At 49.2% G+C, this 288358-nt stretch overlaps 9 protein-coding genes across 9 annotated transcripts; 3 read left to right on the forward strand and 6 right to left on the reverse strand.

The window, feature by feature from the left end:
* The first annotated feature begins 7654 nt into the window (after positions 1–7654).
* On the forward strand, positions 7655–15089 carry LOC141161259 (up-regulator of cell proliferation-like). Its single transcript, XM_073646041.1, has 2 exons — positions 7655–7863; positions 10195–15089. The coding sequence occupies exons 1-2, from the start codon at positions 7671–7673 to the stop codon at positions 14898–14900; spliced, it is 4899 nt and encodes a 1632-aa protein (XP_073502142.1). The 5' UTR covers positions 7655–7670; the 3' UTR covers positions 14901–15089.
* Positions 15090–16801: 1712 nt separating this feature from the next.
* On the reverse strand, positions 16802–19471 carry LOC141162611 (vitamin K epoxide reductase complex subunit 1-like protein 1). Its single transcript, XM_073648883.1, has 3 exons — positions 19205–19471; positions 18914–19023; positions 16802–17593 (listed from the first exon to the last, which is right to left on the reverse strand). The coding sequence occupies exons 1-3, from the start codon at positions 19390–19392 to the stop codon at positions 17355–17357; spliced, it is 537 nt and encodes a 178-aa protein (XP_073504984.1). The 5' UTR covers positions 19393–19471; the 3' UTR covers positions 16802–17354.
* A 1372-nt stretch (positions 19472–20843) lies between these two features.
* Positions 20844–31173, reverse strand: MAPK7 (mitogen-activated protein kinase 7). The gene is made up of 7 exons (XM_073648885.1): positions 30963–31173; positions 29995–30202; positions 29586–29751; positions 23999–25185; positions 22207–23132; positions 21993–22120; positions 20844–21906 (listed from the first exon to the last, which is right to left on the reverse strand). The coding sequence occupies exons 2-7, from the start codon at positions 30194–30196 to the stop codon at positions 21753–21755; spliced, it is 2763 nt and encodes a 920-aa protein (XP_073504986.1). The 5' UTR covers positions 30197–30202; positions 30963–31173; the 3' UTR covers positions 20844–21752.
* Positions 31174–92241: 61068 nt separating this feature from the next.
* LOC141162613 (zinc-binding protein A33-like) lies at positions 92242–99556 on the forward strand. Its single transcript, XM_073648886.1, has 6 exons — positions 92242–92836; positions 92917–93012; positions 93513–93746; positions 97321–97343; positions 97427–97557; positions 98909–99556. The coding sequence occupies exons 1-6, from the start codon at positions 92486–92488 to the stop codon at positions 99451–99453; spliced, it is 1380 nt and encodes a 459-aa protein (XP_073504987.1). The 5' UTR covers positions 92242–92485; the 3' UTR covers positions 99454–99556.
* Positions 99557–99844: 288 nt separating this feature from the next.
* Positions 99845–120312, reverse strand: LOC141161260 (microfibril-associated glycoprotein 4-like). Its single transcript, XM_073646043.1, has 6 exons — positions 120263–120312; positions 119349–119415; positions 115778–115938; positions 100900–100996; positions 100487–100669; positions 99845–100148 (listed from the first exon to the last, which is right to left on the reverse strand). Exons 1-6 carry the CDS (start codon positions 120305–120307, stop codon positions 99895–99897), a joined length of 807 nt encoding a protein of 268 aa, XP_073502144.1. The 5' UTR covers positions 120308–120312; the 3' UTR covers positions 99845–99894.
* An 18045-nt stretch (positions 120313–138357) lies between these two features.
* On the reverse strand, positions 138358–145216 carry LOC141162614 (microfibril-associated glycoprotein 4-like). Its single transcript, XM_073648887.1, has 6 exons — positions 144870–145216; positions 144600–144687; positions 144212–144369; positions 139592–139688; positions 139316–139510; positions 138358–138997 (listed from the first exon to the last, which is right to left on the reverse strand). Exons 1-6 carry the CDS (start codon positions 144873–144875, stop codon positions 138747–138749), a joined length of 795 nt encoding a protein of 264 aa, XP_073504988.1. The 5' UTR covers positions 144876–145216; the 3' UTR covers positions 138358–138746.
* A 1917-nt stretch (positions 145217–147133) lies between these two features.
* LOC141162615 (microfibril-associated glycoprotein 4-like) lies at positions 147134–165628 on the reverse strand. Its single transcript, XM_073648888.1, has 7 exons — positions 165497–165628; positions 164935–165045; positions 164744–164816; positions 161912–162069; positions 161492–161588; positions 161213–161407; positions 147134–147508 (listed from the first exon to the last, which is right to left on the reverse strand). The coding sequence occupies exons 2-7, from the start codon at positions 164938–164940 to the stop codon at positions 147246–147248; spliced, it is 792 nt and encodes a 263-aa protein (XP_073504989.1). The 5' UTR covers positions 164941–165045; positions 165497–165628; the 3' UTR covers positions 147134–147245.
* LOC141162724 (uncharacterized) lies at positions 162090–164474 on the forward strand. Its single transcript, XM_073649087.1, has 2 exons — positions 162090–162094; positions 162720–164474. Exons 1-2 carry the CDS (start codon positions 162090–162092, stop codon positions 163738–163740), a joined length of 1026 nt encoding a protein of 341 aa, XP_073505188.1. The 3' UTR covers positions 163741–164474.
* An 11808-nt stretch (positions 165629–177436) lies between the features above and the next one.
* Positions 177437–218062, reverse strand: MFAP4 (microfibril associated protein 4). The gene is made up of 6 exons (XM_073648889.1): positions 217845–218062; positions 217567–217663; positions 180028–180179; positions 179855–179951; positions 179258–179440; positions 177437–177967 (listed from the first exon to the last, which is right to left on the reverse strand). Exons 1-6 carry the CDS (start codon positions 217848–217850, stop codon positions 177720–177722), a joined length of 783 nt encoding a protein of 260 aa, XP_073504990.1. The 5' UTR covers positions 217851–218062; the 3' UTR covers positions 177437–177719.
* Positions 218063–288358: the final 70296 nt, after the last annotated feature.

The following is a 288358-nucleotide window of genomic DNA, read 5'->3' on the forward strand; positions in this document are numbered from 1 at the left end:
CACACAATACTCAGCCTCATCAGGAGCATGCCCAGGCGTTGTAGGGAGGTCATACAGGCACGTGGAGGCCACACACAATACTCAGCCTCATCAGGAGCATGCCCAGGCGTTGTAGGAAAGGTCATACAGGCACGTGGAGGCCACACACAATACTTAGCCTCATCAGGAGCATGCCCAGGCGTTGTAGGGAGATCATACAGGCACGTGGAGGCCACACACAATATTCAGCCTCATCAGGAGCATGCCCAGGCGTTGTAGGGAGGTCATACAGGCATGTGGAGGCCACACACAATACTCAGCCTCATCAGAAGCATGCCCAGGCGTTGTAGGGAGGTCATACAGGCACGTGGAGGCCACACACAATATTGAGCCTCATCAGGAGCATGCCCAGGCGTTGTAGGGAGGTCATACAGGCACGTGGAGGCCACACACAATACTCAGCCTCATCAGGAGCATGCCCAGGCATTGTAGGGAGGTCATACAGGCATGTGGAGGCCACACACAATACTCAGCCTCATCAGGAGCATGCCCAGGCATTGTAGGGAGGTCATACAGGCACGTAGAGGCCACACACAATACTGAGCCTCATCAGGAGCATGCCCAGGCGTTGTAGGGAGGTCATACAGGCATGTGGAGGCCGCACACAATGCTCAGCCTCATCAGGAGCATGCCCAGGCGTTGTAGGGAGGTCATATAGGCACGTAGAGGCCACACACAATACTGAGCCTCATCAGGAGCATGCCCAGGCGTTGTAGGGAGGTCATACAGGCATGTGGAGGCCGCACACAATGCTCAGCCTCATCAGGAGCATGCCCAGGCGGTTTAGGGAGGTCATACAGGCATGTGGAGGCCGCACACAATGCTCAACCTCATCAGGAGCATGCCCAGGCGTTGTAGGGAGGTCACACAGGCACGTGGAGGCCACACACAATACTCAGCGTCATCAGGAGCATGCCCAGGCGTTGTAGGGAGGTCATACAGGCACGTGGAGGCCACACACAATACTGAGCCTCATCAGGAGCATGCCCAGGCGTTGTAGGGAGGTCATACAGGCACGTGGAGGCCACACACAATACTCAGCGTCATCAGGAGCATGCCCAGGCGTTGTAGGGAGGTCATACAGGCACGTGGAGGCCACACACAATACTCAGCCTCATCAGGAGCATGCCCAGGCGTTGTAGGGAGGTCATACAGGCACGTGGAGGCCACACACAATACTCAGCCTCATCAGGAGCATGCCCAGGCGGTTTAGGGAGGTCATACAGGCACGTGGAGGCCACACACAATACTCAGCCTCATCAGGAGCATGCCCAGGTGTTGTAGGGAGGTCATACAGGCACGTGGAGGCCACACACAATACTCAGCCTCATCAGGAGCATGCCCAGGCGTTGTAGGGAGGTCATACAGGCACGTGGAGGCCACACACAATACTCAGCCTCATCAGGAGCATGCCCAGGCGTTGTAGGGAGGTCATACAGGCACATGGAGGCCGCACACAATACTCAGCCTCATCAGGAGCATGCCCAGGCGTTGTAGGGAGGTCATACAAGCACGTGGAGGCCACACACAATACTCAGCCTCATCAGGAGCATGCCCAGGCGTTGTAGGGAGGTCATACAGGCACGTGGAGGCCACACACAATACTCAGCCTCATCAGGAGCATGCCCAGGCGTTGTAGGCAGGTCATATAGGCACGTGGAGGCCACACACGATACTCAGCCTCATCAGGAGCATGCCCAGGCGTTGTAGGGAGGTCATACAGGCACGTGGAGGCCACACACAATACTGAGCCTCATCAGGAGCATGCCCAGGCGTTGTAGGCAGGTCATACAGACACGTGGAGGCCACACACAATACTCAGCCTCATCAGGAGCATGTCCAGGCGTTGTAGGGAGGTCATACAGGCACGTGGAGGCCACACACAATACTCAGCCTCATCAGGAGCATGCCCAGGCATTGTAGGGAGGTCATACAGGCACGTGGAGGCCACACACAATACTCAGCATCATCAGGAGCATGCCCAGGCGTTGTAGGGAGGTCATACAGGCACGTGGAGGCCGCACACAATACTCAGCCTCATCAGGAGCATGCCCAGGCATTGTATGGAGGTCATACAGGCATGTGGAGGCCACACACAACCTCATCAGGAGCATACCCAGGCGTTGTAGGGAGGTCATACAGGCACGTGGAGGCCACACACAATACTCAGCCTCATCAGGAGCATGCCCAGGCGTTGTAGGGAGGTCATACAGGCACGTGGAGGCCACACACAATACTCAGCCTCATCAGGAGCATGCCCAGGCGTTGTAGGGAGGTCATACAGGCACGTGGAGGCCACACACAATACTCAGCCTCATCAGGAGCATGCCCAGGCGTTGTAGGCAGGTCATACAGACACTTGGAGGCCACACACAATACTCAGCCTCATCAGGAGCATGCCCAGGCGTTGTAGGGAGGTCATACAGGCATGTGGAGGCCACACACAATACTCAGCCTCATCAGGAGCATGCCCAGGCGTTGTAGGGAGGTCATACAGGCATGTGGAGGCCACACACAATACTCAGCCTCATCAGGAGCATGCCCAGGCGTTGTAGGGAGGTCATACAGGCACGTGGAGGCCACACACAATACTCAGCCTCATCAGGAGCATGCCCAGGCGTTGTAGGGAGGTCATACAGGCACGTGGAGGCCACACACAATACTCAGCCTCATCAGGAGCATGCCCAGGCGTTGTAGGGAGGTCATACAGGCACGTGGAGGCCACACACAATGCTCAGCCTCATCAGGATCATGCCCAGGCGTTGTAGGGAGGTCATACAGACACGTGGAGGCCACACACAATACTCAGCCTCATCAGGAGCATGCCCAGGCGTTGTAGGGAGGTCATACAGGCATGTAGAGGCCGCACACAATACTCAGCCTCATCAGGAGCATGCCCAGGCATTGTAGGGAGGTCATACATGCACCTAGAGGCCACACACAATACTGAGCCTCATCAGGAGCATGCCCAGGCATTGTAGGGAGGTCATACAGGCATGTGGAGGCCACACACAATACTCAGCCTCATCAGGAGCATGCCCAGGCGTTGTAGGGAGGTCATACAGGCACGTGGAGGCCACACACAATACTCAGCCTCATCAGGGGCATGCCCAGGCATTGTAGGGAGGTCATACAGGCATGTGGAGGCCACACACAATACTCAGCCTCATCAGGAGCATGCCCAGGCGTTGTAGGGGGGTCATACTGGCATGTGGAGGCCGCACACAATACTCAGCCTCATCAGGAGCATGCCCAGGCATTGTAGGGAGGTCATACAGGCACGTGGAGGCCACACACAATACTCAGCCTCATCAGGAGCATGCCCAGGCGTTGTAGGGAGGTCATACAGGCATGTTGAGGCCACACACAATACTCAGCCTCATCAGGAGCATGCCCAGGCGTTGTAGGGGGGTCATACAGGCATGTGGAGGCCACACACAATACTGAGCCTCATCAGGAGCATGCCCAGGCATTGTAGGGAGGTCATACAGGCACGTGGAGGCCACACACAATACTCAGCCTCATCAGGAGCATGTCCAGGCGTTGTAGGGAGGTCATACAGGCACGTGGAGGCCACACACAATACTCAGCCTCATCAGGAGCATGCCCAGGCGTTGTAGGGAGGTCATACAGGCACGTGGAGGCCACACACAATACTCAGCCTCATCAGGAGCATGCCCAGGCGTTGTAGGGAGGTCATACAGGCATGTTGAGGCCACACACAATACTCAGCCTCATCAGGAGCATGCCCAGGCATTGTAGGGGGGTCATACAGGCATGTGGAGGCCACACACAATACTGAGCCTCATCAGGAGCATGCCCAGGCATTGTAGGGAGGTCATACAGGCACGTGGAGGCCACACACAATACTCAGCCTCATCAGGAGCATGCCCAGGCATTGTAGGGAGGTCATACAGGCATGTGGAGGCCACACACAATACTCAGCCTCATCAGGAGCATGCCCAGGCGTTGTAGGGAGGTCATACAGGCACGTAGAGGCCACACACAATACTGAGCCTCATCAGGAGCATGCCCAGGCGTTGTAGGGAGGTCATACAGGCATGTGGAGGCCACACACAATACTCAGCCTCATCAGGAGCATGCCCAGGCATTGTAGGGAGGTCATACAGGCACGTAGAGGCCACACACAATACTGAGCCTCATCAGGAGCATGCCCAGGCGTTGTAGGGAGGTCATACAGGCATGTGGAGGCCACACACAATACTCAGCCTCATCAGGAGCATGCCCAGGCATTGTAGGGAGGTCATACAGGCACGTAGAGGCCACACACAATACTGAGCCTCATCAGGAGCATGCCCAGGCATTGTAGGGAGGTCATACAGGCACGTGGAGGCCACACACAATACTCAGCCTCATTAGGAGCATGCCCAGGCGTTGTAGGGAGGTCATACAGGCATGTGGAGGCCGCACACAATACTCAGCCTCATTAGGAGCATGCCCAGCCGTTGTAGGGAGGTCATACAGGCATGTGGAGGCCGCACACAATACTCAGCCTCATCAGGAGCATGCCCAGGCATTGTAGGGAGGTCATACAGGCACGTAGAGGCCACACACAATACTGAGCCTCATCAGGAGCATGCCCAGGCGTTGTAGGGAGGTCATACAGGCACGTAGAGGCCACACACAATACTCAGCCTCATCAGGAGCATGCCCAGGCATTGTAGGGAGGTCATACAGGCATGTGGAGGCCACACACAATACTCAGCCTCATCAGGAGCATGCCCAGGCATTGTAGGGAGGTCATACAGGCATGTGGAGGCCGCACACAATACTGAGCCTCATCAGGAGCATGCCCAGGCATTGTAGGGAGGTCATACAGGCATGTGGAGGCCACACACAATACTCAGCCTCATCAGGAGCATGCCCAGGCGTTGTAGGGAGGTCATACAGGCATGTGGAGGCCGCACACAATACTCAGCCTCATCAGGAGCATGCCCAGGCGTTGTAGGGAGGTCATACAGGCACGTGGAGGCCACACACAATACTCAGCCTCATCAGGAGCATGCCCAGGCATTGTAGGGAGGTCATACAGGCACGTAGAGGCCACACACAATACTCAGCCTCATCAGGAGCATGCCCAGGCGTTGTAGGGAGGTCATACAGGCACGTGGAGGCCACACACAATACTCAGCCTCATCAGGAGCATGCCCAGGCGTTGTAGGGAGGTCATACAGGCACGTGGAGGCCACACACAATACTCAGCCTCATCAGGAGCATGCCCAGGCGTTGTAGGGAGGTCATACAGGCACGTGGAGGCCACACACAATACTCAGCCTCATCAGGAGCATGCCCAGGCGTTGTAGGGAGGTCATACAGGCACGTGGAGGCCACACACAATACTCAGCCTCATCAGGAGCATGCCCAGGCGTTGTAGGGAGGTCATACAGGCATGTGGAGGCCACACACAATACTCAGCCTCATCAGGAGCATGCCCAGGCGTTGTAGGGAGGTCATACAGACACGTAGAGGCCACACACAATACTCAGCCTCATCAGGAGCATGCCCAGGCGTTGTAGGGAGGTCATACAGGCACGTGGAGGCCACACACAATACTCAGCCTCATCAGGAGCATGCCCAGGCGTTGTAGGGAGGTCATACAGGCACGTGGAGGCCACACACAATACTCAGCCTCATCAGGAGCATGCCCAGGCGTTGTAGGGAGGTCATACAGACACGTGGAGTCCACACACAATACTCAGCCTCATCAGGAGCATGCCCAGGCATTGTAGGGAGGTCATACAGGCACGTGGAGGCCACACACAATACTGAGCCTCATCAGGAGCATGCCCAGGCGTTGTAGGGAGGTCATACAGACACGTGGAGTCCACACACAATACTCAGCCTCATCAGGAGCATGCCCAGGCATTGTAGGGAGGTCATACAGGCACGAGGAGGCCACACACAATACTCAGCCTCATCAGGAGCATGTCCAGGCGTTGTAGGGAGGTCATACAGGCACGTGGAGGCCACACATAATACTGAGCCTCATCAGGAGCATGCCCAGGCGTTGTAGGGAGGTCATACAGGCACGTGGAGGCCACACATAATACTGAGCCTCATCAGGAGCATGCCCAGGCGTTGTAGGGAGGTCATACAGGCACGTGGAGGCCACACACAATACTCAGCCTCATCAGGAGCATGCCCAGGCGTTGTAGGGAAGTCATACAGGCACGTGGAGGCCACACACAATACTCAGCCTCATCAGGAGCATGCCCAGGCATTGTAGGGAGGTCATACAGGCACGTGGAGGCCACACACAATACTCAGCCTCATCAGGAGCATGCCCAGGCGTTGTAGGGAGGTCATACAGGCACGTGGAGGCCACACATAATACTGAGCCTTATTGTGACTTGTTTTAAGGACATTACATCACAGTTGGATCAGCCTGTAGTGTGTTTTTCCACTTTAATTTTGGGGGTGACTCCAAATCCAGGCCTCCATTGGTTAATAAATGTGATTTCCATTGATGATTTTTGTGTGATTTTGTTGTCAGCACATTCAGCTTCTACAGAACAAAGTATTCAATGAGAAGATTTCATTCATTCACATCTAGGAGGGGGGATTTCAGGGGTCCCTTTATTTTTTTGAGCAGTGTATATATATATATACCCACCCTGCTCTATAATTAACCTGCCCCTATAGCATATCTATTCACACATATCCCTTTCTCCATCCGTCCGTGAGTGCCAGAAGGAGATCATCTCTATTGCCAGGGCTGATGTTCTGGTGCTTTGTGTTACTTCTAAATACTGTTTCAGTGCTTTCCAGGGAACAGAAACTGAGCTCTGACTCTGCAGATGGAGAAGCAAAATGTCAGACAAAGACAGAAGTCAGTCCATCCACGTTGTATAAAAAGCCGCAATAGATCCACCACCTGGAATTCGGCAACAAGATTCTCTCCATCCTCATGTATCACACAAAGAAGTCAAATGCCAGACAACAAAGTATCAATGCAGAATTGTAATTCCGTATATATAGTACAGACCAAAAGTTTGGACACACCTCATTTAAAGATTTTTCTGTATTTTCATGACTATGAAAATTGTACATTCACACTGAAGGTATCAAAACTATGAATTACCACATGTGGAATTATATACTTAACAACAAAGTGTGAAACAGCTGAAAATGTGTCTTATATTCTAGGGTCTTCACAGTAGCCACCTTTTGCTTTGATGACTGCTTTTCACACTCTTGGCATTCTCTTGATGAGCTTCAAGAGGTAGTCACCGGAAATGGTCTTCCAACAATCTTGAAGGAGTTCCCAGAGATTCTTATCCCATCTAGCAGCGTCTCAGTGCTAAAGATTTGGGTCTATACAGTCACTGGATGCTCCACCATATTGACAGGACTCCGCACACCGCGCATGAACACTTGCTGTATGCTGGTATTCATGTAAAAAATTACAATTATGCATCGAAAACTTTGTATTTTTGGCATCTGACTTTATTCGTATGAAGAAATCACAGAGCAACTGAATCGTTTCCAGGAACAGATACCCATCAAAAAATGCGAAAAGACACAAAATATTAACCTAGTAAGGAAAGTAGAGTCTAATGGGTTGTACATGTAACTGTGCATGCCTTCCAGGGTGACTGCGCACAAGCAACATGGATACTGATGGTTGTTTCGATGGACCGGACAGACCAGAAAACGCAAATAAATCTGTGAACGAAGAGAATCCCTTAGACACCGTCATACGAGCTTGGGATCCATCCAACCATCAACAGGTGGACGTGAGCTTGGAGGAGATGATATCCGACATTATCCTGATGCCGTTCCTGCCCGGGTTTACGATGGACTGTAAGTAACAAGCAACAAAAGAGGTTTCTTTTTTTCCGGAATCAGGAGATCAAGGATGAGGTGAACGCTCATCTCCGATCTTGTAATGTAAAATCGTCACGTTTTAAAGGTGTTTTTCCATGAGCTTTACCGATCTGCAGAGTACATGATAAATGTAGGATTGGTGGGAGTCTAAACACTGCAATCCCCACCTATCACGAGAGCAGTGAGCATGTGCAACTATGTCCAACCACCATGGTTACAAGACACAAGAGCTGCATTCACAATTCTGCCAGCTACTAATGGAAGTAGTTGACCACTTGTTACCAGATACCTTTAACAATGCAAATTTCTCTGCAGCACTGAGATGGATAGCCTGCTGTACACAGTACAATGTGACATTTTAAAGCCTCAAAGCTCTGTGCAGATTCTGAGTTGGCAAAGAATTCTGGTAGATTTCAGCAGGGAGACTTGCGAAATTGTGAATGCAGCTCTGGTAAATAAAAGATGCTTAAACTTGGTGTAACTCAGTAAATTCAATAACAAAAGAGGTCATAAAGGACATTAATTCATAACCAGGGGTGGATTAAGAGTAGTAAGGGCCCCGGGCAGTTTAGAAGGTGCGGCCCCTCCACACACACACACACAGCTGATGTATCACATGACATGTCACATGATCCCCTGTAACAGATCATGTGATAGTTCACGTGAAATTAATTTGCCACAATATTAATATATTAATTATTTTTTTTACATTAATTGTATGACTTAATATTGAGCACAATTAAGTATGCTGACATCCCCTATATACAGTATGAGACCCTACACACAATATGAGCTGCTACAATCCTCCCATACACAGCAAGAGGCCGCACGTAGCCATCTATACACAGCGGGAGGCCGCACGTAGCCATCTATACACAGCGGGAGGCCGCACGTAGACATCTATACACAGCGGGAGCCCGCAAATAGACATCTATACACAGCGGGAGGCCGCACGTAGACATCTATACACAGCGGGAGGCCGCACGTAGCCATCTATACACAGCAGGTGGCCGCACGTAGCCATCTATACACAGCGGGAGCCCGCAAGTAGACATCTATACACAGCGGGAGGCCGCACGTAGACATCTATACACAGCAGGAGGCCGCACGTAGCCATCTATACACAGCAGGTGGCCGCACGTAGCCATCTATACACAGCAGGAGGCTGCACGTAGCCATCTATACACAGCAGGGGGCCTCACGGATCCATCTATACACAGCAGGAGGCCGCACGGCGCCATCTATACACAGCGTGAGGCCGCACGGCGCCATCTATACACAGCGGGAGGCCGCACGGTGCCATCTATACACAGCGGGAGGCCGCACAGTGCCATCTATACACAGCGAGAGGCCACGCGTGGCCATCTATACACAGCAGGAGGCCGCACGTAGCCATCTATACACAGCGGGAGGCTGCACGTAGCCATCTATACACAGCGGGAGGCCACATGTAGCCATCTATACACAGCGGGAGGCCGCACGGCGCCATCTATACACAGCAGGAAGCCGCACAACGCCATCTATACACAGCAGAAGGCCACACATAGCGATCTAGACATAGCGGGAGGCCGCACGGTGCCATCTATGCACAGCAGGAGGCCGCACAGTGCCATCTATACACAGCGGGAGGCCGCACGGTGCCATCTATACACAGCAGGAGGCCGCACGGCACCCCCCAGAGACAGCGGGAGGCCGCACGCAGTCACGCACACAAACATATACATACACGCATAAACACATTTGAAACACAAAAACACATATAAACAGACATCACACAATGATATCTGCCTGCACACTCACTCACACACACACATACATACATACATACACACACATTCACTCACTATCCCCCGGCCCGGCTCCCGTCATCCAGCTCCTCTCCGGTGGTAAGTAGCATTGCAGGGCGCGCACTGCGTGACGTCACACTAGCAGACACGGCCGCGCACAGGGCGGTGTCTCCTAGCTGTGACGCGGCCGGGCCAGCACACAAGGAAGTTAACAGATGCAGTGCTGGCCCAGCCCCCCCCCCCCCGCCTCTGACTGCCGGTATGTGCCGCACATATTATAATGAGGGCAATCTGGCCATGGGTTCCCCGGAGCCCCGGGCGGTAGCCCAGATTGCCCTCATTATAATCCGCCTATGTTCATAACCAGGCATATGTAAGTCTAACTTGCTAGGCGCTGTAATGACCACCACTTCCTGATGTCATAAACCTACAGCCACTGAACACTTCCACTGGTGACAGCTTCTCTTTCTAGATTTACATATTCCACAAACTATCACTAATACTTTATTTCTATCCACAGCAAAATCAGAAACATTCAAGAAAAAAGTGAAAGAATTTAATATGGAAAGGTTCCAATTGTCGAAGCTCAGTCTCACGGACGTCTTGAAGGTCGGACCGGAAGATCTAAAAAGGTTCATTCCTCAGAGGATTGAAGATGTCCCTTGGTGTGTTCTGCAAAAACTTATGGCTTTGAACAGCAGCGCAAGAAATACAAGACTGAACCAATCACTGGATACAAAACTTTGCTCACAGCAAGATGACGATATGGATTTCATGGATGATGATATGAACAATTCAAGCTGCGTTCACCCGCTGGATGTCCTGTGCATCCTCCTACATTGCTCCGACAGCTCCCTGCAGCAAGAGCTTGTCACCAAAATGTCCATGTGCCAGTTTGCGCTCCCTCTTCTTCTTCCCACTGGAGATGGTTCAGGTAACACATTCATGTTGTGGTCAATGAGAGATATTGTGAAACAATGGAGACCTCAATCCATGATTGATAGTAAAGGATGCCGAGAAGACAACTTGGTGAACATCCCTTTGCCCGTCTTCTCTTTTGTCAGGTTGGGAAAATGCAATTTGTCCAAATCGAGAATTTTAAATGGTGTTTTAAGTTCGGCTCATAGACATCACGATTTCTTTGTCCACCAGAACATGGACGGTGCCAATATTTTACGGGAAGTATCAGATGGACTTTTGGAGATTGCTTGGTTCTTTCCTGGTGGGCAAGAAAACTTGGACATATTCTCAGATCCAATAGCAGTGACCAACCTCCGCGGTGACCTTGAGTCCAACTGGGAACAGTTTAGCTTTCTAACCAAGGTGTCTACCGCGGTCTTCATCTTTATAGAGAATATCGACGAGACACAATACCAACTGCTAGCAAACATTGAAGAAACAAACGCAAACTACTTCATCATCATTGCTCCACAATCTCGATGTATAAGTGGGGAGACACAAACATTCGTAAAGATGTTGTACCCTGTACTGAAAATCAACAGGAAACATGTCTTGGTGAAGAATATTTCAGTAAATGATGCAGAACTGGTAAAAAAATTACAGTCAATTATGGATGATTTTATTAAGTCTTCCACGTACTACGTAACTCTGGAGGAAATGTCACATATGGCGGAAGATTTAGGCATACGTGTGGACGAAAGCTCGGAGGAGCATCAGAACACCAGGAAACTCGCTCTGGACGTTACAAAGAACATTAAGGATGTTGTCCGGTATAAAAATGAAACCATGAGACTACAAGGTGATCTGTGCCGACAGCTGGCAAAAACGGAAAAGGAAATGTGTAGAATGAAAGGGCTGGGCAGTAGCAATGCCGAGGACTACAAAATAAAACTGACCAAGAAATGTTCTGATCTACGTAAGCAACAAAGAGAACTTGGTCTTACGGAGGAGATAGTCAGGTTCATCAGAGCAATCGAGGACTTAACCAAAGTTGAGAAACGCTACTTTCTGAAGTGGATGAAGCTTAATCTTCACTGTATCTCTCGGAAGCACATGAGCTCCATACAAGCAGAGTACAAGGAGCACTGCCATAACTCCAGTGCCAATGTAGACAAGCTGAAAGACTTGGATCAGATATTACTAAACAGCTCGTTAGGGATAGAACATTTTATCAGGGAGGTGGGACAGATTTATGAGGCCCAGTGTTCTGTGGCAAAGAACAGTATTGGGTATGACACTGCGTTGAATCAAATCCCAGGAATTGCTGCTGATCTCCTGTTGGATGGGTTCCCATTGGAGCTCATTGATGGAGATGTCTCCAACATCCCCTTACAGTGGATAACTGATGTCTTGACTGAGCTCGATAAGAAAACTGAAGGACGTTGCAAAATGAGGGTGATAACTGTGCTGGGAGTGCAAAGTACGGGAAAATCCACCCTCCTGAACACCATGTTTGGCCTCCAGTTCCCGGTGGCCAGTGGTCGATGCACACGAGGAGCCTTTATGAATCTTATTAAAGTGAAGAAGAGTTTTCTGGAAGAACTAGGCTGTGAGTTCATTATGGTTATTGACACTGAAGGGCTGAAAGCTCCCGAACTGACTTCTCTCGATGACAGTTTTGAACATGACAATGAATTAGCCACATTAGTCACTGGCTTAAGTGATATCACCATAGTCAATACAGCCATGGAAAATACAACAGAAATGAGAGATATTTTACAGATTGTGGTTCACGCATTTCTAAGGATGAAAGAAGTTGGCAAGAAACCCAACTGCCAGTTTGTCCATCAGAACGTGAGCGATGTGTCCGCACATGACAAGAATATGAGAGATAGGCAAAAACTTCTGGAACAGTTAGATGAAATGACAAGAATAGCTTCAAGAATGGAAGAAAATGATAACGTGACAAAATTCTCTGATGTCATGGACTATGATCCTGAGGAACACAGCTGGTATGTTCCTGGACTTTGGCACGGGGTTCCACCAATGGCTTCTGTCAACACCGGGTACAGCGAGAACATTTTTGAACTGAAAAACCATCTTTTTGAAACATTGAAGAAACAGCAACGATCAAGAAAATCTCAGAGGATAACAGATTTCATAAAATGGCTAAAGAGTTTGTGGAATGCCGTAAAATATGAACATTTTATCTTCAGCTTTAGAAACAGTCTGGTGGCCGAGGCGTATAACCAACTTGCTATGAAATATTCAGAGCTGGAGTGGAAATTCCGGAAAACAATGTACAAGTGGATGATCGAGACAGAGAATGAGATATCAAACCAATCGGGTTCAGAATTGGATACTGAAATATGGACCGGAATCAAGAACGACATGCAGCAAACGCTACAGGCAGAAGAAAGGGATATGATAGGAGACCTGGAGAAGTACTTTGATAGCGGCAACAAGTATGCGCATTTGGTAGAAAGGTACAAAGAAGATTTTCTTAAAAGTGTGTTGACTCTCAGAAACGAAATCGAAGATAATTTAAAGATGAAATGTGAGGAAGAGATCTGCATACAGAGAGGTAAGCATGAGATACAGTTTGTTCAGAACAGCTACTTGAAGATCATCGAAGAGAAAGCCGCCGGCCTACTGGATAACTACAAGAATATCAAATGTCAACTAAGCAGTGAAGAACTTGAGTCCGAGTTTGAAAACATTTGGAATAAAACCTTACCAGGATTACAGATGAGCAGTTTAAAGAAACACCATGTCAGTCGAGAGATGGTAGAACAGCTGAGGAAGGACATGAGACACAAAGCTGGATACATCAACAAGAAGCTCAACGAGGTGCAAAGTGTGGATGACCCTGGGCAAAATGAGTTGACTCTGGATAAGAAATATGTTCTACCCAGTTACTATGAAAGCATGGCAGAAGAATCTCTTACAGAATACTGGGACAAGGTAAATAATCTTGTGGTCTCCTTAAAAGACCAGTGTAGTCGACATGTAGCCGAGCAAGTGAACACAATGAAGGATTACCACCAGACCTACAGCCAGGAGATTCTCAACACAATAACCGAAAGACTAACCCAACATGATATTAAAGCCCTCCACCTCACTGCATTATTTGAGCTGGACCTGAAGCTTCAGCTCTTGGGTCAGGCTGCTCCTTTATTCCAGGAGAAACATGATGTTTTCTTCCAAGAGAACAACACGAGGTTATGTCTGGATACCCTGAAGCCTCAATATTTTGCCATGTTTAGAAATGTATACCAAGAAAAGGATGAGTCTCAGCTCAGAGCGCAGCAGTTCTGTGAGGCTTGTCTGAAGCCTTCTATCGCAGACTACGTGTATAAAAACTTGGGCGGAGAAATCGTCAACGACATATTAACGAGCGGCGACTCCATCCAGTACAGCAGCAGAACCTTCTTCCAGTACACGCTGCTCAAAGAGCTCCTAGAAAGCTCAGATTTCACGCAGTACGTAAAGTACAACAATCATTACGAGACTTTCGTGAAGGCTTGGATAATAAAATACATCACTAACAAGTATAACGAGTCCATCTCTCTGGAAACATTAAAATCACACATCTTGGTTTCCATCATGAGGAAGATAAGAAAAGTCCTCAGAGACCCAAAAGTGATGGAGAGTTACAACGTGTCGCAATATTTGAATGCTTTTTGCACAATGCTGAAGAAGGACTTGGTCATAGCACAGAACGAGATGAAGGTTGTCATATTTCAGAATAATGCTAGTCCCGTACAGTTCTCAGCAGACATTGAAATGTTCCTTATGGGGGTTGAAAGGCAAATTATTACAGAGATGAAACATTTTACAATCAATTACATCCTCTCCAAATCATCGGTGAAGCCTCAGGATGAGTTGTTCAAGAAGGTGTTTGGGTGCGGGAAGCAGTGTCCATTCTGTAAGGTCCCCTGCGAGGCCGGAGCGGTCAACCACAAGGAGCATTTTGCCTCTGTCCACCGACCACAAGGTTTAGGAACCTACAGGTGCAAGGAGTCTAAAGCACTGTCCCATTCCATATGCTCCACCGATGTTGTCGGTAACTCGACCTTCATAAACTCGGACACGGAATTTAAGCCTTGCCTCTTCAAAGAATATCGGAAGTTTTACCCCGACTGGAGCATACAGCCCGATGCCACCATTGGGGTTTCAGATTACTGGAAATTTGTCTTTAAGATGTATAATAAAATGTTTTCAGATTATTATAACGCTAAGCCGGCCGAGCTGCCTGAAGAATGGTTTCAGATTACTAAAGAGCAGGCGCTCCAGAACCTGAAGGAATCCTTCAACATGAGATGAATGTCTACTCTAGAGGTTTCGACAAGCGGGGACATCATGTTTTCACGCAGAAGATCCAACCGGATGAGGATTTCTTCACGTTCTCTCCAGCTCTTGTACATAGGACTTATTCTCTAATCGAGGTGGAGGGATCTTTATAAAGCAACTTCTGTACAGGTCTTCACATCATCTGCAGACTGTAGTCCATCATCTGGTGATTTAGGTGTGCAGGAAGTTTCAGCTCCTCAGCAGCGGAGCGTCACTCGTTCACAAGAGCAAGTCAATTATGCTGCATGGGTATCCCCAGAGCAAGCACAGCTACATGACCGTCATAAGAGGAGTGTCTGCAGCCAGGTCAGCTGGTCACAACAGTTAAGAGAGTGACCAGGTTTAGACTATTGTCCTAAATTGATTTTTCACAACTCAATTAATGAATGTGTTATCTCCATCGTAGACCCAGACAGCGAAAGAAGGATCTAAAAGATTCTGAGATTACAAGTTTCTGGATTTGCTGTAAAATGTTAAACCCTAATAAAAGTTTTATCCGATTGAGACCACTGACGCGCGTTTTCCCTAAATTCTCCCATAAGAGGAGTACAGATCTTGCAGAAATACGCTGTGCTGCCGAAACCTAATGTGGTTAGGGTGCAACCCTCAAAATACATTTACATGGGCAGATTGCTGCCTATAATGAGCAAGTCAATCAACACTCATTTAAAAAGGGGTTTTCTTATTTTATTCGGGGAAAAATTGCAAAAATGCTTGTAAAACAAAATAAGGGAAGAACAGCAGCTCCATCTGATCTGAGCGGAGTAATTATAATGTATATCAATTGTGTATCAAAACAAATGCGGACTCTTACCTGGCTGAGAAGCAAACCAGGGAACGTAGTCATACATTTAGGGAGAAATAATGTGGTTCTTCCAGGTGCAGCCCAACCGGTGTGCCGCAGGCGTCTCCTCCATGAAGAGGATCACCAGGCGACAATTACAATGGGGGGAGTTAAAACCAGGTGCTATGGCGCTCCCGTGGACTAACATGTGGCTAAAAGTCGGCTGCAGACAGTCTTCATCAGGTACATGTTTATTTTCTGGATGCCTTTTATCCACCTGTCCTGCCATGAGAGCGCCGTAGCACCTGGTTTTACTGCCCCATCGGGAAAGTACATGAAGCAGCTTCAGGAAACTTATTTTAAATCTCAGTTCAAGAAAAAAAAAAGGGATTTTTAATTTTATTTACTGTTTAGGTTATCGGTCACCTCTACAGTTGATCAATCGGAAGTGGCCGGTCTCCTAGGCAATGAGTGTTGCTTTGAAGGTGGCCAGATCCCTGGAATCCTCTGATGCTGCAGAAGCAGAGCTGCCTCATAAAGCAGCATAAGAAACTGGCTCCACTGCTATAATGGTGCAAACTGGATATTTAGGAGGGCTCGGCCCCCACTCATCATGGTCAAGCGGGAACCGCTCTACCTCCGAGAATAAACTGGTAAAATCTCTTGATATGGCCAGCTGCAAACTATACAGAGACATCAGGAGATCCGCTACCGACAATTATATCTCACACCACTGACTTGAGAACTGCTTCAATGTAAATTAATAAAAGGGTTTTTTGCAAGAAATTCGGTGCAAATTTTTCATAAAACTGCAGCAGGGATTAACCCCAAGGAAAGAAATAAACCTGATGGCAAACACACATCAGACTCGGAATTGTGCACAGCCCAAGCAGGCAGCCATCATGGGTTGTCGACAAGCTTTACTAGACTCCTGACCAGCGATATGTTCCTGATAAATTCCTCGAGTCTCAGAAAGTGACAAAATGGCCATCACCCCAGAGGAAGAGGAGCAGAAAATGGCCATCACCCCAGAGGAAGAGGAGCAGAAAATGGCAAAATCCAGTAACGGAGACGCAAAGAAACAAAAAGATACTTAAAAACATTCCCTTTATTATAAAATCCCATAGGAAATGGAATGATGAAGGAGCAGCTCCGTGTGAAGCTGCCAACGGTCGGAGCCGCGGGATGGACGCTCATCTTCTTTTGTTCCGATGGCTGCACCCTGTAGTGTCGATCATGCGATGTGAGGCGTCCCGGGGAGACATTTCCACATCTCCCAGCTGAATTTGCTGCCATTGTTTAGAAAAAAATAGCTTAACTGTTGCGGTTTATTCCCTGAGAGCGTTGACTTCTCGCACATCTCACGCTGCAGCCGAGGTTTGGCACAAACGATCGTTCATTCCCAGACGTCACAGTTTGTTATATTTGGTGCTTTCACCTTCCGATGACGCACGATCCGTCACATGAGTTGTAACCAGCGAGCTAAAACTGATGTCACCCTGAAAAGAGAACAATCCTAAAAACCGTAAACATGGACCAGTAATGTAACACCGCCCTGAAGAGCCCGACTCCAGCAGCGCAGCGCTCGCAGCCCGTGACCCATCGGTGATATAATGCAGGAAATGTAGCAGGGGCTGTAGTCATCAGTTCTTCTTCTTCTTGTTCTTCTTCCTCTTCTTTGGCGGCGTGCTCGCTGTCAGCCACTGCAGCCTCTTGACGTTGAGCAGCAGGAGGATGAAGTTTATGATGTAGGTTGTAATGCAGATGACGCAGAAATCCTCCAGGATGTAGAAGAGGATGTAAGCGAGGTAGAGCGAGCCAGCGATGGACACCAGCGAGGTCACAAGCAGTGTCACCGTGGCCACAGCCAGCGCCGAAAACCCTGGAAGAAGAGCAGAGAGCGTAATAGTGAGGATGAGAATCACTGCCAGCTACATGGCGGGGAAGGGGCCCACCCAGAACGCTGCTGCCGCCGGCCACATGGCGGGGAAGGGGCCCACCCAGAACGCTGCTGCCGCCGGCCACATGGCGGGGAAGGGGCCCACCCAGAACGCTGCTGCCGCCGGCCACATGGCGGGGAAGGGGCCCACCCAGAACGCTGCTGCCGCCGGCCACATGGCGGGGAAGGGGCCCACCCAGAACGCTGCTGCCGCCGGCCACATGGCGGGGAAGGGGCCCACCCAGAACGCTGCTGCCGCCGGCCACATGGCGGGGAAGGGGCCCACCCAGAACGCTGCTGCCGCCGGCCACATGGCGGGGAAGGGGCCCACCCAGAACGCTGCTGCCGCCGGCCACATGGCGGGGAAGGGGCCCACCCAGAACACTGCCGCCGGCCACATGGCGGGGAAGGGGCCCACCCAGAACACTGCCGCAGGCCACATCGCGGGGAAGGGGCCCACCCAGAACACTGCCACAGGCCACATCGCGGGGAAGGGGCCCACCCAGAACACTGCCGCAGGCTACATCGCGGGGAAGGGGCCCACCCAGAACACTGCCGCAGGCTACATCGCGGGGAAGGGGTCCACCCAGAACACTGCCGCCACCTACATCACATGGAGGGAGCCTGCCACTAGTTGGATCACAAGGAGTGTGGCCACAGTCAACATCGCAGGGAGGGGGCCTGCCAAGTCATATGGAGGGTGGCAGGCACTAGTTACATCACAGGGAGGTGGACTGCTGCCAGCAACATAGCAGGGAGGGGGCCTGCCACGTCATAGGGAGGACAACAGGCACAGGGAAAGTGACCATCACCAACATCACAGGGAGGAGTCCAGGCGCCACCTATGTCACAGGGATAGTGACTTCTGTCAGCTACATCGCAAGGAGGAGGCCAGGCACTAGCTATATCACAGGGAGAATGACCGCCGCCAGCAACATAGCAGGGAAGGTGCTCACCACGTGACAGGGTGAACACCAGGCATCAGTTACGTCTCAGGGAGAGTGACTGCTGCCAGCAACATTGCAGGGAGGGGGCCTAACGCCAGGAGTCATCTATATGCCGATGCAGGTGATGGGAAAAGTTACAGCATGCCAGAAAAGGGGTAAACTGGACCCGCAACCAGAGGCGTTGAGGTCCCCCCCCTCTGGGTAACTAAAAGCTTCTAATCTGAGTCACCACATGCAGGGGAGCTGACATCATAGGACCAGCAGGAACCAGGGGAGGACATAGAACCTTTGCTCTCTGGTATCAGCAGCTACATACCCAGCACAATCTGCAGGGCATAGAACAGTACACCGAACACACTGTTGGGCTGATTCAGGAGACTCTGCGCCCCCAGGACGTCCTCCACCAGCCCGAAGCCTCGGCCCCACCTGGAAGAAAGAAGAGATGGTGATGAACCGGGGGAGGGTAGAGCGGTGACCCCACAACATAATGACACCGCACCAGGGGAGGACAGAGACACACAATGTATACACAGAGGGATGATTGTATATATACACACTATATATAGAGCCATGTTCACACCGCACGGGGCCGCTCTGCCGCACTCACCTGGACGTGAACACCTTGGAGCAGCTGATGGACGGGTTAATGTCGCACAGCGCCCGGTACTCGGCGTCGTTCTCCCGGGAGGTCTCCACGTGATAGGCGTACACAGACAGGGCGATGCCCAGAGCGCAGAGCAGCAGCCGCGCCGCCCGCGCCCAGCCGGGGACCTGCACCGCCGCCACCGCCGCCATCCTCACCTACAGCTGACGTGTCCGCAGCCGCCACTCACACAGAGGCCGCCGGAAGAGGCGGGGCGGAGAGAACGGGGCATGCTGGGAAGTGTGGTCCTCAGCGAGAGGCCAGGGGTATCCGGGGGCGAGGCTAGTGGAACAGAGCAGTGATACAATGTGCCCGGGGGCGGGGCTAGTGGAACAGAGCAGATACAATGTGCCAGGGGGCGGGGCTACTGGAACAGAGCAGAGACAATGTGCCCAGGGGCGGGGCTAGTGGAACAGCAGATACAATGTGACAGGGGGCGGGGCTAATGGAACAGCAGTGAGACAATGTGCCAGGGGGCGGGGCTAGTGGAACAGAGCAGTGATACTTGTATCCGAGAGCGGAGAGGAGCTGGGTCCTAGGGCCGCCTGCTAACCTGCACGTGGAGAGCAGAGCCTGTACTGACTGTTCCCGGAAACCATCAGCAGGGCGCAGAGCCTTTATAGTGAGAGGCTACGAGCAGGAAAGTGTTTCCTCTAGGCAGGGGAAGGGTTAATCACTAGATTTTGTTAATTATTATAGTATATTTGTGATATATTTAACTTATTAGCTATCGCCGCAGCCACCAATGTCTGATTAAATTATAATGTAATATAATGCATGCAGTGACACCAAATAGAAGGAGAGAAAAAAAGATATTTTCAGCGAGGCCACGGCCCCGGTATCAGTATTCGGTCAGTATTTTTTCTCAGGAGTGGGTGATAAATACAGAATTGGTGACTTGTTTCTATTCTACCTTTTCTCTGATTGTTCCTCATCTGGTTTTGGCCCCCACTCCTGAGAAAAAATACTGACCGAATACTGATAGTGGGGCCATGGCCTTACCACGAAAATCCATCAAAAAGCGGTGAATCCCCCCCCCCCAAAAAAAAATGTCATCTCTGCAGTCATCAGCGAGACCCCCGGCTCCATCCACACAGGAGGAACGGCTGCGGGGCTGACAAACTGCAGCGATTATTTCTTCTTGTTTTCCCAAATTCAAAAGTTTTTTTAATCACTAAAATAAAAAAACAAAAAAAAACCTTAAAGGTGTCTGATATCACTGGAATCACACTGACAAGAGAAAGAGAGAGATACCGCCCGCCCCAAAGGGAAAGGGCAAGATACCAGACCCCACAGAGTGTGATACTGCCCCCAAAGAGGCCACCATTCCAGAAGAAGGGCTTAGATCCCGACACAATGCCAGGAGGGCACAGAGCAGACACACCCCTGATCGCCTGCAGCGTTACACATGTGATCAGCAAGGATCAGGGAGATCAGATGCAACCGAAAAATGACCTTAATCTAAAGCCACGGAGGTAGCGCTGCCCTGATAACAGAGGACAACAGCTGCTCGTCAATGTCTCACCGCAGGTTCCCTTCTTCCTCCTGTTTCATAGATCCGACGCCGGTAAATAAATAAAACTTTATTTCCAATTTATGAAACATCAGAAATCAGCTGCGACTACGGCCATGAAAGTGCAAGTGACGAGCAGAGAGAGGATATCGCAGAGCGTAGCCCCCCGATGTAGTCAGCGGCTGCAGATGGCGCAGAGCTCAGCCCCCCGGTGTAGTCAGCGGCTGCAGATGGCGCAGAGCTCAGCCCCCGGTGTAGTCAGCGGCTGCACATGGCGCAGAGCTCAGCCCCCCGGTATAGTCAGCGGCTGCAGATGGCGCAGAGCTCAGCCCTCCGATGTAGTCAGCGGCTGCACATGGCGCAGAGCTCAGTCCCCCGGTGTAGTCAGCGGCTGCACATGGCGCAGAGCTCAGTCCCCCGGTGTAGTCAGCGGCTGCACATGGCGCAGAGCTCAGGCCCCCGATGTAGTCAGCGGCTGCAGATGGCGCAGAGCTCAGTCCTCTGATGTAGTCAGCGGCTGCACATGGCGCAGAGCTCAGTCCTCTGATGTAGTCAGCGGCTGCACATGGCGCAGAGCTCAGTCCCCCGATGTAGTCAGCGGCTGCACATGGCGCAGAGCTCAGCCCCCCGATGTAGTCAGCGGCTGCACATGGCGCAGAGCTCAGCCCTCCGATGTAGTCAGCGGCTGCAGATGGCGCAGAGCTCAGTCCCCCGATGTAGTCAGCGGCTGCACATGGCGCAGGGCTCAGTCCCCCGGTGTAGTCAGCGGCTGCACATGGCGCAGAGCTCAGTCCCCCGATGTAGTCAGCGGCTGCACATGGCGCAGAGCTCAGTCCCCCCGTCTGTTCATTGTTGGCTGAAGATGTTGAGCCTTTGTGGTGACCGATGCGGCCGCAGCGCCTCCTACGTCCCTAGTGCAGGGCGCCTCCACATACAGACGTCACCCTTTGTCGTAAGATTAAGTGTTGCGATGATAACCACAGTCTCGCCATTCAGCAATCATCCGTCATGGAGGTCGGGAATGTCAGACAGGCTCATGGGAGATCCCAACTGGAGGTCCTCCTGGAGGGAGGCCATGTCTGCGGGGTTCATACGATGAACGTCCAGCCAGTCGGCCAGGAGCGACGCTGACAGCGGAGTGGAGTCAGCCAGGCTGGAAGACAAAAACACAAGCATTAGAAGAAGAGCGGGGTCCGTGGGCCAGAGTTTCTCGCTTTACTGCACGCTGCGCTCTATCACCTTTCACGGTTCTCCGGAGTCATCTCGAAGGATTGGTTCAAAAATTCCTCCAGGTCAAAGCCCACACCATACCCGGCGCCACTGCCCTTGGGGGTAACGGAGAAAACAGGGGGCAACATGTCCTCCACCTGCAAAGGAAAAACGAGAGTGATCAGGGTTAAAGGGTTAATGAGGGAGAGGACGGCACAACGCAGGACGGCAGCACCGGTCTGACCTGCGACCTCGACAGCTGCTGCGTCACCAGGTTGATATCTGTAGACATCGTGTTGGTGTCTGTTGTGGTGAAGGCGGCTGCAGACAGATCCTGGGACTTTGCCGACACTGCTCGACCAGGGCACGACATCCCTGTAACTTGCTGCGGGGGGCCCTCAAGGTCGGCGGGGCTGCGCAGGAACATTGCAGGATCCGCGGTGACAGCGCTGTTCTTCCTGTCTCCGGTGTCGGGTGCGGGCCAGACGCCATCCTGATGCCCTGCTCTGTGCCACGTAGGGTTGAGTCTGACAGGAGCAGGGAACGCAGGGGGTAAGGCAGCTCCTCCAGCCACAAACTTGACGTCAGGAGGGAGCTGGGAGGTGACGGGAGGAGTCACCGGCTTCACGTGAGACGTCAACACCACCGAGCCCATCTGGAAGGCGGTAAGGGGCGGGGGCACGTAGTGCAGAAGGTTGGGTACAGGACAGGGGTCTAGGCAGCGTGGCACGAACTGGATATTGGGTGCCACACATGGGGCAGGGACGGTGCCGCTCTGCGGGGTCCTGGCGTCAGGGACAGGATTAAGGGTCGTCATAGGAAAGACCGATTGTGGTGGGAGAGGCTGGGCGACCGGGCACGCGTCAGGGCCCATCACTGCGGGTTTAGGCGCAGGAGTGATTTGGCTGGAAGAAGGCAGAACTGGCTGCAGGTTCTGATCGATCATTCGATTCCAACGTTCTAAAAGGTTTTTATCGTTCTCACTCAGCACGAGCCCCCCGAATCCCTCCGCTTTCTTTATATCCCGACGTTCCTTCTCCTTCTGCTTCTTTTCCTTCTCCCGTGCGCGTTCCAGACGTCTTCTCCTTTTCTCTTCCCGCTCCCGCTGACGATCCTGAGCCGTGATTGGCTTCTTTAATTCTGGAGTCTCTGGAACTGAACACGGAGCATCTGAAGAAGAAAGAGAATATTATTACACAGCGGTACAGAGCGGCGGTGCAACTGTCTATAATAATACTACCCCCTATGTACTAGAATATAACTACTATTATACTGCCCCCTATGTACTAGAATATAACTACTATTATACTGCCCCCTATGTACTAGAATATAACTACTATAATACTGCCCCTATGTACAAGAATATAACTACTAGAATACTGCCCCCTATGTACAAGAATATAACTACTAGAATACTGCCCCCTATGTACAAGAATATAACTACTAGAATACTGCCCCCTATGTACAAGAATATAACTACTATAATACTGCCCCCTATGTACAAGAATATAACTACTATAATACTGCCCCCTATGTACAAGAATATAACTACTATAATACTGCTCCTATGTGCAAGAATATAACTACTATAATACTGCCCCTATGTACAAGAATATAACTACTATAATACTGCCCCCTATGTACAAGAATATAACTACTATAATACTGCCCCTATGTACAAGAATATAACTACTATAATACTGCCTCTAATGTACAAGAATATAACTACTATAATACTGCCCCCTATGTACAAGAATATAACTACTATAATACTGCTCTCTATGTACAAGAATATAACTACTATAATACTGCTCCTATGTACAAGAATATAACTACTATAATACTGCCCCTATGTACTAGAATATAACTACTATAATACTGCCCTTATGTACAAGAATATAACTACTATAATACTGCCCCCTATGTACAAGAATATAACTACTATAATACTGCTCCCTATGTACAAGAATATAACTACTATAATACTGCCCCCTATAGAGGAGGTCGGGTTATGTGTGTGGATGTTGGGTTCTCACCTTTGGATTTGTTCCTCAGGGCTGATTTCAGCAGAGCAGCCTTTAGTGCTGCCTTGGTGTCATCGGATATGGCGCCCTCTCGTTTTGGCACAGGCTCTGGATCAGCTTTGATAGCGGGCGTCTCGTCTTTCGTCTCCTCCTTCACCTGCTGCAGTTCTGGGTCCCTGCTCTCCACAGGAGACGTCAGGTCGATGGTCTCTGGCTTCTCCGGGACTCTGGGCGAATCCATTTGAAAGTCTACCCGGTCTCTGGCAGAGTTGGCACTGGGCATGTCCACATCTAATCCTTCCGAGGGTGGCGGAAGTGGTGGTGAGTGGAAGTCCTCTTCTCTCACCATGGTCTCTGGCACCGGCCCCTCGACCGCGGGTTTTAGGGCGGGCTTGAAGCTGATCTGCCGGCGGATGCCCTCTCGGCGCCGGTGGAAGCTGTCTATCTCGGCCACGATGGCCTCTTTAATCTGCTCTTTGGTCAGAACCTTCTTGTCAAAGCCGAAGTCAAAGGCGGGCACACACTCGGGCTCATCGTCGGGGTCGTGGTATTTGGACAGGAAAGGGTGGCGCAAAGCTTCCCTGACGGAAATCCGTTCCCGCGGGTCGAACCGTAGCATTTTAGACAGGAGGTCTAGGGCTTTGCGGTCTCCTTGTGGGTACAGATGTGTCCATGGCACCGGCTGGCGGGTGGGCAGGCTCTGGATGTAGGCTCGCACCCTTTCGGCACCGATGGCGCGGATGACTTGGCAGGACGGCGTCCCGAGCACCATCATGATGAGCTGCAGCTGGTGGATGTAGTTCTTCCCGGGGAACAGCTGCTTCCGCCCCAGCATTTCAGCGAAGATGCAACCCACGGACCACATGTCGATGGCCTGTGTGTACTCGTGCAGCGACAGCATGAGCTCCGGGGCGCGGTACCAGCGGGTGGCCACGTACTCTGTCATGAAGTACTTGTACTCGTCGGGCTTGGTGCAGAGGCCCCGCGCCATCCCGAAGTCCCCGATCTTCAGCTCGCAGTTCTCGTTGATCAGGAGGTTACTCGGCTTCAGGTCGCGGTGGAGGACGTTGGCCGAGTGGATGTACTTCAGCCCCCGCAGCAGCTGGTACAGGAAGTAGCGGGCGTGCTCCAGTGTGAGCGGCTGCGAGGAGTGGATGATCTGGTGGAGGTCGCTCTCCATGAGGTCCAGCACCACGTACCTGCGGGCAGAGACAGGCGCCAGTCAGCAGTGCCCACAACTGTCCCGGCAGGGCGAAACAGCTCCTGTCATCCCCTGCGCTGCAGCCCCCTCCTGACATCCCCTGCGCTACAGCCCCCCTCTGACAACCACGGGAGGAGTCCTGAGGAGATAATTTGCATATTCCCACTGCATTTTGGGATAAGTGAAGAGTCTCCGCGAGCTCAAAGAACACTGGATTTTGGCCGTTGGAGCTGAAAGGAGGACATCGGTAAATCGAATTTGAGCGTTTTTCACTGCTTTCATAACATAATCAACAATAAGAACATGGAAGAGTCCAGGAGCCATTTGGTGAGCTGCATATCCTGCTACATGTTCACAGACTTGCCAGTGGAAAAGCCAAACTTCACATGCCAGAAATGCAAGCTTGTGTCCCTGTTGGAGGAAAATCTAGAAGAGAGGTTAACTACCTTGAAAATCATTAAGGAAGGTGAAGAGTTCTTAGACAGAGCAGAATTATCTCTTCATGATTCAGAAAGAGAAGAAATTCGAACTGCACCTGAGGAAACAGAGGAATGGAAGCCTGTGACCCACAGAAGCCGGAGGATCGAGAGGCAGTCAGCAGCCATACTGCTCAGGAACCAGTACCAGGCTCTCACGCAGGAGAACCATGAAGAAATACAGCAAGATAAGACTTTGCCAGCAATGAATAACCTTGTAAGCCCTCAGAATCCTCCTGGATGGAGAAAGAAGAATGTTGTGAAGAAAAAACGGAGAGTGGTGGTCATGGGGGATTCCCTGTTAAGAGGAACAGAGGCCGCTATCTGCAGACCAGACATAACCTCAAGAGAAATGTGCTGTCTTCCAGGAGCAAAAATTAAAGATGTGTCTGACAGGATATCAAGACTCTTCAGACCTACAGATCACTACCCATTCCTGCTAATACATGTGGGGACAAATGACACCGCAAGAAAGGACCTGGAAACCATCTGCAGTGACTTTGAAGACTTAGGCAAGAAAGTGAAAGAATTGGGAGCGCAGGTGGTCTTCTCATCCATCCTCCCAGTGGATGGCCATGGAACAATGAGGTGGATTAAGATTCTACAGGTGAACAACTGGCTACGTCGATGGTGCCGTCAACAAGGATTTGGATTTCTGGATCACGGAATGAATTACCTTTATGATGGACTACTTGCTGGAGATGGGGTGCACCTTACCAAGACTGGAAGACGTGTATTTGGAAGTCGCCTTGCTACACAACAAAAATATGGGAGGAAGAGAAACCAATCACAAACTAAAATGTTTTTATACAAATGCACAAAGCATGGGCAACAAACAAGGAGAATTGGAACTACTAACGCAGGAAAAGAAATATGATGTCATTGGAATCACTGAAACTTGGTGGGACGATACACATGATTGGAATAAAAGGCTAAAAGGATACAACTTATCTGCAAGAAACAGACTTGATAAACGAGGAGGAGGTGTTGCATTGTATGTTAGAAAAGCGTATATCTGCACAGAGATTGAAGCTTCAGAGACTGGGAGTTCTGTGGGAACTGTCTGGGTAAGAATACAAGGAGAGAACAACGGAAAGGACACCATTGTAAGCATTTACTACAGGCCACCTAGGCAAGCTGAAGATATGGATGAACTCTTTATGTATCAAATCACCAAGTTCTCCAAAAAATATGACGTAGTGGTCATGGGAGATTTCAACTATCCAGACATTTGTTGGGAATCTCTCTCAAGTAAAACTAACAGGTCAAGCAAATTCTTATCCTCTCTTGCTGACAACTTTATCTTCCAATAAGTAGGGGAGAAAACAAGGGGATCTGCTACTTTGGATCTAATCCTTATAAACAGGGAGGAAATGGTTGAGGAGGTAAAGGTGGCTGGGACCCTAGGAGGCAGCGATCATGCTATTATAGAATTTTGGATAACTAGAGGAGGAAGACTGTGAAGACTCAAACTTCAAGGTTAGATTTTAGAAAGGCAGATTTTAAGAGACTCAGAAAGAGAATAGGAGGGATCCAATGGCTGGATGTCCTTAAGGACAAAAATGTCCAGGAAGGATGGGAAATTTTTAAAAATGAGATTCTCAAAGCGCAATCATTAAGAATCCTGAAAAGTAGGAAGAATGGGAAGCATTTAAGGAAACCAGGATGGATGAACACAGAACTTAAACACATGCTAAAAAGAAAGAAAGAAATGTTTATCAAATGGAAAGAGGGAGGCATATCTAAAGAAGATTATAATGCAGTCTGCAGAACCTGCAGGGCACGTATCAGGTTAGCTAAAGCTGACAATGAATTAAGAGATGTCAAAAGCAATAAAAAAGGATTTTGGGGGTATGTCAAAAGTAAAAGAAAAGTCAAAGATGCTATAGGATTTTTACAGGATGAAAATGGTGAAATGGTAAGAGAGGATGTTGAGAAGGCCGAACTTTTTAATTCCTATTTTGCATCAGTTTTCTCTCAGAAAGAAAATGTAACATCAACTGATCTTCACTGTCCTTTTAAAGGAATAGAAGAATCCAGGTTATCTGTAAACAGAAAGATTGTGAGGGAATATTTAGCTAACATAAATGAGTTCAAGTCTCCAGGTCCAGATGAATTACACCCCACAGTACTGAAGGAGATCGTAGAAGAAGTCTTAGAACCACTCTCCATAATCTTTGAAAATTCTTGGAGAACAGAAGTCCCAGAAGACTGGAGAAGAGCAAATGTTGTTCCTATCTTCAAAAAGGGGAAGAAGGTGGACCCAGGGAACTATAGGCCGGTGAGTCTGACTTCTATACCAGGAAAGATCTTTGAACAAATTATTAAACAACATGTATGTAAGTACCTGGATAAGAATGAAGTGATTAACCAGAGTCAGCATGGGTTTGTAACTAACAAGTCATGTCAGACTAACTTAATTTCCTTCTATGACAGAATCACTGACTGGGTGGATCAGGGAAATGCTGTAGATATAGAATATCTTGACTTCAGCAAAGCATTTGACAAAGTATCTCACACCATCCTTATTGAAAAAATGACCAAGTATGCAATGGACAAGGCAACTGTTAGGTGGATTCATAACTGGCTTAGTGATCGGACTCAAAGAGTGGTTGTAAATGGCTTCACATCCAGCTGGATGAATGTCTCAAGTGGGGTATCACAGGGCTCCGTCCTGGGACCTGCATTGTTCAACATCTTTATCAATGATTTAGATGAAGGAATTGAGGGTAAACTGATTAAATTTGCTGATGACACAAAGCTAGAAGGGATAGCTAATACTAGAGAAGAGAGAGAGAGGATTCAAAAAGACCTAAATAAACTGGAGCAGTGGGCAGCAACCAACAGAATGGTTTTTAACAGGGAAAAATGCAAAGTACTACATCTGGGCAATAAAAATGAAAAAAGCATATACAGAATGGGAGGAATAGAGCTAAGCAACAGTACATGTGAAAAAGACCTAGGTATACTAATAGATCATAGACTGAACATGAGTCAACAGTGTGATGCAGCAGCAAAAAAGGCAAATACAATTCTGGGATGTATTAACAGAAGCATACAGTCTAGATCACGTGAAGTCATTATCGGTCTTTACTCCTCTTTGGTCAGACCTCATCTGGAATACTGTGTACAGTTTTGGGCACCACATTTTAAAAAAGACATAGACAAACTGGAGCAAGTTCAGAGAAGAGCGACCAGAATGGTGACTGGTCTGCAAACCATGTCCTATGAGGAACGGTTGCAGGATTTGGGAATGTTTAGCTTGCAAAAAAGAAGACTGAGAGGAGACTTAATAGCTGTCTACAAATATGTCAAGGGCTGTCACATTGTAGAAGGATCATCTTTATTCTCATTTGCACAAGGAAAGACTAGAAGCAATGGGATGAAACTAAATGGGAGGAGACACAGATTAGATATTAGAAAAAACTTTTTGACAGTTAGGGTGATTAATGAGTGGAACAGGCGGCCACGAGAGGTGGTGAGTTCCCCTTCAATGGACGTCTTCAAACAGAGGCTGGACAGACATCTGTCTGAGATGATTTAGTGAATCCTGCATTGAGCAGGGGGTTGGACCAGATGACTCAGGAGGTCCCTTCCAACTCTACCATTCTATGATTCTATGACATCCCCTGCGCTGCAGCCCCCTCCTGACTTCCCCTGCGCTGCAGCCCCCTCCTGACTTCCCCTGCGCTGCAGCCCCCTCCTGACTTCCCCTGCGCTGCAGCCCCCTCCTGACTTCCCCTGCGCTGCAGCCCCCTCCCGACTTCCCCTGCGCTGCAGCCCCCTCCCGACTTCCCCTGCGCTGCAGCCCCCTCCCGACTTCCCCTGCGCTGCAGCCCCCTCCCGACTTCCCCTGCGCTGCAGCCCCCTCCTGACTTCCCCTGCGCTGCAGCCCCCTCCTGACTTCCCCTGCGCTGCTCACACGGCTCTGAAGTCGCAGTAGGGCACGCCGGGCCTCAGGATGTCCTTGATGGCGATGACGTTGTCGTGCTTGAAGTGCTTCAGGATCTTCAGCTCGCGCAGCGTGCGTTTGGCGTTGGTCACCACATCGAAGGCGTTGGGGATCTTCTTGATGGCGACATTCTGACCTGCGGAGAGGAGGATGGGCCGCATTAAAGGGCTACAACCAGAAAACCTCATCCTGAGCCGACACTTCTCACAGCTGAGAGCTCGGTGCAATGTCTCAGTGCAGGATAGCGCCATTAATCTATATCTGCTCACTGTTGTTCTCTGGTGTCAGCCCTGGCACACGGAGCGACATGGCTGTGAGCACAGCTGACACCACAGTGTATGAGGCGCCGCCTGCTGGGAGTTGTAGTGCGTGCCCTCACCTGTGCCCTTCCTTCGGGCAGAGGACACCACGCCGTAGGCGCCCGTGCCGATGGTCTCGATGATCTCGTACTCCTCGCCAACGTCAAAGTTGATGTCGAAGGATCGCTGCTGCAGGATTGCCATGGAGGAGGCGCAGCGCGAGGCCGGGGGTCTGGGGGGCTCCACGTTTGGCACTGCGGCCCCCGACGGATGGCCCTCCATCCTGAGCTGGAAGAGGGGCGAGAATGTCATGTACAGCGCTGAGCACACACCAGAGACAACACCGCCACACGGACGAGGTGCCACACGGACAGGGGTCGCACCGCCACAGACAAGGGGCAACATGGACGAGGGGGGGGGGGGTCACACCGCAACACGGACAGGGGGTCAAACGGACGAGGGGTCACACCGCCACAGAGACGAAGGGCCACATGGACGAGGGGGTCGCACCACCACAGAGACGAGGGGGTCACACCGCCACATGGAAAAGGGGTCACACCGCCACACGGGCGAGGGGCCACATGGACAGAGGTCACATCGCCACAGACAATGAGCCACATGGACGAGGGGTCACACCACCACACAGGCGAGGGGCAACATGGACGAGGGGGTCACACCGCCACACGGACAGGGGGTCAAACGGACGAGGGGTCACATCGCCACACGGAAAAGGGGTCACGCCGCCAGAGACGAGGGGTCACATGGACGAGGGGTCACGCCGCCAGAGACGAGGGGTCACATGGACGAGGGGTCACACCGCCACATGGAAAAGGGGTCACACCGCCACACGGGCGAGGGGCCACATGGGCGAGGGGGTCACACCGCCACACGGACAGGGGGTCAAAAGGACGAGGGGGTCACACCGCCACACGGACAGGGGGTCGCACGTGAGGGGTGTTAATTTCATATACAGCGCTCCACACACACAAGAGACTACACATGAGGGGCCACACCCCAATACCTGCCTCATACCCCTCACACTCAGTACCTGCTGTCAGGTCATGTGACAGCTCCCGGCCCCTCCCAGCTGTCCAGGACCGTGAACCAGCCCCCTAAGCCCGTCCTGCTTCACACGAGCATCAGTAAACAGCGAGGCGGCTCCTTTAAGAAGAAGTGACCCGGCTGCCGAACTGCGAACAGGTCCCCGGATGTAGAGCAGCAACCTGAGGGCGTGGCCACAGAAGTCTGCGTCCGGGGAGCGCTCCGGCTCCACCAATCCGTGACTACAGGGCGGGGCCGACGCTGACTCTAAGCTCCACGGCCAATGGGTGAACGGATAAGCGCCACAGAGGGGCGTGTCCTGCTGCCTAGCAACCATTTGGCCGCCAATGTGACCATGTGACTGTAGGTTGGAAACTGTAGAGTGATGAAGTCAGTGAGTGAGCGGGATGAGGAGCAGCAGTGATAGGAGGAGAGAACCGGGGACGGGAGCAGGGTGAGGAGACCCGGTGATAGGAGGAGGAGAACCGGGGATAGGAGGAGGAGAACAGGGGATAGGAGGAGGAGGAGAACCGGGGATAGGTGGAGCAGGATGAGGAGAACCGGGGATAGGATGAGGAGGAGAACCGGGGATAGGAGGAGCAGGAGGAGGAGAACCGGTGATAGGAGGAGCAGGATGAGGAGAACCGGTGATAGGAGGAGCAGGATGAGGAGAATCGGGGATAGGAGGAGCAGGATGAGGAGAACCGGGGATAGGAAGAGCAGGATGAGGAGACCCGACGATAGGAGGAGCAGGATGAGGAGAACCGGGGATAGGAGGAGCAGGATGAGGAGAACCGGTGATAGGAGGAGCAGGATGAGGAGACCCGACGATAGGAGGAGCAGGATGAGGAGAACCGGGGATAGGAGGAGCAGGATGAGGAGACCCGGGGATAGGAGGAGCAGGATGAGGAGAACCGGGGATAGGAGGAGCAGGATGAGGAGAACCGGGGATAGGAGGAGCAGGATGAGGAGACCCAGCGATAGGAGGAGCAGGATGAGGAGACCCAGCGATAGGAGGAGCAGGATGAGGAGACCCAGCGATAGGAGGAGCAGGATGAGGAGACCCGGAGATAGGAGGAGCAGGATGAGGAGACCCGGCGATAGGAGGAGCAGGATGAGGAGACCCGGCGATAGGAGGAGCAGGATGAGGAGACCCGACGATAGGAGGAGCAGGATGAGGAGAACCGGCGATAGGAGGAGCAGGATGAGGAGACCCGGCGATAGGAGGAGCAGGATGAGGAGACCCGGCGATAGGAGGAGCAGGATGAGGAGACCCGGCGATAGGAGGAGCAGGATGAGGAGAACCGGGGATAGGAGGAGCAGGATGAGGAGAACCGGGGATAGGAGGCGCAGGATGAGGAGACCCGACGATAAGAGGAGCAGGATGAGGAGAACCGGGGATAGGAGGCGCAGGATGAGGAGAACCGGGGATAGGAGGAGCAGGATGAGGAGAACCGGGGATAGGAGGCGCAGGATGAGGAGACCCGACGATAAGAGGAGCAGGATGAGGAGACCCGGCGATAGGAGGAGCAGGATGAGGAGAACCGGGGATAGGAGGCGCAGGATGAGGAGACCCGACGATAAGAGGAGCAGGATGAGGAGACCCGGCGATAGGAGGAGCAGGATGAGGAGAACCGGGGATAGGAGGAGCAGGATGAGAAGAACCGGGGATAGGAGGAGCAGGATGAGAAGAACCGGGGATAGGAGGAGCAGGATGAGGAGAACCCGTGATAGGAGGAGCAGGATGAGGAGACCCGGCGATAGGAGGAGCAGGATGAGGAGACCCGGCGATAGGAGGAGCAGGATGAGGAGACCCGGCGATAGGAGGAGCAGGATGAGGAGACCCGGCGATAGGAGGAGCAGGATGAGGAGACCCGGCGATAGGAGGAGCAGGATGAGGAGAACCGGGGATAGGAGGAGCAGGATGAGGAGAATCGGGGACAGGAGGAGCAGGATGAGGAGAACCGGTGATAGGAGGAGCTGAAACCCGGTGATAGGAGGAGCAGGATGAGAAGCGGTGATAGGAGGAGCAGGATGAGGAGAACCAGGGATAGGAGGAGCAGAAACCCGGTGGTAGGAGGAGCAGGATGAGGACAATCGGTGAGAGGAGGAGCAGGATGAGGAGAACCGGGGATAGGAGGAGCAGGATGAGGAGACCCGGTGAGAAGAGGGGCAGGATGAGGAGACCCGGTGAGAGGAGGGGCAGGATGAGGAGAATAGGTGAGAGGAGGGGCAGGATGAGGAGAACCGGTGAGAGGAGGAGCAGGATGAGGAGACCCAGTGATAGGAGGAGGAGAACCCGTGATAGGAGGAGCAGGATGAGGAGAACCGGTGATAGGAGGAGCAGGATTAGGAGAAACGGTGGGAGGAGGCGCAGGATGAGGAGAATCGGTGATAGGAGGAGCAGGATGAGGAGAACCGGGGATAGGAGGAGCAGGATGAGGAGAACCGGCGATAGGAGGAGCTGGATGAGGAGACCCGGTGAGAGGAGGGGCAGGATGAGGAGAATCGGTGAGAGGAGGGGCAGGATGAGGAGAATCGGTGAGAGGAGGGGCAGGATGAGGAGAACCGGTGATAGGAGGAGCAGGATGAGGAGAACCGGTGATAGGAAGAGCAGGATTAGGAGAACCGGTGGGAGGAGGCGCAGGATGAAGAGAACCGGTGATAGGAGGAGCAGGATGAGGAGAACCGGGGATAGGAGGAGCAGGATGAGGAGACCCGGCGATAGGAGGAGCAGGATGAGGAGACCCGGCGATAGGAGGAGCAGGATGAGGAGACCCGGCGATAGGAGGAGCAGGATGAGGAGAACCGGGGATAGGAGGAGCAGGATGAGGAGAATCGGGGACAGGAGGAGCAGGATGAGGAGAACCGGTGATAGGAGGAGCTGAAACCCGGTGATAGGAGGAGCAGGATGAGAACCGGTGATAGGAGGAGCAGGATGAGGAGAACCAGGGATAGGAGGAGCAGAAACCCGGTGGTAGGAGGAGCAGGATGAGGAGAACCGTTGATAGGAGGAGCAGGATTAGGAGAACTGGTGGGAGGAGGCGCAGGATGAGGACAATCGGTGAGAGGAGGAGCAGGATGAGGAGAACCGGGGATAGGAGGAGCAGGATGAGGAGACCCGGTGAGAGGAGGGGCAGGATGAGGAGAATCGGTGAGAGGAGGGGCAGGATGAGGAGAATCGGTGAGAGGAGGGGCAGGATGAGGAGAACCGGTGAGAGGAGGAGCAGGATGAGGAGACCCAGTGATAGGAGGAGGAGAACCCGTGATAGGAGGAGGAGAACAGGGGATAGGAGGAGGAGGAGAACCGGGGATAGGAGGAGCAGGATGAGGAGAACCGGGGATAGGATGAGGAGGAGAACCGGGGATAGGAGGAGCAGGAGGAGGAGAACCGGTGATAGGAGGAGCAGGATGAGGAGAACCGGTGATAGGAGGAGCAGGATGAGGAGAATCGGGGATAGGAGGAGCAGGATGAGGAGACCCGACGATAGGAGTAGCAGGATGAGGAGAACCGGGGATAGGAGGAGCAGGATGAGGAGAACCGGGGATAGGAGGAGCAGGATGAGGAGACCCGACGATAGGAGGAGCAGGATGAGGAGAACCGGTGATAGGAGGAGCAGGATGAGGAGAACCGGGGATAGGAGGAGCAGGATGAGGAGACCCGACGATAGGAGGAGCAGGATGAGGAGAACCGGGGATAGGAGGAGCAGGATGAGGAGAACCGGGGATAGGAGGAGCAGGATGAGGAGACCCGACGATAGGAGGAGCAGGATGAGGAGAACCGGGGATAGGAGGAGCAGGATGAGGAGACCCGGAGATAGGAGGAGCAGGATGAGGAGACCCGGCGATAGGAGGAGCAGGATGAGGAGACCCGGCGATAGGAGGAGCAGGATGAGGAGACCCGACGATAGGAGGAGCAGGATGAGGAGAACCGGCGATAGGAGGAGCAGGATGAGGAGACCCGGCGATAGGAGGAGCAGGATGAGGAGACCCGGCGATAGGAGGAGCAGGATGAGGAGACCCGGCGATAGGAGGAGCAGGATGAGGAGAACCGGGGATAGGAGGAGCAGGATGAGGAGAACCGGGGATAGGAGGCGCAGGATGAGGAGACCCGACGATAAGAGGAGCAGGATGAGGAGAACCGGGGATAGGAGGCGCAGGATGAGGAGAACCGGGGATAGGAGGAGCAGGATGAGGAGAACCGGGGATAGGAGGCGCAGGATGAGGAGACCCGACGATAAGAGGAGCAGGATGAGGAGACCCGGCGATAGGAGGAGCAGGATGAGGAGAACCGGGGATAGGAGGCGCAGGATGAGGAGACCCGACGATAAGAGGAGCAGGATGAGGAGACCCGGCGATAGGAGGAGCAGGATGAGGAGAACCGGGGATAGGAGGAGCAGGATGAGAAGAACCGGGGATAGGAGGAGCAGGATGAGGAGAACCCGTGATAGGAGGAGCAGGATGAGGAGACCCGGCGATAGGAGGAGCAGGATGAGGAGACCCGGCGATAGGAGGAGCAGGATGAGGAGACCCGGCGATAGGAGGAGCAGGATGAGGAGACCCGGCGATAGGAGGAGCAGGATGAGGAGACCCGGCGATAGGAGGAGCAGGATGAGGAGAACCGGGGATAGGAGGAGCAGGATGAGGAGAATCGGGGACAGGAGGAGCAGGATGAGGAGAACCGGTGATAGGAGGAGCTGAAACCCGGTGATAGGAGGAGCAGGATGAGAACCGGTGATAGGAGGAGCAGGATGAGGAGAACCAGGGATAGGAGGAGCAGAAACCCGGTGGTAGGAGGAGCAGGATGAGGACAATCGGTGAGAGGAGGAGCAGGATGAGGAGAACCGGGGATAGGAGGAGCAGGATGAGGAGACCCGGTGAGAGGAGGGGCAGGATGAGGAGACCCGGTGAGAGGAGGGGCAGGATGAGGAGAATAGGTGAGAGGAGGGGCAGGATGAGGAGAACCGGTGAGAGGAGGAGCAGGATGAGGAGACCCAGTGATAGGAGGAGGAGAACCCGTGATAGGAGCAGGATGAGGAGAACCGGTGATAGGAGGAGCAGGATTAGGAGAAACGGTGGGAGGAGGCGCAGGATGAGGAGAATCGGTGATAGGAGGAGCAGGATGAGGAGAACCGGGGATAGGAGGAGCAGGATGAGGAGAACCGGCGATAGGAGGAGCTGGATGAGGAGACCCGGTGAGAGGAGGGGCAGGATGAGGAGAATCGGTGAGAGGAGGGGCAGGATGAGGAGAATCGGTGAGAGGAGGGGCAGGATGAGGAGAACCGGTGATAGGAGGAGCAGGATGAGGAGAACCGGTGATAGGAAGAGCAGGATTAGGAGAACCGGTGGGAGGAGGCGCAGGATGAAGAGAACCGGTGATAGGAGGAGCAGGATGAGGAGAACCGGGGATAGGAGGAGCAGGATGAGGAGACCCGGCGATAGGAGGAGCAGGATGAGGAGACCCGGCGATAGGAGGAGCAGGATGAGGAGACCCGGCGATAGGAGGAGCAGGATGAGGAGAACCGGGGATAGGAGGAGCAGGATGAGGAGAATCGGGGACAGGAGGAGCAGGATGAGGAGAACCGGTGATAGGAGGAGCTGAAACCCGGTGATAGGAGGAGCAGGATGAGAACCGGTGATAGGAGGAGCAGGATGAGGAGAACCAGGGATAGGAGGAGCAGAAACCCGGTGGTAGGAGGAGCAGGATGAGGAGAACCGTTGATAGGAGGAGCAGGATTAGGAGAACTGGTGGGAGGAGGCGCAGGATGAGGACAATCGGTGAGAGGAGGAGCAGGATGAGGAGAACCGGTGATAGGAGGAGCAGGATTAGGAGAAACGGTGGGAGGAGGCGCAGGATGAGGAGAATCGGTGATAGGAGGAGCAGGATGAGGAGAACCGGGGATAGGAGGAGCAGGATGAGGAGAACCGGGGATAGGAGGAGCAGGATGAGGAGACCCGGTGAGAGGAGGGGCAGGATGAGGAGAATCGGTGAGAGGAGGGGCAGGATGAGGAGAATCGGTGAGAGGAGGGGCAGGATGACGAGAACCGGTGAGAGGAGGAGCAGGATGAGGAGACCCAGTGATAGGAGGAGGAGAACCCGTGATAGGAGGAGCAGGATGAGGAGAACCGGTGATAGGAGGAGCAGGATTAGGAGAAACGGTGGGAGGAGGCGCAGGATGAGGAGAATCGGTGAGAGGAGGGGCAGGATGAGGAGAATCGGTGAGAGGAGGGGCAGGATGAGGAGAACCGGTGATAGGAGCAGGATGAGGAGAACCGGTGATAGGAAGAGCAGGATTAGGAGAACCGGTGGTAGGAGGCGCAGGATGAGGAGAATCGGTGATAGGAGGAGCAGGATGAGGAGAACCGGGGATAGGAGGAGCAGGATGAGGAGAACCCCTGAGAGGAGGAGCAGGATGAGGAGAATCGGGGACAGGAGGAGCAGGATGAGGAGAACCGGTGATAGGAGGAGCTGAAACCCGGTGATAGGAGGAGCAGGATGAGAACCGGTGATAGGAGGAGCAGGATGAGGAGAACCAGGGATTGGAGGAGCAGAAACCCGGTGGTAGGAGGAGCAGGATGAGGAGAACCGTTGATAGGAGGAGCAGGATTAGGAGAACCGGTGGGAGGAGGCGCAGGATGAGGACAATCGGTGAGAGGAGGAGCAGGATGAGGAGAACCGGGGATAGGAGGAGCAGGATGAGGAGACCCGGTGAGAGGAGGGGCAGGATGAGGAGAATCGGTGAGAGGAGGGGCAGGATGAGGAGAACCGGTGAGAGGAGGAGCAGGAGGAGGAGACCCAGTGATAGGAGGAGGAGAACCCGTGATAGGAGGAGCAGGATGAGGAGAACCGGTGATAGGAAGAGCAGTATTAGGAGAAACGGTGGGAGGAGGCGCAGGATGAGGAGAATCTGTGATAGGAGGGGCAGGATGAGGAGAACCGGGGATAGGAGGAGCAGGATGAGGAGACCCGGTGAGAGGAGGGGCAGGATGAGGAGAATCGGTGAGAGGAGGAGCAGGATGAGGAGAACCGGTGATAGGAGGAGCACGATGAGGAGAACCGGTGATAGGAAGAGCAGGATTAGGAGAACCGGTGGGAGGAGGCGCAGGATGAGGAGAATCGGTGATAGGAGGGGCAGGATGAGGAGAACCGGGGATAGGAGGAGCAGGATGAGGAGAACCCCTGAGAGGAGGAGCAGGATGAGGAGACCCGGTGAGAGGAGGGGCAGGATGAGGAGACCCGGTGAGAGGAGGGGCAGTGGCAGCGGCAGCACAGGGTGGAAGTATCTGTGTAACAGCTGGACAGATATATAAGACCCTGGCTGCCACATTCAGAATGAATTGGAGATGAGAAAGTTTATTAAGAGGGAGACCGATTCGTAGAGAGTTGCAGCAGTTCAGACAAGAATTAATAAGAGCGATAGTAAGAGGTTTTTGCTGGAGATGTTTTTAACCCCTTTATGACTTCTACAGTACACATATGGCGCAAGTCGGAAGCAGGTGTATGGCCCGGCAGGTGATGGCTGTGTATTACAGCCAGGACCTGCCGCTAACAATCTGACATGTTAAATGCAGCTGTCAATCTCTGACCCCAGTATTTAATATGCGCCGGCATGCGTGCTCGTCATTCTCTCCGCTCATCAGCACACCCGTGAAGTGATCGTGGGTCGCCAGTTGGTTGTCATGACAGCCGGGTGGTGAGCTGAAGACCCCCCGTGCCGGTCGAGCTCCTTTTAATCCCTGCCTGTGGCTGGGCATCAAAAAGCATGAATTCTATATACAATGAGGCTGTGGCATTGCTGTATACAGCACAAGCGATCGGATGATCACAGCTTCAAGTCCCCTAAGTAAGCTAACAATAACAGTGGAAAATAATAAAAAGCGTTTTAAAAAAATATGAAAAAAATAAAAACCTAAAAGTTAAAATCACCCCCTTTTCTCCCCATTGAAAATAAACATTAAAAAAATACACATATGTGGTATCGCCACATTCAGAAAAGTCAGCTCTATCAAAATATAAAAACTCAAATCGGTAAACACCGTAAACCAAAAAAATGAAGAATGCCAAAATTACTTTTTTTTTTTTTTTTATAGCCGCAACTCAACAAAAAATACTGTTAACAAGCGATCAAAAAGTCACATCTATCCTAAAATGGTATTAATAAAAACATCGTCTCGCCCTGCAAAAAGTAAGCCATAACTCAGCTCTATCGACCGAAAAATGAAAATGTTGCAGGTCTTGGAAAATGACGACAGAATCGAAAAATTTTGGGGGGTAAATTTCAGATTTTTTTTCACCACTAAAAAAACAAAAAAAAAACTGGACATATTGGCTATCACCGTAATCGTATTGATGAGAAGAATCATTTGCGAGGTCATTTTTACCACAAAATGTACATTGTAAAAACAATTCGCAAAAAACTGTCAGAATTGCGTATTTTTTTTTCACAATTTCACCGCACATGGATTTTTTTCCTGTTTCCCAGTACACAATGTGGTAGAATGAATGGTGTCATTCAAAGTACAACTTGTCTTGCAAAAAACAAGCCCTCATATGTCTATGTGCACGGAAACAAAGCTATGGCTCGGGGAAGTCCGCAGCGTGAAGGGGTCAAGATGCAGGTGACATGAGCGAGTGACTAATCGGACATAGCGAATAGAGGAATGTTCTGTGTCATATATGACCCCAAGACAGCGGCGTGCTGCTGGGGAGTTATGGTTGAACCACTCGAGGAAGTGGCAATGTGGAGGATAGGTCGGTTAGTGGAGGTATTCAGAAGTAATGCAGGTGTGATATCAGGAGTAGAGGTGTCATTAGCATAGAGGTGGTGCTGAAAGTCAAATCTACTGATGGTTTGTCCAATAGGGGCAGTGTATAAGGATCAGATTACAAAAATAGAATGTACTCATGGGTATGTAAACACGTCTCACATCGAAAAACCCATTTAAAAGATAACTTTTAATAGATTGCATTAAGATAATGTAGGGTGATTAATGAGTGGAACAGGCGGCCACGAGAGGTGGTGAGTTCCCCTTCAATGGACGTCTTCAAACAGAGGCTGGACAGACATCTGTCTGAGATGATCTAGTGAATCCTGCTTTGAGCCGGGGGTTGGACCAGATGACCCAGGAGGTCCCTTCCAACTCTACCATTCTAGGATTCTTACAACTCACAAAAGACACCAAATACCATAGAAAAAGACACAAGTTAAAATGTGATCCATCCACTGGCAAAGGACAGATATAAAGCATTTTGTGGCACACGTGCAGATGACACAGAGAACCACCAACAAAATATCTCCCAATCAAAATCCGTCCACCTCTACCATCACAGACATAAAAATGCCACCAGGAATACCGTCAGTAGATACTGCTGGTATATTGTGGCTCCAAAGATAAATCAAGTAACAAATAGCATAGCAACTAGATATACACGATACTTAAACACACCGACTGTGTGGAATATTCATATTTATATCTAATCTCTGGCCACATTACCAGATAAAAATCTCATTCCACTCCAAATTAGGAGTATAGATAAATACTTCCCCGACTGAAATACGGTGGCAGATAATAGTATATAAGGAGAAGAGGAGGGGACCTAGAACTGAACCCTGAGCAACCACAACAGTAAGAGGAGGGGGCCTAGGACTCAACTCTGAGCAACCACAACAGTAAGAGGAGAGGGCCTAGGACTGAGCCCTTAGGAACCACAACAGTAAGAGGAAGGGGCCTAGGACTGAGCCCTGAGGAACCACAACAGTAAGAGGAGGGGGCCTAGAACTGAACCCTGAGCAACCACAACAGTAAGAGGAGGGGGCCTAGGACTGAACCCTGAGCAACCACAACAGTAAGAGGAGGGGGCCTAGGACTGAGCCCTGAGGAACCACAACAGTAAGAGGGGGGGGCCTAGGACTGAGCCCTGAGGAACCACAACAGTAAGAGGAGGGGGCCTAGGACTGAACCCTGAGCAACCACAACAGTAAGAGGAGGGGGCCTAGGACTGAGCCCTGAGGAACCACAACAGTAAGAGGGGGGGGCCTAGGACTGAACCCTGAGCAACCACAACAGTAAGAGGAGGGGGCCTAGGACTGAGCCCTGAGGAACCACAACAGTAAGAGGAGGGGGCCTAGGACTGAGCCCTGAGGAACCACAACAGTAAGAGGAGGGGGCCTAGGACTGAGCCCTGAGGAACCACAACAGTAAGAGGAGGGGGCCTAGGACTGAACCCTGAGGAACCACAACAGTAAGAGGAGGGGGCCTAGGACTGAACCGTGAGGAACCACAACAGTAAGAGGAGAGGGCCTAGGACTGAGCCCTGAGGAACCACAACAGTAAGAGGAGAAGACCTAGGCCTGAACCCTGAGGAACCACAACAGTAAGAGGAGAGGACCTAGGCCTGAAACCTGAGGAACCACAACAGTAAGAGGGGGGGGCCTAGGACTGAACCCTGAGCAACGACAACAGTAAGAGGAGGGGGCCTAGGACTGAGCCCTGAGCAACCACAACAGTAAGAGGAGGGGACCTAGGACTGAACCCTGAGGAGCCACAACAGTAAGAGGAGGGGGCCTAGGACTGAGCCCTGAGCAACCACAACAGGAGGGGGCCTAGGACTGAGCCCCGAGGAACCACAACAGTAAGAGGGGGGGGCCTAGGACTGAACCCTGAGCAACCACAACAGTAAGAGGAGGGGGCACAGGACTGAACACTTAGGAACCACAACAGTAAGAGGAGGGGGCCTAGGACTGAACCCTGAGCAACCACAACAGTAAGAGGAGGGGGCCTAGGACTGAACACTGAGGAACCACAACAGTAAGAGGAGGGGGCCTAGGACTGAGCCCTGAGGAACCACAACAGTAAGAGGAGGGGGCCTAGGACTGAGCCCTGAGGACCCTGACAGTAAGAGGAGGGGGCCTAGGACTGAGCCGTGAGGAACCACAACAGTAAGAGGAGGGGGCCTAGGACTGAACCCTGAGCAACCACAACAGTAAGAGGAGGGGGCCTAGGACTGAACCCTGAGCAACCACAACAGTAACAGGAGGGAGGGGGCCTAGGACTGAACACTGAAGAACAAGAACAGTAAGAGGGAGGGGGCCTAGGACTGAGCCCTGAGCAACCACAACAGTAAGAGGAGGGGGCCTAGGACTGAACCCTGAGCAACCACAACAGTAAGAGGAGGGGGCCTAGGACTGAACCCTGAGCAACCACAACAGTAACAGGAGGGAGGGGGCCTAGGACTGAACACTGAGGAACAAGAACAGTAAGAGGAGGGGGCCTAGGACTGAGCCCTGAGGAACCAGAACAGTAAGATAAGGGGGCCTAGGACTGAGCCCTGAGCAACCACAACAGTAAGAGGAGGGGACCTAGGACTGAGCCCTGAGGAACCACAACAGTTAGAGGAGGAGGCCTAGGCCTGAGCCCTGAGGAACCACAACAGTAAGAGGAGGGGGCCTAGGACTGAGCCCTGAGGACCCTGACAGTAAGAGGAGGGGGCCTAGGACTGAGCCCTGAGGAACCACAACAGTAAGAGGAGGGGGCCTAGGACTGAGCCCTGAGGAACCAGAACAGTAAGATAAGGGGGCCTAGGACTGAGCCCTGAGCAACCACAACAGTAAGAGGAGGGGGGCCTAGGACTGAACCCTGAGCAACCACAACAGTAAGAGGAGGGGGCCTAGGACTGAGCCCTGAGGAGCCACAACAGTAAGAGGAGGGGGCTTAGGACTGAGCCCTGAGGAGCCACAACAGTAAGAGGAGGGGGCCTAGGACTGAGCCCTGAGCAACCATAACAGTAAGAGGAGGGGGACTAGGACTGAACCCTGAGCAACCACAACAGTAACAGGAGGGAGGGGACCAGGACTGAACACTGAGGAACAAGAACAGTAAGAGGGAGCGGGCCTAGGACTGAGCCCTGAGGAACCACAACAGTAAGAGGAGGGGGCCTAGGACTGAGCCCTGAGGAACCACAACAGTAACAGGAGGGAGGGGGGCCTAGGACTGAGCCCTGAGGAACCACAACAGTAAGAGGAGAGGGCCTAGGACTGAGCCCTGAGGAACCACAACAGTAACAGGAGGGAGGGGGCCTAGGACTGAGCCCTGAGGAACCACAACAGTAAGAGGAGGGGGCCTAGGACTGAGCCCTGAGGAACCACAACAGTAAGAGGAGGGGGCCTAGGACTGAGCCCTGAGGAACAAGAACAGTACGAGGGAGGGGGCCTAGGACTGAACACTGAGGAACAAGAACAGTAAGCAGGAGGGGGCCTAGGACTGAGCCCTGAGGAACCACAACAGTAAGAGGAGGAGGCCTAGGACTGAGCCCTGAGGAACAAGAACAGTAAGAGGGAGGAGGCCTAGGACTGAGCCCTGAGGAACCACAACAGTAAGAGGAGGGGGCCTAGGACTGAGCCCTGAGCAACCACAACAGTAAGAGGAGGGGACCTAGGACTGAGCCCTGAGGAACAAGAACAGTAAGAGGAGGGGGCCTAGGACTGAGCCCTGAGGAACCACAACAGTAAGAGGAGGGGACCTAGGACTGAGCCCTGAGCAACCACAACAGTAAGAGGATGGGGCCTAGGACTGAACACTGAGGAACAAGAACAGTAAGAGGGAGGGGGGGCCTAGGACTGAGCCCTGAGCAACCACAACAGTAAGAGGAGGGGGCCTAGGACTGAGCCCTGAGGAACCACAACAGTAAGAGGAGGGGGCCTAGGACTGAGCCCTGAGGAACCACAACAGTAAGAGGAAGGGGGCTAGGACTGAACCCTGAGGAACCACAACAGTAAGAGGAGGGGGCCTAGGACAGAACCCTGAGGAACCACAACAGTAAGAGGAGGGGGCCTAGGACTGAACCCTGAGGAGCCACAACAGTAAGAGGAGGGGGCCTAGGACTGAGCCCTGAGCAACCACAACAGTAAGAGGAGGGGGGCCTAGGACTGAACCCTGAGCAACCACAACAGTAAGAGGAGGGGGCCTAGGACTGAGCCCTGAGGAACCACAACAGTAAGAGGAGGGGGCCTAGGACTGAACCCTGAGGAACCACAACAGTAAGAGGAGGGGGCCTAGGACTGAACCCTGAGGAGCCACAACAGTAAGAGGAGGGGGCCTAGGACTGAGCCCTGAGCAACCACAACAGTAAGAGGAGGGGGCCTAGGACTGAGCCCTGAGGAACCACAACAGTAAGAGGAGGGGGCCTAGGACTGAGCCCTGAGGAACCACAACAGTAAGAGGAGGGGGCCTAGGACTGAACCCTGAGGAACCAGAACAGTAAGATTAGGGGGCTTAGGACTGAGCCCTGAGCAACCACAACAGTAATAGGAGTGGGCCTAGGACTGAACCCTGAGGAACCAGAACAGTAAGAGGAGGGGGCCTAGGACTGAGCCCTGAGCAACCACAACAGTAAGAGGAGGGGAGCCTAGGACTGAACCCTGAGCAACCACAACAGTAAGAGGAGAGGGCCTAGGACTGAGCCCTGAGGAACCACAACAGTAACAGGAGGGAGGAGGGCCTACGACTTAACCCCTACGGAACCACAACAGTAAGAGGAGAGGGCCTAGGACTGAGCCCTGAGGAACCACAACAATAACAGGAGGGAGGGGGCCTAGGACTGAGCCCTGAGGAACAAGAAGAGTAAGAGGGAGGGGGCCTAGGACTGAACACTGAGGAACAAGAACAGTAAGAGGGAGGGGGCCTAGGACTGAGCCCTGAGGATCCACAACAGTAAGAGGAGGGGGCCTAGGACTGAGCCCTGAGGAACAAGAACAGTAAGAGGGAGGGGACCTAGGACTGAGCCCTGAGGAACCACAACAGTAAGAGGAGGGGGCCTAGGACTGAGCCCTGAGCAACCACAACAGTAAGAGGAGGGGACCTAGGACTGAGCCCTGAGGAACAAGAACAGTAAGAGGAGGGGGCCTAGGACTGAGCCCTGAGGAACCACAGCAGTAAGAGGAGGGGGCCTAGGACTGAGCCCTGAGCAACCACAACAGTAAGAGGATGGGGCCTAGGACTGAACACTGAGGAAGAAGAACAGTAAGAGGGAGGGGGGGCCTAGGACTGAGACCTGAGCAACCACAACAGTAAGAGGAGGGGGCCTAGGACTGAGCCCTGAGGAACCACAACAGTAAGAGGAGGGGGCCTAGGACTGAGCCCTGAGGAACCACAACAGTAAGAGGAAGGGGCCTAGGACTGAACCCTGAGGAACCACAACAGTAAGAGGAGGGGGCCTAGGACTGAACCCTGAGGAGCCACAACAGTAAGAGGAGGGGGCCTAGGACTGAGCCCTGAGCAACCACAACAGTAAGAGGAGGGGGGCCTAGGACTGAACCCTGAGCAACCACAACAGTAAGATTAGGGGGCCTAGGACTGAGCCCTGAGGAACCACAACAGTAAGAGGAGGGGGCCTAGGACTGAACCCTGAGGAACCACAACAGTAAGAGGAGGGGGCCTAGGACTGAACCCTGAGGAGCCACAACAGTAAGAGGAGGGGGCCTAGGACTGAGCCCTGAGCAACCACAACAGTAAGAGGAGGGGGCCTAGGACTGAGCCCTGAGGAACCACAACAGTAAGAGGAGGGGGCCTAGGACTGAGCCCTGAGGAACCACAACAGTAAGGGGAGGGGCCCTAGGACTGAACCCTGAGGAACCAGAACAGTAAGATTAGGGGGCCTAGGACTGAGCCCTGAGCAACCACAACAGTAATAGGAGTGGGCCTAGGACTGAACCCTGAGGAACCAGAACAGTAAGAGGAGGGGGCCTAGGACTGAGCCCTGAGCAACCACAACAGTAAGAGGAGGGGGCCTAGGACTGAGCCCTGAGCAACCACAACAGTAAGAGGAGGGGGCCTAGGACTGAGCCCTGAGCAACCACAACAGTAAGAGGAGGGGGCCTAGGACTGAACCCTGAGCAACCGCAACAGTAAGAGGAGGGGGCCTAGGACTGAACCCTGAGCAACCACAACAGTAAGAGGAGGGGGCCTAGGACTGAGCCCTGAGGAGCCACAACAGTAAGAGGAGGGGGCCTAGGACTGAGCCCTGAGGAACCACAACAGTAAGAGGAGGGGACCTAGGACTGAGCCCTGAGGAACCACAACAGTAAGAGGAGGGGGCCTAGGACTGAGCCCTGAGGAACCACAACAGTAAGAAGAGGGGGCCTAGGACTGAGCCCTGAGGAACCACAACAGTAAGAGGAGGGGGCCTAGGACTGAGCCCTGAGGACCCTGACAGTAAGAGGAGGGGGCCTAGGACTGAGCCCTGAGGAACCAAAACAGTAAGAGGAGAGGACCTAGGCCTGAACCCTCAGGACCCCGACAGTAAGAGGAGGGTGCCTAGGACCGAACCCTGAGCAACCATAAAAGTAAGAGGAGGGGGCCTAGGACTGAACCCTGAGCAACCACAACAGTAAGAGGAGGGGGCCTAGGACTGAGCCCTGAGGAACAAGAACAGTAAGAAGGAGGGGGCCTAGGACTGAACCCTGAGGAACCACAACAGTAAGAGGAGGGGGGCCTAGGACTGAACCCTGAGGACCCTGACAGTAAGAGGAGGGGGCCTAGGACTGAGCCCTGAGGAACCACAACAGTAAGAGGAGGGGACCTAGGACTGAGCCCTGAGGACCCTGACAGTAAGAGGAGGGGGCCTAGGACTGAGCCCTGAGGAACCACAACAGTAAGAGGAGGGGGGCCTAGGACTGAGCCCTGAGGAACCACAACAGTAAGAGGAGGGGTCCTAGGACTGAACCCTGAGAAACCACAACAGTAAGAGGAGGGCCTAGGCCTGAGCCCTGAGGAACCACAACAGTAAGAGGAGGGGGCCTAGGACTGAGCCCTGAGCAAGCACGACAGTAAGAGGAGGGGGCCTAGGACTGAGCCCTGAGGAACCACAACAGTAAGAGGAAGGGGCCTAGGACTGAGCCCTGAGGACCCTGACAGTAAAAAGAGGGGGCCTAGGACTGAGCCCTGAGCAACCACAACAGTAAGAGGAAGGGGCCTAGTACTGAGCCCTGAGGACCCTGACAGTAAAAGGAGGGGGCCTAGGACTGAGCCCTGAGCAACCACAACAGTAAGAGGAGGGGGCCTAGGACTGAGCCCTGAGCAACCACAACAGTAAGAGGAGGGGGCCTAGGACTGAGCCCTGAGGAACCACAACAGTAAGAGGAGGGGGCCTAGGACTGAACCCTGAGCAACCACAACAGTAAGAGGAGAGGGCCTAGGACTGAGCCCTGAGGAACCACAACAGTAAGAGGAGGGGGCCTAGGACTGAACCCTGAGCAACCACAACAGTAAGAGGAGGGGGCCTAGGACTGAGCCCTGAGGAACCACAACAGTAAGAGGAAGGGGCCTAGGACTGAACCCTGAGGAACCACAACAGTAAGAGGAGGGGGCCTAGGACTGAGCCCTGAGGAACCACAACAGTAAGAGGAGGGGGCCTAGGACTGAACCCTGAGGAACCAGAACAGTAAGATTAGGGGGCCTAGGACTGAGCCCTGAGCAACCACAACAGTAATAGGAGTGGGCCTAGGACTGAACCCTGAGGAACCAGAACAGTAAGAGGAGGGGGCCTAGGACTGAGCCCTGAGCAACCACAACATTAAGAGGAGGGGAGCCTAGGACTGAACCCTGAGCAACCACAACAGTAAGAGGAGAGGGCCTAGGACTGAGCCCTGAGGAACCACAACAGTAACAGGAGGGAGGGGGGCCTAGGACTGAGCCTTGAGGAACCACAACAGTAAGAGGAGAGGGCCTAGGACTGAGCCCTGAGGAACCACAACAATAACAGGAGGGAGGGGGCCTAGGACTGAGCCCTGAGGAACAAGAAGAGTAAGAGGGAGGGGGCCTAGGACTGAACACTGAGGAACAAGAACAGTAAGAGGGAGGGGGCCTAGGACTGAGCCCTGAGGAACCACAACAGTAAGAGGAGGGGGCCTAGGACTGAGCCCTGAGGAACAAGAACAGTAAGAGGGAGGGGGCCTAGGACTGAGCCCTGAGGAACCACAACAGTAAGAGGAGGGGGCCTAGGACTGAGCCCTGAGCAACCACAACAGTAAGAGGAGGGGACCTAGGACTGAGCCCTGAGGAACAAGAACAGTAAGAGGAGGGGGCCTAGGACTGAGCCCTGAGGAACCACAACAGTAAGAGGAGGGGGCCTAGGACTGAGCCCTGAGCAACCACAACAGTAAGAGGATGGGGCCTAGGACTGAACACTGAGGAACAAGAACAGTAAGAGGGAGGGGGGGCCTAGGACTGAGCCCTGAGCAACCACAACAGTAAGAGGAGGGGGCCTAGGACTGAGCCCTGAGGAACCACAACAGTAAGAGGAGGGGGCCTAGGACTGAGCCCTGAGGAACCACAACAGTAAGAGGAAGGGGCCTAGGACTGAACCCTGAGGAACCACAACAGTAAGAGGAGGGGGCCTAGGACTGAACCCTGAGGAGCCACAACAGTAAGAGGAGGGGGCCTAGGACTGAGCCCTGAGCAACCACAACAGTAAGAGGAGGGGGGCCTAGGACTGAACCCTGAGCAACCACAACAGTAAGAGGAGGGGGCCTAGGACTGAGCCCTGAGGAACCACAACAGTAAGAGGAGGGGGCCTAGGACTGAACCCTGAGGAACCACAACAGTAAGAGGAGGGGGCCTAGGACTGAACCCTGAGGAGCCACAACAGTAAGAGGAGGGGGCCTAGGACTGAGCCCTGAGGAACCACAACAGTAAGAGGAGGGGGCCTAGGACTGAGCCCTGAGGAACCACAACAGTAAGAGGAGGGGGCCTAGGACTGAGCCCTGAGGAACCAGAACAGTAAGATTAGGGGGCCTAGGACTGAGCCCTGAGCAACCACAACAGTAATAGGAATGGGCCTAGGACTGAACCCTGAGGAACCAGAACAGTAAGAGGAGGGGGCCTAGGACTGAGCCCTGAGCAACCACAACAGTAAGAGGAGGGGGCCTAGGACTGAGCCCTGAGCAACCACAACAGTAAGAGGAGGGGGCCTAGGACTGAGCCCTGAGCAACCACAACAGTAAGAGGAGGGGGCCTAGGACTGAGCCCTGAGCAACCACAACAGTAAGAGGAGGGGGCCTAGGACTGAGCCCTGAGCAACCGCAACAGTAAGAGGAGGGGGCCTAGGACTGAACCCTGAGCAACCGCAACAGTAAGAGGAGGGGGCCTAGGACTGAACCCTGAGCAACCGCAACAGTAAGAGGAGGGAGCCTAGGACTGAGCCCTGAGGAGCCACAACAGTAAGAGGAGGGGGCCTAGGACTGAGCCCTGAGGAACCACAACAGTAAGAGGAGGGGACCTAGGACTGAGCCCTGAGGAACCACAACAGTAAGAGGAGGGGGCCTAGGACTGAGCCCTGAGGAACCACAACAGTAAGAGGAGGGGGCCTAGGACTGAGCCCTGAGGAACCACAACAGTAAGAGGAGGGGGCCTAGGACTGAGCCCTGAGGACACTGACAGTAAGAGGAGGGGGCCTAGGACTGAGCCCTGAGGAACCAAAACAGTAAGAGGAGAGGACCTAGGCCTGAACCCTCAGGACCCCGACAGTAAGAGGAGGGTGCCTAGGACTGAACCCTGAGCAACCATAACAGTAAGAGGAGGGGGCCTAGGACTGAACCCTGAGCAACCACAACAGTAAGAGGAGGGGGCCTAGGACTGAGCCCTGAGGAACAAGAACAGTAAGAGGGAGGGGGCCTAGGACTGAACCCTGAGGAACCACAACAGTAAGAGGAGGGGGGCCTAAGACTGAACCCTGAGGACCCTGACAGTAAGAGGAGGGGGCCTAGGACTGGGCCCTGAGGAACCACAACAGTAAGAGGAGGGGACCTAGGACTGAGCCCTGAGGACCCTGACAGTAAGAGGAGGGGGCCTAGGACTGAGCCCTGAGGAACCACAACAGTAAGAGGAGGGGGGCCTAGGACTGAGCCCTGAGGAACCACAACAGTAAGAGGAGGGGTCCTAGGACTGAACCCTGAGCAACCACAACAGTAAGAGGAGGGCCTAGGCCTGAGCCCTGAGGAACCACAACAGTAAGAGGAGGGGGCCTAGGACTGAGACCTGAGCAAGCACGACAGTAAGAGGAGGGGGCCTAGGACTGAGCCCTGAGGAACCACAACAGTAAGAGGAAGGGGCCTAGGACTGAGCCCTGAGGACCCTGACAGTAAAAAGAGGGGGCCTAGGACTGAGCCCTGAGCAACCACAACAGTAAGAGGAAGGGGCCTAGGACTGAGTCCTGAGGACCCTGACAGTAAAAGGGAGGGGGCCTAGGACTGAGCCCTGAGCAACCACAACAGTAAGAGGAGGGGGCCTAGGACTGAGCCCTGAGCAACTACAACAGTAAGAGGAGGGGGCCTAGGACTGAGCCCTGAGGAACCACAACAGTAAGAGGAGGGGGCCTAGGACTGAACCCTGAGCAACCACAACAGTAAGAGGAGAGGGCCTAGGACTGAGCCCTGAGGAACCACAACAGTAAGAGTAGGGGGCCTAGGACTGAACCCTGAGCAACCACAACAGTAAGAGGAGGGGGCCTAGGACTGAACCCTGAGCAAGCACAACAGTAAGAGGAGGGGGCCTAGGACTGAACCCTGAGCAAGCACAACAGTAAGAGGAGGGGGCCTAGGACTGAGCCCTGAGGAACCACAACAGTAAGAGGAGGGGACCTAGGACTGAGCCCTGAGGAACCACAACAGTAAGAGGAGGGGACCTAGGACTGAGCCCTGAGGACCCTGACAGTAAGAGGAGGGGGCCTAGGACTGAGCCCTGAGGAACCACAACAGTAAGAGGAGGGGGGCCTAGGACTGAGCCCTGAGGAACCACAACAGTAAGAGGAGGGGGCCTAGGACTGAACCTGAGCAAGCACAACAGTAAGAGGAGGGCCTAGGCCTGAGCCCTGAGGAACCACAACAGTAAGAGGAGGGGGCCTAGGACTGAGCCCTGAGCAAGCACGACAGTAAGAGGAGGGGGCCTAGGACTGAGCCCTGAGGAACCACAACAGTAAGAGGAAGGGGCCTAGGACTGAGCTCTGATGACCCTGACAGTAAAAGGAGGGGGCCTAGGACTGAGCCCTGAGCAACCACAACAGTAAGAGGAAGGGGCCTAGGACTGAGCCCTGAGGACCCTGACAGTAAAAGGAGGGGGCCTAGGACTGAGCCCTGAGCAACCACAACAGCAAGAGGAGGGGGCCTAGGACTGAGCCCTGAGCAACCACAACAGTAAGAGGAGGGGGCCTAGGACTGAGCCCTGAGGAACCACAACAGTAAGAGGAGGGGGCCTAGGACTGAACCCTGAGCAACCACAACAGTAAGAGGATGGGGCCTAGGACTGAACACTGAGGAACAAGAACAGTAAGAGGGAGGGGGGGCCTAGGACTGAGCCCTGAGCAACCACAACAGTAAGAGGAGGGGGCCTAGGACTGAGCCCTGAGGAACCACAACAGTAAGAGGAGGGGGCCTAGGACTGAGCCCTGAGGAACCACAACAGTAAGAGGAGGGGGCCTAGGACTGAGCCCTGAGGAACCAAAACAGTAAGAGGAGAGGACCTAGGCCTGAACCCTCAGGACCCCGACAGTAAGAGGAGGGTGCCTAGGACTGAACCCTGAGCAACCATAACAGTAAGAGGAGGGGGCCTAGGACTGAACCCTGAGCAACCACAACAGTAAGAGGAGGGGGCCTAGGACTGAGCCCTGAGGAACAAGAACAGTAAGAGGGAGGGGGCCTAGGACTGAACCCTGAGGAACCACAACAGTAAGAGGAGGGGGGCCTAGGACTGAACCCTGAGGACCCTGACAGTAAGAGGAGGGGGCCTAGCACTGAGCCCTGAGCAACCACAACAGTAAGAGGAAGGGGCCTAGGACTGAGCTCTGAGGAACCACAACAGTAAGAGGAGGGGGCCTAGGACTGAACCCTGAGCAACCACAACAGTAAGAGGAGAGGGCCTAGGACTGAGCCCTGAGGAACCACAACAGTAAGAGGAGGGGGCCTAGGACTGAACCCTGAGGAACCACAACAGTAAGAGGAGGGGGCCTAGGACTGAACCCTGAGGAGCCACAACAGTAAGAGGAGGGGGCCTAGGACTGAGCCCTGAGGAACCACAACAGTAAGAGGAGGGGGCCTAGGACTGAGCCCTGAGGAACCACAACAGTAAGAGGAGGGGGCCTAGGACTGAGCCCTGAGGAACCAGAACAGTAAGATTAGGGGGCCTAGGACTGAGCCCTGAGCAACCACAACAGTAATAGGAGTGGGCCTAGGACTGAACCCTGAGGAACCAGAACAGTAAGAGGAGGGGGCCTAGGACTGAGCCCTGAGCAACCACAACAGTAAGAGGAGGGGGCCTAGGACTGAGCCCTGAGCAACCACAACAGTAAGAGGAGGGGGCCTAGGACTGAGCCCTGAGCAACCACAACAGTAAGAGGAGGGGGCCTAGGACTGAGCCCTGAGCAACCACAACAGTAAGAGGAGGGGGCCTAGGACTGAGCCCTGAGCAACCACAACAGTAAGAGGAGGGGGCCTAGGACTGAGCCCTGAGCAACCGCAACAGTAAGAGGAGGGGGCCTAGGACTGAACCCTGAGCAACCGCAACAGTAAGAGGAGGGGGCCTAGGACTGAACCCTGAGCAACCGCAACAGTAAGAGGAGGGAGCCTAGGACTGAGCCCTGAGGAACCACAACAGTAAGAGGAGGGGACCTAGGACTGAGCCCTGAGGAACCACAACAGTAAGAGGAGGGGGCCTAGGACTGAGCCCTGAGGCACCACAACAGTAAGAGGAGGGGGCCTAGGACTGAGCCCTGAGGAACCACAACAGTAAGAAGAGGGGGCCTAGGACTGAGCCCTGAGGACACTGACAGTAAGAGGAGGGGGCCTAGGACTGAGCCCTGAGGAACCAAAACAGTAAGAGGAGAGGACCTAGGCCTGAACCCTCAGGACCCCGACAGTAAGAGGAGGGTGCCTAGGACTGAACCCTGAGCAACCATAACAGTAAGAGGAGGGGGCCTAGGACTGAACCCTGAGCAACCACAACAGTAAGAGGAGGGGGCCTAGGACAGAGCCCTGAGGAACAAGAACAGTAAGAGGGAGGGGGCCTAGGACTGAACCCTGAGGAACCACAACAGTAAGAGGAGGGGGGCCTAGGACTGAACCCTGAGGACCCTGACAGTAAGAGGAGGGGGCCTAGGACTGGGCCCTGAGGAACCACAACAGTAAGAGGAGGGGACCTAAGACTGAGCCCTGAGGACCCTGACAGTAAGAGGAGGGGGCCTAGGACTGAGCCCTGAGGAACCACAACAGTAAGAGGAGGGGGGCCTAGAACTGAGCCCTGAGGAACCACAACAGTAAGAGGAGGGGTCCTAGGACTGAACCCTGAGCAACCACAACAGTAAGAGGAGGGCCTAGGCCTGAGCCCCGAGGAACCACAACAGTAAGAGGAGGGAGCCTAGGACTGAGACCTGAGCAAGCATGACAGTAAGAGGAGGGGGCCTAGGACTGAGCCCTGAGGAACCACAACAGTAAGAGGAAGGGGCCTAGGACTGAGCCCTGAGGACCCTGACAGTAAAAAGAGGGGGCCTAGGACTGAGCCCTGAGCAACCACAACAGTAAGAGGAAGGGGCCTAGGACTGAGCCCTGAGGACCCTGACAGTAAAAGGGAGGGGGCCTAGGACTGAGCCCTGAGCAACCACAACAGTAAGAGGAGGGGGCCTAGGACTGAGCCCTGAGCAACTACAACAGTAAGAGGAGGGGGCCTAGGACTGAGCCCTGAGGAACCACAACAGTAAGAGGAGGGGGCCTAGGACTGAACCCTGAGCAACCACAACAGTAAGAGGAGAGGGCCTAGGACTGAGCCCTGAGGAACCACAACAGTAAGAGGAGGGGGCCTAGGACTGAACCCTGAGCAACCACAACAGTAAGAGGAGGGGGCCTAGGACTGAACCCTGAGCAAGCACAACAGTAAGAGGAGGAGGCCTAGGACTGAACCCTGAGCAAGCACAACAGTAAGAGGAGGGGGCCTAGGACTGAACCCTGAGCAACCACAACAGTAAGAGGAGGGGGCCTAGGACTGAGCCCTGAGGAACCACAACAGTAAGAGGAGGGGACCTAGGACTGAGCCCTGAGGAACCACAACAGTAAGAGGAGGGGACCTAGGACTGAGCCCTGAGGACCCTGACAGTAAGAGGAGGGGGCCTAGGACTGAGCCCTGAGGAACCACAACAGTAAGAGGAGGGGGGCCTAGGACTGAGCCCTGAGGAACCACAACAGTAAGAGGAGGGGGCCTAGGACTGAACCCTGAGCAAGCACAACAGTAAGAGGAGGGCCTAGGCCTGAGCCCTGAGGAACCACAACAGTAAGAGGAGGGGGCCTAGGACTGAGCCCTGAGCAAGCACGACAGTAAGAGGAGGGGGCCTAGGACTGAGCCCTGAGGAACCACAACAGTAAGAGGAAGGGGCCTAGGACTGAGCTCTGATGACCCTGACAGTAAAAGGAGGGGGCCTAGGACTGAGCCCTGAGCATCCACAACAGTAAGAGGAAGGGGCCTAGGACTGAGCCCTGAGGACCCTGACAGTAAAAGGAGGGGGCCTAGGACTGAGCCCTGAGCAACCACAACAGCAAGAGGAGGGGGCCTAGGACTGAGCCCTGAGCAACCACAACAGTAAGAGGAGGGGGCCTAGGACTGAGCCCTGAGGAACCACAACAGTAAGAGGAGGGGGCCTAGGACTGAACCCTGAGCAACCACAACAGTAAGAGGATGGGGCCTAGGACTGAACACTGAGGAACAAGAACAGTAAGAGGGAGGGGGGGCCTAGGACTGAGCCCTGAGCAACCACAACAGTAAGAGGAGGGGGCCTAGGACTGAGCCCTGAGGAACCACAACAGTAAGAGGAAGGGGCCTAGGACTGAACCCTGAGGAACCACAACAGTAAGAGGAGGGGGCCTAGGACTGAACCCTGAGGAGCCACAACAGTAAGAGGAGGGGGCCTAGGACTGAGCCCTGAGCAACCACAACAGTAAGAGGAGGGGGGCCTAGGACTGAACCCTGAGCAACCACAACAGTAAGAGGAGGGGGCCTAGGACTGAGCCCTGAGGAACCACAACAGTAAGAGGAGGGGGCCTAGGACTGAACCCTGAGGAACCACAACAGTAAGAGGAGGGGGCCTAGGACTGAACCCTGAGGAGCCACAACAGTAAGAGGAGGGGGCCTAGGACTGAGCCCTGAGGAACCACAACAGTAAGAGGAGGGGGCCTAGGACTGAGCCCTGAGGAACCACAACAGTAAGAGGAGGGGGCCTAGGACTGAGCCCTGAGGAACCAGAACAGTAAGATTAGGGGGCCTAGGACTGAGCCCTGAGCAACCACAACAGTAATAGGAGTGGGCCTAGGACTGAACCCTGAGGAACCAGAACAGTAAGAGGAGGGGGCCTAGGACTGAGCCCTGAGCAACCACAACAGTAAGAGGAGGGGGCCTAGGACTGAGCCCTGAGCAACCACAACAGTAAGAGGAGGGGGCCTAGGACTGAGCCCTGAGCAACCACAACAGTAAGAGGAGGGGGCCTAGGACTGAGCCCTGAGCAACCACAACAGTAAGAGGAGGGGGCCTAGGACTGAGCCCTGAGCAACCGCAACAGTAAGAGGAGGGGGCCTAGGACTGAACCCTGAGCAACCGCAACAGTAAGAGGAGGGGGCCTAGGACTGAACCCTGAGCAACCGCAACAGTAAGAGGAGGGAGCTTAGGACTGAGCCCTGAGGAGCCACAACAGTAAGAGGAGGGGGCCTAGGACTGAGCCCTGAGGAACCACAACAGTAAGAGGAGGGGACCTAGGACTGAGCCCTGAGGAACCACAACAGTAAGAGGAGGGGGCCTAGGACTGAGCCCTGAGGAACCACAACAGTAAGAGGAGGGGGCCTAGGACTGAGCCCTGAGGAACCACAACAGTAAGAGGAGGGGGCCTAGGACTGAGCCCTGAGGACACTGACAGTAAGAGGAGGGGGCCTAGGACTGAGCCCTGAGGAACCAAAACAGTAAGAGGAGAGGACCTAGGCCTGAACCCTCAGGACCCCGACAGTAAGAGGAGGGTGCCTAGGACTGAACCCTGAGCAACCATAACAGTAAGAGCAGGGGGCCTAGGACTGAACCTTGAGCAACCACAACAGTAAGAGGAGGGGGCCTACGACTGAGCCCTGAGGAACAAGAACAGTAAGAGGGAGGGGGCCTAGGACTGAACCCTGAGGAACCACAACAGTAAGAGGAGGGGGGCCTAGGACTGAACCCTGAGGACCCTGACAGTAAGAGGAGGGGGCCTAGCACTGAGCCCTGAGCAACCACAACAGTAAGAGGAAGGGGCCTAGGACTGAGCCCTGAGGAACCACAACAGTAAGAGGAGGGGGCCTAGGACTGAACCCTGAGCAACCACAACAGTAAGAGGAGGGGGCCTAGGACTGAGCCCTGAGGAACCACAACAGTAAGAGGAGGGGGCCTAGGACTGAACCCTGAGGAACCACAACAGTAAGAGGAGGGGGCCTAGGACTGAACCCTGAGGAGCCACAACAGTAAGAGGAGGGGGCCTAGGACTGAGCCCTGAGGAACCACAACAGTAAGAGGAGGGGGCCTAGGACTGAGCCCTGAGGAACCACAACAGTAAGAGGAGGGGGCCTAGGACTGAGCCCTGAGGAACCAGAACAGTAAGATTAGGGGGCCTAGGACTGAGCCCTGAGCAACCACAACAGTAATAGGAGTGGGCCTAGGACTGAACCCTGAGGAACCAGAACAGTAAGAGGAGGGGGCCTAGGACTGAGCCCTGAGCAACCACAACAGTAAGAGGAGGGGGCCTAGGACTGAGCCCTGAGCAACCACAACAGTAAGAGGAGGTGGCCTAGGACTGAGCCCTGAGCAACCACAACAGTAAGAGGAGGGGGCCTAGGACTGAGCCCTGAGCAACCACAACAGTAAGAGGAGGGGGCCTAGGACTGAGCCCTGAGGAACCACAACAGTAAGAGGAGGGGGCCTAGGACTGAGCCCTGAGGACACTGACAGTAAGAGGAGGGGGCCTAGGACTGAGCCCTGAGGAACCAAAACAGTAAGAGGAGAGGACCTAGGCCTGAACCCTCAGGACCCCGACAGTAAGAGGAGGGTGCCTAGGACTGAACCCTGAGCAACCATAACAGTAAGAGGAGGGGGCCTAGGACTGAACCCTGAGCAACCACAACAGTAAGAGGAGGGGGCCTAGGACTGAGCCCTGAGGAACCACAACAGTAAGAGGGAGGGGGCCTAGGACTGAACCCTGAGGAACCACAACAGTAAGAGGAGGGGGGCCTAGGACTGAACCCTGAGGACCCTGACAGTAAGAGGAGGGGGCCTAGGACTGGGCCCTGAGGAACCACAACAGTAAGAGGAGGGGACCTAGGACTGAGCCCTGAGGACCCTGACAGTAAGAGGAGGGGGCCTAGGACTGAGCCCTGAGGAACCACAACAGTAAGAGGAGGGGGGCCTAGCACTGAGCCCTGAGGAACCACAACAGTAAGCGGAGGGGTCCTAGGACTGAACCCTGAGCAACCACAACAGTAAGAGGAGGGCCTAGGCCTGAGCCCTGAGGAACCACAACAGTAAGAGGAGGGGGCCTAGGACTGAGACCTGAGCAAGCACGACAGTAAGAGGAGGGGGCCTAGGACTGAGCCCTGAGGAACCACAACAGTAAGAGGAAGGGGCCTAGGACTGAGCCCTGAGGACCCTGACAGTAAAAAGAGGGGGCCTAGGACTGAGCCCTGAGCAACCACAACAGTAAGAGGAAGGGGCCTAGGACTGAGCCCTGAGGACCCTGACAGTAAAAGGGAGGGGGCCTAGGACTGAGCCCTGAGCAACCACAACAGTAAGAGGAGGGGGCCTAGGACTGAGCCCTGAGCAACTACAACAGTAAGAGGAGGGGGCCTAGGACTGAGCCCTGAGGAACCACAACAGTAAGAGGAGGGGGCCTAGGACTGAACCCTGAGCAACCACAACAGTAAGAGGAGAGGGCCTAGGACTGAGCCCTGAGGAACCACAACAGTAAGAGGAGGGGGCCTAGGACTGAACCCTGAGCAACCACAACAGTAAGAGGAGGGGGCCTAGGACTGAACCCTGAGCAAGCACAACAGTAAGAGGAGGGGGCCTAGGACTGAACCCTGAGCAAGCACAACAGTACGAGGAGGGGGCCTAGGACTGAACCCTGAGCAACCACAACAGTAAGAGGAGGGGTCCTAGGACTGAGCCCTGAGGAACCACAACAGTAAGAGGAGGGGACCTAGGCCTGAGCCCTGAGGAACCACAACAGTAAGAGGAGGGGACCTAGGACTGAGCCCTGAGGACCCTGACAGTAAGAGGAGGGGGCCTAGGACTGAGCCCTGAGGAACCACAACAGTAAGAGGAGGGGGGCCTAGGACTGAGCCCTGAGGAACCACAACAGTAAGAGGAGGGGGCCTAGGACTGAACCCTGAGCAAGCACAACAGTAAGAGGAGGGCCTAGGCCTGAGCCCTGAGGAACCACAACAGTAAGAGGAGGGGGCCTAGGACTGAGCCCTGAGCAAGCACGACAGTAAGAGGAGGGGGCCTAGGACTGAGCCCTGAGGAACCACAACAGTAAGAGGAAGGGGCCTAGGACTGAGCTCTGATGACCCTGACAGTAAAAGGAGGGGGCCTAGGACTGAGCCCTGAGCAACCACAACAGTAAGAGGAAGGGGCCTAGGACTGAGCCCTGAGGACCCTGACAGTAAAAGGAGGGGGCCTAGGACTGAGCCCTGAGCAACCACAACAGCAAGAGGAGGGGGCCTAGGACTGAGCCCTGAGCAACCACAACAGTAAGAGGAGGGGGCCTAGGACTGAGCCCTGAGGAACCACAACAGTAAGAGGAGGGGGCCTAGGACTGAACCCTGAGCAACCACAACAGTAAGAGGAGAGGGCCTAGGACTGAGCCCCTAGGAACCACTACGGTAAGAGGAGGGGGCCTAGGACTGAACCCTGAGCAACCACAACAGTAAGAGGAGGGGGCCTAGGACTGAACCCTGAGCAAGCACAACAGTAAGAGGAGGGGGCCTAGGATTGAACCCTGAGCAACCAAAACAGTAAGAGGAGGGGGCCTAGGACTGAACCCTGAGCAACCACAACAGTAAGAGGAGAGGGCCTAGGACTGAGCCCTGAGGAACCACAACAGTAAGAGGAGGGGGCCTAGGACTGAACCCTGAGCAACCACAACAGTAAGAGGAGGGGGCCTAGGACTGAACCCTGAGCAAGCACAACAGTAAGAGGAGGGGGCCTAGGACTGAACCCTGAGCAAGCACAACAGTAAGAGGAGGGGTCCTAGGACTGAACCCTGAGCAACCACAACAGTAAGAGGAGGGGGCCTAGGACTGAACCCTGAGCAAGCACAACAGTAAGAGGAGGGGGCCTAGGACTGAGCCCTGAGGAACCACAACAGTAAGAGGAGGGGACCTAGGACTGAGCCCTGAGGACCCTGACAGTAAAAGGAGGGGGCCTAGGACTGAGCCCTGAGCAACCACAACAGTAAGAGGAGGGGGCCTAGGACTGAGCCCTGAGGAACCACAACAGTAAGAGGAGGGGGGCCTAGGACTGAGCCCTGAGGAACCACAACAGTAAGAGGAGGGGGCCTAGGACTGAACCCTGAGCAAGCACAACAGTAAGAGGAGGGCCTAGGCCTGAGCCCTAAGGAACCACAACAGTAAGAGGAGGGGGCCTAGGACTGAGCCCTGAGCAAGCACGACAGTAAGAGGAGGGAGCCTAGGACTGAGCCCTGAGGAACCACAACAGTAAGAGGAAGGGGCCTAGGACTGAGCCCTGATGACCCTGACAGTAAAAGGAGGGGGCCTAGGACTGAGCCCTGAGCAACCACAACAGTAAGAGGAAGGGGCCTAGGACTGAGCCCTGAGGACCCTGACAGTAAAAGGAGGGGGCCTAGGACTGAGCCCTGAGCAACCACAACAGTAAGAGGAGGGGGCCTAGGACTGAGCCCTGAGCAACCACAACAGTAAGAGGAGGGGGCCTAGGACTGAGCCCTGAGGAACCACAACAGTAAGAGGAGGGGGCCTAGGACTGAACCCTGAGCAACCACAACAGTAAGAGGAGAGGGCCTAGGACTGAGCCCCTAGGAACCACAACGGTAAGAGGAGGGGGCCTAGGACTGAACCCTGAGCAACCACAACAGTAAGAGGAGGGGGCCTAGGACTGAACCCTGAGCAAGCACAACAGTAAGAGGAGGGGGCCTAGGACTGAACCCTGAGCAACCAAAACAGTAAGAGGAGGGGGCCTAGGACTGAACCCAGAGCAACCACAACAGTAAGAGGAGGGGGCCTAGGACTGAGTCCTGAGCAACCACAACAGTAAGAGGAGGGGGCCTAGGACTGAGCCCTGAGCACCCTGACAGTAAGAGGAGGGGGCCTAGGACTGAGCCCTGAGGAACCACAACAGTAAGAGGAGGGGGCCTAGGACTGAGCCCTGAGGAACACTGACAGTAAGAGGAGAGGGCCTAGGACTGAGCCCTGAGGAACCACAACAGTAAGAGGAGGGGGCCTAGGACTGAACCCTGAGGAACCACAACAGTAAGAGGAGGGGGGCCTAGGACTCAACCCTGAGCAACCGCAAAAATAAGACAAGGGGGCCTAGGACTGTACCCTGAGCAACCACAACAGTAAGTGGAGGGGGCCTAGGACTGAACCTTGAGGAACCAGAACAGTAAGAGGAGAGGGCCTAGGACTGAGCCATGAGGAACCACAACAGTAAGAGGAGGGGGCCTAGGACTGAACCATGAGGAATACTGACTGTTAGAGGAGAGGGCATAGGACTGAGCCCTGAGGAGCCACAACAGTAAGAGGAGGGGGCCTAGGACTGAGCCCTGAGGAGCCACAACAGTAAGAGGAGCGGGCCTAGGACTGAGCCCTGAGCAACCACAACAGTAAGAGGAGGGGGCCTAGGACTGAGCCCTGAGGAACCACAACAGTAAGAGGAGGGGGCCTAGGACTGAGCCCTGAGCAAGCACGACAGTAAGAGGAGGGGGCCTAGGACTGAGCCCTGAGGAACCACAACAGTAAGAGGAAGGGGCCTAGGACTGAGCCCTGAGGACCCTGACAGTAAAAGGAGGGGGCCTAGGACTGAGCCCTGAGCAACCACAACAGTAAGAGGAGGGGGCCTAGGACTGAGCCCTGAGCAACCACAACAGTAAGAGGAGGGGGCCTAGGACTGAGCCCTGAGCAACCACAACAGTAAGAGGAGGGGGCCTAGGACTGAGCCCTGAGGAACCACAACAGTAAGAGGAGGGGGCCTAGGACTGAGCCCTGAGGAGCCACAACAGTAAGAGGAGGGGGCCTAGGACTGAACCCTGAGCAAGCACAACAGTAAGAGGAGGGGGCCTAGGACTGAGCCCTTAGGAACCACAACAGTAAGAGGAGGGGGCCTAGTACTGAACCCTGAGCAACCACAACAGTAAGAGGAGGGGGCCTAGGACTGAGCCCTGAGGAGCCACAACAGTAAGAGGAGGGGGCCTAGGACTGAACTCTGAGCAACCACAACAGTAAGAGGAGAGGGCCTAGGACTGAGCCCTTAGGATCCACAACAGTAAGAGGAGGGGGCCTAGTACTGAACCCTGAGCAACCACAACAGTAAGAGGAGGGGGCCTAGGACTGAACCCTGAGCAAGCACAACAGTAAGAGGAGGGGGCCTAGGACTGAACCCTGAGCAACCACAACAGTAAGAGGAGGGGGCCTAGGATTAAACCCTGAGCAACCACAACAGTAAGAGGAGGGGGCCTAGGACTGAGTCCTGAGCAACCACAACAGTAAGAGGAGGGGGCCTAGGACTGAGCCCTGAGCACCCTGACAGTAAGAGGAGGGGGCCTAGGACTGAACCCTGAGCAACCACAACAGTAAGAGGAGGGGGCCTAGGACTGAGCCCTGAGCAACTACAACAGTAAGAGGAGGGGGCCTAGGACTGAGCCCTGAGGAACCACAACAGTAAGAGGAGGGGGCCTAGGACTGAACCCTGAGCAACCACAACAGTAAGAGGAGAGGGCCTAGGACTGAGCCCTGAGGAACCACAACAGTAAGAGGAGGGGGCCTAGGACTGAACCCTGAGCAACCACAACAGTAAGAGGAGGGGGCCTAGGACTGAACCCTGAGCAAGCACAACAGTAAGAGGAGGGGGCCTAGGACTGAACCCTGAGCAAGCACAACAGTAAGAGGAGGGGGCCTAGGACTGAACCCTGAGCAACCACAACAGTAAGAGGAGGGGTCCTAGGACTGAGCCCTGAGGAACCACAACAGTAAGAGGAGGGGACCTAGGCCTGAGCCCTGAGGAACCACAACAGTAAGAGGAGGGGACCTAGGACTGAGCCCTGAGGACCCTGACAGTAAGAGGAGGGGGCCTAGGACTGAGCCCTGAGGAACCACAACAGTAAGAGGAGGGGGGCCTAGGACTGAGCCCTGAGGAACCACAACAGTAAGAGGAGGGGGCCTAGGACTGAACCCTGAGCAAGCACAACAGTAAGAGGAGGGCCTAGGCCTGAGCCCTGAGGAACCACAACAGTAAGAGGAGGGGGCCTAGGACTGAGCCCTGAGCAAGCACGACAGTAAGAGGAGGGGGCCTAGGACTGAGCCCTGAGGAACCACAACAGTAAGAGGAAGGGGCCTAGGACTGAGCTCTGATGACCCTGACAGTAAAAGGAGGGGGCCTAGGACTGAGCCCTGAGCAACCACAACAGTAAGAGGAAGGGGCCTAGGACTGAGCCCTGAGGACCCTGACAGTAAAAGGAGGGGGCCTAGGACTGAGCCCTGAGCAACCACAACAGCAAGAGGAGGGGGCCTAGGACTGAGCCCTGAGCAACCACAACAGTAAGAGGAGGGGGCCTAGGACTGAGCCCTGAGGAACCACAACAGTAAGAGGAGGGGGCCTAGGACTGAACCCTGAGCAACCACAACAGTAAGAGGAGAGGGCCTAGGACTGAGCCCCTAGGAACCACTACGGTAAGAGGAGGGGGCCTAGGACTGAACCCTGAGCAACCACAACAGTAAGAGGAGGGGGCCTAGGACTGAACCCTGAGCAAGCACAACAGTAAGAGGAGGGGGCCTAGGATTGAACCCTGAGCAACCAAAACAGTAAGAGGAGGGGGCCTAGGACTGAACCCTGAGCAACCACAACAGTAAGAGGAGAGGGCCTAGGACTGAGCCCTGAGGAACCACAACAGTAAGAGGAGGGGGCCTAGGACTGAACCCTGAGCAACCACAACAGTAAGAGGAGGGGGCCTAGGACTGAACCCTGAGCAAGCACAACAGTAAGAGGAGGGGGCCTAGGACTGAACCCTGAGCAAGCACAACAGTAAGAGGAGGGGGCCTAGGACTGAACCCTGAGCAACCACAACAGTAAGAGGAGGGGGCCTAGGACTGAGCCCTGAGGAACCACAACAGTAAGAGGAGGGGACCTAGGACTGAGCCCTGAGGACCCTGACAGTAAGAGGAGGGGGCCTAGGACTGAGCCCTGAGGAACCACAACAGTAAGAGGAGGGGGGCCTAGGACTGAGCCCTGAGGAACCACAACAGTAAGAGGAGGGGGCCTAGGACTGAACCCTGAGCAAGCACAACAGTAAGAGGAGGGCCTAGGCCTGAGCCCTAAGGAACCACAACAGTAAGAGGAGGGGGCCTAGGACTGAGCCCTGAGCAAGCACGACAGTAAGAGGAGGGAGCCTAGGACTGAGCCCTGAGGAACCACAACAGTAAGAGGAAGGGGCCTAGGACTGAGCCCTGATGACCCTGACAGTAAAAGGAGGGGGCCTAGGACTGAGCCCTGAGCAACCACAACAGTAAGAGGAAGGGGCCTAGGACTGAGCCCTGAGGACCCTGACAGTAAAAGGAGGGGGCCTAGGACTGAGCCCTGAGCAACCACAACAGTAAGAGGAGGGGGCCTAGGACTGAGCCCTGAGCAACCACAACAGTAAGAGGAGGGGGCCTAGGACTGAGCCCTGAGGAACCACAACAGTAAGAGGAGGGGGCCTAGGACTGAACCCTGAGCAACCACAACAGTAAGAGGAGAGGGCCTAGGACTGAGCCCCTAGGAACCACAACGGTAAGAGGAGGGGGCCTAGGACTGAACCCTGAGCAACCACAACAGTAAGAGGAGGGGGCCTAGGACTGAACCCTGAGCAAGCACAACAGTAAGAGGAGGGGGCCTAGGACTGAACCCTGAGCAACCAAAACAGTAAGAGGAGGGGGCCTAGGACTGAACCCAGAGCAACCACAACAGTAAGAGGAGGGGGCCTAGGACTGAGTCCTGAGCAACCACAACAGTAAGAGGAGGGGGCCTAGGACTGAGCCCTGAGCACCCTGACAGTAAGAGGAGGGGGCCTAGGACTGAGCCCTGAGGAACCACAACAGTAAGAGGAGGGGGCCTAGGACTGAGCCCTGAGGAACACTGACAGTAAGAGGAGAGGGCCTAGGACTGAGCCCTGAGGAACCACAACAGTAAGAGGAGGGGGCCTAGGACTGAACCCTGAGGAACCACAACAGTAAGAGGAGGGGGGCCTAGGACTCAACCCTGAGCAACCGCAAAAATAAGACAAGGGGGCCTAGGACTGTACCCTGAGCAACCACAACAGTAAGTGGAGGGGGCCTAGGACTGAACCTTGAGGAACCAGAACAGTAAGAGGAGAGGGCCTAGGACTGAGCCATGAGGAACCACAACAGTAAGAGGAGGGGGCCTAGGACTGAACCATGAGGAATACTGACTGTTAGAGGAGAGGGCATAGGACTGAGCCCTGAGGAGCCACAACAGTAAGAGGAGGGGGCCTAGGACTGAGCCCTGAGGAGCCACAACAGTAAGAGGAGCGGGCCTAGGACTGAGCCCTGAGCAACCACAACAGTAAGAGGAGGGGGCCTAGGACTGAGCCCTGAGGAACCACAACAGTAAGAGGAGGGGGCCTAGGACTGAGCCCTGAGCAAGCACGACAGTAAGAGGAGGGGGCCTAGGACTGAGCCCTGAGGAACCACAACAGTAAGAGGAAGGGGCCTAGGACTGAGCCCTGAGGACCCTGACAGTAAAAGGAGGGGGCCTAGGACTGAGCCCTGAGCAACCACAACAGTAAGAGGAGGGGGCCTAGGACTGAGCCCTGAGCAACCACAACAGTAAGAGGAGGGGGCCTAGGACTGAGCCCTGAGCAACCACAACAGTAAGAGGAGGGGGCCTAGGACTGAGCCCTGAGGAGCCACAACAGTAAGAGGAGGGGGCCTAGGACTGAACCCTGAGCAAGCACAACAGTAAGAGGAGGGGGCCTAGGACTGAGCCCTTAGGAACCACAACAGTAAGAGGAGGGGGCCTAGTACTGAACCCTGAGCAACCACAACAGTAAGAGGAGGGGGCCTAGGACTGAGCCCTGAGGAGCCACAACAGTAAGAGGAGGGGGCCTAGGACTGAACTCTGAGCAACCACAACAGTAAGAGGAGAGGGCCTAGGACTGAGCCCTTAGGATCCACAACAGTAAGAGGAGGGGGCCTAGTACTGAACCCTGAGCAACCACAACAGTAAGAGGAGGGGGCCTAGGACTGAACCCTGAGCAAGCACAACAGTAAGAGGAGGGGGCCTAGGACTGAACCCTGAGCAACCACAACAGTAAGAGGAGGGGGCCTAGGATTAAACCCTGAGCAACCACAACAGTAAGAGGAGGGGGCCTAGGACTGAGTCCTGAGCAACCACAACAGTAAGAGGAGGGGGCCTAGGACTGAGCCCTGAGCACCCTGACAGTAAGAGGAGGGGGCCTAGGACTGAACCCTGAGCAACCACAACAGTAAGAGGAGGGGGCCTAGGACTGAGCCCTGAGGAACACTGACAGTAAGAGGAGAGGGCCTAGGACTGAGCCCTGAGGAACCACAACAGTAAGAGGAGGGGGCCTAGGACTGAACCCTGAGCAACCGCAACAGTAAGAGGAGGGGGCCTAGGACTGAACCCTAAGCAACCGCAACAGTAAGAGGAGGGGGCCTAGGACTGAACCCTGAGGACCCTGACAGTAAGAAGAGGGGGCCTAGGACTGAGCCCTGAGGAACCACAACAGTAAGAGGAGGGGGCCTAGGACTGAACCCTGAGGAACCACAACAGTAAGAGGAGGGGGCCTAGGACTGAACCCTGAGCAACCGCAAAAATAAGACAAGGGGGCCTAGGACTGTACCCTGAGCAACCACAACAGTAAGAGGAGGGGCCCTAGGACTGAACCTTGAGGAACCAGAACAGTAAGAGGAGAGGGCCTAGGACTGAGCCATGAGGAACCACAACAGTAATAGGTGGGGGCCTAGGACTGAACCCTGAGCAACCACAACAGTAAGAGGAGGGGGCCTAGGACTGAACCATGAGGAACACTGACAGTAAGAGGAGAGGGCCTAGGACTGAGCCCTGAGGAGCCACAACAGTAAGAGGAGGGGGCCTAGGACTGAACCCTGAGGAACCACAACAGTAAGAGGAGGGGGCCTAGGACTGAGCCCTGAGGAACCACAACAGTAAGAGGAGGGGGCCTAGGACTGAGCTCTGAGCAACCACAACAGTAAGAGGAGGGGGCCTAGGACTGAGCCCTGAGGAACGACAACAGTAAGAGGAGGGGGCCTAGGACTGAACCCTGAGCAACCACAACAGTAAGAGGAGGGGGCCTAGGACTGAACCATGAGGAATACTGACAGTTAGAGGAGAGGGCATAGGACTGAGCCCTGAGGAGCCACAACAGTAAGAGGAGGGGGCCTAGGACTGAGCCCTGAGGAACCACAACAGTAAGAGGAGGAGGCCTAGGACTGAGCCCTGAGGAACCACAACAGTAAGAGGAGGGGGCCTAGGACTGAACCCTGAGCAACCACAACAGTAAGAGGAGGGGGCCTAGGACTGAACCCTGAGCAACCACAACAGTAACAGGAGGGAGGGGGCCTAGGACTGAACCCTGAGGAACCACAACAGTAAGAGGAGGGGGCCTAGGACTGAACCCTGAGCAACCACAACAGTAACAAGAGGGAGGGGGCCTAGGACTGAACCCTGAGGAACCACAACAGTAATAGGAGGGGGCCTAGGACTGAACCCTGAGCAACCACAACAGTAAGAGGAGGGGGCCTAGGACTAAGCCATGAGGAACCACAACAGTAAGAGGAGGGGGCCTAGGACTGAACCCTGAGGATCCACAACAGTAAGAGGAGGGGGCCTAGGACTGAACCCTGAGCAACCGCAAAAATAAGACAAGGGGGCCTAGGACTGTACCCTGAGCAACCACAACAGTAAGAGGAGGGGCCCTAGGACTGAACCTTGAGGAACCAGAACAGTAAGAGGAGAGGGCCTAGGACTGAGCCATGAGGAACCACAACAGTAATAGGTGGGGCCTAGGACTGAACCCTGAGCAACCACAACAGTAAGAGGAGGGGGCCTAGGACTGAACCATGAGGAACACTGACAGTAAGAGGAGAGGGCCTAGGATTGAGCCCTGAGGAGCCACAACAGTAAGAGGAGGGGGCCTAGGACTGAACCCTGAGGAACCACAACAGTAAGAGGAGGGGGCCTAGGACTGAGCCCTGAGGAACCACAACAGTAAGAGGAGGGGGCCTAGGACTGAGCTCTGAGCAACCACAACAGTAAGAGGAGGGGGCCTAGGACTGAGCCCTGAGGAACGACAACAGTAAGAGGAGGGGGCCTAGGACTGAACCCTGAGCAACCACAACAGTAAGAGGAGGGGGCCTAGGACTGAACCATGAGGAATACTGACAGTTAGAGGAGAGGGCATAGGACTGAGCCCTGAGGAGCCACAACAGTAAGAGGAGGGGGCCTAGGACTGAGCCCTGAGGAACCACAACAGTAAGAAGAGGAGGCCTAGGACTGAGCCCTGAGGAACCACAACAGTAAGAGGAGGGGGCCTAGGACTGAACCCTGAGCAACCACAACAGTAAGAGGAGGGGGCCTAGGACTGAACCCTGAGCAACCACAACAGTAACAGGAGGGAGGGGGCCTAGGACTGAACCCTGAGGAACCACAACAGTAAGAGGAGGGGGCCTAGGACTGAACCCTGAGCAACCACAACAGTAACAAGAGGGAGGGGGCCTAGGACTGAACCCTGAGGAACCACAACAGTAAGAGGAGGGGGCCTAGGACTGAACCCTGAGGAACCACAACAGTAAGAGGAGGGGGCCTAGGACTAAGCCATGAGGAACCACAACAGTAATAGGTGGGGGCCTAGGACTGAGCCATGAGGAACCCTGACAGTAAGAGGAGAGGGGCATATGACTGAGCCCTAAGGAACCCTGACAGTAAGAGGAGGGGACCTAGGACTGAACCTTGAAGAACCACAACAGTAAGAGGAGGGCCTAGGCCTGAGCCCTCAGGACCCCGACAGTAAGGAGAAGAGGAGAGGGCCTAGGACTGAATGCTGAGGAACCCCGACAGTAAGAGGAAGATTAGAGGAATAAGAGCCAGCAAAAGATACAATGAAGAAGAGGTAGGAGGTGAACCAGGAGAGCACGGTGTCCTTGAGGCCGATAGCATGGAGCATAGTGAGAAGGAAATAGTGATCCATAGTAGTGATCCACAGTGTTGAATGCTGCAGAGAGATCCAAGAGATCAGGAGAGAGTAGTGACCATTAGATTTAGCTGTTAGTAGATCATTAGAGACTTAAAGAAGTTGTCCACTACTTTATTCCCCCCCAATGTATCCCCCCGGGGCCCCTAAGACTTATTGTAAATACCTTCTGTTGCTGATAAATGCCTGTGAGCGGCGCTATCGGCCGCTCACAGGCATCACGTGACCCCGCGCTGACGTCGCGACAAGTGAGGCGTGACTCAGCGCTGGGGTCGCCGCGGTGGCTGCTGGGTTGTGGGCGGGGTTACACTGCGTCACACCCAGCATCCACCGCGCGCTTTCCCAATGAATGGGGAGAGGCAGAGCGCGCGGTGGATGCTGGGTGTGACGTGTGGGGTAACCTCGCCCACAGCCTGGCATCCACCGTGGAACCAGGAAGATCGTGACCCCCGGCTGCTTCCAGCACTTGTCGTGACATCAGCGGATGTCAGAGTCGGCTGCAGCCGGGGGTCGCGTGATGCCTGTGAGAGGCCAGTGATAGCGCCGCTCACAGGCATTATCAGCAACAGAAGGTATTTATAAGAAGTCTTAGGGTCTCTGGGGGGATACAGGTGGGGGGGGGATATAATGTAGTGGACAACCCCTTTAAGTGAATGCAGTTTCAGTAGAATGTAAGGAGCGGAAACCTTATTGTAACGGGTCAAGAAGAGAAAAAGAGCGTTATCTGAGAGATGGCGGATTAGAGGAGAGTGGACCAGACGTTTCAGGAGTTTAGAGATGAGGGCAGATAAGAGACTGGTCTGTAGTTAGCAGCGCATTTCTGCTCCAGAGATGTTTTTTATAGTAAAGGGGTTATGTCAATGTTTGAATGAAGATGGAAAGATACCGGAAAAAAAGAGAGAAAATAAATATTCTAGTTAGACAGCATTGAATAACAAGGTTTTTGTCTCTTGAATGAATTTGGATGTTCTATATAGAATTCACGGTCCCGACTTCAGAGTTGAAATCAGAATTTATGTATCACATAAGGTTTTTGAGACATGACATGAAACATACTATTTATTGCTAATATGTTAAAGCAACTACTACTTGAAAATGTTTCTGTCACAGCAAATGTTCAATATTTCCACCCTAACGCGTTTGAAAAATATTTTATTGCAGTGTAAATATGTAATATACATGTATAGAGTACAAATTCAATAAAGAAATCTTGTCTGGACATGTAACAGACCTGTTTATAATCGTGGCATGTTGTCATAGATATGACTTCATTATATACGCGGCGTCAGCTGTAGCTGGTCGAATCACAAGTTCATGAACATTACCGTTTCTGTAGTATTTTGTAATAAATCGACTCTGAAATGTCTCGTCAGTGTCGTAATAGCTGTGACATTTCCTGTTACATTTGCGGTGAGTAAACTCTGAAAAGTCGGAGAAGAAACATAAGTCCGTTCATCAAGAAAGCATATGAACTATATTTTGGTTGTGCAATTGGGGACCAAGATAAGTCCTGGGCACCTCATATATGGTGCACTTCTTGCTCTGCCAATCTAAGTCTCTGGACAACGGGATTGCGATCTTCAATGCCGTTTGCCGTCCCAATGATATGGAGGGAGCAGATCGATCATGTTAGTGATTGTTACTTCTGTATTACAAATGTGTCTGGGTTTTCGGCAAAGTCTAAGAAATCCATAGACTATCCTAACATTCCACCAGCCACGCGACCTTTACCTCATGATGATAGCCTCCCAGTTCCAAAGCCACCCAAAGTATGGACGCTCGAGGAAGATGACGATTAAGCAACAATAGAGGTGTCTTCAGAAAAAGAGACTTCTGCTGATCCAGACTTCGAACCATCAACATCCAGTGAGTCACATCTTCTAGGTCAAGCTGATCTGAATGACCTGTTGAGGGATTTGAACTTATCAAAGATCCAGGCAGAATTACTGGGATCAAGGATGGAATCTGTTGTCACCAGGGATGAAAATTTCTGTATTTCGTAATCGTGAAGAAGATCTTACAAAATTCTTCAGTCAGGTTGATAATTTAGCTTTTTGCCGTGATATCACGGGTTTGTTTAGTGCGCTAGGATGTGAACATGACCCAACAGAATGGCGACTGTTTATTGACTCGTCCATCAGAAGTCTGAAAACCGTTTTATTACACAACGGCAATATATATCCTTCTATACCAGTGGCATATGCTGTGCATCTGAAAGAGACTTATGAAAACATGCAGTTACTGTTGAACCACATTCATTACTGCAATTACAACTGGAATATATGCGGAGATTCGAAGGTAGCGGCAATTCTCCTTGGAATGCAGCTTGGCCAAGTACTACTGCTTTCTCTGTGAATGGGACAGTCGTGCGAGAGATCAACACTTTGTCAGAAAGGACTGACCACTACATGCAAAACTGGTTGCTGGGCAAAAAATATATAAAACATGATGCGCTTGTAGATCCGTCAAAGATATTTCTTCCTCCTCTACACATAAAACTCGGTCTAATGAAGAACTTTGTTAAGGGACTGAACAAACAAACGGAGACATTTTGGCACTTGCAACAGACGTTTCCACGCATCAGTGATGCAAAAATTAGAAAGGGAATTTTTGTTGACCCACGGGTTAGAGAGATAATGAAAGACAGTCACTTCGATGGCCTTTTCCAAGGCACTGAAAAAAGTTGCACGGACAGCCTTAAAAAATGTGATTTCTAACTTTCTTGCAATAGAAGAGCGTCAAACTACGTCCAACTGGTGGAAAACATGCTCTCTGCGTTCAAATCGATGAACTGTAACATGTCGTTGAAAATACATTTTCTGCATTCCCACTTGGACTTTTTCCTTAACAATCTTAGATCTGTTAGCGATGAACACGGTGAAAGGGTTTCATCAAGACATTACAAAGATGGAGAAATGATACTAGGGCAAGTGGAGTTCTTCGATGCTATCTGACTACTGTTGGCATCTGATTCGTTATTTCGCCAATGGCTGATTATAAGCGAAAATCAGCAGCAAAACATTTTTAGCTCTTTATATTTACTGCTGATATGGTTTACAGCTCAACATGCTGTCTTTATCATTATGACTTTAATTGAGTCATACTGTTATTATATATATGTATGGCGATCGAGGGGTAGCGGTGCGCAAAATTTTTAATTTGCTATATCTTAAAAACCCTACGTGATAGATATTGTTGGCTTACACAGTCTTGTTCAGCATTGTGACATCTATATGAATCACCCAAAACTATCGAAGAGACAAAAAAAAAAATTATAAAAATTTACTGTACAGTGTATAGGGAAAATATATATTCTTGTACCGTGTTAGCCAGTAGATAGAAAAATTAGCCAATCATTTTTGTTCCCCTGATCACAGCATAAAAGATATGAAATTACTAGTATTAAAAGGTAACTTCAAATCTCAGAGAGAAAGGAGAGTCTCAGAATATAAACTCATGGTGACCTTTAACACTTTCAGAGCAGGAATGAATGTGTCGCATGGATTTATGTCATTTTACATCAACTAAGGAATGTGCTCCTCAGAATTGTGAGGCCATCACAACACTGGACCTAGTCACAGGACAATAAAACCTTCACACTCCTTATCTATTAACTGCTAAAATATTTATAGCCAGAACTGTTTATTTCTTTCATAATATCTCTGCTTTCCATCACCTGTCTTACCTATAGCATTTTTTTTTTCTTGTGTGTCTTATTGTGTATAAATATGTGACTCTTCAGATTTTGTGGTATACTATGCCTGATGAAGAGACCTGAGTAGTCTGGAAAGCTTGCAATTTGTTATCATCTTTTCAGTTAGCCATTAAAAGGTATCAACCACTGAGGACTCTCAAATCTAAATATTTTTCTGTACAGTGTAGTCAGTGACAGCTGGGGAGAGGACGAAGGTGAGAGGGAATAGGGTCAGTAGTGCAGGTTGTAGGGCGAGAAGAAGCGTGGAGCCAGGTCACTTCTTCTGTGACAGGCTCAAAGATTAAAAGTGAGCTTGAGGTGCAGGAGGGAAGGGGGTCCAGGCTTTGAGGTGACTGTGCGAAAATGTCCTGATATGGTTGATTTTGTTTAGGAAATAAGTGGCAGATTGTCAATGCTGAGGTTGGTGACTGGGGCCTGTACTTTAGGGCACAAGATGGAATGGAAAGTTTCGAAGAGTCATTTTGGATTGTCGGATAGTGATGTGATGAGGATGGTGAAGACACTTGTTTGGCCAAATGGATAGCATAAGTTATAAGTTTTGAGCATGAACTTATAGTGGATGAAGTCTTCCGGTGAAAGCGATTTTCTCCACTGATTCTCAGCACCTGGAGCAACCCTGGAGAAAATGTTTGCAGCGTGTGCCAAGGTTGCTGCTGTCTGTATTGGATCTTCCTGTGTGTAGACGGTGCTGCTTTGTTCAGGGGTCTCTGCCGTGTATTATTATAATGTGACAATGCTGAGTCTGGAGAGGGAGGAGATTTCTGTGCGTATGGTGAGTGGGGGTTCCTGGGTGTGGAGACAGAGAAGAAAAGAAGGTTGTGGTCAAAGAGCGGGAGAGGGAAGTCATACACTGAGCAGAGTCGGAAGAAGACCGTCTTCATATGTAGCGTTAGGAAGCTGTGGAAGGCTCAAGGAGGAGGATAGAAAAAGAAGATAAGTGGCAGATGGGGAGACCGGATCATCAGTGGGGACGTTGAAGTCTCCTATGATGAGAGTGGGTATATCACAGGTTAGGTAGTGTAGAAGCCAGGTGGAAAAATTATCTACAAACTGATGTGAAGAGCCTGTCGCAGGAGTTGAAGAGTCTAATGGTGTGAACTTTAATAGCTAATGACTGGCATATAGAGACTGTCTACTAGGGCATATATAGAAGGAGCCGCTCATAGCTCCCAGCAGACAACTAATTACTTACCAGCTCACTGCAGCAAAACACAGATGAACAACTAGTCTCAGCAATCTAAAAGCTAAAACGCCACACTCTGCCAGTGTCCAGCAGTAACCATGGTATTAGTGCAGCGCTGCCAAATGACCAGTGCAGGGGTTGTAGCAGTATGTTCAGACATGGATGTGACAACTGGTTATAGTATAAGGAGATAGACAAGTGGCAAGACGCACACAGTTAATGCCTAACAGAGTGACTGCAAGCGAACGCCGCTATCTGCTGGTCAAAGACAATAGAGAAAGTGAAAGCAGGAAGAATTGTATTAGCAGGAACTCAAAAGTGAAGTTTATGTTCCCTCGGGGAAGAGATTGGAGGAGACAGCAGGTCAGGTGATAGCTGTAGCGCAATAAGTAATTATAAAAGGTACAGGAGGGCACCGAAGAGGAGTTGGCGCCCGAACCTGTAGTAAGACGGACGTGTGCTGTAGCGAGCTGGCTTATAGCCGCCATTATGAGAAACCAAAACCGAGTGAAGACCCAAGAAAAAGCAGAGTCGGGAGAGCTGATCCTAGTCAGAGCTGAGAGAAGACAAGGCCGCAGCGGAGGGACGTTTATGTGAGCTGTCACTTCAAGTGTCGATGTACGGTATAAAGTGGGGACGGGGCCATGCTTCAGGAAACGAAGGCGGCCAGTGTGACGACCGTACCGTATACCGAGTAACTCACCAACCTGGGACTTGTGACCTAGCTGGAAATATCATTGACTCCTCTTAGGGCTTGTGTGACGTGCGTTACCTAGAGAGTGACGACGATGACGGGCCTGGTAGTGCCAGTGACGCCCTTTAGGTTGGGGTATTAACACCAAGACATCACTGACGATATCAGTTATTTAATGCTTATAATAGAATAATAGAGTGTAAGTAGCATTGTGTCAGTATCCTGGTCATCTGAATTACTGTATTCTTCTTGTAACATAACTTGTTTCATTGTCACTATTTGCGCTATCTCCTGATACTGTGCTGAAGGCCCCTCTAATTGTGATAACCAAATAAATAGTTGTTGGTTCAAGTACCACTGTCTTCTCATTGGCTGCGCTGTTGCATTCGCGTACCTCTTAACAAGAGGAGGCGCAGAACGAGGAGTACGGTGATCGGAGGGAAGGAATAGGAGTACTGATGATAGAATGAGGAGTACAAGTGTTAGGAGGAATAGGATGAAGGAAAGCACGAGGAGTACCCGTTATAGAAGAAGCAGGATGAGGAGAACTAGTGATAGCAGAGGCAGCTAAGGAGTACCGATGAGGAGCATTAGTGATAGGAGGAACAGGATGAGGAGAACCATTAACAGGAGACAGGAGGGGCAGGATGAGAAGAACTGTGATAGGAGTGATGGGGTGAGGAGTCCTGGTGATAGAAGGGAGCAGCATGAGAGATAACTAGGGCATGATGATGAGTACCAGAGATATGAGGTGTACCAGTGATAGGAGGAGGCAGGATCGGATGATTGGAGGAGGTAGTTGTGGTACTGGAACCTTTTTCCCTCTTCCTCTTCTTGTCCCTGCTCTCCTATTCCTCTTCTTGCCCCTGCCTCCTCCTCTTGCCCCTGCTCTCTCCTCCTCTTGCCCCTGCTCTCCTCCTCCTCTTGCCCCTGCTCTCCTCCTCCTCTTGCCCCTGCTCTCCTCCTTTTCCTCTTGCTCCTGCTCTCTTCCTCCTCTTGCCCCTGCTCTCTCCTCCTCCTCCCCCTGCTCTCCTCCTCCTCCTTCTGCCCCTGCACTCCTCCTACCGTTGCCCCCTGCTCTCCTCCTCTTTCCCCTGCTCTCCTCCTCACCCTGCACTCCTCCTCTTGCCCCTGCTCTCCTCCTCTCCCTGCTCCCCTCCTTCTCCTCTTACTCCTGCTCCCCTCCTCTTCTTGGCCCTGCTCGCCTCCTCATCTTTTTGCCCTTGGTCTCCTCCTCTTGCCCCTGCTCGCTTCCTCCTCCTCTTGCCCATACTCTCCTCCTCCTGCCCCTGCTCCCCTTGCCCCTGCTCTCCTCCTCTTGCCCCTGCTCTTCTCCTCTTGCCCCTGCTCTTCTCCTCTTGCCCCCGCTCTCTCCTCCTCTTGCCCCAGATCTCCTCCTCCTTTTACTCCTGCTCTCCTCCTCCTCTTGCCCCTGCACTCCTCCTTTTCCTCTTGCTCCTGCGATCTTCCTCCTCTTGCCCCTGCTCTCTCCTCCTCCTGCCCCTGCTCTCCTCCTCCCGTTGCCCCCTACTCTCCTCCTCTTGCTCCTGCTCTTGCCTTCTCCTCTTGCCCCTGCGCTCACCTCCTCCTCTTGCCCCTGCTCTCCTCCTCCTCTTGCTCCTGCTCTCCTCCTCCTCTTGCCCCTGCTCTCCTCCTTTTCCTCTTGCTCCTGCTCTCCTCCTCCTCTTGCCCCTGCTCTCCTCCTCCTCTTGCCCCTGCTCTCCTCCTCCTCTTCCCCTGCTCTCCTCTTTCTCCTGCCCCTGCTCTCCTCCTTCTCTTGCCCCTGCACTCTTCCTCCTCTTGGCCTTGCTCTCCTCCTCTTGCTCCTGCTCTCCTCCTCCTCTTCCCCTGCTCTCCTCTTTCTCCTGCCCCTGCTCTCCTCCTTCTCTTGCCCCTGCACTCTTCCTCCTCTTGCCCTTGCTCTCCTCCTCTTGCTCCTGCTCTCCTCCTCCTCTTGCCCCTGCTCTCCTCCTCCTCTTGCCCCTGCTCTCCTCCTCCTCTTGCACCTGCTCTCCTCCTCCTCTTGCACCTGCTCTCCTCTTTCTCCTGCCCCTGCTCTCCTCCTTCTCTTGCCCCTGCACTCTTCCTCCTCTTGCCCTTGCTCTCCTCCTCTTGCTCCTGCTCTCCTCTTCCTCTTGCCCTGCTATCCTCCTCCTCTTGTGACTCGCCCCCTGGGCCATGGGGCACTCGGGACCGGACTTCAGGGAAACGCTGGGAGTAGTAGTGGCGGCCCGGTCCCGTGGCTCAGGGTGGTCAGACCAGTGGTAGTCAATGATGTGTTTTAGGTAATGTCCGACTACGCCACCCGTGGATTGCGGCTATTATGAACCGCCGCTGCAAGGCAGACCGCTGAGGCTGATGGTGTTTGCAGCTGAGGTAGTGTTACTCCCCACGGGAAGAGTGCAGCCCCAGGGCAGTGTAGAGGATGGTGGGGGTGATGGTGCAGAGAGTCCCAGTGCCGTTAGTGCTGGAGGAGCAAGGAGTACACAGACAACGTACTGCAGTCCAATGTCTTTTACTCACAGTTCATATGCTCCGGGTCACTTCAGCGCCAGCAGTGACCACCCAAGCCGTGCAGTGTCCACCAGGTGAGGGGCTCGGTCAACCCCCAGGCACTTCAGGAGTATGGTTCAGAGCTCCTTCCTTCGGCTCATGCCATGCCAGTGACCAAGCTTTTGTCCAGCTCCCGCGGGTCTATGCGGGCAAACATGGGCCCCGTTTCCCGCTACCCTATATGGTATGCCTTCCTAGCAAGGTTTAGCAAGGGGTCGCACCAAGTGATGGTCGCGACCTCCGGTTCTTGGCTGAAGATTATTAGCTTCCACCAAATTGGGATCCGGTACCCTCTTCTTGCCTGACCCGTCACCCGATTCACATTGGTCCTTAGGGTCCCTTCCACCTTCTTGTTCCTGAGCCCTTCTGTTTCTTGGCCACTTCTTTCCCTTTCCTGTTCCTTCTCTTCTCCTCTGTTCCTTCTCCTCTCAGGCCCCGGCCCTTTTCTTTAGGCCTGCCTCTAAGCAGAGCTCCTACAGAGCCTCTGCTCCCTGTCTTCTCCTCTCTCAGACTGAACTGGCCCTGATCTAAGATGGTGCCCACCTTTTATACTTCCTTCTAGAACATGAGCCCAGGTGACCAGCAACCAATGGGCTCCTACCTACGCTCAGGAACCGTCCCCTACTGCTCCGACATCACCGGGTTTTCCTCCCCACTCCCCACTCCAGCCAGGGACATGTTCTGTCGTGCCTGCATTACTGTCTAATGGGAGCACCGTTGAGCTGTCCCTCGGAAATGGGGTGTGTGTGCTGCATGCAGCTACCTGAGCCCTGGTCCATACTCCATCCTTACCTGGGAGTGGAATATCACAATACCTCTGTAGCGACCGAGCCCTCGGGGCGCTACACTTGCCCTTGCTATGCTCCTCTTGCTCCTGCTCTCCTCCTTCTCTTGCTCCTGCTCTCCTCCTCTTACCCCTGCGCTCTTCTCCTCATACCCCTGCGCTCTTCTCCTCTTACCCCTGCCTCTTCCTCTAGCCCCTGCTCTCCTCTTCCTCCTCTTTCCCCTGCTCTCCTCCTTCTCCTCTTGCCCCTGTGCTCTCTTCCTCTAGCCCCTGCTCTCCTCTTCCTCCTCTTACCCCTGCTCCCCTCCTCCTCTTGCCCCTGCTCTCCTCCTCCTCCTGCTCTCCTCTTCCTCCTGCTCTCCTCTTCCTCCTGCCCCTGCTCTCCTCCTCCTCCTGCCCTTGCATGCCTCCTCCTCTTGCCCCTGCTCTACTTCTCTTGCTGTCTTTCTATTGCCCCTGCTCTCTTCCTCCTCTTACCCCTGTTCTCCTCCTCCTCTTGCCCCTCCTCTCCTCCTTGTCTTGCCCCTTCTCTCCTCCTTCTCTTGCCCCTGCTCCTCTCATCCCCTTGCCCCTGCTCTCCTCCTCCTCTTGTCCCTGCTCTCCTCTTTTTGCCCCTTCCTTCCTCCTCCTCTTGTCCCTGCTCTCCTCCTCCTATTGCCCCTTCCTTCCTCCTCCTCTTGCCCCTTTTCTCCTCCTCTTCCTCTTGCCCCTGCTCTCCTCCTCCTCCTCTTGCCCCTGCTCTCCTCCTCCTCCTTTTGCCCCTGCTCTCCTCCTCCTCCTTTTGCCCCTGCTCTCCTCCTCCTCCTCTTGCCCCCTGCTCTCCTACTCCTCTTGCACCCTGCTCTACTACTCTTCCTGCCCCCTGCTCTCCTCCTCCTGCCCCTGCTCTCCTCCTCTTGCCCCCTGCTCTCCTACTCCTCCTGCCCCCTGCTCTCCTCCTCCTGCCCCTGCTCTCCTCCTCCTCTTGCCCCTGCTCTCCTCTTGTCCCTGCTCTCCTCCTCCTCTTGCCCCTGCTCTCCTCCTCCTCTTGCCCCTGCTCTCATCCTCCCATTGCCCCTGCTCTCATCCTCCCCTTGCCCCTGCTCTCATCCTCCCCTTGCCCCTGCTCTCATCCTCCCCTTACCCCTGCTCTCCTCCTCCTCTTGCCCCTGCTCTCCTCCTCCCCTTGCCCCTGCTCTCCTCCTCCTTCTGCCCCTGCTCTCCTCCTGCTCTTGCCCCTGCTCTCCTCCTCTTACCCCTGCGCTCTTCTCCTCTTACCCCTGCTCTCTCTTCCTCTAGCCCCTGCGCTCCTCTTCCTCATCTTGCCCCTGCTATCCTCCTTCTCCTCTTGCGCCTGCTCTCTCCTCTTACCCCTGCTCCCCTCCTCCTCCTGTCCCTGCTCTCCTCCTCTTGCCCTTGCTCTCCTCCTCTTGCCCTTGGTCTCCTCCTCTTGCCCCTGCTCGCCTCCTCCTCTTGCCCCTCCTCGACCCCTCCTCCTGCTTTCCTCCTCCTCCTGTTCTCCTCCTCCTTTTGCCCCTTCTCTCTTCCTCCTCTTGCCCCTGCTCTCCTCCACCTCATGCCCTTGCATGCCTCCTCTTGCCCCTGCTTTCCTCCTCCTCCTCTTGCCCCTGCTATCCTCCTCCTCCTCTTGCTCCTGCTCTCCTCCTCCTCTTGCTCCTGCTCTCCTCCTCTTACCCCTGCGTTCTTCTCCTCTTACCCCTGCGCTCTTCTCCTCTTACCCCTGCCTCTTCCTCTAGCCCCTGCTCTCCTCTTCCTCCTCTTGCCCCTGCTCTCCTCCTCCTCTTGCTCCTGCTATCCTCCTCCTCTTGCTCCTGCTCTCCTCCTCTTACCCCAGCGTTCTTCTCCTCTTACCCCTGCCTCTTCCTCTAGCCCCTGCTCTCCTCTTCCTCCTCTTTCCCTTGCTCTCCTCCTTCTCCTCTTGCCCCTGCACTCTCTTCCTCTAGACCCTGCTCTCCTCTTACCCCTGCTCCCCTCCTCCTCTTGCCCCTGCTCTCCTCCTCCTCTCCTCCTCCTTTTGCCCCCTGCTCTCCTCCTCCTTTTGCCCCCTGCTCTCCTCCTCCTCTTGCCCCCTGCTCTACTACTCCTCCTGCCCCCTGCTCTCCTCCTCCTGCCCCTGCTCTCCTCCTCCTCCTGCCCCTGCTCTCCTCCTCCTCTTGCCCCTGCTCTCCTCCTCCTCTTGCCCCTGCTCTCCTCCTCCTTTTGCCCCTGCTCTCCTCCTCCTCTTGCCCCTGCTCTCTTCCTCCCCTTGCCCCTGCTCTCCTCCTCCCCTTGCCCCTGCTCTCCTCCTCCCCTTGCCCCTGCTCTCCTCCTTCCCTTGCCCCTGCTCTCCTCCTTCTCTTGCCCCTGCTCTCCTCCTCCCCTTGCCCCTGCTCTCCTCCTCCCCTTGCCCCTGCTCTCCTGCTCCTCTTGCCCCTGCTCTCCTGCTCCTCTTGCCCCTGCTCTCCCCCTCCCCCTGCTCTCCTCTTCCTCCTGCCCCTGCTCTCCTCTTCTTCCTGCCCCTGCTCTCCTCCTCCTTCTGCCCCTGCTCTCCTCCTCCTCTTGCCCCTGCTATCCCCTCCTCCTCTTGCCCCATGCTATCCCCTCCTCCTCTTGCTCCTGCTCTCCTCCTCTTACCCCTGCGCTCTTCTCCTCTTACCTCTGCTCTCTCTTCCTCTAGCCCATGCGCTCCTCTTCCTCCTCTTGCCCCTGCTATCCTCCTTCTCCTCTTGCGCCTGCTCTCTCATCTTACCCCTGTTCCCCTCCTCCTCTTGCACCTGCTCTCCTCCTCTTGCCCCTTCCTTCCTCCTCCTCTTGTACCTGCTCTCCTCCTCCTCTTGCTCCTGCTCTCCTCCTCCTCCTCTTGCCCCTGCTCTCCTCCTCTTTTTGCCCACCTGCTCTCCTCCTTTTGTCCCCTGCTCTCCTCCTCCTCTTGCCCCTGCTCTCCTCCTCCTCTTGGCCCTGCTCTCCTCCTCCTCTTGGCCCTGCTCCTGCTCTCCTCCTCTTACCCCTGCTCTCTTCTCCTCTTACCCCTGCTCTCTCTTCCTCTAGCCACTGCGCTCCTCTTCCTCCTCTTGCCCCTGCTATTCTCCTTCTCCTCTTGCTCCTGCTCTCTCCTCTTACCCCTGCTCCCCTCCTCCTCTTGCCCCTGCTCTCCTCCTCTTGCCCCTGCTCTCCTCCTCTTGCCCTTGGTCTCCTCCTCCTCTTGCCCCTGCTCACCTCCTCATCTTGCCCCTGCTCGCCTCCTCCTCCTCTCCTCCTCCTTCTGTTCTCCTCCTCCTCTTGCCCCTTCTCTCTTCCTCCTCTTGCCCTTGCTCTCCTACACCTCCTGCCCTTGCGTGCCTCCTTTTGCCCCTGCTGTCCTTCTCTTGCCTCTGCTCTCCTTGTCCCCTTGCCCCTGCTCTACACCTCCTCTTGCCCCTGCTCTCCTCCTCCTTCTGCCTCTGCTCTCCTCCTCCTCCTGCCCCTGCTCTCCTCCTCCTCTTGCCCCTACTCTCCTCCTCCTCCTCCTATTGCCCCTGCTCTCCTCCTCATCTTGCCCCTGCTCTCCTCTTCCTCTTGCCCCTGCTCTCCTCCTCTTGCCCCTGCTCTCCTCCTCCTGCTCTCTTCCTCCTGCCCTCCTTCTCTTGCCCCTGCTCTCCTTCTCTTGCCCCTGCTTTCCTCCTCCCCTTGCCCCTGCTCTCCTCCTCCTCTTGCCCCTGCTCTCCTCCTCCTCTTGCCCCTCCTGCCTTCCTTCTCTTGCCCTTGCTCTCCTCTTGCCCCTGCTATCCCCCTCCTCTTGCCCCTGCTCTCCTCCTATTGCCCCTGCTCTCCTCCTCCTCTTGCCCCTGCCTTCCTCCTCCTCTTGCCCCCTGCTGTCCTTCCCTTGCCCCTGCTCTCCTCCTCTTCTTTTCCCTGCTCTCCTCCTCCTCTTGTCCCCTGCTCTCCTCCTCTTGTCCCCGCTTTTCTCCTTCTCCTCTTGCCCCTGCTCTCCGCCTCCTCTTGCCCCCTGCTCTACTCCTCCTCTTGCCCCCTGCTCTCCTACTACTCCTGCCCCCTGCTCTCCTCCTCCTCTTGCCCCTGCTCGCTTCCTTTTCTTGCCCCTGCTCTCCTCCTCCTCTTGCCCCTGCTCTCCTCCTTTTCTTGCCCCTACTCTCCTCTTCTTCTTGCCCCTACTCTCCTCTTCTTCTTGCCCCTACTCTCCTCCTCCTATTGCCCTCCCCCTCTTGCACCTGCTGTCCTCCTCCTCCTCTTGTCCCTGCTCTCCTTCTCCTCTTGCCCCGCTCTCCTCCTCCTCTTGCCCTGCTCTCCTCCTCCTCTTGCCTCCTGCTCTCCTCCTCCTCTTGCCTCCTGCTCTCCTCTTGCCCCTGCTCTCCTCCTCCTCTTGCCCCCTGCTCTCCTCCTTCTCTTGCCCCCAGCTCTCCTCCTCCTCTTGCCCCCAGCTCTCCTCCTCATCTTGCCCCCTGCTCTCCTCCTCATCTTGCCCCCTGCTCTCCTTCCCTTGCCCCTGCTCTCCTCCTCCTCTTGCCCCTGCTCTCCTCCTACTCATGCCCCCTGCTCTCCTCCTCCTCATGCCCCCTGCTCTCCTCCTTCTCCTCTTGCCCCTGCTCTCCTCCTCCTCTTGCCCCTGCTCTCCTCCTCCTCTTGTCCCTGCTTTCCTCCTCCTGCCCCTGCTCTCCTTCTCCTCTTGCCCCTGCTCTCCTCCTCCTTTTTCCCCTGCTCTCCTCCTCCTCTTGCCCCTGCTCTCCTCCTCCTCTTGCCCCTGCTCTCCTCCTCCTTTTGCCCCTGCTCTCCTCCTCGTCCTTCCGTTGCTCTCCTCCTCCTGCTCTCCTCCTCCTCTTGCCCCTGCTCTCCTCCTCCTTCTGCCTCTGCTCTCCTCCTCCTCCCCCTGCTCTCCTCCTCCTGCCCCTGCTCGCCTCTTCCTCCTTTTGCCCCTACTCTCCTCCTCCTCCTGCTCACTTCCTCTTGTCCCTGCTCTCCTCCTCCTCTTGCCCCTGCTCTCCTACTCCTCTTGCCCCTGCTCTCCTCCTCCTCCTCTTGCCCCTGCTCTCATCCTCCTCCTTCCGCCCCTGCTCTCATCCTCCTCCTTCCGCCCCTGCTCTCATCCTCCTGCCCCTGCTCTCTTCCCCCTCTTGTCCCTGCTCTCCTCCTCCTCCTTCTGCCCCTGCTCTCCTCCTCATCTTGCCCCTGCTCTCCTCCTCTCCTTCTTTAGTCCATGCTCTCCTCTTCCTCTTGCCCTTGCTCTCCTCTTCTTGCCCCTGCTCTCCTCCCCTCACCCCTGCTCTCCTCCTCCTCTTGCCCCTGCTCTCCTCCTCCTCCTCTTGCCCCTGCTCTCCTCTTCCTTTTGCCCCTGCTCTCCTCCTCCTCCTTCCTGCCCCTGCTCTCTTCCTCCTCTTGCCCCTGCTCTCCTCCTCCTCTTGCCCCTGTTCTCCTCATCTTGCCCCTGCTCTCCTCCTCATCTTGCCCCTGCTCTCCTCCTCATCTTCTTTTGTCCCTGCTCTCCTCTTCTTGCCCCAGCTCTCCTCTTCTTGTCCCTGCTCTCCTCCTCCTCTTGCCCCTGCTCTCCTCCTCCTCTTGCCCTTGCTCTCTCCTCTTACCCCTGCTCCCCTCCTCCTCTTGCCCTTTGTCTCCTCCTCTTGCCCCTGCTCTCCTCCTCCTCCTGCTCTCTTCCTCCTGCCCCAGCTCTCCTCCTCCTGTTGTCCTTCTCTTGCCCCTGCTCTCCTTCTCTTGCCCCTGCTTTCCTCCTCCCCTTGCCCCTGCTCTCCTCCTCCTCCTCTTGCCCCTGCTCTCCTCCTCCTCTTGACCCTCCTGCCTTCCTTCTCTTGCCCTTGCTCTCCTCTTGCCCCTGCTATCCCCCTCCTCTTGCCCCTGCTCTCCTCCTATTGCCCCTGCTCTCCTCCTCCTCTTGCCCCTGCCTTCCTCCTCCTCTTGCCCCTGCTCTCTTCCTCCTCCTCTTGCCCCCTGCTGTCCTTCCCTTGCCCCTGCTCTCCTCCTCTTCTTTTCCCTGCTCTCCTCCTCCTCTTGTCCCCTGCTCTCCTCCTCTTGTCCCCGCTTTTCTCCTTCTCCTCTTGCCCCTGCTCTCCGCCTCCTCTTGCCCCCTGCTCTACTCCTCCTCTTGCCCCCTGCTCTCCTACTACTCCTGCCCCCTGCTCTCCTCCTCCTCTTGCCCCTGCTCGCTTCCTTTTCTTGCCCCTGCTCTCCTCCTCCTCTTGCCCCTGCTCTCCTCCTTTTCTTGCCCCTACTCTCCTCTTCTTCTTGCCCCTACTCTCCTCTTCTTCTTGCCCCTACTCTCCTCTTCTTCTTGCCCCTACTCTCCTCTTCTTCTTGCCCCTACTCTCCTCCTCCTCTTGCCCTCCCCCTCTTGCACCTGCTGTCCTCCTCCTCCTCTTGTCCCTGCTCTCCTTCTCCTCTTGCCCCGCTCTCCTCCTCCTCTTGCCCTGCTCTCCTCCTCCTCTTGCCTCCTGCTCTCCTCCTCCTCTTGCCTCCTGCTCTCCTCTTGCCCCTGCTCTCCTCCTCCTCTTGCCCCCTGCTCTCCTCCTCCTCTTGCCCCCAGCTCTCCTCCTCATCTTGCCCCCTGCTCTCCTCCTCCTCTTGCCCCCTGCTCTCCTTCCCTTGCCCCTGCTCTCCTCCTCCTCCTCTTGCCCCTGCTCTCCTCCTACTCATGCCCCCTGCTCTCCTCCTCCTCATGCCCCCTGCTCTCCTCCTTCTCCTCTTGCCCCTGCTCTCCTCCTCCTCTTGCCCCTGCTCTCCTCCTCCTCTTGTCCCTGCTTTCCTCCTCCTGCCCCTGCTCTCCTTCTCCTCTTGCCCCTGCTCTCCTCCTCCTTTTTCCCCTGCTCTCCTCCTCCTCTTGCCCCTGCTCTCCTCCTCCTCTTGCCCCTGCTCTCCTCCTTTTGCCCCTGCTCTCCTCCTCCTCTTGCCCCTGCTCGCTTCCTTTTCTTGCCCCTGCTCTCCTCCTCCTCTTGCCCCTGCTCTCCTCCTTTTCTTGCCCCTACTCTCCTCTTCTTCTTGCCCCTACTCTCCTCTTCTTCTTGCCCCTACTCTCCTCCTCCTCTTGCCCTCCCCCTCTTGCACCTGCTGTCCTCCTCTTCCTCTTGTCCCTGCTCTCCTTCTCCTCTTGCCCCGCTCTCCTCCTCCTCTTGCCCTGCTCTCCTCCTCCTCTTGCCTCCTGCTCTCCTCCTCCTCTTGCCTCCTGCTCTCCTCTTGCCCCTGCTCTCCTCCTCCTCTTGCCCCCTGCTCTCCTCCTCCTCTTGCCCCCAGCTCTCCTCCTCATCTTGCCCCCTGCTCTCCTCCTCCTCTTGCCCCCTGCTCTCCTTCCCTTGCCCCTGCTCTCCTCCTCTTCCTCTTGCCCCTGCTCTCCTCCTACTCATGCCCCCTGCTCTCCTCCTCCTCATGCCCCCTGCTCTCCTCCTTCTCCTCTTGCCCCTGCTCTCCTCCTCCTCTTGCCCCTGCTCTCCTCCTCCTCTTGTCCCTGCTTTCCTCCTCCTGCCCCTGCTCTCCTTCTCCTCTTGCCCCTGCTCTCCTCCTCCTTTTTCCCCTGCTCTCCTCCTCCTCTTGCCCCTGCTCTCCTCCTCCTCTTGCCCCTGCTCTCCTCCTTTTGCCCCTGCTCTCCTCCTCGTCCTTCCGTTGCTCTCCTCCTCCTGCCCCTGCTCTCCTCCTCCTCTTGCCCCTGCTCTCCTCCTCCTTCTGCCTCTGCTCTCCTCCTCCTCCCCCTGCTCGCCTCTTCCTCCTTTTGCCCCTACTCTCCTCCTCCTCCTGCTCACTTCCTCTTGTCCCTGCTCTCCTCCTCCTCTTGCCCCTGCTCTCCTACTCCTCTTGCCCCTGCTCTCCTCCTCCTCCTCTTGCCCCTGCTCTCATCCTCCTCCTTCCGCCCCTGCTCTCATCCTCCTCCTTCCGCCCCTGCTCTCATCCTCCTGCCCCTGCTCTCTTCCCCCTCTTGTCCCTGCTCTCCTCCTCCTCCTTCTGCCCCTGCTCTCCTCATCTTGCCCCTGCTCTCCTCCTCTCCTTCTTTAGTCCGTGCTCTCCTCTTCCTCTTGCCCTTGCTCTCCTCTTCTTGCCCCTGCTCTCCTCCCCTCACCCCTGCTCTCTTCCTCCTCTTGCCCCTGCTCTCCTCCTCCTCCTCTTGCCCCTGCTCTCCTCCTCTTTTTGCCCCTGCTCTCCTCCTCCTCCTTCCTGCCCCTGCTCTCTTCCTCCTCTTGCCCCTGCTCTCCTCCTCCTCTTGCCCCTGCTCTCCTCATCTTGCCCCTGCTCTCCTCCTCATCTTGCCCCTGCTCTCCTCCTCTTCTTCTTTTGTCCCTGCTCTCCTCTTCTTGCCCCAGCTCTCCTCTTCTTGTCCCTGCTCTCCTCCTCCTCTTGTCCCTGCTCTCCTCCTCCTCTTGCCCTTGCTCTCTCCTCTTACCCCTGCTCCCCTCCTCCTCTTGCCCTTTGTCTCCTCCTCTTGCCCCTGCTCTCCTCCTCCTCCTGCTCTCTTCCTCCTGCCCCAGCTCTCCTCCTCCTGTTGTTCTTCTCTTGCCCCTGCTCTCCTTCTCTTGCCCCTGCTTTCCTCCTCCCCTTGCCCCTGCTCTCCTCCTCCTCCTCTTGCCCCTGCTCTCCTCCTCCTCTTGCCCCTCCTGCCTTCCTTCTCTTGCCCTTGCTCTCCTCTTGCCCCTGCTATCCCCCTCCTCTTGCCCCTGCTCTCCTCCTATTGCCCCTGCTCTCCTCCTCCTCTTGCCCCTGCCTTCCTCCTCCTCTTGCCCCTGCTCTCTTCCTCCTCCTCTTGCCCCCTGCTGTCCTTCCCTTGCCCCTGCTCTCCTCCTCTTCTTTTCCCTGCTCTCCTCCTCCTCTTGTCCCCGCTTTTCTCCTTCTCCTCTTGCCCCTGCTCTCCGCCTCCTCTTGCCCCCTGCTCTACTCCTCCTCTTGCCCCCTGCTCTCCTACTACTCCTGCCCCCTGCTCTCCTCCTCCTCTTGCCCCTGCTCGCTTCCTTTTCTTGCCCCTGCTCTCCTCCTCCTCTTGCCCCTGCTCTCCTCCTTTTCTTGCCCCTGCTCTCCTCCTTTTCTTGCCCCTACTCTCCTCTTCTTCTTGCCCCTACTCTCCTCTTCTTCTTGCCCCTACTCTCCTCCTCCTCTTGCCCTCCCCCTCTTGCACCTGCTGTCCTCCTCCTCCTCTTGTCCCTGCTCTCCTTCTCCTCTTGCCCCGCTCTCCTTCTCCTCTTGCCCCGCTCTCCTCCTCCTCTTGCCCTGCTCTCCTCCTCCTCTTGCCTCCTGCTCTCCTCCTCCTCTTGCCTCCTGCTCTCCTCTTGCCCCTGCTCTCCTCCTCCTCTTGCCCCCTGCTCTCCTCCTCCTCTTGCCCCCAGCTCTCCTCCTCATCTTGCCCCCTGCTCTCCTTCTCCTCTTGCCCCCTGCTCTCCTTCCCTTGCCCCTGCTCTCCTCCTCCTCCTCTTGCCCCTGCTCTCCTCCTACTCATGCCCCCTGCTCTCCTCCTCCTCATGCCCCCTGCTCTCCTCCTTCTCCTCTTGCCCCTGCTCTCCTCCTCCTCTTGTCCCTGCTTTCCTCCTCCTGCCCCTGCTCTCCTTCTCCTCTTGCCCCTGCTCTCCTCCTCCTTTTTCCCCTGCTCTCCTCCTCCTCTTGCCCCTGCTCTCCTCCTCCTCTTGCCCCTGCTCTCCTCCTCCTTTTGCCCCTGCTCTCCTCCTCGTCCTTCCGTTGCTCTCCTCCTCCTGCCCCTGCTCTCCTCCTCCTCTTGCCCCTGCTCTCCTCCTCCTTCTGCCTCTGATCTCCTCCTCCTCCCCTGCTCTCCTCCTCCTGCCCCTGCTCTCCTCTTCCTCCTTTTGCCCCTACTCTCCTCCTCCTCCTGCTCACTTCCTCTTGTCCCTGCTCTCCTCCTCCTCTTGCCCCTGCTCTCCTACTCCTCTTGCCCCTGCTCTCATCCTCCTCCTTCCGCCCCTGCTCTCATCCTCCTGCCCCTGCTCTCTTCCCCCTCTTGTCCCTGCTCTCCTCCTCCTCCTTCTGCCCCTGCTCTCCTCCTCATCTTGCCCCTGCTCTCCTCCTCTCCTTCTTTAGTCCGTGCTCTCCTCTTCCTCTTGCCCTTGCTCTCCTCTTCTTGCCCCTGCTCTCCTCCCCTCACCCCTGCTCTCCTCCTCCTCTTGCCCCTGCTCTCCTCCTCCTCCTCTTGCCCCTGCTCTCCTCCTCCTCCTCTTGCCCCTGCTCTCCTCCTCCTCCTCTTGCCCCTGCTCTCCTCCTCCTCCTTCCTGCCCCTGCTCTCTTCCTCCTCTTGCCCCTGCTCTCCTCCTCCTCTTGCCCCTGCTCTCCTCCTCATCTTGCCCCTGCTCTCCTCCTCTTCTTCTTTTGTCCCTGCTCTCCTCTTCTTGCCCCAGCTCTCCTCTTCTTGTCCCTGCTCTCCTCCTCCTCTTGCCCTTGCTCTCTCCTCTTACCCCTGCTCCCCTCCTCCTCTTGCCCTTTGTCTCCTCCTCCTCCTGCTCTCTTCCTCCTGCCCCAGCTCTCCTCCTCCTGTTGTCCTTCTCTTGCCCCTGCTCTCTTTCTCTTGCCCCTGCTTTCCTCCTCCCCTTGCCCCTGCTCTCCTCCTCATCTTGCCCCTGCTGCCCTCCTTCTCTTGCCCTTGCTCTCCTCTTGCCCCTGCTACCCCCCTCCTCTTGCCACTGCTCTCCTCCTCCTCCTGTCCTTGCTCTCCTCCTCCTCTTGCCCCTGCCTTCCTCCTCCTCTTGCCCCTGCTCTCCTCCTCCTCCTGTCCCTGCTCTCCTCCTCCTCTTGCCCCCTGCTCTCCTTCCCTTGCCCCTGCTCTCCTCCTCTTCTTTTCCCTGCTCTCCTCCTCCTCTTGCCCCCTGCTCTCCTCCTCCTCTTGCCCCCTGCTTTTCTCCTTCTCCTCTTGCCCCTGCTCTCCTCCTCCTTTTGCCCCCTGCTCTCCTCCTCTTGCCCCTGCTCTCCTCCTCTTGCCCCTGCTCTCCTCCTCCTCTTGCCCCTGCTCTCCTCCTCCTCTTGCCCCTGCTCTCCTCCTCCTCTTGCCCCCTGCTCTCCTCCTCCTCTTGCCCCCTGCTCTCCTACTACTCCTGCCCCCAGCTCTCCTCCTCCTCTTGCCCCTGCTCCACTCCTCCTCTTGCCCCTGCTCGCTTCCTTTTCTTGCCCCTACTCTCCTCCTCTTCTTGCCCCTACTCTCCTCCTCCTCTTGCCCTCCTCCTCTTACCCCTGCTGTCCTCCTCCTCCTCTTTTCCCTGCTCTCCTCCTCTTGCCCCTGCTCTCCTCCTCCTCTTGCCCCCTGCTCTCCTCCTCTTGCCCCTGCTCTCCTCCTCCTCTTGCCCCCTGCTCTCCTCCTCCTCTTGCCCCCTGCTCCTCCTCCTCCTCTAGCCCCCTGCTCTCCTCCTCCTCTTGCCCCCAGCTCTCCTTCTCCTCTTGCCCCCAGCTCTCCTCCTCCTCCTCTTGCCCCCCTGCTCTCCTCCTCCTCCTCTTGCCCCCTGCTCTCCTTCCCTTGCCCCTGCTCTCCTCCTCCTCCTCTTGCCCCCTGCTCTCCTCCTCCTCTTGCCCCCTGCTCTCCTTCCCTTGCCCCTGCTCTCCTCCTCCTCCTCTTGCCCCCTGCTCTCCTCCTCCTCATGCCCCCTGCTCTCCTCCTCTTGTCCCTGCTTTCCTCCTTCTCCTCTTGCCCCTGCTCTCCTCCTCCTTTTGCCCCCTGCTCTCCTCCTCCTTTGTCCCTGCTTTCCTCCTTCTCCTCTTGCCCCTGCTCTCCTACTCCTCTTGCCCCTGCTCTCCTCCTCCTTTTTCCCCTGCTCTCCTCCTCCTCTTGCCCCTGCTCTCCTCCTCCTCTTGCCCCTGCTCTCCTCCTCCTCCTCTTGCCCCTGCTCTCCTCCTCCTTTTACCCCTGCTCTCATCCTCCTCCTTCCGCCCCTGCTCTCATCCTCCTGCCCCTGCTCTCTTCCTCCTCTTGTCCCTGCTCTCCTCCTCCTTCTGCCCCGGCTCTCCTCCTCTTGCCCCTGCTCTCTTCCTCCTCCTTTTGCCCCTGCTCTCCTCCTCCTTCCGTTCCTCCCCTCCTCCTGCCCCTGCTCTCTTCCTCCTCTTGCCTCTGCTCTACTCCTCTTGCCCCTGCTCTCCTCCTCCTCCTCTTGCCCCTGCTCTCCTCCTCCTTTTGCCCCTGCTCTCACCCTCTTCCTTCCTCCCCTGCTCTCATCCTCCTGCCCCTGCTCTCTTCCTCCTCTTGCCCCTGCTCTCCTCCTCCTTTTGCCCCTGCTCTCCTCCTCCTTCTGTTGCTCTCCTCCTCCTGCCCCTGCTCTCCTCCTCCTCTTGCCCCTGCTCTCCTCCTCCTCCTTCCTCCCCTGCTCTCATCCTCCTGCCCCTGCTCTCTTCCTCCTCTTGCCCCTGCTCTCCTCCTCCTTCTGTTGCTCTCCTCCTCCTGCCCCTGCTCTCCTCCTCCTCTTGCCCCTGCTCTCCTCCTCCTCTTGCCCCTGCTCTCCTCCTCCTCTTGCTCCTGCTCTACTCCTCTTGCCCCAGCTCCCCTCCTCCACCTCTTGCCCCAGCTCCCCTCCTCCTCCTCTCCTGCTCTTGCCCCTGCTCTCCTCCTCCTCCTCTTGCTCCAGCTCCCCTCCTCTTCTTGCCCCTGCTCTCCTCCTCTTGCTCTCCTCCTCCTCTTGCCCCTGCACTCTTCCTCCTGCCCCTGCTCTCCTCCTCCTCCTCTTGCCCCTGCTCTCCTCTTCCTCCTCTAGCCCCTGCTCTCCTCCTCCTCTTGCCCCTGCTCTCCTCCTCCTCTAGCCCCTGCTCTCCTCCTCCTCCTCTTGCCCCTGCTCTCCTCCTCCAGCCCCTGCTCTCCTCCTCCTCCTCTTGCCCCTGCTCTCCTCCTCCTCTTGCCCCTGCTCTCCTCCTCCTCTTGCTCTCCTCCTCCTCTTGCCCCTGCACTCTTCCTCCTGCCCCTGCTCTCCTCCTCCTCCTCTAGCCCCTGCTCTCCTCCTCCTCCTCTTGCCCCTGCTCTCCTCCTGCCCCTGCTCTCCTCCTCCTCTTCTTGCCCCTGCTCTCCTCCTCCTATTGCCCCTGCTCTCCTCCTCCTCCTCTTGCCCCTGCTCTCCTCCTCCTCCTCTTGCCCCTGCTCTCCTCCTCCTCTTCTTGCCCCTGCTCTCCTCCTCCTCTTCTTGCCCCTGCTCTCCTCCTCCTCCTCTTGCCCCTGCTCTCCTCCTCCTCCTCTTGCCCCTGCTCTCCTCCTCCTCTTCTTGCCCCTGCTCTCCTCCTCCTATTGCCCCTGCTCTCCTCCTCCTCCTCTTGCCCCTGCTCTCCTCCTCCTCCTCTTGCCCCTGCTCTCCTCCTCCTCCTCTTGCCCCTGCTCTCCTCCTCCTCTTCTTGCCCCTGCTCTCCTCCTCCTATTGCCCCTGCTCTCCTCCTCCTCTTCTTGCCCCTGCTCTCCTCCTCCTATTGCCCCTGCTCTCCTCCTCCTCCTCTTGCCCCTGCTCTCCTCCTCCTCCTCTTGCCCCTGCTCTCCTCCTCCTCCTCTTGCCCCTGCTCTCCTCCTCCTCCTCTTGCCCCTGCTCTCCTCCTCCTCCTCTTGCCCCTGCTCTCCACCTCCTCCTCTTGCCCCTGCTCTCCTCCTCCTCCTCTTGCCCCTGCTCTCCTCCTCCTCCTCTTGCCCCTGCTCTCCTCCTCCTCTTCTTGCCCCTGCTCTCCTCCTCCTCCTCTTGCCCCTGCTCTCCTCCTCCTATTGCCCCTGCTCTCCTCCTCTTGCCCCTGCTCTCCTCTTCCTCTTGCCCCTGCTCTCCTCCTGCCCCTGCTCTCCTCCTCCTGCCCCTGCTCTCCTCCTCCTCCTCTTGCCCCTGCTCTCCTCCTCCTCTTCTTGCCCCTGCTCTCCTCCTCCTCCTCTTGCCCTTGCTCTCCTCCTCCTCCTCTTGCCCCTGCTCTCCTCCTCCTATTGCCCCTGCTCTCCTCCTCCTCTTCTTGCCCCTGCTCTCCTCCTCCTCCTCTTGCCCCTGCTCTCCTCCTCCTCCTCTTGCCCCTGCTCTCCTCCTCCTCTTGCCCCTGCTCTCCTCCTCCTCCTCTTGCCCCTGCTCTCCTCCTCCTCCTCTTGCCCCTGCTCTCCTCCTCCTCCTCTTGCCCCTGCTCTCCACCTCCTCCTCTTGCCCCTGCTCTCCTCCTCCTCCTCTTGCCCCTGCTCTCCTCCTCCTCCTCTTGCCCCTGCTCTCCTCCTCCTCTTCTTGCCCCTGCTCTCCTCCTCCTCCTCTTGCCCCTGCTCTCCTCCTCCTATTGCCCCTGCTCTCCTCCTCTTGCCCCTGCTCTCCTCTTCCTCTTGCCCCTGCTCTCCTCCTGCCCCTGCTCTCCTCCTCCTGCCCCTGCTCTCCTCCTCCTCCTCTTGCCCCTGCTCTCCTCCTCCTCTTCTTGCCCCTGCTCTCCTCCTCCTCCTCTTGCCCTTGCTCTCCTCCTCCTCCTCTTGCCCCTGCTCTCCACCTCCTCCTCTTCTTGCCCCTGCTCTCCTCCTCCTCCTCTTGCCCCTGCTCTCCACCTCCTCCTCTTGCCCCTGCTCTCCTCCTGCCCCTGCTCTCCTCCTCCTGCCCCTGCTCTCCTCCTCCTGCCCCTGCTCTCCTCCTCCTCCCTTTCTCCCCGGCTCTGTGATCCAGCTTCTCTCCTCCAATCATCCTTTGATGAGATCCCCCATTCCCCTCCCCCTTGCTTTACGCTGCAGCTTCCCTCCCCTCTCCTCCTCCTCCTCCTCCTCCCTCCCTCCCTAAACACATCATTAACCCCTGGAGCTCCAGTGACACAATGTAACCAGCCGCCTCCCCTGTGCAGCTGTGCCGGTGCCTGTGATCAGGGGCAGAGGCTGGAGGAGGCTGAAGAGCTTGCACTCTAGTGTCCTCCGCCCTGAGCCTCGCCCCCACCTCTGCTTTGTTTCCATCGCCCCCGCCTTCCCTCACAGCCTCCATCACCTCCCCCGCCCTCATTCCCCCGGTTTTTGTGTAGCCCCCCCTCTTGCTCCCTCCTCTTTCCCCCTCCCCCGTCCTCCTCCCTCCTGCAGCTCAGACGCATGAGGCAGGGAGGAAATAGGGGCGAGAGGGACACCCAGGAAGAGACTAGGGGTCAGAGGAGAGATCTACGGTCAGGGCCATCACAGAGGTAGTGGGGTCAGGGGTAAGAGGCGTCCCAGACTGATTGCACAGGAGGAGCAGACTTTAGTGCAGCCATGGCCACCACTCCTACCCCATTGCCCCTATTGCCATCGCTGAGCTGCGCCGTGTGCCGCGATGTGCCCCGGGAGCCCGTCACCATGTCCTGCGGGCACTGCCTCTGCCGGGGCTGCCTGGAGCAGGCATGGAGGGGCCAGGAGACCTATCCAACGTGCCCCAAATGCCGCCCCACCCCGGTGCAGACCCCGGACGGGGTACAGAGGGGGTTGTGCGCGGAGCATGGCGAGAAGATGCAGCTGTACTCCACGCAGGACGGAAGACTACTGTGCCCACGCTGCCGCGGCGCCGCCGAACCGCAGCCGCCTCACGCCATGATTCCCATACAGGAGGCCGTGGGGGGCTACAAGGTGAGGCCACGGCCTGCGGGCACAACGCGGTGCCCACGGGGAGAGCTCTGCGCCATTCATGTCTTTATTCCCCTCCCCAGGATGAGCTGATGTCGGCCATGGCACCGCTGGAGGCCCGGCTGAAGGAGCTGCAGCAGATGCAGTGCGCCCAGGAGCAGATGATCGCACAGCACCGGGTATGAAACGTGCGCGGGCACACTCAGTGCTGAGCCCACCCTCGGGGCGGGGTATAATGGGGTCACATGGCACAGGAGGGTTCCACGCTGTCACGCTTGCTCTGGGGTCCAGTCTTGTTATCGTTTCGCCATTATAGAGCGTTGCAGCGTAATGTGGCCTTGTCAGGGCCGACCATGTGGATGAGGGGGTGACCTAATGAGAGAGACCACCCTGTGCGTCTCCCAGTGTACATAGGACTGATCATGGTGAACCTCGAGTGCCGGCGGCTCTGTGATACCGATCCATGTGGCCTCAGCGGCTGCCGTACAGCGGGTCATGGGCCGCCGCCATCTGTTCCCCGACTGACTCCTGAGCAGTCGCCCTGACACATAGTGATGAGAGGGAAGGAGATGACCGAGAGCTGGAGAATGGCTCCTGCCGGAGGATGGCCCCTGCCAGAGGCACCCAGCTTTCCCAGGAGCAGACGGCCAGCAGCACTGAGGACTTTCTTCTCTCGCAGGGGAACCTTCTCAGCACCAAGCACCATGTGAGTCTGGAGTTCGAGAAGCTGCACCAGTTCCTGCGGGAGCGAGAGGAGCGGCTGCTGCGGGAGCTGCAACAGGAGGGGGACCTGATCCTGGCTGAGATGGAGGAAAGTCTCAGCAAGATCAAGCAGAACTGCCAGGGCATCCTCCAGACCATCAGCAGCACCCAGCCGCGGCTGTACGAGCAGGACGCCGTCACCTTCCTCACAGTGAGTACCCCGATATCACACAGGGGGTCCCTACATGAGCCCAGGACTGGGGGGAGCCGCCACCTTCCTCACAGTGAGCAGCCTGATATCACACAGGGGTCCCTACATGAGCTCAGGACTGGGGGGAGCCATCACCTTCCTCACAGTGAGCACCCTGATATCACACAGGGGGTCCCTACATGAGCTCAGGACTGGCGGGAGCCTCCACCTTCCTCACAGCGAGTACCCCGATATCACACAGGGGGTCCCTACATGAGCCCAGGACTGGGGGGAGCCGCCACCTTCCTCACAGTGAGTACTCTGATATCACACAGGGGGTCCCTACATGAGCTCAGGACTGGGGGGAGCCGCCACCTTCCTCACAGTGAGTACTCCCATAGTACACAGGGGGAGCCGCCACCTTCCTCACAGTGAGTACTCTGATATCACCGATATCACACAGGGGGTCCCTACATGAGCTCAGGACTGGGGGGGCTGTGAGCCGTCACCTTCCACACAGGGGGTCCCTACATGAGCCCAGGACTAGGGGGAGCCGCCACCTTCCACACAGTGAGTACTCCGATATCACACAGGGGGTCCCTACATGAGCCAAGGACTGGGGGGAGCCGTCACCTTCCTCACAGTGAGTGCCCCGATATCACACAGGGGGTCCCTACATGAGCCCAGGACTGGCGGGAGCCGTGAGCCATCACCTTCCTCACAGTGAGCACCCGGATATCACACAGGGGGTCCCTACATGAGCTCAGGACTGGGGGGAGCCGCCACCTTCCTCACAGTGAGTACCCCGATATCACACAGGGGGTCCCTACATGAGCTAAGGACTGCAGGGAGCCGTCACCTTCCTCACAGTGAGTACCCCAATATCACACAGGGGGTCCCTATATGAGCTAAGGACTGGGGGGAGCCGTCACCTTCCTCACAGTGAGTACCCTGATATCAAACAGGGGGTCCCTACATGAGCTAAGGACTGCAGGGAGCCGTCACCTTCCTCACAGTGAGTACCCTGATATCAAACAGGGGGTCCCTACATGAGCTAAGGACTGCAGGGAGCCGTCACCTTCCTCACAGTGAGTACCCTGATATCAAACAGGGGGTCCCTACATGAGCTCAGGACTGGGGGGAGCCGTCACCTTCCTCACAGTGAGTACCTGGATATCACACAGAGGGTCCCTACATGAGCCCAGAACTGGGGGGAGCCGTCACCTTCCTCACAGTGAGTGCCCCGATATCACACAGGGGTCCCTACATGAGCCCAGAACTGGGGGGGAGCCATCACCTTCCTCACAGTGAGCACCCTGATATCACACAGGGGGTCCCTACATGAGCCCAGGACTGGGGGGAGCCGTCACCTTCCTCACAGTGAGTACCTGGATATCACACAGGGGGTCCCTACATGAACCCAGGACTGGGGGGAGCCGCCACCTTCCTCACAGTGAGCACCCTGATATCACACAGGGGGTCCCTACATGAGCCCAGGAATGGGGGGAGCCGTCACCTTCCTCACAGTGAGTACCCCGATATCACACAGGGGGTCCCTACATGAGCTAAGGACTGAGGGAGCCGTGAGCCATCACGTTCCTCACAGTGAGCACCCCGATATCACACAGGGGGTCCCTACATGAACCCAGGACTGAGGGAGCCGTCACCTTCCTCACAGTGAGCACCCGGATATCACACAGGGGTCCCTACATGAGCCGAGGATTGGGGGGAGCCGTCACCTTCCTCACAGTGAGTACCCCGATATCACACAGGGGTCCCTACATGAGCTCAGGACTGGGGGGAGCCGTCACCTTCCTCACAGTGAGCACCCCGATATCACACAGGGGGTCCCTACATGAGCCGAGGACTGGGGGGAGCTGTCACCTTCCTCACAGTGAGCACCCCGATATCACACAGGGGGTCCCTACATGAGCCGAGGACTGGGGGGAGCCGTCACCTTCCTCACAGTGAGCACCCTGATATCACACAGGGGGTCCCTACATGAGCCCAGGACTGGGGGGAGCCGCCACCTTCCTCACAGTGAGCACCCTGATATCACACAGGGGGTCCCTACATGAGCCCAGGAATGGGGGGAGCCCAGGTCTGATGAGCAGGGATGACCGTTCTGTACAGTGGGCACCGCTCCCTCTTGGTTGGCAGCAGATCTGGGGGTCTCACTACCGATATACGTCCTGTTATTGATGTGGCAGAAAGACTAACTGTGCGGAACTACAAGTCTCATCATTCTCTGGCATGCTGGTGGTTGTAGTCCTGGAGGATAGTGCTGGTGCTGTAGTCCGGGGGGCGTTGTCTCTTCTCCTCCGGGACCTGCTCCTTCGACGTCTGCTTCTGTCGCCAGGCGCTGCCATATTCATCCTGCATGTGGCGCTGGCGATGGAGACGACGTCGGGGCCAGAAGCTCTGCATGACGCAGGCTCTTTTCAGCCACTGGGATTAGGGTGGCTGTGACCTGTAGTGCCGTCCCGTCTGGCAGTATTGGTGCATGTGCTGTCCAGCTGGAGTAGCCAGATTCCTGCTTCAGCCCATAGGACAGCGCCGCACCCTACTGATCCTCCAGGTGACTGCCGGCAGCTGCCACGTACGGCTTTGTCTTCTTTGGTCCTCGTCCGCAGCAGTGCTCAGCACAGGACTTGTTGTTTGACCACAGCCCGTTTCCTGACAATTCTTTTGCTTACTGATTTTGTACCGTACTGCCCCCCTGGTTCTGACCTGCCTGACCATCCCTGCCAGCCTGCACCACCGGCCAGCAACTCCCTGTGTAAGTGCAGACTCCTGTACAGGGGTTAAGAGGTGAAGTCAAGGGAAAGCCCTCCGATCTGGTAAACTTGCACTATGCCTGTCCATGGTAGCCACTTTTTGAGCTGCCAGGTGACCGCTGATATAGCCATGTAGCAGTTGTGGTCCTGGAGGAGGGTTGTGCCAGGAGGTGCGTGGTCCTGCAGGAGGGTTGTGCCAGGAGGTGTGTGGTCCTGCAGGAGGGTAGTGCCAGGAGGTGTGTGGTCCTGGAGGAGGGTAGTGCCAGGAGGTGTGTGGTCCTGGAGGAGGGTAGTGCCAGGAGGTGTGTGGTCCTGGAGGAGGGTAGTGCCAGGAAGTGCGTGGTCCTGCAGGAGGGTTGTGCCAGGAGGTGCGTGGTCCTGCAGGAGGGTTGTGCCAGGAGGTGCGTGGTCCTGGAGGAGGGTAGTGCCAGGAGGTGTGTGGTCCTGGAGGAGGGTAGTGCCAGGAGGTGTGTGGTCCTGGAGGAGGGTAGTGCCAGGAGGTGTGTGGTCCTGGAGGAGGGTAGTGCCAGGAGGTGCGTGGTCCTGGGAGAAGGGTAGTGCCAGGGTGGGTGTGGTCCTGGAGGAGGGTAGTACAAGGGTGGGTGTGGTCCTGGAGGAGGGTAGTCCCAGGGTGGTTGTGGTCCTGGGAGGAGGGTAGTCCCAGGGTGGTTGTGATCCTGGGAGGAGGGTAGTGCCAGGAGGGGCGTGGTCCTGGGAGGAGGGTAGTGCCAGGAGGGGCGCGGTCCTGGGAGGAGGGTTAGTCCTTGGGGTTTTGTGTCCGGTGCTGTGCTCTGACTTCTCTTCTTCTTCTCTTGCAGGATATAAAGTCGTGTATGGACATGTGAGTATCTGCTGCTTCCTGTCTCCTGCGCCCCATGACCCTGACCTCGTCTGACCCACCTCTCTCTATCTCTCTGTTATCAGCTGTTATGGGGGCTACAGAGACGGTTTCCCGGCACAGAATGTGGTGGCTCCCAGAGACTTTGGCTACGGAGGAGTGAAGGACCTGATCCAATATACGGCCTGGAAGGACATGAAGTCTTATATCAGCCCCGGTGAGCAGACCCCCGAAATGGTGACACCACAGTGCCCGCAAAATAGCCCCCCATACACCCAGAACTGTATACAGCGCCCCCAAGACTACTGCGCAGTGTAATGTGTGCCCCCCACAGACCCCTGCTATATACAGACCCTGATGTGTGTGTGCCCCCTACAGACCCCTGCTATATACAGACCCTGATGTGTGTGTGCCCCCTACAGACCCCTGCTATATACAGACCCTGATGTGTGTGTGCCCCCCACAGACCCCTGCTATATACAGACCCTGATGTGTGTGTGCCCCCTACAGACCCCTGCTATATACAGACCCTGATGTGTGTGTGCCCCCTACAGACCCCTGCTATATACAGACCCTGATGTGTGTGTGCCCCCTACAGACCCCTGCTATATACAGACCCTGATGTGTGTGTGCCCCCTACAGACCCCTGCTATATACAGACCCTGATGTGAGTGTGCCCCCACAGACCCCTGCTATATACAGACCCCTGATCTGTGTGTGCTTGTGCCCCCCACAGACCCCTGCTATATACAGACCCCTGATCTGTGTGTGCCCCCCACAGACCCCTGCTATATACAGACCCCTGATCTGTGTGTGCCCCCCACAGACCCCTGCTATATACAGACCCCTGATCTGTGTGTGCTTGTGCCCCCCACAGACCCCTGCTATATACAGACCCCTGATGTGTGTGTGCCCCCCACAGACCCCTGCTATATACAGACCCTGGTGTGTGTGTGTGTGTGCCCCCCACAGACCCCTGCTATATACAGACCCCTGATGTGTGTGTGCCCCCCACAGACTCCTGCTATATACAGACCCCTGAGGTGTGTGTGTGTGCCCCCCACAGACCCCTGCTATATACAGACCCCTGAGGTGTGTGTGTGCGCCCCCCACAGACCACTGCTATATACAGACCCTGGTGTGTGTGCGTGTGCCCCCCACAGACCCCTGCTATATACAGACCCTTGAGGTGTGTGTGTGCCCCCCACAGACTCCTGCTATATACAGACCCTGGTGTGTGTGCGTGTGCCCCCCACAGACCCCTGCTATATACAGACCCTGGTGTGTGTGCCCCCCACAGACCCCTGCTATATACAGACCCTGGTGTGTGTGCCCCCCACAGACCCCTGCTATATACAGACCCTGGTGTGTGTGCGTGTGCCCCCCACAGACCCCTGCTATATACAGACACTGGTGTGTGTGCGTGTGCCCCCCACAGACCCCTGCTATATACAGACCCTGGTGTGTGTGTGTGTGTGCCCCCCTCAGACCCCTGCTATATACTGACCCCTGATGTGTATGAACCCCACAGACTGGTGCCGCCATCTTTACTCCCCCTTCTTTTCCAGCCTTGCCGGACATCATCATGGACCCCAGCACGGCCCACCTGAACCTGGTGCTGTCTGAGGACCTGACGAGCGTGCGATACAGCGACACCAAGCAGTCGTTACCCGAGAACCCGCGCCGCTTCGACTACTGCTGCTGCGTCCTGGGCACGGAGGGCTTCACCTCCGGCCGCCATTACTGGGCCATCGACGTTGGCAACAAGACCAAGTGGAATCTGGGCGTGGCCAAGGAGTCGGTGAACCGGCGGGGTGGGATCACGCTGTCCCCGGAGAACGGCTTCTGGATCCTGTGGCTGAGGAACGGCCACGAGTTCAAAGCCCTGGACGTCCCGTACCGGACACTGACCCTGAGGAGCAAGCCGCAGCGCGTGGGCATTTACCTCGACTACGAGGGCGGCCAGCTGTCCTTCTACAACGCCGACGACATGTCCCACATCTACACCTTCGTCACCTCCTTCTCCGAGACCATCTACCCCTACTTCTGCCCCTGCCTGAACGACTCGGGGAAGAACGGGGGGCCGCTCAGGGTCCTTCACCACGTGCCGTGACCAGGCGGCCATTGCCCCTCATTTCACCACTGTTGTCCCACATTGCACCCCGTACCCCTTGTCATTACAGAGCTCAATAAATGTAACCGGATTCAGTAAGAAACCGTGAGAACGTCTCCTTCATGGGTAATGGGGGGGGTCTCGGGGGGCGGGACCCCCGCTCACTCTCACGCTGGCTGTACTGATGTCACCATAGCTCTAGCATGAATCAGGAGGCTCAGGATGAGCAGATCTATCGGTGCTTCCGAGGGGACAGCTTATAACCAGTAGGATGAAAATGTGATACTCTGCCTTTAAAGGTCATCTGAGGGGTCCGCACCACCGCCGATATTGGGTGCGCTCATTAATGGAAATCATGCACATTCATTTGCTAGGAAGTGTTTTATTGCCAGGGTTACAGTATATATCCCCCCCTTTCCGCTCCGGCTTATGGGGGCTTCATCATGCTGAGACCCTCCTCAGCTTCATCTGACTCCCCCGCAGCGTCTGGGGGAAATCCACCCAGGTGGTCCAGGAGAATGCGGGGTGCAGGAGGTCGGTCATGTTGTAGCGCGCGTTCAGTCCGGCCGTGGCGCAGCCCCCCGCATGGTACCAGAAGCCCCCGCCCCAATACTCCGCGCAGTTCAGAGCGTGCCCGTCCTGGTCGCGGTCGAAGGTGGAGAATGTGTGTCCGGCGTGGTGGCTCAGCGCGTCCCCTGCAAAAGACAAGGCCGGCTTAAAGGGATTGTCCAGGGTACGTCCAGCGCTACCACCATGATCGCAGGAGTGGACATCCCTGCAGCTGATTACCAGCCGTCTGCCCGTGTGACTGCTGCAGCCAATCATTGACCTCCAGATTGTGTCAGATGTCTGAGACCAATGATTGGCTGCAGTAGTCACATGGGTATACGGCTCTTATCAGCTGCAGAGACCCCCAGAGGAGAGGTGGGGGTTGAGAGGTAATTTTTTTTGGGGGGGGGGGATTTTTTTTAATTCAGGACAATTCCTTTAAATAAGTCCCAACAAAAAGTTTGCATGTAAGTGTCGGCCTCACCGGCGCCTCCATCGGTGAACGCCCCGAGGTGCAGGCGGTATCCGTCACTGTCTGGATTCAGGGCGTGGCGGGAGAGGCTGAAGTTGGTGTATTGGGCCGAGACCCACGTCCCCTCCGCATCCTCCAGCTCCACCCGCAGCTCGCAGTCACCGCTCACGGTCAGCCGGTAGATGTTCTGCAGCCCTGGTACCAAGGGGAGGGGTCAAAGTGTGTAGAGACCCCCGGTGACACTCACGGCCCCCAATATTCAATAATGCCATATTCACCGCACCCACAAACCAAAAGCTTTAACATGGCACCAAACTCAATGCTGCAACGCAAACAGCAGCTGAGATCCCAGCTCCTGGGGAGGAGACCCTGCAAACAGCAGCCCAGGTATTAGCTCCTGGGGGATGCGGGACATTTCCACTTACCGAGCCAGTACTCGCCATCTGCGGCCCCAAAGCCGCTCACGTAATCCTGCCAGGGGCGGGCGAAGTCCTCCAAACCGTCCATCCGCCTCTGAAACACCTGTCCAGGAGGCAGATGGTATAAAAGGACGGTATAAGCCCACCCGTCACCCCACAGGAATGCCCACCGCCCACACCAGTCCATCTCCCATCACCCCACAGGAATGCTCATCGAACTTCAATCCCCAATAAAACCATCCACATCACCCCACGGTAATACAGTCCACACCAGCCCGTCACTCATCACCCCCCAGGAATGCTCGCTGCTAACACCATCCCATCGCCCGTCACCCCCCAGTAATACTCGCCGTCCACACCACCCCATCGCCCTTCATCCCACAGTAATACCGTCCACACCAGCCCATCGCCCTTCACCCCACAGTAATACCGTCCACACCAGCCCATCGCCCTTCACCCCACAGTAATACCGTCCACACCAGCCCATCGCCCGTCACCCCCCAGTAATACTCGCCGTCCACACCACCCCATCGCCCTTCATCCCACAGTAATACCGTCCACACCAGCCCATCGCCCTTCACCCCACAGTAATACAGTCCACACCATCCCATCGCCCGTCACCCCCCAGTAATACTCGCCGTCCACACCACCCCATCGCCCTTCATCCCACAGTAATAACGTCCACACCAGCCCATCGCCCTTCACCCCACAGTAATACCGTCCACACCAGCCCATCGCCCTTCACCCCACAGTAATACCGTCCACACCAGCCCATCGCCCGTCACCCCCCAGTAATACTCGCCGTCCACACCAGCCCATCGCCCTTCATCCCACAGTAATACCGTCCACACCAGCCCATCGCCCTTCACCCCACAGTAATACCGTCCACACCAGCCCATCGCCCTTCACCCCACAGTAATACCGTCCACACCAGCGCATCGCCCTTCACCCCACAGTAATACCGTCCACACAAGCCCATCGCTCTTCACCCCACAGTAATACCGTCCACACCAGCCCATCGCCCGTCACCCCACAGTAATACCGTCCACACCAGCCCATCGCCCTTCACCACACAGTAATACCGTCCACACCAGCCCATCGCCCTTCACCCCACAGTAATACCGTCCACACCAGCCCATCGCCCTTCACCCCACAGTAATACCGTCCACACCAGCCCATCGACCATCACCCCACAGTAATACCGTCCAGACCAGCCCATCGGCCGTCACCCCACAGTAATACCTTCCACACCAGCCCATCGACCTTCACCCCACAGTAATACCGTCCAGACCAGCCCATCGTGCTTCACCCCACAGTAATACCGTTCAGACCAGCCCATCGTCCTTCACCCCACAGTAATACCGTCCACACCAGCCCATCGCCCTTCACCCCACAGTAATACCGTCCACACCAGCCCATCGCCCTTCACCCCACAGTAATACCGTCCACACCAGCCCATCGCCCATCACCCCACAGTAATACCGTCCACACCAGCCCATCGTCCTTCACCCCACAGTAATACCGTTCAGACCAGCCCATCGCCCTTCACCCCACAGTAATACCGTCCAGACCAGCCCATCGGCCGTCACCCCACAGTAATACCGTCCAGACCAGCCCATCGGCCGTCACCCCACAGTAATACCGTTCAGACCAGCCCATTGGCCGTCACCCCACAGTAATACCGTCCACACCAGCCCATCGCCCTTCACCTCACAGTAATACCATCCACACCAGCCCATTACCCGTCATTCCCCACAGTAATACCGTCCACACCAGCCCATCGCCCATCACCCCACAGTAATACCATCCACACCAGCCCATCACCCTTCACCCTCCAGTAATACCGTCCACACCAGCCCATCGCCCTTCACCCTCCAGTAATACCGTCCACACCAGCCCATCGCCCTTCACCCCACAGTAATACCGTCCACACCAGCCCATTGCCCGTCATTCCCCAATAATACCGTCCACACCAGCCCATCGCCCGTCACCCTCCAGTAATACCGTCCACACCAGCCCATCGCCCTTCACCCTCCAGTAATACCGTCCACACCAGCCCATCGCCCTTCACCCCACAGTAATACCGTCCACACCAGCCCATTGCCCTTCACCCCACAGTAATACAGTCCACACCAGCCCATCGCCCTTCACCCCACAGTAATACCGTCCACACCAGCCCATCGCCCTTCACCCCACAGTAATACCGTCCACACCAGCCCATCGCCCTTCACCCCACAGTAATACCGTCCACACCAGCCCATCGCCCTGCACCCCACAGTAATACCGTCCACACCAGCCCATCGCCCTTCACCCCACAGTAATACAGTCCACACCAGCCCATCGCCCTTCACCCCACAGTAATACCGTCCACACCAGCCCATCGCCCTTCACCCTCCAGTAATACCGTCCACACCAGCCCATCGCCCTTCACCCTCCAGTAATACCGTCCACACCAGCCCATCGCCCTTCACCCTCCAGTAATACTGTCCACACCAGCCCATCGCCCTTCACCCTCCAGTAATACCGTCCACACCAGCCCATCGCCCTTCACCCTCCAGTAATACCGTCCACACCAGCCCATCGCCCTTCACCCTCCAGTAATACCGTCCACACCAGCCCATCGCCCTTCACCCTCCAGTAATACCGTCCACACCAGCCCATCGCCCTTCACCCCACAGTAATACCGTCCAGACCAGCCCATCGCCCGTCATTCGCCAGTAATACCGACCACACCAGCCCATTGCCCTTCACCCCACAGTAATACCGTCCAGACCAGCCCATCGCCCTTCACCCCACAGTAATAGTCCACACCAGCCTATCGCCCTTCACCCCACAGTAATACCGTCCACACCAGCCCATCGCCCTTCACCCCACAGTAATACCATCCAGACCAGCCCATCGCCCATCACCCCACAGTATTACCGTCCAGACCAGCCCATCGTCCTTCACCCCACAGTAATACCGTCCAGACCAGCCCATCGCCCTTCACCCCACAGTAATACCATCCACACCAGCCCATCGCCCTTCACCCCACAGTAATACCGTCCAGACCAGCCCATCGCCCGTCATTTCCCAGTAATACAGTCCACACCAGCCCATCGCCCTTCATCCCACAATAATACCGTCCACACCAGCCCATCGCCCTTTACCCCACAGTAATACCGTCCACACCAGCCCATCGCCCTTTACCCCACAGTAATACAGTCCACACCAGCCCATCGCCCTTCACCCCACAGTAATACCGTCCACACCAGCCCATCGCCCTTCACCCCACAGTAATACCGTCCACACCAGCCCATCGCCCTTCACCCCACAGTAATACCGTCCACACCAGCCCATCGTCCTTCACCCCACAGTAATACCGTCCAGACCAGCCCATCGTCCTTCACCCCACAGTAATACTCACGGTCCACACCAGCCCATCGCCCTTCACCCCACAGTAATACCGTCCAGACCAGCCCATCGTCCTTCACCCCACAGTAATACTCACCGTCCACACCAGCCCATCATCCTTCACCCCACAGTAATACTGTCCAGACCAGCCCATCGCCCTTCACCCCACAGTAATACCGTCCACACCAGCCCATCGCCCTTTACCCCTCAGTAATAGAGTCCACACCAGCCCATCGCCCTTCACCCCACAGTAATACCGTCCACACCAGCCCATCGCCCTTCACCCCACAGTAATACCGTCCACACCAGCCCATCGTCCTTCACCCCACAGTAATACCGTCCAGACCAGCCCATCGTCCTTCACCCCACAGTAATACCGTTCAGACCAGCCCATCGGCCTTCACCGCACAGTAATACCGTCCAGACCAGCCCATCGCCCTTCACCCCACAGTAATACCGTCCACACCAGCCCATCGCCCATCACCCCACAGTAATACCGTCCAGATCAGCCCATCGGCCATCATCCAACAGTAATACCGTCCAGACCAGGCCATCGGCCGTCACCCCACAGTAATACCGTCCACACCAGCCCATCGCCCTTCACCCCACAGTAATACCGTCCACACCAGCCCATCGCCCTTCACCTCACAGTAATACCGTCCACACCAGCCCATCGCCCTTCATCCCACAGTAATACCATCCACACCAGCCCATCGGCCGTCATCCAACAGTAATACCGTCCACACCAGCCCATCGCCCTTCATCCCACAGTAATACCATCCACACCAGCCCATCGGCCGTCATCCAACAGTAATACCGTCCACACCAGCCCATCGCCCTTCACCCCACAGTAATACCATCCACACCAGCCCATCGCCCTTCACCCCACAGTAATACCATCCACACCAGCCCATCGCCCTTCACCTCACAGTAATACCGTCCACACCAGCCCATCGCCCTTCATCCCACAGTAATACCATCCACACCAGCCCATCGGCCGTCATCCAACAGTAATACCGTCCACACCAGCCCATCGCCCTTCATCCCACAGTAATACCATCCACACCAGCCCATCGGCCGTCATCCAACAGTAATACCGTCCACACCAGCCCATCGCCCTTCATCCCACAGTAATACCATCCACACCAGCCCATTGGCCGTCATCCAACAGTAATACCGTCCACACCAGCCCATCGCCCTTCACCCCACAGTAATACCGTCCACACCAGCCCATCGCCCTTCACCCCACAGTAATACCGTCCACACCAGCCCATCGCCCTTCACCCTCCAGTAATACCGTCCACACCAGCCCATTGCCCTTCACCCCATAGTAATACCGTCCACACCAGCCCATCGCCCTTCACTCCACAGTAATACCGTCCAGACCAGCCCATCGCCCTTCAGCCCACAGTAATACCGTCCAGACCAGCCCATCGCCCTTCACTCCACAGTAATACTGTCCACACCAGCCCATCGCCCTTCACCCCACAGTAATACCGTCCACACCAGCCCATCGCCCTTCATCCCACAGTAATACTCACCGTCCACACCAGCCCATCGCCCTTCACCCCACAGTAATACTGTCCACACCAGCCCATCGCCCTTCACCCCACAGTAATACCGTCCACACCAGCCCATCGCCCTTCATCCCACAGTAATACTCACCGTCCACACCAGCCCATTGCCCGTCATTCCCCACAGTAATACCGTCCACACCAGCCCATCGCCCATCACCCCACAGTAATACCGTCCACAATAGCCCATCGCCCTTCACCCCACAGTAATACCGTCCACACCAGCCCATCGCCCTTCACCCTCCAGTAACACCGTCCACACCAGCCCATCGCCCTTCATCCTCCAGTAATACCGTCCACACCAGCCCATCGCCCTTCACCCCACAGTAATACTGTCCACACCAGCCCATTGCCCGTCATTCCCCAGTAATACCGTCCACACCAGCCCATCGCCCGTCATCCCTCCAGTAATTTCCACCCCAGCCCATCGCCCTTCACCCTCCAGTAATACCGTCCACACCAGCCCATCGCCCGTCACCCCACAGTAATACCGTCCAGACCAGCCCATTGCCCGTCATTCGCCAGTAATACTGTCCACACCAGCCCATCGCCCTTCACCCCACAGTAATACAGTCCACACCAGCCCATCGCCCTTCACCCCACAGTAATACCGTCCACACCAGCCCATCGCCCTTCACCCTCCAGTAATACCGTCCACACCAGCCCATCGCCCTTCACCCCACAGTAATACCGTCCAGACCAGCCCATCGCCCGTCATTCCCCAGTAATACCGTCCACACCAGCCCATCGCCCTTCACCCTCCAGTAATACCGTCCACACCAGCCCATCGCCCTTCACCCCACAGTAATACCGTCCAGACCAGCCCATCGCCCGTCATTCGCCAGTAATACCGACCACACCAGTCCATCGCCCTTCACCCCACAGTAATACCGTCCAGACCAGCCCATCGCCCTTCACCCCACAGTAATACCGCCCACACCAGCCCATCGCCCTTCACCCCACAGTAATACCGTCCACACTAGCCCATCGCCCATCACCCCACAGTAATACCGTCCAGACCAGCCCATCGTCCTTCACCCCACAGTAATACCGTCCAGACCAGCCCATCGCCCTTCACCCCACACTAATACCATCCAGACCAGCGCATCGCACTTCACCCCACAGTAATACCGTCCAGACCAGCCCATTGCCCATCATTCCCCAGTAATACAGTCCACACCAGCCCATCGCCTTTACCCCACAGTAATACCGTCCACACCAGCCCATCGCCCTTTACCCCACAGTAATACAGTCCACACCAGCCCATCGCCCTTCACCCCACAGTAATACCGTCCACACCAGCCCATCGTCCTTCACCCCACAGTAATACCGTCCAGACCAGCCCATCGTCCTTCACCCCACAGTAATACCGTTCAGACCAGCCCATCGCCCTTCACCCCACAGTAATACCGTCCACACCAGCACATCGCCCTTTACCCCACAGTAATACAGTCCACACCAGCCCATTGCCCTTCACCCCACAGTAATACCGTCCACACCAGCCCATCGCCCTTCACCCCACTGTAATACCGTCCACACCAGCCCATCGTCCTTCACCCCACAGTAATACCGTCCAGACCAGCCCATCGTCCTTCACCCCACAGTAATACCGTTCAGACCAGCCCATCGTCCTTCACCCCACAGTAATACCGTCCACACCAGCCCATCGCCCTTCACCCTCCAGTAATACCGTCCACACCAGCCCATCGCCCTTCACCCCACAGTAATACCGTCCAGACCAGCCCATCGCCCGTCATTCCCCAGTAATACCGTCCACACTAGCCCATCGCCCTTCACCCTCCAGTAATACCGACCACACCAGTCCATCGCCCTTCACCCCACAGTAATACCGTCCAGACCAGCCCATCGCCCTTCACCCCACTGTAATACCGCCCACACCAGCCCATCGCCCTTCACCCCACAGTAATACCGTCCACACCAGCCCATCGCCCATCACCCCACAGTAATACCGTCCAGACCAGCCCATCGTCCTTCACCCCACAGTAATACCATCCAGACCAGCCCATCGCCCTTCACCCCACACTAATACCATCCAGACCAGCGCATCGCCCTTCACCCCACAGTAATACCGTCCAGACCAGCCCATTGCCCATCATTCCCCAGTAATACAGTCCACACCAGCCCATCGCCTTTACCCCACAGTAATACCGTCCACACCAGCCCATCGCCCTTTACCCCACAGTAATACAGTCCACACCAGCCCATCGCCATTCACCCCACAGTAATACCGTCCACACCAGCCCATCACCCTTCACCCCACAGTAATACCGTCCACACCAGCCCATCGTCCTTCACCCCACAGTAATACCGTCCAGACCAGCCCATCGTCCTTCACCCCACAGTAATACCGTTCAGACCAGCCCATCGCCCTTCACCCCACAGTAATACCGTCCACACCAGCACATCGCCCTTTACCCCACAGTAATACAGTCCACACCAGCCCATTGCCCTTCACCCCACAGTAATACCGTCCACACCAGCCCATCGCCCTTCACCCCACTGTAATACCGTCCACACCAGCCCATCGTCCTTCACCCCACAGTAATACCGTCCAGACCAGCCCATCGTCCTTCACCCCACAGTAATACCGTTCAGACCAGCCCATCGTCCTTCACCCCACAGTAATACCGTCCACACCAGCCCATCGCCCTTCACCCCACAGTAATACCGTCCACACCAGCCCATCGCCCATCACCCCACAGTAATACCGTCCAGACCAGCCCATCGGCCGTCATCCAACAGTAATACCGTCCAGACCAGGCCATCGGCCGTCACCCCACAGTAATACCGTCCACACCAGCCCATCGCCCTTCACCCCACAGTAATACCGTCCACACCAGCCCATCGCCCTTCACCTCACAGTAATACCGTCCACACCAGCCCATCGCCCATCACCCCACAGTAATACCGTCCAGACCAGCCCATCACCCTTCACCCCACAGTAATACCGTCCAGACCAGCCCATCGCCCTTCACCCCACAGTAATACCGTCCACACCAGCCCATCGCCCTTCACCCCACAGTAATACAGTCCACACCAGCCCATCGCCCTTCACTCCACAGTAATACCGTCCACACCAGCCCACGCCCGTCACCCCACAGTAATACCATCCACACCAGCCCATCGTCCTTCACCCCACAGTAATACCGTCCACACCAGCCCATCGCCCTTCACCCCACAGTAATACCGTCCACACCAGCCCATCGCCCATCACCCCACAGTAATACCGTCCACAATAGCCCATCGCCCTTCATCCCATAGTAATACCGTCCACACCAGCCCATCGCCCTTCACCCCACAATAATACCGTCCACACCAGCCCATCGCCCTTCATCCCACAGTAATACCGTCCACACCAGCCCATCGCCCTTCACCCCACAGTAATACCGTCCACACCAGCCCATCGGCCGTCATCCAACAGTAATACCGTCCGCACCAGCCCATCGCCCTTCATCCCACAGTAATACCGTCCACACCAGCCCATCGTCCTTCACCCCACAGTAATACCGTCCACACCAGCCCATCGCCCTTCACCCTCCAGTAATACCGTCCACACCAGCCCATCGTCCTTCACCCCACAGTAATACCGTCCACACCAGCCCATCGCCCTTCACTCCACAGTAATACCGTCCAGACCAGCCCATCGCCCTTCACCCCACAGTAATACCGTCCACACCAGCCCATCGCCCTTCACCCCACAGTAATACCGTCCACACCAGCCCATCGCCCTTCACCCCACAGTAATACCGTCCACACCAGCCCATCGCCCTTCTTCCCACAGTAATACTCACCGTCCACACCAGCCCATCGTCCTTCACCCCACAGTAATACCGTCCACACCAGCCCATCGCCCTTCACCCCACAGTAATACCGTCCACACCAGCCCATCGCCCTTCATCCCACAGTAATACTCACCGTCCACACCAGCCCATCGCCCTTCACCCTCCAGTAATACCGTCCACACCAGCCCATCACCCTTCACCCTCCAGTAATACCGTCCACACCAGCCCATCGCCCTTCACCCCACAGTAATACCATCCACACCAGCCCATCGCCCTTCACCCTCCAGTAATACCGTCCACACCAGCCCATCGCCCTTCACCCCATAGTAATACCGTCCACACCAGCCCATCGCCCTTCACTCCACAGTAATACCGTCCAGACCAGCCCATCGCCCTTCAGCCCACAGTAATACCGTCCAGACCAGCCCATCGCCCTTCACTCCACAGTAATACCGTCCACACCAGCCCATCGCCCTTCACCCCACAGTAATACCGTCCACACCAGCCCATCGCCCTTCATCCCACAGTAATACTCACCGTCCACACCAGCCCATCGCCCTTCACCCCACAGTAATACTGTCCACACCAGCCCATCGCCCTTCACCCCACAGTAATACCGTCCACACCAGCCCATCGCCCTTCATCCCACAGTAATACTCACCGTCCACACCAGCCCATTGCCCGTCATTCCCCACAGTAATACCGTCCACACCAGCCCATCGCCCATCACCCCACAGTAATACCGTCCACACCAGCCCATCGCCCTTCACCCCACAGTAATACCGTCCACACCAGCCCATCGCCCTTCACCCTCCAGTAACACCGTCCACACCAGCCCATCGCCCTTCACCCTCCAGTAATACCGTCCACACCAGCCCATCGCCCTTCACTCCACAGTAATACTGTCCACACCAGCCCATTGCCCGTCATTCCCCAGTAATACCGTCCACACCAGCCCATCGCCCGTCATCCCTCCAGTAATTTCCACCCCAGCCCATCGCCCTTCACCCTCCAGTAATACCGTCCACACCAGCCCATCGCCCGTCACCCCACAGTAATACCGTCCAGACCAGCCCATTGCCCGTCATTCGCCAGTAATACCGTCCACACCAGCCCATCGCCCTTCACCCCACAGTAATACAGTCCACACCAGCCCATCGCCCTTCACCCCACAGTAATACCGTCCACACCAGCCCATCGCCCTTCACCCTCCAGTAATACCGTCCACACCAGCCCATCGCCCTTCACCCCACAGTAATACCGTCCAGACCAGCCCATCGCCCGTCATTCCCCAGTAATACCGTCCACACCAGCCCATCGCCCTTCACCCTCCAGTAATACCGTCCACACCAGCCCATCGCCCTTCACCCCACAGTAATACCGTCCAGACCAGCCCATCGCCCGTCATTCGCCAGTAATACCGACCACACCAGTCCATCGCCCTTCACCCCACAGTAATACCGTCCAGACCAGCCCATCGCCCTTCACCCCACAGTAATACCGCCCACACCAGCCCATCGCCCTTCACCCCACAGTAATACCGTCCACACCAGCCCATCGCCCATCACCCCACAGTAATACCGTCCAGACCAGCCCATCGTCCTTCACCCCACAGTAATACCGTCCAGACCAGCCCATCGCCCTTCACCCCACACTAATACCATCCAGACCAGCGCATCGCCCTTCACCCCACAGTAATACCGTCCAGACCAGCCCATTGCCCATCATTCCCCAGTAATACAGTCCACACCAGCCCATCGCCTTTACCCCACAGTAATACCGTCCACACCAGCCCATCGCCCTTTACCCCACAGTAATACAGTCCACACCAGCCCATTGCCCTTCACCCCACAGTAATACCGTCCACACCAGCCCATCACCCTTCACCCCACAGTAATACCGTCCACACCAGCCCATCGTCCTTCACCCCACAGTAATACCGTCCAGACCAGCCCATCGTCCTTCACCCCACAGTAATACCGTTCAGACCAGCCCATCGCCCATCACCCCACAGTAATAACGTCCACACCAGCACATCGCCCTTTACCCCACAGTAATACAGTCCACACCAGCCCATTGCCCTTCACCCCACAGTAATACCGTCCACACCAGCCCATCGCCCTTCACCCCACTGTACTATCGTCCACACCAGCCCATCGTCCTTCACCCCACAGTAATACCGTCCAGACCAGCCCATCGTCCTTCACCCCACAGTAATACCGTTCAGACCAGCCCATCGTCCTTCACCCCACAGTAATACCGTCCACACCAGCCCATCGCCCTTCACCCTCCAGTAATACCGTCCACACCAGCCCATCGCCCTTCACCCCACAGTAATACCGTCCAGACCAGCCCATCGCCCGTCATTCCCCAGTAATACCGTCCACACCAGCCCATCGCCCTTCACCCTCCAGTAATACCGTCCACACCAGCCCATCGCCCTTCACCCCACAGTAATACCGTCCACACCAGCCCATCGCCCGTCATTCGCCAGTAATACCGACCACACCAGTCCATCGCCCTTCACCCCACAGTAATACCATCCAGACCAGCCCATCGCCCTTCACCCCACAGTAATACCGCCCACACCAGCCCATCGCCCTTCACCCCACAGTAATACCGTCCACACCAGCCTATCGCCCATCACCCCACAGTAATACCGTCCAGACCAGCCCATCGTCCTTCACCCCACAGTAATACCGTCCAGACCAGCCCATCGCCCTTCACCCCACACTAATACCATCCAGACCAGCGCATCGCCCTTCACCCCACAGTAATACCGTCCAGACCAGCCCATTGCCCATCATTCCCCAGTAATACAGTCCACACCAGCCCATCGTCCTTCACCCCACAGTAATACCGTTCAGACCAGCCCATCGCCCTTCACCCCACAGTAATACCGTCCACACCAGCACATCGCCCTTTACCTCACAGTAATACAGTCCACACCAGCCCATTGCCCTTCACCCCACAGTAATACCGTCCACACCAGCCCATCGCCCTTCACCCCACTGTAATATCGTCCACACCAGCCCATCGTCCTTCACCCCACAGTAATACCGTCCAGACCAGCCCATCGTCCTTCACCCCACAGTAATACCGTTCAGACCAGCCCATCGTCCTTCACCCCACAGTAATACCGTCCACACCAGCCCATCGCCCTTCACCCTCCAGTAATACCGTCCACACCAGCCCATCGCCCTTCACCCCACAGTAATACCGTCCAGACCAGCCCATCGCCCGTCATTCCCCAGTAATACCGTCCACACCAGCCCATCGCCCTTCACCCTCCAGTAATACCGTCCACACCAGCCCATCGCCCTTCACCCCACAGTAATACCGTCCACACCAGCCCATCGCCCGTCATTCGCCAGTAATACCGACCACACCAGTCCATCGCCCTTCACCCCACAGTAATACCATCCAGACCAGCCCATTGCCCTTCACCCCACAGTAATACCGCCCACACCAGCCCATCGCCCTTCACCCCACAGTAATACCGTCCACACCAGCCCATCGCCCATCACCCCACAGTAATACCGTCCAGACCAGCCCATCGTCCTTCACCCCACAGTAATACCGTCCAGACCAGCCCATCGCCCTTCACCCCACACTAATACCATCCAGACCAGCGCATCGCCCTTCACCCCACAGTAATACCGTCCAGACCAGCCCATTGCCCATCATTCCCCAGTAATACAGTCCACACCAGCCCATCGCCTTTACCCCACAGTAATACCGTCCACACCAGCCCATCGCCCTTTACCCCACAGTAATACAGTCCACACCAGCCCATCGCCCTTCACCCCACAGTAATACCGTCCACACCAGCCCATCACCCTTCACCCCACAGTAATACCGTCCACACCAGCCCATCGTCCTTCACCCCACAGTAATACCGTCCAGACCAGCCCATCGTCCTTCACCCCACAGTAATACCGTTCAGACCAGCCCATCGTCCTTCACCCCACAGTAATACCGTCCACACCAGCACATCGCCCTTTACCCCACAGTAATACAGTCCACACCAGCCCATTGCCCTTCACCCCACAGTAATACCGTCCACACCAGCCCATCGCCCTTCACCCTTCTGTAATACCGTCCACACTAGCCCATCGTCCTTCACCCCACAGTAATACCGTCCAGACCAGCCCATCGTCCTTCACCCCACAGTAATACCGTTCAGACCAGCCCATCGTCCTTCACCCCACAGTAATACCGTCCACACCAGCCCATCGCCCTTCACCCCACAGTAATACCGTCCACACCAGCCCATCGCCCATCACCCCACAGTAATACCGTCCAGACCAGCCCATCGGCCGTCATCCAACAGTAATACCGTCCAGACCAGCCCATCGCCCTTCACCCCACAGTAATACCGTCCACACCAGCCCATCGCCCTTCACCTCACAGTAATACCGTCCACACCAGCCCATCGCCCATCACCCCACAGTAATACCGTCCAGACCAGCCCATCACCCTTCACCCCACAGTAATACCGTCCAGACCAGCCCATCGCCCTTCACCCCACAGTAATACCGTCCACACCAGCCCATCGCCCTTCACCCCACAGTAATACCGTCCACACCAGCCCATCGCCCTTCACTCCACAGTAATACCGTCCACACCAGCCCACGCCCGTCACCCCACAGTAATACCGTCCACACCAGCCCATCGTCCTTCACCCCACAGTAATACCGTCCACACCAGCCCATCGCCCTTCACCCCACAGTAATACCGTCCACACCAGTCCATCGCCCATCACCCCACAGTAATACCGTCCACAATAGCCCATCGCCCTTCATCCCATAGTAATACCGTCCACACCAGCCCATCGCCCTTCACCCCACAATAATACCGTCCACACCAGCCCATCGCCCTTCATCCCACAGTAATACCGTCCACACCAGCCCATCGCCCTTCACCCCACAGTAATACCGTCCACACCAGCCCATCGGCCGTCATCCAACAGTTATACCGTCCGCACCAGCCCATCGCCCTTCATCCCACAGTAATACCGTCCACATCAGCCCATCGTCCTTCACCCCACAGTAATACCGTCCACACCAGCTCATCGCCCTTCACCCTCCAGTAATACCATCCACACCAGCCCATCGTCCTTCACCCCACAGTAATACCGTCCACACCAGCCCATCGCCCTTCACTCCACAGTAATACCGTCCAGACCAGCCCATCGCCCTTCACCCCACAGTAATACCGTCCACACCAGCCCATCGCCCTTCACCCCACAGTAATACCGTCCACACCAGCCCATCGCCCTTCACCCCACAGTAATACCGTCCACACCAGCCCATTGCCCTTCTTCCCACAGTAATACTCACCGTCCACACCAGCCCATCGTCCTTCACCCCACACTAATACCGTCCACACCAGCCCATCGCCCTTCACCCCACAGTAATACCGTCCACACCAGCCCATCGCCCTTCATCCCACAGTAATACTCACCGTCCACACCAGCCCATCGCCCTTCACCCTCCAGTAATACCGTCCACACCAGCCCATCGCCCTTCACCCTCCAGTAATACCGTCCACACCAGCCCATCGCCCTTCACCCCACAGTAATACCGTCCAGACCAGCCCATCGCCCTTCACCCCACAGTAATACCATCCACACCAGCCCATCGCCCTTCACTCCACAGTAATACCGTCCAGACCAGCCCATCGCCCTTCACCCCACAGTAATACCGTCCATACCAGCCCATCGCCCGTCACCCCACAGTAATACCGTCCACACCAGCCCATCGCCCGTCACCCCACAGTAATACCGTCCACACCAGCCCATCACCCTTCACCCCACAGTAATACCGTCCAGACCAGCCCATCGCCCTTCACCCCACAGTAATACCGTCCACACCAGCCCATCGCCCTTCACCCCACAGTAATACCGTCCACACCAGCCCATCGCCCTTCACCCCACAGTAATACCGTCCACACCAGCCCATCGCCCTTCACTCCACAGTAATACCGTCCACACCAGCCCATCGCCCGTCACCCCACAGTAATACCGTCCACACCAGCCCATCGCCCTTCATCCCACAGAAATACTCACCGTCCACACCAGCCCATCGCCCGTCACCCCACAGTAATACTCACCGTCCACACCAGCCCATCGGCCGTCACGTCACAATACACCGGCAGGGGGCGCTGTGGTCCTTGTGGATAGATGATGTGCACTCCGCTAGAGGGTCCACGTATGTCCCACACATCCTGGCAGTCTACAGGAAGCCGTCCGCCCTCAGACCGAGGCCGCGGAGCTGAGAAGGGGGCAGCATTAGTCTCAGGCATGAATGTGCATCTAAATGTGTTTATATAGTGAGGGTACATACTGTATGTAGTGAGCGTAGATACTGTATGTAGTGAGCATACATACTGTATATAGTGAGCATACATACTGTAGTGAGGCTATATAGTGAGCATAGATACTGTATGTAGTGAGCATACATACTGTATATGGTGAGCATACATACTGTATATGGTGAGCATAGATACTGTATATAATGAGCATACATACTGTAGTGAGCATAGATACTGTATGTAGTGAGCATACATACTGTATATGGTGAGCATAGATACTGTATATAGTGAGCATACATACTGTATGTAGTGAGCATAGATACTGTATATGGTGAGCATACATACTGTATGTAGTGAGCACAGATACTGTATATGGTGAGCATACATACTGTAGTGAGCATAGATACTGTATATAGTGAGCATACATACTGTATATAGTGAGCATACATACTGTATATGGTGTGCATACATACTGTATATAGTGAGCATAGATACTGTATATAGTGAGCATACATACTGTATATAGTGAGCATACATACTGTATATGGTGTGCATACATACTGTATATAGTGAGCATACATACTGTATATAGTGAGCATAGATACTGTATGTAGTGAGCATAGATACTGTATGTAGTGAGCATACATACTGTAGTGAGCATACATACTGTATATAGTGAGCATAGATACTGTATATAGTGAGCATAGATACTGTATGTAGTGAGCATAGATACTGTATGTAGTGAGCATACATACTGTAGTGAGCATACATACTGTATATAGTGAGCATACATACTGTATATAGTGAGCATAGATACTGTATGTAGTGAGCATAGATACTGTATGTAGTGAGCATACATACTGTAGTGAGCATACATACTGTATATAGTGAGCATACATACTGTAGTGAGCATACATACTGTATATAGTGAGCATAGATACTGTATGCAGTGAGCATACATACTATATATAGTGCGCATACATACTGTAGTGAGGCTATATACTGTATATAGTGCAAATACACACTGTATATAGTGAGCATACATACTGCATATGTTGAGCATACACACTGTAGTGAGCATACATACTGTATATGGTGAGCATACATACTGTAGTGAGCATACATACTGTATATGGTGAGCATACATACTGTGTGTAGTGAGCATACATACTGTATATAGTGCGCATACATACTGTAGTGAGCATACATACTGTATATAGTGAGCATACATACTGTAGTGAGCATACATACTGTATATAGTGAGCATACATACTGCATATGGTGAGCATACATACTGTAGTGAGCATACATACTGTATATAGTGAGCATACATACTGTATATGGTGAGCATACATATTGTAGTGAGCATACATACTGTATATGGTGAGCATACATACTGTAGTGAGGCTATATACTGTATATAGTGAGCATACATACTGTATATGGTGAGCATACACACTGTAGTGAGCATACATACTGTATATGGTGAGCATACATACTGTAGTGAGCATACATACTGTATATGGTGAGCATACATACTGTAGTGAGGCTATATACTGCATATAGTGAGCATAGATACTGTATATAGTGAGCATAGATACTGTATATAGTGCGCATACATACTGTAGTGAGGCTATATACTGTATACAGTGAGCATAGATACTGTATATAGTGAGCATACATACTGTATATGGTGAGCATACATACTGTATATGGTGAGCATACATACTGTAGTGAGGCTATATACTGTATATAGTGAGCATAGATACTGTATATAGTGAGCATAGATACTGTATATGGTGAGCATACATACTGTAGTGAGCATACATACTGTATATGGTGAGCATACATACTGTATATGGTGAGCATACATACTGTAGTGAGGCTATATACTGTATATAGTGAGCATAAATACTGTATATGGTGAGCATACATACTGTATATGGTGAGCATACATACTGTAGTGAGGCTATATACTGTATATAGTGAGCATAGATACTGTATATAGTGAGCATAGATACTGTATATGGTGAGCATACATACTGTAGTGAGCATACATACTGTATATGGTGAGCATACATACTGTATATGGTGAGCATACATACTGTAGTGAGGCTATATACTGTATATAGTGAGCATACATACTGTAGTGAGGCTATATACTGTATATAGTGAGCATAGATACTGTATATGGTGAGCATACATACTGTAGTGAGCATACATACTGTATATGGTGAGCATACATACTGTATATGGTGAGCATACATACTGTAGTGAGGCTATATACTGTATATAGTGAGCATACATACTGTAGTGAGGCTATATACTGTATATAGTGAGCATAGATACTGTATATAGTGAGGCTATATACTGTATATAGTGAGCATACATGCTGTATATAGTGAGCATAAATACTGTATATGGTGAGCATACATACTGTATATGGTGAGCATACATACTGTAGTGAGGCTATATACTGTATATAGTGAGCATAGATACTGTATATAGTGAGCATAGATACTGTATATGGTGAGCATACATACTGTAGTGAGCATACATACTGTATATGGTGAGCATACATACTGTAGTGAGGCTATATACTGTATATAGTGAGCATACATACTGTAGTGAGGCTATATACTGTATATAGTGAGCATAGATACTGTATATAGTGAGGCTATATACTGTATATAGTGAGCATACATGCTGTATATAGTGAGCATAAATACTGTATATGGTGAGCATACATACTGTATATGGTGAGCATACATACTGTAGTGAGGCTATATACTGTATATAGTGAGCATAGATACTGTATATAGTGAGCATAGATACTGTATATGGTGAGCATACATACTGTAGTGAGCATACATACTGTATATGGTGAGCATACATACTGTAGTGAGGCTATATACTGTATATAGTGAGCATACATACTGTAGTGAGGCTATATACTGTATATAGTGAGCATAGATACTGTATATAGTGAGGCTATATACTGTATATAGTGAGCATACATACTGTAGTGAGGCTATATACTGTATATAGTGAGCATAGATACTGTATATAGTGAGGCTATATACTGTATATAGTGAGCATACATACTGTAGTGAGGCTATATACTGTATATAGTGAGCATAGATACTGTATATATGGTGAGCATACACACATAATAAGTGTACACGCTGTAGTGAGCGTGCTTATCTGTATCTCTTGGTGTTTCCCCCTCGCTATCTAGTGAGATGATTTTCTTCCTTTTGTAGAAAGCTCATTTGCCGTCCCGTTCCCCCAACACAACATCAAGCAGCTCTTGCCATGACCCCGTTACCGGTACAAGGTGGTCCTCAGTCATGCGCTTTACGTCACTCACCTGGTGGAGTTTTGTTCCAGCTACCGGTGACTTGTGGAATAAGATAAAACCCAAGAAGGAGGAAGATCTAGAAGACAATGAGAAGAAGACGTCTACAACCATCACTTGGACCAGGGGGAAAGCACAAGTCCTCGGCCCTAATCAGGGCCAAGAGATCAGGGGCTACAGATTGTATGGACCACAGAGCAGGAGGAGGACGAGGGGAATATTAGGACCTCAGACCTGTGATGTGGGAGAAGAGATCAGTGGATTCTCCACCTTCTTTACATAGGTGTCGCAGCTGTTACAATTATCGTGTGTGGAATTGGGGGTTTCCCTACCAAACCAACCCAAATGTCAGAACGGAGGCCCAAGCCCCCCGCTGCTTTCCACTAGTGCCCTCGTGCGGCCAAGAAAGTCCCACACAGACGGACGGAGGCGTCATCTAATTCTGGACATTCAGTGTAACGAGAAGACTCGGCTCACAGGAGAAGATGGTGGAAGATGGGGTGGGGGGAGAATAAGAGTGAAGACAGGAGCAACTTCCATATTGACAGCAAAACTGTCTCAAGACTCAAAGAGAAGAAGGAACCTTCTGGATGAGATTTCTGGGCTTCAGCAAATTATGTGATTGGAGATTGCTGGATCCTGACATTTGGCCATGTGCACACCGTCAGGATTCTGCTCAAGGTGGCGGTCATGTGCCCATCGGCTCCTCATTGGCTTCTCTCAATTCAGAAAAGTCTGAAGAGTTGCAAATTGGCACACGATTGCCCGCTCAAACAGGTAACAGTGGGGAACCCTGACAGCATGCACATGGCCTACTGTCAGGATGCAGCACTTAAAGTGATTGCAGAAATGTAACTTAAGCCCAGAAACCCCCTTTAATAATCTGGCAATGGAGAGAGACAAGACGGACAAGGGCGATCCCTTACCTTCATGGCAGAGAGTCTCCGGGATTCACTGATGTGATGAGGCATTGCCACATAGTGACTATATATAGACCAGAAAAAGACCAAATACAGGAACATCGGGGGACGGGACATTTGGGGAAAACCAGCCAAGGTCAGGTCTTACCAGAAGGTCTCTGTCCATTGTATTCAAGAATCGCTGAGGTTGTCACAAATATCTCAGGAACGTTCCTGTTCTCGGAGTTCGTTTTCCAGTTGATTGAAGAATAGAAGACAACAACCAACATTAGGATCCATCAGTCCATGGACGCTATCTAGACCCCCAATCCCCTCCGTCCATGGACCTTGATGGACCTCTAACATAGCAGACAACATGGTGGAGAAACTAGAAGCCTGGAGAAATGTCCTCAGCGAGGACTCCTTCATCTTCGGGAGGGCATCTATGAGACTTTACTAGAAGAACTTATACTCTTGGATCTTCTTGTTTTTCTTTATTTACGAGGAACCAGAGAGGCAGAGACCCCATCAAGAAGATGCCAGTTCAGACCTAACCCCCAAATTGTTAGCTTTATTTCTGGATATTTTGTATCTTCTTGTTCCTCTTTTTAGATTTTCATGTCTTTTAGAATCAGACAGAAAGTTTACGTTTAGTAACGAAAGTCCCGTCCGTTAACGGTTTGGAGACCTTTCCCCTCAAGACTTTTATAATTATGATATTTGGTGTAGCAATAGGATGTGATTTATTTTTGGCAAAGTTTCTCTGCAAAAAAAAATGCATCAAAAATAACAATAAAAATTGAAGCAAAAGAAACACCATTTTGCTACAATTTATAATCAGAAAATGCGCGGAAGAATTGACAGGAATCTCCTTTTAACACAGCTGAAAAAACTTGCAGAAAAAAAAGTGCACTGAAACAAAGGGAATGGGCGGCTGGCTGCAAGCAGAATTTATTTGGATTTTGGCATGGAATCTGCATCAAAACCATAAAAAAAACCAAAAACTTGTGTGAACATACCCCAAAGGGGAGGAACTCTGCACTGAACACCACTAGTCCAGGATGAATGAAGTATATGCCTCTGTACTGCAGACGTGAGAGCAGTAAGCTTGTGTACCACCATCCGTGACCAGCAGGATGGTAAGTTACAGTTCCATCTGTTGCTGCTCTCCTGGTCTTCCCTTTAGTTGCCAGTCCTGAACTTTCCTTACCATATGGCCAACACTGCATCAGAAGCACAAGGGACGGGAATATGGCACCCACCCCACCAATGCACTTCTTAATGCCCTCCTTATAAGATTGGTCCTAAAAGTCTGAATGAAGCTGCCCAGAGTTCTCCTGAGTAATGTGGGTCCAGTCACTGTGACCCCGAAGATCGGCTCTTATAGTTGGGGGAAAACACGCTCATGTTGTATTGCAGAGCAGCCATGGAGACCATTGGGCAACCAAGGAACATCCAGCATTACCAAGACCACCAGTGCGGGGGCCATTGTACTATTGATGGAGGGGTTGTGAGTCCCAATGTGACATCTATGTTGACCCAGAAGGACCTCGCCACTAATAATGTACCACCATGGATGTGGTTCTCCAACCAGAAAACGTGAGTGATGTGTCCGTAATATTCGTTTTCTTGCATTAATTACACAGAGAACAATTCATTTATGGCTGATAATTTTTTCCCCCTATGGAATATGAGCCAAAATACATAAGTGACACAAGGACATGAGATGTGATGTCCACGTGACAAGGCTTCACCCATCATGGATGTGTAGCGCCCCTGCGGGTCCAGTCTCCACAGACGTACTGCATCTCAGCCAGAGGTGTGGTACCCCACTCTCGGGTAAGGAGGGAGCACTACCCACATCCAACACCATATCACTCCAGTAGGGAAGGGCGAGATAGCTCCTGAGGGAGAGCACAGTCCCTGTCCCTGTCAGGTGGAGGGATCTAGGTAGAGGAGGTGGGTGGAGGAAGTAGTTTAGGGGAGCACTAAAGAAAGGACTAAAGAAAGGACTGAAGGTAGAAGGGACCACATAGAGTGACATTTGGTGACGTGGGTCACATGACAGAGAGTATAAAAGACAGGTAGAAAGATCTAGAAAGGCCAGTAAGTGAGGACCGTTGAGGAGTAGGGTCCAGGTGGAGTGAGGGCCCATTCAGAGGGGCCCAGTAGGAGAGTGAGGAGAGAGGACCGGAGCAGTGAGGAGGGCTCCATAGAGAGAGAAAGGATCCTAGGGGCACGGGAAGTGCGGAGTCCAGCCATGCGCCCGAGTTCACACCGACCGTGAAGAGATCAGGTCGCAGTAGGGGACCGGCCCCAGACTAGTGGAGGACTGCAAGACTCAGCTAGCAAACCGGAGGCTGCAATCTCTAAGTGCCGTAGCCAAAGCCACACACATTCGCTGAAAAGGTGGCTATATAGGACCAAGGGGACAGAGAGGACGTCGCCCGACAAGGCCCGCGGCCACTGACTCGGGACACTGTGTGTGAGGCGCAGGGCAGGAGGCCGAGAGCCAGCGCAGAGAGAGACGACCCGGGAAAGGTACACAAGAAGGGGGTCCCGATCAAGTGCACCCAAGTTATCTGAGAGTTGGCTGGATCACTTCCCCGGAGGACACAGGACTCGGTGGGCTGTTATAACTTGCTGGCAGTTGCATTGCATCCTGGAACATCATAAGAACTGTGAGTAAAAACTTGAAGACTGCACCCCGCTGTGTCCTTGACTTAATTGCTGCGTCACCTGCCTTGCACTACACCAACAACAAAGCTACCTCCTGGAGTATAGCTCTACCCGTGGAGAGCTGAACCATCTCTGCTGCGTCACCAATGACCCCAGTGGATCTGAACAGCAGCGGCGGCGGCCACCTATAGCCGCATACCACGGGTGGCGTCACCCCTAAAACTTTATTCCCCTCTGTTATTGACCGCCTGGGGCCACAGACCGGGTCACGCCACCGTGACTATCCTAAAAGAACTGACCGGCCCGGCGCCGAGTACTCCACGGCCTCAGGGAGCGCGTCAAATGATGTTGTGTTGTGTGTTTTCTCCAGCTGTAGGACATAATCAGGACTGATGACGGCTCGGTCCCGCCACGACTGGTCGTCTATTTCTCAGGTGGATTGTAGTCACAGATCTTGGTCACTAGATTTTAGCATAATCTCCATCTCCGTCCTCTGTAAATAACATAGTTGTCCCCTTTTCATGTGACCCACCCAATGACGAGGGCTGAAGTACCGGTGACGCCATACTTATATTTCCCATTGATATTGGTGCCATGACATCGGTTGGACTCCATGATTTTTCCATGAATGTGTTTCTGAACTTCTTGATTCTTGTGCAATTCTCAACCCAACAGCTGACTCTGACCTCATCTTATTGATTCCGTCTAGTTTTGTTAGTAGGTAAAGAAGCTACAATTTTTCATCAGTTTTCTATAAGTGTGTGCTGTTCATGGAAACGTGACAGCTCTTAATAAGGCTTCCATGGATTGAATGTCTTGCATGCCAGGTACACGAGGAACGTCGGCCTTCACCCTTTAATCCCTATACAGGTATTTGGTATTACAAGAGTCCCCTAGTTTGTATCTATGGAGTAGCTGCTGGCCGGTAAAGCGAGCTGGCAGAGAAAGATTGACCAGATGGTTCACAACAAGGGTGGCTACCACATTTGTGCTAACAAAGCTGGTCCTACAAGGACAAGTAGGTGTAGTGTCTTTTTCTGGGTGGTTCAATAATCAATAGAGACCAAGCTCAACTATGATAAATGGGTGCCAGGAACACAACGTACTAGGTAATATAGAATGAGGTTCCGGCACTCTCAATAAATATAGAGAGTCAATGGTTGTGATTCAAAAAAGTAATTCCTTTAATAGATTCTCCAAAGTATGGTTGCCCATATGGTTGCCCAACGTTTCAACCCCACCGGGGTTTTCATCAGGGGCTTCAGTTAAACTAAATGGTAGAATCTTGTGGGTATCGACTGGAAGGTCCTTAATTGTAGAATGGAATATTCTGGCCAAAAATGCTTGGAAAATGTATCCAAATAGAAAAATGCTCAGGGTGCTGTTACCCTTAGATATAAGGTGAGTGTACCTGTGCGTGGCGTCTTGCTGATATTGCCGGTGGCTGAGCATTTTTCTATTTGGATACATTTTCCAAGCATTTTTGGCCGGAATTTTCCATTCTACAGTTAAGGACCTTCCAGTCGATACCCACAAGATTCTACCATTTAGTTTAACTGAAGCCCCTGATGAAAACCCTGGTGGGGTTGAAACGTTGGGCAACCATATGGGCAACCATATGGGCAACCATACTTTGGAGAATCTATTAAAGGAATTACTTTTTTGAATCACAACCATTGACTCTCTACATTTATTGAGAGTGCCGGAACCTTATTTTTTTGGGTGGTGACATCAAGTCAATTGACTCATTGAGGCTTCATTTATGTTTTCTCATGGCTGCATCTGTCCACGGAGTAATGAAATAACTCTTAATATTCTGCAGAAATGTTCACAATCTCATGAATCTATTGATTGATGTCTGAGATACTTTATAGAAGAACCTAAAGAGAAGAAGCTCAGATCCAATGTACAAGTGACTCTTTTATTGTTGGATACATTCCGTCGCCGTGTTTCTACTCTTTCTATAGTTTTATGTCTGTTAGTATTTTGTAAGGAAAGTCCCTGGAAGATCTCAAGACTTTACTGACCATCATCTTACACCTTTACTTACACAAAGCTACAGACGTTTTCACTAAAATACATAATTTCTTAGGAGGTTTACACTAAGGAGACGTGAAGGTGCAGGAGATAGAGCCATAAATCCCTATTGTTATTTATAAATAAATCCCTTTTTATTTAAGTAGTGAGAAAAAAAATTGGAAATTGGGATTTTCATGGACCGCGTGTCTGTGTGCTCCACACGCTGACATGTCCGTTTTTGACTTGCAGGATGGATCACACGGGCCTCTTCAAGTCAGTGGGTCCGTGTAAACACATACCATACACGGATGTCATCAGTGTGACACGTACCGGCGCCTGGGAATCAGTGTACAGTTAGCGCTGTTCCCAAGAGCCGGGTGCTGAACGCTGCACTCATCATGGTTGCCTGCCGGCGCTGCGATCAGCACCAGCAGGGACAATGATGAGAGTAGTAGTGTCTGCTCCTGCAGTGTCCCTGTGTAAAAAAAAAAAGAATAAAATAAAAAAATCCATATACAACTGATTCTCACAAAATTAGAATATCATCAAAAAGTTAATTTATTTCAGTTCTTCAATACAAAAAGTGAAACTGCTATATTACATAGAGTCATTACACACAGAGTGATCTATTTCAAGTGCTTATTCCTGTTAGTTTTGATGATTATGGCTTACAGCCAATGAAAACACAAAAGTCATTATCTCAGTAAATTAGAATACTTAATAGCAACAGCTTGAAAAATGTTTTTAAAATCTGAAATGTCCTACTGAAATGTCTGTTCAGTAAATGCATCAATACTTGGTCGGGCTCATTCTGCATCAATTACTGCATCAATGCGACAATGTGGCATGGAGGCGATCAGCCTGTGGCATGGAGGGATCAGCCTGTGGCATGGAGGGATCAGCCTGTGGCACTGCTGAGGTGTTATGGAAGCCCAGGTGGTGTTGATAGCAGCCTTCAGCTGGTCTGCATTGTTGGGTCTGGTGTCTCATCTTCCTCTTGACAATACCCCATAGATTCTCTATAATAGAGTCTCTATGGGGTTAAGGTCAGGCGATTTTGCGGCCAATCAAGCACAGTGATACTGTTGTGTGTAAACCAGGTATTGGTACTTTTGACTCTAGAAGCAATGACTCCAGCAGCAGTCCACTCCTTGTGAATCTCCCCAAATGTTTGAATGGCCTTTTCTTCACAATCCTTTCCAGGCTGCGGTTATCCCGGCTGCTTCTGCACCTTTTTCTACACTTTTTCCTTCCACTCAACTTTCCATTAATATGCTTGGATACAGCACTGTGTGAACAGCCAGCTTCTTTAGCAATGACCTTTTGTGGCTTACCCTCCTTGTGGAGTGTGTCAATGACTGCCTTCTGGACATCGGTCAAGTCAGCATTCTTCCCCATGATTGTGGAGCCTACTGAAACAGACTTAGGGACCTTTTTAAACGCGTACGAAGCCTTTGCAGGTGTCTTTTGTTAATTATTTTAATTTATGGAGATAATGACTTTTGTGTTTTCATTGGCTGTAAGCCATAATCATCAACATTAACAGAAATAAACACGTGAAATAGATCCCTCTGCGTGTAATGACTCTATATAATAGATCCCTCTGCGTGTAATGACTCTATATAATAGATCCCTCTGTGTGTAATGACTCTATATAATAGATCCCTCTGTTTGTAATGACTCTATATAATAGATCCCTCTGTGTGTAATGTCTCTATATAATAGTTCCCTCTGTGTGTAATGACTCTATATAATAGATCCCTTTGTGTGTAATGACTCTATGTAATAGATCCCTCTGTGTGTAATGACTCTATATAATAGATCACTGTGTGTAATGACTCTATATAATAGATCCCTCTGTGTGTAATGACTCTATATAATAGATCCCTCTGTGTGTAATGACTCTATATAATAGATCCCTCTGTGTGTAATGACTCTATATAATAGATCCCTCTGTGTGTAATGACTCTATATAATAGATCGCTCTGTGTGTAATGACTCTATATAATAGATCCCTCTGTGTGTAATGACTCTATATAATAGATCCCTCTGTGTGTAATGACTCTATATAATAGATCCCTCTGTGTGTAATGACTCTATATAATAGATCCCTCTGTGTGTAATGACTCTATATAATAGATCCCTCTGCGTGTAATGAATCTATATAATAGATCACTCTGTGTGTAATGACTCTATATAATAGATCACTCTGTGTGTAATGACTCTATATAATGGATCCCTCTGTGTGTAATGACTCTATATAATAGATCCCTCTGTGTGTAATGACTCTACATAATAGATCCCTCTGCATGTATTGACTCTATATAATAGATCCCTCTGTGTGTAATGCCTCTATATAATAGATCCCTCTGTGTGTAATGACTCTATATAATAGATCACTCTGTGTGTAATGACTCTACATAATAGATCCCTCTGCGTGTAATGACTCTATATAACAGATCCCTCTGTGTGTAATGACTCTATATAATAGATCCCTCTGTGTGTAATGACTCTGTATAATAGATCACTCTGTGTGTAATGACTCTATATAATAGATCCCTCTGTGTGTAATGACTATATAATAGATCCCTCTGTGTGTAATGACTCTATATAATAGATCCCTCTGTGTGAAATGACTCTATAAAGATCCCTCTGTGTGTAGTGACTCTATATAATAGATCCCTCTGTGTGTAATGACTCTATATAATAGATCTCTCTGTGTGTAATGACTCTATATAATAGATCCCTCTGTGTGTAATGACTCTATATAATAGATCCCTCTGTGTGTAATGACTCTATATAATAGATCCCTCTGCGTGTAATGAATCTATATAATAGATCACTCTGTGTGTAATGAATCTATATAATAGATCACTCTGTGTGTAATGACTCTATATAATAGATCACTCTGTGTGTAATGACTCTATATAATGGATCCCTCTGTGTGTAATGACTCTATATAATAGATCTCTCTGTGTGTAATGACTCTATATAATAGATCCCTCTGTGTGTAATGACTCTATATAATAGATCCCTCTTTGTGTAATGACTTTATATAATAGATCCCTCTGTGTGTAATTGACGCGCCCCCTGGGCCAGTGCTGTTTGGGGATTACCCGGAACCGGATCTGATGGGGGTTGTAGTCTCCGAGTGGCGGCGACCCGGTCCGTGCCCAGGGTGTCAAACTCAGTGTGTGGCAGTCCTTACTGATGTTATTAGTTGTTCTTAGTGTCGACTACGCCACCCGTTGATTTGCGGTCACTACGGCCGCCGCTGCAGCAGGGTCCGCTGAGGCTGGTGGTATACGTGCAGCTGTGGTAGTATAACCCCCAACGGGAGGGGTATAGCCTCAGGGGGTCAGGTGTAGAGGATGGTGATAGTGGTGGTGCAGTGTGGATGGTAAGAAGACTCAGAGTCGGGCTGTGCAGTTCAGGGTTTTTACTTACTGCTGTTCTGTTGGTCACTCTGGCCTTGAGTGACCGCCCGAGCCGTGCTGCGTCCACCAGGTCCTGGACTCGGCCAACCCCCAAGCAATTCTGGAGCGTGGTCCTGAGCTCCCTTTCTGACTGTCCTCTCTACTGGCCGTCCCCACCAGGGGTCCACTTATGTCCGGCTCCCTCGGGTCTCCTATTGGGTGAACCTTCTTTGGCTTCCCTGACCCTATGCTCGGTGTGCCTTCTTAGTGGACTTGGTGAGGGGCTGCTCCACATGTAATGTCGCAGCCTCCGGTTCTTAGTTGAGGGTTGTTTCTCTCCTCCACTAATTTGGGATCCGGTTCCCTTGCGTGCCAACCCTTCACCCTTCTGGTTGTATACTGGGTTCTTGGGGTTCCTTCTTCTCCCCCTCTGGGTCCTTCTCTTCTCCTCTCTCTCTTCTCTCTGCAGGCGCTCCTGGACCTCTCTCAGGACTGACTGACCCTCTACAGAAGACTGACCCTGATCTAAGATGGTGCCCACCTTATATACTCCCTCTATGTGTGAGCTCAGGTGACCAGCACCCAATGAGCTCCTAGCCTTACCCAAACTGCTCCCCCTATCTGCCCCTACACTACTGGGATGTTCCACCCCCCTCCCACTCCAGCCAGGAACAGACACTGTCGTACCTGCACATATACTGGTGGGAGTACCGTCGGTCTGTCCCCCGGAAATGGGATGTATGTAGTGTATGCAGCTATCTGAGCTCAGTCCCACACTCCATCCTTACCCGGGAGTGGAATACCACACCTCTGGCTTGAGGTGTAATACCCCTGTAGCAACCGAGTCTTCAGGGTGCTACATAATGACTCTATATAATAGATCCCTCTGCGTGTAATGAATCTATATAATAGATCACTCTGTGTGTAATGACTCTATATAATAGATCACTCTGTGTGTAATGACTCTATATAATAGATCCCTCTGTGTGTAATGACTCTACATAATAGATCCCTCTGCGTGTAATGACTCTATATAATAGATCCCTCTGTGTGTAATGCCTCTATATAATAGATCCCTCTGTGTGTAATGATTCTATATAATAGATCACTCTGTGTGTAATGACTCTACATAATAGATCCCACTGCGTGTAATGACTCTATATAATAGATCCCTCTGTGTGTAATGACTATATAATAGATCCCTCTGTGTGTAATGACTCTATATAATAGATCCCTCTGTGTGTAATGACTCTATATAATAGATCCCTCTGTGTGTAATGACTCTATATAATAGATCCCTGTGTGTAATGACTCTATATAATAGATCCCTCTGTGTGTAATGACTATATAATAGATCCCTCTGTGTGTAATGACTCTATATAATAGATCCCTCTGTGTGAAATGACTCTATAAAGATCCCTCTGTATGTAGTGACTCTATATAATAGATCCCTCTGTGTGTAATGACTCTATATAATAGATCTCTCTGTGTGTAATGACTCTTTATAATAGATCCCTCTGTGTGTAATGACTCTATATAATAGATCGCTCTGCGTGTAATGACTCTATATAATAGATCCCTCTGCGTGTAATGACTCTATATAATAGATCGCTCTGTGTGTAATGACTCTATATAATAGATCCCTCTGCGTGTAATGACTCTATATAATAGATCCCTCTGTGTGTAATGACTCTATATAATAGATCCCTCTGTGTGTAATGACTCTATATAATAGATCCGTCTGTGTGTAATGACTCTATATAATAGATCCCTCTGTGTGTAATGACTCTATATAATAGATCCCTCTGTGTGTAATGACTCTATATAATAGATCCCTCTGTGTGTAATGACTCTATATAAATAGATCCCTCTGCGTGTAATGACTCTATATAATAGATCCCTCTGCGTGTAATGACTCTATATAATAGATCCCTCTGTGTGTAATGACTCTATATAATAGATCCCTCTGTGTGTAATGACTCTATATAATAGATCCCTCTGTGTAATGACTCTATATAATAGATCCCTCTGTGTGTAATGACTCTATATAATAGATCCCTCTGTGTGTAATGACTCTATATAATAGATCCCTCCACGTGTAATGACTCTATATAATAGATCCCTCTGCGTGTAATGACTCTATATAATAGATCCCTCTGTGTGTAATGACTCTATATAATAGACTCCTCTGTGTTTAATGACTCTATATAATAGATCCCTCTGTGTGTAATGACTCTATATAATAGATCCCTGTGTGTAATGACTCTATATAAATAGATCCCTCTGCGTGTAATGACTCTATATAATAGATCCCTCTGTGTGTAATGACTCTATATAAATAGATCACTCTGTGTGTAATGACTCTATATAATAGATCCCTCTGTGTGTAATGACTCTATATAAATAGATCACTCTGTGTGTAATGGCTCTATATAATAGATCGCTCTGTGTGTAATGACTCTATATAATATACCCCTCTGTGTGTAATGACTCTATATAATAGATCCCTCTGTGTGTAATGACTCTATATAATAGATCGCTCTGTGTGTAATGACTCTATATAATATACCCCTCTGTGTGTAATGACTCTATATAATAGATCCCTCTGTGTGTAATGACTCTATATAATAGATCCCTCTGTGTGTAATGACTCTTTATAATAGATCCCTCTGTGTAATGACTCTATATAATAGATCCCTCTGTGTGTAATGACTCTATATAATAGATCCCTCTGTGTGTAATGACTCTATATAATAGATCCCTCCACGTGTAATGACTCTATATAATAGATCCCTCCGCGTGTAATGACTCTATATAATAGATCCCTCTGTGTGTAATGACTCTATATAATAGACTCCTCTGTGTTTAATGACTCTATATAATAGATCCCTCTGCATGTAATGACTCTATATAATAGATCCCTCTGTGTGTAATGACTCTATATAATAGATCCCTCTGTGTGTAATGACTCTATATAATAGATCCCTCTGTGTGTAATGACTCTATATAATAGATCCCTCTGCGTGTAATGACTCTATATAATAGATTCCTCTGCGTGTAATGACTCTATATAATAGATCCCTCTGTGTGTAATGACTCTATATAATAGATCCCTGTGTGTAATGACTCTATATAAATAGATCCCTCTGCGTGTAATGACTCTATATAATAGATCCCTCTGTGTGTAATGACTCTATATAAATAGATCACTCTGTGTGTAATTACTCTATATAATAGATCCCTCTGTGTGTAATGACTCTATATAAATAGATCACTCTGTGTGTAATGGCTCTATATAATAGATCGCTCTGTGTGTAATGACTCTATATAATATACCCCTCTGTGTGTAATGACTCTATATAATAGATCCCTCTGTGTGTAATGACTCTATATAATAGATCCCTCTGTGTGTAATGACTCTATATAATAGATCCCTCTGTGTGTAATGACTCTATATAATAGATCCCTCTGTGTGTAATGACTCTATATAATAGATCCCTCTGTGTGTAATGACTCTTTATAATAGATCCCTCTGTGTGTAATGACTCTTTATAATAGATCCCTCTGTGTGTAATGACTCTATATAATAGATCCCTCTGCGTGTAATGACTCTATATAATAGATCCCTCTGTGTGTAATGACTCTATGTAATAGATCCCTCTGCGTGTAATGACTCTATATAATAGATCCCTCTGTGTGTAATGACTCTATATAAATAGATCCCTCTGCACGTAATGACTCTATATAATAGATCCCTCTGTGTGTAATGACTCTATATAATAGATCCCTCTGTGTGTAATGACTCTATATAATAGATCCCTCTGTGTGTAATGACTCTATATAATAGATCCCTCTGTGTGTAATGACTCTATAATAGATCCCTCTGTGTGTAATGACTCTATATAAATAGATCACTCTGTGTGTAATGACTCTATATAATAGATCCCTCTGCGTGTAATGACTCTATATAATAGATCCCTCTGCGTGTAATGACTCTATATAATAGATCGCTCTGCGTGTAATGACTCTATATAATAGATCCCTCTGTGTGTAACGACTCTATATAATAGATCCCTCTGTGTGTAACGACTCTATATAATAGATCCCTCTGTGTGTAACGACTCTATATAATAGATCCCTCTGTGTGTAATGACTCTATATAATAGATCCCTCTGTGTGTAATGACTCTATATAATAGATCACTGTGTGTGTAATGACTCTATATAATAGATCGCTCTGTGTGTAATGACTCTATATAATAGATCCCTCTGTGTGTAATGATTCTATATAATAGATCACTCTGTGTGTAATGACTCTACATAATAGATCCCACTGCGTGTAATGACTCTATATAATAGATCCCTCTGTGTGTAATGACCCTGTATAATAGATCTCTCCGTGTGTAATGACTCTATATAATAGATCCCTCTGTGTGTAATGACTCTATATAATAGATCCCTCTGTGTAATGACTCTATATAATAGATCCCTCTGTGTGTAATGACTCTATATAATAGATCCCTCTGTGTGTAACGACTCTATATAATAGATCCCTCTGTGTGTAATGACTCTATATAATAGATCCCTCTGTGTGTAATGACTCTATATAATAGATCCCTCTGTGTGTAATGACTCTATATAATAGATCCCTCTGCGTGTAATGACTCTATATAATAGATCCCCCTGTGTGTAATGACTCTATATAATAGATCCCTCTGTGTGTAATGACTCTATATAATAGATCCCTCTGTGTGTAATGACTCTATGTAATAGATCCCTCTGTGTGTAATGACTCTATAGTAGATCCCTCTGTGTGTAATGACTCTATATAAATAGATCACTCTATGTGTAATGACTCTATATAATAGATCGCTCTGTGTGTAATGACTCTATATAATAGATCCCTCTGTGTGTAATGACTCTATATAATAGATCCCTCTGTGTGTAATGACTCTATATAATAGATCCCTCTGTGTGTAATGACTCTATATAATAGATCCCTCTGTGTGTAATGACTCTATAATAGATCCCTCTGTGTGTAATGACTCTATATAAATAGATCACTCTGTGTGTAATGACTCTATATAATAGATCGCTCTGTGTGTAATGACTCTATATAAATAGATCCCTCTGTGTGTAATGACTCTATATAATAGATCTCTCTGTGTGTAATGACTCTATATAATAGATCCCTCTGTGTGTAATGACCCTATATAATAGATCCCTGTGTGTAATGACTCTATATAATAGATCCCTCTGTGTGTAATGACTGTATATAATAGATCCCTCTGTGTGTAATGACTCTATATAATAGATCCCTCTGTGTGTAATGACTCTATATAATAGATCCCTCTGTGTGTAATGACTCTATATAATAGATCCCTCTGTGTGTAATGACTCTATATAATAGATCCCTCTGTGTGTAATGACTCTATATAATAGATCCCTCTGTGTGTAATGACTCTATATAATAGATCCCTCTGTGTGTAATGACTCTATATAATAGATCACTCTGTGAGTAGTGACTCTATATAATAGATCACTCTGTGTGTAATGACTCTATATAATAGATCACTCTGTGTGTAATGACTCTATATAATAGATCGCTCTGTGTGTAATGACTCTATATAATAGATCCCTCTGTGTGTAATGACTCTATATAATAGATCCCTCTGTGTGTAATGACTCTATATAATATATGAGTTTCACTTTTTGCATTGAAGAACTGAAATAAAAAACTTTTTGAAGATATTCTAATTTTGTGAGAAGCACCTGTACTCACCTGTCCTGAGTGTCCCCCGCTGTAATCCATGCGACTGATTACTCTGAGGAGCCGGGGAGAATGATTCCTGCAGGAGTCATTTTCCCCGACTCCTTTGCGTGAGCGGTCAGAGGATTACAGCGGGGGACACTCAGGACAGGTTAGTATGAGAATTTTTTATTTTATTCTTATTTTTACAGTTGGACATTGCGGGAGCAGAATACTACTCTCATCATTGTCCCATGCTGGTGCTGATCGCAGCGCCAGCAGGGAACAATGATGAGGGCAGCGTTCAGCACCCAGCGCTTGGGAACAGTGCTAACTGTACTGCTGATTCCCAGATGCTGGTACGTGTCATCCTGATGCAGCACACGGTTGCCATACAGGTGAACATGGATATCTCAGGTATGGGTTTTTCCAGTACCGAAAATATCAGGATGTGTAAAAGAGTCCTAAAACTGTCTGATAAATCCCACTTGGATATAACTTTTTTAGCTCATTAGATACCGATTCGTTTTATCACTAACATCTCCACAATGGAGAAGCAAAATAATAAAAAAAAAGTTATTCCTTTCCGCATCCAATATTACATCGTGTTCAGGTAAACATGAAAAATTTGGTGAAAGGTCCTTTAAGTATCAGAATCCTCAAAAGGGGCACAAAATTGGAGGTGGTTGCTTATAGTTTAGCGGGTTCCTCTCAGGGTTGTATGTCTTCAGTTTTTCTCATACATTTTGTTCAGGAGCGCTTTGGTTGGTGCATGTGACAGGTAGCAATCAGATTCACTTCTTCATGTATGAGTAACTGAGGTGAAGTCCATGAAGCCCCCAGATATGTGAACCTAATGTAGATTGGAGCGATGATCCTTTGAGAGGTCCATCATGTTCCTACAGGAGCTCGAACTGAATCAGATACATGGAGGTGAGGATAAACCACAGACAGGGAAAACCTCTTGTATAAAATGGACGACGAGCTGCATAATATACCCAGGATCACTGCGTTCCTATGATGTCCCTATGATTGGCAATGTCAGCTAATGATAGTGCGGCTCCAAGTCTCTTGGGTTTGTGTGGCGCCCCTGCGGGTTCAGTCGCCACAGAGGTACAGCATCTCACCCAGAGGTGTGGTATCTCACTCTCAGGTAAGGAAGGAGTACAGCCCGGGACACAAACACCTGCATCCAACACTACACCACTCCAGACCAGCAGGAGGGGCAAGATGCGCTGCTCCTTTGCAGAGCCCTGTCTATGGCTGGAGTGGGGGGAACCAAAGTAGGGGGAATCATGTAGTGGGTGTGGGTGGAGGAAGCAGTTTAGGGGAGCACTTGAGAAGGAGGATATAAAAAGGGGAAGCCATCTTGTGAGGGGTGGTCAGTCTGATGAGTTCAGTCAGAGGAGGAGAGTGTGTGGAGCAGGAGCTCAGCAGGAGCTCTGCTCAGGAGGAGGGCCTAGCGAGAGAGGCTCAGGACAGAAAGAAGAGAGGAGAGGAGTGAGAAGAAAGGCTCCAGTAAGACAGAAAGGATCCCAGGGGCACGGGCAGTGCGAATGCCACCAGTGCGCCCGAATCTACCAGGCCGTGGAGGGATTGAGGCGCAGAAGGGGACCGGCCCCTAAACTAGCAGAGTTCTTCAAGTCTCAACTAGGTAACCGGAGGGTGTAGCATTTCAAGTGCTGCAGCCAAAATCCACATGTAACTCACCAAAAAGGTGGCCATAGAGGACCAAGGGGACAGAGAAGACGTCGCCCGACACGGTCCGCGGTCACTGGCTTGGGACACTGGGTGTGAGGTGCAGGGAGATGGCCAGAAGGAACACACAGAAAGGGGTTCCGTTATGTACTCCGGAGGTACCTGAGGGTTGGCTGAACCCCTAACTGAGTAAGCACAGGACGACGTGGGAAGTAACCCTGGCCTGGTACCTTGGAGTCTAAAAATCGTGAGTAAAACCCTGAAGACTGCACCCCACTGTCTCTGCGAATTATTACTGCGCCATCATCCCCTGCACTGCACTGCACAGCAACATCTACAGTACAGACCAAAAGTTTGGACACACCTTCTCATTTAAAGATTTTTCTGTATTTTCCTGACTTTGAAAATTGCACATTCACACTGAAGGCATCAAAACTATGAATTACCACATGTGGAATTATATACTTAACAAAAAAGTGTGAAACAACTGAAAATATGTCTTATATTCTAGGTTCTTCAAAGTAGCCACCTTTTGCTTTGATGACGGCTTTGCACACTCTTGGCATTCTCTTGATGACCTTCAAGAGGTAGTCACCGGAAATGGTCTTCCAACAATCTTGAAGGAGTTCCCAGAGATGCTTATCACTTGTTGGCCCTTTTGCCTTCACTCTGCGGGTCCAGCTCACCCAAACCATCTCGATTGGGTTCAGGTCTGGTGACTGTGGAGGCCAGGTCATCTGGCGTAGCCCCCCATCACTCTCCTTCTTGGTCACATAGCCCTTACACAGCCTGGAGGTGAGTTTGGGGTCATTGTCCTGTTGAAAAATAAATGATGGTCCAACTAAATGCAAACCGGATGGAATAGCATGCCGCTGCAAGATGCTGTGGTAGCCATGCTGGTTCAGTATGCCTTCAATTTTGAATAAATCCCCAACAGGGTCACCAGCAAAGCACCCCCACACCATCACACCTCCTCCTCCATGCTTCACGGTGGGAACCAGGCATGTAGAGTCCATCCGTTCACCTTTTCTGTGTCGCACAAAGACACCGTGGTTGGAACCAAAGATCTCAAATTTGGACTCATCAGACCAAAGCACAGATTTCCACTGCTCTAATGTCCATTCCTTGTGTTCTTTAGCCCAAACAAGTCTCTTCTGCTTGTTGCCTGTCCTTAGCAGTGGTTTCCTAGCAGCTATTTTACCATGAAGGCCTGCTGCACAAAGTCTCCTCTTAACAGTTGTTGTAGAGATGTGTCTGCTGCTAGAACTCTGTGTGGCATTGACCTGGTCTCTAATCTGAGCTGCTGTTAACCTGTGATTTCTGAGGCTGGTGACTCGGATAAACTTATCCTCAGAAGCAGAGGTGACTCTTGGTCTTCCTTTCCTGGGGCGGTCCTCATGTGAGCCAGTTTCTTTGTAGCGCTTGATGGTTTTTGCAATTGCACTTGGGGACACATTCAAAGTTTGCCCAATTTTTCGGACTGACTGACCTTCATTTCTTAAAGTAATGATGGCCACTCATTTTTCGTTACTTAGCTGCTTTTTTGTTGCCATAATACAAATTCTAACAGTCTATTCAGTAGGACTATCAGCTGTGTATCCACCAGACTTCTGCTCAACACAACTGATGGTCCCAACCCCATTTATAATGCAAGAAATCCCACTTATTAAACCTGACAGGGCACACCTGTGAAGTGAAAACCATTTCCGGTGACTAGCTCTTGAAGCTCATCAAGAGAATGCCAAGAGTGTGCAAAGCAGTCATCAAAGCAAAAGGTGGCTACTTTGAAGAACCTAGAATATAAGACATATTTTCAGTTGTTTCACACTTTTTTGTTAAGTATATAATTCCACATGTGGTAATTCATAGTTTTGATGCCTTCAGTGTGAATGTACAATTTTCAAAGTCATGAAAATACAGAATAATCTTTAAATGAGGTGTGTCCAAACTTTTGGTCTGTACTGTATAACATCACCATTTCCTGCCCTGGAGCTAAGCTCTGCCTGTGGAGAGCTGAACCAACTCTGCTGCGTTACCATCAGCTCCAGAGGATCTGCTCCGCAGCGGCGGCTCCATATAGCCGCATACCACAGGTGGTGTCATGAACACTTCATAAAAACTATAAATTCCCCTTTTATTGACCGCCCTTGGTCACGGACCGGGTCACCGCTACTGTGACATCTCCCCTAGCAACGACCGGCCCGGCTGCCGAGTACCCCACGGCCCAGGAGGCGCGTCATTTGCATCCATCCAACTGGTATATAAGATCCACCAGAAATTCTGCCCATTGAGAGTAGCACTGTCTCAGGACTCGGTGTCTTCCATACCTAGTCCACCACTTGGTTTCACTGCTTTGTAGCAGATATAAACCTTGGTGGTGGCTGTAAAATCGAGCTGAGGAGCCAGATGGTGAAGATTTTGGAGGTCACCAGATGTAATGGCTACTTCTGCCCTGGGGTAACTTTCTGGCTCAGGCATTGGCTTTATCTATAGACTATAGGAGGACTCATTTATCTATGAGACTTTTATAGAAGACCCAAGACTGAAATAACACAAGTATTACTTTTATTGTTGGACACATTGTATTTTCTTTCTTCTACTCTTTATATATTTTGCCTGTTAGAATCAAAGTTTTTATTTTGTAAAGAAAGTCCCCAGACGTCCCCCCATGACTTTACTGACCATCATTTCTCCGATGGTTTACGCTCTTATGGCCTGTAGGTAGCGTACACAGCTAGCCCTATGCAGATGTATAGAAGAATTACCGCAGATGCTGCTGATACAAAGAGATTAATCAGACAAGACGTATACATACAGTACTTCAGAAGGGGTCAGAAACCTGTCCGACTCCATAGATGAAAAGTAATTCGACTGCACTGTCGGTTTTTCAAAGTTTTGCTGACTCTTCTGATATTCTCGCCCTGGTGGAAGCTCGATGAGACAACCAGGACTCAGACTTTGCTGGAGATCTTCATTGCACATGCCTTCATTGAGTAGTCTTGTCCCTTCCATGATTTCCAAGTCATGCCCATTGCATGTTTTTTATTTTGGCCGTTCAGGTATTGACCATTTAGGTTGGCCATGTGACAGGCGTTGTACCAGGAGGCTCCACGAAAATTGGCCGCACAGTTACCTGCGCTGTTGTCTCTGTCTCGGTCATAAGTGGAAAATGTCATCTCTTTCTGAGTTTTCAGTGAATCTCCTGTTGAGGACAAAGATAATATTAGGATGGGCAAAGTATCTATGGTCAACTCTCAACCCATCCTGGACCTTGTGTCCATCGTTTAGTTTGTCACCCTCGAATGATATTTCCCATTTTTGAAGAGGCGTTGTTCCCTTCTACCAAACCATTGGTCAAGGTGGTAAAAGGATCATCAAAATGAAGGAGCCTCAAGTATAGGGGTAAACATGTGGAAAGAAAGGATACAGAGGAGAGGATTTCATTTTCGGTAGTGCACAAAGCAAAAGAACAAAGTAGTTTCAAGAACCCTGAAGCTTCCGGAAGCTGTGGACCACCTACCGATAGGTTTGTTGAGGTCACCATCTTTAAATGCACCAATATATAGCTTGTATCCATCCTCTTCTGGATCAATGGCAAACGGAGACAAAGAGAAGGTGTCATAGGTCCCGTACCGTGCATCATTGTCAAAATCTTCCAGGTCAATCCGGAGGTGATACGACCTCCTCTGAGTAAGGAGGTGAATGTTCTGCAGACCTGGAGGAGATAATGGAGAGTAGACAAATCACTGGAAGAAAAAGGAGAAACAGTATATAAAAGACAAAATATATACCTTACCCAGCCAATATTCTCCATTTGCATTCCCAAACCCATCTCTATATTCTTTCCAGCCTCGATAGAAGTCAACACTCCCGTCAAACCTCTTCTGAAACACCTGGAGTGGAGGACACGGCCATTATTGAGTCCACATGTAAAACCAGAGGAAATTTATATAACGTTTCTTCGACATCTGGAACTCTCAATCGGCTCATCATTATTCATGACTTAGTTGTTTAAAACTCTTTCTAACCTGCAATCTCTCTCAGACACAAGTTTTCCTACAATCTGACAATGATTCATCTGGTACACCAGCTCATATGTACTCTAACAGGCAGTGATCAACGCTCCCAATGCTGAAACCCTGGCCACTTACTTTAAATTTACTATCTCACTCTACCCCCTGCACTACTGACCCTTGTCACTAATCACTGTATTGTATGCCCATCCGCTATAGAAAATAATACAGACTGACCAAGCTCACTCACAAAGTTCTGAACCGGACGACTCTACATCTGTCACCCTACCCATCCTCTCCACAGTGCTGCACCACCCTACATCTCATCTACCACCTACCCATCCTCTCCACAGTGCTGCACCACCCTACATCTCATCTATCTACCACCTACCCGTCCTCTCCACAGTGCTGCACCACCCTACATCTCATCCATCTACCACCTATCCGTCCTCTCCACAGTGCTGCACCACCCTACATCTCATCTACCACCTACCCATCCTCTCCACAGTGCTGCACCACCCTACATCTCATCTATCTACCACCTACCCGTCCTCTCCACAGTGCTGCACCACCCTACATCTCATCTATCTACCACCTACCCGTCCTCTCCACAGTGCTGCATCACCCTACATCTCATCCATCTACCACCTACCCATCCTCTCTACAGTGCTGCACCACCCTACATCTCATCCATCTACCACCTACCCATCCTCTCCACAGTGCTGCACCACCCTACATCTCATCTACCACCTACCCATCCTCTCCACAGTGCTGCACCACCCTACATCTCATCCATCTACCACCTATCCGTCCTCTCCACAGTGCTGCACCACCCTACATCTCATCCATCTACCACCTACCCATCCTCTCCACAGTGCTGCACCACCCTACATCTCATCCATCTACCACCTACCCATCCTCTCCACAGTGCTGCACCACCCTACATCTCATCCATCTACCACCTACCCATCCTCTCCACAGTGCTGCACCACCCTACATCTCATCTATCTACCACCTACTCGTCCTCTCCACAGTGCTGCACCACCCTACATCTCATCTATCTACCACCTACTCGTCCTCTCCACAGTGCTGCACCACCCTACATCTCATCCATCTACCACCTACCCATCCTCTCCACAGTGCTGCACCACCCTACATCTCATCCATCTACCACCTACCCATCCTCTCCACAGTGCTGCACCACCCTACATCTCATCTATCACCTACCCATCCTCTCCACAGTGCTGCACCACCCTACATCTCATCTACCACCTACCCATCCTCTCCAGTGCTGCACCACCCTACATCTCATCTATCTACCACCTACTCGTCCTCTCCACAGTGCTGCACCACCCTACATCTCATCTACCACCTACCCATCCTCTCCACAGTGCTGCACCACCCTACATCTCATCCATCTACCACCTATCCGTCCTCTCCACAGTGCTGCACCACCTTACATCTCATCCATCTACCACCTACCCATCCTCTCCACAGTGCTGCACCACCCTACATCTCATCCATCTACCCATCCTCTCCACAGTGCTGCACCACTACATCTCATCTACCACCTACCCATCCTCTCCACAGTGCTGCACCACCCTACATCTCATTATCTACCACCTACCAACATCTCCTCCTCATCTCTGTCTACTATCATACCTGTCCTCTCCACAGTGCTGCATCGTCCTACATCTCCTCATCTCTGTTTACCACCTACCCGTCCTCTCCACAGTGCTGCACTGCTCTACATCTCATCTACCACTTACCCATCCTCTCCACAGTGCTGCACCACCCTACATCTCATCTATCTACCACCTACCCGTCCTCTCCACAGTGCTGCACCACCCTACATCTCATCTATCTACCACCTACCCATCCTCTCCACAGTGCTGCACCACCCTACATCTCATCCATCTACCCATCCTCTCCACAGTGCTGCACCACTACATCTCATCTACCACCTACCCATCCTCTCCACAGTGCTGCACCACCCTACATCTCATTATCTACCACCTACCCATCCTCTCCCCAGTGCTGCGCCACCCTACATCTCATCTATCTACCACCTACCTGTCCTCTCCACAGTGCTGCACCACCCTACATCTCATCTATCTACCACCTACCCATCCTCTCCACAGTGCTGCACCACCCTACATCTCATCTATCTACCACCTACCCATCCTCTCCACAGTGCTGCACCACCCTACATCTCATCTATCTACAACCTACCCATCCTCTCCACAGTGCTGCACCACCCTACATCTCATCCATCTACCACCTACCCATCCTCTCCACAGTGCTGCACTGCCCTACATCTCCTCATCTCTGTTTACCACCTACACGGCCTCTCCACAGTGCTGCACCACCCTACATCTCATCTATCTACCACCTACCCATCCTCTCCACAGTGCTGCACCACCCTACATCTCATCCATCTACCACCTACCTGGCCTCTCCACAGTGCTGCACCACTCTACATCTCATCCATCTACCACCTACCCGTCCTCTCCACAGTGCTGCACCATCCTACATCTCCTCCTCATCTCTGTCTACTATCATACCTGTCCTCTCCACAGTGCTGCACAGCCCTACAACTCCTCCTCATCTCTGTCTACTATCATACCTGTCCTCTCCACAGTGCTGCACAGCCCTACAACTCCTCCTCATCTCTGTCTACTATCATACCTGTCCTCTCCACAGTGCTGCACAGCCCTACAACTCCTCCTCATCTCTGTCTACTATCATACCTGTCCTCTCCACAGTGCTGCACAGCCCTACAACTCCTCCTCATCTCTGTCTATCAACCTTCCCATCCTCTCCACAGTGCTGCACAGCCATACAATTCCTCCTCATCTCTGTCTATCAACCTTCCCATCCTCTCCACAGTGCTGCACAGCCATACAACTTCTCCTCATCTCTGTCTACCACCTACCCGTCCTCTCCACAGTGCTGCACTGCTCTACATCTCATCTATCTACCACCTACCCGTCCTCTCCACAGCGCTGCACCACCCTACATCTCATCTACCACCTACCCGTCCTCTCCACAGTGCTGCACAGCCGTACAACTCCTCCTCATCTGTCTACCACCTACCTATTCTCTCCACAGTGCTGCACCACCTTACATCTCCTCCTCATCTCTGTCTACCACCTACCTGTCCTCTCCACAGTGCTGCACTGCCCTGCATCTCCTCCTCATCTCTATCTACCACTCTACTGTCCTCTCCACAGTGCTGCACCACCCTAAATCTCCTCCTCATCTCTGTCTATCAACCTTCTCATCCTCTCGACAGTGCCGCACTGCCCTACATCTCATCTATCTACCAACCTACCCGTCCTCTCCACAGTGCCGCACCGCCCTACATCTCCTTCTCATCTCTGTCTACCACCTACCCGTCCTCTCCACAGTGCAGCACTGCCCTACATCTCCTCCTCATCTATATCTACCACTCTACCAGTCCTCTCCACAGTGCTGCACCGCCCTACATCTGCTCCTCATCTTTGTCTACCACTCTACCCGTCCTCTCCACAGTGCTGCACCACCCTACATCTCCTCCTCATCTCTGTCTACCACTCTACCCATCCTCTCCACAGTGCTGCACCGCCCTACATCTCATCTGTCTATCACCTACTCATCCTCTCCACAGTGCTGCACCACCCTACATCTCATCTATCTACCATCTACCCATCCTCTCCACAGTGCTGCACCGCCCTACATCTCCTCCTCATCTCTGTCTACCACCTACCCGTCCTCTCCACACTGCTGCACCACCCTACATCTCATCTATCTACCACCTACCCGTCCTCTCCACAGTGCTGCACCACCCTACATCTCATCTGTCTACCACCTACCCGTCCTCTCCACAGTGTTGCACCACCCTACATCTCATCTACCACCTACCCATCCTCTCCACAGTGCTGCACCACCCTACATCTCATCCATCTACCACCTACCCATCCTCTCCACAGTGCTGCACCACCCTACATCTCATCTATCTACCACCTACCCATCCTCTCCACAGTGCTGCACCACCCTACATCTCATCTATCTACCACCTACCCATCCTCTCCACAGTGCTGCACCACCCTACATCTCATCTATCTACCACCCGTCCTCTCCTCAGTGCTGCACCACCCTACATCTCATCTATCTACCACCTACCTGTTGTTTCCTCAATGCTGCACTGCCCTACATCTCCTCCTCATCTGTCTACCACCCTGCCAGTCCTATCCGCTTTACTAATGATCTAGAATGTGCATCAGATGACAGTATAGGAGCGGGAAATAACCTAATAACAACTTCCTCCAGAATCTGTGCTTCACACTCCCATCTTCAAGACTTCTCTAGGGCTGCACTTGCTCTCTGGAATGTACTGCCCAGAAGTCACTCCTATTTCTCACCGTCCAGGGTCCTCCATCACTGCTCATGTCACAATACACAGGTACCGGGGAAGAGCTCACACCACCAGGATAAATTAGGTACACACCGTCCGAGGTCAGACCCCCCGCAAACACATCCGAGCAATCCAGAGGGTGGCAGGTATCTCTGCAATCATTGACTAGAAGGAGAGGACACAAGATGAGGTCAAGGGGCTCTGTCGATCTAAAGATGCTATTACACTTCACCCTAAAATGTTTATAAAGTCGATCATTAAAATATCTCTACTTACAGCAAAATTGCAAATATCATGGTTCTTGTGTAGAATTATCCCCTAAAATATAATGTACCCCGCTGTAGCTAACTCCTATATTCCCATGTGCCTTATTAGAGGGGTGACAATATACTCACAACTCCCCTGGTTCAGAGGATTGGATCCTGGGGCGACATGACCGATCTGCAGCAGCAGCAGAAAGAAGGCGAAATTCATCGTCAGCTTCTGATTGGAGGAGAAGTATATAGATGTTATTACGGATTAGCGTTGCCAGTAATAGACCTGATCTGTCAATAATTAGGATCTTCGTTACATCGCTTGGTCTTATAATTAGCTCATAACCTGGCAGGAATCATCTCTCGCCGGTTACATTGTATCACCGGACATTACCGCCACCGTGTTCTTACCTCCATGGTCGGGGATGTCGGGAAGTTGGCGGTTCAGGTCTCTTCTCTGAAAAGGGCAAAGTCACAAGTCATTACTCGCCTGCAAGACTCAATATTAACCGGTTGTGAACTTCCTGGTCTGAGCCGAGGCAAAGGATACTGAAACTTTGAGACTTCTCAGGAAGTTATGGAGGGACAGACAGAGCGGGGCTTGTGTATTTACAGGAAATATGTCTCTTTAGTCTTCAGTCTAGAACGTGACCCTGATCTGAAGATATCAGCACCATTCTGAGTCCTGACAGCTAAACTTCTGGTTCCTTGTAGCAGCCTGTGACCAGAACTTCTTTGTCCTAGGCTCATATCTCATTCTTAGGACTGTTATCTAGGGAGGGATAGATCATACTATAGGGTGAAAAAATAAGTGATTATTTGCTCAACAAGATCTGATTGGAAGGTTTACCCAGAAGGTACTTCTCCTTTAGTGGAGAAGAAGTCAACACCTGAAAAAAAAACAACATGCTTTTCTAAGATATTTCTCCACCTATAAGCTAAAAAAAAAATGGTGAAACCTGCAGGTCAACATCTCTGGTGGCGGCTGATCTCCTGGAAAACAAGAAAGTCCAAACTGTCCAAAATCTGTGTCTCCCCAAACATAGTCTATCGGGGGACATTTACAGCTCCCACATAAATATTGGTTATTTAGCTCATCCCATGGGTATAACAAGCTTTAATTTATTTATGAAAGGACACTTGAAGGACTTCAGCCCACTCTTGGACCCTAATTATAATGGTCACATCCTCTGTCCATCCAGGGTCCCAGTCATGGATAGGTCAAGTCAGTGGTGTAATGTGAAAAAATTCTTAAGGTCGCAACATTCGAAAAGAAGAAAACAAGAAAAAACTCATTTTTCTTTTGACATTTTGTGTCCTTCAGAAGTGGCTCCGTTGGTGCTGAAGATCTGGTTGAGCACCACTGTGAACTGATGGCAACATGACTCTGTTAAAGAGACGTAGGGTCTCCTCCTAGTACCCTCTGTTCTCCCAGCCTGAAGTCGAGAACCTTGACTATTATCCTGAAAATGAAGGATACATTTTAGCTCCGCGTGAGAAGTAATAAGAGCGAATGTCAGGACTTCGGATGGAAAAAAGGGTCTTTTGTGGCAACCTAATATTTGTTTTATTGCGACAATTACACAGAGAAGAATTGATTTACACATGTGTACAATTATTTCTGAATATGAGCCAAGATACACAAGAGACATCTCAACATAAGATGAGACACCAGAGACGTCCACATCTCGAGGGTTCACCCAATCTAGATTGCGGTCTTCGCTCGTCCATTCTCCATGATCATTTGGACAAATTCAAGAACAATTAATTGTTTCCTTCCTGCTTGAACCTCAGGACTCGTGGTTGGTCGGTCTCGTCTGGTCGTGTATGTAGAGGTGGGTTGTAGTCACAGATCAAGGTTATGGTTTACTGACATCGCCAGAGGTTGGTACAATCTTCATCTCCGTCCACTGTGAGGAAGAGTGGACAATATGATGGCAGGAGTTCACCTACCATTGATGCCATGCTGGTATTAACCCCTTAGACTGGTGCCGTGATGTCACGGGTGTGTCAGAAGTGACAGACAGTCGCTCAGAATTTGGTTGTAGGAGATCTCTATGTTTGGCATTACAGACATCTTCTTAGAGGTTGTCTCTAGGACCCAGCGGCTACCTCCCTCTGGCTAATTAGCTCCCTGGCCTGGGTGTATAAATACCTGGTGTGTTCTAGAGGGAGGTGCCTGCGATATTCATTACTACTTGTGAAGGCTTTAGGAAGAGCAGTACTTCTCCCTCTCTGGAGCTTGAGGATGTGTTCGCATTTGTCTGGAGTCATCTAAAGCTAAGCAGTTTCCCCCTGTTTGTCTACCCTTGTTGTCTATAGTGTTTAGTGGAGATCGACTAGTGCTCATCTCCTTCCATCCCTAGCCTTAACCATACGCCAGGGAAAGACAGTGCGAGGCATGCGTGCGGCGATTGGTGAAGAGACAATATAGGGTGGATTGTTGAGGCAGGGTGACACTAGACCAGACTAGGATGTCTCCACTTCTCCCTTTCCCTAGAGTCTGGGCTCCATTTCCCTCTTCTCTTTGTGTTGCACTAAGTCTTTCCCACACGTTGAGCCATAGACTACCCTATTTGTTGAATACTTTGGAGCCAATCACTAGAATCTATTTTTTTATGGGACATAAAGAAAAACATTCCCATCTAACGAACGGTAAGAAACTAAAGACAAAGTCTAGTTCTATAAATACGTTTATTATTGAAGGTACGTACATTGTGATGGCGCCGGTGATCCGCTACTCTCTGACGGTTTCCCTCACTTAGGTCATGTGACTTTGTGCCGCCATCACTGTTCCTCAGACTTAGTTGGCGCAATCTTCATCTCAGTCCTTTTTAACGAATAATAAGCTCCTTTCCACGTAGCCCACACAACGCCGGTGGCGTACTCCGTGGTGACGCCCTGCTGGTATTTCCCATTCAGATTGGCGCCATGACAGTGGTTGTACCAGAAAGCCCCGTGATACATCACTGCGCAGTTACCCACATAGATGTCTCTATCGCGGTCGTAGGTAGAAAAGTTCATCCGGTTGTGATTCGGTAGAGAATTTCCTGTAAATGAGAAAACTGAACTGAATACATTTCCTGACACAGAGCTTTAGTACCTTTGTTTCTTTTGGACCCTGTATGGCGCTGTTACTATATACCGGTATTGTATGGCAGAAGTATTAAGTCTGGATTGCACAACACTACTTTTTATGTTTAGTTACTGTGTGGTGCTACTATTTATGCCCTGTATTATTTATACACTGTATGGTAGTATTATTTATGCACTGTATGGTAGTATTATTTATACACTGTATGGCAGTATTATTTATGCACTGTATTGCAGTATTATTTATGGCCTGTAATATTTATACACTGTATGGTAGCATTATTTATACACTGTATGGTAGCATTATTTATACACTGTATGGTAGTATTATTTATGCACTGTATGGCAGTATTATTTATACACTGTATGGTAGTATTATTTATGCCCTGTATTGCAGTATTATTTATGCCCTGTATTATTTATACACTGTATGGCAGTATTATTTATACACTGTACGGTAGCATTATTTATGCACTGTATTGCAGTATTATTTATGCCCTGTATTATTTATACACTGTATGGCAGTATTATTTATACACTGTATGGTAGTATTATTTATACACTGTATTGCAGTATTATTTATGCCCTGTATTATTTATACACTGTATGGTAGTATTATTTATGCACTGTATGGTAGTATTATTTATACACTGTATGGTAGTATTATTTATGCACTGTATTGCAGTATTATTTATGGCCTGTAATATTTATACCCTGTATGGTAGTATTATTTATACACTGTATGGTAGTATTATTTATGCACTGTATTGCAGTACTATTTATGCCCTGTATTATTTATACACTGTATGGCAGTATTATTTATACACTGTATGGTAGTATTATTTATGCACTGTATTGCAGTATTATTTATGCCCTGTAATATTTATACACTGTATGGTAGCATTATTTATACACTGTATGGTAGTATTATTTATGCACTGTATTGCAGTATTATTTATGTCCTGTATTATTTATACACTGTATGGCAGTATTATTTATACACTGTATGGTAGTATTATTTATGCACTGTATGGCAGTATTATTTATACACTGTATGGTAGTATTATTTATGCCCTGTATTATTTATACACTGTATGGTAGTATTATTTATGCACTGTATGCCAGTATTATTTATACACTGTATGGTAGTATTATTTATGCCCTGTATTATTTATACACTGTATGATAGTATTATTTATGCACTGTATTGCAGTATTATTTATGCCCTGTATTATTTATACACTGTATGGCAGTATTATTTATACACTGTATGGTAGTATTATTTATGCACTGTACTGCAGTATTATTTATGCCCTGTATTATTTATACACTGTATGGTAGTATTATTTATGCACTGTATGGTAGTATTATTTATACACTGTATGGTAGTATTATTTATGCACTGTATTCCAGTATTATTTATGCCCTGTATTATTTATACACTGTATGGCAGTATTATTTATACACTGTATGGTAGTATTATTTATGCACTGTATTGCAGTATTATTTATGTCCTGCATTATTTATACACTGTATGGCAGTATTATTTATACACTGTATGGTAGTATTATTTATGCACTGTATTGCAGTATTATTTATGCCCTGTATTATTTATACACTGTATGGCAGTATTATTTATACACTGTATGGTAGTATTATTTATGCACTGTATTGCAGTATTATTTATGCCCTGTATTATTTATACACTGTATGGCAGTATTATTTATACACTGTATGGTAGTATTATTTATGCACTGTATTGCAGTATTATTTATGCCCTGTATTATTTATACACTGTATGGTAGTATTATTTACGCACTGTATGGTAGTATTATTTAAACACTGTATGGTAGTATTATTTATGCACTGTATTGCAGTATTATTTATGGCCTGTAATATTTATACACTGTATGGTAGTATTATTTATACACTGTATGGTAGTATTATTTATGTCCTGTATTATTTATACACTGTATGGCAGTATTATTTATACACTGTACGATAGTATTATTTATACACTGTATGGTAGTATTATTTATGTCCTGTATTATTTATACACTGTATGGCAGTATTATTTATACACTGTATGGTAGTATTATTTATACACTGTATTGCAGTATTATTTATGTCCTGTATTATTTATACACTGTATGGCAGTATTATTTATACACTGTATGGTAGTATTATTTATGCACTGTATTGCAGTATTATTTATGCCCTGTATTATTTATACACTGTATGGCAGTATTATTTATACACTGTATGGTACTATTATTTATACACTGTATGGCAGTATTATTTATGTCCTGTATTATTTATACACTGTATGGCAGTATTATTTATACACTGTATGGTAGTATCATTTATGCACTGTATTGCAGTATTATTTATGCCCTGTATTATTTATACACTGTATGGTAGTATTATCTATACACTGTATGGTAGTATTATTTATGCACTGTATTGCAGTATTATTTATGTCCTGTATTATTTATATACTGTATGGCAGTATTATTTATACACTGTATGGTAGTATTATTTATGCACTGTATTGCAGTATTATTTATGTCCTGTATTATTTATACACTGTATGGCAGTATTATTTATACACTGTATGGCAGTATTATTTATGCACTGTATTGCAGTATTATTTATGCCCTGTATTATTTATACACTGTATGGTAGTATTATTTATACGCTGTATGGTAGTATTATTTATGCACTGTATTGCAGTATTATTTATGTCCTGTATTATTTATACACTGTATGGCAGTATTATTTATACACTGTATGGTAGTATTATTTATGCACTGTACTGCAGTATTATTTATGCCCTGTATTATTTATACACTGTATGGCAGTATTATTTATACACTGTATGGTAGTATTATTTATGAACTGTATTGCAGTATTATTTATGCCCTGTATTATTTATACACTGTATGGCAGTATTATTTATACACTGTATGGTAGTATTATTTATGCACTGTATTGCAGTATTATTTATGTCCTGTATTATTTATACACTGTATGGCAGTATTATTTATACACTGTATGGTAATATTATTTATGAACTGTATTGCAGTATTATTTATGCCCTGTATTATTTATACACTGTATGGTAGTATTATTTATACACTGTATGGTAGTATTATTTATGCACTGCATTGCAGTATTATTTATGTCCTGTATTATTTATACATTGTATGGCAGTATTATTTATACACTGTATGGTAGTATTATTTATGCACTGTATTGCAGTATTATTTATGCCCTGTATTATTTATAAACTGTATGGTAGTATTATTTATGCACTGTATTGCAGTATTATTTATGTCCTGTATTATTTATACACTGTATGGCAATATTATTTATACACTGTATGGTAGTATTATTTATGCACTGTATTGCAGTATTATTTATGTCCTGTATTATTTATACACTGTATGGCAGTATTATTTATACACTGTATGGTAGTATTATTTATGAACTGTATTGCAGTATTATTTATGCCCTGTATTATTTATACACTGTATGGTAGTATTATTTATACACTGTATGGTAGTATTATTTATGCACTGTATTGCAGTATTATTTATGTCCTGTATTATTCAAACACTGTATGGCAGTATTATTTATACACTGTATGGTAGTATTATTTATGCACTGTATTGCAGTATTATTTTTGCCCTGTATTATTTATACACTGTATGGTAGTATTATTTATGCACTGTATTGCAGTATTATTTATGTCATGTATTATTTATACACTGTATGGCAGTATTATTTATACACTGTATGGCAGTATTATTTATGTCCTGTATTATTTATACACTGTATGGCAGTATTATTTATACACTGCATGGTATTATTATTTATGCACTGTATTGCAGTATTATTTATGCCCTGTATTATTTATACACTGTATGGCAGTATTATTTATACACTGTATGGTAGTATTATTTATGTCCTGTATTATTTATACACTGTATGGCAGTATTATTTATGCACTGTATGGTAGTATTATTTATGCACTGTATTGCAGTATTATTTATGTCCTGTATTATTTATACACTGTATGGCAGTATTATTTATACACTGTATGGTAGTATTATTTATGCACTGTATTGCAGTATTATTTATGCCCTGTATTATTTATACACTGTATGGTAGTATTATTTATGCACTGTATTGCAGTATTATTTATGTCCTGTATTATTTATACACTGTATGGCAGTATTATTTATACACTGTATGGTAGTATTATTTATGCCCTGTATTATTTATACACTGTATGGCAGTATTATCTATACACTGTATGGTAGTATTATTTATGCACTGTATTGCAGTATTATTTATGTCCTGTATTATTTATACACTGTATGGCAGTATTATTTATACACTGTATGGTAGTATTATTTATGCACTGTATTGCAGCATTATTTATGCCCTGTATTATTTATACACTGTATGGTAGTATTATTTATACACTGTATGGTAGTATTATTTATGCCCTATATTATTTATACTCTGTATGGCAGTATTATCTATACACTGTATGGTAGTATTATTTATGCACTGTATTGCAGTATTATTTATGTCCTGTATTATTTATACACTGTATGGCAGTATTATTTATACACTGTATGGTAGTATTATTTATACACTGTATTGCAGTATTATTTATGTCCTGTATTATTTATACACTGTATGGTAGTATTATTTATACACTGTATTGCAGTATTATTTATGCCCTGTATTATTTATACACTGTATGGTAGTATTACTTATACGCTGTATGGTAGTATTATTTATGCACTGTATTGCAGTATTATTTATGTCCTGTATTATTTATACACTGTATGGCAGTATTATTTATACACTGTATGGTAGTATTATTTATGCACTGTACTGCAGTATTATTTATGCCCTGTATTATTTATACACTGTATGGCAGTATTATTTATACACTGTATGGTAGTATTATTTATGCACTGTATTGCAGTATTATTTATGCCCTGTATTATTTATACACTGTATGGCAGTATTATTTATACACTGTATGGTAGTATTATTTATGCACTGTATTGCAGTATTATTTATGTCCTGTATTATTTATACACTGTATGGCAGTATTATTTATACACTGTATGGTAGTATTATTTATGAACTGTATTGCAGTATTATTTATGCCCTGTATTATTTATACACTGTATGGTAGTATTATTTATACACTGTATGGTAGTATTATTTATGCACTGTATTGCAGTATTATTTATGTCCTGTATTATTCATACACTGTATGGCAGTATTATTTATACACTGTATGGTAGTATTATTTATGCACTGTATTGCAGTATTATTTTTGCCCTGTATTATTTATACACTGTATGGTAGTATTATTTATGCACTGTATTGCAGTATTATTTATGTCATGTATTATTTATACACTGTATGGCAGTATTATTTATACACTGTATGGCAGTATTATTTATGTCCTGTATTATTTATACACTGTATGGCAGTATTATTTATACACTGCATGGTATTATTATTTATGCACTGTATTGCAGTATTATTTATGCCCTGTATTATTTATACACTGTATGGCAGTATTATTTATACACTGTATGGTAGTATTATTTATGTCCTGCATTATTTATACACTGTATGGCAGTATTATTTATGCACTGTATGGTAGTATTATTTATGCACTGTATTGCAGTATTATTTATGTCCTGTATTATTTATACACTGTATGGCAGTATTATTTATACACTGTATGGTAGTATTATTTATGCACTGTATTGCAGTATTATTTATGCCCTGTATTATTTATACACTGTATGGTAGTATTATTTATGCACTGTATTGCAGTATTATTTATGTCCTGTATTATTTATACACTGTATGGCAGTATTATTTATACACTGTATGGTAGTATTATTTATGCCCTGTATTATTTATACACTGTATGGCAGTATTATCTATACACTGTATGGTAGTATTATTTATGCACTGTATTGCAGTATTATTTATGTCCTGTATTATTTATACACTGTATGGCAGTATTATTTATACACTGTATGGTAGTATTATTTATGCACTGTATTGCAGTATTATTTATGCCCTGTATTATTTATACACTGTATGGTAGTATTATTTATACACTGTATGGTAGTATTATTTATGCCCTATATTATTTATACTCTGTATGGCAGTATTATTTATACACTGTATGGTAGTATTATTTATGCACTGTATTGCAGTATTATTTATGTCCTGTAATATTTATACACTGTATGGCAGTATTATTTATACACTGTATGGTAGTATTATTTATACACTGTATTGCAGTATTATTTATGCCCTGTATTATTTATACACTGTATGGTAGTATTATTTATACACTGCATGGTAGTATTATTTATGCACTGCATTGCAGTATTACTTATGCCCTGTATTATTTATACACTATATGGTAGTATTATTTATACACTGTATGGTAGTATTATTTATGCCCTGTATTATTTATACACTGTATGGCAGTATTATCTATACACTGTATGGTAGTATTATTTATGCACTGTATTGCAGTATTATTTATGTCCTGTATTATTTATACACTGTATGGCAGTATTATTTATACACTGTATGGTAGTATTATTTATGCACTGTATTGCAGTATTATTTATGCCCTGTATTATTTATACACTGTATGACAGTATTATTTATACACAGTATGGTAGTATTATTTATGCACTGTATGGCAGTATTATTTATGCACTGTATTGCAGTATTATTTATGTCCTGTATTATTTATACACTGTATAGCAGTATTATTTATACACTGTATGGTAGTATTATTTATGCACTGTATTGCAGTATTATTTATGCCCTGTATTATTTATACACTGTATGGTAGTATTATTTATACACTGTATGGTAGTATTATTTATGCCCTGTATTATTTATACACTGTATGGCAGTATTATCTATACACTGCATGGTAGTATTATTTATGTACTGTATTGCAGTATTATTTATGACCTGTATTATTTATACACTGTATGGCAGTATTATTTATACACTGTATGGTAGTATTATTTATGCACTGTATTATTTATACACTGTATGGCAGTATTATTTATACACTGTATGGTAGTATTATTTAGACACTGTATTGCAGTATTATTTATGCCCTGTATTATTTATACACTGTATGGTAGTATTATTTATACACTGCATGGTAGTATTATTTATGCACTGCATTGCAGTATTATTTATGCCCTGTATTATTTATACACTGTATGGTAGTATCATTTATACACTGTATGGTAGTATTATTTATACACTGCATGGTAGTATTATTTATGCACTGTATTGCAGTATTATTTATGCCCTGTATTATTTATACACTGTATGGCAGTATTATCTATACACTGTATGGTAGTATTATTTATGCACTGTATTGCAGTATTATTTATGTCCAGTATTATTTATACACTGTATGGCAGTATTATTTATACACTGTATGGTAGTATTATTTATGCACTGTATTGCAGTATTATTTATGCCCTGTATTATTTATACACTGTATGGCAGTATTATTTATACACTGTATGGTAGTATTATTTATGCATTGTATGGCAGTATTATTTATGCACTGTATTGCAGTATTATTTATGTCCTGTATTATTTATACACTGTATGGCAGTATTATTTATACACTGTATGGTAGTATTATTTATGCACTGTATTGCAGTATTATTTATGTCCTGTATTATTTATACACTGTATGGCAGTATTATTTATACACTGTATGGTAGTATTATTTATGCACTGTACGGCAGTATTATTTATGTCCTGTATTATTTATACACTGTATGGCAGTATTATTTATACACTGTATGGTAGTATTATTTATGCACTGTATTGCAGTATTAGTTATGCCCTGTATTATTTATACACTGTATGACAGTATTATGTATGCACTGTATGGCAGTATTATTTATGTCCTGTATTATTTATACACTGTATGGCAGTATTATTTATACACTGTATGGTAGTATTATTTATGCACTGTATTGCAGTATTATTTATGTCCTGTATTATTTATACACTGTATGGCAGTATTATTTATACACTGTATGGTAGTATTATTTATGAACTGTATTGCAGTATTATTTATGCCCTGTATTATTTATACACTGTATGGTAGTATTATTTATACACTGTATGGTAGTATTATTTATGCACTGTATTGCAGTATTATTTATGTCCTGTATTATTTATACACTGTATGGCAGTATTATTTATACACTGTATGGTAGTATTATTTATGCACTGTATTGCAGTATTATTTATGCCCTGTATTATTTATACACTGTATGGTAGTATTATTTATGCACTGTATTGCAGTATTATTTATGTCATGTATTATTTATACACTGTATGGCAGTATTATTTATACACTGTATGGCAGTATTATTTATGTCCTGTATTATTTATACACTGTATGGCAGTATTATTTATACACTGCATGGTAGTATTATTTATGCACTGTATTGCAGTATTATTTATGCCCTGTATTATTTATACACTGTATGGCAGTATTATTTATACACTGTATGGTAGTATTATTTATGTCTTGTATTATTTATACACTGTATGGCAGTATTATTTATGCACTGTATGGTAGTATTATTTATGCACTGTATTGCAGTATTATTTATGTCCTGTATTATTTATACACTGTATGGTAGTATTATTTATGCACTGTATTGCAGTATTATTTATGTCCTGTATTATTTATACACTGTATGGTAGTATTATTTATGCCCTGTATTATTTATACACTGTATGGCAGTATTATCTATACACTGTATGGTAGTATTATTTATGCACTGTATTGCAGTATTATTTATGTCCTGTATTATTTATACACTGTATGGTAGTATTATTTATGCACTGTATTGCAGTATTATTTATGTCCTGTATTATTTATACACTGTATGGCAGTATTATTTATACACTGTATGGCAGTATTATTTATGCCCTGTATTATTTATACACTGTATGGCAGTATTATTTATACACTGTATGGTAGTATTATTTATGCACTGTATTGCAGTATTATTTATGCCCTGTATTATTTATACACTGTATGGTAGTATTATTTATGCACTGTATTGCAGTATTATTTATGTCCTGTATTATTTATACACTGTATGGCAGTATTATTTATACACTGTATGGTAGTATTATTTATGCCCTGTATTATTTATACACTGTATGGCAGTATTATCTATACACTGTATGGTAGTATTATTTATGCACTGTATTGCAGTATTATTTATGTCCTGTATTATTTATACACTGTATGGTAGTATTATTTATGCACTGTATTGCAGTATTATTTATGTCCTGTATTATTTATACACTGTATGGCAGTATTATTTATACACTGTATGGCAGTATTATTTATGCCCTGTATTATTTATACACTGTATGGCAGTATTATTTATACACTGTATGGTAGTATTATTTATGCACTGTATTGCAGTATTATTTATGCCCTGTATTATTTATACACTGTATGGTAGTATTATTTATGCACTGTATTGCAGTATTATTTATGTCCTGTATTATTTATACACTGTATGGCAGTATTATTTATACACTGTATGGTAGTATTATTTATGCCCTGTATTATTTATACACTGTATGGCAGTATTATCTATACACTGTATGGTAGTATTATTTATGCACTGTATTGCAGTATTATTTATGTCCTGTATTATTTATACACTGTATGGTAGTATTATTTATGCACTGTATTGCAGTATTATTTATGCCCTGTATTATTTATACACTGTATGGTAGTATTATTTATACACTGTATGGTAGTATTATTTATGCCCTATATTATTTATACACTGTATGGCAGTATTATCTATACACTGTATGGTAGTATTATTTATGCACTGTATTGCAGTATTATTTATGTCCTGTATTATTTATACACTGTATGGCAGTATTATTTATACACTGTATGGTAGTATTATTTATACACTGTATTGCAGTATTATTTATGCCCTGTATTATTTATACACTGTATGGTAGTATTATTTATGTACTCTATTGCAGTATTATTTATGCTCTGTATTATTTATACACTGTATGGCAGTATTATTTATACACTGTATGGTAGTATTATTTATACACTGTATGGTAGTATTATTTATGTACTGTATTGCAGTATTATTTATGCCCTGTATTATTTATACACTGTATGGCAGTATTATTTATACACTGTATGGTAGTATTATTTATGCACTGTATGGCAGTATTATTTATGCACTGTATTGCAGTATTATTTATGTCCTGTATTATTTATACACTGTATGGCAGTATTATTTATACACTGTATGGTAGTATTATTTATACACTGTATTGCAGTATTATTTATGCCCTGTATTATTTATACACTGTATGGTAGTATTATTTATGTACTCTATTGCAGTATTATTTATGCTCTGTATTATTTATACACTGTATGGCAGTATTATTTATACACTGTATGGTAGTATTATTTATACACTGTATGGTAGTATTATTTATGTACTGTATTGCAGTATTATTTATGCCCTGTATTATTTATACACTGTATGGCAGTATTATTTATACACTGTATGGTAGTATTATTTATGCACTGTATGGCAGTATTATTTATGCACTGTATTGCAGTATTATTTATGTCCTGTATTATTTATACACTGTATGGCAGTATTATTTATACACTGTATGGTAGTATTATTTATGCACTGTATTGCAGTATTATTTATGCCCTGTATTATTTATACACTGTATGGTAGTATTATTTGTACACTGTATGGTAGTATTATTTATGCCCTGTATTATTTAAACACTGTATGGCAGTATTATTTATACACTGTATGGTAGTATTATTTATGCACTGTATTGCAGTATTATTTATGTCCTGTATTATTTATACACTGTATGGCAGTATTATTTATACACTGTATGGTAGTATTATTTATACACTGTATTGCAGTATTATTTATGCCCTGTATTATTTATACACTGTATGGTAGTATTATTTATACACTGCATGGTAGTATTATTTATGCACTGCATTGCAGTATTATTTATGCCCTGTATTATTTATACACTGTATGGTAGTATTATTTATGCCCTGTATTATTTATACACTGTATGGCAGTATTATCTATACACTGTATGGTAGTATTATTTATGCACTGTATTGCAGTATTATTTATGTCCTGTATTATTTATACACTGTATGGCAGTATTATTTATACACTGTATGGTAGTATTATTTATGCACTGTATTGCAGTATTATTTATGCCCTGTATTATTTATACACTGTATGGCAGTATTATTTATACACTGTATGGTAGTATTATTTATGCACTGTATGGCAGTATTATTTATGCACTGTATTGCAGTATTATTTATGTCCTGTATTATTTATACACTGTATGGCAGTATTATTTATACACTGTATGGTAGTATTATTTATGCACTGTATTGCAGTATTATTTATGCCCTGTATTATTTATACACTGTATGGCAGTATTATTTATACACTGTATGGTATTATTTATGCACTGTATGGCAGTATTATTTATGCACTGTATTGCAGTAATATTTATTTCCTGTATTATTTATACACTGTATGGCAGTATTATTTATACACTGTATGGTAGTATTATTTATGCACTGTATTGCAGTATTATTTATGCCCTGTATTATTTATACACTGTATGGTAGTATTATTTATACACTGTATGGTAGTATTATTTATGCACTGTATTGCAGCATTAGTTATGCCCTGTATTATTTATACACTGTATGACAGTATTATGTATGCACTGTATGGCAGTATTATTTATGTCCTGTATTATTTATACACTGTATGGCAGTATTATCTATACACAGTATGGTAGTATTATTTATGCACTGTATTGCAGTATTATTTATGTCCTGTATTATTTATACACTGTATGGTAGTATTATTTATGCACTGTATTGCAGTATTATTTATGTCCTGTATTATTTATACACTGTATGGCAGTATTATTTATGCACTGTACTGCAGTATTATTTATGTCCTGCATTATTTATACACTATATGGCAGTATTATTTATGCACTGTATGGCAGTATTATTTATGCACTGTATTGCAGTATTATTTATGTCCTGCATTATTTATACACTGTATGGCAGTATTATTTATACACTGTATTGCAGTATTATTTATGCCCTGTATTATTTATACACTGTATGGTAGTATTATTTATGTCCTGCATTATTTATACACTGTATGGCAGTATTATTTAGACACTGTATGATAGTATTATTTATGCACTGTATGGCAGTATTATTTATGCCCTGTATTATTTATACACTGTATGGCAGTATTATTTATACACTGTATGGCAGTATTATTTATGCACTGTATTGCAGTATTATTTATGTCCTGCATTATTTATACACTGTATGGCAGTATTATTTATACACTGTATGATAGTATTATTTATGCACTGTATGGCAGTATTATTTATGTCCTGTATTATTTATACACTGTATGGCAGTATTATCTATACACTGTATGGCAGTATTATTTATGTCCTGTATTATTTATACACTGTATGGCAGTATTATTTATACACTGTATGGTAGTATTATTTATGCACTGTATTGCAGTATTATTTATGCCCTGTATTATTTATACACTGTATGGTAGTATTATTTATACACTGTATGGTAGTATTATTTATGCCCTGTATTATTTATACACTGTATGGCAGTATTATTTATGCACTGTATGGCAGTATTATTTATGCCCTGTATTATTTATACACTGTATGGCAGTATTATTTATGCACTGTATGGTAGTATTATTTATGCCCTGTATTATTTATACACTTTATGCCAGTATTATTTCTGCACTGTATAGTAGTATTATTTATGCCCTGTATTATTTATACACTGTATGGTAGTATTATTTATACACTGTATGGCAGTATTATTTATGCCCTGTATTATTTATACACTGTATGGCAGTATTATTTCTGCACTGTATGGCAGTATTATTTATGCACTGTATTATTTATACACTGTATGGCAGTATTATTTATACACTGTATGGCAGTATTATTTATGCACTATATGGTAGTATTATTCATACCCTGTATTATTTATACACTGTATGGTAGTATTATTCATACCCTGTATTATTTATACACTTTATGGTAGTATTATTTATACACTGTATGGCAGTATTATTTATGCCCTGTATTATTTATACACTGTATGGCAGTATTATTTATGCCCTGTATTATTTATACACTGTATGGCAGTATTATTTATGCACTATATGGTAGTATTATTCATACCCTGTATTATTTATACAGTTTATGCCAGTATTATTTCTGCACTGTATGGCAGTATTATTTCTGCACTATATGGTAGTATTATTCATACCCTGTATTATTTATACAGTTTATGCCAGTATTATTTCTGCACTGTATGGCAGTATTATTTATGCACTGTATTGCAGTATTATTTATGCACTATATGACACTATTTCATGAGCCCCTATGCCACCTACCAGCACGTTTTGCAGGATTTCCCTCCTTAAACCCATCAATATCCAGCTTGTACCCGTCCTCATCAGGGTTGACGGCCAGAGGTGAGAGGGAGAAGGAGTCATAGGTCACATGTCGTGTGTCGTTCTCAAAGTCCTCCATGTCGATGCGCAGACGATACTTCTTCTTCTGGGTCAGGAGGAAAATGTTCTGTAAACCTGAATAGATGAATGACCAATATTCAGCGTTGTGTCCCCCCCAATGTGAAGCCAGTGACCCCAAAGTGAGGAAGGAGCAGTTACCCAGCCAGTATTCGCCAGAGGCTCGGCCAAAGCCGGACTTATAGTCTTCCCAATCCCGGTAGAAATCCACACCACCATCAAACCTCTTCTGAAAGACCTGCAAGGAGATGAACGGTTCAGCTCCAGCTACAATGCGCCAGCAGGGGGCAGCAATGTGATGAGAGATGGGGGAGACCTCATCTATCTAGAGAGACTCAGACATTGGTAGGACGGGCGTCAGATGACAGCATAGGAGCAGGTGCTCACCATCCAAGGTCCTCCAGCACTACTACATGCATCAAATGAGAGTATAGGAGCTCACATTGATCTGAGGCTAATATCCTCCATAATCTGAGACTCTCATTCCCATTTCTAAGACTTCTCTCGTGCTGCACCAGCTCTCTAAAATGCGGTACCAAAAAAGTCACTGCCGCTACTCACCGTCCAGGGTCCTCCAACACTTTTCATGTCACAATACACAGCTACAGGGGAAGAGCCCACATTGCCGGGGTATATGAGATACACCCCGTCCAAGGTCAGACCCTGGGCAAACACATCCGAGCAGTCAAGGGGGTGGCAGGTATCTCTGCACATATTGACTAGGAGGAGAGGATACAAGATGAGGTCAGATGACAATGTCATTACGCTACAGAAATGTCCCTTAAAGGATAAAGCCAAGGAGATAAACCTAGATGAAGAATTTTGGAGATTTGATTATTATTGATATTCTGAAATTCTTTTCTGGCTCAGAGGACACAGCACCAGACATTGACCAATTTTCCACCACAATGATAAACATTTAGCATCCTGGATGGTCTTCTCAATGCTTTTTTGGAACACGATACTCTGAATGTCTGTGTTCACCTTCCTACAGTTCCCTATGTCTCGTCTCATATGGGGCCTTCAAAGTCCCTGTGCTTGACCACAATCCAACTATTACGGGCCATGAAATGTGGCTCTTGTTCGTTGAGTCATCGCAGGTCTTGTTCTGCTGGTCCACAGAGACAGATACTACTGAAAGTGAGCAGCCATGGAAGAGGGTTAAAAATGACTTTCTGGATAACCTTCTCACAAGAAAGACTGGCCTATTGATTTGTGAGCTTTCACGTTCCACACCTGGACTTGTGCTAACTGTGTAAAAGTGGTGGTGGACTGTACTGTCACGTTCCAAACACTGAAGCCACCAATCGCATGAAGAGTGCCTTATCCTCTGGCGTGCAGGAGACGATGGACGTGGAGCTGCGTGAAGGGAAGGTAACGGATCCCGGGTGCACTGCGGAACTGTGGGCGAGGAGGGTGAGAAGCCTAGTGAGGGTGAGAATGGTGAGAAGTCTAGTGAGGGTGAGAAGGGTGAAGAGTCTAGTGAGGGTGAGAAGGGTGAAGAGTCTAGTGAGGGTGAGGAGGGTGAGAAGCCTAGTGAGGGTGAGAATGGTGAGAAGTCTAGTGAGGGTGAGAATGGAGAAGAGTCTAGTGAGGGTGAGGAGAGTGAGGAGTCTAGTGAGGGTGAGAATGGTGAGAAGTCTAGTGAGGGTGAGAAGCGTGAGAAGCCTAGTGAGGGTGAGAATGGTGAGAAGTCTAGTGAGGGTGAGAAGGGTGAAGAGTCTAGTGAGGGTGAGAAAGGTGAGAAGTCTAGTGAGGGTGAGGAGAGTGAGGAGTCTAGTGAGGGTGAGAAGGCTGAGAAGCCTAGTGAGGGTGAGAATGGTGAGAAGTCTAGTGAGGGTGAGAAGGGTGAAGAGTCTAGTGAGGGTGAGAAGGGTGAGAAGTCTAGTGAGGGTGAGAATGGAGAAGAGTCTAGTGAGGGTGAGGAGAGTGAGGAGTCTAGTGAGGGTGAGAAGGGTGAGAAGTCTAGTGAGGGTGAGAAGCGTGAGAAGCCTAGTGAGGGTGAGAAGGGTGAAGAGTCTAGTGAGGGTGAGAATGGTGAGAAGTCTAGTGAGGGTGAGAAGGGTGAAGAGTCTAGTGAGGGTGAGAAGGGTGAGAAGTCTAGTGAGGGTGAGAATGGTGAAGAGTCTAGTGAGGGCGAGGAGCTTATGGAGAGTGAAGAGCCTACTGAGGATGAGGAGGGTAAGGAGCCTAGTGAGGGTGAAAATGGTGAAGAGTCTAGTGAGGGTGAGAAGCGTGAGAAGTCTAGTGAGGGCGAGGAGCTTATGGAGAGTGAAGAGAATACTGAGGATGAGGAGGGTAAGGAGCCTAGTGAGGTGAGGAGCCTAGTGAGGGTGAGGGGGCTGAAGAGTTCAAGGAGGGTAAAGAGCCTAGTGAAGTCCAAAGGGTGAGGAGCCTAGTGTTGGTAAGGCGCCTAATGCGGATGAGAAGGGTGATAAGCCTAGTGATAGTGAGGATGAGCAGGCTGAGGAGCCAAGAGAGCATAAGGAGCCTAGTAAGGAAGCCACTTGACGTAAAGATAGACTGTTTAAACCTAGATGAAGAGCCGCCATGTTGTATCACCTGCGAGGGCTGTATGTATGTGGACAGTGAGGAATTGCCACCAAAATCATGGGATACGTGGACAGTGAGGAATTTGCTTCTTACATCATGAGGTCTTTTGAGTGCGCGTGAGTGCAAAGGCCTACTGAAGGCCGGGAGCGTGAGAGAGCGAGATTCTCATTTTCAGCACCGGGCTGAGACGTCGGGGGGGATTGGACAGTTACAAGTGTGAGTCTTGTTGTGGTGAAATGGTCAGAAGATGATGAGTGTGAAATTAGTGTCTGCGAAGAGTCTGTAAATGTAGCGTCTAAGCAACCGGCTCATGTGATCACATTTTCTACTTGTAAGAGACTGTGGGGAATCTCCAGGTCCATCCTGTAAATTATACTGAGGTTACGGCTTACCACACAAGTTTGGCGTACCTCTTACATCTATCTCCGGCCACATATCAAACATGATGTCCTATATCGTGTCCTATGAGTAGGGTACTCCAGAGTCTGTGCTACCAGTGAAATGACCTGAAATGTTCAGAGCCCGACTACGCCTTGATTATAAATGGAGGTGTGTAGAGCCCCTCTGTAAAGCCGGACCTGAGCACCTGTCCAGGTACAATCATCTCACCCTCTAAGATATTGTTCTACTGGCCATTGGGTCATGATTGAGCCCACAACATCCCAGGAACCATAGAAGTGACCTAAAATCCATGTGAGGCACAATCCCGGAGGTCGCAACCAATTTTTTTGAGTAGATTTCTGTGCAATCTCACTAAACCCATTGATTTAGAATTGGATGAAGATGATGTGATCACATCAGTGGACCATCACCAGGGCAGAGAAGTGACGCTGTACTCACGGTTAGCCTGGTTCAGAGGCGCAGAATGAGCGCAGTGCAGCAGAAGGAGGAGGAGGACGATCAGCAGCGACTTTTGATGGGGGAAAGTAATAGAATACAATCAGATATGTGAGAATCGCCAACGATAGAACTTAGAACCTTCCAGCAGGTGACATTGTATCACCGGCTCCCCTCCCCCGCTCTGCTCTTACCTTCATGGTGGCGACTACCTGCAGACTGTGGACAGAGCTCAGACCTCTGCTTTATGAAGGACGAGGTCACGCGTCAGTGTCAGGTCCAATATTAACCTCAACCTGGACTTCCTGGAACCGGTGGGTTCATTGGCAGAGGATAAATAAGTGCACAGAGTTATCGGAAGTAAGAGAACAAGACACAATGTTCGTTTCTTATTAACTGTTAAGTTTCCCCACAATGGAATACACATTTGATTTACCAACTTGTCGACAGTCCACCTTGGCTCACCGCCCCCACCCCATGAACCCACCATAAAAATCTGGGAATTTCCCAAAATTTGTTTCAGGCAAATTCGATTTGGTTCTGAATTAAATTGCTCTGAATCAAAGATGCCTCAATCGTTGTAAAAAATTATTTATTATGCTTCGAGCCCTCAAGCTCAATTAAAAAATATTGAAATAAAAAAATGATCGTCGTCACCTGTCCTAGGCCCCCCCACCTGTTCTGTGCCCGACACCTCCGCAGCACCACAGCCCTCCGTACTAGTTTTCGGCTTTTCGGGTGTCCGACGTGACATACCTTTGCTTCCCATGTGACCACTTGATGTCGATCACTGAAGAAGCCCCGGGAGCTGTGTAATACCAGGTGACTATAATTTATTTAATTATTTTAACTCCTTCTTGACCCTTAAAAAGAAAAGCAAAAATTTATTGGACTCAGTCGGGTTAGAGAAGGGAGCAGAAAGGGAAAGGCCTCAGAGAGAACACCCACTGTGCTCCAAACCTGCAGCTCCACAAGCAAAAGGTCAGAATATCAGTGACATGGTCACAGGGGTGTCAAACTCTTTTACACCGAGTCCAACATGGAAGCATCCCTATGCTAAGTACTGGCTGCATCTGCTCTGATTTAAAGATGGCGCCCGCTCCTTGTGTTGGTGACGCGCCCCCTGGGCCGTGGGGTGCTCGGTAGCCGGGCTGGTCGATGCTGGGGGATGTCACAGTGGCAGTGACCCAGTCCGTGACCCAGGGCGGTCAATAAAAGGGGAAAAGTGAAAAGGGGAATAGTTTTTATAGATAATGTTCATGACGCCTCCTGTGGTGCTATATGGAGCCGCCGCCATCCTGTGTTTACCAAGGCAGGGGTTCAGCAAACTCCCAGGTGTTTCTAGAACACGTAACGGGACCCCATGCTGTGTGCCTTCCTCGGTCATCTTCCTGCTCTGGCTCTCACCCTCCTGCCCTGCGCCTCGCAACCAGTGTCCCAAGCCGGTAACCTTGGATTTTGGCTGGCAACCTGAAGTCCCCTGAATCCTCTGTGGCTACCTTTTTAGCGATGTAGTTGCGGTTGTGAGCAGCTGCACCCTGAAAGTACAGAAGCCTCCAGTTTCTAGCTGAGCCTTGTAGTTCTTCACTAGTTAGGGGCCGGTCCCCTTTGCGGCCTGATCCCTCCACGTTCCTGCACATTCGGGCGCACGGGTGGCTTCCGCACTCGCCGTGCCCCTGGGATCCCCTCACTCCTGGAGCCTTCCTCTGCTCCCTTCCTCTTCAGCCAGTCCTCCTGGGCCTCTCTGTCTAGGCCCTCTTCTCTGAGCAGAGCTTCTACAGAGCTCCTGCTCCCACACTCTCTCCTCAGGCTGTCTCCTCAGACTGAACTCTCTCTCCCAAGATGGCTCCCCGTTTTTCCTACTGAAGTGCTCCCCTGTCCTGCTTCCTCCACCCACACCCACTACATGGTTCCCCCTCACTCGATTCCCCCCACTTCCAACCAGGGACAGGGCTCAGCATAAGGCCATTCATCTTGCCCCTCCTGCTGGTCTGGAAGGGTGTAGTGTTGGATGCAGGTGTTAGGGTCCCTGGCAGCACTCCATCCTTACCTGAGAGTGAGATACCACACCTCTGGGTGAGATGCAGTACCTCTGTGGCGACTGAACCCTCAGGGGCGCCTCACTGCCGCCACCCCCTCTGCTAATCGCTGCCAGTGATAACGTAGACCGTAGCCTATAATTAGGAGAGATGGTGGTGGTGCCTTCACAAGGGGCAGATATTGAGCTTTTGCACGCACCTCCACACTGCTCGGACTGACTTTCTGTACAGGGAAAAGGGAGAGCCAGTTCTTCTGTGTCCTGACCTTGCGAGCCACATAAAATGACATGGTGGGCCGGCAATGGCCCGCGGGCCTTAATTTTGGCACACAGTTGGGTGGTTGTGTCAGTGCTGAATGAAAGGACTTTGTCATGGACTAATATGTGCAATTGTGTTTACTGTGTAATTTCTTCCTAGTGACTATGAGCCAAAATACACAAGAGTCACCGCAACGTGGCAGAGAAGCAAGAGGCGGCCATTGACTAGCTGCTGCTGTATTCAGTACCGACTATGTCTTTCCATCACAGTTTCTACAGGACTATTGACTGGTCGGTCTCGTGTATTATGGAGGTGGATTGTAGACACAGATCTGGGTCATTATTGGCCGCCATCACCAGATAATGGCACAATCTTTGTAAGGAATAGTTGTCTCCATGTGACACACGATGCCGGTGGCTGACTTACCGGTGACGCCATTCTGGTATTTTCCATTGACATTGGTGCATGACATTGTCTACACCAGAAGCCTCCATGATGGGTTAAAAATGTAAACTGATTATTGTCTTGTAGAGAATTTCTTGTGAACGACGACACAAACTAAAAGAAGTTCCTGACTTAGTATAAAGTCTCGGCTTCAAACATTGCAGCAGCGATGTCCTTCTTTTGCCACTATTTTTGCTGCCATTTTGAGAAACTGTGGCAAAAAAAATGCAGCGTGTTTTTAAAACCAACATCAATAGAGATGATCCAAGTCTCCAACCCCCAGGTCACAGCCGGCGGCTCCACTTCTGTAACTTCTAGAACATGAAATCCACGTTTTCTTACAAAAGTGATTAAAAATCCGGTGGTGGTTCTGAAGAAGAAAAGACGGTGTCCATGAAAAATCCACAAAACCTGACCAACCAGATCTACTGATCCTGGAAACTCAAGGATTAGAAGACACAAACCATCTCACTCAGTACAGACGATGACCAGATCTACGGTGTATAGACCTTAATGCACAGAGGCGCAGGGTGATGCTCTTACAAAATGTCCCTCCAGTAGACATAAGTGGTGTGTGGCCATTGGGTTCCTTGCCTCATTGGAGCCCCTTGATCTTCCTTCGTGGGAGAGCAGACTAGACTGAGGTTCTTGGCCAACACTGGGATGGAAGAAGCCCAGATGAAAGCTGGGAACAAGAAGTCCTCTTCCTAAGCTTCGGCAAGACGAAACCAGGTATACTTAACCTTGTAGTATCTGGAAGGATAAGGAAAGGTGTGGTGGGTGCTTTCTGCCTTTCAAAGAGGGCTTAAAATAGACCATCCTTAAAATAGACCATTTGGTTGAAGAAAGTCAAAATCTCAGAATTTAAGAAAAAATAGAATAAAAAACTCACAAAGAAAACTTTATAAGAGAAATGGAATAAAGAGAAGCTTTAGCTACAGGCCATGAGAATTTCTGGAAGTAAAGATTGTATGCGAGTTACAAAAGAAAGAAAAGTGAGAGGTGGAAGATCAGTCAATAAAAGAAGTCCTGGAAAACTCCAGAGAAACATCAAAAGACTTAACGAGGAGACAATCAGTGGAGATGTGGTGACTGACGAGAACCCTCACATCTCATGGCGTCACCTCAACAGCTCGGCCTAAGCAACAACTGAAAGCTCAACCACAACTTAGATTCAAGGTAAAATAGACCCTAGAGTCTATCTTGGCTTTTTGTAAGGTCTATTCCTGTGAAGAGTTCTGAGGAAGGACAAGTGGAAGGAGGACATTTCTAGACTACTGCTGTTTCAGCCAACTATCCGAGCATCTGTGCAGCTCCCTCAAACCTCGTCTTTACTTGTTTTGTACCTCTTCCTCCATCTTCACTCTGTGATGGGAGAGCCGGCATGGGTTGGGCTTCTAGGATCACGACATAAGTCATGAAATCACAACACGAGTCGTCTGACATCACGACGCACAAAGCCGAGTCATTGCCGTAGACAACGCACGGATACCTAATTGGTGGCCGAAATCCTGACGCTAAGTGAAGATGGAGGAAGAGGCAGGAGAGAGTGACACAGGAGACTGAGGGTGAAATGGTGGGACAGGTGAGCAGAATGGTCATTTTTTTCTACACTTTTGTGTCTAAAGAGATCTCCGAGTATAAAAAGTCTCATTTAATTGGCATTTCATAACTTTGATGCAAATCCAATTTGAAGAGATCTGCAGAACTGGAACATCGGCAGATTTGCTCTTCACTAATCATGTCCCTTTTCTGTGATCTGGGATCCATTGTACAGATATTTGAGCACAACTGTTCACGACTAGTAGCTATAACAACCGGTCATGGAGAACAAAGACAATCTTGGATTTCTGGCACTAAATCAATAAAAAGCTTTAAAATATTCTCATTTTGGATCTTCTGTTAGAAAGGTGGTCTAAAAACGAGCTCCTCACGAGAAGTGGCGCTGAATGGGGCTTCCTGTAATCTGTGGCACCAACACGAGGTCAAAAACTCTAGAAAAAGATGGAAAAAAATGAAGATACATTAGATAATCTCGTGACAACCACTTAATCGATCACATAGCGATCGGTCCTTTCAGGATCTCTCATCAGGGCTGACAGACATCAGAAGGATTCATAAGGTCACATGTCGTCAAAGTCCTTCAGGTCGTTGAGCAGACGATACGTCTTCTTCTGGCTCAGGAATAAAATGTTCTGTAAACCTAAAGAGATGAATGAGCCAAAAGAGAGATGACACATAACAGCAATATATAGAGAATTAATATAGCATATTTATTGGTTAAAAAAATAGGTAAGGGTACAGGCACCGAAAGAACCTAAAAGAAAGTGGTGTTCTGGGGTAGGTAACTAATTAGGGTACAATATAAATAATATGTGATTTATATACCTCCATTATTGCATAACTAGATAGAACATGGTAAGAACAAGTCATCTAAGAAAAAAAAAAAAGGGTTGACCTGACGCGCGTTTCGCCGTATGCTTTGACGAGGATATACTCGCACTTTGCACTTTACTGATGTCAGGGGCGGACACAGACTGTAGTGGGCCCCTGTGCAAGAAATTTTTGGGGGCCACCCCTGCGCTTCATAAGGCAACAAAGTTATGTAAACATAACCCCCCCCATGTGCATCTCTCACCCCCCCCATGTGCATCTCTCATCCCCCCCATGTGCATCTCTCATCCCCCCCATGTGCATCTCTCATCCCCCCCCATGTGCATCTCTCACCCCCCCATGTGCATCTCTCACCCCCCCATGTGCATCTCTCACCCCCCCATGTGCATCTCTCATCCCCCCATGTGCATCTCTCACCCCCCCCCCAATGTGCATCTCTCACCCCCCCCATGTGCATCTCTCACCCCCCCCCATGTGCATCTCTCACCCCCCCATGTGCATCTCTCACCCCCCCCCATGTGCATCTCTCACCCCCCCCCATGTGCATCTCTCACCCCCCCATGTGCATCTCTCATCCCCCCCCCATGTGCATCTCTCATCCCCCCCATGTGCATCTCTCATCCCCCCCCATGTGCATCTCTCACCCCCCCATGTGCATCTCTCATCCCCCCCCCATGTGCATCTCTCACCCCCCCATGTGCATCTCTCATCCCCCCCATGTGCATCTCTCACCCCCCCATGTGCATCTCTCACCCCCCCCCATGTGCATCTCTCACCCCCCCCCCATGTGCATCTCTCACCCCCCCATGTGCATCTCTCATCCCCCCCACTCCTAGTTAATTAATTGTATTTAAAACAAATAAAACTTGTTATACTTACCCCCATGCGATCCCTGCAGAATCCTGGCGCTCGTCCACGTCGCTGCCACCAGGTTCTCCTGACGTTCGGCCATGTGACGGTGCCACATACATAGCCAGCAGCTTTTGTTTTGGCCAAAACATTTTTTTTGTTTTGGCCCTACTCTAACCTATTAAAATTTTCTTAAAATATCCAATACTCTTTTTAGATATATTTTTATTTAGTTTTCTCTAAGGGAATGTGTCATATACATTTTTTTTAAAAAATGACCAATAATACCACATACAGGGAATACCGCCACACCATGACCAGACCACATATTACCACAACATAGTGACCGAATAATACCACACAGAAGGGGGAAAAACTGCCACACCATGACCAGACCACATATTACCACCACATTACTAATATTACCACCACATTACTAATATTACCATAAGTGTCATTATACACGGGAGCTCTATACATGGTATGTATAATGTAAGTGTCCAGGTAATCTAGTGATCACCAGTGACATTATACACAGGAGCTCTGTATATAGTGTACAGGTAATACAGTGATCACCAGTGACATTATACACAGGAGCTCTGTATATAGTGTCAGTGTACAGGTAATACAGTGATCACCAGTGACATTATACACAGGAGCCCGGTACATAGTATATAGTGTAAGTGTACATGTAATACACTGACTCACTGGTGATGTCTCTAGGTGAAGTCCTTCATCTTCGCTTTTCTCCTTCATCCAGCACAGACCGCCATCACGTCTTCCAGCCAGGACTTGTCTCTGCATAAAATAACACAGTTATCTAGAGCACATTCCCCAGCTGAATACAGACGTGCATCCACCATCAATATATGGTTAGTTATTATGCAACCTACCATTCCAAATATAAATTGTAATCCACCACGATGCCCCCATTAACTGTAAATAGGCACTTAATATATAATTTAATTAGAACCTCTACTCTTTCCGCCAATTTGTTACTAGTTACACTCCTGCATCCGCAACGCCCCCTACTCTATACTTCCTGCTCCCCGCATTCATTATTTACATGCACCCCCTGCCCCAATTCATTATATCATGTCCGTGCTCTCCCCACCCCATCATCATTTATCATTTACTGTCCCCCACCCCACATTCATTATGTGCAGCTCGCTATCCCCCTACTCCCAATTCCCCCATGTGCAGCTCATTTTCTCCCAATCCCCCCATGTGCAGCTCTCATCCCCCCATGTGCAGCACTCACCCCTCCATGTGCACATCTCTCATCCCCCTCCCCCACATGTGCACCTCTCTCATCCCCCTCCACCACATGTGCACCTCTCTCAACCCCCTCCCCCACATGTGCACCTCTCTCATCCCCCTCCCCCACATGTGCACCTCTCTCATCCCCCTCCCCCACATGTGCACCTCTCTCATCCCCCTCCCCCACATGTGCACCTCTCTCATCCCCCTCCCCCACATGTGCACCTCTCTCATCCCCCTCCCCCACATGTGCACCTCTCTCATCCCCCTCCCCCACATGTGCACCTCTCTCATCCCCCTCCACCACATGTGCACCTCTCTCATCCCCCTCCCCCACATGTGCACCTCTCTCATCCCCCTCCCCCACATGTGCACCTCTCTCATCCCCCTCCCCCACATGTGCACCTCTCTCATCCCCCTCCACCACATGTGCACCTCTCTCATCCCCCTCCCCCACATGTGCACCTCTCTCATCCCCCTCCCCCACATGTGCACCTCTCTCATCCCCCTCCACCACATGTGCACCTCTCTCATCCCCCTCCCCCACATGTGCACCTCTCTCATCCCCCTCCCCCACATGTGCACCTCTCTCATCCCCCTCCCCCACATGTGCACCTCTCTCATCCCCCTCCCCCACATGTGCACCTCTCTCATCCCCCTCCCCCACATGTGCACCTCTCTCATCCCCCTCCCCCACATGTGCACCTCTCTCATCCCCCTCCCCCACATGTGCACCTCTCTCATCCCCCTCCCCCACATGTGCACCTCTCTCATCCCCCTCCACCACATGTGCACCTCTCTCATCCCCCTCCCCCACATGTGCACCTCTCTCATCCACCTCCACCACATGTGCACCTCTCTCATCCCCCTCCCCCACATGTGCACCTCTCTCATCCCCCTCCCCCACATGTGCACCTCTCTCATCCCCCTCCCCCACATGTGCACCTCTCTCATCCCCCTCCACCACATGTGCACCTCTCTCATCCCCCTCCCCCCCATGTGCACCTCTCTCATCCCCCTCCCTCACATGTGCACCTCTCTCATCCCCCTCCCCCACATGTGCACCTCTCTCATCCCCCTCCCCCACATGTGCACCTCTCTCATCCCCCTCCACCACATGTGCACCTCTCTCATCCCCCTCCCCCACATGTGCACCTCTCTCATCCCCCTCCACCACATGTGCACCTCTTTCATCCCCCTCCCCCACATGTGCACCTCTCTCATCCCCCTCCCCCACATGTGCACCTCTCTCATCCCCCTCCCCCACATGTGCACCTCTCTCATCCCCCTCCCCCACATGTGCACCTCTCTCATCCCCCTCCACCACATGTGCACCTCTCTCATCCCCCTCCCCCACATGTGCACCTCTCTCATCCACCTCCACCACATGTGCACCTCTCTCATCCCCCTCCCCCACATGTGCACCTCTCTCATCCCCCTCCCCCACATGTGCACCTCTCTCATCCCCCTCCCCCACATGTGCACCTCTCTCATCCCCCTCCACCACATGTGCACCTCTCTCATCCCCCTCCCCCCCATGTGCACCTCTCTCATCCCCCTCCCTCACATGTGCACCTCTCTCATCCCCCTCCCCCACATGTGCACCTCTCTCATCCCCCTCCCCCACATGTGCACCTCTCTCATCCCCCTCCACCACATGTGCACCTCTTTCATCCCCCTCCCCCACATGTGCACCTCTCTCATCCCCCTCCACCACATGTGCATCTCCCATCTCTCCACTCCTAGTAAATTGTATTTAAAAAAAAAAAACTTGTTATACTTACCCCCATGCGATCCCTGCAGAATCCTGGCGCTCGTCCAAATCGCTGACACCAGGTTCTCCTGACTTCCGGTCATGTGACGGCGCCGTCACATGACCGGAAGTCAGGGGAATCATGAAGGCGCTGCCGCAGCAGCGGAGCGCTGAGATGTCCCGGACCCGGCTCTTAGCATGCGGCTGGGGGCCCCATGAGGAGAGAGACGCACAAGAGGGGGGCCCCCAAGGGGGCCCCTACCGGCTGGGCCCCATACTGGAGTCAGGGCAGTCATGCCCTGATGGCGGCCCTGCTGGAGGGGCCCCCTCTCCCTCGGGGCCCCCGTTCAATGAACCGGCTGCACGGGCGGTAGTTCCGCCCCTTTGTTGTGTGTGACCATTCTATTACTGACATCTAGTGTTTTTGATGTTTAAATACAACTCTGCCAGACTGAATTTTGAGCACTCAGCACTCATAGAGCTATTGTTTCTTTTTGTGCTCACTAAAAGAGATGAATGTCCAGTGATCAGCGTTGTGTCCCCCCAAAATGTGACTATGTGGAGGCAGTGCCTGGTCCCTGAAAGAAACAAGATCAGAGCTCATCTCACCACCAGGGGTCATCCATGCTCTCTCCCTCCACTGCAGAAAATGTTGGTTGATGTCTCCACTGTAGAGCACTCACCGGGCACCTGCAGAGGACGCCTCCTGAAATGCAGCACCAACTAAATAAGTCCAAAGTCCCCTCTGAGTAGCCAAACAAACCTGGGGTATGATAGCCCTGAACATCATGGGGAGGGATCACATCGCTGTGAAGGGGAAAGCAGAAGCAAAGCGCACCTGAGCCGGACTGGGGCTAAAGCAGAATGGAGGATGAGTTGGTGCCTACCCCGGGGCTCTACTGTGCCAAGCTTCTAGGGATCAGTGAATCACTTCACTTGCCCAATTCACATTGAATAAATTTGAAGCAAAATTAGTTTTCAAGTAATAAATTAAAAAAGAATAAAAACAATAACTTTTTTCATAATCTCCTCTCTTTGGACCTCCGATACCTGTACCCGCCACTTCGCTCGCCTCCCGGTGCTCCAATCCTTCTTCTCCGGTCTTCAAGTTGCATTGCTACTGTGTTGTCTAACCACTTAGATGCAATGGTCCCTGTTGATCTAGGGTGTTATACTGTTAGTAGCTCTTTCTGCAGATGCCGGCTGTATACCACAGCTGGCCCTCATATATGTTGCGACTCTACATCCCAGCACCCCACATGTGACGGACATGTACGTCACAATTCGGGAAGAGGTTAGTAGGTTAGTAAGTCTGTTTGGCACAAATCTACAAGTCATGAAAAAGTCCCACGAGTTTTGCAGATTGGGCTGATGGTCAGTTGTTGACCTAAACATGGCGGCCTTTCGTCTGTGTAAGGTAAGGTATTACTACATGGTAGATCTTCATTATCGTTTGTTGTACCACAGAAGATTAAACTGCGCCTAGTTTTCCTACCCCTGATTTATATGGAAAGTTTCTGACCACAAAAGAATTAGAAAAATAATGGAGGGGTTCTCCATGATTAGTAGATGGCTGCTTTCTTCTGAACTCCCTCTTTAAACCCATAAATATCCAGCTTGTATCCGTCCTCGTCAGGGTTGACGGCCAGAGGTGAGTGGTAGAAGGAGTCATAGGTCACATGTCGTGCGTAGTTCTCAAAGTCTACCATATCGATACGAAGACTATATGTCTTCTTCTGGGTCACGAGGAAAATGTTCTGTAAACCTGAAGTAGTGAATGTCGAGTAATCAACGTGGTGTCCCCCCAAATGTGAAGCCAGTGACGCCCAAGAGAGGAAGAAGCAGTTATCCAGCCAGTATTCTCCAGAGACTTGGCCAAAGCCAAACTTATAGTCTTCCCAACCACCGCCATCAAACCTTTTCAGAAAGACCTTCCAGTAGATTAAGAGTTCAGCTCTAGTCACACCTAGCCAATAGGGGGCAGCAATGTGATGAGAGATGGAGGAGACATCATCTATAGAGCGAGACTCAGACATTAGTAGGATGTGTATTAGATGACAGAATCAGAGCAGGTGACGATCTAAGACCTCTATAATCCAAGCCTCGTTCTCCTATCTCCAAGACTTCTCTGGAGCTGCACCAGATCTATGGAATGAGCTACTCACCATCCAGGGTCCTCCAGCACTGCTCATGTCACAATACACAGGTACTGGGGAGAGGGCATATACTGCCAGGATACATCAGGTGCACTCGGTCCGAGGTCAGACCCTGAGCAAACACATTTGAGCAGTCATGGGGCATTGCTGGTATATCTGCTGCTCATGACTAGGAGGAAAAGCTGCATGAGATACAAGGAATCCAGAAAAGCCGGATATCCCTAGCAAAGAGCAGTTTTCTAAAGGTTTTATCACAGCCTGTTTCGGTCCTGGATTTTTATGGACTGATGGGCAGTTCGGTATCGGGGCCTGTCAATCCCTTCCTGTCCTGTTTTGTCTGCAGCCCTCAGTCAATCCAATTGTTGGGCTGATTCATTACTGGGTTGAGAAAGCCTGCACAGCAGCAAGAGACAGCGCATGTCTGCCTGCTCGAGAGACTTTTATCCTGAGGTCTGCTCACCTCCTGCTGGACATTTGTTACTGCTAATACACGAGAGACTTTTATCCTGAGGTCTGCTCACCTCCTGCTGGACATTTGTTACTGCTAATACACATCCTTGAGATATTGATCGCTCATAAACTGTATAGTCAGGAAACTGATGCCTATTTAGTAGAGATGAAATAACCAATTGGTTGCAAATCAAATTCATGTCAAATTTTTCGAAATTTGTTGGACCTGTAATTTGAACAACTTGTTTATCTCAAATTGCCCTAAAAAGTTTAACATTTCATACACACAAGAAGATGGCATCGGCCACAGGAGGAGGTAGATGCAGCTTTACGGTGTTAGAAACATACATTTTATTTGTCCGTCCTATACACCCAAATACTGTCCATGTAAGGAGTGCACCAACGCGTTTCTGGTGCATGTAGCACCTTTATTCATGGTCACCAAAGACTTTACACTGGATTACCCCTTTACTGAGACTTCTCTTCCACTTATTACACTGTAGCTGCTCAGAGTCTCTGCTCCCACTGAAAAAGTGTGATGACTATAAGGTCTCATAAAAGAGCAGATAAAGACTGAGCAGAGTATGGAGGCTGGGATAACAAGCGGAGCTCCCCTGGGACATTCATCAGGACCCCACACTAGGTCAATGGATGCAGACAACAGTATACCCGGCTGCGTGATCACCTAAATCCTAGGCAGAGTGGCCATCATGTTTTGCTGCCGTGTGAACTAATGTTTTAGATCTTGCTGTGGTGACTCCACCACCCAACTACGAAGACCAGAGTAATGTTCTGTCCATGTTAGAAAACTCATTTTTATAATCCCTATTTTAGGTTTTTCATGAACTATTAGAAGGGTCTTCAGTTCAGGACCCTAATTTCTAGCTCAGACTGTAGAACAGTTTTATAAAGTGTCTCTCGCTCCGGAGGACCTGTTCCTTTCCTGAATTTCACAGACAATGTCCAAAGTGGAGAACCCTTTATAAAGTCAATGCCGTGGACGTCGTCTATAAACCGACGACTTCACCACCATACATCATGGTCTTCCATTGTGAGTTATGGATAATTTGAACATGAACTCTTACAACGAGGCTCATTGTGTCATTGTTTATTGAGCATTTAATACAAGTTCAAAAGATACAACAACCTGTAACAGGATCAATAACTGGAAAACCAAGGATTGAGGAGCTGGGCACATGCAGAGCAGTCAGCTGGGGGTCTACAACATCCAAGCACAGGTAGAAAGGGTCAAGTCATGGGTGTGGGCTACAGATTAAGGATCACATGAATATCTTGGCATCACAAGATTCTACTAATCATCCATATGATGAAATAGTAATCATCGATATAACGAGTCTTCTTCACTAGTCAGGACATCACTGCCGTCTTATCTTCATCTCCGTGGTCTTCAGAGAATAGTAAAGACCCCTCCACTGAGACCAGATGATGCCACTACCGTACGACAGGTGAGCGCCAGAGAGGTAAGCGCCATTCAAGTTGGCCAGATGACATGCTCTGTACCAAAATCCACTGGTGAAGAGCGCAGCACAGTTCTGGAGATAGACATCACGGTCACTGTCATATGTCGAGAACTTCATTCCATTGTGGTAGGACAGTGAATCACCTGCAGATAATGAGGAGGAAGGTGGTTATAAATGGGTGCAGAATAACCCTATCACTGCCCCTAGAAATGGGTACAAAATACCTCTACCACTGCCCCTAGAACAGAGTGTAGACTGCAATTTCACCTAGAAGTGGATACAAATGACCCCTTTAATTGCCCCAAGAAGTCAGTGCAGACCTCCGCTACCACTGCCGCTGAATGTGGGCATAGGCTACTCTTACCACTGCACCTAGAAGTGAGTGCAGACCACCCCTATTACTGCCCCTAGAAGTCGATGTAAGCCACCTCTACCACTGCCCCTACCTAGAAATGAGTACAGACCTCCCCTACCACTGCCCCTAGAAATTAAAAAACCTACAAGAAGCTAAATGAACATTAACCCTGAAATAAAAAAGCAAAAGTGCACTTAAATAAAATAGGCTTCTTAGTAACACTGTTTTTGATCAAAAATAGCATGAAAGCTATCCCACCATGGCAAGGTGAACCTATTCAGGATAGTCCTACTCTGTCTAATATTAAAAACCTTACCATGTGTCAAAGTTGACCTCAGTGTGTGAAGAAGGGCAGACAAAGGACCGGGTCCCGAACTGTAGACACCAGCCGAGGGAAGGTATCTGCCCTTATTTGCACAATGAGGTCAACTTTGACACATGGTAAGGTTTTTAATATTAGACAAAGTAGGACTATCCCGAATGGGTTCACCTTGCTGTGGTTGTATGGCTTTCATGCTATTCTTGATCAAAAACAGTGTTACTAAGAACCCTATTTTATTTATATGCACTTTTGCTTTATATTTATTTATTTACAGCAGGTTTTATGTTCAATTTGCTTCTTGTAGGTTTTTTCTAATTTATGGCCAATGTGAACATGCGTTTATGTGTTGCATCTATACCAACTTAAACCAAGCTCAAATTTTGTGTTTTTTTCCCTAGAAATGAGTACAGACCTCCCCTACCACTGCCTCTAGAAAGGGGTTCCGACCACCCCTATCACTGCCACTAGAAGGGGGTGCAGACCACTCCTACCATTGCTCCTAGAAGTTAGTACAGACCACCCCTATTACTGCCCCTAGAAGTCGATGTAAGCTACCTCTACCACTGCCCCTAAAAAGGGGGACAAGCTACCCCGGCAACTTCCCCTAGAAGGCGTTGTAAACCACCCCTACCACTGCACCCAGAAATGGGTACAGACTACCCCTACTACTGCCCCTAGAAGGGGTTGCAGACCACCTCTACCACTGCTTGTAGAAGTGGGGCTACCCCATTACCCATGAGTCCTTGTGTTAGTTACCTGCCCCTCCGTCACTGAAGCCGTCCACGTGCAGTGTGTAGCCGTCCTCCTCTGGGTTGATGCTGTACGGGGAGATGGAGAACTCCGAGTACCTAGCGAAAGTCATGTTGTTCTCGAAATCTCTCAGGTCGACCCTCAGCTCATACTTATTCCGGAGAGTGAGGAGATACATGTAGTGTAACCCTATGGGAAGAGACATGGCGGGTGTGAGTGACGCTCTGCGGAGGAGCGATGCTCTGCAGTGCAACCTGTAACCTGGAGGATGAGTTATCCCCCATCCTACGAGAGGACGGCTGTATAATGGGGGCTTGATCCCTCTGTGGACCACCCAGCTCTCCCAGGCTCCTGATGGAGACAGCCCACAGGGGGGCACATAACGGTGGCGATCAGGGGCGGACATACCAGAGATGTCCGCCTCTGATGAAGGGCCCAAGAGGTAGAGGGGCCACATCCAGCTCCAAAGCTGCACATAATGGTGGAGTATGATGAACTACTGGACTGTAAAGGGCCCACACTGGTCCTGCACAGGGGTCTCCACAGTCCACCATGGCGGCCATAATGGGCGTGGATAGAGGTAAGAGGAGGACGGTCACTCACCCAGCCAGTACTCTCCGTCCGCTCTCCCAAAGCCAACCTTATAGTCGTTCCAGCCCCGGTAGAAGCCCACCGAGCCGTTGAACCTCCTCTGGATGACCTGAGCCCCAAAGAGATGAATTGTATCAGCACAGGAGCGAGATGCGACCTGGAGGCGGCTCAGGGCCGGGACCCACCGTCCACTTGCCGCTGTCAGTGATCATGTCACAGTACACGGGCACCGCGATGCCCGGGCCGGCCGGGTAGATGACGTACGGGCCGCTGTCCTCGTCTCCGTTCTCACACACGTCTTCACAATCTACAGGATACTGGTCAGAGGTGGAACACACTGCAACGACACCAGGGGGCGACATAGGGGTCAGACATCAGTCACCCCCAGAGCTGCGCTCACTATTCTGCTGTTACATTGTGTCTTATCCTCCAGTCACCTCCAGAGCTGCAGTCACTATTCTGTTGTTACATCGTGTCTTATCCCCCAGTCACCTCCAGAGCTGCAGTCACTATTCTACTGTTACATCATGTGTTATCCTCCAGTCACCTCCAGAGCTGCACTCACTATTCTGCTGTTACATCATGTCTTCTCCTCCAGTCACCTCCAGAGCTGCAGTCACTATTCTACTGTTACATCATGTGTTATCCTCCAGTCACCTCCAGAGCTGCACTCACTATTCTGCTGTTACATCATGTCTTCTCCTCCAGTCACCTCCTGAGCTGCAGTCACTATTCTACTGTTACATCATGTGTTATCCTCCAGTCACCTCCAGAGCTGCAGTCACTATTCTGCTGTTATATCATGTGTTATCCTCCAGTCACCTCCAGAGCTGCAGTCACTATTCTGCTGTGACATCGTGTCTTATCCTCCAGTCACTTCCAGAGCTGTAGTCGCTATTCTGCTGCTACATCGTGTCTTATACTCCAGTCACCTCCAGAGCTGCAGTCTCTATTCTGCTGTGACATTGTGTCTTATCCTCCAATCACCTCCAGAGCTGCAGTCACTATTCTGCTGTTACATCGTGTCTTATCCTCCAGTCACCTCCAGAGCCGCAGTCACTATTCTGCCGTTACATCATGTCTTATCCTCCAGTCACCTCCAGAGCTGCACTCACTATTCTGCTGTTACATCATGTCTTATCCTCCAGTCACCTCCAGAGCTGCAGTCACTATTCTGCTGTGACATCGTGTCTTATCCTCCAGTCACTTCCAGAGCTGTAGTCGCTATTCTGCTGCTACATCGTGTCTTATACTCCAGTCACCTCCAGAGCTGCAGTCTCTATTCTGCTGTGACATTGTGTCTTATCCTCCAATCACCTCCAGAGCTGCAGTCACTATTCTGCTATTACATCGTGTCTTATCCTCCAGTCACCTCCAGAGCCGCAGTCACTATTCTGCTGCTACATCGTGTCTTATACTCCAGTCACCTCCAGAGCTGCAGTCTCTATTCTGCTGTGACATTGTGTCTTATCCTCCAATCACCTCCAGAGCTGCAGTCACTATTCTGCTGTTACATCGTGTCTTATCCTCCAGTCACCTCCAGAGCTGCAGTCACTATTCTGCTGTTACATCATGTCTTATCCTCCAGTCACCTCCAGAGCTGCAGTCACTATTCTGCTGTTACATCATGTCTTATCCTCCAGTCACCTCCAGAGCTGCAGTCACTATTCTACTGTTACATCATGTCTTATCCTCCAGTCACCTCCAGAGCTGCAGTCACTATTCTGCTGTTACATCATGTCTTATCCCCCAGTCACCTCCAGAGCTGCAGTCACTATTCTGCTGTTACATCATGTCGTATCCTCCAGTCACCTCCTGAGCTGCAGTCACTATTCTGCTGTTACATCATGTGTTATCCTCCAGTCACCTCCAGAGCTGCAGTCACTATTCTACTGTTACATCATGTCTTCTCCTCCAGTCACCTCCTGAGCTGCAGTCACTATTCTGCTGTTACATCTTGTGTTATCCTCCAGTCACCTCCAGAGCTGCAGTCACTATTCTGCTGTTACATCATGTGTTATCCTCCAGTCACCTCCGGAGCAGCAGTCACTATTCTGCTGTTACATCATGTGTTATCCTCCAGTCACCTCCTGAGCTGCAGTCACTATTCTGCTGTTACATTGTCTTATCCTCCAGTCACCTCCAGAGCCGCAGTCACTATTCTGCTGCTACATCGTGTCTTATACTCCAGTCACCTCCAGAGCTGCAGTCTCTATTCTGCTGTGACATTGTGTCTTATCCTCCAATCACCTCCAGAGCTGCAGTCACTATTCTGCTGTTACATCGTGTCTTATCCTCCAGTCACCTCCAGAGCTGCAGTCACTATTCTGCTGTTACATCATGTCTTATCCTCCAGTCACCTCCAGAGCTGCAGTCACTATTCTGCTGTTACATCATGTCTTATCCTCCAGTCACCTCCAGAGCTGCAGTCACTATTCTACTGTTACATCATGTCTTATCCTCCAGTCACCTCCAGAGCTGCAGTCACTATTCTGCTGTTACATCATGTCTTATCCCCCAGTCACCTCCAGAGCTGCAGTCACTATTCTGCTGTTACATCATGTCGTATCCTCCAGTCACCTCCTGAGCTGCAGTCACTATTCTGCTGTTACATCATGTGTTATCCTCCAGTCACCTCCAGAGCTGCAGTCACTATTCTACTGTTACATCATGTCTTCTCCTCCAGTCACCTCCTGAGCTGCAGTCACTATTCTGCTGTTACATCTTGTGTTATCCTCCAGTCACCTCCAGAGCTGCAGTCACTATTCTGCTGTTACATCGTGTCTTCTCCTTCAGTCACCTCCTGAGCTGCAGTCACTATTCTACTGTTACATCATGTGTTATCCTCCAGTCACCTCCAGAGCTGCAGTCACTATTCTACTGTTACATCATGTGTTATCCTCCAGTCACCTCCAGAGCTGCAGTCACTATTCTGCTGTTATATCATGTGTTATCCTCCAGTCACCTCCAGAGCTGCACTCACTATTCTGCTGTTACATCATGTGTTATCCTCCAGTCACCTCCTGAGCTGCAGTCACTATTCTGCTGTGACATCGTGTCTTATCCTCCAATCACCTCCAGAGCTGCAGTCACTATTCTGCTGTGACATCGTGTCTTATCCTCCAGTCACCTCCAGAGCCGCAGTCACTATTCTGCTGTTACATCATGTGTTATCCTCCAGTCACCTCCAGAGCTGCAGTCACTATTCTGCTGTTACATCGTGTCTTATCCTCCAGTCACCTCCAGAGCTGCAGTCACTATTCTGCTGTTACATCGTGTCCTATCCACAGTCACCTCCAGAGCTGCAGTCACTATTCTGCAGTTACATCATGTCTTATCCTCCAGTCACCTCCAGAGCTGCAGTCACTATTCTGTTGTTACAACGTGTCTTATCCCCCAGTCACCTCCAGAGCTGCAGTCACTATTCTACTGTTACATCATGTGTTATCCTCCAGTCACCCCCAGAGCTGCAGTCACTATTCTGCTGTTACATTGTGTCTTATCCTCCAGTCACCTCCAGAGCTGCAGTCACTATTCTACTGTTACATCATGTGTTATCCTCCAGTCACCTCCAGAGCTGCAGTCACTATTCTACTGTTACATCATGTGTTATCCTCCAGTCACCTCCAGAGCTGCAGTCACTATTCTACTGTTACATCATGTGTTATCCTCCAGTCACCTCCAGAGCTGCAGTCACTATTCTGCTGTTACATCATGTGTTATCCTCCAGTCACCTCCAGAGCTGCAGTCACTTTTCTGCTGTTACATCATGTCTTATCCTCCAGTCACCTCCAGAGCTGCAGTCACTATTCTGCTGTTACGTGGTGTCTTATCCTCCAGACACCTCCAGAACTGCAGTCACTATTCTGCTGTTACATCGTGTCTTATCCTCCAGTCACCTCCACAGCTGCAGTCACTATTCTGCTGTTACATTGAGTCTTATCCTCCAGTCACCTCCACAGCTGCAGTCACTATTCTGCTATGACATCGTGTCTTATCCTCCAATCACCTCAAGAGCTGCAGTCACTATTCTGCTGTTACATTGTGTCTTATCCTCCAGTCAACTCCAGAGCTGCAGTCACTATTCTACTGTTACATCATGTGTTATCCTCCAGTCACCTCCAGAGCTGCAGTCACTATTCTGCTCTTACATTGTGTCTTATCCTCCAGTCACCTCCAGAGCTGCACTCACTATTCTGCTGTTACATTGTGTATAATCCTCCAGTCACTTCCAGAGCTGCAGTCACTATTCTACTGTTACATCATGTGTTATCCTCCAGTCACTTCCAGAGCTGCATTCACTATTCTGCTGTTACATTGTGCCTTATCCTCCAGTCACCTCCAGAGCTGCAGTCACTATTCTGCTGTTACATCATGTGTAATCCTCCAGTCACCTCCAGAGCTGCAGTCACTATTCTGCTGTTACATTGTGTCTTATCCTCCAGTCACCTCCAGAGCTGCAGTCACTATTCTGCTGTTACATAATATCTTATCCTCCAGTCACCTCCAGAGCTGCAGTCACTATTCTGCTGTTACATAATATCTTATCCTCCAGTCACCTCCAGAGCTGCAGTCACTATTCTGCTGTTACATAATATCTTATCCTCCAGTCACCTCCAGAGCTGCAGTCACTATTCTGCTGTTATATCATGTGTTATCCTCCAGTCACCTCCAGAGCTGCAGTCACTATTCTGTTGCATCGTGTCTTATCCTCCAGTCACCTCCAGAGCTGCAGTCACTATTCTGCTGTTATATCATGTGTTATCCTCCAGTCACCTCCAGAGCTGCAGTCACTATTCTGTTGCATCGTGTCTTATCCTCCAGTCACCTCCAGAGCTGCGGTCACTATTCTGCTGGTACATCATGTGTTATCCTCCAGTCACCTCCAGAGCTGCAGTCACTATTCTGCTGTTACATCGTGTCTTATCCTCCAATCACCTCCAGAGCTGCAGTCACTATTCTGCTGTTACATCATGGGTTATCCTCCAGTCACCTCCTGAGCTGCAGTCACTATTCTGGCGTTACATCATGTCTTATCCTCCAGTCACCTCCAGAGCTGCACTCACTATTCTGGCGTTACATCATGTCTTATCCTCCAGTCACCTCCAGAGCTGCAGTCACTATTCTGCTGTGACATCGTGTCTTATCCTCCAGTCACTTCCAGAGCTGTAGTCGCTATTCTGCTGTTACATCGTGTCTTATACTCCAGTCACCTCCAGAGCTGCAGTCACTATTCTGCTGTTACATCGTGTCTTATCCTCCAATCACCTCCAGAGCTGCACTCACTATTCTGCCGTTACATCATGTCTTATCCTCCAGTCACCTCCAGAGCTGCAGTCACTATTCTGCTGTGACATCGTGTCTTATCCTCCAGTCACTTCCAGAGCTGTAGTCGCTATTCTGCTGTTACATCGTGTCTTATACTCCAGTCACCTCCAGAGCTGCAGTCACTATTCTGCTGTTACATCGTGTCTTATCCTCCAATCACCTCCAGAGCTGCAGCCACTATTCTGCTGTTACATCATGGGTTATCCTCCAGTCACCTCCAGAGCTGCAGTCACTATTCTGCTGTTACATCATGTCTTATCCTCCAATCACCTCCAGAGCTGCAGTCACTATTCTGCTGTTACATCGTGTCTTATTCTCCAGTCACCTCCAGAGCTGCAGTCACTATTCTGCTGTTACATCGTGTCTTATCCTCCAATCACCCCCGGAGCTGCAGTCACTATTCTGCTGTTACATTGTGTCTTATCCTCCAATCACCTCCTGAGCTGCAGTCACTATTCTACTGTTACATCATGTGTTATCCTCCAGTCACCTCCAGAGCTGCAGTCACTATTCTTCTGTGACATCGTGTCATATCCTCCAGTCACCTCCAGAGCTGCACTCACTATTCTGCTGTTACATCATGTCTTATCCTCCAGTCACCTCCAGAGCTGCGGTCACTATTCTGCTGTTACATCATGTCTTATCCTCCAGTCACCTCCAGAGCTGCACTCACTATTCTGCTGTTACATCATGTCTTATCCTCCAGTCACCTCCAAAGCTGCGGTCACTATTCTGCTGTTACATCATGTGTTATCCTCCAGTCACCTCCAGAGCTGCGCTCACTATTCTGCTGTTACATCATGTGTTATCCTCCAATCACCTCCTGAGCTGCAGTCACTATTCTGCAGTTACATCATGTCTTATCCTCCAGTCACCTCCAGAGCTGCAGTCACTATTCTGTTGTTACAACGTGTCTTATCCCCCAGTCACCTCCAGAGCTGCAGTCACTATTCTACTGTTACATCATGTGTTATCCTCCAGTCACCCCCAGAGCTGCAGTCACTATTCTGCTGTTACATTGTGTCTTATCCTCCAGTCACCTCCAGAGCTGCAGTCACTATTCTACTGTTACATCATGTGTTATCCTCCAGTCACCTCCAGAGCTGCAGTCACTATTCTACTGTTACATCATGTGTTATCCTCCAGTCACCTCCAGAGCTGCAGTCACTATTCTACTGTTACATCATGTGTTATCCTCCAGTCACCTCCAGAGCTGCAGTCACTATTCTGCTGTTACATCATGTGTTATCCTCCAGTCACCTCCAGAGCTGCAGTCACTTTTCTGCTGTTACATCATGTCTTATCCTCCAGTCACCTCCAGAGCTGCAGTCACTATTCTGCTGTTACGTTGTCTTATCCTCCAGTCACCTCCACAGCTGCAGTCACTATTCTGCTGTTACATTGAGTCTTATCCTCCAGTCACCTCCAGAGCTGCAGTCACTATTCTGTTGTTATATCATGTGTTATCCTCCAGTCACCTCCACAGCTGCAGTCACTATTCTGCTATGACATCGTGTCTTATCCTCCAATCACCTCAAGAGCTGCAGTCACTATTCTGCTGTTACATTGTGTCTTATCCTCCAGTCAACTCCAGAGCTGCAGTCACTATTCTACTGTTACATCATGTGTTATCCTCCAGTCACCTCCAGAGCTGCAGTCACTATTCTGCTCTTACATTGTGTCTTATCCTCCAGTCACTTCCAGAGCTGCATTCACTATTCTGCTGTTACATTGTGCCTTATCCTCCAGTCACCTCCAGAGCTGCAGTCACTATTCTGCTGTTACATCATGTGTAATCCTCCAGTCACCTCCAGAGCTGCAGTCACTATTCTGCTGTTACATTGTGTCTTATCCTCCAGTCACCTCCACAGCTGCAGTCACTATTCTGCTGTTACATAATATCTTATCCTCCAGTCACCTCCAGAGCTGCAGTCACTATTCTGCTGTTATATCATGTGTTATCCTCCAGTCACCTCCAGAGCTGCAGTCACTATTCTGTTGCATCGTGTCTTATCCTCCAGTCACCTCCAGAGCTGCAGTCACTATTCTGCTGTTATATCATGTGTTATCCTCCAGTCACCTCCAGAGCTGCAGTCACTATTCTGTTGCATCGTGTCTTATCTTCCAGTCACCTCCAGAGCTGCGGTCACTATTCTGCTGTTACATCATGTGTTATCCTCCAGTCACCTCCAGAGCTGCAGTCACTATTCTGCTGTTACATCGTGTCTTATCCTCCAATCACCTCCAGAGCTGCAGTCACTATTCTGCTGTTACATCATGGGTTATCCTCCAGTCATCCTCCAGAGCTGCAGTCACTATTCTGCCGTTACATCATGTCTTATCCTCCAGTCACCTCCAGAGCTGCACTCACTATTCTGCCGTTACATCATGTCTTATCCTCCAGTCACCTCCAGAGCTGCAGTCACTATTCTGCTGTGACATCGTGTCTTATCCTCCAGTCACTTCCAGAGCTGTAGTCGCTATTCTGCTGTTACATCGTGTCTTATACTCCAGTCACCTCCAGAGCTGCAGTCACTATTCTGCTGTTACATCGTGTCTTATCCTCCAATCACCTCCAGAGCTGCACTCACTATTCTGCCGTTACATCATGTCTTATCCTCCAGTCACCTCCAGAGCTGCAGTCACTATTCTGCTGTGACATCGTGTCTTATCCTCCAGTCACTTCCAGAGCTGTAGTCGCTATTCTGCTGTTACATCGTGTCTTATACTCCAGTCACCTCCAGAGCTGCAGTCACTATTCTGCTGTTACATCGTGTCTTATCCTCCAATCACCTCCAGAGCTGCAGCCACTATTCTGCTGTTACATCATGGGTTATCCTCCAGTCACCTCCAGAGCTGCAGTCACTATTCTGCTGTTACATCATGTCTTATCCTCCAATCACCTCCAGAGCTGCAGTCACTATTCTGCTGTTACATCGTGTCTTATTCTCCAGTCACCTCCAGAGCTGCAGTCACTATTCTGCTGTTACATCGTGTCTTATCCTCCAATCACCCCCGGAGCTGCAGTCACTATTCTGCTGTTACATTGTGTCTTATCCTCCAATCACCTCCTGAGCTGCAGTCACTATTCTACTGTTACATCATGTGTTATCCTCCAGTCACCTCCAGAGCTGCAGTCACTATTCTTCTGTGACATCGTGTCATATCCTCCAGTCACCTCCAGAGCTGCACTCACTATTCTGCTGTTACATCATGTCTTATCCTCCAGTCACCTCCAGAGCTGCGGTCACTATTCTGCTGTTACATCATGTCTTATCCTCCAGTCACCTCCAGAGCTGCACTCACTATTCTGCTGTTACATCATGTCTTATCCTCCAGTCACCTCCAAAGCTGCGGTCACTATTCTGCTGTTACATCATGTGTTATCCTCCAGTCACCTCCAGAGCTGCGCTCACTATTCTGCTGTTACATCATGTGTTATCCTCCAGTCACCTCCTGAGCTGCAGTCACTATTCTGCAGTTACATCATGTCTTATCCTCCAGTCACCTCCAGAGCTGCAGTCACTATTCTGTTGTTACAACGTGTCTTATCCCCCAGTCACCTCCAGAGCTGCAGTCACTATTCTACTGTTACATCATGTGTTATCCTCCAGTCACCCCCAGAGCTGCAGTCACTATTCTGCTGTTACATTGTGTCTTATCCTCCAGTCACCTCCAGAGCTGCAGTCACTATTCTACTGTTACATCATGTGTTATCCTCCAGTCACCTCCAGAGCTGCAGTCACTATTCTACTGTTACATCATGTGTTATCCTCCAGTCACCTCCAGAGCTGCAGTCACTATTCTACTGTTACATCATGTGTTATCCTCCAGTCACCTCCAGAGCTGCACTCACTATTCTACTGTTACATCATGTGTTATCCTCCAGTCACCTCCAGAGCTGCACTCACTATTCTGCTGTGACATCGTGTCTTATCCTCCAATCACCTCCAGAGCTGCAGTCACTATTCTGCTGTGACATCGTGTCTTATCCTCCAGTCACCTCCAGAGCCGCAGTCACTATTCTGCTGTTACATCATGTGTTATCCTCCAGTCACCTCCAGAGCTGCAGTCACTATTCTGCTGTTACATCGTGTCTTATCCTCCAGTCACCTCCAGAGCTGCAGTCACTATTCTGCTGTTACATCGTGTCCTATCCACAGTCACCTCCAGAGCTGCAGTCACTATTCTGCAGTTACATCATGTCTTATCCTCCAGTCACCTCCAGAGCTGCAGTCACTATTCTGTTGTTACAACGTGTCTTATCCCCCAGTCACCTCCAGAGCTGCAGTCACTATTCTACTGTTACATCATGTGTTATCCTCCAGTCACCCCCAGAGCTGCAGTCACTATTCTGCTGTTACATTGTGTCTTATCCTCCAGTCACCTCCAGAGCTGCAGTCACTATTCTACTGTTACATCATGTGTTATCCTCCAGTCACCTCCAGAGCTGCAGTCACTATTCTACTGTTACATCATGTGTTATCCTCCAGTCACCTCCAGAGCTGCAGTCACTATTCTACTGTTACATCATGTGTTATCCTCCAGTCACCTCCAGAGCTGCAGTCACTATTCTGCTGTTACATCATGTGTTATCCTCCAGTCACCTCCAGAGCTGCAGTCACTTTTCTGCTGTTACATCATGTCTTATCCTCCAGTCACCTCCAGAGCTGCAGTCACTATTCTGCTGTTACGTGGTGTCTTATCCTCCAGACACCTCCAGAGCTGCAGTCACTATTCTGCTGTTACATCGTGTCTTATCCTCCAGTCACCTCCACAGCTGCAGTCACTATTCTGCTGTTACATTGAGTCTTATCCTCCAGTCACCTCCAGAGCTGCAGTCACTATTCTGTTGTTATATCATGTGTTATCCTCCAGTCACCTCCACAGCTGCAGTCACTATTCTGCTATGACATCGTGTCTTATCCTCCAATCACCTCAAGAGCTGCAGTCACTATTCTGCTGTTACATTGTGTCTTATCCTCCAGTCAACTCCAGAGCTGCAGTCACTATTCTACTGTTACATCATGTGTTATCCTCCAGTCACCTCCAGAGCTGCAGTCACTATTCTGCTCTTACATTGTGTCTTATCCTCCAGTCACCTCCAGAGCTGCACTCACTATTCTGCTGTTACATTGTGTATAATCCTCCAGTCACTTCCAGAGCTGCAGTCACTATTCTACTGTTACATCATGTGTTATCCTCCAGTCACTTCCAGAGCTGCATTCACTATTCTGCTGTTACATTGTGCCTTATCCTCCAGTCACCTCCAGAGCTGCAGTCACTATTCTGCTGTTACATCATGTGTAATCCTCCAGTCACCTCCAGAGCTGCAGTCACTATTCTGCTGTTACATTGTGTCTTATCCTCCAGTCACCTCCAGAGCTGCAGTCACTATTCTGCTGTTACATAATATCTTATCCTCCAGTCACCTCCAGAGCTGCAGTCACTATTCTGCTGTTACATAATATCTTATCCTCCAGTCACCTCCAGAGCTGCAGTCACTATTCTGCTGTTACATAATATCTTATCCTCCAGTCACCTCCAGAGCTGCAGTCACTATTCTGCTGTTATATCATGTGTTATCCTCCAGTCACCTCCAGAGCTGCAGTCACTATTCTGTTGCATCGTGTCTTATCCTCCAGTCACCTCCAGAGCTGCAGTCACTATTCTGCTGTTATATCATGTGTTATCCTCCAGTCACCTCCAGAGCTGCAGTCACTATTCTGTTGCATCGTGTCTTATCCTCCAGTCACCTCCAGAGCTGCGGTCACTATTCTGCTGGTACATCATGTGTTATCCTCCAGTCACCTCCAGAGCTGCAGTCACTATTCTGCTGTTATATCGTGTCTTATCCTCCAATCACCTCCAGAGCTGCAGTCACTATTCTGCTGTTACATCATGGGTTATCCTCCAGTCACCTCCTGAGCTGCAGTCACTATTCTGGCGTTACATCATGTCTTATCCTCCAGTCACCTCCAGAGCTGCACTCACTATTCTGGCGTTACATCATGTCTTATCCTCCAGTCACCTCCAGAGCTGCAGTCACTATTCTGCTGTGACATCGTGTCTTATCCTCCAGTCACTTCCAGAGCTGTAGTCGCTATTCTGCTGTTACATCGTGTCTTATACTCCAGTCACCTCCAGAGCTGCAGTCACTATTCTGCTGTTACATCGTGTCTTATCCTCCAATCACCTCCAGAGCTGCACTCACTATTCTGCCGTTACATCATGTCTTATCCTCCAGTCACCTCCAGAGCTGCAGTCACTATTCTGCTGTGACATCGTGTCTTATCCTCCAGTCACTTCCAGAGCTGTAGTCGCTATTCTGCTGTTACATCGTGTCTTATACTCCAGTCACCTCCAGAGCTGCAGTCACTATTCTGCTGTTACATCGTGTCTTATCCTCCAATCACCTCCAGAGCTGCAGCCACTATTCTGCTGTTACATCATGGGTTATCCTCCAGTCACCTCCAGAGCTGCAGTCACTATTCTGCTGTTACATCATGTCTTATCCTCCAATCACCTCCAGAGCTGCAGTCACTATTCTGCTGTTACATCGTGTCTTATTCTCCAGTCACCTCCAGAGCTGCAGTCACTATTCTGCTGTTACATCGTGTCTTATCCTCCAATCACCCCCGGAGCTGCAGTCACTATTCTGCTGTTACATTGTGTCTTATCCTCCAATCACCTCCTGAGCTGCAGTCACTATTCTACTGTTACATCATGTGTTATCCTCCAGTCACCTCCAGAGCTGCAGTCACTATTCTTCTGTGACATCGTGTCATATCCTCCAGTCACCTCCAGAGCTGCACTCACTATTCTGCTGTTACATCATGTCTTATCCTCCAGTCACCTCCAGAGCTGCGGTCACTATTCTGCTGTTACATCATGTCTTATCCTCCAGTCACCTCCAGAGCTGCACTCACTATTCTGCTGTTACATCATGTCTTATCCTCCAGTCACCTCCAAAGCTGCGGTCACTATTCTGCTGTTACATCATGTGTTATCCTCCAGTCACCTCCAGAGCTGCGCTCACTATTCTGCTGTTACATCATGTGTTATCCTCCAATCACCTCCTGAGCTGCAGTCACTATTCTGCAGTTACATCATGTCTTATCCTCCAGTCACCTCCAGAGCTGCAGTCACTATTCTGTTGTTACAACGTGTCTTATCCCCCAGTCACCTCCAGAGCTGCAGTCACTATTCTACTGTTACATCATGTGTTATCCTCCAGTCACCCCCAGAGCTGCAGTCACTATTCTGCTGTTACATTGTGTCTTATCCTCCAGTCACCTCCAGAGCTGCAGTCACTATTCTACTGTTACATCATGTGTTATCCTCCAGTCACCTCCAGAGCTGCAGTCACTATTCTACTGTTACATCATGTGTTATCCTCCAGTCACCTCCAGAGCTGCAGTCACTATTCTACTGTTACATCATGTGTTATCCTCCAGTCACCTCCAGAGCTGCAGTCACTATTCTGCTGTTACATCATGTGTTATCCTCCAGTCACCTCCAGAGCTGCAGTCACTTTTCTGCTGTTACATCATGTCTTATCCTCCAGTCACCTCCAGAGCTGCAGTCACTATTCTGCTGTTACGTTGTCTTATCCTCCAGTCACCTCCACAGCTGCAGTCACTATTCTGCTGTTACATTGAGTCTTATCCTCCAGTCACCTCCAGAGCTGCAGTCACTATTCTGTTGTTATATCATGTGTTATCCTCCAGTCACCTCCACAGCTGCAGTCACTATTCTGCTATGACATCGTGTCTTATCCTCCAATCACCTCAAGAGCTGCAGTCACTATTCTGCTGTTACATTGTGTCTTATCCTCCAGTCAACTCCAGAGCTGCAGTCACTATTCTACTGTTACATCATGTGTTATCCTCCAGTCACCTCCAGAGCTGCAGTCACTATTCTGCTCTTACATTGTGTCTTATCCTCCAGTCACTTCCAGAGCTGCATTCACTATTCTGCTGTTACATTGTGCCTTATCCTCCAGTCACCTCCAGAGCTGCAGTCACTATTCTGCTGTTACATCATGTGTAATCCTCCAGTCACCTCCAGAGCTGCAGTCACTATTCTGCTGTTACATTGTGTCTTATCCTCCAGTCACCTCCACAGCTGCAGTCACTATTCTGCTGTTACATAATATCTTATCCTCCAGTCACCTCCAGAGCTGCAGTCACTATTCTGCTGTTATATCATGTGTTATCCTCCAGTCACCTCCAGAGCTGCAGTCACTATTCTGTTGCATCGTGTCTTATCCTCCAGTCACCTCCAGAGCTGCAGTCACTATTCTGCTGTTATATCATGTGTTATCCTCCAGTCACCTCCAGAGCTGCAGTCACTATTCTGTTGCATCGTGTCTTATCTTCCAGTCACCTCCAGAGCTGCGGTCACTATTCTGCTGTTACATCATGTGTTATCCTCCAGTCACCTCCAGAGCTGCAGTCACTATTCTGCTGTTACATCGTGTCTTATCCTCCAATCACCTCCAGAGCTGCAGTCACTATTCTGCTGTTACATCATGGGTTATCCTCCAGTCATCCTCCAGAGCTGCAGTCACTATTCTGCCGTTACATCATGTCTTATCCTCCAGTCACCTCCAGAGCTGCACTCACTATTCTGCCGTTACATCATGTCTTATCCTCCAGTCACCTCCAGAGCTGCAGTCACTATTCTGCTGTGACATCGTGTCTTATCCTCCAGTCACTTCCAGAGCTGTAGTCGCTATTCTGCTGTTACATCGTGTCTTATACTCCAGTCACCTCCAGAGCTGCAGTCACTATTCTGCTGTTACATCGTGTCTTATCCTCCAATCACCTCCAGAGCTGCACTCACTATTCTGCCGTTACATCATGTCTTATCCTCCAGTCACCTCCAGAGCTGCAGTCACTATTCTGCTGTGACATCGTGTCTTATCCTCCAGTCACTTCCAGAGCTGTAGTCGCTATTCTGCTGTTACATCGTGTCTTATACTCCAGTCACCTCCAGAGCTGCAGTCACTATTCTGCTGTTACATCGTGTCTTATCCTCCAATCACCTCCAGAGCTGCAGCCACTATTCTGCTGTTACATCATGGGTTATCCTCCAGTCACCTCCAGAGCTGCAGTCACTATTCTGCTGTTACATCATGTCTTATCCTCCAATCACCTCCAGAGCTGCAGTCACTATTCTGCTGTTACATCGTGTCTTATTCTCCAGTCACCTCCAGAGCTGCAGTCACTATTCTGCTGTTACATCGTGTCTTATCCTCCAATCACCCCCGGAGCTGCAGTCACTATTCTGCTGTTACATTGTGTCTTATCCTCCAATCACCTCCTGAGCTGCAGTCACTATTCTACTGTTACATCATGTGTTATCCTCCAGTCACCTCCAGAGCTGCAGTCACTATTCTTCTGTGACATCGTGTCATATCCTCCAGTCACCTCCAGAGCTGCACTCACTATTCTGCTGTTACATCATGTCTTATCCTCCAGTCACCTCCAGAGCTGCGGTCACTATTCTGCTGTTACATCATGTCTTATCCTCCAGTCACCTCCAGAGCTGCACTCACTATTCTGCTGTTACATCATGTCTTATCCTCCAGTCACCTCCAAAGCTGCGGTCACTATTCTGCTGTTACATCATGTGTTATCCTCCAGTCACCTCCAGAGCTGCGCTCACTATTCTGCTGTTACATCATGTGTTATCCTCCAGTCACCTCCTGAGCTGCAGTCACTATTCTGCAGTTACATCATGTCTTATCCTCCAGTCACCTCCAGAGCTGCAGTCACTATTCTGTTGTTACAACGTGTCTTATCCCCCAGTCACCTCCAGAGCTGCAGTCACTATTCTACTGTTACATCATGTGTTATCCTCCAGTCACCCCCAGAGCTGCAGTCACTATTCTGCTGTTACATTGTGTCTTATCCTCCAGTCACCTCCAGAGCTGCAGTCACTATTCTACTGTTACATCATGTGTTATCCTCCAGTCACCTCCAGAGCTGCAGTCACTATTCTACTGTTACATCATGTGTTATCCTCCAGTCACCTCCAGAGCTGCAGTCACTATTCTACTGTTACATCATGTGTTATCCTCCAGTCACCTCCAGAGCTGCAGTCACTATTCTGCTGTTACATCATGTGTTATCCTCCAGTCACCTCCAGAGCTGCAGTCACTTTTCTGCTGTTACATCATGTCTTATCCTCCAGTCACCTCCAGAGCTGCAGTCACTATTCTGCTGTTACGTTGTCTTATCCTCCAGTCACCTCCACAGCTGCAGTCACTATTCTGCTGTTACATTGAGTCTTATCCTCCAGTCACCTCCAGAGCTGCAGTCACTATTCTGTTGTTATATCATGTGTTATCCTCCAGTCACCTCCACAGCTGCAGTCACTATTCTGCTATGACATCGTGTCTTATCCTCCAATCACCTCAAGAGCTGCAGTCACTATTCTGCTGTTACATTGTGTCTTATCCTCCAGTCAACTCCAGAGCTGCAGTCACTATTCTACTGTTACATCATGTGTTATCCTCCAGTCACCTCCAGAGCTGCAGTCACTATTCTGCTCTTACATTGTGTCTTATCCTCCAGTCACTTCCAGAGCTGCATTCACTATTCTGCTGTTACATTGTGCCTTATCCTCCAGTCACCTCCAGAGCTGCAGTCACTATTCTGCTGTTACATCATGTGTAATCCTCCAGTCACCTCCAGAGCTGCAGTCACTATTCTGCTGTTACATTGTGTCTTATCCTCCAGTCACCTCCACAGCTGCAGTCACTATTCTGTTGCATCGTGTCTTATCCTCCAGTCACCTCCAGAGCTGCAGTCACTATTCTGCTGTTATATCATGTGTTATCCTCCAGTCACCTCCAGAGCTGCAGTCACTCTTCTGCTGTTACATAATATCTTATCCTCCAGTCACCTCCAGAGCTGCAGTCACTATTCTGCTGTTATATCATGTGTTATCCTCCAGTCACCTCCAGAGCTGCAGTCACTATTCTGTTGCATCGTGTCTTATCCTCCAGTCACCTCCAGAGCTGCAGTCACTATTCTGCTGTTATATCATGTGTTATCCTCCAGTCACCTCCAGAGCTGCAGTCACTATTCTGTTGCATCGTGTCTTATCCTCCAGTCACCTCCAGAGCTGCGGTCACTATTCTGCTGTTACATCATGTGTTATCCTCCAGTCACCTCCAGAGCTGCAGTCACTATTCTGCTGTTACATCGTGTCTTATCCTCCAATCACCTCCAGAGCTGCAGTCACTATTCTGCTGTTACATCATGGGTTATCCTCCAGTCATCCTCCAGAGCTGCAGTCACTATTCTGCCGTTACATCATGTCTTATCCTCCAGTCACCTCCAGAGCTGCACTCACTATTCTGCCGTTACATCATGTCTTATCCTCCAGTCACCTCCAGAGCTGCAGTCACTATTCTGCTGTGACATCGTGTCTTATCCTCCAGTCACTTCCAGAGCTGTAGTCGCTATTCTGCTGTTACATCGTGTCTTATACTCCAGTCACCTCCAGAGCTGCAGTCACTATTCTGCTGTTACATCGTGTCTTATCCTCCAATCACCTCCAGAGCTGCACTCACTATTCTGCCGTTACATCATGTCTTATCCTCCAGTCACCTCCAGAGCTGCAGTCACTATTCTGCTGTGACATCGTGTCTTATCCTCCAGTCACTTCCAGAGCTGTAGTCGCTATTCTGCTGTTACATCGTGTCTTATACTCCAGTCACCTCCAGAGCTGCAGTCACTATTCTGCTGTTACATCGTGTCTTATCCTCCAATCACCTCCAGAGCTGCAGTCACTATTCTGCTGTTACATCATGGGTTATCCTCCAGTCACCTCCAGAGCTGCAGTCACTATTCTGCTGTTACATCATGTCTTATCCTCCAATCACCTCCAGAGCTGCAGTCACTATTCTGCTGTTACATCGTGTCTTATTCTCCAGTCACCTCCAGAGCTGCAGTCACTATTCTGCTGTTACATCGTGTCTTATGCTCCAATCACCCCCGGAGCTGCAGTCACTATTCTGCTGTTACATTGTGTCTTATCCTCCAATCACCTCCTGAGCTGCAGTCACTATTCTACTGTTACATCATGTGTTATCCTCCAGTCACCTCCAGAGCTGCAGTCACTATTCTTCTGTGACATCGTCTCATATCCTCCAGTCACCTCCAGAGCTGCACTCACTATTCTGCTGTTACATCATGTCTTATCCTCCAGTCACCTCCAGAGCTGCGGTCACTATTCTGCTGTTACATCATGTCTTATCCTCCAGTCACCTCCAGAGCTGCACTCACTATTCTGCTGTTACATCATGTCTTATCCTCCTGTCACCTCCAAAGCTGCGGTCACTATTCTGCTGTTACATCATGTCTTATCCTCCAGTCACCTCCAGAGCTGCGCTCACTATTCTGCTGTTACATCATGTGTTATCCTCCAGTCACCTCCTGAGCTGCAGTCACTATTCTACTGTTACATCATGTGTTATCCTCCAGTCACCTCCAGAGCTGCAGTCACTATTCTACTCTTACATCATGTGTTATCCTCCAGTCACCTCCAGAGCTGCAGTCACTATTCTGTTGTTATATCATGTGTTATCCTCCAGTCACCTCCAGAGCTGCAGTCACTATTCTGCTGTGACATCGTGTCTTATCCTCCAGTCACTTCCAGAGCTGTAGTCGCTATTCTGCTGCTACATCGTGTCTTATACTCCAGTCACCTCCAGAGCTGCAGTCACTATTCTGCTGTGACATTGTGTCTTATCCTCCAATCACCTCCAGAGCTGCAGTCACTATTCTGCTGTGACATTGTGTCTTATCCTCCAATCACCTCCAGAGCTGCAGTCACTATTCTGCTGTTACATCGTGTCTTATCCTCCAGTCACCTCCAAAGCCGCAGTCACTATTCTGCTGTTACATCTTGTGTTATCCTCCAGTCACCTCCAGAGCTGCAGTCACTATTCTACTGTTACATCATGTGTTATCCTCCAGTCACCTCCAGAGCTGCAGTCACTATTCTACTGTTACATCATGTGTTATCCTCCAGTCACCTCCAGAGCTGCAGTCACTATTCTGCTGTTACATCGTGTCTTATCCTCCAGTCACCTCCAGAGCTGCAGTCACTATTCTGCTGTTACATCGTGTCCTATCCACAGTCACCTCCAGAGCTGCAGTCACTATTCTGCAGTTACATCATGTCTTATCCTCCAGTCACCTCCAGAGCTGCAGTCACTATTCTACTGTTACATCATGTGTTATCCTCCAGTCACCCCCAGAGCTGCAGTCACTATTCTGCTGTTACATTGTGTCTTATCCTCCAGTCACCTCCAGAGCTGCAGTCACTATTCTGCTGTTACATCGTGTTTTATCCTCCAGTCACCTCCTGAGCTGCAGTCACTATTCTACTGTTACATCATGTGTTATCCTCCAGTCACCTCCAGAGCTGCAGTCACTATTCTGCTGTTATATCATGTGTTATCCTCCAGTCACCTCCAGAGCTGCAGTCACTATTCTACTGTTACATCATGTCTTATCCTCCAGTCACCTCCAGAGCTGCAGTCACTTTTCTGCTGTTACATCATGTCTTATCCTCCAGTCACCTCCAGAGCTGCAGTCACTATTCTGCTGTTACGTTGTCTTATCCTCCAGTCACCTCCACAGCTGCAGTCACTATTCTGCTGTTACATTGAGTCTTATCCTCCAGTCACCTCCACAGCTGCAGTCACTATTCTGCTGTTACATTGTGTCTTATCCTCCAGTCACCTCCAGAGCTGCAGTCACTATTCTGTTGTTATATCATGTGTTATCCTCCAGTCACCTCCACAGCTGCAGTCACTATTCTGCTATGACATCGTGTCTTATCCTCCAATCACCTCCAGAGCTGCAGTCACTATTCTGCTGTTACATTGTGTCTTATCCTCCAGTCAACTCCAGAGCTGCACTCACTATTCTGCTGTGACATTGTGTCTTATCCTCCAGTCACCTCCAGAGCTGCAGTCACTATTCTGCTGTTACATCATGTGTTATCCTCCAGTCACCTCCACAGCTGCAGTCACTATTCTGCTATGACATCGTGTCTTATCCTCCAATCACCTCCAGAGCTGCAGTCACTATTCTGCTGTTACATTGTGTCTTATCCTCCAGTCAACTCCAGAGCTGCACTCACTATTCTGCTGTGACATTGTGTCTTATCCTCCAGTCACCTCCAGAGCTGCAGTCACTATTCTACTGTTACATCATGTGTTATCCTCCAGTCATCTCCAGAGCTGCAGTCACTATTCTGCTCTTACATTGTGTCTTATCCTCCAGTCACCTCCAGAGCTGCACTCACTTTTCTGCTGTTACATTGTGTCTAATCCTCCAGTCACTTCCAGAGCTGCAGTCACTATTCTACTGCTACATCATGTGTTATCCTCCAGTCACTTCCAGAGCTGCATTCACTATTCTGCTGTTACATTGTGCCTTATCCTCCAGTCACCTCCAGAGCTGCAGTCACTATTCTGCTGTTACATCATGTGTAATCCTCCAGTCACCTCCAGAGCTGCAGTCACTATTCTGCTGTTACATTGTGTCTTATCCTCCAGTCACCTCCACAGCTGCAGTCACTATTCTGCTGTTACATTGTGTCTTATCCTCCAGAGCTGCAGTCACTATTCTGCTGTTACATCATGTGTTATCCTCCAGTCACCTCCAGAGCTGCAGTCACTATTCTGTTGCATCGTGTCTTATCCTCCAGTCACCTCCAGAGCTGCAGTCACTATTCTGCTGTTACATCATGTCTTATCCTCCAGTCACCTCCAGAGCTGCGGTCACTATTCTGCTGTTACATCATGTGTTATCCTCCAGTCACCTCCAGAGCTGCAGTCACTATTCTGCTGTGACATCGTGTCTTATCCTCCAGTCACTTCCAGAGCTGTAGTCGCTATTCTGCTGTTACATCGTGTCTTATACTCCAGTCACCTCCAGAGCTGCAGTCACTATTCTGCTGTTACATCGTGTCTTATCCTCCAATCACCTCCAGAGCTGCAGTCACTATTCTGCTGTTACATCATGGGTTATCCTCCAGTCACCTCCAGAGCTGCAGTCACTATTCTGCCGTTACATCATGTCTTATCCTCCAGTCACCTCCAGAGCTGCAGTCACTATTCTGCTGTGACATCGTGTCTTATCTTCCAGTCACTTCCAGAGCTGTAGTCGCTATTCTGCTGTTACATCGTGTCTTATACTCCAGTCACCTCCAGAGCTGCAGTCACTATTCTGCTGTTACATCGTGTCTTATCCTCCAATCACCTCCAGAGCTGCAGTCACTATTCTGCTGTTACATCATGGGTTATCCTCCAGTCACCTCCAGAGCTGCAGTCACTATTCTGCTGTTACATCATGTCTTATCCTCCAATCACCTCCAGAGCTGCAGTCACTATTCTGCTGTTACATCGTGTCTTATACTCCAGTCACCTCCAGAGCTGCAGTCGCTATTCTGCTGTTACATCGTGTCTTATTCTCCAATCACCCCCGGAGCTGCAGTCACTATTCTGCTGTTACATTGTGTCTTATCCTCCAATCACCTCCTGAGCTGCAGTCACTATTCTACTGTTACATCATGTGTTATCCTCCAGTCACCTCCAGAGCTGCAGTCACTATTCTGCTGTGACATCGTGTCATATCCTCCAGTCACCTCCAGAGCTGCACTCACTATTCTGCTGTTACATCATGTCTTATCCTCCAGTCACCTCCAGAGCTGCGGTCACTATTCTACTGTTACATCATGTCTTATCCTCCAGTCACCTCCAGAGCTGCACTCACTATTCTGCTGTTACATCGTGTCTTATCCTCCATTCACCCCCGGAGCTGCAGTCACTATTCTGCTGTTACATTGTGTCTTATCCTCCAATCACCTCCTGAGCTGCAGTCACTATTCTACTGTTACATCATGTGTTATCCTCCAGTCACCTCCAGAGCTGCAGTCACTATTCTACTGTGACATCGTGTCATATCCTCCAGTCACCTCCAGAGCTGCACTCACTATTCTGCTGTTACATCATGTCTTATCCTCCAGTCACCTCCAGAGCTGCGGTCACTATTCTGCTGTTACATCATTTCTTATCCTCCAGTCACCTCCAGAGCTGCACTCACTATTCTGCTGTTACATCATGTCTTATCCTCCAGTCAACTCCAGAGCTGCACTCACTATTCTGCTGTTACATCATGTCTTATCCTCCTGTCACCTCCAAAGCTGCGGTCACTATTCTGCTGTTACATCATGTCTTATCCTCCAGTCACCTCCAGAGCTGCACTCACTATTCTGCTGTTACATCATGTGTTATCCTCCAGTCACCTCCGGAGCAGCAGTCACTATTCTGCTGTTACATCATGTGTTATCCTCCAGTCACCTCCTGAGCTGCAGTCACTATTCTGCTGTTACATTGTCTTATCCTCCAGTCACCTCCAGAGCTGCACTCACTATTCTGCTGTTACATCATGTCTTATCGTCCAGTCTCCTCCAGAGCTGCAGTCACTATTCTGCTGTTACATCATGTGTTATCCTCCAGTCACCTCTAGAGCTGCAGTCACTATTCTGCTGTTACATCATGTCTTATCCTCCTGTCACCTCCAAAGCTGCGGTCACTATTCTGCTGTTACATCATGTCTTATCCTCCAGTCACCTCCAGAGCTGCACTCACTATTCTGCTGTTACATCATGTCTTATCCTCCAGTCACCTCCAGAGCTGCAGTCACTATTCTGCTGTTACATCATGTGTAATCCTCCAGTCACCTCCAGAGCTGCAGTCACTATTCTGCTGTTACATTGTGTCTTATCCTCCTGTCACCTCCACAGCTGCAGTCACTATTCTGCTGTTACATCATGTCTTATCCTCCAGTCACCTCCAGAGCTGCGGTCACTATTCTGCTGTTACATCATGTGTTATCCTCCAGTCACCTCCAGAGCGGCAGTCACTATTCTGCTGTGACATCGTTTCTTATCCTCCAGTCACTTCCAGAGCTGTAGTCGCTATTCTGCTGTTACATCGTGTCTTATACTCCAGTCACCTCCAGAGCTGCAGTCACTATTCTGCTGTTACATCGTGTCTTATCCTCCAATCACCTCCAGAGCTGCAGTCACTATTCTGCTGTTACATCATGGGTTATCCTCCAGTCACCTCCAGATCTGCAGTCACTATTCTGCCGTTACATCATGTCTTATCCTCCAGTCACCTCCAGAGCTGCACTCACTATTCTGCCGTTACATCATGTCTTATCCTCCAGTCACCTCCAGAGCTGCAGTCACTATTCTGCTGTGACATCGTGTCTTATCCTCCAGTCACTTCCAGAGTTGTAGTCGCTATTCTGCTGTTACATCGTGTCTTATCCTCCAATCACCTCCAGAGCTGCAGTCACTATTCTGCTGTTACATCATGGGTTATCCTCCAGTCACCTCCAGAGCTGCAGTCACTATTCTGCTGTTACATCATGTCTTATCCTCCAATCACCTCCAGAGCTGCAGTCACTATTCTGCTGTTACATCGTGTCTTATACTCCAGTCACCTCCAGAGCTGCAGTCACTATTCTGCTGTTACATCATGTCTTATCCTCCAATCACCCCCGGAGCTGCAGTCACTATTCTGCTGTTACATTGTGTCTTATCCTCCAATCACCTCCTGAGCTGCAGTCACTATTCTACTGTTACATCATGTGTTATCCTCCAGTCACCTCCAGAGCTGCAGTCACTATTCTGCTGTGACATCGTGTCATATCCTCCAGTCACCTCCAGAGCTGCACTCACTATTCTGCTGTTACATCATGTGTTATCCTCCAGTCACCTCCGGAGCAGCAGTCACTATTCTGCTGTTACATCATGTGTTATCCTCCAGTCACCTCCAGAGCTGCAGTCAGTATTCTGCTGTTACATCATGTGTTATCCTCCAGTCACCTCCAGAGCTGCAGTCACTATTCTGCTGTTACATCATGTGTTATCCTCCAGTCACCTCCGGAGCAGCAGTCACTATTCTGCTGTTACATCATGTGTTATCCTCCAGTCACCTCCTGAGCTGCAGTCACTATTCTGTTGTTATATTGTCTTATCCTCCAGTCACCTCCAGAGCTGCACTCAGTATTCTGCTGTTACATCATGTCTTATCCTCCAGTCACCTCCAGAGCTGCAGTCACTATTCTGCTGTTACATCATGTGTTATCCTCCAGTCACCTCTAGAGCTGCAGTCACTATTCTGCTGTTACATCATGTCTTATCCTCCTGTCACCTCCAAAGCTGCGGTCACTATTCTGCTGTTACATCATGTCTTATCCTCCAGTCACCTCCAGAGCTGCACTCACTATTCTGCTGTTACATCATGTCTTATCCTCCAGTCACCTCCAGAGCTGCAGTCACTATTCTGCTGTTATATCATGTGTTATCCTCCAGTCACCTCCAGAGCTGCAGTCACTATTCTGCTGTTACATCATGTGTTATCCTCCAGTCACCTCCGGAGCAGCAGTCACTATTCTGCTGTTACATCATGTGTTATCCTCCAGTCACCTCCTGAGCTGCAGTCACTATTCTGCTGTTACATTGTCTTATCCTCCAGTCACCTCCAGAGCTGCACTCAGTATTCTGCTGTTACATCATGTGTTATCCTCCAGTCACCTCTAGAGCTGCAGTCACTATTCTGCTGTTACATCATGTCTTATCCTCCTGTCACCTCCAAAGCTGCGGTCACTATTCTGCTGTTACATCATGTCTTATCCTCCAGTCACCTCCAGAGCTGCACTCACTATTCTGCTGTTACATTGTGTCTTATCCTCCAGTCACCTCCAGAGCTGCAGTCACTATTCTACTGTTACATCATGTGTTATCCTCTAGTCACCTCCAGAGCTGCAGTCACTATTCTACTGTTACATCATGTGTTATCCTCCAGTCACCTCCAGAGCTGCAGTCACTATTCTGCTGTTACATCATGTGTTATCCTCCAGTCACCTCCAGAGCTGCAGTCACTTTTCTGCTGTTACATCATGTCTTATCCTCCAGTCACCTCCAGAGCTGCAGTCACTATTCTGCTGTTACGTTGTCTTATCCTCCAGTCACCTCCACAGCTGCAGTCACTATTCTGCTGTTACATTGAGTCTTATCCTCCAGTCACCTCCACAGCTGCAGTCACTATTCTGCTATGACATCGTGTCTTATCCTCCAATCACCTCAAGAGCTGCAGTCACTATTCTGCTGTTACATTGTGTCTTATCCTCCAGTCAACTCCAGAGCTGCAGTCACTATTCTACTGTTACATCATGTGTTATCCTCCAGTCACCTCCAGAGCTGCAGTCACTATTCTGCTCTTACATTGTGTCTTATCCTCCAGTCACCTCCAGAGCTGCACTCACTATTCTGCTGTTACATTGTGTCTAATCCTCCAGTCACTTCCAGAGCTGCAGTCACTATTCTGCTGTTACATTGTGCCTTATCCTCCAGTCACCTCCAGAGCTGCAGTCACTATTCTGCTGTTACATCATGTGTAATCCTCCAGTCACCTCCAGAGCTGCAGTCAATATTCTGCTGTTACATTGTGTCTTATCCTCCAGTCACCTCCACAGCTGCAGTCACTATTCTGCTGTTACATAATATCTTATCCTCCAGTCACCTCCAGAGCTGCAGTCACTATTCTGCTGTTATATCATGTGTTATCCTCCAGTCACCTCCAGAGCTGCAGTCACTATTCTGTTGCATCGTGTCTTATCCTCCAGTCACCTCCAGAGCTGCGGTCACTATTCTGCTGTTACATCATGTGTTATCCTCCAGTCACCTCCAGAGCTGCAGTCACTATTCTGCTGTTACATCGTGTCTTATCCTCCAATCACCTCCAGAGCTGCAGTCACTATTCTGCTGTTACATCATGGGTTATCCTCCAGTCATCCTCCAGAGCTGCACTCACTATTCTGCCGTTACATCATGTCTTATCCTCCAGTCACCTCCAGAGCTGCAGTCACTATTCTGCTGTGACATCGTGTCTTATCCTCCAGTCACTTCCAGAGCTGTAGTCGCTATTCTGCTGTTACATCGTGTCTTATACTCCAGTCACCTCCAGAGCTGCAGTCACTATTCTGCTGTTACATCGTGTCTTATCCTCCAATCACCTCCAGAGCTGCACTCACTATTCTGCCGTTACATCATGTCTTATCCTCCAGTCACCTCCAGAGCTGCAGTCACTATTCTGCTGTGACATCGTGTCTTATCCTCCAGTCACTTCCAGAGCTGTAGTCGCTATTCTGCTGTTACATCGTGTCTTATACTCCAGTCACCTCCAGAGCTGCAGTCACTATTCTGCTGTTACATCGTGTCTTATCCTCCAATCACCTCCAGAGCTGCAGTCACTATTCTGCTGTTACATCATGGGTTATCCTCCAGTCACCTCCAGAGCTGCAGTCACTATTCTGCCGTTACATCATGTCTTATCCTCCAATCACCTCCAGAGCTGCAGTCACTATTCTGCTGTTGCATCGTGTCTTATTCTCCAGTCACCTCCAGAGCTGCAGTCACTATTCTGCTGTTACATCGTGTCTTATCCTCCAATCACCCCCGGAGCTGCAGTCACTATTCTGCTGTTACATTGTGTCTTATCCTCCAATCACCTCCTGAGCTGCAGTCACTATTCTACTGTTACATCATGTGTTATCCTCCAGTCACCTCCAGAGCTGCAGTCACTATTCTTCTGTGACATCGTCTCATATCCTCCAGTCACCTCCAGAGCTGCACTCACTATTCTGCTGTTACATCATGTCTTATCCTCCAGTCACCTCCAGAGCTGCGGTCACTATTCTGCTGTTACATCATGTCTTATCCTCCAGTCACCTCCAGAGCTGCACTCACTATTCTGCTGTTACATCATGTCTTATCCTCCTGTCACCTCCAAAGCTGCGGTCACTATTCTGCTGTTACTTCATGTCTTATCCTCCAGTCACCTCCAGAGCTGCGCTCACTATTCTGCTGTTACATCATGTGTTATCCTCCAGTCACCTCCTGAGCTGCAGTCACTATTCTACTGTTACATCATGTGTTATCCTCCAGTCACCTCCAGAGCTGCAGTCACTATTCTACTCTTACATCATGTGTTATCCTCCAGTCACCTCCAGAGCTGCAGTCACTATTCTGCTGTTATATCATGTGTTATCCTCCAGTCACCTCCAGAGCTGCAGTCACTATTCTGCTGTGACATCGTGTCTTATCCTCCAGTCACTTCCAGAGCTGTAGTCGCTATTCTGCTGCTACATCGTGTCTTATACTCCAGTCACCTCCAGAGCTGCAGTCACTATTCTGCTGTGACATTGTGTCTTATCCTCCAATCACCTCCAGAGCTGCAGTCACTATTCTGCTGTGACATTGTGTCTTATCCTCCAATCACCTCCAGAGCTGCAGTCACTATTCTGCTGTTACATCGTGTCTTATCCTCCAGTCACCTCCAAAGCCGCAGTCACTATTCTGCTGTTACATCTTGTGTTATCCTCCAGTCACCTCCAGAGCTGCAGTCACTATTCTACTGTTACATCATGTGTTATCCTCCAGTCACCTCCAGAGCTGCAGTCACTATTCTACTGTTACATCATGTGTTATCCTCCAGTCACCTCCAGAGCTGCAGTCACTATTCTGCTGTTACATCGTGTCTTATCCTCCAGTCACCTCCAGAGCTGCAGTCACTATTCTGCTGTTACATCGTGTCCTATCCACAGTCACCTCCAGAGCTGCAGTCACTATTCTGCAGTTACATCATGTCTTATCCTCCAGTCACCTCCAGAGCTGCAGTCACTATTCTACTGTTACATCATGTGTTATCCTCCAGTCACCCCCAGAGCTGCAGTCACTATTCTGCTGTTACATTGTGTCTTATCCTCCAGTCACCTCCAGAGCTGCAGTCACTATTCTGCTGTTACATCGTGTTTTATCCTCCAGTCACCTCCTGAGCTGCAGTCACTATTCTACTGTTACATCATGTGTTATCCTCCAGTCACCTCCAGAGCTGCAGTCACTATTCTACTGTTACATCATGTGTTATCCTCCAGTCACCTCCAGAGCTGCAGTCACTATTCTACTGTTACATCATGTGTTATCCTCCAGTCACCTCCAGAGCTGCAGTCACTATTCTGCTGTTATATCATGTGTTATCCTCCAGTCACCTCCAGAGCTGCAGTCACTATTCTACTGTTACATCATGTCTTATCCTCCAGTCACCTCCAGAGCTGCAGTCACTTTTCTGCTGTTACATCATGTCTTATCCTCCAGTCACCTCCAGAGCTGCAGTCACTATTCTGCTGTTACGTTGTCTTATCCTCCAGTCACCTCCACAGCTGCAGTCACTATTCTGCTGTTACATTGAGTCTTATCCTCCAGTCACCTCCACAGCTGCAGTCACTATTCTGCTGTTACATTGTGTCTTATCCTCCAGTCACCTCCAGAGCTGCAGTCACTATTCTGTTGTTATATCATGTGTTATCCTCCAGTCACCTCCAGAGCAGCAGTCACTATTCTGCTATGACATCGTGTCTTATCCTCCAATCACCTCCAGAGCTGCAGTCACTATTCTGCTGTTACATTGTGTCTTATCCTCCAGTCAACTCCAGAGCTGCACTCACTTTTCTGCTGTTACATTGTGTCTTATCCTCCAGTCACTTCCAGAGCTGCATTCACTATTCTGCTGTTACATTGTGCCTTATCCTCCAGTCACCTCCAGAGCTGCAGTCACTATTCTGCTGTTACATCATGTGTAATCCTCCAGTCACCTCCAGAGCTGCAGTCACTATTCTGCTGTTACATTGTGTCTTATCCTCCAGTCACCTCCACAGCTGCAGTCACTATTCTGCTGTTACATTGTGTCTTATCCTCCAGAGCTGCAGTCACTATTCTGCTGTTACATCATGTGTTATCCTCCAGTCACCTCCAGAGCTGCAGTCACTATTCTGTTGCATCGTGTCTTATCCTCCAGTCACCTCCAGAGCTGCAGTCACTATTCTGCTGTTACATCATGTCTTATCCTCCAGTCACCTCCAGAGCTGCGGTCACTATTCTGCTGTTACATCATGTGTTATCCTCCAGTCACCTCCAGAGCTGCAGTCACTATTCTGCTGTGACATCGTGTCTTATCCTCCAGTCACTTCCAGAGCTGTAGTCGCTATTCTGCTGTTACATCGTGTCTTATACTCCAGTCACCTCCAGAGCTGCAGTCACTATTCTGCTGTTACATCGTGTCTTATCCTCCAATCACCTCCAGAGCTGCAGTCACTATTCTGCTGTTACATCATGGGTTATCCTCCAGTCACCTCCAGAGCTGCAGTCACTATTCTGCCGTTACATCATGTCTTATCCTCCAGTCACCTCCAGAGCTGCACTCACTATTCTGCCGTTACATCATGTCTTATCCTCCAGTCACCTCCAGAGCTGCAGTCACTATTCTGCTGTGACATCGTGTCTTATCCTCCAGTCACTTCCAGAGCTGTAGTCGCTATTCTGCTGTTACATCGTGTCTTATACTCCAGTCACCTCCAGAGCTGCAGTCACTATTCTGCTGTTACATCGTGTCTTATCCTCCAATCACCTCCAGAGCTGCAGTCACTATTCTGCTGTTACATCATGGGTTATCCTCCAGTCACTTCCAGAGCTGCAGTCACTATTCTGCTGTTACATCATGTCTTATCCTCCAATCACCTCCAGAGCTGCAGTCACTATTCTGCTGTTACATCATGTCTTATCCTCCAGTCACCTCCAGAGCTGCAGTCACTATTCTGCTGTTACATCGTGTCTTATACTCCAGTCACCTCCAGAGCTGCAGTCACTATTCTGCTGTTACATCGTGTCTTATCCTCCAATCACCTCCAGAGCTGCAGTCACTATTCTGCTGTTACATCATGTCTTATCCTCCAGTCATCCTCCAGAGCTGCAGTCACTATTCTGCCGTTACATCATGTCTTATCCCCCAGTCACCTCCAGAGCTGCAGTCACTATTCTGCTGTTACATCATGTGTTATCCTCCAGTCACCTCCAGAGCTGCACTCACTATTCTGCCGTTACATCATGTCTTATCCTCCAGTCATCCTCCAGAGCTGCAGTCACTATTCTGCCGTTACATCATGTCTTATCCTCCAGTCACCTCCAGAGCTGCACTCACTATTCTGCCGTTACATCATGTCTTATCCTCCAGTCACCTCCAGAGCTGCAGTCACTATTCTGCTGTGACATCGTGTCTTATCCTCCAGTCACTTCCAGAGCTGTAGTCGCTATTCTGCTGTTACATCGTGTCTTATACTCCAGTCACCTCCAGAGCTGCAGTCACTATTCTGCTGTTACATTGTGTCTTATCCTCCAATCACCTCCAGAGCTGCACTCACTATTCTGCCGTTACATCATGTCTTATCCTCCAGTCACCTCCAGAGCTGCAGTCACTATTCTGCTGTGACATCGTGTCTTATCCTCCAGTCACTTCCAGAGCTGTAGTCGCTATTCTGCTGTTACATCGTGTCTTATACTCCAGTCACCTCCAGAGCTGCAGTCACTATTCTGCTGTTACATCGTGTCTTATCCTCCAATCACCTCCAGAGCTGCAGTCACTATTCTGCTGTTACATCATGGGTTATCCTCCAGTCACCTCCAGAGCTGCAGTCACTATTCTGCTGTTACATCATGTCTTATCCTCCAATCACCTCCAGAGCTGCAGTCACTATTCTGCTGTTACATCGTGTCTTATTCTCCAGTCACCTCCAGAGCTGCAGTCACTATTCTGCTGTTACATCGTGTCTTATCCTCCAATCACCCCCGGAGCTGCAGTCACTATTCTGCTGTTACATTGTGTCTTATCCTCCAATCACCTCCTGAGCTGCAGTCACTATTCTACTGTTACATCATGTGTTATCCTCCAGTCACCTCCAGAGCTGCAGTCACTATTCTTCTGTGACATCGTCTCATATCCTCCAGTCACCTCCAGAGCTGCACTCACTATTCTGCTGTTACATCATGTCTTATCCTCCAGTCACCTCCAGAGCTGCGGTCACTATTCTGCTGTTACATCATGTCTTATCCTCCAGTCACCTCCAGAGCTGCACTCACTATTCTGCTTTTACATCATGTCTTATCCTCCTGTCACCTCCAAAGCTGCGGTCACTATTCTGCTGTTACATCATGTCTTATCCTCCAGTCACCTCCAGAGCTGCGCTCACTATTCTGCTGTTACATCATGTGTTATCCTCCAGTCACCTCCTGAGCTGCAGTCACTATTCTACTGTTACATCATGTGTTATCCTCCAGTCACCTCCAGAGCTGCAGTCACTATTCTACTCTTACATCATGTGTTATCCTCCAGTCACCTCCAGAGCTGCAGTCACTATTCTGCTGTTATATCATGTGTTATCCTCCAGTCACCTCCAGAGCTGCAGTCACTATTCTGCTGTGACATCGTGTCTTATCCTCCAGTCACTTCCAGAGCTGTAGTCGCTATTCTGCTGCTACATCGTGTCTTATACTCCAGTCACCTCCAGAGCTGCAGTCACTATTCTGCTGTGACATTGTGTCTTATCCTCCAATCACCTCCAGAGCTGCAGTCACTATTCTGCTGTGACATTGTGTCTTATCCTCCAATCACCTCCAGAGCTGCAGTCACTATTCTGCTGTTACATCGTGTCTTATCCTCCAGTCACCTCCAAAGCCGCAGTCACTATTCTGCTGTTACATCTTGTGTTATCCTCCAGTCACCTCCAGAGCTGCAGTCACTATTCTACTGTTACATCATGTGTTATCCTCCAGTCACCTCCAGAGCTGCAGTCACTATTCTACTGTTACATCATGTCTTATCCTCCAGTCACCTCCAGAGCTGCACTCACTATTCTGCTGTTACATCGTGTCTTATCCTCCAATCACCCCCGGAGCTGCAGTCACTATTCTGCTGTTACATTGTGTCTTATCCTCCAATCACCTCCTGAGCTGCAGTCACTATTCTACTGTTACATCATGTGTTATCCTCCAGTCACCTCCAGAGCTGCAGTCACTATTCTACTGTGACATCGTGTCATATCCTCCAGTCACCTCCAGAGCTGCACTCACTATTCTGCTGTTACATCATGTCTTATCCTCCAGTCACCTCCAGAGCTGCGGTCACTATTCTGCTGTTACATCATGTCTTATCCTCCAGTCACCTCCAGAGCTGCACTCACTATTCTGCTGTTACATCATGTCTTATCCTCCAGTCAACTCCAGAGCTGCACTCACTATTCTGCTGTTACATCATGTCTTATCCTCCTGTCACCTCCAAAGCTGCGGTCACTATTCTGCTGTTACATCATGTCTTATCCTCCAGTCACCTCCAGAGCTGCACTCACTATTCTGCTGTTACATCATGTGTTATCCTCCAGTCACCTCCGGAGCAGCAGTCACTATTCTGCTGTTACATCATGTGTTATCCTCCAGTCACCTCCTGAGCTGCAGTCACTATTCTGCTGTTACATTGTCTTATCCTCCAGTCACCTCCAGAGCTGCACTCACTATTCTGCTGTTACATCATGTCTTATCCTCCAGTCACCTCCAGAGCTGCGGTCACTATTCTACTGTTACATCATGTCTTATCCTCCAGTCACCTCCAGAGCTGCACTCACTATTCTGCTGTTACATCGTGTCTTATCCTCCAATCACCCCCGGAGCTGCAGTCACTATTCTGCTGTTACATTGTGTCTTATCCTCCAATCACCTCCTGAGCTGCAGTCACTATTCTACTGTTACATCATGTGTTATCCTCCAGTCACCTCCAGAGCTGCAGTCACTATTCTACTGTGACATCGTGTCATATCCTCCAGTCACCTCCAGAGCTGCACTCACTATTCTGCTGTTACATCATGTCTTATCCTCCAGTCACCTCCAGAGCTGCGGTCACTATTCTGCTGTTACATCATGTCTTATCCTCCAGTCAACTCCAGAGCTGCACTCACTATTCTGCTGTTACATTATGTCTTATCCTCCTGTCACCTCCAAAGCTGCGGTCACTATTCTGCTGTTACATCATGTCTTATCCTCCAGTCACCTCCAGAGCTGCACTCACTATTCTGCTGTTACATCATGTGTTATCCTCCAGTCACCTCCGGAGCAGCAGTCACTATTCTGCTGTTACATCATGTGTTATCCTCCAGTCACCTCCTGAGCTGCAGTCACTATTCTGCTGTTACATTGTCTTATCCTCCAGTCACCTCCAGAGCTGCACTCACTATTCTGCTGTTACATCATGTCTTATCCTCCAGTCTCCTCCAGAGCTGCACTCACTATTCTGCTGTTACATCATGTCTTATCCTCCAGTCACCTCTGGAGCTGCAGTCACTATTCTGCTGTTACATCATGTCTTATCCTCCTGTCACCTCCAAAGCTGCGGTCACTATTCTGCTGTTACATCATGTCTTATCCTCCAGTCACCTCCAGAGCTGCACTCACTATTCTGCTGTTACATCATGTCTTATCCTCCAGTCACCTCCAGAGCTGCAGTCACTATTCTGCTGTTACATCATGTGTTATCCTCCAGTCACCTCCAGAGCTGCAGTCACTATTCTGCTGTTACATCATGTGTTATCCTCCAGTCACCTCCTGAGCTGCAGTCACTATTCTGCTGTTACATTGTGCCTTATCCTCCAGTCACCTCCAGAGCTGCAGTCACTATTCTGCTGTTACATCATGTGTAATCCTCCAGTCACCTCCAGAGCTGCAGTCACTATTCTGCTGTTACATTGTGTCTTATCCTCCAGTCACCTCCACAGCTGCAGTCACTATTCTGCTGTTACATTGTGTCTTATCCTCCAGAGCTGCAGTCACTATTCTGCTGTTACATCATGTGTTATCCTCCAGTCACCTCCAGAGCTGCAGTCACTATTCTGTTGCATCGTGTCTTATCCTCCAGTCACCTCCAGAGCTGCAGTCACTATTCTGCTGTTACATCATGTCTTATCCTCCAGTCACCTCCAGAGCTGCGGTCACTATTCTGCTGTTACATCATGTGTTATCCTCCAGTCACCTCCAGAGCGGCAGTCACTATTCTGCTGTGACATCGTGTCTTATCCTCCAGTCACCTCCAGAGCTGCAGTCACTATTCTGCTGTTACATCGTGTCTTATACTCCAGTCACCTCCAGAGCTGCAGTCACTATTCTGCTGTGACATCGTGTCTTATCCTCCAGTCACTTCCAGAGCTGTAGTCGCTATTCTGCTGTTACATCGTGTCTTATACTCCAGTCACCTCCAGAGCTGCAGTCACTATTCTGCTGTTACATCGTGTCTTATCCTCCAATCACCTCCAGAGCTGCAGTCACTATTCTGCTGTTACATCATGGGTTATCCTCCAGTCACCTCCAGATCTGCAGTCACTATTCTGCCGTTACATCATGTCTTATCCTCCAGTCACCTCCAGAGCTGCACTCACTATTCTGCCGTTACATCATGTCTTATCCTCCAGTCACCTCCAGAGCTGCAGTCACTATTCTGCTGTGACATCGTGTCTTATCCTCCAGTCACTTCCAGAGCTGTAGTCGCTATTCTGCTGTTACATCGTGTCTTATCCTCCAATCACCTCCAGAGCTGCAGTCACTATTCTGCTGTTACATCATGGGTTATCCTCCAGTCACCTCCAGAGCTGCAGTCACTATTCTGCTGTTACATCATGTCTTATCCTCCAATCACCTCCAGAGCTGCAGTCACTATTCTGCTGTTACATCGTGTCTTATACTCCAGTCACCTCCAGAGCTGCAGTCACTATTCTGCTGTTACATCGTGTCTTATCCTCCAATCACCCCCGGAGCTGCAGTCACTATTCTGCTGTTACATTGTGTCTTATCCTCCAATCACCTCCTGAGCTGCAGTCACTATTCTACTGTTACATCATGTGTTATCCTCCAGTCACCTCCAGAGCTGCAGTCACTATTCTGCTGTGACATCGTGTCATATCCTCCAGTCACCTCCAGAGCTGCACTCACTATTCTGCTGTTACATCATGTCTTATCCTCCAGTCACCTCCAGAGCTGCGGTCACTATTCTGCTGTTACATCATGTCTTATCCTCCAGTCACCTCCAGAGCTGCACTAACTATTCTGCTGTTACATCATGTCTTATCCTCCAGTCACCTCCAGAGCTGCACTCACTATTCTGCTGTTACATCATGTCTTATCCTCCTGTCACCTCCAAAGCTGTGGTCACTATTCTGCTGTTACATCATGTCTTATCCTCCAGTCACCTCCAGAGCTGCACTCACTATTCTGCTGTTACATCATGTGTTATCCTCCAGTCACCTCCGGAGCAGCAGTCACTATTCTGCTGTTACATCATGTGTTATCCTCCAGTCACCTCCTGAGCTGCAGTCACTATTCTGTTGTTATATTGTCTTATCCTCCAGTCACCTCCAGAGCTGCACTCAGTATTCTGCTGTTACATCATGTCTTATCCTCCAGTCACCTCCAGAGCTGCAGTCACTATTCTGCTGTTACATCATGTGTTATCCTCCAGTCACCTCTAGAGCTGCAGTCACTATTCTGCTGTTACGTCATGTCTTATCCTCCTGTCACCTCCAAAGCTGCGGTCACTATTCTGCTGTTACATCATGTCTTATCCTCCAGTCACCTCCAGAGCTGCACTCACTATTCTGCTGTTACATCATGTCTTATCCTCCAGTCACCTCCAGAGCTGCAGTCACTATTCTGCTGTTACATCATGTGTTATCCTCCAGTCACCTCCAGAGCTGCAGTCACTATTCTGCTGTTACATCATGTGTTATCCTCCAGTCACCTCCTGAGCTGCAGTCACTATTCTGCTGTTACATTGTCTTATCCTCCAGTCACCTCCAGAGCTGCACTCAGTATTCTGCTGTTACATCATGTCTTATCCTCCAGTCACCTCCAGAGCTGCAGTCACTATTCTGCTGTTACATCATGTGTTATCCTCCAGTCACCTCTAGAGCTGCAGTCACTATTCTGCTGTTACATCATGTCTTATCCTCCTGTCACCTCCAAAGCTGCGGTCACTATTCTGCTGTTACATCATGTCTTATCCTCCAGTCACCTCCAGAGCTGCACTCACTATTCTGCTGTTACATCATGTCTTATCCTCCAGTCACCTCCAGAGCTGCACTCACTATTCTGCTGTTACATCATGTGTTATCCTCCAGTCACCTCCAGAGCTGCAGTCACTATTCTGCTGTTATATCATGTGTTATCCTCCAGTCACCTCCAGAGCTGCAGTCACTATTCTGTTACATCATGTGTTATCCTCCAGTCACCTCCAGAGCTGCAGTCACTTTTCTGCTGTTACATCATGTCTTATCCTCCAGTCACCTCCAGAGCTGCAGTCACTATTCTGCTGTTACATTGTCTTATCCTCCAGTCACCTCCACAACTGCAGTCACTATTCTGCTGTTACATTGTGTCTTATCCTCCAGTCACCTCCAGAGCTGCACTCACTATTCTGCTGTTACATTGTGTCTTATCCTCCAGTCACCTCCACAGCTGCAGTCACTATTCTGCTGTTACATTGTGTCTTATCCTCCAGTCACCTCCAGAGCTGCAGTCACTATTCTGCTGTTACATCTTGTGTTATCCTCCAGTCACCTCCAGAGCTGCAGTCACTATTCTGCTGTTACATCTTGTGTTATCCTCCAGTCACCTCCAGAGCTGCAGTCACTATTCTGCTGTGACATCATGTCTTATCCTCCAGTTACCTCCAGAGCTGCAGTCACTATTCTGCTGTTACATCATGTCTTATCCTCCAGTCACCTCCGAAGCTGCAGTCACTATTCTGCTGTGACATCGTGTCTTATCCTCCAATCACCTCCAGAGCTGCAGTCACTATTCTGTTCTTACTTAATTTCTTATCCTCCAGTCACATCCAGAGCTGCATTCTCAGTTCTGCTGCTTTTTTTGGTGATCATGACAGTGTGAACATGGGCACCCGGCTTCTCTCATTAGAAGAGATCTGCAGAAGTCTAGTTGTCATGTGACCGCCCAGTACAGGGGGATGGAGTCTGCAATCACATAGAGAGCTGCAGACCGGACGGCCCCTTTAAAGTGCGTCTGCCCTAATAACAGCGGAGACAATTACTGATGCAGATCTGGAAGTGACTGGAGTATAGAATAAGGGTGAAGTGTACAGAGGAGGCAGACAATGGATGTGACCCTGCTACATTGTATCGACGATCGGAATATAAAGGTCTGAGAATCGCTGGTGGGAAATATCGAGTCCATGGAGAATCCCTCGAATCCAACCCTGACCTCACTGCATAAATAGTCTGAGACTGGGAACAGGTGCGAGCGGCGGGGGCCAGGAACACGGCTGGAGGGTCGGTGTCCCCCGGGGTGGGGGGTAGTCAGGGGCTCAGGTAGGGAACGCGAAGTGTCGGGCGTCCGCAAGGCTCTGCTGGAATTTGGCTGCAGCGCGTCGCTCCTCTGCGCAGATGTGAGCGAGGAATATGAGGTCATAGTGAGATCCCATTACCCCCACACTACACCCCAGCTCTGCTACACCGCCTGTGTGCACTACAACCGATGTCAACCACAGGACCACGACTTACCTGTGCGTACGACTATAAAAAGAAGCACGGAAGTAGCAGAGCTGAGTCTGTCAGAAGTAGCAGAGCTGAGTTTGTCAGATGTAGCAGAGCTGAGTCTGTCAGATGTAGCAGAGCTGAGTTTGTCAGAAGTAGCAGAGCTGAGTTTGTCAGATGTAGCAGAGCTGAGTCTGTCAGATGTAGCAGAGCTGAGTTTGTCAGAAGTAGCAGAGCTGAGTTTGTCAGAAGTAGCAGAGCTGAGTTTGTCAGATGTAGCAGAGCTGAGTTTGTCAGATGTAGCAGAGCTGAGTTTGTCAGAAGTAGCAGAGCTGAGTTTGTCAGATGTAGCAGAGCTGAGTTTGTCAGAAGTAGCAGAGCTGAGTTTGTCAGATGTAGCAGAGCTGAGTCTGTCAGATGTAGCAGAGCTGAGTTTGTCAGAAGTAGCAGAGCTGAGTTTGTCAGATGTAGCAGAGCTGAGTTTGTCAGAAGTAGCAGAGCTGAGTTTGTCAGAAGTAGCAGAGCTGAGTTTGTCAGATGTAGCAGAGCTGAGTTTGTCAGAAGTAGCAGAGCTGAGTTTGTCAGAAGTAGCAGAGCTGAGTTTGTCAGAAGTAGCAGAGCTGAGTTTGTCAGATGTAGCAGAGCTGAGTTTGTCAGATGTAGCAGAGCTGAGTTTGTCAGCAAAGAAAGTGCCCTATAGATGAGTGGGTTTTCTCTAGAACTTGTACCGTTATCTCAGTGCACCCACAATGGAGCTGTAAAGAGGGAAATAACAGAGTCAGCTCTGCTGCATCAGTCGGTGCACTGTGCTGGGATGGTATGGCGCAGCAGAGCTGTCTGTGTCTCCGGCCATCTTACAATGTAGGGATGACTTACAATGATCCCCGTTTTGCTTTCCTGATTGCTGACTTCCCACCGAGCCGAGGGCCACCAGCAGGAGGAGGAGGATGTAGTGTCCGAGGCGCCCCGCAGCCTGCAACACAACAAAGTCTTGGTCAACATGTACTATCCCTTTAAGATGCATTGCCCCCCCCTCCCCCTCAACACCCCAGTAGGTCCTTCGGTGACCCCATTTTCAGGCCAGCCTCCTCTCAACCCCCAGAGCCACATTCAGCCCCGGGGCCCCCCACAGACTGCGCTGCGCTCCCCCTTACCTCCATGTCTGCTGTGTCCCGTGTAGTGTGAGGCTGCTATTTAAGGTCTTGTATTTATATGGTGCGTCTGGTCCTGGGCCCCCTCCTTCCACAGCCTCCCCTGCTCCAAGGGAGGACTGAGACAGGGGGGGATGTGTAAATGGTGCGCACAGGATGCGGGGTTGTGATGCCACCTTCCAGCCCTGTTCACACGTGTATCCTCGGCAGCACGACAGGATGGTCCGAGGAAAGGTGGGGACCACAAAACATGAAAAGAGGTGAAAAGAAAGAGAAAAATCCCTCAGTGACCACACGAGGCAACTGGGGACAAAGGTGAACGCCATAGCAATGCCAAAAATGGTCCAACACTCCGGACCACCAACCGTGGGCAGCACATGACAGGATGGTCCGGGCTGCTAACGAGGAAAGGTGGGGACCACAAAACAGGAAAAGACTAAGAGGAAAAAATAAGAGAAAAATCCCTCCAGGACCAGAAGAACCAACTGCTGACAAAGGAGAACTGCATACCAATACCACAAAAGGTCTAACACTCTGGACCACCAGCCATGGGCAGCACATGACAGGATGGTCCGGGCTGTTAGCGTGGAAAGGTGGGGACCACAAAACAGGAAAAGACTAAGAGGCAAAAATAAAAGAAAAATCCCTCCAGGACAAGAGGAACCAACTGGTGACAAAGGAGAACTCCATACCAATACCACAAATGGTCTAACACTCTGGACCACCAGCCATGGACAGCACATGACAGGATGGTCAGGGCTGTTAGGAAAGGTGGGGACCACAAAACAGGAAAAGAAGCAAAAATAAGAAAAATATCTCCCGGGACCAGAGGAGGTAACTGGGGACAAAGGTGAACACCATACCAATACCACAAATGGTCCAACACCCTGGACCACCAACCATGGACAGCACATGACAGGATGGTCAGGGCTGTTAGCGAGAAAAGGTGGGGACCACAAAACATGAAAAGACTTAGAGGCAAAAATAAAAGAAAAATCCCTCCAGGACAAGAGGAACCAACTGGTGACAAAGGAGAACTCCATACCAATACCACAAATGGTCTAACACTCTGGACCACCAGCCATGGACAGCACATGACAGGATGGTCAGGGCTGTTAGGAAAGGTGGGGACCACAAAACAGGAAAAGAAGCAAAAATAAGAAAAATATCTCCCGGGACCAGAGGAGGTAACTGGGGACAAAGGTGAACACCATAGCAATGCCAAAAATGGTCCAACACTCCGGACCACCAACCGTGGGCAGCACATGACAGGATGATCAGGGCTGTTAGCGTGGAAAGGTGGGGACCACAAAACATGAAAAGACTTAGAGGCAAAAATAAGAGAAAAATCCCTCCAGGACCAGAAGAACCAACTGGTGACAAAGGAGCACTCCATACCAATACCACAAATGGTCTAACACCCTGGACCACCAACCGTGCAGCAGCTCATAACGGGATGTTCCAGGCTCACAGTGAGGAAATGTGGGCACCACAAAACATCAAAAGAGAGAAAAATCCCACCAGGGCAAGAGGAGGCAACTGGGGAAAAAAGGAGATCTCCATAGCATAACTCCAAATAATCCAACACTTCGGACATCCAATTGTGGGGTAATAGAGCGATACAAAGAGGCAAACCCACCTACAATGTGACATTTAGAATTACCCAACCTACAAAGCATAAGAACCTAAAAACATCTCACCTGACTGTGGTTTGGCCCCCACAAAGCAGGACATGATCCCCTATGATGGAGGTTTGTGCAAACGAAACAAAAAAATCTTAAGAAAATAAACAGGAGAAGAGGAAAAGATAGCGGAGAAGAAAGATAGAAAGGTTGGAAGCTCAAGAGGGTAAAATGGAGACAAAAAAAGCCTCCAGTCAAGAAGCTTGATGAAGAGAGAGAAGATGTGTAACGATTCATCTACTGTGGGTGGAAAAAGATCAAGACCTTGGACATCACCTTAACTAGAAGAAGCCTCATCCTATCATTGGAATGACATTATAAGGAGATACCGTTCATTGGAGAAGACAGTAGCAAGGGGGGAAAGTTCAAGAAAAGAGGAAGATGATGACCAGTATCAAGATGAACCATCACAGAAATTGTGAAGAAGTCTGAAGATCCAACACACAAGAGAGGAGAAATTCTCAAGAAACAAAGGTCATACAAGCTCTAGGACCTGGGAGAAGGACCATAAGATGTGACAACGGGGTAAAGGTCATTGCAGAAGCCTTAGATATTTCATGCATTTTGGATGGATACTTGTGTCTACAGCCGGCTTTAGAGATGACCATTAATATACGAATCTGTGTCGATGGTATTATTAGATACTGGAAACATCCATTGATGAGACAAGTTTCTAGTACTGGTTGTTTGTCCTGGTTTTGTTCTGATTTGCATTCAGAGGTCATTAAGGGCAAAACCCCGAGAAATGTCCTGACGTCATCAATAAAGGACCAAACCTTCGGGAGAAGATTCTATGAACTCTTTGACTTGTTCCTTTGGCTTCACATCTTCTTGTCCCTCTCCTCAATGCCCCGATCCCTGGTGGTTTCCTATCTAGAAGTTTCTGGGCTCCTGCCAGTTCTGTCCTGGATGATTTATGGTGTTTTGTTATGATTTGTACATGGAGCCAAGAGCTGAGAAGTTGACTTGTAAAATGTGTATGAACCTTCCACCCTGCGACTTTCTGTTATCAGCAATTGTGTCTGCAACGTTAAAGTCTTCATGTGAGATTATAACCTGATTCTCCCTTTAGACTCTTCATGTATGATCCTCATCTGATCCTCCTCATTACTCTTCATGTATGATCCTCATCTGATCCTCCTCATTACTCTTCATGTATGATCCTCATCTGATCCTCCTCATTACTCTTCATGTATGATCCTCATCTGATCCTCCTCATTATTCTTCATGTATGATCCTCATCTGATCCTCCTCATTACTCTTCATGTATGATCCTCATCTGATCCTCCTCATTACTCTTCATGTATGATCCTCATCTGATCCTCCTCATTACTCTTCATGTATGATCCTCATCTGATCCTCCTCATTACTCTTCATGTATGATCCTCATCTGATCCTCCTCATTACTCTTCATGTATGATCCTCATCTGATCCTCCTCATTATTCTTCATGTATGATCCTCATCTGATCCTCCTCATTATTCTTCATGTATGATCCTCATCTGATCCTCCTCATTATTTTTCATGTATGATCCTCATCTGATCCTCCTCATTACTCTTCATGTATGATCCTCATCTGATCCTCCTCATTATTCTTCATGTATGATCCTCATCTGATCCTCCTCATTACTGTTCATGTATGATCCTCATCTGATCCTCCTCATTACTGTTCATGTATGATCCTCATCTGATCCTCCTCATTATTTTTCATGTATGATCCTCATCTGATCCTCCTCATTATTCTTCATGTATGATCCTCATCTGATCCTCCTCATTACACTTCATGTATGATCCTCATCGGATCCTCCTCATTACTGTTCATGTATGATCCTCATCTGATCCTCCTCATTATTCTTCATGTATGATCCTCATCTGATCCTCCTCATTATTCTTCATGTATGATCCTCATCTGATCCTTCTCATTATTCTTCATGTATGATCCTCATCTGATCCTCCTCATTACTCTTCATGTATGATCCTCATCTGATCCTCCTCATTACTCTTCATGTATGATCCTCATCTGATCCTCCTCATTACTCTTCATGTATGATCTTCATCTGATCCTCCTCATTATTCTTCATGTATGATCCTCATCTGATCCTCCTCATTACTCTTCATGTATGATCCTCACCTGATCCTTGCCCTTATTACTCTTTATGTATGATCCTCATCTGATCCTCCTCATTACTGTTCATGTATGATCCTCATCTGATCCTCCTCATTATTCTTCATGTATGATCCTCATCTGATCCTCCTCATTATTCTTCATGTATGATCCTCATCTGATCCTCCTCATTACTGTTCATGTATGATCCTCATCTGATCCTCCTCATTATTCTTCATGTATGATCCTCACCTGATCCTTGCCCTCATTATTCTTCATGTATGATCCTCACCTGATCCTTGCCCTCATTATTCTTCATGTATGATCCTCATCTGATCCTCCTCATTACTCTTCATGTATGATCCTCATCTGATCCTCCTCATTACTCTTCATGTATGATCCTCATCTGATCCTCCTCATTACTGTTCATGTATGATCCTCATCTGATCCTCCTCATTATTCTTCATGTATGATCCTCATCTGATCCTCCTCATTACTCTTCATGTATGATCCTCATCTGATCCTCCTCATTATTCTTCATGTATGATCCTCATCTGATCCTCCTCATTATTCTTCATGTATGATCCTCATCTGATCCTCCTCATTACTCTTCATGTATGATCCTCATCTGATCCTCCTCATTATTCTTCATGTATGATCCTCAGCTGATCCCCCTCATTACTCTTCATGTATGATCCTCATCTGATCCTCCTCATTACTGTTCATGTATGATCCTCATCTGATCCTCATTATTCTTCATGTATGATCCTCATCTGATCCTCCTCATTACTGTTCATGTATGATCCTCATCTGCTCCTCCTCATTATTCTTCATGTATGATCCTCATCTGATCCTCCTCATTACTCTTCATGTATGATCCTCATCTGATCCTCCTCATTATTCTTCATGTATGATCCTCATCTGATCCTCCTCATTACTCTTCATGTATGATCCTCATCTGATCCTCCTCATTATTCTTCATGTATGATCCTCACCTGATCCTCCTCATTACTCTTCATGTATGATCCTCACCTGATCCTCCCTTTAGTGAATCTTCATGGATAATCCTCACCCATTCATCCTCCTCAATACTCTTCATGTATGGTCTTCTCATGATCCTTCTCCTTGTAACACTAGTTGTATGGTCATCACATCTTGCTCCTCCTTATGAGGATATGATCCTCACCTGAACCTCCTCATGATTCTTCATGTATAATCCTCACTTGCAGTTTCTCATGTATGATCCTCACCTGATCCTCCTCCACCTCATGGCTCTTCATGTATGATCCTCACCTGATCCTCCTCCTCGTGACTCTTCATGTATGATCCTTACCTGATTCTCCTCATGACTCTTCATGTGTGATCCTCACCTCATCCTTGTGACTTATCATGTATGATCCTCCTCCTGGTGACTCTTCATGTATGATCTTTACCCGATCCTCTTTCTCGTGACTCTTCATGTATGATCTTCACCGTGTCCTCTTCCTGGTGATTCGTCATGTATGATCGTTACCTGATCCTTGCCCTCATTACTCTTTATGCATGATTCACACCTGATCCTTCTTCTTGCAAGTCTTCATGGATGATCCTCCCCAATCCTCCTCCTCATTAGTCTTAACTCATAACTCTACATGTATTGTCCTCACATGATCCACCTCCTCATGACTCTTCATATATGATCCTCACATGATCCTCCTTCTCGTACCTCTACATGTATGGTTCTCACATGATCCTCCTTCTCATGACTCTTCATGTATGATCCTCACTAGATCCTCTTCCTCGTGACTTTTCATGTATGATGCTCACCTGATCCTCATTCTCGAGACTCTTCATATGTGATCCTCACCTGATCTTTGCCCTCATTGCTCTTTATATATGATCCACACCTGATCCTCCTTATTGTGACTCTTCATGGATGATCCTCACCTGATACTCTTCCTCATTACTCTTCATATATGATCCTCACCTGATCCTCCATCTCCTAACTCTTCATCTATGGTCCTCTCATGATCCTCCTCCTCGTAACTGTTCATGTATGGCCATGATATGATCCTCATCTTAACTCTACATGTATGGTCCTCCTCACATGATCCTCCTCGTGATTCTTCTTATATGATCCTCACCTGATCCTCCTCCTCGTGACTCTTCATGTATGATCCTCACTTGATCCCTCTCCTCATGACTCTTCATGTATGATCCTTACCTGATCCTCCTCCTTGTGATTCTTCATGTATGATCCTCACCTGATCCTCCATCTCATGACTCTTCATGTATGATCTTTATCCGATCCTCCTCCTTCTGACTCTTCATGTATGATCCTCACCTGATCCTTCTCCTCATGACTCTTCATGTATGATCTTTACCTGATCCTCCTCCTTGTGATTCTTCATGTATGATTCTCACCTGATCCTCCTCCTTGTGACTCTTCATGTATGATCCTCACCTGATCCTCCTCCTTGTGACTCTTCATGTATGATCTCCACCTGATCCTCCTCCTTGTGACTCTTCATGTATGATCCTCATCTGATCTTCCTTCTTGTGACTCTTCATGTATGATCCTCACCTGATCCTCCTCCTTCTGACTCTTCATGTATGATCCTCACCTGATCCTCCTCCTTGTGACTCTTCATGTATGATCCTCACCTGATATTCCACCTTGTGACTCTTCATGTATGATCCTCACCTGATATTCCTCCTTGTGACTCTTCATGTGTGATCCTCACCTGATCCTCCTCCACCTCATGGCTCTTCATGTATGATCTTTACCCGATCCTCCTCCTTCTGACTCTTCATGTATGATCCTCACCCGATCGTCCTCCTTCTGACTCTTCATGTATGATCCTCACCTGATCCTCCTCCTTGTGACTCTTCATGTATGATCCTCACCTGATCCTCCTCCTTGTGACTCTTCATGTATGATCCTCACCTGATCCTCCTCCTTGTGACTCTTCATGTATGATCCTCACCTGATCCTCCTCCTTGTGACTCTTCATGTATGATCCTCACCTGATATTCCTCCTTGTGACTCTTCATGTATGATCCTCACCTGATCCTCCTCCTTGTGACTCTTCATGTATGATCCTCACCTGATATTCCTCCTTGTGACTCTTCATGTATGATCCTCACCTGATATTCCTCCTTGTGACTCTTCATGTGTGATCCTCACCTGATCCTCCTCCACCTCATGGCTCTTCATGTATGATCTTTACCCGATCCTCCTCCTTCTGACTCTTCATGTATGATCCTCACCCGATCCTCCTCCTTCTGACTCTTCATGTATGATCCTCACCTGATCCTCCTCCTTGTGACTCTTCATGTATGATCCTCACCCGATCCTCTTCCTTCTGACTCTTCATGTATGATCCTCACCTGATCCTCCTCCTTGTGACTCTTCATGTATGATCCTCACCTGATCCTCCTCCTTGTGACTCTTCATGTATGATCCTCACCTGATCCTCCTCCTTGTGACTCTTCATGTATGATCCTCACCCGATCCTCCTCCTTCTGACTCTTCATGTATGATCCTCACCCGATCCTCTTCCTTCTGACTCTTCATGTATGATCCTCACCTGATCCTCTTCCTTCTGACTCTTCATGTATGATCCTCACCTGATCCTCCTCCTTGTGACTCTTCATGTATGAACCTCACCTGATCCTCCTCCTTGTGACTCTTCATGTATGATCCTCACCTGATATTCCTCCTTGTGACTCTTCATGTATGATCCTCACCTGATCCTCCTCCTTGTGACTCTTCATGTATGATCCTCACCTGATATTCCTCCTTGTGACTCTTCATGAATGATCCTCACCTGATATTCCTCCTTGTGACTCTTCATGTGTGATCCTCACCTGATCCTCCTCCACCTCATGGCTCTTCATGTATGATCTTTACCCGATCCTCCTCCTTCTGACTCTTCATGTATGATCCTCACCCGATCCTCCTCCTTCTGACTCTTCATGTATGATCCTCACCTGATCCTCCTCCTTGTGACTCTTCATGTATGATCCTCACCCGATCCTCTTCCTTCTGACTCTTCATGTATGATCCTCACCTGATCCTCCTCCTTGTGACTCTTCATGTATGATCCTCACCTGATCCTCCTCCTTGTGACTCTTCATGTATGATCCTCACCTGATCCTCCTCCTTGTGACTCTTCATGTATGATCCTCACCCGATCCTCCTCCTTCTGACTCTTCATGTATGATCCTCACCCGATCCTCTTCCTTCTGACTCTTCATGTATGATCCTCACCTGATCCTCTTCCTTCTGACTCTTCATGTATGATCCTCACCTGATCCTCCTCCTTGTGACTCTTCATGTATGATCTTCACCTGATCCTCCTCCTTGTGACTCTTCATGTATGATCCTCACCTGATCCTCCTCCTTGTGACTCTTCATGTATGATCCTCACCTGATCCTCCTCCTTGTGACTCTTCATGTATGATCCTCACCTGATCCTCCTCCTTGTGACTCTTCATGTATGATCCTCACCTGATCCTCCTCCTTGTGACTCTTCATGTATGATCCTCACCTGATCCTCCTCCTTGTGACTCTTCATGTATGATCCTCACCTGATCCTCCTCCTTGTGACTCTTCATGTATGATCTTCACCTGATCCTCCTCCTTGTGACTCTTCATGTATGATCCTCACCTGATCCTCCTCCTTGTGACTCTTCATGTATGATCCTCACCTGATCCTCCTCCTTGTGACTCTTCATGTATGATCCTCACCTGATCCTCCTCCTCTTGACTCCTCTTTTACATGATACACAGCTCGGTACATCTGAGCATTGTGGCATTTTCCTTTCTGTTGGGTTAGTAATCGCTGGTTCGGGATTCTGCTCAGATTTTTCTTTGTTTTCTCCTTCACCTGTTTCCTGCTTGTATCCGATCTCCGTGTATCCGATCTCCGTGTATCCTGATCGTCAGCACCGAGACACCTGCTGGATGTGCCGCCAGCACTGTGTTCAGAGGATGTGACCGCGGGGTCTGTAACATGGGACCCCTGCATGACAGGATTAGATACACGGCTCAGCAGACAGTATCACACAGGAGAGGATTAGATACACGGCTCGGCAGACAGTATCACACAGGAGAGGATTAGATACACGGCTCAGCAGACAGTATCACACAGGATAGGATTAGATACACGGCTCAGCAGACAGTATCACACAGGAGAGGATTAGATACACGGCTCAGCAGACAGTATCACACAGGAGAGGATTAGATACACAGCTCAGCAGACAGTATCACACAGGAGAGGATTAGATACACGGCTCAGCAGACAGTATCACACAGGATAGGATTAGATACACGGCTCAGCAGACAGTATCACACAGGAGAGGATTAGATACACGGCTCAGCAGACAGTATCACACAGGAGAGGATTAGATACACAGCTCAGCAGACAGTATCACACAGGAGAGGATTAGATACACGGCTCAGCAGACAGTATCACACAGGAGAGGATTAGATACACAGCTCAGCAGACAGTATCACACAGGAGAGGATTAGATACACGGCTCAGCAGACAGTATCACACAGGAGAGGATTAGATACACGGCTCAGCAGACAGTATCACACAGGAGAGGATTAGATACACGGCTCAGCAGACAGTATCACACAGGAGAGGATTAGATACACGGCTCAGCAGACAGTATCACACAGGAGAGGATTAGATACACGGCTCAGCAGACAGTATCACACAGGAGAGGATTAGATACACAGCTCAGCAGACAGTATCACACAGGAGAGGATTAGATACACGGCTCAGCAGACAGTATCACACAGGAGAGGATTAGATACACGGCTCAGCAGACAGTATCACACAGGATAGGATTAGATACACGGCTCGGCAGACAGTATCACACAGGAGAGGATTAGATACACGGCTCAGCAGACAGTATCACACAGGATAGGATTAGATACACGGCTCAGCAGACAGTATCACACAGGATAGGATTAGATACACGGCTCAGCAGACAGTATCACACAGGAGAGGATTAGATACACGGCTGAGCAGACAGTATCACACAGGATAGGATTAGATACACGGCTCAGCAGACAGCATCACACAGGATAGGATTAGATACACGGCTCAGCAGACAGTATCACACAGTATAGGATTAGATACACAGCTCAGCAGACAGTATCACACAGGAGAGGATTAGATACACAGCTCAGCAGACAGTATCACACAGGAGAGGATTAGATACACAGCTCAGCAGACAGTATCACACAGGAGAGGATTAGATACACAGCTCAGCAGACAGTATCACACAGGGGAGGATTAGATACACAGCTCAGCAGACAGTATCACACAGGAGAGGATTAGATACACAGCTCAGCAGACAGTATCACACAGGATAGGATTAGATACAAGGCTCAGCAGACAGTATCACACAGGAGAGGATTAGATACACAGCTCAGCAGACAGAATCACACAGGATAGGATTAGATACACGGCTCAGCAGACAGTATCACACAGGATAGGATTAGATACACTGATCAGCAGACAGTATCACACAGGAGAGGATTAGATACACAGCTCAGCAGACAGAATCACACAGGATAGGATTAGATACACGGCTCAGCAGTCAGTATCACACAGGATAGGATTAGATACAAGGCTCAGCAGACAGTATCACACAGGAGAGGATTAGATACACGGCTCAGCAGACAGTATCACACAGGATAGGATTAGATACACGGCTCAGCAGACAGTATCACACAGGATAGGATTAGATACACGGCTCAGCAGACAGTATCACACAGGATAGGATTAGATACACGGCTCGGAAGACAGTATCACACAGTATAGGATTAGATACACGGCTCGGCAGACGGTATCACACAGGAGAGGATTAGATACACGGCTCGGAAGACAGTATCACACAGGATAGGATTAGATACACGGCTCAGCAGACAGTATCACACAGGATAGGATTAGATACACGGCTCGGAAGACAGTATCACACAGTATAGGATTAGATACACGGCTCAGCAGACAGTATCACACAGGAGAGGATTAGATACACGGCTCAGCAGACAGTATCACACAGGATAGGATTAGATACACAGCTCAGCAGACAGTATCACACAGGATAGGATTAGATACACAGCTCAGCAGACAGTACCACACAGGATTGGATTAGATACACGGCTCAGCAGACAGTATCACACAGGATAGGATTAGATACACAGCTCAGCAGACAGTACCACACAGGATTGGATTAGATACACGGCTCAGCAGCCAGTATTACACAGGAGAGGATTAGATACATGGCTCAGCAGACAGTATCACACAGGAGAGGATTAGATACACGGCTCAGCAGACAGTATCACACAGGATAGGATTAGATACACAGCTCAGCAGACAGTACCACACAGGATTGGATTAGATACACGGCTCAGCAGCCAGTATTACACAGGAGAGGATTAGATACATGGCTCAGCAGACAGTATCACACAGGAGAGGATTAGATACACGGCTCAGCAGACAGTATCACACAGGAGAGGATTAGATACACGGCTCAGCAGACAGTATCACACAGGAGAGGATTAGATACACGGCTCAGCAGACAGTATCACACAGGATAGGATTAGATACACGGCTCGGCAGACTGTATCACACAGGATAGGATTAGATACACAGCTCAGCAGACAGTATCACACAGGAGAGGATTAGATACACGGCTCAGCAGACAGTATCACACAGGAGAGGATTAGATACACGGCTCAGCAGACAGTATCACACAGGATAGGATTAGATACACGGCTCAGCAGACAGTATCACACAGGAGAGGATTAGATACACGGCTCAGCAGACAGTATCACACAGGATAGGATTAGATACACGGCTCGGCAGACTGTATCACACAGGATAGGATTAGATACACAGCTCAGCAGACATTATCACACAGGATAGGATTAGATACACGGCTCGGAAGACAGTATCACACAGTATAGGATTAGATACACGGCTCGGCAGACAGTATCACACAGGATAGGATTAGATACACGGCTCAGCAGACAGTATCACACAGGAGAGGATTAGATACACGGCTCAGCAGACAGTATCACACAGGAGAGGATTAGATACACGGCTCAGCAGACAGTATCACACAGGAAGGGATTAGATACACAGCTCAGCAGACAGTATCACACAGGAGAGGATTAGATACACAGCTCAGCAGACAGTAACACACAGGATAGGATTAGATACACAGCTCAGCAGACAGTATCACACAGGAGAGGATTAGATACACGGCTCTGCAGACAGTATCACACAGGAGAGGATTAGATTCACGGCTCAGCAGACAGTATCACACAGGAGAGGATTAGATACACGGCTCAGCAGACAGTATCACACAGGAGAGGATTAGATACACAGCTCAGCAGACAGTATCACACAGGAGAGGATTAGATACACAGCTCAGCAGACAGTATCACACAGAATAGGATTAGATACACAGCTCAGCAGACAGTATCACACAGGATAGGATTAGATACACGGCTCAGCAGACAGTATCACACAGGAGAGGATTAGAAACACGGCTCAGCAGACAGTATCACACAGGATAGGATTAGATACACAGCTCAGCAGACAGTATCACACAGGATAGGATTAGATACACAGCTCAGCAGACAGTATCACACAGGATAGGATTAGATACACTGCTCAGCAGACGGTATCACACAGGATAGGATTAGATACACGGCTCAGCAGACAGTATCACACAGGATAGGATTAGATACACAGCTCAGCAGACAGTATCACACAGGATAGGATTAGATTCACGGCTCATCAGACAGTATCACACAGGATAGGATTAGATACACAGCTCAGCAGACAGTATCACACAGGATAGGATTAGATACACGGCTCAGCAGACAGTATCACACAGGATAGGATTAGATACACGGCTCAGCAGACAGTATCACACAGGATAGGATTAGATACACGGCTCAGCAGACAGTATCACACAGGGTAGGATTAGATACACGGCTCAGCAGACAGTATCACACAGGATAGGATTAGATACACTGCTCAGCAGACAGTATCACACAGGATAGGATTAGATACACAGCTCAGCAGACAGTATCACACAGGATAGGATTAGATACACGGCTCAGCAGACAGTATCACACAGGAGAGGATTAGATACACGGCTCATCAGACAGTATCACACAGGATAGGATTAGATACACGGCTCAGCAGACAGTATCACACAGGGTAGGATTAGATACACGGCTCAGCAGACAGTATCACACAGGATAGGATTAGATACACGGCTCAGCAGACAGTATCACACAGGATAGGATTAGATACACAGCTCAGCAGACAGTATCACACAGGATAGGATTAGATACACGGCTCAGCAGACAGTATCACACAGGATAGGATTAGATACACGGCTCAGCAGACAGTATCACACAGGAGAGGATTAGATACATGGCTCAGCAGACAGTATCACACAGGATAGGATTAGATACACGGCTCAGCAGACAGTATCACACAGGATAGGATTAGATACACGGCTCAGCAGACAGTATCACACAGGAGAGGATTAGAAACACGGCTCAGCAGACAGTATCACACAGGATAGGATTAGATACACAGCTCAGCAGACAGTATCACACAGGATAGGATTAGATACACAGCTCAGCAGACAGTATCACACAGGATAGGATTAGATACACTGCTCAGCAGACGGTATCACACAGGATAGGATTAGATACACGGCTCAGCAGACAGTATCACACAGGATAGGATTAGATACACAGCTCAGCAGACAGTATCACACAGGATAGGATTAGATTCACGGCTCATCAGACAGTATCACACAGGATAGGATTAGATACACAGCTCAGCAGACAGTATCACACAGGATAGGATTAGATACACGGCTCAGCAGACAGTATCACACAGGATAGGATTAGATACACGGCTCAGCAGACAGTATCACACAGGATAGGATTAGATACACGGCTCAGCAGACAGTATCACACAGGGTAGGATTAGATACACGGCTCAGCAGACAGTATCACACAGGATAGGATTAGATACACTGCTCAGCAGACAGTATCACACAGGATAGGATTAGATACACAGCTCAGCAGTCAGTATCACACAGGAGAGGATTAGATACACGGCTCATCAGACAGTATCACACAGGATAGGATTAGATACACGGCTCAGCAGACAGTATCACACAGGGTAGGATTAGATACACGGCTCAGCAGACAGTATCACACAGGATAGGATTAGATACACGGCTCAGCAGACAGTATCACACAGGAGAGGATTAGATACACAGCTCAGCAGACAGTATCACACAGGATAGGATTAGATACACGGCTCAGCAGACAGTATCACACAGGATAGGATTAGATACACAGCTCAGCAGACAGTATCACACAGGATAGGATTAGATTCACGGCTCATCAGACAGTATCACACAGGAGAGGATTAGATACACAGCTCAGCAGACAGTATCACACAGGATAGGATTAGATTCACGGCTCATCAGACAGTATCACACAGGAGAGGATTAGATACACGGCTCAGCAGACAGTATCACACAGGATAGGATTAGATACACGACTCAGCAGACAGTATCACACAGGGTAGGATTAGATACACAGCTCAGCAGACAGTATCACACAGGATAGGATTAGATACACAGCTCAGCAGACAGTATCACACAGGAGAGGATTAGATACACAGCTCAGCAGACAGTATCACACAGGATAGGATTAGATTCACGGCTCATCAGACAGTATCACACAGGAGAGGATTAGATACACGGCTCAGCAGACAGTATCACACAGGATAGGATTAGATACACGACTCAGCAGACAGTATCACACAGGGTAGGATTAGATACACAGCTCAGCAGACAGTATCACACAGGATAGGATTAGATACACAGCTCAGCAGACAGTATCACACAGGAGAGGATTAGATACACGACTCAGCAGACAGTATCACACAGGATAGGATTAGATACACAGCTCAGCAGACAGTATCACACAGGAGAGGATTAGATACACGGCTCAGCAGACAGTATCACACAGGATAGGATTAGATACACAGCTCAGCAGACAGTATCACACAGGAGAGGATTAGATACACAGCTCAGCAGACAGTATCACACAGGAGAGGATTAGATACATGGCTCAGCAGACAGTATCACACAGGATAGGATTAGATACACAGCTCAGCAGACAGTATCACACAGGAGAGGATTAGATACACGGCTCAGCAGACAGTATCGCACAGGAGAGGATTAGATACACGGCTCTGCAGACAGTATCACACAGGAGAGGATTAGATTCACGGCTCAGCAGACAGTATCACACAGGAGAGGATTAGATACACGTCTCAGCAGACAGTATCACACAGGATAGGATTAGATACACAGCTCAGCAGACAGTATCACACAGGAGAGGATTAGATACACGGCTCAGCAGACAGTATCGCACAGGATAGGATTAGATACACGGCTCGGCAGACTGTATCACACAGGATAGGATTAGATACACGGCTCAGCAGACAGTATCACACAGGATAGGATTAGATACACGCTCAGCAGACAGTATCACACAGGATAGGATTAGATACACGGCTCAGCAGACAGTATCACACAGGATAGGATTAGATACACGGCTCAGCAGACAGTATCGCACAGGAGAGGATTAGATACACGGCTCAGCAGACAGTATCGCACAGGATAGGATTAGATACACGCTCAGCAGACAGTATCACACAGGATAGGATTAGATACACGGCTCAGCAGACAGTATCGCACAGGAGAGGATTAGATACACGGCTCAGCAGACAGTATCGCACAGGATAGGATTAGATACACGCTCAGCAGACAGTATCACACAGGATAGGATTAGATACACGGCTCGGCAGACTGTATCACACAGGATAGGATTAGATACACGCTCAGCAGACAGTATCACACAGGATAGGATTAGATACACGGCTCAGCAGACTGTATCACACAGGATAGGATTAGATACACGCTCAGCAGACAGTATCACACAGGATAGGATTAGATACACGGCTCAGCAGACAGTATCACACAGGGTAGGATTAGATACACAGCTCAGCAGACGGTATCACACAGGAGAGGATTAGATACACGACTCAGCAGACAGTATCACACAGGGTAGGATTAGATACACAGCTCAGCAGACAGTATCACACAGGATAGGATTAGATACACGACTCAGCAGACAGTATCACACAGGATAGGATTAGATACACGGCTCAGCAGACAGTATCACACAGGAGAGGATTAGATACACAGCTCAGCAGACTGTATCACACAGGATAGGATTAGATACACGGCTCAGCAGACAGTATCACACAGGAGAGGATTAGATACACGGCTCAGCAGACAGTATCACACAGGAGAGGATTAGATACACGGCTCAGCAGACAGTATCACACAGGAGAGGATTAGATACACGGCTCAGCAGACAGTATCACACAGGATAGGATTAGATACACGGCTCAGCAGACAGTATCACACAGGAGAGGATTAGATACACGGCTCAGCAGACAGTATCACACAGGAGAGGATTAGATACACGGCTCAGCAGACAGTATCACACAGGGTAGCATTAGATACACGACTCAGCAGACAGTATCACACAGGAGAGGATTAGATACACGGCTCAGCAGACAGTATCACACAGGATAGGATTAGATACACGGCTCAGCAGACAGTATCACACAGGAGAGGATTAGATACATGGCTCAGCGGTCAGTATCACACAGGATAGGATTAGATACACGGCTCAGCAGACAGTATCACACAGGATAGGATTAGATACACGGCTCAGCAGGCAGTATCATACAGGATAGGATTAGATACACGGCTCAGCGGTCAGTATCACACAGGATAGGATTAGATACACGGCTCAGCAGACAGTATCACACAGGATAGGATTAGATACACGGCTCAGCAGACAGTATCACACAGGAGAGGATTAGATACACAGCTCAGCAGACAGTATCACACAGGAGAGGATTAGATACACGGCTCAGCAGACAGTATCACACAGGATAGGATTAGATACACGGCTCAGCAGACAGTATCACACAGGATAGGATTAGATACACGGCTCAGCAGACAGTATCACACAGGATAGGATTAGATACACGGCTCAGCAGACAGTATCACACAGGAGAGGATTAGATACACGGCTCAGCAGACAGTATCACACAGGAGAGGATTAGATACACGACTCAGCAGACAGTATCACACAGGATAGGATTAGATACACGGCTCAGCAAACAGTATCACACAGGATAGGATTAGATACACAGCTCAGCAGACAGTATCACACAGGAGAGGATTAGATACACGGCTCAGCAGACAGTATCACACAGGATAGGATTAGATACACAGCTCAGCAGACAGTATCACACAGGAGAGGATTAGATACACAGCTCAGCAGACAGTATCACACAGGGTAGGATTAGATACACGGCTCAGCAGACAGTATCACACAGGAGAGGATTAGATACACAGCTCAGCAGACAGTATCACACAGGAGAGGATTAGATACACAGCTCAGCAGACAGTATCACACAGGGTAGGATTAGATTCACGGCTCAGCAGTCAGTATCACACAGGGTAGGATTAGATACACGGATCAGCAGACAGTATCACACAGGATAGGATTAGATACACGGATCAGCAGACAGTATCACACAGGATAGGATTAGATACACGGCTCAGCAGACAGTATCACACAGGAGAGGATTAGATTCACGGCTCAGCAGACAGTATCACACAGGATAGGATTAGATACACGGCTCAGCAGACAGTATCACACAGGAGAGGATTAGATACACGGCTCAGCAGACAGTATCACACAGGAGAGGATTAGATACACAGCTTAGCAGACAGTATCACACAGGATAGGATTAGATACACGGCTCAGCAGATAGTATCACACAGGAGAGGATTAGATACACGGCTCAGCAGACAGTATCACACAGGAGAGGATTAGATACACAGCTCAGCAGACAGTATCACACAGGATTGGATTAGATACACGGCTCAGCAGACAGTATCACACAGGGTAGGATTAGATACACAGCTCAGCAGCCAGTATCACACAGGAGAGGATTAGATACACGGATCAGCAGACAGTATCACACAGGATAGGATTAGATACACGGCTCAGCAGACAGTATCACACAGGATAGGATTAGATACATGGCTCAGCAGACAGTATCACACAGGATAGGATTAGATACACAGCTCAGCAGACAGTATCACACAGGAGAGGATTAGATACACGGCTCTGCAGACAGTATCACACAGGAGAGGATTAGATACACGGCTCAGCAGACAGTATCACACAGGAGATGATTAGATACACGGCTCAGCAGACAGTATCACACAGGATAGGATTAGATACACGGCTCAGCAGACAGTATCACACAGGAGAGGATTAGATACACGGCTCAGCAGACAGTATCACACAGGATAGGATTAGATACACGGCTCAGCAGACAGTATCACACAGGATAGGATTAGATACACAGCTCAGCAGACAGTATCACACAGGATAGGATTAGATACACTGCTCAGGAGATGGTATCACACAGGAGAGGATTAGATACACGGCTCAGCAGACAGTATCACACAGGATAGGATTAGATACGTCTCAGCAGACAGTATCACACAGGATAGGATTAGATACACGACTCAGCAGACAGTATCACACAGGATAGGATTAGATACACGGCTCAGCAGACGGTATCACACAGGGTAGGATTAGATACACAGCTCAGCAGACAGTATCACACAGGAGAGGATTAGATACACGGCTCAGCAGACAGTATCACACAGGATAGGATTAGATACACAGCTCAGCAGACAGTATCACACAGGATAGGATTAGATACACTGCTCAGGAGACGGTATCACACAGGAGAGGATTAGATACACGGCTCAGCAGACAGTATCACACAGGATAGGATTAGATACGTCTCAGCAGACAGTATCACACAGGATAGGATTAGATACACGACTCAGCAGACAGTATCACACAGGATAGGATTAGATACACGGCTCAGCAGACGGTATCACACAGGGTAGGATTAGATACACAGCTCAGCAGACAGTATCACACAGGGTAGGATTAGATACACAGCTCAGCAGACAGCATCACACAGGATAGGATTAGATACACAGCTCAGCAGACAGTATCGCACAGGATAGGATTAGATACACGACTCAGCAGACAGTATCACACAGGATAGGATTAGATACACAGCTCAGCAGACAGTATCACACAGGATAGGATTAGATACACGACTCAGCAGACAGTATCACACAGGATAGGATTAGATACACAGCTCAGCAGACAGTATCACACAGGATAGGATTAGATACACGGCTCAGCAGACAGTATCACACAGGATAGGATTAGATACACGGCTCAGCAGACAGTATCGCACAGGAGAGGATTAGATACACGACTCAGCAGACAGTATCACACAGGATAGGATTAGATACACGGCTCAGCAGACAGTATCACACAGGATAGGATTAGATACACGGCTCAGCAGACAGTATCACACAGGATAGGATTAGATACACGACTCAGCAGACAGTATCACACAGGATAGGATTAGATACACGGCTCAGCAGACAGTATCACACAGGATAGGATTAGATACACGGCTCAGCAGACAGTATCGCACAGGATAGGATTAGATACACGGCTCAGCAGACAGTATCGCACAGGAGAGGATTAGATACACGGCTCAGCAGACAGTATCGCACAGGATAGGATTAGATACACGGCTCGGCAGACTGTATCACACAGGATAGAATTAGATACACGCTCAGCAGACAGTATCACACAGGATAGGATTAGATACACGGCTCAGCAGACAGTATCACACAGGATAGGATTAGATACACGGCTCAGCAGACAGTATCACACAGGAGAGGATTAGATACATGGCTCAGCGGTCAGTATCACACAGGATAGGATTAGATACACAGCTCAGCAGGCAGTATCACACAGGATAGGATTAGATACACGGCTCAGCGGTCAGTATCACACAGGATAGGATTAGATACACGGCTCAGCAGACAGTATCACACAGGATAGGATTAGATACACGGCTCAGCAGACAGTATCACACAGGAGAGGATTAGATACAAGGCTCAGCAGACAGTATCACACAGGAGAGGATTAGATACACAGCTCAGCAGACAGTATCACACAGGATAGGATTAGATACACAGCTCAGCAGACAGTATCACATAGGAGAAGATTAGATACACAGCTCAGCAGACAGTATCACATAGGAGAGGATTAGATACACAGCTCAGCAGAGTATCACACAGGATAGGATTAGATACACGGCTCAGCAGACAGTATCACACAGGAGAGGATTAGATACACGACTCAGCAGACAGTATCACACAGGATAGGATTAGATACACGGCTCAGCAAACAGTATCACACAGGAGAGGATTAGATACACGGCTCTGCAGACAGTATCACACAGGAGAGGATTAGATTCACGGCTCAGCAGACAGTATCACACAGGAGAGGATTAGATACACTGCTCAGCAGACAGTATCACACAGGATAGGATTAGATACACGGCTCAGCAGACAGTATCACACAGGATAGGATTAGATACACGGCTCAGCAGACAGTATCACACAGGATAGGATTAGATACAAGGCTCAGCAGACGGTATCACACAGGATAGGATTAGATACACGGCTCAGCAGACAGTATCACACAGGATAGGATTAGATACACGGCTCAGCAGACAGTATCACACAGGATAGGATTAGATACACGGCTCGGCAGACAGTATCACACAGGAGAGGATTAGATACACGGCTCAGCAGACAGTATCACACAGGAGAGGATTAGATACACGGCTCAGCAGACAGTATCACACAGGAGAGGATTAGATACATGGCTCAGCAGACAGTATCACACAGAATAGGATTAGATACACAGCTCAGCAGACAGTATCACACAGGATAGGATTAGATACACAGCTCAGCAGACTGTATCACACAGGAGAGGATTAGATACACGGCTCAGCAGACAGTATCACACAGAATAGGATTAGATTCACGACTCAGCAGACAGTATCACACAGGGTAGGATTAGATACACAGCTCAGCAGACAGTATCACACAGGATAGGATTAGATACACGGCTCAGCAGACAGTATCACACAGGGTAGGATTAGATACACGACTCAGCAGACAGTATCACACAGGGTAGGATTAGATACACAGCTCAGCAGACAGTATCACACAGGAGAGGATTAGATACACGGCTCAGCAGACAGTATCACACAGGATAGGATTAGATACACGGCTCAGCAGACAGTATCACACAGGGTAGGATTAGATACACAGCTCAGCAGACAGTATCACACAGGATAGGATTAGATACACGGCTCAGCAGACAGTATCACACAGGATAGGATTAGATACACGGCTCAGCAGACAGTATCACATAGGATAGGATTAGATACACGGCTCAGCAGACAGTATCACACAGGATAGGATTAGATACACAGCTCAGCAGACAGTATCACACAGGATAGGATTAGATACACTGCTCAGGAGACGGTATCACACAGGAGAGGATTAGATACACGGCTCAGCAGACAGTATCACACAGGATAGGATTAGATACACGGCTCAGCAGACAGTATCACACAGGAGAGGATTAGATACACGGCTCAGCAGACAGTATCACACAGGAGAGGATTAGATACACGGCTCAGCAGACAGTATCACACAGGAGTGGATTAGATACACGGCTCAGCAGACAGTATCACACAGGAGAGGATTAGATACACAGCTCAGCAGACAGTATCACACAGGATAGGATTAGATACACTGCTCAGGAGACGGTATCACACAGGAGAGGATTAGATACACGGCTCAGCAGACAGTATCACACAGGATAGGATTAGATACACGGCTCAGCAGACAGTATCACACAGGAGAGGATTAGATACACGGCTCAGCAGACAGTATCACACAGGAGAGGATTAGATACACGGCTCAGCAGACAGTATCACACAGGAGAGGATTAGATACACGGCTCAGCAGACAGTATCACACAGGAGAGGATTAGATACACAGCTCAGCAGACAGTATCACACAGGATAGGATTAGATACACGACTCAGCAGACAGTATCACACAGGATAGGATTAGATACACTGCTCAGGAGACGGTATCACACAGGAGAGGATTAGATACACGGCTCAGCAGACAGTATCACACAGGATAGGATTAGATACACGGCTCAGCAGACGGTATCACACAGGGTAGGATTAGATACACAGCTCAGCAGACAGTATCACACAGGGTAGGATTAGATACACAGCTCAGCAGACAGTATCACACAGGGTAGGATTAGATACACGACTCAGCAGACAGTATCACACAGGATAGGATTAGATACACAGCTCAGCAGACGGTATCACACAGGAGAGGATTAGATTCACGGCTCAGCAGACAGTATCACACAGGATGGGATTGGATACACGGCTCAGCAGACAGTATCACACAGGATAGGATTAGATACACAGCTCAGCAGACAGTATCACACAGGATAGGATTAGATACACGGCTCAGCAGACAGTATCACACAGGATAGGATTAGATACACGGCTCAGCAGACAGTATCACACAGGATAGGATTAGATACACGGCTCAGCAGACAGTATCACACAGGATAGGATTAGATACACAGCTCAGCAGACAGTATCACACAGGGTAGGATTAGATACACGACTCAGCAGACAGTATCACACAGGATAGGATTAGATACACAGCTCAGCAGACGGTATCACACAGGAGAGGATTAGATACACGGCTCAGCAGACAGTATCACACAGGATAGGATTAGATGCACAGCTCAGCAGACAGTATCACACAGGAGAGGATTAGATACACGGCTCAGCAGACAGTATCACACAGGATAGGATTAGATACACGGCTCAGCAGACAGTATCACACAGGATAGGATTAGATACACGGCTCAGCAGACAGTATCGCACAGGAGAGGATTAGATACACGGCTCAGCAGACAGTATCGCACAGGAGAGGATTAGATACACGGCTCAGCAGACTGTATCACACAGGATAGAATTAGATACACGCTCAGCAGACAGTATCACACAGGATAGGATTAGATACACGGCTCAGCAGACAGTATCACACAGGATAGGATTAGATACACGGCTCAGCAGACAGTATCACACAGGGTAGGATTAGATACACAGCTCAGCAGACGGTATCACACAGGAGAGGATTAGATACACGACTCAGCAGACAGTATCACACAGGAGAAGATTAGATTCACGACTCAGCAGACAGTATCACACAGGATAGGATTAGATACACAGCTCATCAGACAGTATCACACAGGAGAGGATTAGATACACAGCTCAGCAGACAGTATCACACAGGAGAGGATTAGATACATAGCTCAGCAGACAGTATCACACAGGATTGGATTAGATACACGGCTCAACAGACAGTATCACACAGGGTAGGATTAGATACACAGCTCAGCAGACGGTATCACACAGGAGAGGATTAGATACACGGCTCAGCAGACAGTATCACACAGGGTAGGATTAGATACACGGCTCAGCAGACAGTATCACACAGGATAGAATTAGATACACAGCTCAGCAGACGGTATCACACAGGAGAGGATTAGATACACGGCTCAGCAGACAGTATCACACAGGAGAGGATTAGATACACAGCTCAGCAGACAGTATCACACAGGATAGGATTAGATACACAGCTCAGCAGACAGTATCACACAGGATAGGATTAGATACACAGCTCAGCAGACAGTATCACACAGGAGAGGATTAGATACACGGCTCAGCAGACAATATCACACAGGAGAAGATTAGATACACGGCTCAGCAGACAGTATCACACAGGATAGGATTAGATACACGGCTCAGCAGACAGTATCACACAGGATAGGATTAGATACATGGCTCAGCAGACAGTATCACACAGGAGAGGATTAGATACACGGCTCAGCAGACAGTATCACACAGGATAGGATTAGATACACTGCTCAGCAGACAGTATCACACAGGATAGGATTAGATACATGGCTCAGCAGACAATATCACACAGGATAGGATTAGATACACTGCTCAGCAGACAGTATCACACAGGATAGGATTAGATACACGGCTCAGCAGACAGTATCACACAGGATAGGATTAGATACACAGCTCAGCAGACAGTATCACACAGGAGAGGATTAGATACACGGCTCAGCAGACAATATCACACAGGAGAAGATTAGATACACGGCTCAGCAGACAGTATCACACAGGATAGGATTAGATACACGGCTCAGCAGACAGTATCACACAGGATAGGATTAGATACATGGCTCAGCAGACAATATCACACAGGATAGGATTAGATGCACGACTCAGCAGACAGTATCACACAGGATAGGATTAGATACACTGCTCATCAGACAGTATCACACAGGAGAGGATTAGATACACGGCTCAGCAGTCAGTATCACACAGGATAGGATTAGATACACGGCTCAGCAGACAGTATCACACAGGATAGGATTAGATACATGGCTCAGCAGACAGTATCACACAGGATAGGATTAGATACATGGCTCAGCAGACAATATCACACAGGATAGGATTAGATACACGACTCAGCAGACAGTATCACACAGGATAGGATTAGATACACAGCTCATCAGACAGTATCACACAGGAGAGGATTAGATACATGGCTCAGCAAACAGTATCACACAGGATAGGATTAGATACACGGCTCAGCAAACAGTATCACACAGGATAGGATTAGATACACGACTCAGCAGACAGTATCACACAGGATAGGATTAGATACACAGCTCATCAGACAGTATCACACAGGAGAGGATTAGATACACGGCTCAGCAGTCAGTATCACACAGGATAGGATTAGATACATGGCTCAGCAGACAGTATCACACAGGATAGGATTAGATACACAGCTCAGCAGACAGTATCACACAGGAGAGGATTAGATACATGGCTCAGCAGACAGTATCACACAGGATAGGATTAGATACACGGCTCAGCAGACAGTATCACACAGGATAGGATTAGATACACGGCTTAGCAGACGGTATCACACAGGATAGGATTAGATACACGGCTCAGCAGACAGTATCACACAGGATAGGATTAGATACACAGCTCAGCAGAGTATCACACAGGATAGGATTAGATACACGGCTCAGCAGACAGTATCACACAGGATAGGATTAGATACACGGCTCAGCAGACAGTATCACACAGGATAGGATTAGATACACAGCTCAGCAGAGTATCACACAGGATAGGATTAGATACACGGCTCAGCAGACAGTATCACACAGGAGAGGATTAGATACACAGCTCAGCAGAGTATCACACAGGATAGGATTAGATACACGGCTCAGCAGACAGTATCACACAGGAGAGGATTAGATACACGACTCAGCAGACAGTATCACACAGGATAGGATTAGATACACGGCTCAGCAGACAGTATCACACAGGAGAGGATTAGATACACGGCTCAGCAGACAGTATCACACAGGAGAGGATTAGATACACGGCTCAGCGGACAGTATCACACAGGAGAGGATTAGATACACGGCTCAGCAGACAGTATCACACAGGAGAGGATTAGATACACGGCTCAGCAGACAGTATCACACAGGAGAGGATTAGATACACGGCTCAGCAGACAGTATCACACAGGAGAGGATTAGATACACAGCTCAGCAGACAGTATCACACAGGAGAGGATTAGATACACCGCTCAGCAGACAGTATCACACAGGATAGGATTAGATACACGGCTCAGCAGACAGTATCACACAGGATAGGATTAGATACATGGCTCAGCGGTCAGTATCACACAGGATAGGATTAGATACACAGCTCAGCAGGCAGTATCACACAGGATAGGATTAGATTCACGGCTCAGCGGTCAGTATCACACAGGATAGGATTAGATACACGGCTCAGCAGACAGTATCACACAGGATAGGATTAGATACACGGCTCAGCAGACAGTATCACACAGGAGAGGATTAGATACACGGCTCAGCAGACAGTATCACACAGGATAGGATTAGATACACGGCTCAGCAGACAGTATCACACAGGATAGGATTAGATACACGGCTCAGCAGACAGTATCACACAGGAGAGGATTAGATACAAGGCTCAGCAGACAGTATCACACAGGAGAGGATTAGATACACAGCTCAGCAGACAGTATCACACAGGAGAGGATTAGATACACAGCTCAGCAGACAGTATCACATAGGAGAAGATTAGATACACAGCTCAGCAGAGTATCACACAGGATAGGATTAGATACACGGCTCAGCAGACAGTATCACACAGGAGAGGATTAGATACACAGCTCAGCAGACAGTATCACATAGGAGAAGATTAGATACACAGCTCAGCAGAGTATCACACAGGATAGGATTAGATACACGGCTCAGCAAACAGTATCACACAGGAGAGGATTAGATACACGACTCAGCAGACAGTATCACACAGGATAGGATTAGATACACAGCTCAGCAGACAGTATCACACAGGAGAGGATTAGATACACGGCTCAGCAGAGAGTATCACACAGGATAGGATTAGATACACAGCTCAGCAGACAGTATCACACAGGATAGGATTAGATACACGGCTCAGCAGACAGTATCACACAGGGTACTATTAGATACACAGCTTAGCAGACAGTATCACACAGGATAGGATTAGATACACGGATCAGCAGACAGTATCACACAGGATAGGATTAGATACACGGCTCAGCAGACAGTATCACACAGGATAGGATTAGATACACGGCTCAGCAGTCAGTATCACACAGGATAGGATTAGATACACGGCTCAGCAGTCAGTATCACACAGGATAGGATTAGATACACGGATCAGCAGACAGTATCACACAGGCTAGGCTTAGATACACGGCTCAGCAGCCAGTATCACACAGGAGAGGATTAGATACACGTATCAGCAGACAGTATCACACAGGATAGGATTAGATACACGGCTCTGCAGACAGTATCACACAGGATAGGATTAGATACATAGCTCAGCAGACAGTATCACACAGGATAGGATTAGATACACGGCTCAGCAGACAGTATCACACAGGATAGGATTAGATACACGGCTCAGCAGACAGTATCACACAGGAGAGGATTAGATACACGGCTCAGCAGACAGTATCACACAGGAGAGGATTAGATACACGGCTCAGCAGACAGTATCACACAGGAGAGGATTAGATACACAGCTCAGCAGACAGTATCACACAGGATAGGATTAGATACACGGCTCAGCAGACAGTATCACACAGGATTGGATTAGATACACGGCTCAGCAGACAGTATCACACAGGAGAGGATTAGATTCACGGCTCAGCAGACAGTATCACACAGGATAGGATTAGATACACGGCTCAGCAGACAGTATCACACAGGATAGGATTAGATACACGGCTCAGCAGACAGTATCACACAGGATAGGATTAGATACACGGCTCAGCAGACAGTATCACACAGGATTGGATTAGATACACGGCTCAGCAGACAGTATCACACAGGAGAGGATTAGATTCACGGCTCAGCAGACAGTATCACACAGGATAGGATTAGATACTCGGCTCAGCAGACAGTATCACACAGGATAGGATTAGATACACGGCTCAGCAGACAGTATCACACAGGATAGGATTAGATACACGGCTCAGCAGACAGTATCACACAGGATAGGATTAGATACTCGGCTCAGCAGACAGTATCACACAGGAGAGGATTAGATACACGGCTCAGCAGACAGTATCACACAGGATAGGATTAGATACTCGGCTCAGCAGACAGTATCACACAGGATTGGATTAGATACACAGCTCAGCAGACAGTATCACACAGGATAGGATTAGATACACGGCTCAGCAGACAGTATCACACAGGATTGGATTAGATACACAGCTCAGCAGACAGTATCACACAGGAGAGGATTAGATACACGGCTCAGCAGACAGTATCACACAGGAGAGGATTAGATTCACCGCTCAGCAGACAGTATCACACAGGAGAGGATTAGATACACGGCTCAGCAGACAGTATCACACAGGAGAGGATTAGATACACGGCTCAGCAGACAGTATCACACAGGAGAGGATTAGATACACGGCTCAGCAGACAGTATCACACAGGATAGGATTAGATTCACGGCTCAGCAGACAGTATCACACAGGAGAGGATTAGATACACAGCTCAGCAGACAGTATCACACAGGAGAGGATTAGATTCACCGCTCAGCAGACAGTATCACACAGGAGAGGATTAGATTCACGGCTCAGCAGACAGTATCACACAGGAGAGGATTAGATACACGGCTCAGCAGACAGTATCACACAGGAGAGGATTAGATACACGGCTCAGCAGACAGTATCACACAGGAGAGGATTAGATACACAGCTCAGCAGACAGTATCACACAGGAGAGGATTAGATACACGGCTCAGCAGACAGTATCACACAGGAGAGGATTAGATTCACGGCTCAGCAGACAGTATCACACAGGAGAGGATTAGATACACAGCTCAGCAGACAGTATCACACAGGATTGGATTAGATACACAGCTCAGCAGACAGTATCACACAGGAGAGGATTAGATACACGGCTCAGCAGACAGTATCACACAGGAGAGGATTAGATTCACGGCTCAGCAGACAGTATCACACAGGATTGGATTAGATACACAGCTCAGCAGACAGTATCACACAGGAGAGGATTAGATACACGGCTCAGCAGACAGTATCACACAGGAGAGGATTAGATTCACGGCTCAGCAGACAGTATCACACAGGATTGGATTAGATACACAGCTCAGCAGACAGTATCACACAGGATAGGATTAGATACACGGCTCAGCAGACAGTATCACACAGGAGAGGATTAGATTCACGGCTCAGCAGACAGTATCACACAGGAGAGGATTAGATACACGGCTCAGCAGACAGTATCACACAGGAGAGGATTAGATACACAGCTGAGCAGACAGTATCACACAGGATAGGATTAGATACACAGCTCAGCAGACGGTATCACACAGGATAGGATTAGATACACGGCTCAGCAGGCAGTATCACACAGGAGAGGATTAGATACACGGCTCAGCAGACTGTATCACACAGGAGAGGATTAGATACACGGCTCTGCAGACAGTATCACACAGGATAGGATTAGATACACGGCTCAGCAGACAGTATCACACAGGAGAGGATTAGATACACGGCTCAGCAGACTGTATCACACAGGAGAGGATTAGATACATGGCTCAGCAGACAGTATCACACAGGAGAGGATTAGATACACGGCTCAGCAGACAGTATCACACAGGAGAGGATTAGATACACAGCTCAGCAGACAGTATCACACAGGAGAGGATTAGATACATGGCTCAGCAGACTGTATCACACAGGAGAGGATTAGATACACGGCTCTGCAGACAGTATCACACAGGATAGGATTAGATACACGGCTTAGCAGACAGTATCACACAGGAGAGGATTAGATACACGGCTCAGCAGACAGTATCACACAGGAGAGGATTAGATACATGGCTCAGCAGACAGTATCACACAGGAGAGGATTAGATACACGGCTCAGCAGACAGTATCACACAGGATTCGATTAGATACACAGCTCAGCAGACAGTATCACACAGGAGAGGATTAGATACAGGGCTCAGCAGACAGTATCACACAGGATAGAATTAGATACACAGCTCAGCAGACAGTATCACACAGGATTCGATTAGATACACAGCTCAGCAGACAGTATCACACAGGAGAGGATTAGATACAGGGCTCAGCAGACAGTATCACACAGGATAGAATTAGATACACAGCTCAGCAGACAGTATCACACAGGATTCGATTAGATACACAGCTCAGCAGACAGTATCACACAGGAGAGGATTAGATACACGGCTCAGCAGACAGTATCACACAGGAGAGGATTAGATACACGGCTCAGCAGACAGTATCACACAGGATAGAATTAGATACACAGCTCAGCAGACAGTATCACACAGGATTCGATTAGATACACAGCTCAGCAGACAGTATCACACAGGAGAGGATTAGATACACGGCTCAGCAGACAGTATCACACAGGAGAGGATTAGATACACGGCTCAGCAGACAGTATCACACAGGATAGGATTAGATACACGGCTCAGCAGACAGTATCACACAGGAGAGGATTAGATACACGGCTCAGCAGACAGTATCACACAGGATAGAATTAGATACACAGCTCAGCAGACAGTATCACACAGGATTCGATTAGATACACAGCTCAGCAGACAGTATCACACAGGAGAGGATTAGATACACGGCTCAGCAGACAGTATCACACAGGAGAGGATTAGATACACGGCTCAGCAGACAGTATCACACAGGATAGGATTAGATACACGGCTCAGCAGACAGTATCACACAGGATAGGATTAGATACACGGCTCAGCAGACAGTATCACACAGGAGAGGATTAGATACACGGCTCAGCAGACAGTATCACACAGGATAGGATTAGATACACGACTCAGCAGACAGTATCACACAGGATAGGATTAGATACACGGCTCAGCAGACAGTATCACACAGGATAGGATTAGATACAAGGCTCAGCAGACAGTATCACACAGGAGAGGATTAGATACACGGCTCAGCAGACAGTATCACACAGGAGAGGATTAGATACACGGCTCAGCAGACAGTATCACACAGGATAGGATTAGATACAAGGCTCAGCAGACAGTATCACACAGGAGAGGATTAGATACACGGCTCAGCAGACAGTATCACACAGGAGAGGATTAGATACACGGCTCAGCAGACAGTATCACACAGGAGAGGATTAGATACATGGCTCAGCAGACAGTATCACACAGAATAGGATTAGATACACAGCTCAGCAGACAGTATCACACATGATAGGATTAGATACACAGCTCAGCAGACTGTATCACACAGGAGAGGATTAGATACACGGCTCAGCAGACAGTATCACACAGAATAGGATTAGATTCACGACTCAGCAGACAGTATCACACATGATAGGATTAGATACACAGCTCAGCAGACAGTATCACACAGGATAGGATTAGATACACGGCTCAGCAGACAGTATCACACAGGGTAGGATTAGATACACGGCTCAGCAGACAGTATCACACAGGATAGGATTAGATACACGGCTCAGCAGACAGTATCACACAGGATAGGATTAGATACACGGCTCAGCAGACAGTATCACACAGGATAGGATTAGATACACGACTCAGCAGACAGTATCACACAGGGTAGGATTAGAGTCACGGCTCATCAGACAGTATCACACAGGATAGGATTAGATACACGGCTCAGCAGACAGTATCACACAGGATAGGATTAGATACACGGCTCAGCAGACAGTATCACATAGGATAGGATTAGATACACGGCTCAGCAGACAGTATCACACAGGATAGGATTAGATACACTGCTCAGGAGACGGTATCACACAGGAGAGGATTAGATACACGGCTCAGCAGACAGTATCACACAGGATAGGATTAGATACACGACTCAGCAGACAGTATCACACAGGATAGGATTAGATACACTGCTCAGGAGACGGTATCACACAGGAGAGGATTAGATACACGGCTCAGCAGACAGTATCACACAGGATAGGATTAGATACACGACTCAGCAGACAGTATCACACAGGGTAGGATTAGAGTCACGGCTCATCAGACAGTATCACACAGGATAGGATTAGATACACGGCTCAGCAGACAGTATCACACAGGGTAGGATTAGATACACGGCTCAGCAGACAGTATCACACAGGATAGGATTAGATACACAGCTCAGCAGACAGTATCACACAGGATAGGATTAGATACACTGCTCAGGAGACGGTATCACACAGGAGAGGATTAGATACACGGCTCAGCAGACAGTATCACACAGGATAGGATTAGATACACGACTCAGCAGACAGTATCACACAGGATAGGATTAGATACACGGCTCAGCAGACGGTATCACACAGGGTAGGATTAGATACACAGCTCAGCAGACAGTATCACACAGGGTAGGATTAGATACACAGCTCAGCAGACAGTATCACACAGGGTAGGATTAGATACACGACTCAGCAGACAGTATCACACAGGATAGGATTAGATACACAGCTCAGCAGACGGTATCACACAGGAGAGGATTAGATTCACGGCTCAGCAGACAGTATCACACAGGATGGGATTGGATACACGGCTCAGCAGACAGTATCACACAGGATAGGATTAGATACACGGCTCAGCAGACAGTATCACACAGGATAGGATTAGATACACAGCTCAGCAGACAGTATCACACAGGGTAGGATTAGATACACGACTCAGCAGACAGTATCACACAGGATAGGATTAGATACACAGCTCAGCAGACGGTATCACACAGGAGAGGATTAGATACACGGCTCAGCAGACAGTATCACACAGGATGGGATTGGATACACGGCTCAGCAGACAGTATCACACAGGATAGGATTAGATACACGGCTCAGCAGACAGTATCACACAGGATAGGATTAGATACACGGCTCAGCAGACAGTATCGCACAGGAGAGGATTAGATACACGGCTCAGCAGACAGTATCGCACAGGAGAGGATTAGATACACGGCTCAGCAGACTGTATCACACAGGATAGAATTAGATACACGCTCAGCAGACAGTATCACACAGGATAGGATTAGATACACGGCTCAGCAGACAGTATCACACAGGATAGGATTAGATACACGGCTCAGCAGACAGTATCACACAGGGTAGGATTAGATACACAGCTCAGCAGACGGTATCACACAGGAGAGGATTAGATACACGACTCAGCAGACAGTATCACACAGGATAGGATTAGATACACGGCTCAGCAGACAGTATCACACAGGGTAGGATTAGATACACAGCTCAGCAGACGGTATCACACAGGAGAAGATTAGATTCACGACTCAGCAGACAGTATCACACAGGATAGGATTAGATACACGGCTCATCAGACAGTATCACACAGGAGAGGATTAGATACACAGCTCAGCAGACAGTATCACACAGGAGAGGATTAGATACATAGCTCAGCAGACAGTATCACACAGGATTGGATTAGATACACGGCTCAACAGACAGTATCACACAGGGTAGGATTAGATACACAGCTCAGCAGACGGTATCACACAGGAGAGGATTAGATACACGGCTCAGCAGACAGTATCACACAGGATAGAATTAGATACACGGCTCAGCAGACGGTATCACACAGGAGAGGATTAGATACACGGCTCAGCAGACAGTATCACACAGGAGAGGATTAGATACACAGCTCAGCAGACAGTATCACACAGGATAGGATTAGATACACAGCTCAGCAGACAGTATCACACAGGATAGGATTAGATACACAGCTCAGCAGACAGTATCACACAGGAGAGGATTAGATACATGGCTCAGCAGACAATATCACACAGGAGAAGATTAGATACACGGCTCAGCAGACAGTATCACACAGGATAGGATTAGATACACGGCTCAGCAGACAGTATCACACAGGATAGGATTAGATACATGGCTCAGCAGACAGTATCACACAGGAGAGGATTAGATACACGGCTCAGCAGACAGTATCACACAGGATAGGATTAGATACATGGCTCAGCAGACAATATCACACAGGATAGGATTAGATACACGACTCAGCAGACAGTATCACACAGGATAGGATTAGATACACTGCTCATCAGACAGTATCACACAGGAGAGGATTAGATACACGGCTCAGCAGTCAGTATCACACAGGATAGGATTAGATACACGGCTCAGCAGACAGTATCACACAGGATAGGATTAGATACATGGCTCAGCAGACAGTATCACACAGGATAGGATTAGATACATGGCTCAGCAGACAATATCACACAGGATAGGATTAGATACACGACTCAGCAGACAGTATCACACAGGATAGGATTAGATACACAGCTCATCAGACAGTATCACACAGGAGAGGATTAGATACATGGCTCAGCAAACAGTATCACACAGGATAGGATTAGATACACGGCTCAGCAGACAGTATCACACAGGATAGGATTAGATACACGGCTCAGCAGACAGTATCACACAGGAGAGGATTAGATACATGGCTCAGCAGACAGTATCACACAGGATAGGATTAGATACACGGCTCAGCAGACAGTATCACACAGGATAGGATTAGATACATGGCTCAGCAGACAGTATCACACAGGATAGGATTAGATACACAGCTCATCAGACAGTATCACACAGGAGAGGATTAGATACACGGCTCAGCAGTCAGTATCACACAGGATAGGATTAGATACATGGCTCAGCAGACAGTATCACACAGGATAGGATTAGATACACAGCTCAGCAGACAGTATCACACAGGAGAGGATTAGATACATGGCTCAGCAGACAGTATCACACAGGATAGGATTAGATACACGGCTCAGCAGACAGTATCACACAGGATAGGATTAGATACACGGCTTAGCAGACGGTATCACACAGGATAGGATTAGATACACGGCTCAGCAGACAGTATCACACAGGATAGGATTAGATACACAGCTCAGCAGAGTATCACACAGGATAGGATTAGATACACGGCTCAGCAGACAGTATCACACAGGATAGGAATAGATACACGGCTCAGCAGACAGTATCACACAGGATAGGATTAGATACACAGCTCAGCAGAGTATCACACAGGATAGGATTAGATACACGGCTCAGCAGACAGTATCACACAGGAGAGGATTAGATACACAGCTCAGCAGAGTATCACACAGGATAGGATTAGATACACGGCTCAGCAGACGGTATCACACAGGAGAGGATTAGATACACGACTCAGCAGACAGTATCACACAGGATAGGATTAGATACACGGCTCAGCAGACAGTATCACACAGGGTAGGATTAGATACACAGCTCAGCAGACAGTATCACACAGGAGAGGATTAGATACACGGCTCAGCAGACAGTATCACACAGGAGAGGATTAGATACACGGCTCAGCAGACAGTATCACACAGGAGAGGATTAGATACACGGCTCAGCAGACAGTATCACACAGGAGAGGATTAGATACACGGCTCAGCAGACAGTATCACACAGGAGAGGATTAGATACACGGCTCAGCAGACAGTATCACACAGGAGAGGATTAGATACACAGCTCAGCAGACAGTATCACACAGGAGAGGATTAGATACACCGCTCAGCAGACAGTATCACACAGGATAGGATTAGATACACGGCTCAGCAGACAGTATCACACAGGAGAGGATTAGATACAAGGCTCAGCAGACAGTATCACACAGGAGAGGATTAGATACACAGCTCAGCAGACAGTATCACACAGGAGAGGATTAGATACACAGCTCAGCAGACAGTATCACACAGGAGAGGATTAGATACACAGCTCAGCAGACAGTATCACATAGGAGAAGATTAGATACACAGCTCAGCAGAGTATCACACAGGATAGGATTAGATACACGGCTCAGCAGACAGTATCACACAGGAGAGGATTAGATACACAGCTCAGCAGAGTATCACACAGGATAGGATTAGATACACGACTCAGCAGACAGTATCACACAGGATAGGATTAGATACACGGCTCAGCAAACAGTATCACACAGGAGAGGATTAGATACACGACTCAGCAGACAGTATCACACAGGATAGGATTAGATACACAGCTCAGCAGACAGTATCACACAGGAGAGGATTAGATACACGGCTCAGCAGAGAGTATCACACAGGATAGGATTAGATACACAGCTCAGCAGACAGTATCACACAGGATTGGATTAGATACACGGCTCAGCAGACAGTATCACACAGGGTAGGATTAGATACACAGCTTAGCAGACAGTATCACACAGGATAGGATTAGATACACGGATCAGCAGACAGTATCACACAGGATAGGATTAGATACACGGCTCAGCAGTCAGTATCACACAGGATAGGATTAGATACACGGCTCAGCAGTCAGTATCACACAGGATAGGATTAGATACACGGATCAGCAGACAGTATCACACAGGCTAGGCTTAGATACACGGCTCAGCAGCCAGTATCACACAGGAGAGGATTAGATACACGTATCAGCAGACAGTATCACACAGGATAGGATTAGATACACGGCTCTGCAGACAGTATCACACAGGATAGGATTAGATACATAGCTCAGCAGACAGTATCACACAGGATAGGATTAGATACACGGCTCAGCAGACAGTATCACACAGGATAGGATTAGATACACGGCTCAGCAGACAGTATCACACAGGAGAGGATTAGATACACGGCTCAGCAGACAGTATCACACAGGATAGGATTAGATACACGGCTCAGCAGACAGTATCACACAGGAGAGGATTAGATACACGGCTCAGCAGACAGTATCACACAGGAGAGGATTAGATACACGGCTCAGCAGACAGTATCACACAGGATAGGATTAGATACACGGCTCGGCAGACAGTATCACACAGGAGAGGATTAGATACACGGCTCAGCAGACAGTATCACACAGGATAGGATTAGATACACGGCTCAGCAGACAGTATCACACAGGATAGGATTAGATACACGGCTCAGCAGACAGTATCACACAGGAGAGGATTAGATACACGGCTGAGCAGACAGTATCACACAGGATAGGATTAGATACACGGCTCAGCAGACAGCATCACACAGGATAGGATTAGATACACGGCTCAGCAGACAGTATCACACAGTATAGGATTAGATACACAGCTCAGCAGACAGTATCACACAGGAGAGGATTAGATACACAGCTCAGCAGACAGTATCACACAGGAGAGGATTAGATACACAGCTCAGCAGACAGTATCACACAGGAGAGGATTAGATACACAGCTCAGCAGACAGTATCACACAGGGGAGGATTAGATACACAGCTCAGCAGACAGTATCACACAGGAGAGGATTAGATACACAGCTCAGCAGACAGTATCACACAGGATAGGATTAGATACAAGGCTCAGCAGACAGTATCACACAGGAGAGGATTAGATACACAGCTCAGCAGACAGAATCACACAGGATAGGATTAGATACACGGCTCAGCAGACAGTATCACACAGGATAGGATTAGATACACTGATCAGCAGACAGTATCACACAGGAGAGGATTAGATACACAGCTCAGCAGACAGAATCACACAGGATAGGATTAGATACACGGCTCAGCAGTCAGTATCACACAGGATAGGATTAGATACAAGGCTCAGCAGACAGTATCACACAGGAGAGGATTAGATACACGGCTCAGCAGACAGTATCACACAGGATAGGATTAGATACACGGCTCAGCAGACAGTATCACACAGGATAGGATTAGATACACGGCTCAGCAGACAGTATCACACAGGATAGGATTAGATACACGGCTCGGAAGACAGTATCACACAGTATAGGATTAGATACACGGCTCGGCAGACGGTATCACACAGGAGAGGATTAGATACACGGCTCGGAAGACAGTATCACACAGGATAGGATTAGATACACGGCTCAGCAGACAGTATCACACAGGATAGGATTAGATACACGGCTCGGAAGACAGTATCACACAGTATAGGATTAGATACACGGCTCAGCAGACAGTATCACACAGGAGAGGATTAGATACACGGCTCAGCAGACAGTATCACACAGGATAGGATTAGATACACAGCTCAGCAGACAGTATCACACAGGATAGGATTAGATACACAGCTCAGCAGACAGTATCACACAGGATAGGATTAGATACACGGCTCAGCAGACAGTATCACACAGGAGAGGATTAGATACACGGCTCAGCAGACAGTATCACACAGGATAGGATTAGATACACGGCTCAGCAGCCAGTATTACACAGGAGAGGATTAGATACATGGCTCAGCAGACAGTATCACACAGGAGAGGATTAGATACACGGCTCAGCAGACAGTATCACACAGGAGAGGATTAGATACACGGCTCAGCAGACAGTATCACACAGGAGAGGATTAGATACACGGCTCAGCAGACAGTATCACACAGGATAGGATTAGATACACGGCTCGGCAGACTGTATCACACAGGATAGGATTAGATACACAGCTCAGCAGACAGTATCACACAGGAGAGGATTAGATACACGGCTCAGCAGACAGTATCACACAGGAGAGGATTAGATACACGGCTCAGCAGACAGTATCACACAGGATAGGATTAGATACACGGCTCAGCAGACAGTATCACACAGGAGAGGATTAGATACACGGCTCAGCAGACAGTATCACACAGGATAGGATTAGATACACGGCTCGGCAGACTGTATCACACAGGATAGGATTAGATACACAGCTCAGCAGACATTATCACACAGGATAGGATTAGATACACGGCTCGGAAGACAGTATCACACAGTATAGGATTAGATACACGGCTCGGCAGACAGTATCACACAGGATAGGATTAGATACACGGCTCAGCAGACAGTATCACACAGGAGAGGATTAGATACACGGCTCAGCAGACAGTATCACACAGGAGAGGATTAGATACACGGCTCAGCAGACAGTATCACACAGGAAGGGATTAGATACACAGCTCAGCAGACAGTATCACACAGGAGAGGATTAGATACACAGCTCAGCAGACAGTATCACACAGGATAGGATTAGATACACAGCTCAGCAGACAGTATCACACAGGAGAGGATTAGATACACGGCTCTGCAGACAGTATCACACAGGAGAGGATTAGATTCACGGCTCAGCAGACAGTATCACACAGGAGAGGATTAGATACACGGCTCAGCAGACAGTATCACACAGGAGAGGATTAGATACACAGCTCAGCAGACAGTATCACACAGGAGAGGATTAGATACACAGCTCAGCAGACAGTATCACACAGAATAGGATTAGATACACAGCTCAGCAGACAGTATCACACAGGATAGGATTAGATACACGGCTCAGCAGACAGTATCACACAGGAGAGGATTAGAAACACGGCTCAGCAGACAGTATCACACAGGATAGGATTAGATACACAGCTCAGCAGACAGTATCACACAGGATAGGATTAGATACACAGCTCAGCAGACAGTATCACACAGGATAGGATTAGATACACTGCTCAGCAGACGGTATCACACAGGATAGGATTAGATACACGGCTCAGCAGACAGTATCACACAGGACAGGATTAGATACACGGCTCAGCAGACAGTATCACACAGGATAGGATTAGATACACAGCTCAGCAGACAGTATCACACAGGATAGGATTAGATTCACGGCTCATCAGACAGTATCACACAGGATAGGATTAGATACACAGCTCAGCAGACAGTATCACACAGGATAGGATTAGATACACGGCTCAGCAGACAGTATCACACAGGATAGGATTAGATACACGGCTCAGCAGACAGTATCACACAGGATAGGATTAGATACACGGCTCAGCAGACAGTATCACACAGGGTAGGATTAGATACACGGCTCAGCAGACAGTATCACACAGGATAGGATTAGATACACTGCTCAGCAGACAGTATCACACAGGATAGGATTAGATACACAGCTCAGCAGACAGTATCACACAGGATAGGATTAGATACACGGCTCAGCAGACAGTATCACACAGGAGAGGATTAGATACACGGCTCATCAGACAGTATCACACAGGATAGGATTAGATACACGGCTCAGCAGACAGTATCACACAGGGTAGGATTAGATACACGGCTCAGCAGACAGTATCACACAGGATAGGATTAGATACACGGCTCAGCAGACAGTATCACACAGGATAGGATTAGATACACAGCTCAGCAGACAGTATCACACAGGATAGGATTAGATACACGGCTCAGCAGACAGTATCACACAGGATAGGATTAGATACACGGCTCAGCAGACAGTATCACACAGGAGAGGATTAGATACATGGCTCAGCAGACAGTATCACACAGGATAGGATTAGATACACGGCTCAGCAGACAGTATCACACAGGATAGGATTAGATACACGGCTCAGCAGACAGTATCACACAGGAGAGGATTAGAAACACGGCTCAGCAGACAGTATCACACAGGATAGGATTAGATACACAGCTCAGCAGACAGTATCACACAGGATAGGATTAGATACACAGCTCAGCAGACAGTATCACACAGGATAGGATTAGATACACTGCTCAGCAGACGGTATCACACAGGATAGGATTAGATACACGGCTCAGCAGACAGTATCACACAGGATAGGATTAGATACACAGCTCAGCAGACAGTATCACACAGGATAGGATTAGATTCACGGCTCATCAGACAGTATCACACAGGATAGGATTAGATACACAGCTCAGCAGACAGTATCACACAGGATAGGATTAGATACACGGCTCAGCAGACAGTATCACACAGGATAGGATTAGATACACGGCTCAGCAGACAGTATCACACAGGATAGGATTAGATACACGGCTCAGCAGACAGTATCACACAGGGTAGGATTAGATACACGGCTCAGCAGACAGTATCACACAGGATAGGATTAGATACACTGCTCAGCAGACAGTATCACACAGGATAGGATTAGATACACAGCTCAGCAGTCAGTATCACACAGGAGAGGATTAGATACACGGCTCATCAGACAGTATCACACAGGATAGGATTAGATACACGGCTCAGCAGACAGTATCACACAGGGTAGGATTAGATACACGGCTCAGCAGACAGTATCACACAGGATAGGATTAGATACACGGCTCAGCAGACAGTATCACACAGGATAGGATTAGATACACAGCTCAGCAGACAGTATCACACAGGATAGGATTAGATACACGGCTCAGCAGACAGTATCACACAGGATAGGATTAGATACACGGCTCAGCAGACAGTATCACACAGGATAGGATTAGATACACAGCTCAGCAGACAGTATCACACAGGATAGGATTAGATTCACGGCTCATCAGACAGTATCACACAGGAGAGGATTAGATACACGGCTCAGCAGACAGTATCACACAGGATAGGATTAGATACATGGCTCAGCAGACAGTATCACACAGGATAGGATTAGATACACGACTCAGCAGACAGTATCACACAGGGTAGGATTAGATACACAGCTCAGCAGACAGTATCACACAGGATAGGATTAGATACACAGCTCAGCAGACAGTATCACACAGGAGAGGATTAGATACACGACTCAGCAGACAGTATCACACAGGATAGGATTAGATACACAGCTCAGCAGACAGTATCACACAGGAGAGGATTAGATACACGGCTCAGCAGACAGTATCACACAGGATAGGATTAGATACACAGCTCAGCAGACAGTATCACACAGGAGAGGATTAGATACACAGCTCAGCAGACAGTATCACACAGGAGAGGATTAGATACATGGCTCAGCAGACAGTATCACACAGGATAGGATTAGATACACAGCTCAGCAGACAGTATCACACAGGAGAGGATTAGATACACGGCTCAGCAGACAGTATCGCACAGGAGAGGATTAGATACACGGCTCTGCAGACAGTATCACACAGGAGAGGATTAGATTCACGGCTCAGCAGACAGTATCACACAGGAGAGGATTAGATACACGTCTCAGCAGACAGTATCACACAGGATAGGATTAGATACACAGCTCAGCAGACAGTATCACACAGGAGAGGATTAGATACACGGCTCAGCAGACAGTATCGCACAGGATAGGATTAGATACACGGCTCGGCAGACTGTATCACACAGGATAGGATTAGATACACGCTCAGCAGACAGTATCACACAGGATAGGATTAGATACACGCTCAGCAGACAGTATCACACAGGATAGGATTAGATACACGGCTCAGCAGACAGTATCACACAGGATAGGATTAGATACACGGCTCAGCAGACAGTATCGCACAGGAGAGGATTAGATACACGGCTCAGCAGACAGTATCGCACAGGATAGGATTAGATACACGCTCAGCAGACAGTATCACACAGGATAGGATTAGATACACGGCTCAGCAGACAGTATCGCACAGGAGAGGATTAGATACACGGCTCAGCAGACAGTATCGCACAGGATAGGATTAGATACACGCTCAGCAGACAGTATCACACAGGATAGGATTAGATACACGGCTCGGCAGACTGTATCACACAGGATAGGATTAGATACACGCTCAGCAGACAGTATCACACAGGATAGGATTAGATACACGGCTCAGCAGACTGTATCACACAGGATAGGATTAGATACACGCTCAGCAGACAGTATCACACAGGATAGGATTAGATACACGGCTCAGCAGACAGTATCACACAGGGTAGGATTAGATACACAGCTCAGCAGACGGTATCACACAGGAGAGGATTAGATACACGACTCAGCAGACAGTATCACACAGGGTAGGATTAGATACACAGCTCAGCAGACAGTATCACACAGGATAGGATTAGATACACGACTCAGCAGACAGTATCACACAGGATAGGATTAGATACACGGCTCAGCAGACAGTATCACACAGGAGAGGATTAGATACACAGCTCAGCAGACTGTATCACACAGGATAGGATTAGATACACGGCTCAGCAGACAGTATCACACAGGAGAGGATTAGATACACGGCTCAGCAGACAGTATCACACAGGAGAGGATTAGATACACGGCTCAGCAGACAGTATCACACAGGAGAGGATTAGATACACGGCTCAGCAGACAGTATCACACAGGATAGGATTAGATACACGGCTCAGCAGACAGTATCACACAGGAGAGGATTAGATACACGGCTCAGCAGACAGTATCACACAGGAGAGGATTAGATACACGGCTCAGCAGACAGTATCACACAGGGTAGCATTAGATACACGACTCAGCAGACAGTATCACACAGGAGAGGATTAGATACACGGCTCAGCAGACAGTATCACACAGGATAGGATTAGATACACGGCTCAGCAGACAGTATCACACAGGAGAGGATTAGATACATGGCTCAGCGGTCAGTATCACACAGGATAGGATTAGATACACGGCTCAGCAGACAGTATCACACAGGATAGGATTAGATACACGGCTCAGCAGGCAGTATCATACAGGATAGGATTAGATACACGGCTCAGCGGTCAGTATCACACAGGATAGGATTAGATACACGGCTCAGCAGACAGTATCACACAGGATAGGATTAGATACACGGCTCAGCAGACAGTATCACACAGGAGAGGATTAGATACAAGGCTCAGCAGACAGTATCACACAGGAGAGGATTAGATACACGGCTCAGCAGACAGTATCACATAGGAGAAGATTAGATACACAGCTCAGCAGACAGTATCACATAGGAGAGGATTAGATACACAGCTCAGCAGAGTATCACACAGGATAGGATTAGATACACGGCTCAGCAGACAGTATCACACAGGAGAGGATTAGATACACAGCTCAGCGGACAGTATCACACAGGAGAGGATTAGATACACGACTCAGCAGACAGTATCACACAGGATAGGATTAGATACACGACTCAGCAGACAGTATCACACAGGATAGGATTAGATACACGGCTCAGCAGACAGTATCACACAGGAGAGGATTAGATACACAGCTCAGCAGACAGTATCACACAGGAGAGGATTAGATACACGGCTCAGCAGACAGTATCACACAGGATAGGATTAGATACACGGCTCAGCAGACAGTATCACACAGGATAGGATTAGATACACGGCTCAGCAGACAGTATCACACAGGATAGGATTAGATACACGGCTCAGCAGACAGTATCACACAGGAGAGGATTAGATACACGGCTCAGCAGACAGTATCACACAGGAGAGGATTAGATACACGGCTCAGCAGACAGTATCACACAGGATAGGATTAGATACACGGCTCAGCAAACAGTATCACACAGGATAGGATTAGATACACAGCTCAGCAGACAGTATCACACAGGAGAGGATTAGATACACGGCTCAGCAGACAGTATCACACAGGATAGGATTAGATACACAGCTCAGCAGACAGTATCACACAGGAGAGGATTAGATACACAGCTCAGCAGACAGTATCACACAGGGTAGGATTAGATACACGGCTCAGCAGACAGTATCACACAGGAGAGGATTAGATACACAGCTCAGCAGACAGTATCACACAGGAGAGGATTAGATACACAGCTCAGCAGACAGTATCACACAGGGTAGGATTAGATTCACGGCTCAGCAGTCAGTATCACACAGGGTAGGATTAGATACACGGATCAGCAGACAGTATCACACAGGATAGGATTAGATACACGGATCAGCAGACAGTATCACACAGGATAGGATTAGATACACGGCTCAGCAGACAGTATCACACAGGAGAGGATTAGATTCACGGCTCAGCAGACAGTATCACACAGGATAGGATTAGATACACGGCTCAGCAGACAGTATCACACAGGAGAGGATTAGATACACGGCTCAGCAGACAGTATCACACAGGAGAGGATTAGATACACAGCTTAGCAGACAGTATCACACAGGATAGGATTAGATACACGGCTCAGCAGACAGTATCACACAGGAGAGGATTAGATACACAGCTCAGCAGACAGTATCACACAGGATTGGATTAGATACACGGCTCAGCAGACAGTATCACACAGGGTAGGATTAGATACACAGCTCAGCAGCCAGTATCACACAGGAGAGGATTAGATACACGGATCAGCAGACAGTATCACACAGGATAGGATTAGATACACGGCTCAGCAGACAGTATCACACAGGATAGGATTAGATACATGGCTCAGCAGACAGTATCACACAGGATAGGATTAGATACACAGCTCAGCAGACAGTATCACACAGGAGAGGATTAGATACACGGCTCTGCAGACAGTATCACACAGGAGAGGATTAGATACACGGCTCAGCAGACAGTATCACACAGGAGATGATTAGATACACGGCTCAGCAGACAGTATCACACAGGATAGGATTAGATACACGGCTCAGCAGACAGTATCACACAGGAGAGGATTAGATACACGGCTCAGCAGACAGTATCACACAGGATAGGATTAGATACACGGCTCAGCAGACAGTATCACACAGGATAGGATTAGATACACAGCTCAGCAGACAGTATCACACAGGATAGGATTAGATACACTGCTCAGGAGATGGTATCACACAGGAGAGGATTAGATACACGGCTCAGCAGACAGTATCACACAGGATAGGATTAGATACGTCTCAGCAGACAGTATCACACAGGATAGGATTAGATACACGACTCAGCAGACAGTATCACACAGGATAGGATTAGATACACGGCTCAGCAGACGGTATCACACAGGGTAGGATTAGATACACAGCTCAGCAGACAGTATCACACAGGAGAGGATTAGATACACGGCTCAGCAGACAGTATCACACAGGATAGGATTAGATACACAGCTCAGCAGACAGTATCACACAGGATAGGATTAGATACACTGCTCAGGAGACGGTATCACACAGGAGAGGATTAGATACACGGCTCAGCAGACAGTATCACACAGGATAGGATTAGATACGTCTCAGCAGACAGTATCACACAGGATAGGATTAGATACACGACTCAGCAGACAGTATCACACAGGATAGGATTAGATACACGGCTCAGCAGACGGTATCACACAGGGTAGGATTAGATACACAGCTCAGCAGACAGTATCACACAGGGTAGGATTAGATACACAGCTCAGCAGACAGCATCACACAGGATAGGATTAGATACACAGCTCAGCAGACAGTATCGCACAGGATAGGATTAGATACACGACTCAGCAGACAGTATCACACAGGATAGGATTAGATACACAGCTCAGCAGACAGTATCACACAGGATAGGATTAGATACACGACTCAGCAGACAGTATCACACAGGATAGGATTAGATACACAGCTCAGCAGACAGTATCACACAGGATAGGATTAGATACACGGCTCAGCAGACAGTATCACACAGGATAGGATTAGATACACGGCTCAGCAGACAGTATCGCACAGGAGAGGATTAGATACACGACTCAGCAGACAGTATCACACAGGATAGGATTAGATACACGGCTCAGCAGACAGTATCACACAGGATAGGATTAGATACACGGCTCAGCAGACAGTATCACACAGGATAGGATTAGATACACGACTCAGCAGACAGTATCACACAGGATAGGATTAGATACACGGCTCAGCAGACAGTATCACACAGGATAGGATTAGATACACGGCTCAGCAGACAGTATCGCACAGGATAGGATTAGATACACGGCTCAGCAGACAGTATCGCACAGGAGAGGATTAGATACACGGCTCAGCAGACAGTATCGCACAGGATAGGATTAGATACACGGCTCGGCAGACTGTATCACACAGGATAGAATTAGATACACGCTCAGCAGACAGTATCACACAGGATAGGATTAGATACACGGCTCAGCAGACAGTATCACACAGGATAGGATTAGATACACGGCTCAGCAGACAGTATCACACAGGAGAGGATTAGATACATGGCTCAGCGGTCAGTATCACACAGGATAGGATTAGATACACAGCTCAGCAGGCAGTATCACACAGGATAGGATTAGATACACGGCTCAGCGGTCAGTATCACACAGGATAGGATTAGATACACGGCTCAGCAGACAGTATCACACAGGATAGGATTAGATACACGGCTCAGCAGACAGTATCACACAGGAGAGGATTAGATACAAGGCTCAGCAGACAGTATCACACAGGAGAGGATTAGATACACAGCTCAGCAGACAGTATCACACAGGATAGGATTAGATACACAGCTCAGCAGACAGTATCACATAGGAGAAGATTAGATACACAGCTCAGCAGACAGTATCACATAGGAGAGGATTAGATACACAGCTCAGCAGAGTATCACACAGGATAGGATTAGATACACGGCTCAGCAGACAGTATCACACAGGAGAGGATTAGATACACGACTCAGCAGACAGTATCACACAGGATAGGATTAGATACACGGCTCAGCAAACAGTATCACACAGGAGAGGATTAGATACACGGCTCTGCAGACAGTATCACACAGGAGAGGATTAGATTCACGGCTCAGCAGACAGTATCACACAGGAGAGGATTAGATACACTGCTCAGCAGACAGTATCACACAGGATAGGATTAGATACACGGCTCAGCAGACAGTATCACACAGGATAGGATTAGATACACGGCTCAGCAGACAGTATCACACAGGATAGGATTAGATACAAGGCTCAGCAGACGGTATCACACAGGATAGGATTAGATACACGGCTCAGCAGACAGTATCACACAGGAGAGGATTAGATACACGGCTCAGCAGACAGTATCACACAGGATAGGATTAGATACACGGCTCAGCAGACAGTATCACACAGGATAGGATTAGATACACGGCTCGGCAGACAGTATCACACAGGAGAGGATTAGATACACGGCTCAGCAGACAGTATCACACAGGAGAGGATTAGATACACGGCTCAGCAGACAGTATCACACAGGAGAGGATTAGATACATGGCTCAGCAGACAGTATCACACAGAATAGGATTAGATACACAGCTCAGCAGACAGTATCACACAGGATAGGATTAGATACACAGCTCAGCAGACTGTATCACACAGGAGAGGATTAGATACACGGCTCAGCAGACAGTATCACACAGAATAGGATTAGATTCACGACTCAGCAGACAGTATCACACAGGGTAGGATTAGATACACAGCTCAGCAGACAGTATCACACAGGATAGGATTAGATACACGGCTCAGCAGACAGTATCACACAGGGTAGGATTAGATACACGACTCAGCAGACAGTATCACACAGGGTAGGATTAGATACACAGCTCAGCAGACAGTATCACACAGGAGAGGATTAGATACACGGCTCAGCAGACAGTATCACACAGGATAGGATTAGATACACGGCTCAGCAGACAGTATCACACAGGGTAGGATTAGATACACAGCTCAGCAGACAGTATCACACAGGATAGGATTAGATACACGGCTCAGCAGACAGTATCACACAGGATAGGATTAGATACACGGCTCAGCAGACAGTATCACATAGGATAGGATTAGATACACGGCTCAGCAGACAGTATCACACAGGATAGGATTAGATACACAGCTCAGCAGACAGTATCACACAGGATAGGATTAGATACACTGCTCAGGAGACGGTATCACACAGGAGAGGATTAGATACACGGCTCAGCAGACAGTATCACACAGGATAGGATTAGATACACGGCTCAGCAGACAGTATCACACAGGAGAGGATTAGATACACGGCTCAGCAGACAGTATCACACAGGAGAGGATTAGATACACGGCTCAGCAGACAGTATCACACAGGAGTGGATTAGATACACGGCTCAGCAGACAGTATCACACAGGAGAGGATTAGATACACAGCTCAGCAGACAGTATCACACAGGATAGGATTAGATACACTGCTCAGGAGACGGTATCACACAGGAGAGGATTAGATACACGGCTCAGCAGACAGTATCACACAGGATAGGATTAGATACACGGCTCAGCAGACAGTATCACACAGGAGAGGATTAGATACACGGCTCAGCAGACAGTATCACACAGGAGAGGATTAGATACACGGCTCAGCAGACAGTATCACACAGGAGAGGATTAGATACACAGCTCAGCAGACAGTATCACACAGGATAGGATTAGATACACGACTCAGCAGACAGTATCACACAGGATAGGATTAGATACACTGCTCAGGAGACGGTATCACACAGGAGAGGATTAGATACACGGCTCAGCAGACAGTATCACACAGGATAGGATTAGATACACGGCTCAGCAGACGGTATCACACAGGGTAGGATTAGATACACAGCTCAGCAGACAGTATCACACAGGGTAGGATTAGATACACAGCTCAGCAGACAGTATCACACAGGGTAGGATTAGATACACGACTCAGCAGACAGTATCACACAGGATAGGATTAGATACACAGCTCAGCAGACGGTATCACACAGGAGAGGATTAGATTCACGGCTCAGCAGACAGTATCACACAGGATGGGATTGGATACACGGCTCAGCAGACAGTATCACACAGGATAGGATTAGATACACGGCTCAGCAGACAGTATCACACAGGATAGGATTAGATACACAGCTCAGCAGACAGTTTCACACAGGGTAGGATTAGATACACGACTCAGCAGACAGTATCACACAGGATAGGATTAGATACACAGCTCAGCAGACGGTATCACACAGGAGAGGATTAGATACACGGCTCAGCAGACAGTATCACACAGGATAGGATTAGATGCACAGCTCAGCAGACAGTATCACACAGGAGAGGATTAGATACACGGCTCAGCAGACAGTATCACACAGGATAGGATTAGATACACGGCTCAGCAGACAGTATCACACAGGATAGGATTAGATACACGGCTCAGCAGACAGTATCGCACAGGAGAGGATTAGATACACGGCTCAGCAGACAGTATCGCACAGGAGAGGATTAGATACACGGCTCAGCAGACTGTATCACACAGGATAGAATTAGATACACGCTCAGCAGACAGTATCACACAGGATAGGATTAGATACACGGCTCAGCAGACAGTATCACACAGGATAGGATTAGATACACAGCTCAGCAGACGGTATCACACAGGAGAGGATTAGATACACGACTCAGCAGACAGTATCACACAGGAGAAGATTAGATTCACGACTCAGCAGACAGTATCACACAGGATAGGATTAGATACACAGCTCATCAGACAGTATCACACAGGAGAGGATTAGATACACAGCTCAGCAGACAGTATCACACAGGAGAGGATTAGATACATAGCTCAGCAGACAGTATCACACAGGATTGGATTAGATACACGGCTCAACAGACAGTATCACACAGGGTAGGATTAGATACACAGCTCAGCAGACGGTATCACACAGGAGAGGATTAGATACACGGCTCAGCAGACAGTATCACACAGGGTAGGATTAGATACACGGCTCAGCAGACAGTATCACACAGGATAGAATTAGATACACAGCTCAGCAGACGGTATCACACAGGAGAGGATTAGATACACGGCTCAGCAGACAGTATCACACAGGAGAGGATTAGATACACAGCTCAGCAGACAGTATCACACAGGATAGGATTAGATACACAGCTCAGCAGACAGTATCACACAGGATAGGATTAGATACACAGCTCAGCAGACAGTATCACACAGGAGAGGATTAGATACACGGCTCAGCAGACAATATCACACAGGAGAAGATTAGATACACGGCTCAGCAGACAGTATCACACAGGATAGGATTAGATACACGGCTCAGCAGACAGTATCACACAGGATAGGATTAGATACATGGCTCAGCAGACAGTATCACACAGGAGAGGATTAGATACACGGCTCAGCAGACAGTATCACACAGGATAGGATTAGATACACTGCTCAGCAGACAGTATCACACAGGATAGGATTAGATACATGGCTCAGCAGACAATATCACACAGGATAGGATTAGATACACTGCTCAGCAGACAGTATCACACAGGATAGGATTAGATACACGGCTCAGCAGACAGTATCACACAGGATAGGATTAGATACACAGCTCAGCAGACAGTATCACACAGGAGAGGATTAGATACACGGCTCAGCAGACAATATCACACAGGAGAAGATTAGATACACGGCTCAGCAGACAGTATCACACAGGATAGGATTAGATACACGGCTCAGCAGACAGTATCACACAGGATAGGATTGGATACATGGCTCAGCAGACAATATCACACAGGATAGGATTAGATGCACGACTCAGCAGACAGTATCACACAGGATAGGATTAGATACACTGCTCATCAGACAGTATCACACAGGAGAGGATTAGATACACGGCTCAGCAGTCAGTATCACACAGGATAGGATTAGATACACGGCTCAGCAGACAGTATCACACAGGATAGGATTAGATACATGGCTCAGCAGACAGTATCACACAGGATAGGATTAGATACATGGCTCAGCAGACAATATCACACAGGATAGGATTAGATACACGACTCAGCAGACAGTATCACACAGGATAGGATTAGATACACAGCTCATCAGACAGTATCACACAGGAGAGGATTAGATACATGGCTCAGCAAACAGTATCACACAGGATAGGATTAGATACACGGCTCAGCAAACAGTATCACACAGGATAGGATTAGATACACGACTCAGCAGACAGTATCACACAGGATAGGATTAGATACACAGCTCATCAGACAGTATCACACAGGAGAGGATTAGATACACGGCTCAGCAGTCAGTATCACACAGGATAGGATTAGATACATGGCTCAGCAGACAGTATCACACAGGATAGGATTAGATACACAGCTCAGCAGACAGTATCACACAGGAGAGGATTAGATACATGGCTCAGCAGACAGTATCACACAGGATAGGATTAGATACACGGCTCAGCAGACAGTATCACACAGGATAGGATTAGATACACGGCTTAGCAGACGGTATCACACAGGATAGGATTAGATACACGGCTCAGCAGACAGTATCACACAGGATAGGATTAGATACACAGCTCAGCAGAGTATCACACAGGATAGGATTAGATACACGGCTCAGCAGACAGTATCACACAGGATAGGATTAGATACACGGCTCAGCAGACAGTATCACACAGGATAGGATTAGATACACAGCTCAGCAGAGTATCACACAGGATAGGATTAGATACACGGCTCAGCAGACAGTATCACACAGGAGAGGATTAGATACACAGCTCAGCAGAGTATCACACAGGATAGGATTAGATACACGGCTCAGCAGACAGTATCACACAGGAGAGGATTAGATACACGACTCAGCAGACAGTATCACACAGGATAGGATTAGATACACGGCTCAGCAGACAGTATCACACAGGAGAGGATTAGATACACGGCTCAGCAGACAGTATCACACAGGAGAGGATTAGATACACGGCTCAGCAGACAGTATCACACAGGAGAGGATTAGATACACGGCTCAGCAGACAGTATCACACAGGAGAGGATTAGATACACGGCTCAGCAGACAGTATCACACAGGAGAGGATTAGATACACGGCTCAGCAGACAGTATCACACAGGAGAGGATTAGATACACAGCTCAGCAGACAGTATCACACAGGAGAGGATTAGATACACCGCTCAGCAGACAGTATCACACAGGATAGGATTAGATACACGGCTCAGCAGACAGTATCACACAGGATAGGATTAGATACATGGCTCAGCGGTCAGTATCACACAGGATAGGATTAGATACACAGCTCAGCAGGCAGTATCACACAGGATAGGATTAGATTCACGGCTCAGCGGTCAGTATCACACAGGATAGGATTAGATACACGGCTCAGCAGACAGTATCACACAGGATAGGATTAGATACACGGCTCAGCAGACAGTATCACACAGGAGAGGATTAGATACACGGCTCAGCAGACAGTATCACACAGGATAGGATTAGATACACGGCTCAGCAGACAGTATCACACAGGATAGGATTAGATACACGGCTCAGCAGACAGTATCACACAGGAGAGGATTAGATACAAGGCTCAGCAGACAGTATCACACAGGAGAGGATTAGATACACAGCTCAGCAGACAGTATCACACAGGAGAGGATTAGATACACAGCTCAGCAGACAGTATCACATAGGAGAAGATTAGATACACAGCTCAGCAGAGTATCACACAGGATAGGATTAGATACACGGCTCAGCAGACAGTATCACACAGGAGAGGATTAGATACACAGCTCAGCAGACAGTATCACATAGGAGAAGATTAGATACACAGCTCAGCAGAGTATCACACAGGATAGGATTAGATACACGGCTCAGCAAACAGTATCACACAGGAGAGGATTAGATACACGACTCAGCAGACAGTATCACACAGGATAGGATTAGATACACAGCTCAGCAGACAGTATCACACAGGAGAGGATTAGATACACGGCTCAGCAGAGAGTATCACACAGGATAGGATTAGATACACAGCTCAGCAGACAGTATCACACAGGATAGGATTAGATACACGGCTCAGCAGACAGTATCACACAGGGTAGGATTAGATACACAGCTTAGCAGACAGTATCACACAGGATAGGATTAGATACACGGATCAGCAGACAGTATCACACAGGATAGGATTAGATACACGGCTCAGCAGTCAGTATCACACAGGATAGGATTAGATACACGGCTCAGCAGTCAGTATCACACAGGATAGGATTAGATACACGGATCAGCAGACAGTATCACACAGGCTAGGCTTAGATACACGGCTCAGCAGCCAGTATCACACAGGATAGGATTAGATACACGGCTCAGCAGACAGTATCACACAGGATAGGATTAGATACACGGCTCAGCAGACAGTATCACACAGGAGAGGATTAGATACACGGCTCAGCAGACAGTATCACACAGGAGAGGATTAGATACACGGCTCAGCAGACAGTATCACACAGGAGAGGATTAGATACACAGCTCAGCAGACAGTATCACACAGGATAGGATTAGATACACGGCTCAGCAGACAGTATCACACAGGATTGGATTAGATACACGGCTCAGCAGACAGTATCACACAGGAGAGGATTAGATTCACGGCTCAGCAGACAGTATCACACAGGATAGGATTAGATACACGGCTCAGCAGACAGTATCACACAGGATAGGATTAGATACACGGCTCAGCAGACAGTATCACACAGGATAGGATTAGATACACGGCTCAGCAGACAGTATCACACAGGATTGGATTAGATACACGGCTCAGCAGACAGTATCACACAGGAGAGGATTAGATTCACGGCTCAGCAGACAGTATCACACAGGATAGGATTAGATACTCGGCTCAGCAGACAGTATCACACAGGATAGGATTAGATACACGGCTCAGCAGACAGTATCACACAGGATAGGATTAGATACACGGCTCAGCAGACAGTATCACACAGGATAGGATTAGATACTCGGCTCAGCAGACAGTATCACACAGGAGAGGATTAGATACACGGCTCAGCAGACAGTATCACACAGGATAGGATTAGATACTCGGCTCAGCAGACAGTATCACACAGGATTGGATTAGATACACAGCTCAGCAGACAGTATCACACAGGATAGGATTAGATACACGGCTCAGCAGACAGTATCACACAGGATTGGATTAGATACACAGCTCAGCAGACAGTATCACACAGGAGAGGATTAGATACACGGCTCAGCAGACAGTATCACACAGGAGAGGATTAGATTCACCGCTCAGCAGACAGTATCACACAGGAGAGGATTAGATACACGGCTCAGCAGACAGTATCACACAGGAGAGGATTAGATACACGGCTCAGCAGACAGTATCACACAGGAGAGGATTAGATACACGACTCAGCAGACAGTATCACACAGGATAGGATTAGATTCACGGCTCAGCAGACAGTATCACACAGGAGAGGATTAGATACACAGCTCAGCAGACAGTATCACACAGGAGAGGATTAGATTCACCGCTCAGCAGACAGTATCACACAGGAGAGGATTAGATTCACGGCTCAGCAGACAGTATCACACAGGAGAGGATTAGATACACGGCTCAGCAGACAGTATCACACAGGAGAGGATTAGATACACGGCTCAGCAGACAGTATCACACAGGAGAGGATTAGATACACAGCTCAGCAGACAGTATCACACAGGAGAGGATTAGATACACGGCTCAGCAGACAGTATCACACAGGATAGGATTAGATACACTGCTCAGCAGACAGTATCACACAGGAGAGGATTAGATACACAGCTGAGCAGACAGTATCACACAGGATAGGATTAGATACACAGCTCAGCAGACGGTATCACACAGGATAGGATTAGATACACGGCTCAGCAGGCAGTATCACACAGGAGAGGATTAGATACACGGCTCAGCAGACTGTATCACACAGGAGAGGATTAGATACACGGCTCTGCAGACAGTATCACACAGGATAGGATTAGATACACGGCTCAGCAGACAGTATCACACAGGAGAGGATTAGATACACGGCTCAGCAGACTGTATCACACAGGAGAGGATTAGATACATGGCTCAGCAGACAGTATCACACAGGAGAGGATTAGATACACGGCTCAGCAGACAGTATCACACAGGAGAGGATTAGATACACAGCTCAGCAGACAGTATCACACAGGAGAGGATTAGATACATGGCTCAGCAGACTGTATCACACAGGAGAGGATTAGATACACGGCTCTGCAGACAGTATCACACAGGATAGGATTAGATACACGGCTTAGCAGACAGTATCACACAGGAGAGGATTAGATACACGGCTCAGCAGACAGTATCACACAGGAGAGGATTAGATACATGGCTCAGCAGACAGTATCACACAGGAGAGGATTAGATACACGGCTCAGCAGACAGTATCACACAGGATTCGATTAGATACACAGCTCAGCAGACAGTATCACACAGGAGAGGATTAGATACAGGGCTCAGCAGACAGTATCACACAGGATAGAATTAGATACACAGCTCAGCAGACAGTATCACACAGGATTCGATTAGATACACAGCTCAGCAGACAGTATCACACAGGAGAGGATTAGATACAGGGCTCAGCAGACAGTATCACACAGGATAGAATTAGATACACAGCTCAGCAGACAGTATCACACAGGATTCGATTAGATACACAGCTCAGCAGACAGTATCACACAGGAGAGGATTAGATACACGGCTCAGCAGACAGTATCACACAGGAGAGGATTAGATACACGGCTCAGCAGACAGTATCACACAGGATAGAATTAGATACACAGCTCAGCAGACAGTATCACACAGGATTCGATTAGATACACAGCTCAGCAGACAGTATCACACAGGAGAGGATTAGATACACGGCTCAGCAGACAGTATCACACAGGAGAGGATTAGATACACGGCTCAGCAGACAGTATCACACAGGATAGGATTAGATACACGGCTCAGCAGACAGTATCACACAGGAGAGGATTAGATACACGGCTCAGCAGACAGTATCACACAGGATAGAATTAGATACACAGCTCAGCAGACAGTATCACACAGGATTCGATTAGATACACAGCTCAGCAGACAGTATCACACAGGAGAGGATTAGATACACGGCTCAGCAGACAGTATCACACAGGAGAGGATTAGATACACGGCTCAGCAGACAGTATCACACAGGATAGGATTAGATACACGGCTCAGCAGACAGTATCACACAGGATAGGATTAGATACACGGCTCAGCAGACAGTATCACACAGGAGAGGATTAGATACACGGCTCAGCAGACAGTATCACACAGGATAGGATTAGATACACGACTCAGCAGACAGTATCACACAGGATAGGATTAGATACACGGCTCAGCAGACAGTATCACACAGGATAGGATTAGATACAAGGCTCAGCAGACAGTATCACACAGGAGAGGATTAGATACACGGCTCAGCAGACAGTATCACACAGGAGAGGATTAGATACACGGCTCAGCAGACAGTATCACACAGGATAGGATTAGATACAAGGCTCAGCAGACAGTATCACACAGGAGAGGATTAGATACACGGCTCAGCAGACAGTATCACACAGGAGAGGATTAGATACACGGCTCAGCAGACAGTATCACACAGGAGAGGATTAGATACATGGCTCAGCAGACAGTATCACACAGAATAGGATTAGATACACAGCTCAGCAGACAGTATCACACATGATAGGATTAGATACACAGCTCAGCAGACTGTATCACACAGGAGAGGATTAGATACACGGCTCAGCAGACAGTATCACACAGAATAGGATTAGATTCACGACTCAGCAGACAGTATCACACATGATAGGATTAGATACACAGCTCAGCAGACAGTATCACACAGGATAGGATTAGATACACGGCTCAGCAGACAGTATCACACAGGGTAGGATTAGATACACGGCTCAGCAGACAGTATCACACAGGATAGGATTAGATACACGGCTCAGCAGACAGTATCACACAGGATAGGATTAGATACACGGCTCAGCAGACAGTATCACATAGGATAGGATTAGATACACGGCTCAGCAGACAGTATCACACAGGATAGGATTAGATACACTGCTCAGGAGACGGTATCACACAGGAGAGGATTAGATACACGGCTCAGCAGACAGTATCACACAGGATAGGATTAGATACACGACTCAGCAGACAGTATCACACAGGATAGGATTAGATACACTGCTCAGGAGACGGTATCACACAGGAGAGGATTAGATACACGGCTCAGCAGACAGTATCACACAGGATAGGATTAGATACACGACTCAGCAGACAGTATCACACAGGGTAGGATTAGAGTCACGGCTCATCAGACAGTATCACACAGGATAGGATTAGATACACGGCTCAGCAGACAGTATCACACAGGGTAGGATTAGATACACGGCTCAGCAGACAGTATCACACAGGATAGGATTAGATACACAGCTCAGCAGACAGTATCACACAGGATAGGATTAGATACACTGCTCAGGAGACGGTATCACACAGGAGAGGATTAGATACACGGCTCAGCAGACAGTATCACACAGGATAGGATTAGATACACGACTCAGCAGACAGTATCACACAGGATAGGATTAGATACACGGCTCAGCAGACGGTATCACACAGGGTAGGATTAGATACACAGCTCAGCAGACAGTATCACACAGGGTAGGATTAGATACACAGCTCAGCAGACAGTATCACACAGGAGAGGATTAGATTCACGGCTCAGCAGACAGTATCACACAGGATGGGATTGGATACACGGCTCAGCAGACAGTATCACACAGGATAGGATTAGATACACAGCTCAGCAGACGGTATCACACAGGAGAGGATTAGATTCACGGCTCAGCAGACAGTATCACACAGGATGGGATTGGATACACGGCTCAGCAGACAGTATCACACAGGATAGGATTAGATACACGGCTCAGCAGACAGTATCACACAGGATAGGATTAGATACACAGCTCAGCAGACAGTATCACACAGGGTAGGATTAGATACACGACTCAGCAGACAGTATCACACAGGATAGGATTAGATACACAGCTCAGCAGACGGTATCACACAGGAGAGGATTAGATACACGGCTCAGCAGACAGTATCACACAGGATGGGATTGGATACACGGCTCAGCAGACAGTATCACACAGGATAGGATTAGATACACGGCTCAGCAGACAGTATCACACAGGATAGGATTAGATACACGGCTCAGCAGACAGTATCGCACAGGAGAGGATTAGATACACGGCTCAGCAGACAGTATCGCACAGGAGAGGATTAGATACACGGCTCAGCAGACTGTATCACACAGGATAGAATTAGATACACGCTCAGCAGACAGTATCACACAGGATAGGATTAGATACACGGCTCAGCAGACAGTATCACACAGGATAGGATTAGATACACGGCTCAGCAGACAGTATCACACAGGGTAGGATTAGATACACAGCTCAGCAGACGGTATCACACAGGAGAGGATTAGATACACGACTCAGCAGACAGTATCACACAGGATAGGATTAGATACACGGCTCAGCAGACAGTATCACACAGGGTAGGATTAGATACACAGCTCAGCAGACGGTATCACACAGGAGAAGATTAGATTCACGACTCAGCAGACAGTATCACACAGGATAGGATTAGATACACGGCTCATCAGACAGTATCACACAGGAGAGGATTAGATACACAGCTCAGCAGACAGTATCACACAGGAGAGGATTAGATACATAGCTCAGCAGACAGTATCACACAGGATTGGATTAGATACACGGCTCAACAGACAGTATCACACAGGGTAGGATTAGATACACAGCTCAGCAGACGGTATCACACAGGAGAGGATTAGATACACGGCTCAGCAGACAGTATCACACAGGATAGAATTAGATACACGGCTCAGCAGACGGTATCACACAGGAGAGGATTAGATACACGGCTCAGCAGACAGTATCACACAGGAGAGGATTAGATACACAGCTCAGCAGACAGTATCACACAGGATAGGATTAGATACACAGCTCAGCAGACAGTATCACACAGGATAGGATTAGATACACAGCTCAGCAGACAGTATCACACAGGAGAGGATTAGATACATGGCTCAGCAGACAATATCACACAGGAGAAGATTAGATACACGGCTCAGCAGACAGTATCACACAGGATAGGATTAGATACACGGCTCAGCAGACAGTATCACACAGGATAGGATTAGATACATGGCTCAGCAGACAGTATCACACAGGAGAGGATTAGATACACGGCTCAGCAGACAGTATCACACAGGATAGGATTAGATACATGGCTCAGCAGACAATATCACACAGGATAGGATTAGATACACGACTCAGCAGACAGTATCACACAGGATAGGATTAGATACACTGCTCATCAGACAGTATCACACAGGAGAGGATTAGATACACGGCTCAGCAGTCAGTATCACACAGGATAGGATTAGATACACGGCTCAGCAGACAGTATCACACAGGATAGGATTAGATACATGGCTCAGCAGACAGTATCACACAGGATAGGATTAGATACATGGCTCAGCAGACAATATCACACAGGATAGGATTAGATACACGACTCAGCAGACAGTATCACACAGGATAGGATTAGATACACAGCTCATCAGACAGTATCACACAGGAGAGGATTAGATACATGGCTCAGCAAACAGTATCACACAGGATAGGATTAGATACACGGCTCAGCAGACAGTATCACACAGGATAGGATTAGATACACGGCTCAGCAGACAGTATCACACAGGAGAGGATTAGATACATGGCTCAGCAGACAGTATCACACAGGATAGGATTAGATACACGGCTCAGCAGACAGTATCACACAGGATAGGATTAGATACATGGCTCAGCAGACAATATCACACAGGATAGGATTAGATACACGACTCAGCAGACAGTATCACACAGGATAGGATTAGATACACAGCTCATCAGACAGTATCACACAGGAGAGGATTAGATACACGGCTCAGCAGTCAGTATCACACAGGATAGGATTAGATACATGGCTCAGCAGACAGTATCACACAGGATAGGATTAGATACACAGCTCAGCAGACAGTATCACACAGGAGAGGATTAGATACATGGCTCAGCAGACAGTATCACACAGGATAGGATTAGATACACGGCTCAGCAGACAGTATCACACAGGATAGGATTAGATACACGGCTTAGCAGACGGTATCACACAGGATAGGATTAGATACACGGCTCAGCAGACAGTATCACACAGGATAGGATTAGATACACAGCTCAGCAGAGTATCACACAGGATAGGATTAGATACACGGCTCAGCAGACAGTATCACACAGGATAGGATTAGATACACGGCTCAGCAGACAGTATCACACAGGATAGGATTAGATACACAGCTCAGCAGAGTATCACACAGGATAGGATTAGATACACGGCTCAGCAGACAGTATCACACAGGAGAGGATTAGATACACAGCTCAGCAGAGTATCACACAGGATAGGATTAGATACACGGCTCAGCAGACGGTATCACACAGGAGAGGATTAGATACACGACTCAGCAGACAGTATCACACAGGATAGGATTAGATACACGGCTCAGCAGACAGTATCACACAGGAGAGGATTAGATACACGACTCAGCAGACAGTATCACACAGGATAGGATTAGATACACGGCTCAGCAGACAGTATCACACAGGGTAGGATTAGATACACAGCTCAGCAGACAGTATCACACAGGAGAGGATTAGATACACGGCTCAGCAGACAGTATCACACAGGAGAGGATTAGATACACGGCTCAGCAGACAGTATCACACAGGAGAGGATTAGATACACGGCTCAGCAGACAGTATCACACAGGAGAGGATTAGATACACGGCTCAGCAGACAGTATCACACAGGAGAGGATTAGATACACGGCTCAGCAGACAGTATCACACAGGAGAGGATTAGATACACAGCTCAGCAGACAGTATCACACAGGAGAGGATTAGATACACCGCTCAGCAGACAGTATCACACAGGATAGGATTAGATACACGGCTCAGCAGACAGTATCACACAGGAGAGGATTAGATACAAGGCTCAGCAGACAGTATCACACAGGAGAGGATTAGATACACAGCTCAGCAGACAGTATCACACAGGAGAGGATTAGATACACAGCTCAGCAGACAGTATCACATAGGAGAAGATTAGATACACAGCTCAGCAGAGTATCACACAGGATAGGATTAGATACACGGCTCAGCAGACAGTATCACACAGGAGAGGATTAGATACACAGCTCAGCAGAGTATCACACAGGATAGGATTAGATACACGACTCAGCAGACAGTATCACACAGGATAGGATTAGATACACGGCTCAGCAAACAGTATCACACAGGAGAGGATTAGATACACGACTCAGCAGACAGTATCACACAGGATAGGATTAGATACACAGCTCAGCAGACAGTATCACACAGGAGAGGATTAGATACACGGCTCAGCAGAGAGTATCACACAGGATAGGATTAGATACACAGCTCAGCAGACAGTATCACACAGGATTGGATTAGATACACGGCTCAGCAGACAGTATCACACAGGGTAGGATTAGATACACAGCTTAGCAGACAGTATCACACAGGATAGGATTAGATACACGGATCAGCAGACAGTATCACACAGGATAGGATTAGATACACGGCTCAGCAGTCAGTATCACACAGGATAGGATTAGATACACGGCTCAGCAGTCAGTATCACACAGGATAGGATTAGATACACGGATCAGCAGACAGTATCACACAGGCTAGGCTTAGATACACGGCTCAGCAGCCAGTATCACACAGGAGAGGATTAGATACACGTATCAGCAGACAGTATCACACAGGATAGGATTAGATACACGGCTCTGCAGACAGTATCACACAGGATAGGATTAGATACATAGCTCAGCAGACAGTATCACACAGGATAGGATTAGATACACGGCTCAGCAGACAGTATCACACAGGATAGGATTAGATACACGGCTCAGCAGACAGTATCACACAGGAGAGGATTAGATACACGGCTCAGCAGACAGTATCACACAGGAGAGGATTAGATACACGGCTCAGCAGACAGTATCACACAGGAGAGGATTAGATACACGGCTCAGCAGACAGTATCACACAGGAGAGGATTAGATACACAGCTCAGCAGACAGTATCACACAGGATAGGATTAGATACACGGCTCAGCAGACAGTATCACACAGGATTGGATTAGATACACGGCTCAGCAGACAGTATCACACAGGAGAGGATTAGATTCACGGCTCAGCAGACAGTATCACACAGGATAGGATTAGATACACGGCTCAGCAGACAGTATCACACAGGATAGGATTAGATACACGGCTCAGCAGACAGTATCACACAGGATTGGATTAGATACACGGCTCAGCAGACAGTATCACACAGGAGAGGATTAGATTCACGGCTCAGCAGACGGTATCACACAGGAGAGGATTAGATACACGGCTCAGCAGACAGTATCACACAGGATAGGATTAGATACACGGCTCAGCAGACAGTATCACACAGGATTGGATTAGATACACGGCTCAGCAGACAGTATCACACAGGAGAGGATTAGATTCACGGCTCAGCAGACAGTATCACACAGGATTGGATTAGATACACAGCTCAGCAGACAGTATCACACAGGATAGGATTAGATACACGGCTCAGCAGACAGTATCACACAGGATTGGATTAGATACACGGCGCAGCAGACAGTATCACACAGGATAGGATTAGATTCACGGCTCAGCAGACAGTATCACACAGGAGAGGATTAGATACACAGCTCAGCAGACAGTATCACACAGGAGAGGATTAGATACACGGCTCAGCAGACAGTATCATACAGGATAGGATTAGATTCACGGCTCAGCAGACAGTATCACACAGGAGAGGATTAGATACACAGCTCAGCAGACAGTATCACACAGGAGAGGATTAGATACACAGCTCAGCAGACAGTATCACACAGGAGAGGATTAGATACACGGCTCAGCAGACAGTATCACACAGGAGAGGATTAGATTCACGGCTCAGCAGACAGTATCACACAGGAGAGGATTAGATACACAGCTCAGCAGACAGTATCACACAGGAGAGGATTAGATACACGGCTCAGCAGACAGTATCACACAGGATTGGATTAGATACACAGCTCAGCAGACAGTATCACACAGGAGAGGATTAGATACACGGCTCAGCAGACAGTATCACACAGGAGAGGATTAGATTCACGGCTCAGCAGACAGTATCACACAGGATTGGATTAGATACACAGCTCAGCAGACAGTATCACACAGGATAGGATTAGATACACGGCTCAGCAGACAGTATCACACAGGAGAGGATTAGATTCACGGCTCAGCAGACAGTATCACACAGGAGAGGATTAGATACACGGCTCAGCAGACAGTATCACACAGGAGAGGATTAGATACACAGCTGAGCAGACAGTATCACACAGGATAGGATTAGATACACAGCTCAGCAGACGGTATCACACAGGATAGGATTAGATACACGGCTCAGCAGGCAGTATCACACAGGAGAGGATTAGATACACGGCTCAGCAGACTGTATCACACAGGAGAGGATTAGATACACGGCTCTGCAGACAGTATCACACAGGATAGGATTAGATACACGGCTCAGCAGACAGTATCACACAGGAGAGGATTAGATACACGGCTCAGCAGACAGTATCACACAGGAGAGGATTAGATACACGGCTCAGCAGACAGTATCACACAGGATAGGATTAGATACACGGCTCAGCAGACAGTATCACACAGGATAGGATTAGATACACAGCTCAGCAGACTGTATCACACAGGAGAGGATTAGATACACGGCTCAGCAGACAGTATCACACAGGAGAGGATTAGATACACAGCTCAGCAGACAGTATCACACAGGAGAGGATTAGATACATGGCTCAGCAGACTGTATCACACAGGAGAGGATTAGATACACGGCTCTGCAGACAGTATCACACAGGATAGGATTAGATACACGGCTCAGCAGACAGTATCACACAGGAGAGGATTAGATACACGGCTCAGCAGACTGTATCACACAGGAGAGGATTAGATACATGGCTCAGCAGACAGTATCACACAGGAGAGGATTAGATACACGGCTCAGCAGACAGTATCACACAGGATAGAATTAGATACACAGCTCAGCAGACAGTATCACACAGGAGAGGATTAGATACACGGCTCAGCAGACAGTATCACACAGGATAGGATTAGATACACGGCTCAGCAGACAGTATCACACAGGATAGGATTAGATACACGGCTCAGCAGACAGTATCACACAGGATAGGATTAGATACACGGCTCAGCAGACAGTATCACACAGGAGAGGATTAGATACATGGCTCAGCAGACAGTATCACACAGGAGAGGATTAGATACACGGCTCAGCAGACAGTATCACACAGGAGAGGATTAGATACATGGCTCAGCAGACTGTATCACACAGGAGAGGATTAGATACATGGCTCAGCAGACAGTATCACACAGGAGAGGATTAGATACACGGCTCAGCAGACAGTATCACACAGGATAGAATTAGATACACAGCTCAGCAGACAGTATCACACAGGAGAGGATTAGATACACGGCTCAGCAGACAGTATCACACAGGATAGGATTAGATACACGGCTCAGCAGACAGTATCACACAGGATAGGATTAGATACACGGCTCAGCAGACAGTATCACACAGGAGAGGATTAGATACACGGCTCAGCAGACAGTATCACACAGGATAGGATTAGATACACGGCTCAGCAGACAGTATCACACAGGATAGGATTAGATACACAGCTCAGCAGACTGTATCACACAGGAGAGGATTAGATACACGGCTCTGCAGACAGTATCACACAGGAGAGGATTAGATACACGGCTCAGCAGACAGTATCACACAGGATAGGATTAGATACACGGCTCAGCAGACAGTATCACACAGGAGAGGATTAGATACACGGCTCAGCAGACAGTATCACACAGGATAGGATTAGATACACGGCTCAGCAGACAGTATCACACAGGATAGGATTAGATACACTGCTCAGGAGACGGTATCACACAGGAGAGGATTAGATACACGGCTCAGCAGACAGTATCACACAGGATAGGATTAGATACACGACTCAGCAGACAGTATCACACAGGATAGGATTAGATACACGGCTCAGCAGACAGTATCACACAGGAGAGGATTAGATACACGGCTCAGCAGACAGTATCACACAGGATAGGATTAGATACACAGCTCAGCAGACAGTATCACACAGGATAGGATTAGATACACTGCTCAGGAGACGGTATCACACAGGAGAGGATTAGATACACGGCTCAGCAGACAGTATCACACAGGATAGGATTAGATACACAGCTCAGCAGACAGTATCACACAGGATAGGATTAGATACACGGCTCAGCAGACAGTATCACACAGGATAGGATTAGATACACGACTCAGCAGACAGTATCACACAGGATAGGATTAGATACACAGCTCAGCAGACAGTATCACACAGGATAGGATTAGATACACGACTCAGCAGACAGTATCACACAGGATAGGATTAGATACACGGCTCAGCAGACAGTATCACACAGGAGAGGATTAGATACACGGCTCAGCAGACAGTATCACACAGGATAGGATTAGATACACGGCTCAGCAGACAGTATCACACAGGGTAGGATTAGATACACAGCTCAGCAGACGGTATCACACAGGAGAGGATTAGATTCACGACTCAGCAGACAGCATCACACAGGATTGGATTAGATACACAGCTCATCAGACAGTATCACACAGGAGAGGATTAGATACACAGCTCAGCAGACAGTATCACACAGGATAGGATTAGATACACAGCTCATCAGACAGTATCACACAGGAGAGGATTAGATACACGGCTCAGCAGACAGTATCGCACAGGAGAGGATTAGATACACGGCTCAGCAGACAGTATCACACAGGATAGGATTAGATACACGGCTCAGCAGACAGTATCGCACAGGAGAGGATTAGATACACGGCTCAGCAGACAGTATCGCACAGGATAGGATTAGATACACGGCTCGGCAGACTGTATCACACAGGATAGGATTAGATACACGCTCAGCAGACAGTATCACACAGGATAGGATTAGATACACGGCTCAGCAGACAGTATCACACAGGAGAGGATTAGATACACGGCTCAGCAGACAGTATCACACAGGATAGGATTAGATACACGGCTCAGCAGACTGTATCACACAGGATAGGATTAGATACACGGCTCAGCAGACAGTATCACACAGAATAGGATTAGATACACGGCTCAGCAGACAGTATCACACAGGATAGGATTAGATACACAGCTCAGCAGACGGTATCACACAGGATAGGATTAGATACACAGCTCAGCAGACGGTATCACACAGGATAGGATTAGATTCACGACTCAGCAGACAGTATCACACAGGATAGGATTAGATACACAGCTCATCAGACAGTATCACACAGGAGAGGATTAGATACACAGCTCAGCAGACAGTATCACACAGGATAGGATTAGATACACAGCTCAGCAGACAGTATCACACAGGAGAGGATTAGATACACGGCTCAGCAGACAGTATCACACAGGAGAGGATTAGATACACGGCTCAGCAGACAGTATCACACAGGAGAGGATTAGATACACGGCTCAGAAGACAGTATCACACAGGATAGGATTAGATACACGGCTCAGCAGACAGTATCACACAGGATAGGATTAGATACACAGCTCAGCAGACAGTATCACACAGGAGAGGATTAGATACACGGCTCAGCAGACAGTATCACACAGGATAGGATTAGATACACAGCTCAGCAGACAGTATCACACAGGAGAGGATTAGATACACGGCTCAGCAGACAGTATCACACAGGAGAGGATTAGATACAAGGCTCAGCAGACAGTATCACACAGGAGAGGATTAGATACACAGCTCAGCAGAGTATCACACAGGATAGGATTAGATACACGGCTCAGCAGACAGTATCACACAGGAGAGGATTAGATACACGGCTCAGCAGACAGTATCACACAGGAGAGTATTAGATACACGGCTCAGCAGACAGTATCACACAGGAGAGGATTAGATACACAGCTCAGCAGAGTATCACACAGGATAGGATTAGATACACGGCTCAGCAGACAGTATCACACAGGAGAGGATTAGATACACCGCTCAGCAGACAGTATCACACAGGATAGGATTAGATACACGGCTCAGCAGACAGTATCACACAGGAGAGGATTAGATACACGGCTCAGCAGACAGTATCACACAGGAGAGGATTAGATACACAGCTCAGCAGAGTATCACACAGGATAGGATTAGATACACGGCTCAGCAGACAGTATCGCACAGGAGAGGATTAGATACACAGCTCAGCAGACAGTATCACACAGGATAGGATTAGATACACGGCTCAGCAGACAGTATCACACAGGATAGGATTAGATACACAGCTCAGCAGACAGTATCACACAGGAGAGGATTAGATGCACAGCTCAGCAGACAGTATCACACAGGATAGGATTAGATACACGGCTCAGCAGACAGTATCACACAGGATAGGATTAGATACACAGCTCAGCAGACAGTATCACACAGGATAGGATTAGATACACGGCTCAGCAGACAGTATCACACAGGATAGGATTAGATACACAGCTCAGCAGACAGTATCACACAGGAGAGGATTAGATGCACAGCTCAGCAGAGTATCACACAGGAGAGGATTAGATACACGGCTCAGCAGACAGTATCACACAGGAGAGTATTAGATACACGGCTCAGCAGACAGTATCACACAGGAGAGGATTAGATACACAGCTCAGCAGAGTATCACACAGGATAGGATTAGATACACGGCTCAGCAGACAGTATCACACAGGAGAGGATTAGATACACCGCTCAGCAGACAGTATCACACAGGATAGGATTAGATACACGGCTCAGCAGACAGTATCACACAGGAGAGGATTAGATACACGGCTCAGCAGACAGTATCACACAGGAGAGGATTAGATACACAGCTCAGCAGAGTATCACACAGGATAGGATTAGATACACGGCTCAGCAGACAGTATCACACAGGAGAGGATTAGATACACAGCTCAGCAGACAGTATCACACAGGATAGGATTAGATACACGGCTCAGCAGACAGTATCACACAGGATAGGATTAGATACACAGCTCAGCAGACAGTATCACACAGGAGAGGATTAGATGCACAGCTCAGCAGACAGTATCACACAGGATAGGATTAGATACACGGCTCAGCAGACAGTATCACACAGGAGAGGATTAGATACACGACTCAGCAGACAGTATCACACAGGATAGGATTAGATACACAGCTCAGCAGACAGTATCACACAGGAGAGGATTAGATACACGGCTCAGCAGACAGTATCACACAGGATAGGATTAGATACACAGCTCAGCAGACAGTATCACACAGGATTGGATTAGATACACGGCTCAGCAGACAGTATCACACAGGATAGGATTAGATACACGGCTCAGCAGACAGTATCACACAGGAGAGGATTAGATACACAGCTCAGCAGACAGTATCACACAGGAGAGGATTAGATACACGGCTCAGCAGACAGTATCACACAGGATAGGATTAGATACACGGCTCGGCAGACAGTATCACACAGGGTAGGATTAGATACACGGCTCAGCAGACAGTATCACACAGGAGAGGATTAGATACACGGATCAGCAGACAGTATCACACAGGAGAGGATTAGATACACGGCTCAGCAGACAGTATCACATAGGATAGGATTAGATACACAGCTCAGCAGACAGTATCACACAGGAGAGGATTAGATACACGGCTCAGCAGACAGTATCACACAGGAGAGGATTAGATACACGGCTCAGCAGACAGTATCACACAGGAGAGGATTAGATACACGGCTCAGAAGACAGTATCACACAGGATAGGATTAGATACATGGCTCAGCAGACAGTATCACACAGGAGAGGATTAGATACACGGCTCAGCAGACAGTATCACACAGGAGAAGATTAGATACACGACTCAGCAGACAGTATCACACAGGATAGGATTAGATACACAGCTCAGCAGACAGTATCACACAGGATAGGATTAGATGCACGGCTCAGCAGACAGTATCACACAGGAGAAGATTAGATACACGGCTCAGCAGACAGTATCACACAGGATAGGATTAGATACACAGCTCAGCAGACAGTATCACACAGGAGAGGATTAGATACACGGCTCAGCAGACAGTATCACACAGGATAGGATTAGATACACGGCTCAGCAGACAGTATCACACAGGAGTGGATTAGATACACGGCTCAGCAGCCAGTATCACACAGGATAGGATTAGATACACGGCTCAGCAGACAGTATCACACAGGAGAGGATTAGATACACGGCTCAGCAGCCAGTATCACACAGGAGAGGATTAGATACATGGCTCAGCAGACAGTATCACACAGGAGAGGATTAGATACACAGCTCAGAAGACAGTATCACACAGGAGAGAATTAGATACACGGCTCAGCAGATAGTATCACACAGGATAGGATTAGATACACGGCTCAGCAGACAGTATCACACAGGATAGGATTAGATACACAGCTCAGCAGACAGTATCACACAGGATAGGATTAGATACATGGCTCAGCAGACAGTATCACACAGGAGAGGATTAGATACACGGCTCAGCAGATAGTATCACACAGGATAGGATTAGATACACGGCTCAGCAGACAGTATCACACAGGAGAGGATTAGATACAAGGGCAGACAGTATCACACAGGATAGGATTAGATACACAGCTCAGCAGACAGTATCACACAGCATAGGATTAGATACACGGCTCAGCTGACAGTATCACACAGGATAGGATTAGATACATGGCTCAGCAGACAGTATCACACAGGATAGGATTAGATGCACGGCTCAGCAGACAGTATCACACAGGATAGGATTAGATACACGGCTCAGCAGACAGTATCACACAGGATAGGATTAGATATACAGCT

Source organism: Phyllobates terribilis, unplaced genomic scaffold, assembly GCF_046119375.1.
Source record: "Phyllobates terribilis strain yellow unplaced genomic scaffold, ASM4611937v1 Scaffold_9__5_contigs__length_417890890, whole genome shotgun sequence".
Lineage (NCBI taxonomy): Eukaryota > Metazoa > Chordata > Amphibia > Anura > Dendrobatidae > Phyllobates > Phyllobates terribilis.

Coding starts and splice junctions, on each gene's coding strand:
- LOC141161259 (XM_073646041.1), top strand. CDS start 7,671: ATGGATACTGATGGTTGTTTCGATGGACCGGACAGACCAGAAAACGCA. Junction 7,864..10,194: donor GCCCGGGTTTACGATGGACT/GTAAGTAACAAG, acceptor TTCTATCCACAG/CAAAATCAGAAACATTCAAG.
- LOC141162611 (XM_073648883.1), bottom strand. CDS start 19,392: ATGGCGGCGGTGGCGGCGGTGCAGGTCCCCGGCTGGGCGCGGGCGGCG. Junction 19,024..19,204: donor TCCAAGGTGTTCACGTCCAG/GTGAGTGCGGCA, acceptor TCTTTCTTCCAG/GTGGGGCCGAGGCTTCGGGC. Junction 17,594..18,913: donor TGCCCTGCAGATTGTGCTGG/GTATGTAGCTGC, acceptor CTCTTCTTCCAG/GGTTTTCGGCGCTGGCTGTG.
- MAPK7 (XM_073648885.1), bottom strand. CDS start 30,196: ATGGAGGGCCATCCGTCGGGGGCCGCAGTGCCAAACGTGGAGCCCCCC. Junction 23,133..23,998: donor CCTGAGGAACAAATCCAAAG/GTGAGAACCCAA, acceptor TTTCTTCTTCAG/ATGCTCCGTGTTCAGTTCCA. Junction 21,907..21,992: donor ACTCCGGAGAACCGTGAAAG/GTGATAGAGCGC, acceptor TTTGTCTTCCAG/CCTGGCTGACTCCACTCCGC.
- LOC141162613 (XM_073648886.1), top strand. CDS start 92,486: ATGGCCACCACTCCTACCCCATTGCCCCTATTGCCATCGCTGAGCTGC. Junction 93,747..97,320: donor ACGCCGTCACCTTCCTCACA/GTGAGTACCCCG, acceptor CTTCTCTTGCAG/GATATAAAGTCGTGTATGGA. Junction 97,558..98,908: donor GAAGTCTTATATCAGCCCCG/GTGAGCAGACCC, acceptor CTTCTTTTCCAG/CCTTGCCGGACATCATCATG.
- LOC141161260 (XM_073646043.1), bottom strand. CDS start 120,307: ATGCCTCATCACATCAGTGAATCCCGGAGACTCTCTGCCATGAAG. Junction 119,416..120,262: donor GGAGACTCTCTGCCATGAAG/GTAAGGGATCGC, acceptor ATTGTCTTCTAG/ATCTTCCTCCTTCTTGGGTT. Junction 100,997..115,777: donor CCGATGGGCTGGTGTGGACG/GTGAGTATTACT, acceptor CCTCCTGGACAG/GTGTTTCAGAGGCGGATGGA.
- LOC141162614 (XM_073648887.1), bottom strand. Junction 139,511..139,591: donor AAATGGAGAATATTGGCTGG/GTAAGGTATATA, acceptor TATCTCCTCCAG/GTCTGCAGAACATTCACCTC. Junction 138,998..139,315: donor TGACCTCAACAAACCTATCG/GTAGGTGGTCCA, acceptor TGTCCTCAACAG/GAGATTCACTGAAAACTCAG.
- LOC141162615 (XM_073648888.1), bottom strand. Junction 162,070..164,743: donor GCCTCTGAACCAGGCTAACC/GTGAGTACAGCG, acceptor CTCTCCTCCTAG/TCAATATGTGCAGAGATACC. Junction 161,589..161,911: donor GTGTTGGAGGACCCTGGACG/GTGAGTAGCGGC, acceptor ATCTCCTTGCAG/GTCTTTCAGAAGAGGTTTGA.
- MFAP4 (XM_073648889.1), bottom strand. Junction 180,180..217,566: donor AAAGCAAAACGGGGATCATT/GTAAGTCATCCC, acceptor GTGTCGTTGCAG/TGTGTTCCACCTCTGACCAG. Junction 177,968..179,257: donor CTTCAGTGACGGAGGGGCAG/GTAACTAACACA, acceptor CATTATCTGCAG/GTGATTCACTGTCCTACCAC.